The sequence below is a fragment of the Cnephaeus nilssonii genome, assembly GCF_951640355.1.
Source record: "Cnephaeus nilssonii genome assembly, chromosome: 2".
Taxonomy (NCBI): Eukaryota; Metazoa; Chordata; class Mammalia; order Chiroptera; family Vespertilionidae; genus Cnephaeus; species Cnephaeus nilssonii.
The window spans coordinates 6207343-6458311 of record NC_137073.1 but is presented as its reverse complement, the minus strand read 5'-3'; the positions used below and the strand labels follow the sequence as shown (position 1 = coordinate 6458311).

The following is a 250969-nucleotide window of genomic DNA, read 5'->3' as shown; positions in this document are numbered from 1 at the left end:
GTTTGGACCCCTGTAGGGGGCAAGCAGGAGGCAGCTGATCGATGTTCCGCTCTCACGTTGATGTTTCCCTTCCTCTCTAAAAATGAATAATCTTTTTAAAAAATATCTTTAAAAAAAAAAAAAAAAGCCCAGTCCTACCATTTATTACTGTGACTTCTGTACCTCAGTTTCCTCACCTATAAAATGGGGATAACAATGGTACCTGTCTCAACGAGTTAGTTGTAAGGATGGAAATATGTGACATAAGTAAAATTCTGAAAACAGTGTCTGGCACTAACAACTGTCTGTTGCCATCATGTCATCACTGGTATTTTCATTCTTAGAAATGGTAATCTTGGTTGCAAGGCATAGAAACACAATTCATTGGAAGATTTAGGAGTCTCCTGGATCCAAAGGCAGGACTTCTAGCTGCACCTTACAGGAGGCTGGAATCTACCTGGATCCAAGGCACTCACTTTTGTCCCTCTGAGCCTGCAGTTTTCTAACATCTCTGTGTTTGCTCCCCTCATCCTGTGAGCTCTCTCTCGCTCTCTCTCTCCCTTTCTCCCTTTCTCTCGCTCTCTCCACTTGGCCAACAACCGCCCCAGCCCTAAAGCGGAATCATCTCTCTTCTACACTCTCAGTTACATACTAGTATTCCATTTCCAAGTTCCCGGGAGAGACTCTGATTGGCCTAGCGTGGGCCAGCTGTCTACTCCTGGTCCAATTAACTGGCCAGTGGGACAGGCATGTAATAAGTTCATAGCTGTGGGGACCTACTATAGTGAGTGGGACAGTGGTTCATTCCCCTGAGAGTACAGTAAAACCTCAATATAAGAGATTAATTCAGGTGAGGGGGTGGGTGTTCATTAAAGCCAAAAGGCCGTTATATAATAAAGTAGGTTTTCCATATGTGTATGCTAGAAAATTCACAAAATAGTTTACTTGTTTTTATTTATGTAGACACGTTTGTGTAAGTATGTATGAAAAGTTTAATTTCACAGAAAGTTTGCTATATGTACTACTGTAATTTTAAATTTATTCTGAATAGGTCTAAATGTGTATTTTCACCAGTCACCATGAGTAAACAAAGAGATGTGCATTGTATGTGGGAACATGGGCCAGCTTGTGTTAAAAATGCTACTTAAAGTCATGCCAGGGGACAACAGAACCAGTTACCACGTGTGATGCAGTATGGTCCGATCCCTGTAAACCGGCAGTAGGACATCCTTCGAGGGGTCCCAGATTGGAGAGGGTGCAGGCCGGGCTGAGGAACACCAGCCTCCCACCCCCCGTGCACGAATTTCTATGAACATTCACTGAACATTGTTTACAAGAGGTGACTCTTAGATTTAAATATATCTACACTAATAAAAGAGAAACATGCAAATTAACCATCACTCTGCTATGCCAAGCCATGCCCACCAGCCAATCAGGAGTGAGTATGAAAATTAACCCAACCAAGATTTCGGCCGGCCACAGAGCTGGAGCAAGCAGGAGGCTTAGGTTGCCTGGCAATGGGGGAAGTCAAGCTTCCCACCTGCCCTGGCCGGCCCTGTCCTCCACTCAAGGCTACAAAGTTTCAATTATAGAAGATAAATAAATCCTAAATACTTGCTTCCAGCCAGCCCTGGCCTCCGCTCAAGAAGGCACTGAAAAAAGAAAAAAAAGGAGGGGCTGAGACTTTGGGTGGCCGGGGGATGATCAGGCTAGGATAGGACGGCAGGGGGGCAGTTGGGGAGCAGGTCAGCAAGGGTGGCAGTTGGGGGTGATCAGGCTGGCGGCGAGGGGCAGTTGGGGCGAGCAGGCTGGTAGGCAGAGTGGTTAGGGGCAATCAGGCAGACAGGTGAGCAGCTGGAGCCAGCAGTCCCGGATTGTGAGAGGGATGTCTGACTGCCGGTTTAGGCCCGATCCCTGTAAACCAGCAGTAGGACATCCTTTGAGGGGTCCCAGATTGGAGAGGGTGCAGGCCGGGCTGAGGAACATACACCCCCATGCACGAATTTCATGCACCAGGCCACTAGTGTAGACTATATTTGTAGACATGTAATATTTATGTCAGTGAAATTGCGATAGTGTTTTTTCCAACATGTGGCCTATTTGCTAAAATTTGTTAAAAGTAACAGTGATGGTTGGTATGTGCTGCGGGCCCCAAAGGGGAAACAAAACAAAAAAGGTAACAATGAGCCCTAACCAGTTTGCTCGGTGGTTAGAGTGTCAGCCCACAGACTGAAGGGTCCTGGGTTCGATTCCGTTCAAGGGGACATACCTCAGTTGCAGGCTCCATCCCTGTGTGTGGGAGGCAACCAATCAATCTTGTCTCTCTCACATAGATATTTCTCTCTGTTTCTCCCTCTCCCTTCTCTCTAAAAATCAATGGGAAAAAAATCCTCGGGTGAGGATTAACCAAAAAAACAAAACAAAACAAAAAACTGAATAACAAAAAAATACCTGTTAATTTAATTATAAGCACATCTTGGTTAAAAGCGTTTTTAAATTAACAGGGTTTTCATTTTCACATATGACATATGGACCTGAACTTTTGTCCATTAAATTCGAAACTCGTTAAATCAAGGTCCACAAAATCAAGGGTTTACTGTATTCTGTTTCAGAAAGTACCCTTCCCAGAAAATGAGCACTTTTCTATATCCCAATTTGGAATCTCACTCATATTGCCTTTTACTACTTTATTGTGTTCTTCCTGATACTCATTACTACTAGTGTATGGAATTATGTAGTGTGTTTGTACACTTGTCTGTCTTACTCTAAAGACTATAAGGTTAAGACTTGCTTCAGGCTCAGTGGGCCTCTGTCCCACTAACCCACCCAATGATGTTCATTTTAATACTTGCCTGAAGTGAAACACTCCATTGTCATTGAACAAGTTTATCTGTCGCCCAGTTTGCTACTTCTTTGTCAGGGTGATAAAACTGCACTTCTCCCCTCCCCCAGCATTTCCCTGATGAGTGGAGTAGGAACATCCTCCCTTCCCTCCTCCTCTGAAGAGACTCCGCAGCTGCTCCTCTGAAGGTCCCGGAGCTCCTGGGTGGTCAGCTCAGTGCTGTGTCCTCACCGACTCCTCCCCATCACCATCCACTCCAAGCCATGGACTTGCCCAGAGACACAGGCTCCCCCTCACAGCCCTCACAGACTCACAGTCAGCAACAGACGGGGCCACAGTGTCTCCCAGACTGGTTGCGTGGTCCTGGAAGACACTCCCCGTGCTGTCTATGAGACTTGAGTAAGGTGACCAGACGCCCCGCTTTTGGCGGGACAGTCCCAATTTTTAACAATTTGTCCCACGTCCCGCGGCGTTTTAAAAAAGTCCCGATTTTTGGAAAGAATATACGACAAGCTAGGGAACGGCGGGAGAACGGGAAGGGAATATACGGTTTTCGGCGGCCATGTGGCTATTTAGCCAGGATATGAGTTTTATATTATTTTTGTTAATTTTATAATGTTAAACTTTAATAATAACAAATAATTGTTGAGAACTGATTATCGAGAACTGCTTATCAAAGTTCGCATTGTTGATCAGTTGTTAGAATTCGACCACCATTGTTTGGACTTAATGAACAATGGCATTTTTTGGGATTGGCAACGACGAAAACATTTTGTAACTGTCTCTCAGACGATACACATCGTACTGCGTGCTAGTAAGCTAGTTAAACAAGTGATGTCATTACAAATCAGCTATTTAGATAATTTAGGTAAGTAATTTATTTATTTATTTCATAAATACATAAATTTTCTTGAATTTAGCAGACAGTACTCGTATTATTTATATTTTATAGTGGCGGCAAAAAGTCTAGCGCCGGCCTTGAAAGTGACACTTATGACTTACGTTACGGCAAATTCAGAGGAAAAATAATACAAGTTAGTATTGTTATTATTTAGAAAGAAATATAGGATTAAAATAATTTTTAAAATATAGTTACTTTATAACAATCAAATTAATTTAATTTATAAACTAACAATAAAATATGTTTATGTAATTATGTACCTACTTACTGTGTTTTTAAGCAATATGTATATAATAATTTATAATATAATTTTAAATTATTTTTTTTTTAGATTTTTAACATGAGTAAGAAAAGAGGATGCAAATTCAACGATGATCTAAGAAGTGAATTTCCTTTTATTAAAAAAACCAAAAGCGATTACAATATAGACCAAATTTTTAATCAAGAACCCCCCTCTCCCCCCCCCCCCCCCCGGGGCCGAAACCGGTTTGGCTCAGTGGATAGAGCGGCAGCCTGCGGACTCAAGGGTCCCAGGTTCCATTCTGGTCAAGGGCATGTACCTTGGTTGTGGGCACATCCCCAGTAGGGGGTGTGCAAGAGGCAGCTGATCGATGTTTCTCTCTCATCGATGTTTCTAACTCTCTATCCCTCTCTCTTCCTCTCTGTAAAAAATCAATAAAATATATTTAAAAAAAAAAAAAAGAACACCCCCCCCCCCTACCCCCACCCACCCCCCACCCCCTGGTCAATGGTGTCCTGCTTTACCAATGTTAAAGTCTGGTCACCTTAGCCTTGAGCAAGTGAGGATATTAAAACCTTGTGAGGATATATAACCCTAAGGGTTAAATCGGTGTCAGAGGTCACCTCAAAACACCTCTGAAACAGGGCCTTTACGTAGAGCTCCTTAAAGTTAGAAATGACCTGCTGGCCCATGGCTGGATGGTGCCAGAAGCCAAGAATGCGAGAAGTCTGGTCAGATGGCTGAATGTCTGCATTGTTTATTACCTGCTGCTGACTCAATAGCCCAAACCTGATGATCTCTTTACTGTTTGCCAAACATTACCATTGATATGTCTGTTTGCATTCCTAAAAGGCAGTTGTGTATTCTAGTAAATAAAAGGCAGATAGGAACGGAGACTCGGAGACTCGGTGGAACTTGGTCCCTTGTAGCAAGCTCACAACTGGCTTCCCCCATAATTTCCAAATTTATATTACTTGTCTTGTGTATTAATTTGTGCGTCAGCCCTTTCTCCAGGTCTTTGAACCCAGGCCACACTGGCAGTGGCCTCACAGGATGGGGGGAGTTGTTAGGCTCGAGGACCTAGCAGTGACTTGCTCCTCCAGCAGCTCCGCTCCCAGCCTGGAGGCGGGCAGGAGCCTTGCCCAGGACAAGAAGTGCCCTGAGTGGCCGTTGTGTTTCCCGGAGGTATTTCTTCACACTTGGGGCCAACACTTCATGAACCCACTCAATTAAAAACTGCTGGCTACCAAGCTTTTCTGTTAGCCCTCCACATCACATTCAACTTGTTTTTCATGGCATTAATTTTCTTGAAAACGCGTGGGTTTTCAGAGTGGTAGAGTAGAGGCTTCCATTGAAAGTCCCCACTCACCTTCCACACAGAGACATCGTCAGCCCTCCTTCCCTGCCTGGTGTCCCGGCAATGCCTTCCCCTCCAGGGTGGGGAGTCCTCTTGGGCATTTTCTCCAGGAGCGGCCTGTCTCATCACAACTGAACACCAAGGAACAGACCCCTCGGCCTCGACGTGTTCTTGACGTTGGGTCAGGAAATCACCACAGCTACTTCGCTAATACAGCAGCTCCCCGGCTCCCTGCACCCTGAGGGCCACTTCCTTTACAGTTATCCAAGCACCCCTACTCGGCTTGAATGAATCACTTTCACACTCATGCCAGGGCCTTTCAGGAGGTCAGTAAGTAGCATGTTCCCCTTTTCACATATCATTGCCCCCACAATGCTATCACTGGCTGCTTTTTGTTTATCCAAATCAACAATTTTTCTTACCTCTTCAGTTGCCTATGATCGTTGTTTTGTGAGCACTTCACACCCTTAGCAACATCACTTTTTTCTTTAAATATATTTTTATTGATTTCAGAGAGGAAGGGAGAAAAAGAAAGAGAAACATCAATGATGAGAGAGACTCATGGATTGACTGCCTTCTGCACGCCCCCTTCTGGGGACTGAGCCTGCAACCGGGCATGTGCCCTGACCAGGAATGGAACTGTGACCTCCTGGTTTATAGGTCGATGCTCAACCACTGAGCCATGCTGGCCGAGCAACATCAGCCCTCTTGATGGCCTATTTTTGTTTTAAAATTATGCTAATCATTGATTTTGTCATGCCATACTCAGTAGTCAGATCAGACACGCAAACACCTCTATCATACTTTGCAATTATTTCTTTCTTTTTGTTTAAATATATTTTTATTTCAGAAAGGAAGGGAGAGGGAGAGAGAGATAGAAACATCCCTGATGGGAATCATTGATTGGCTGCCTCCTGCACACCCTCCACTGGGGATTGAGCCCGCAACCCAGGCATGTGCCCTTGACTGGAATTGAACCCAGAACCCTTCAGTCCGCAGGCCAATGCTCTATCCACCAAGCCAAACTGGTTAGGGCTGCAATTATTTCTTTCTAAAGCTCAATCGTTGTTCTCACAACTTTCCACTTTGCTATCACTAACTTTCTCAGGACCCATGGGGACTTACTGTACATAACTATATATATAAAAGCCTAAGTAACCGGCCAACCAGCCGACCAGCCAGTAGCTATGATGCACAGTACCCACCAGGGGGCAGGCACTCAATGCACAGGCATGGAAACATGGAACAGACTGATGAATTTCAGAGGGAAGGGGACAGGGGAGAGGGCAGGAAGAGATTAACCAAAGAACTTATATGCATACTAGAGGCCCAGTTCACGGATTTGTGCACTGGTGGAGTCCCTCAGCCTGGCCTACGGGGATCGGGCTGAAACTGGCTCTCTGACATCCATTGAGGGGTTCCGGATTGCGAGAGGGCACAGGCCAGGCCGAGGGACCCCACCTGGGCCTCTAGTTTAATAATAATAAGCAGCAAAAAAAAGAAAAAAGAAAATATTCACAGCACAATTTCCTGAGATGTTAACAACTTGAGGTTTAGTGTAAACTGGTGCATACCCATGCATTCTCTCCTTTGTTGTCTGAGGGATGAGTGACTAGTCATACAGGTATCAGCATGAAAGGGTTGTTGGGTTGAGAACTGAAGTTTTGTTCCACAATCGAGACATTTTTTTCCTGTGAACAACTTGGTTGAGAACCAAAATGTTCAAGATGGATATGTTTGCGAACTGAGGTTTAACTAAATGCTCAGAAAATGAGGACCCTCTGGGTGACAGCCACATCCAGAGAGGGAAGCTTTTAATCTGTTCATGGGTGTCAGAGGGCTTTACAGATGAAGTGACCCTGGAAATGGGTTCTGAGGGATGAGTAGGAGTTTCCCAATTCTATTGGGGTTGGCAGGGTATTCCAAGCAAAGAGATTAAAAAGAGAACTTCACAAAGTCAGACATGATTGGAGCCATAGGTAGGAGCTGAAGGAGTGGTAGAGAAAGTGGCTGAGAAACCTGGCAGAGGAGAAATGCAAACAGTCCTTCTTTGCCGTCCTTAAAAGTATCAAGGTGCCAGCTGATGCAAACAACAAAACCCAGATGCAAGCCAGCTTAAACAAGACTTAGTAGCCCACATGGCAGGAAGTTCAGCGCTAAGGCAGGCCCGAGGGTTGGTTAATTGAGCATTCATGTGGAGCCAGGGCCTATCCATCTTTGCTCCCCTGGCCCAGCATCAGCAAGGGCTTTGCAGGGTCCCCTCTGCTCACACGCTGCTGAAGTGCTCCGCGCCCCTCTGCACCCCCTTTGTGGCTGGTCAGAGCTGAGTGCTTTCCTACAGCTTTCCCCCTAAAGCAAGACGTTTTCCCAAACACCCTCTGCCACTTGACTGCCCCATTCTTGAACCTATCACTGATGGGGAGGTGGGAGGGGCCCCCCACAGATCAGTCAGACCCAGGGCTGGGGTACACAGCCAGTTTGGGAAGCTGTGGACACCTGAACAAAGTGGGGTTCCATCAGTGAAGACGAGTTGGCTCTTCATGAGGTGAAAAGTCACTGAAATGCTTTAAGCAGGGTCATCCTGGCAGCTATGCCAGAAAGATTTCAGCAGGGTCAGCCCAGAAGCAGGAGCCCTGGCAGGAGAGGGCTGGAAGTGCGGCAGGGCGGAGGGCTGTCGTCCTGAGGAAGCCATGTTTCCTCAGCGCAGCCCGACCCGGTCTGTCTTCCAGCGGCACTCACCCATTCCTGCCGCACACATGCCCTCTTCACGGGTCTGCAGCCACATAAGCCTTCCTTAGGTTCCTGCCTTCCTGCTGCCATCCTGCCTGGAATACTCCAGTCCACCTACTCTTCTCCCCTTTGCCTGGTCACCTCCTTCTTAGGCTTTAGATCTCAGCTCCACTGCCACCTCCCAGAAGGTCTTCTTACTGTCATTAATCACCAGCACCCTATGCTTTTCCCTAGCACACAATTGGAATTGATTGTGTAAATAATTGTGTTGGTAATTAGTTCTGCAGTTACTCATTAGTATCAGAGTGTAAAATCCATGAGAGCAGGGACCTCCTCTGTCTTGGTCACCACTGTGTCCCCAGTGCTGAGAATGGCAGTGGTTCACATATTAGGTGCTCAATAAGTCCTGAGTGGAAGAACAGACACACATCTAGTTATATGTGACTAGAGGCTCAGTGCATGAATTTGTGCATGGGTGGGGTCCCTCAGCCTGGCTGGTGATCGGGGCCTATAAAGGGGGCTGGCTGGCCGGGAGGAAGGACCATGGGAGGTTGGCAAGCTGTGGGAGGTTGGCTGTGGGAGCGCACTGACCACCAGGGGGCAGCTCCTGCATTGAGCATCTGCCCCTGGTGGTCAGTGCATGTCATGGCAACCCGTCGACCAGTCATTCGGTCATTCAGTTGCTTAGGCTCTTATAATATATAGACTAGAGGCCCAGTGCATGAAATTAGTGCACTGGAGGAGTGTCCCTCAGCCCAGCCTGCACCCTCTCCAATCTGGGACCCCTTGGGGGATATCCAACTGCCGGTATAGGCCCGATCCCACAGGGCCTATACACCAGCTGCTGGACATCCCTCTCACAATCCAGGACTGCTGGCTCCCAATCGCTCGCCTGCCTGCCAGCCTGATCACCCCCTAACCACTCCTCTGCCAACCTGATCGACACCTAACTGCTCCCCTGCCAGCCCGAATGCCCCCAACTGCCCTCCCCTGCCAGCCTGGTCACCCCCAACTACCCTCCCCTGCAGGCCTGGTCCCCCCCAACTGCCCTCCCCTACAGGCCTGGTCCCCCCCAACTGCCCTCCCCTGCAGGCCTGGTGCCCTCCAACTGCCCTCCCCTGCCAGCCTGGTTGCCCCCAACTACCCTCCCCTGCAGGCCTGGTCACCCCCAACTACCCTCCCCTGCAGGCCTGGTCACCCCCAACTACCCTCCCCTGCAGGCCTGGTCACGCCCAACTACCCTCCCCTGCAGGCCTGGTCCCCCCAACTGCCCTCCCCTGCAGGCCTGGTCACCCCCAACTACCCTCCCCTGCTGACCATCTTGTGGGCATCCAACTTTGACCACGTGGGGGTGGCCATCTTTGACCACATGGGGCGGCCATCTTGTGCAAGAGTGTGAGGGTCAATTTGCATATCACCTCTTTATTATATAGGATGGTCAGGATGTGTGGTCAAGTGCCCATGTGCTGGCTCCAGCAAAGTCATCATGTCTAGGTAGGACACTGTTTTGCAGTGTTCAGGAACAACTATTTATGTTTACTATTTTCTGTAGTGAAACAGGATATGGATACAAATGTTGTTTATTTATTTTTAAAATTTTTTATTGATTTTTAGAGAGAGAGGGAAAGAGAAACATGGATGTGATGTGAGAGTAAAACATTGGTTGGCTACCTCCTTCACAGATCCTTCCTACCAGGAACTGAGCCCACAACCTGGGAATGTGCCCTGACCAGGAATCAAACCTGCAACCTTTTGGTGCGCAGGATGTCACCCAACCAACTGAGCCACACTGGGCCAAATCTTTTTTTAATTTGGAAGGCAGTATAAGTTTGGCTTGGGGAGCTCCAGCTTATCCTTCATATCTGGGCAAAATGTTGGGGTCACAATCTTTCCTACCAGGCTGGAGTCCCTGCAGCTCTGCACTAGTGTCTGTGCCTTTTCCCACCCTTCCCCAATCCTGACTGCAGTAGGACCGGCCTATTGTTCACGGTGAACAGCACCAGATGTTACTGGTGGAGTTAGACCATGGTCCTTGGCTTTGGCTAAGAAAGAGTTCAGAGGAAAGAACTCAAATACAAGCGAAAGTTTACTTAGAAAGTCACAGAGCCCTGGCTGGGTAGCTCAGTTGGTTTGAGTGTTGTCTGATACGCCAAGGTTCTGAGTTTGATCTGCGATCAGGGCCCATACAAGTGTCAACCAATGAATGCATAAATAAGTGGAACAACAAATCAATGTTTCTCTCTCTATCTCTAAAATAAATTTTAAAAATAAGTAAAGTAAAAGGTCTCCCTTAAAAAAATAAAAAGAAAGAAAGTCACAGAGGTAAAAGTGAGACATAGAAGAAGGGAGCCAGCTGGGCTGTGTGGACTCGGAAAACAAATTACAGGGGCAAGTGAAGGGCCCTTGGAGCTTAGGAAAAAGAAAGCATGCCTGGGAGAAGAGAAGGGGGAAGGAGAGGGGAAAGGCGTGTGTGTGTGTGTGTGTGTGTGTGTGTGTGTGTGTGTGCTCGCACGCGCTCAAGATCCAGAGGCAGTGCTCCTGGGGAAAGAAGGGGGTGGGAAAAGGCACAGACACTTGAGAGGGAGACAGACAGAAAGACAGATTGTGTGTGTCCACAGGGTCCTTCATTTTAGGGGGTTTTATCTCTTTTCAAAAGGTGGGGATTTTAAGAGAGGCGCTCCAAAGAATATTCATCAGCCTGGCTTGTGTAGCTCAGTGGCTGAGTGTCAACCCATGAACCAAGAGGTCCTTGGTTTCATTCTGGTCAGGACATATGCCCGGGATTTGGGTTCTAAACCCAGTAGGGGAGCATGCATGAGGCAGCCATTTGATGGTTCTCTCCATCGATGTTTCTATCTCTATCCCTCTTCCTTCCTCTCTCTCTAAAATCAATCAAAACATATTATTTTTTTTAAAAAATAATATTCATCAGCTTTCCAGGTCTGTTCTTTCATGGCCGTGGTCTCCACTGATTGGTCAGCACGGGCAGTGGGGGTGTCATTAGTCATTGCAGCTGGTCCTGATGTCAGTCACGGCTTCACTTAGCTCTCCCTGGTTTTGCTGCTTTTCTGGACCTGAAACACAACTGAGGCCTAAATGTTATCTCTAGTTTGACCAAAACTCTGTCAACAGCCCCAGGCTTTGTTCCTAAGATTACTTGATGTTGGTCATGTGAGAATTGTGAGAATAAACTACTAATCTTTTCTGTCAAAGAAGGGAGTTTTAAACAGCTGCCATTTTGAAATCACAAATGTCAATCCCTCCCTGTCCTTTGAATTAGCCAATCATGCAAGAATGTGAACCTAAGCTCTGACCAATCAAGAGTGAGGGACAGACAGCATGCATCAAGGATAAAACCCAAGCATAAATAAGAGGAACAACAAATCAATGTTTCTCTCTCTCCCTTTCTCTCTCTAAAATCAATTTTAAAAATCCTATCTAATAATAGAATAACATGTAAATTACCATCACTCCGCTACGCCCACGATTGGGCGGCGGGAGGCTGGGGAGCGGGACTCGGGGTGGCGTATCCGGCCATTGAGAGGCACAGATCCGCTGCCACTGAGGGGGGCTACCCTGCTGTTGAGAGGTGCAGGGGGCGGGACTCCCACCCCCTGTGCCTCTCAACAGCCAGATCCGGGGCCGCTGAGGGGGCCTGCCGCGGACGCCCAGCTGCACCTCTCAACAGCAGGGTAGCCAGGTGTCCGCAGCAGCCCCTCTCAGTGGCCGTTGAGAGGCGCAGGGGGCGGGAGTCCCGCCCCCTGCACCTCTCAACAGCAGGGTAGCCCCCCTCAGCGGCCGCGGACCATCAAAAGTGGGGGAGCTGGGTGCCTGTCTGCTCCGGCACCAGGCCTTTCGGAAGCCTCCGCCAAGCCGGAGGCTTCCGAAAGGCCTGGTGCACCAGCGGACAGGCACGCAGCTCCACCGTGAAAAGCGAAAGCGTGTAGGGGACCCTACACGTGCATGATTCAATCATGCACTGGGCCGCTAGTAAATAAAATAAAAGGTCTTCCTTAAAGACCGCTTAGTGTGCTTTGCTTACCAGACCCTGTGTTGGCTGCGCACCCTCCTGCAGAAGTAAAGGTATTGCCTTCCTCTCTGCTCCTGAGTATCTTTTGTGTTCTACCGGGACCCCTAAACCTGGGGCTCATGTTCTTTCTAATAGTCAGAATCTCATTGTCCTGAGGGCTTCATGCTTAAGGGAGTGGTTGTGCAGACTTGTATGGAAGTTTATGAGCCTATTCTTCTCCAGCCCCCTTGCTGCTCCTCCAAGGGGGTCTACCACATGACTAGCGATGTGCCAGGGGAGGAAAAGTCACCCTGAGGGCCAGGTCCCACCCTACAATACTGGTTTTCCCAGTTTTGACCCTTGCTAGGCAGCCCAGCTTTCCACCCTGGTGACCTGGATCTGGCTCACCGTTCCTACTTTGCTCATGCCCGTCTGATGCCTACTCTACCACTGAAAACGCACCATCCTCACCATCTGGGAAGGAGACAGCCCACGGCCCATACACACAACAAACGGAAAGCAGAGAACCTGGCAGGAAGGGCTGTGCAAGTGTAACCGGACAAACAGCGGGTCCGTGCTGCCTGTCACTGCTCGAGCCAATGAGGCAGAGGCAGGGTGGAATCACACATGAGCGTTGATTCCAGTCCTGCCGGCAGCCCGGAGAGCAGAGGTCAGCCACAGACACCTGCCCTGCCCCCACCACAAGCCGCTGCTGATGCAGTAAAAGCACAAAGGAAAGTAGGCAAACGGGCAGCTTACAGATGGATCTGCGGGAGGACTGGGGTCTTCAAAGGGCTGAGTGACGTGCAAGGGCTGGGTGACAGGGAGACAGCCAAAGGGAGGGCCAGGTGCGCAGGTCACAGGTGAGCGGCTGGAGGTCTGCAAAGGCCTGCGGGGTGCCAAAGGGCTGGGACCTTCAAGGGCTGGCGACTGGTTTCTGAGCAAAGTTGCTCATCGTTCCATGATGACAGGCAGCGCCACACGGGGAGGAAGGCGGCCTCTCCAGTGAGCTCCCGCCAGGGAAGAAGTGCCTTCTTTAATCCGAACCACGCAGCCATGGCTAGCAGAGCAGGATTCATATTCTCACAATGCGAGCTGGTTCCCCGAACTCTACTGCCGCCCCCTTTCACAAGACAGCAGCTAGGAAGGCCTCAGGGGCTGACAATGTAGTTCTGTCTGAAGCCAAAGCATATGCACCCAACCAACACCCTGAACTCTTGAACCACTTCCTTAACATCCACTTACCCTTTAGCCTTTCACTTGTGGTCCCAGGAGACAGGCCGGTAAGCCAGAATGAATAAACAAGCAGCAGTTTGCAGCCATCTAAAAAATCCTATCTTCCCTAAACCGGCCGCTTAAGTTGAAGAGTAAATGCTTTGCACTTCTCCCCACCCAGAGGGTAAATAGCTTAAATCTCCTGACTTAGGGAGACAGATAGCAGAAATCCAATTATTGCCATTTGCCAGCCACACCCAAGACAGATGAAGTGAAGGGAATGTGGACTGAAAAGGGGCCACCTGCTAACCTGACAAGCTCAAGGGAGGCCAGCCTGGCAGCCTTGCAAACTCAGACCTAGAGTTACTGTTGTATCGCAAATCAGCCAGCTGGACAAGACGCCTTAATGAGCCAATTAGTTAGGAGTCATTTTTATTGCGCCCAGGTTCAGAGCAGATTACCTCTGTCAAACTCTGAACGAACACAAGTGTTAGGTCGAGGCAGGGGGGAAAGACCACAGCCATGCAAGCATCCGCAAGGTAGATGGTGACAAAGATAACTGGCGCCTTCCCAGACCCTCGCCAGCCTTCCCAGACCCCTGCCCGAGGCAGGAATTCCACACCTCTCATGCCCTCCACCCTCCCCTCACTAAACAGCTGTATAAAGGAAGTACCTAAGCCCCCGTTTTGGCGCGAACTCCCCTGGCCCACTCTCGGACCGGTGAGTTTCACCCGGGAGCGCAAGATTAAAACCTCCCCCCCCTTTCCATGGCCTGGACTCTGTCTTGTTTCCTGCGTCGCAAACCTTTCAACAAGTAGGAGTATTTTCTCTTTACACCCTTCTAGTTCTTTGTGTAAGTTGTTTTTGTAGACAGCTGGTAACCTTGAGTACATATCATATCTAGCAAACACCTGCCATATCTATACAGACAACTTGTAATCTTGAGTATCATATCATATCATATCATATCATATCATATCATATCATATCATATCTATACAGACACCTGTAACCTTGGGTACATATCTATACAGACACCTGGCATCAGTATCATTGTATCAGTCCCTTATGTTAGACGGCTAGGTTGCAAGGTCAGACAATTAAGTTTATCTCTTCTATTATTCAAGCTAAAAAACAAAGTTATTTTACAGTCTAAAAATAACAGAATTTCAAAACAGCAGAGAATTCTAAAACAGCAGTTTCAAACAGCAGTTTTCCCTAAGGAGGGATCATTACCATACTTCATAACCACAAAGGATGGTCTGAAATTAACACCTTTTCATTAAAAGCAGTTTATGGCGCCTAGTAAGTCCTAGGCTAGACTCTTCCCTCACAAAAGCTAATCTTTAACTGAGCCTGTCTATTGTCTTTTGCATCTAAGATAACACACCTTTGGAATGTCAGGGTAACTTCCCCTTTTTCTGGACCCCCTCAGGGCACAAACAATGCATCGGAGCAAAGACTACAACTCCTGTTATTTGTTGCCTTTTAACTGTCCAGTACCCACCTATGTAAAAGATGTATCATTTTACTTTTTATCCAATCTCAGATATTTCCCTGCTTTGCTTTCCCCACCTCTCTAATCCATCACCAATGAATTTCAAGTATCCCACTTGCAGCTTCACCAGCCCTTTTTTCTTTTTCCTTCTCTCTCTCTTTTTGTTAATCCTCCCTCACCTAAGGATATTTTTTCCATTGATTTTTTTAGAGAGGGGGAGGGAGGGAGAGACAGAGGAGACAGAGAAACAGGGATGTGAGAGAGACCTCCCCCACACACCATGACCTAAGCCAGGGAACGAACGTGCAACCCAAATGCATGCCTTTGACTGGGAATCCAACACTGTGACCCTTCAGTGGCAGACACACTGGCCAGGGCTGCAGCTTCATCTTCTCCTTTGATTGTAATCCTATATAATAAAGAGGGAATATGCAAATTTTGTGTTTTTAATCTCTCTCATAGATGAGGAAATGGAGTGCCCAAGGGGTGCCAGCTAATAAATGGTGAATGCAGAATTTGAATCCAGGTCTGTGTACCTATAAGAGGTCTCACTTTTAACTGCTAGACCCCTGTCTTCTGTCTTGGGGACCACTGGTTTTGTGGTGGCCTTGCAGTAATTAGCTGGAGGTCACACACATAACCCGTTGAAATGAGTCTGCCTGACCCCATTTTAAGTTGTCAGTCAAGAATGATCCTATATAATAAAGAGGGAATATGCTAATTGACCATCACGCTGTCACAAAGATGGCTGCACCCACACCATGAGGCCAAGTTCCCATAAGGAGCCTTAATGAGCAATCAGCAGGGACCTGAGGCTATGCTCCCCCTGCCCCCGTGGGGCTTGACAGGGGACCTCAGGCCGCACCCTCCCCCCCCCCCCCCCCCCCCCGGTGTCAGGCTGGGGGACCTCAGGCCACTACCCCCCTCGCCCTGGTGTCAGGCTGGGGGACCTGAGGCTGCACCCCCCCACCCGGCGGGGCTTGACAGGGGACCTCAAGGTGCACTTCCCATCCTGATGCTGGGCTAGGGGACCTCAGGCTGCTCCCCCCGCCCCAGCACAAGGCCAGGGGACCTCAGACCACACCCCCAACCAGGTGGGGCTTGACAGGGGACCTCAGGCTGCTCCCCCCGCCCCAGTGCCAGGCCAGGGGACCTCAGGCCTCACCCCCAACCAGGTGGGGCTTGACAGGGGACCTCAGGCTGCTCCCCCCGCCCCAGTGCCAGGCCAGGGGACCTCAGGCCTCACCCCCAACCAGGTGGGGCTTGACAGGGGACCTCAGGCTGCTCCCCCCGCCCCAGTGCCAGGCCAGGGGACCTCAGGCCTCACCCCCAACCAGGTGGGGCTTGACAGGGGACTTCAGGCCGTTCCCCCAACCCCGGCACCAGGCCGGGGGACCTCAGACCACACCCCCCGCCCCCCTTCCTGACTGGGCTTGACAGGGGACCTCATGCTGTGCCTCCCTCCCAGTGGGGCTTGACGGGGGACCTCAAGATACACCCCCAGTGCTGGGTCAGGGGAACTCAGGCCGCGCCCCCACCCAGCGGGCTTGACAGGGGACCTGAAGCTGCACCTCTCCACCCAGCGGGGCTTGACAGGGGATCTCAGGCCGTGTCCCCCACCTGGTGGGGCTTGATGGAAAACCTCAAGGCACACCCCCCATCCTGGCGCCAGGCCAGGGGACCTGAGGCTACGCCCCCTGCCCAGCATGGCTTGACAAGGGTGGGACTGGTCGGGTCTGGATCTAGCCCACTGAGCGGGGGGCCGGCCGGGTCTGGGTCTCATGGGATTTTGAGGTGCATGTGGGTGGGCGGAGACTTGACTGTGGGTCCCGTGGTGAGCCTCAGACTCTGACAGGAGGAAGGTTTCCATATATATTTTACTAATTTTCTTTAATCTCTGACACTTCTATTACAGAGAAAGGGCAAATAGCAATATTAAATTATTTCCTCTAATTAATCCCCTTTTAATGTGCACGAATTTCGTGCACTGGGTCACTAGTGTATAAAATAAGATGCAAAACTGCCACTCTCAGGAGTATTATTTCAATCCGTTGAGATTTTGCTTTTTGGCAATTGTCAACAGTTTGGTTCAAATAAACTCATAAAAATTCTTTATGGGTTTGAATGCTTCTTACGTTGATAGTAATAAATCTCATTTTGGCACATCAACATAAAAGTGATGACTGTTCCATTGAGATCCTCCCTTAAGACCTTCCCTAAACTCCCTTGCCTTTAAAAGCCCATCAAAACCAGCACACTTTCCTCTTTCCACTCCCCTCTTCTTCCCGTACAGGCCTGCATATCCTAAACTCTAAGGGACCCCATCCATGAGGCTTGCAATCAGGGCAGCACAGTTTATCCTGGGCAAACTGCCTGAACCTGTCTCCAAGGCCCCTTTTCTCTGACTTCTTAGTGAGCAAAAGCAGCCCAGCCTCGGCTCATTGCCCCGCCTAGTCCCTCTCCTGTTGCTTCTTCTTCTTCTTCTTTTTTTTTTAATATATTTTATTGATTTTTTACAGAGAGGAAGGGAGAGGGATAGAGAGCTAGAAACATCGATGAGAGAGAATCATCGACCAGCTGCCTCCTGCACACCCCCTACCAGGGATGTGCCCGCAGCCAATGTACATGCCCTTGACCGGAATCGAACCTGGGACCTTTCAGTCCGCAGACCGACGCTCTATCCACTGAGCCAAACCAGTTTCGGCCTCCTGTTGCTTCTTATATCCTAGGCCCTTCCTTGTTTCACTGCCTCAGCTTTTTTCTTTTTTCCCAGTTAGAAACATTTTATTTAAATGTGCCAAATAAAAACCCACATTTTCAAACCATAAGATGTTAATACATTCAAAGAAATTTATATTATCTCACTGCTGTGATGAATTTACAGAATAATAATCCAGATCCATTTTGATTAGATCCATTTTGATTAGGTTGAAATAACCTTCCTAGGTTACATTTTATAAACATCACAAATCCCTTATAATAATGTTAACAAAATAACTTTTCCCTAAAAGGTGAACTTGAGAACTTCAGTCCACTCTTTCAGGACTTGTACTTTTCAGACTTCCTGATGGGGAACGATTGCTTCTTGGTTGTGAAATAGACCTGAGTCTTGATCTTGACCTTGACCATGATCGATCCTTTTATAGAGCCAGATCTAGATTGTCTGAATGAAGCTGATCATGATCTATGAAGAACTACAGATCTTGATTGTCAAAGAGATGCTGATCTTGACCTCCTTCCCCTGCTCCTGCTTTGTGAGTGAGAATATCGTCTACCTCTGGATCTCAGATGTGATCTAGACCATGACCTGGTTCTTCTTTGCCGGGTATAGCAATGACAATCATAAGAATAATGTCCCTTTTTGCCACGCTCATAGCATCTATCATTTGGATCAAAGGGATGTTTGCCAGGGCTGACCAGTAGACCCTGGGTGATGGATGAATGATTACTCTGACACATGTTTCTGTGAAAGAGAGGGCTAAGGGGCTGCCTGGCTAGAGGGACCAGACAGCCCCATTCACCTGCTTCTTCAGGCTTTTATTGTAACAGCAGTTTGAGATAAGGTTTAACTTTTGGATACAATTAGTAGGGTAAGTAATCTTGGGAGGACACATGTGTCTGCAGTGTCCTTTAAGCAAGGACACCTATGATTAAGCATAAAGATTCCGGTAAACACCTGAGGGTCCGCACTTGCGCAGACTTGTTTGGAAAGGTCAAGGAATAATAGGGGCAGTTGCCTTCAGCCAACTCCCCTAGGTCAGAATTCCGAGAAACAGGGGTGGCCGCCTTCCGCCAGCTCCCCTTTTTGGAATTTCCTCCTTGCAGACTTTCCAACCAAGTCTCCTGTGCTCCCTCACAGATGTCAGGCAGGTGGCCTATTAAAACAAGATCTCCGAGGCATCCCTGTTGATAGTTCACCCCTCACTTGGGAACCACAAATCACTTTGCCATCCAGGCCGCGAACTACATCTTCTGCATCTCTAGGGTCTTCAAATTTCACAAAGGCAAATCCTGAAGGATTTCTTTTTTTTTTTTTTTATTGAGGTATTATATGTGTACATATCTTACCATTACCTCCCCACCCCACACCCACACATGCCCTCACCCCCCAGAGTTTTGCGTCCATTGTTTATGCTTATATGCATGCATACAAGTCCCTGAAGGATTTCTTAATGGGCCATAATAACTGAAAGCCCTTTCTAACTCTCCTTTGCCAGCACCAGTTCCCAGGTTACCAACATACATTGTGGTTTCTCCTCTGTACCACCATAGCACGACATCATGACTGGCCCACGAGGTAGGCTCAACCAGCTCGCAATGCCCAGGATATGAGTAACACAAAAAGCTGCAAAGACCTAACACACCAACAGTCCCAGCGGCACTACCTCACTGCCTCAGCTTTAATAAACATCCTCTAAAAATCACCTGGACTAAAATAATGTGAAATCTTTCCTGCACACAGTCAAGAACCCACACACTACTAGCCAGCCCTAGCCAGCCCACTCAGGGCCAGCTCCCCTTTTTGGTAACAACCAGACCACAGCAACATCAGCATTGCCTGGGGACTAATTAGAAACACAGATTCCTGGCCTCACCCCAGACACACCTGCTGAATCAGAAACTGTGGGTGGAGGCCTGCATTCTGAGTTTTAACAAGCCCTCCTGGTGGAATCACAATACTGAATGTCAAAGTATACTACAAAGCCATTGTAATCAAAACAGTCTTGTACTGGCACAAGAATAGGCATATAGACCAATGGAACAGAACAGAGACCCCAGAAATCGGCCCATGCCAATATGGCCAATTAATATTTGACAAAGGAGGCAAGAGCATACAACGGGCCCTAACCGGTTTGGCTCAGTGGATAGAGCATTGGCCTGTGGACTCAAGGGTCCCAGGTTCAATTCTGGTCAAGGGCATGTACCTTGGTGCGGGTACATACCCAGTGGGGAGTGTGCAGGAGGCAGCTGATCAATGTTTCTCTCTCATCGATGTTTCTAACTCTATTCTCCCTTTCTTTCTGTAAAAAATTAATAAAATATATTTTTTAAAAAAGAGCATACAACGGAGTAAAGACAGTCTCTTCAATAAATAGTGTTGGAAAAATTTGACAGGTAAATGCAAAAAAATAAAATTAAACCACCATGTACAATACACCATACACAATAATAAACTCAAAATGAATAAAAGACTTAAATGCAAGTCATGAAACCATAAAAATCCTAGAAGAAAACAGGCAGTAGAATCTCAGACATCTTATGTAGCAGGATTTTCACAGATATATCTTATGTAGCAGGATTTTCACCGATATATCTCCTAGGGCAGTGGTTGGCAAACTGCGGCTCGTGAGCCACATGCGGCTCGCGAGCCATGGTTTGCCACTCTGTTGACTAATGAGTTTGCCAACCACTGTCCTAGGGCAAGGGAAACAAAGGAGGAAATCAACAAATGGGATTGCATCAAACTAAAAAACTTCTGTACAGCAAAAGAAGCCATCCTCAAATTGCAAAGGGAACCCATTGTATTGGAGCATATATTTGCCAATGATACACCTGATAAGGGCTTAATTTCCAAAATATATAAAGACTCCTACAATTCAACACCAGGAAGACAAACAATACAATTTAAAAAATAGGCAAAGGACCTGAATAGACACTTCTCCAAAGAGGACACACAGATGGCCAACAGATATGAAAAAATGCTCAACTTACTAATCAGAGAGATGCAAAATAAAACTGCAATGACTTACCACCTCACACCTGTCAGAATGACTACCATTAACAAATCAGCAAGCAACAAGTTCTGGCGAGGATGTGGGGAAAAGGGAACCCTAGCACACTGCTGGTGGGAATGCAGACTTGGGGCAGCCACTGTGGAAAACGGTATGGAATTTCCTCAAAAAATTAAAAGTGGAACTGCCATTTGACCCAGCAATCTCACCTATCAGTGGTCAAGATGATGGCGTAGATAAACACAGTACTGCCAAAACCGGTTTGGCTCAGTGGATAGAGCGTCGGCCTGCGGACTCAGGGGTCCCGGGTTCGATTCCGGTCAAGGGCATGTACCTTGGTTGTGGGCATATCCCCAATGGGGGGTGTGCAAGAGGCAGCTGATCAATGTTTCTCTCTCATCGGTGTTTCTAACTCTCTATCCCTCTCTCTTCCTCTCTGTAAAAAATCAATAAAATATATATTAAAACAAAAACAAAAAAAAAACACACACACAAAAAAACACAGTACTCACTGCCTCCCACAACCACATCACAATTTACAACTAAAATACAGAAAAACCGTCATTCAGAACCACCTGGAATCTAGCTGAATGGAAGTCCTACAACTAGGGAATTAGAGAAGTACATGGAGATTGGTAGAGGGGCAGAGACTTGAGGAAGAATTGAGGAACCAGCTGGCCTCACTCCCATGTGTGGCGGTTTAAAATAAGGAGGGCTAGCTCTCACTGGTTTGGCTTGGTGGAGAGAGCATCCGCCTGCAGACTGAAGGGTTCCGGGTTCGATCCTGTTCAAGGACACATACCTTGGTTGTAGGCTCAATCCCTGGCCCCAGTCAGGGTGTGTGCAGGAGGCAACCAATTGATGTCTCTCTCACATTGATATTTCTCTCTCTTGTCTCTCCTCCTTCCCACACTCTCTAAAAATCAATGGAAAAACACCTCCACCTGGCTGGTGGTGCTCAGTGGTTGAGTGCTGACCTATGAACCAGGAAATCACAGGCTCCATTCCTGGTTGGGGTTGGGGCACATGCCAGGATTATGGGCTCAATCCTCAGTATGGGGCATTGCAGGAGGCAGCCAATCAATGATTCCCTCTCATCGTTGATGTTTCTATCTCTCTCTCCCTCTCCTTTCCTCCCTGAAAACAAATTAAAAAATGAAAAATATCCGGGAGAGAAACCAAGATGGCAACATAGGTAAACACTATGAACTTGCTGCTGCACAACCACTTGAAAACTACAATTAAAAGACAAAACGGACATCATCCAGAACCACAGGAAGGCTGGCTAAGTGGAAATTCTACAACTAGAAGGGAAGAGAAAAGCACCCTGAGACTCAGAGGAGCTGCGGAAGGAAGGTCCAGAGGTACAGAGGTGCGCGCGTGGAGAGGGCTGGCAACTGAGTACGCGGCTGGCTTTTTCAATCCTCAGGGAGAGACAAGCTCCCTACTGCTCTGAACTCCAGTTCCAGGCTAGACTCTGGGGACGCAGACTCATACGGGGAGAAACTGGACTCTCTGGCAGCGGGTGGAACTCGAGGGCGGCTTTCTCTCAGAGGTGCTTGCAGTGACTACCGCAGGACACTGAGACCTGGGGGCCTCTTAGGGCAGGGCTGACAGGAAGCCATTGCTGTTTGCTCCGCCCTGAGACTCCACCCCATCCAAGCTGTGCGCAGAGGCTTTTGCATATAAATGGCCTGGTCCTTTGAAATCAAAACTTACCTAACAAACTGCAGCTGAGTCAGTGAGACCCAGAACATCCAAAAGAAGGCCCAAGGCCCCACAGCAGCTTGCATTGCTTCACTGCTGGGCCTCATCTGGGCACCTCCAAAACCCAAACAAAGAAGAGGAATCTGCAGATCTCTCCGTAGCTCCTGCTGGGTGGCCTCAGGCAGAGGCTAAATTAGCACCTCCTTGGAGATCCAAGAGCCAGTGTACCCAGGGGTCAGAATAGGACCATCCAGATTATAACTCCTCAGATCCATAAGGGACACACTCAAGGGGCAGACTCAGTGAGCACCAAAGCCCCACTGAAGCAAGTCTTGCCCCATAAGGGTGTCTCCTGCATAGAAGTTCTCCCATCATAGACACAGCTGATCCTCACAATCAATTGGCCTGGAGGTCAATTCCTCCCAGTGATACCAACAACAATCAAGGCTTAACTACAACAAGACTGTGCACACAGCCCACAAAGGGATGCACCAAGAGCATCCACCTCAGGTAACTGGGAAGGCTGAGCCACTGGGCCCTATAGGACACCTAGCGCACAAAGCCACTCTATCAACTCAGGGAAACAGCTAAAATGCAGAGACAAAGAAACAGGTCACAAATGAAAGAAATGGAGGAAAGCAAACTACTGGATATAGAGTTCAAAACCACGGTTATAAGGTTTTTCAAGAATTTTCTAGAAAAGGCCGATAAATTTAGCGAGACCCTCAAGGATATGAAAAAGGACCAACTAGAAATTAAGCATACACTGACTGAAATAAAAAATAATATACAGAGATCCAACAGCAGACTAGAGGAATGCAAGAATCAAGTCAAAGATTTGAAATACAAAGAAGCAAAAAACACCCAACCGGAAAAGCAAAAAGCAAAAAGAATCCAAAAATATAAAGATAGTTCAAGGAGTCTCTGGGACAACTTCAAGCGTACCAACATCCGAATTATGGGGGTGCAGAAGAAGAGAGAGAGCAAGATACTGAAAACCTATTTGAAGAAATAATGACAGAAAACTTCCCCCACCTGGAGAAAGAAATAGACTTACAAGTCCAGGAAGCGCACAGAACCACAAACAAAAGGAATCCAAAGAGGACCACACCAAGACACATCATAATTAAAATGCCAAGGGCAAAAGACAAAGAGAGAATATTAAAAGCAGCAAGAGAAAAACAGTTACCTACAAGGGAGCACCCATACGACTGTCAGCTGATTTCTCAACAGAAACTATGCAGGCCAGATGGGAGTGGCAAGAAATATTCAAAGTGATGAATAGCAAGAACCTACAACCAAGATTACTCTACTCGGCAAAGCTATCATTCAGAATTGAAGGTCAGATAAAGAGCTTCACAGATAAGAAAAAGCTAAAGGAGTTCATCACCGCCAAACCAGTATTATATGAAATTCTGAAAGGTATTTTTTAAGAAGAGGAAGAAGAAGAAAAAGGTAAAGATAAAAATCATGAACAACAAATACATATCTATCAACAAGTCATTTTAAAAATCAAGTGAATAAAAAATCTGATGAACAGAATAATCTGGTGAATATAATAGAATCAGGAATATAGAAAGGGAGTGGACTGACAATTCTCGCGGGGAAAGGGATGTGGGTGGTACAGGAAGAGACTGGACAAAAATCATACACCTATGGATGAGGACAGTGGTGTGAGGGTAAGGGCATGGGGTGGGGTGGGTGTAGGGGAGCTATGTGGTCAAAAAGAGGAACAACTTTAATAATCTGAACAATAAAGATTTAAAAAAAGAGAGAAAAATATCCTTGTGTGAGGATTAACAAAAAAATCAATCGGGAGGGATATCTTGGCTGTAGAGGTTTCCAGAGCCAGGAATAGTCACCACAACATCTGGCTGTAAAGTCCAGCAGGGAGTGTGGATGAGTGACAAGGAGGCTATGGGAGTCCCAGGCAGTTTCTCTTAAAGGGCCTGCGCACAGACTTACTTGGACTCACTCACTCTGAGCTCCAGCGCTGGGACAGCAGCTTGAAAGGAACCTGGGACATTCAGGGAGGAACTAAACTTGTCTGGAACCAGGGCAAGTGCTGGAGGGGCAGCTTTCTCCCAGGCAGAAGTGCTGGCAGGGGCCAGTGTTCCTTTGCTGAGTCCTCCCTGCCACAGAGCTGACAGGCAGGGCCATATCTGAGTCTCCATCAACCTGGATAGGGGATAGCTAACAATCAGTAATTAACATGATAACAAGGGAAGTTACCTTGACATTCCAAAGATATGTTATCTTAGATGCAAAAAGAGGACAGTTTCAGTTAAGGTTAAAATTGACCTTTGTCAAGCAAGATACCATCCTAGGACATGAGGCTCAGCGATGACTTGTTTTAGTTAAGAAGTTTTAATTTCAGACCATCCTATGTGGTTACTTTCAGTCTCTGTGTTTATAAGGCCGCCTTGCAGGCCTCCCCTGCGCTTGTCTGGTGTGGAGTATGTGGCTCCTTTTTAATCCACCAAAATTTCTATATAGAAGGTTGCTTTGGGTGGCAATCTGTCAGATGGAGATACATGTGGCTAGACTTACTTTGGAGCTGAGATAGCACAGCCAATATGTGTCTTTATATGGAGTAAGAATGGGACCTAAAGTCCCACAGCTGCCTCTTATTCCTTCCACTGTTCCCTTGGCCGTTCAGCAAATTTATTGTCACTAGGGTGCCGCACGCATTGTAGGTACTGGGGATATAGACGTGTACAAAGCAAAGTCCCTGCTTATATTAGTGGGGTGAAACAGGTAATGGAGTTTGGAGAATTTGTGCTTCAAAGGAAAATTATGCATGGTCTAGACAGCATGCTATTCCACTCCCCCCCTTTCACCATCCCAGAGAGATGTCCTACAACTCCTCAGTTGTAGTAACTGACAACCAGGCAAACAATTCTTGCCTAGAGGCATGCAAATTAATTCTGTCTGGAGGATGAACAACTCTCCTAGCTGGTAGAAAAGCTTGTTTTGTGTCCACCTGAGCATCTGTTGCAACATCCCTTTCCTCAGTATAAATCTGCCTCTTTGGTCCCAACTGGTTTGGCTCAGTGGACAGAGTGCTGGCCTGCAGACTGAAGGGTCCTGGGTTTGATTCTGGTCAAGGGCATGTACCTTGCTTGAGGGATCAATCCCCAGGGGGGGTTGTGCAGGAGGTAGCTGATCATGTTTCTAACTCTCTATCCCTCTCCCTACCTCTCTGTAAAAATCAGTAAAACATATTTTTAAAAAATCTGCCCCTTTGTCTGACTTCTCTTTTGAATGGATTATAACATCTTGGTTCCTGCAGTTAATTAAAGTTAAAAAAAAAAAAAATAGCCCTAACCGGTTTGGCTCAGTGGATAGTGTCGGCCTGCTGACTGAAAGGTCCCAGGTTCCATTCCGGTCAAGGGCATGTACCTTGGTTGTGGGCACATCCCCAGTAGGAGGTGTGCAGGAGGCAGCTGATCGATGTTTCTCTCTCATCGATGTTTCTAACTATCCCACTCCCTTCCTCTCTGTAAAAAAATCAATAAAAATATAATTTAAAAATATTTAATATGTGTTCATTTCCTAATGTATAAGAACAATGACTTTTTTTGGGGGGGGGGCGGTAGTTATCTTTTAACAAAATGAGCAAGTAAACAACTCGTACGTTGATAGTGTAATGTGTTATGGAGAAAATAAAGCAGAATAAGGAGGGGCACAGGCATGTCACTCTAGAGAAGGTGCTGGGGGGGGGGACCCTCCTGAATAAAAAGTGCTACCGAATTATTCATTATCCGCAATTCAAAGGTAACCGGGTGTCCTGGGTTTGATCTGAAGGATGCGAGGGCCTGGCCTGGAGGCTGCCAGACGGGCTCTGACCCCGAGGCCGGAGGGGGGGGGGGGGGCGGGAGACCGCGGAGAGGCCGCGAGGGTGGGCGAGCGCGCAGGCGGGGGGCTGCGGGGGGCTGCGGGGGGCGTGTCCGCCGAGGCCCCGCCCCGTGACGTGCGGCCCGCGCCTGCCCCGTCGGCGTGGGTAGCGAGCCAGGCGGCGGCGGCCTGACGCGGGGTGGCCGCGGGCTCAGCCGCGGTGCGGGGCCCATGGCGGCGGCGGGGACGGCGGGGGCCCAGTCGGCCGAGGGGCCCCCGGGGCCGGCGGCGGCGGCGGCGCTGGAGCTGTGGCTCAGTGAGTAGCCGGCGCCCTGGACGCGGCCCCGCGCCGCACGTGAGGCCTGGCTTCCCGCTCCTCCGGCCTTGCCTCCGAGGCCTGCCGGGCGGGGTCGCGGGGCTGCGGGCGGAGCCGGGCGCTGCGCTCGCCCCGTCTCCAGCCCCGGCAGACGTTCGCGGGTCATGACGTCGAGCCTTTCTTTCGTGCGGAGCCCTGTGCCGGGAGCCGGGAGCCGGGAGCCGGTTTCGCCGTCCTGAACCCTCGCGGAGGTCCCGAGGGACGGCTCCCGTCGTCCGCCCCGTTTTAGAGGCGGGACGTGCCCGGTGCGCGGCGCCCTGCGCTCCCGGGAGCTGGGAAGGGCCCCCGCTGCCGTCTTTCCTGCAAACCAAGTCCTTTCTTCGGTGTGTGGGGTTCGCAGTGGCCACTGCTTACGGGAATGTGCCTCCTGCGAGCGTGACCCCAGGCCCCAGGCTGGGTGGGGAGTCCGGCCCCGGTTACCGAGGACGAGCCGGGAGCCCGCGGATAAAGAGTGCGCTCCTTGCATTGGGCTCTGCTCGGCGCTGCGCCCGGATATCTCGCACAGGGGCCTCGCTCCCCAAGACTGTTTTCGTCTCCCATCACCTTGTTTGTAATGGGCAGAGGGACGCGTTTGTTTAAAACGCGGTAGTAGGAATTTTTTTTTTTTTTCCTGGGGACTGTTTCAGTGGAGATAGCGTTTGAGTGGATAATGGAGGCGACACATTCCAGACGGAACCACAAGTGCAAAAGCTGGGGGCAGGAGGAGGCTGGAGCATTCTGGGCGCTGCTGGAGTGCCAAGCCTGAGAGTGGCGAAGGCTGCAGGGCTGGTTGGGGCAAGTTGTCCCAGGGGCTTGTACGCTGCAGAAAGGAGTTTATAATTCTTCCCGTGATGTGGGGTTGAGGGGCAGAGTGTTGGACTTCAGCCAGAGAATTTGTGATGAAGGACACCTCTTAAAAGTATTACCTGCCGCCATGTGGCGCTGAATTGGTTAGGGGCATGAGACTCAGGCAGGGAGATTTAAAGCTCTTTTGGTAGTGTTTTGGGGCTCAGGTAGGACAGAGGCTTTAAGGTGGAGAGTAGAAGCAGTTAGCAAGCCCAAACCAGCCTGGAGGCATTAGAATGGAGGCAGGAACGGGGAGGAATCGGGTGGGTCCCAGGTTTCTGGCTCCAGTAACTGGTTGGTTCCAGACGCTTCACCTGTCAGGAGGAGCTGGTTTAGGAAGGCGGAGACAGTTGAGTTGTGGAGGTTGAGGTGATTTTGGCACAGTGAGAGAGATCCTCTCTAGGTTAGCTGGTCGGCCCCAGATCAGGTCAGAGCTGGAGGTTAGCTTGGGAATCGGCAGTTCATTGGCAGTGCGCTTGTCCAGGGAGGCTATGAATATTAAGAAGGGCAGAGACTTGCAGATGGAGCATGGAGAACCTCAATATTTAAGAAGCGGATAGGACCCGACCAGCATGGCTCAGTGGTTGAGTGCTGACCTATGAACCGGGAGATCATGGTTCAATTCCCACTCAGGGCACATGCCTGGGTTGCAGGCTCCATCCCCAGTACGGGGCGTGCAGGAGGCAGCCAGCCAGTGATTCTTTCTAACCATTGATGTTTCTACCTCTCTCTCCCTCTCCCTTCCTCTCTGAAATCAATAAAAATATATTCTAGCCAAAACCGGTTTGGCTCAGTGGATAGAGGCATCGGCCTGCGGACTGAAAGGTCCCAGGTTCGATTCCGGTCAAGGGCATGTACCTTGGTTGTGGGCACATCCCCAGTGGGGGGTGTGCAAGAGGCAGATGATCGATGTTTCTCTCTCATCGATGTTTCTAACTCTCTATCCCTCTCTCTTCCTCTCTATAAAAAATCAATAAAAAAAATATTCTAAAAAGAAAGAAAGAAAAAAGAGAGAAGCAGATAGGAAAAGCTGCCTGAAGACAGGAGAAGCAGACGTGGGGGTGGGCAGGTGGAAGCCGGGAGTTAAATGGTGAACAGTAGACTTAGGCTGGCGTTGCAGAACGCCCAAGTGGGCTGGGTTGGAGGACAGCAAGTGCTGGCCCACTGACGGGACCCGTGGACCCTGGTGATGACCGGGCGGAAGAGATTAGAGGGGAAGGGCCCAAGGCAGTTCTTAGCTCCAGCTGTCTTAGGCCTACGTAGTCCCAAAGTTGCTAGCTTTCAGTTTTTCAGATAGGGCTGGAACCTACATTTTTATGTGAAATCTTTTGAGTTTTTAAAAGCCAGGTTGCTCAGTTGGTTGTGCCAAAGTTGTGGGTTTTGTCCCTGGCCCGGGCACATACAAGAATCAACCAATGAATGAATAAATAAGTGGAACAAGTCATTGTTTCTCTCCATCCCTCCCTCTTTTCCTTTCCACCTTTTCCACTCTCCCACCCTCTCCCTCCTCCCTTCCTCTCAAGTCAATAACTAAAACATTAAAAAAAAAAAAAAAGCTGACAACTACTTTGAAAATATGAAGTTCATCTAGTCCAGGCCAGGCAGAATTAATCTGTGGGGAGATGTAGTCTCTGGCCATCAGCCCCTCCCCACCCACCCCCCCCTTTAAAAAAAAAGTTTATATTGATTTTTAGAGAGAGAGGAAGGGAGAGGGAGAGAGAGATAGAAACATCAATCATGTGAGAAACATCATTAATAGGCTGTCTCCTGCATACCCCCTTCTGGGGATCAAGCCCATAACCCTGGGTATGTGCCCTGACTGGGAATCAAACCAGTGACCTTTTGGTTCCTGGATGGACGCTTAACCACTGAACCATACCCAGCCAGACTAAATGGTGTTTGAATGTGAAATGGAGGAGAGAGAGTAGCCAGAGGAAATTAGATGTAAAGGAGGTCTTAAAAGGAGGTGGGCATCAGTGAGCCCCTCTCTACTTGATGTTGCTTTGGGGGAACTCTCCCTCCTGAATTCTAGGTCCCACTTTTAAGCCATTACGGAGCGGCTTAAAGGTGCTAAAGGTCAGAGCTAGAGCAGAAAGGGTGACACACAGGACTGGCACCTTTTGTTTTTCTGAATGTCTGGGGAAGGAGATAGAGATGATTGCACATGCAAATAAGTTTGTTAGTAACGCCCTATAACCCGCCCCCCCCCCCCCCCAAAAAAAAAGAGTGTTAGGGGCTGATCGGGTGTGAGGAAGGTGGGGATGTCGGAATGGCTGGTAAGAAACGGAAGGGAGCCCACCTGGGCACTTGGGGACAAGGTTTCTCAATTTCAGTGCTGTTGACATTCTGGACCTTATAATTCTGTGTTGTGCGGTCCTGTCCTGTGCATATAGCTGATTAGTGGAATCCCTGGCCTCTACCCACTAGATACCAATAACACACACCCTTTTCCCAATTGATCAAAAATGTCTCCAGACATTGCCAGATGTCTCTTGGGGGAGAGAGGCAGGATCCCCTGATGCCTCCCGACCTCCACCCAGTAGGAGCAGAGAAGGTGAACTAGGGTTAAAGCAGAGGTGTGGGAGGCGGGGCTGGGGCACGGAGGTGGTGCAGTGGAAGGATAAGGGTGGAGAGGTTGCAAAGGCCAGGGCAGCAGGCTGGATGGAGAAGAAAGTCACTTAGGTTGGGTCTGAGCACTGCTGAGCTCGGCTCATTGACTGACCTTGCCTCATCAAGCAGGACAGCTGTGTTTCCAAGATGAGGCTAGAGTGAAAACAGGTGCCTTTTAGGGCCACAGGCATCAAAGGAATCAATGCCCGTGAAGTACTTCGGGTAGTGCCTGGCACATAGCAATGTTAGCTACTGTTATCAGTCTTTTTAGTTGTAAGTGACAGAAAACTAGTTCATATAGGATTCCCAAAAACAGGGGAAAAGGGAAAACATTACACCTAGAATTGGGAAGGAATAGTTCCCCAAAGGATCATCAGGAAGCTGTTATCAGAAGTTTCTCGCTTTAAAAATACACACAGCAACTTGTGTGCATTCAGGAGTTTTCCCCCACGTGGATGATTTTGGTCAGTGTTTCACATGACTGTATGTGTAACTGCCGGATTCCTGTTAATGGAAGCCCCAGACACCCCATTGTATGGGTGTACTATGGCTTGGCTAACCAGTCCCCAGTAGTGGACATCTTAGGTGGTTGCCAGTCTCCTATTAAAAGCAGACCAGGCCTTCTGGGTCTCTGGGATTTGGGTAGCTGGTCGTACTGTCAGCAGGCAGTAGCTTAAAGCCGGGTGCTCAGTGAGTCCCTTCCAGCTGGACCTCCTCCCAGGTGGTGTGTCCTGTCTTTTTTCCAGCCCCACTTGTATGCCTCCCTTGGGGATTAGGAGTGTCTGGATTACAATCTATTTATGTTCTGGGAGCTTCTCCAGGGCTGAGTTCAATCTCTGTCATGGAGCCCAGCACAGGATATCCTTCAGCATATGCTTGTTGGATAGCTGCTGGGCGGGAGGCGCAGCGTGCACTTCCTGCACCTCCCCCTGAGCAGTGCAGTGAATGCAGTTGATGGGTTGAGTTCCAGATGCTCCTTTGGGCTCCCCTAAAGTATAGCACAGGCTGCTCCAGCCGGCCAGAGGGCCAGAGGCATGCCCCTGGCATTTGGGTGCAGGGGGTGGGAGATGATATTTCTTCTGGATTAGTCACTCTAGGATGAGTCATTTCATTCACAATCAGAAGTTTAAGCAGTTTTCTTTCCTTTTTTTTGAAACTTTTTTTAATTTTAGAGGAAGGGAGAGGAGGGGAGAGAGAAAAACATTGATGTGAGAGAGAAATAACAATCAGCCAATCCCTCACGCACCCTGACCAGGAACCAAACCGGAGGCCCCCACTACATAGGATGATGCCCAACCAACTGAGCCACACCAGCCAGGGCTCAACAGTTTTTTAAAAAATATATTTTTATTGATCTCAGAGAGGAAGGGGAGAGGGAGAGAGAGAGAGAAACATCAATGATGAGAGAATCATTGATTGGCTGCCTCCTGAATGCCCCCAACGATTGAGCGTGCAACCCAGGCATGTTCTTTTGATTGGAATAGAATCTGGGACCCTTCAGTCCGTAGGCCGACGCTCTATCCAATGAGCCAAAGCGGCTAGGGCTCAACAGTTTTCTTAATATCTCTTACCGAGTCATCTACTTGAAATGCCTACACACCTTGCTTTTATTAAGCAAATCTATGACAGTAGTAGAATTTGTCTGCCCAAGTGCCAGTTAAATAAACTGCCTTGGTGCCATGGGTAGCCATTCTCAGTGCCCTGATGGGGCAGTGATGGTCCGGAGACGCAGGAAAGGGGTTCTGTGAGTTTCTTGCTGGCTATGCCCTCTCAGGGGGATTGGCATCAGCAAGCCACTCATTGGGGGATTGGCATCAGCAAGCCACTCATTGGGGGATTGGCATCAGCAGGTCTGGGCAGTTGCTTTAGCCCAGTCAGACCCAGTTTCTGTGCTGTGGGGGTCATGTTCTTTGGAGCTCTCCAGGAGTCTGAAGTAGCTGGGATTATGTGTTGGGAGACCCAGTTATTTCAGAACTGGAATCGCCGTCTCCTGGAGTCAGCAGTATGTCCAGCCACCTGGCCAAACTGCATAGCAAAAGATGAACCATTCATTCATGTAGTAAATACCTGTGCCAAAGACTGTTTTAGTGCTGGAAGGTGAATGATACGGACCTTCTTGCCTAGGGAGCTGGTGACTTAGTGGCAAGAAAGGCAAGGAAACGAGTTCTCCAAGATGTCCTATCTTTGTCAAGGAGCTGAAGCCTTTACTGTGAGGAACGTGTGGCCAGGAGTCGGGCCGACCTGGGACAGTTACTGTCTCTCCTCTTTGAGCTTTGTGGCTCGGCGGGCTTCTTCACTTGTAAAATGGTGAGATAATAGGACCAATTTCAACTGTTCTGAGGCTGTAAGGGAAGGAAGGCATGATCGGAAAACACTCAGCATGGCCGGTCCACAATAAGCTCTTTAAGTGGCAGCTCTGACTATTGTTCAGTTACTTGAGTGAGACCTCATCCTATCTAATAAAGAGGGAATATGCAAATTGACCATCACACCGTCACAAATACGGCAGCGCCCACAGTGGAGGCGGGGTTTCCGTAACACAAGATGGCTGCACGCATAGTGGAGGCCGAGTTCCCGTAACGAGCCTTAATGAGCAATCAGTAGGGTCCTGAGGCTGTGTGGTGCTGGGCTGGGGTAGGGGACCTGAGACTGTGCCCCCGGCTTGGTGGGGCTTGACAGGGGACCTCAGGCTGTGCCTCTCACCTCAGCACCAGGCTGGGGACCTCAGACTGCACCCCTCGCCCAGCAGGGCTTGACGGGGAACCTCAGGCTGCACCTCCTCACCACAGTGCCAGGGAACCTGAAGCTGTGCCCCCCTCCTGGTGCCAGGCTGGGGTCCTGAGGCTGCGCCCCCACCTGGCGGGGCTTGACGGGGGACCTCAGGCCACGCTGCCTGCCCTGGCGCCGGGCCGGGGGACCTGAGGCTGTGCCCCCCGCTGGGTGCTGGTTGGGGACCTGAGGCTGCGTCCCCCGCCTGGTGCTGGTTGGGGGACCTGAGGCTGTGTCCCTGCCCAGTGGGGCTTGACGGGGGGGACCTGAGGCTGCGCCCCCACCTAGCAGGGCTTGACAAGGGGGGCCGGCTGGGTCTGGATCTCGCCCAATGGGGGTGGGGCTGGGTGGGTCTGGGTCTCGTGCGATTTTAAGGCACCACGGGTGGGCGGGGACTTGACTCTGGGTCCCGCAGTGCGCCCCAGACTCTGACAGGAGGAAGATTTTTTCATATATATTTTACTAATTTTCTTTCATCTCTGACACTTGTATTATAGAGAAAGGGCAAATAGCAATATTAAAACATTTCCTCTAATCCCCTTTTAATGTGCACGAATTTTGTGCACCGGGCCACTAGTGATAAAAATAAGAAAGAAACACTCACACTTAAAAAAAAAGAAAAAGAAAAAGAAACACTCACACTTGATAGATCTTCCACCTGCTTGGCCTTGGGAAAGGGTTTGGACCGTGACTTAGCCTCACAGAAGCTTCTCCTTTCTCTGGAAAAGCTGGTGCCTGTCTTGTCCTTTCACCTGCCTCTGGGAAGGCCATGAGGGGGCTGGAGCCTGCCTGCTGTTCTCTGCATTGAGGTCTATCACATGTTGAGTGCCGAATGCCTTTGAGGTGTCAACCTTGACCATGTAGTGAACTGAAACCTCAGGAGGCTTAAATGGTGTAGGGTTTTGTTAGATGATTCACATCTAACACCCCCTTAATCAGATTTTCTGAGAATCACCATGATGACTGGAAAGGTGAGCCGAGATGTTTTTCCCGGGGTTGTGTCTCTCGTCGCTGAAGAATGAGCTCCATGGACCAGAAGATTTAAGCAAAAGTTTGGAAAATTTATTACAAGTAGATTCAGACTCCTTGCAAGGGGACGGGGCCCAATAATGGGCTGCCCGTTAAAGCTTTGTAGTCCAGGTATATACTAGTATATTTGTTACAAGCCTGCTCACTGTCTGTGTTGTCACCTGATTGATTCCCTCAATTGTTCTTGCCCAGCAACAGACCTGAACTCTCCCTGTTTGTGTGTGTTCTCTCCATGTTCCTGTGCTGAACTCTCCCTGTTTCTGTGTGTTCTCTCCATGTCCCTGTGCTGAACTCTCCCTGTTTCTGTGAGTTCTCTCCATGTTCCTGTGCTGAACTCTCCCTGTTTCTATGTGTTCTCTCCATGTTCCTGTGCTGGGCTCTCCCTGTTTGTGTGTGTTCTCTCCATGTCCCTGTGCTGAACTCTCCCTGTTTCTATGTGTTCTCTCCATGTTCCTGTGCTGAACTCTCCCTGTTTCTGTGTGTTCTCTCCATGTTCCTGTGCTGAACTTCCTCTGTTTCTGTGTGTTCTCTCCATGTTCCTGTGCTGAACTTCCTCTGTTTCTGTGTGTTCTCTCCATGTTCCTGTGCTGAACTTCCTCTGTTTCTATGTGTTCTCTCCATGTTCCTGTGCTGAACTTTCTCTGTTTCTGTGTGTTCTCTCCATGTTCCTGTGAACTCTCCCTGTTTCTGTGTGTTCTCTCTCTGTTCCTGTGCTGAACTTCCTCTGTTTCTGTGTTTTCTCTCCATGTTCCTGTGCTGAACTCTCCCTGTTTCTATGTGTTCTCTCCATGTTCCTGTGCTGAACTCTCCCTGTTTCTGTGTGTTCTCTCCATGTTCCTGTGCTGAACTCTCCCTGTTTCTGTGTGTTCTCTCCATGTTCCTGTGCTGAACTTCCTCTGTTTCTGTGTGTTCTCTCCATGTTCCTGTGCTGAACTTCCTCTGTTTCTGTGTGTTCTCTCCATGTTCCTGTGCTGAACTTCCTCTGTTTCTGTGTGTTCTCTCCATGTTCCTGTGCTGAACTCTCCCTGTTTCTGTGTGTTCTCTCTCTGTTCCTGTGCTGAACTTCCTCTGTTTCTATGTGTTCTCTCCATGTTCCTGTGCTGAACTCTCCCTGTTTCTATGTGTTCTCTCCATGTTCCTGTGCTGAACTTCCTCTGTTTCTGTGTTTTCTCTCCATGTTCCTGTGCTGAACTTCCTCTGTTTCTGTGTGTTCTCTCCATGTTCCTGTGCTGAACTTCCTCTGTTTCTATGTGTTCTCTCCATGTTCCTGTGCTGAACTTTCTCTGTTTCTGTGTGTTCTCTCCATGTCCCTGTGCTGAACTTCCTCTGTTTCTGTGTGTTCTCTCCATGTTCCTGTGCTGAACTCTCCCTGTTTCTATGTGTTCTCTCCATGTTCCTGTGCTGAACTTCCTCTGTTTCTGTGTGTTCTCTCTCTGCTCCTGTGCTGAACTTACTCTGTTTCTATGTGTTCGTACATCTTGTTGGTGCAGGTCCTCCCTTGGTTTCCCGTGCCTCCCACTTTGAGTCCAGAAACATTTTATTGTTTCTGCTTGTTTGGTTCCTGTGATTAGGCTGCTCAAACTGCCGTGTCTGTCTCTTCCTATCTTCCACCTGCCTTTGTTTCCCACTGGACCCTGCCCTATCTGCCTGCGTTTCAAGTTAACCCTCTCGGCTGCTTTAAATAATTTGTTTCATGAGTAACTTATTTTGTATTTATGGCTAAGGCATTGTGCTAAGCTCTGTGGGGAATATTTGGCTTCTGGTTTTAAGACTTTTATTCCCTACAGGTGTAATAAGGCAATTGTACATATTTTTAAGAGGAAAGGCTGAGGCTGTGTATTACAATAATAAGATTAGCTGTTCTTTATTGATTACTTAATATTTGCTGCTGCACTGATCACTTTAGACACTATCTTATTTTTATTTTTTCTTCACCTAAGGATATTTTTCCATTGATTTTTATAGAGAGTGGAAGGGAGGGGGAGAAACAGAGAGAGAGAAACATTGATGTGTGAGAGAGCCCCAGCCAGGGCCGGTGATCGAGCCTGCAGCTGAGGTACATGCCCTTGACCTGGTCCGTAGGCCAATACTCTATCCACTGAGCCAAACCAGCTAGGGCTAGATACTATTTTCTTTAAATCATGACTATTCCGTGAGAAAGGTACTATTTTTCTAACTTCTCAGAGAGCCCAAGGACGTGTGTAATAAGGGATGGAGTTAACGGGGCAGGTAGAATGTGGACCTTCAGAGAGGAAGAGACAGCTTCTGTTTTCTGTGGTGGGAGAAAAAGATCAAGGGCATCTTTTTAATTTTTTTTTTATTTTTTCTAAATATTTTTATTGATTTCAGAGAGGAAGGGAGAGGAAGAGAGAGACAGAAACGTCCATGATAAGAGAGAATCATTGATAGGCTGCCTTCTGCATGCCCCCTGCAGGGATCGAGCCTGCAACCTGGGCATGAGTCCTCACTGGGAGTTGAACTGTGACCTGGTTCATAGTCAACACTCAACCATTAAGCCACACTGGCTGGCTGGGCTTTCATATAGAATCTATATTATAGATCAAGGGCATCTTTATGAAGAAGGGGCATTTGAATTGGGACCAGAAGAGTGGATAGGATTTTGAGAGGTGGAACCTTAGAGCTTTAATGAACAAAAAGGTGAGGAGTATATGGATATTGATAATCGATTCCTTCCCTTTCCTTTGTCATCTCCTTTGTCATCTTTTTCACTTAGAGTGGAAGCTGTGGGTGGGAAGATAGGTGATTACATGTCCTTTGAGTCTCACTGTTGAGCTGGGGAGACATATGACTTCCACATGACATGAATGTGCCTGCAGTCAGGCAAAGGTAAACTCTAGTCAGCCCTTGAGTCTTGAGTAATCAGGAGGGAGGAGAATTAGTAGGAGCTGGAACAGTAGGGGAGGAGGTTTTAGGGAGGATATGGACATTCAGATGGTGTTAGAACATCCGAATACATCAGAAATCTGACCCTGAGAATTAGTCTGTTTTCAGGGTTTGAAAGAGCTTCTCTGTCAGGACCAGTAGCTATGCATTGGAGAGGCTGGTCGGCCTTGATGGGCCGGACAGTGGGGGGACGGGGGTGTTAGGAAGATAGATAGTCTCAGCGACTCCTTGTGTGAGAGAATGTGTCATGTGACCTGGTTCAATCTGGGGATGGGGACACGTGGGTGTGTATCCTTGGGCTACAGCACAGGTTTTCTCTAGGGAGGAGAGGAAGAATCTGCTACCATCAGCACCAGGAAGGATGCACACAAATGGGTGTTCCAGGGAGGTTGGGAATTACCCCTCCCTCAGTGGACTGTGGTCTCATGTCAGGCTTCTAATAATGCCCCCGCTCCACCTATCTCTTGCCCCTGGCTCTGCCCTTATGCCCTTCACTGCTTAGTGTCCTCAGATTTCACCCAAGTATGAGTATTGGGGTGGGGAGCCCTAGTATGATTGGATCTGGGTCCCTGGGAATTTGTGTGGTAGCGGAGAGGGACAGCATCATGAGGAGTGAAGGCGAGGAGATGTCCTCAGGTCAGATTGACAAGCTGCCAACACATGGAGACGCTCCTTACATAGGATGGTCAGAAAGGACTTCAGTAAGCCGAGGCTTAGATTTAAGGGTGTTGCTTTTGAGGAGATGGTGAGATGACCAAGTGGAGCCACCTAGAGCCTCAGTATATTCTGTCCTCCTGTCACAAAGCTAAGGAACTTACAAGTAGCCTCCCTGGTGCTGGCCCCTGCCACCCTCATGGCAAGGCCATAGTAAGGAGTCCTGCCTGAGGAGGGCGTGCAGAAGGCCCAGGTAGGCCGCTCCCTGCACTGGCAATGGAGCCCCTTTCAGGGCTATAGCTTGTCAGCTAATGTGCTTGTTCATTCAGTCAGCAAATGTTCACTGAGGCCCTGTCATGGTCCAGCAGCTCTGCCTGTGGTGGGGACAGCACAGGATGGGCCTGTCTCACGGCTGTCGCCTAGAGGTCGGATCCCCTAGAGATGTGATGTCATAGCTTTTGGCTGTCATATTTATTTTAGGGGAAGAGGTGTATATATTTTTTTATTATGCTTTCTGTAATTTTATCTTTTATTTACTTGACAGATAAAGCCACAGACCCAAGCATGCCAGAACAGGATTGGTCAGCTATCCAGAATTTCTGTGACCAGGTGAACACTGATCCCAATGGGTAAGGTGACCCTCACACTGGACCACAGGGGTCCTTGGACTAAGTGCATTCCGTTTGTCTTGGGGCTGTTTTAATAGCTAGCCTTTCTTTTTCCCCCTCCACAATCTACTGAGAATATCATTTTTTATTTTATTTTTTTAGAGATAGCAAATTCCTTGTAGTTTTTTAAAAAACAAACAAATGAATAGTCAGTTTGTAACTGGCAATTATTTTTAAAATAGCATTATGAAGTAGTCATACTCAGGAGACCTGAATGTTATGTACAGGTAGAAGGTAGCAGCGTGAAAGAGCTCATGTGTTCTCCATAATTTAAATGTAACCTTTCTTTAGAAGAGGCAAGAAAAAGGCAAGATTGTGTTGAATTTTTTCCCCCAAAGCATCTGGACAGGAACTGAAAAATTCAGATGTTTATTCTGCATACTAGAGGCCTGGTGCATGAAATTTGTGCACAGGGGTGGTGGTGGTTCCCTCAGCCCAGCCTGCACCCTCTCCAATCTGGGACCCCTTGAGGGATGTCCGACTGCCCGTTTAGGCCCGATCCCAGTGGTTGGACATCCCTCTCACAATCAGGACTTGGCTCCCAACCACTCGCCTGCCTCTGCCTGATTGCCCCTAACCGCTTCTGCCTGCCAGCCTGATCACCCCTAACCGCTTCTGCCTGCCAGCCTGATCGATGCCTAACTGCTCCCCGGCCGGCCCAACTGCCCCTAACTGCTCTCCCCTGCAGGCCTGGGTCCCCCACAACTGTCTTCCACTGCAGGCCTGGTCCCCCCCCCCAACAGCCCTCTACTGCAGGCCTGGTCCCCCCCAACTGCTCTCCCCTGAAGGCCTGCCCCCCCCCCCAACTGTCCTCCGCTGCAGTCCTGGTCCCCCCCAACTGCCCTTCCTTGCTGACCTAGTCTCTCCCAACTGCCCTCCTCTGCCGGCCCGGTCACCCCTCATTGCCCTCCCTGCTTACCTGATCGCTCCCAACTGCCCTCCCCTGCAGGCCTTGGTCCCCCCCAACTGCCCTCCCTTGCTGGCCTGGTCTCCCCCAACTGCCCTCCTCTGCCGCCCTGGTCACCCCTAACTGCCCACAACTGCCCTCCCCTGCAGGCCATCTTGTGGCAGCCATCTTGTGTCCATATGGGGGCAGCCATCTTTGACCACATGGGGGCAGACATATTGTACCTTGGAGTGATGGTCAATTTGCATATTACTCTTTTATTAGATAGGATTGCTGACTATTCAGCATTTGGAAATGGGCTGAAAGTTTGATTGCACTGTCTACGTTAGTGTTTACCAATCAACAAACAGGGTCCATGTTGCTCATGACCTGGCTATCCGTAGGCCTGGTCCTGACTGCTCTGCTCGGAGCTTTGGGGTGCATGAGTTGGAGAGGGTGATGTTTCTGGACAGCAGTAGTTGCGGGAAGGGTGGGTGGGGTTGGCCTCCTTCAGAGGCTTGTGCATGGGCTGTGTGCCAGTCACATTCCACCTCTGTTGTGGGACCAAACTCCTGGAAGGGAGGAGACTTCATGGAGTGCACTTAGCCAGACTGTCTGCCCAGAGCCCAGGTATCTTTGTTTTCCCTTAGCCCAACCCATGCGCCCTGGCTGCTGGCCCATAAGATCCAGTCTCCACAAGAGAAAGAAGCTCTTTATGCCTTAACGGTAAGCTTGGCCCTCAGCCTCAGTTTTCCTGTCCTGAGCCAGAGGGAGCTGGGCCCCAGCCCCATTTCAGTGTGGTGGGGAGCCTGAGAGGTTCACCTTCGCTGGCCACGGAGGCTGGGCTCCGGTCGCCCGTCCTAGGTCTGTTTCTAGAGAGCAGCGCCGAGCCTGCTTTGGGAGAAGGAAAGAAAGGTTGTATTTCCTTAGCTCTTCATAGACCAGGGCTGGTAAGTTAAGTGCCCACAGGGCCAGACTGGTGACGTAGTGAGTGAGCCACTGGGTGAGGACCAAAATCCTGGAGAGCACTTGCCTAGCCAGGGAAGGATGGCTGCAGTGTGGCACCGGCTGGTATTGCCAGCCATGAGTTTGGGCCCATTGTTGCTAGCACTTCTTGTTTTGTTTTTTTTGTTGTTGTTGTTGTTGTTTGTTTTTAAAATATATTTTATTGATTTTTTTACAGAGAAGAAGGGAGAGGGATAGAGAGTTGGAAACATCAATGAGAGAGAAACATCGATCAGCTGCCTCCTGCACACCTCCTACTGGGGATGTGCCCACAACCAAGATACATGCCCTTGACTGGAATCGAACCTGGGACCCCTCAGTCCGCAGGCCAACGCTCTATCCACTGAGCCAAACCGGTTTCGGCAGCACTTTTTGTTTTTAAAGAGAAAACATAAGTCCAGATTTTTGTATGAATTCTCTGAATTAAAAAAAAATATATATATATTTTATTGATTTTTTAGAGAGAGAGGAAGGGAGAGTGATAGATAGAATCATGAATGAGAGAGAAACATCATCAGTCAGCTGCCTCCTGCACACCTGTGGGGATTGAGCCTGGGCATGTGCCTTGACCAGGAATCAAACTGGTGGCCTCTTGGTTCCTGGCTTGATGTTCAATTGTTGAGTTACGCCAGCCAGGCATGAATTCTCTAAATTTTTTTATGTTGGTAGTTAATCTGAAATGTTAAACAGGAGTGTGGACCAAAGAAAACGTGTGTAGGCCCCACTTGCATGCCAGCAGCGGACGTGTGGCCTAGCAATTCATGGGCCTTACATACCGGATGTGGCCTCTGAGCGGGAGGGAGTCACCTGCCCAAAGGATCTCCTTAAAAGGTGGGGGTGACTTCAGGGTACACACCCCACTGAACTGTTAGCTGGGCACAAACCTGTTAGATATAAGATATAGCAAGATCAAATAGGTGCTTTTTAAAAAAAATCTGAAAATGTTACCCTTTTTCCCAAACTCCAGTGTCCTCATAGTCCCGAGTAAAAAGTAGCCCTGGTTCCAGCAAGTGCTCATCAGATTTCAGGCGAGCCTGGAGCCAGTGGTTTTCCCGTTCTCGTGGGAGTCCCGTGTCTGTGCAGGTGCTGGAGATGTGTATGAACCACTGCGGAGAGCAGTTCCACGGCGAGGTGGCCAAGTTCCGCTTCCTGAATGAGCTGATCAAAGTGCTGTCCCCAAAGGTGAGTGCCATGGTCTTGGCCCTGCTTGCTGCACCTGACCCAGCCTTCAAACTCTTGCCACTTCCTGTGTACAGAGGCAGGCCTGCTCCTGGACAGACCCTACAGTCTGTCTTAGGTTTGTGAGGGAGCTGAGAGAGGAGGCCCTAGATGGGAAAGCTTTCTTCTCCAAGGTCTAGGATGACCTTGCTGATCCCTGCCCTCCATTGTTTATTCTCCCTTTAAGAATGGCCTTTTGGCCCAGCCTCAGTGGCTCAGTTGCCTGAGTGTTATCATGTGCACTGAAAGGTTGCCAGTCTGATTCTTGGTCAGGACACATACTTAGGTTGCAGGTTTGGTCTAGGTCAGGGAAGGCAACCAATCAATGTTTCTCTCTCTCTTCCTCTTCCTTCTTCTCTTTCTAAAATCAACAAAAATCCTATATAATAAAAGGCTAATATGCAAATCAACCGAACAACGGATCGACCGGTCGCTGTGACACACACTGACCACCAGGGGGCAGACACTCAATGCAGGAACTGCCCCCTGGTGGTCAGTGCACTCCCACAGGGGGAGCACTGCTCAGCCAGAAGCCGGGCTCACAGCTCACGAGTGCAGCAGCGGTGGTGGGAGCTTCTTGCGCCTCTGCGGCAGCACTAACATTGTCTGACTACCGGCTTAGGCCCACTTCCTGCGGGCTCCCGGACTGCGAGAGATCGCAGGCCAGACTGAGGGACCCCAAATTTTGTGCACCAGGCCTCTAGTATCCTATATAATAAAGTCGTAATATGCAAATTGACCCTCACAGCCTCACACAAGATGGCTGGCAGGGGAGGGTAATTGTGGGCGATCAGGCCAGCAGGGGAGGGCAGTTAGGGGCAACCAGGCCAGCAGGTGAGGGCAGTTGGGGGCGATCAGGCCAGCAGGGGAGCAGTTAGGCATTGATCAGGCTGGCAGGGGAGTGATTAGGGGGTGATCAGGCTGGCAGGCAGAAGTGGTTAGGGGCAATCAGGCAGGCAGGCAGGCGAGCGGTTGGGAGCTAGCAGTCTTGGCTTGTGAGAGGGATGGCTGATGTCTGGTTTAGGCCCGATCCTAAACCAGTATTTGGACATGCCCCGAGGGGTCCCAGATTGGAGAGGGTGCAGGCTGGGCTGAGGGACGACCCCACCCCCTCCGCCCCAGTGCAAAAATTTTGTGCACTGGGCCTCTAATGTGTGTGTGTGTGTGTGTGTGTGTGTGTGTGTGTGTATGTATACTAGAGGCCTGTTGCAGGAAGATTCCTGCAAGAATAGGGCTTCCTGTGGAGGTCTCCTGCCTGCTTCCCTCCCTTCTCCACCGCCCCACCTGCTTCCCTCCCATCTCCTCTGCCCCGCCTGCTTCCATCCCTTCTCTTCTGCCCCGCTTGCTCGCTTCTCCGCAGCTTCGCTTCCTTCTGCAGCACTTGGCTTCCTTTGCACTGTCTTCAGTCTTCGCTCTGTGCCTGGATATGCAAATTAAGCGCCATATTGGTTGGGTTAATTTGCATACTCACTCCTGATTGGCTGGTGGGTGTGGCTTGTGGGCATAGTGGAGGTATGGTCAATTTGTATGTTTCTCTTTTATTAGATAGGATATATATAATCCCAATGGCCTTGTGGATGGGTGGCCTAGATGGGGAGAGGAATTCTAGCTTGGAGCACAGGTTTCCTGATAGACAGCAAGAGATGCTAGATGTGGCCCTAACCGGTTTGGCTCAGTGGATAGAGCATTGGCCTGCGGACTGAAGGGTCCCAGGTTTGATTCCAGTCAAGGGCATCTACCTTGGTTGCGGGCACATCCCCAGTAGCAAGTGTACAGGAGGCAGCTGATCGATGTTTCTCTCTCATCGATGTTTCTAACTCTCTACCCCTCTTCCTTCCTCTCTGTAAAAAAAATCAATAAAATATATTTAAAAAAAAAAAAGTAAAACTAACCTTAACATTTAAAAAAAAAAATGCTAGATGTGGCTTTAAGTTTCATACCGCTTCTTGCCTTGTCCTCCGCACCTTTTCCCCGGTACCTGTCTGAGCTCTGCATTCTCAGGTAATTGACACAGATGGAGCCTTTCTTTGCTACTTCCTGGCAACACTTCTCTGATACCAACTGTGTGTTCTACAGTTTAATTCAGTTCAGTTCTTTTTTTTTTTTTTTTTTAATTTCTTTATTGATTAAGGTGTCACATATTTGTCCTCATCCCCCCATTCCCATCCCACACCCCTCCCCATGGATGCCCCAAGCCTCTGTTGAACTTAAGCATTGGTTAGGCTCATATGCATGCATACAAGACCTTTGGTTGATCTCTCCCCCCTCCCCCCACCCTCCCCTATCCTCCCTCTGAGGCCCGATAGTCCGATCGATGCCTCCTTGTTTCTGGTTCTGTTCTTGTTCATCAGTCTATGTTGTTCATCATTTCCCCTAGATGAGCGAAATCATGTGTCACTAGAGATATACTTATAAGAATTGAATGTGCGACGAGCAATAATAGTTATGCTGACAGGCAAATGAATCAGTCTGTAGTGAGTTTCTTTCTGGACCAACAGTTCTTTTGAGACCCAATATCAATGTCCACCAGTTCCCTATGAGTACATGTCGGCACTGACCCCTCAGCTCTGGATGGTGGACAAATGGTGGTAATGCAGGTCCGACTCCCTCTGGTTTGGTCTCGGCCGGACCCAGGGGCACTGCTTCACCCGGATCCAGGGGCCCGCGGCCTCACCCGGACCTGGGGCCAGGCTCACCCGGATCCAGGGGCCCGCGGCCTCACCCGGACCCGGGGCCAAACTCACCCGGATCCAGGGGCCCGCGGCCTCACCCGGACCCGGGACCCAGGCTCACCCGGATCCAGGGGCCCGCGGCCTCACCCGGACCCGGGACCCAGGCTCACCCGGATCCAGGGGCCCACGGCATCACCCGGACCCGGGGCCAGGCTCACCCGGATCCAGGGGCACACGGCCTCGCCCAGACCCAGGATTCAGCCTCACCCGGACCCAGGGGTGCATGGCCTCGCCCGGACCCAGGGGCATGTGGCCTCACCCGGACCCGGGGCCCAGCCTCACCCTGACCCAGTTCCCAGCCTCACCCGGACCCAGGGGCACGCGGCTTCACCCGGATCCGGGACCCAGCGGGGTTTCGTCTTCTTGATCCCAATTCCTGTTGGTCAATTCCCTCTCAGCAATTCCTTCGGCCATTTTCTCAGAGTTCCAGGGCAGCCACCGCAGAACTCGTTGGGCGGCGGGCTCGACGAAGCTCCGGTGTGCCCGGTGCGCGGCGGCGGGCTGGTCCGGGGTGGCTGCGTCGGCCCTTGGGTCTGCAGCGGTGGCCGGTCGCCGAGCGTGCGCACCTGGCCGCTTCCAGGGCGTTGAGATTCTTGAAGGACTCGGAGATCAGCAAGCGCGTAGTCTCCCGCCCCATGTCTCCCAGGGGCTCGTCTGTCCGTGCTCGGCAGCGAGTGAAGCCTTCCCCTCAGCCGGAGACGGCTGGGGGTACTGCGCCGAGCATGTTCCAGGCCGCCATTGTGTCGCCTGAGCCGTAGTTTTTAAAGTGTGGTCTTTGGGTCACTGGCATCAGCTTCATCCCGCGTACCCCTCTCTTTTATTCTAGTTGTATAGCATCCGCTCAGTTAGCCCTCCGGTGGTTCTGGATGGTGTCTGCTCTGCTCTCCCGTCGTAGTCTCAAAACCGTTGTGGTAGGCAGCAATCAGGCTTCTGCCCTATGCCTCCATCTTGGTCCTTGTTTGTATAGTTAAGTCTTGATTGTTGTTGGTGTCACTGGGAGGAATTGTCCTCCAGGCCAATTGGCCGTGCGGACCCTCTGTGTCTATAAAGGAAGAGTTGCTGTGCGGGAGACACGCCTATGTGCCGGGTCTTGGTGCAGCAAGGCTTCGGCGCTCACTGCGTCTGCCTCTTGAATGTGTCCCTTATGGGAGTGGTCGAAATCTGGTGTCATCTCACACCGACCACTAGATGCCCTCGTTTCTGGGTCTCCAATGGAGTGTAGGTCAGCTACTGCCTGTGGCCCCTCAGCAGGAATTACAGCATCCCTTATATTCGTGACCTGTTTCGGTGTCTTCCCCTTTTGGCTGCCTCCCTATCGCTCAGCTTCCCCAATCTCCCTAGGTGGTCGCTCTTGATACCCCCCTTTGTGGGCTTAGTGCAAAGTCTTGGTGTTGTTAAGCCTTGATTGCTGTTGGTACACTGGGAGGATGTGACCTCCAGTCCAATTGGCTGTGAGGATCAGCTGTGTCTATGCCGGGAGACAGCCCCATTCAACTAGACTTGCAAAATTGTAAAAGCCTCTGTGTTCAGCTTGGATGGGGCGGAGTTACAGGGCGGAGCCTACCGCCTTGGCTTCCCGTCAGCCCCGCCCTATGAGGTTCCTGTGTCCCTCTGTACTCCCAGCAAACACCTCTGAGAGAAAAGTGCCCTGGAGTTTCGCGCGCTGCCAAACAGTCTAGTCTCTCCCCCAATGAATCTGGATTCCCAGATTCTCTCCCGGAAGTGGGTTTCCGTGTAGTCAGAATTGGGGCTCACCTCAGTCTGGCGCTTTTGTCTCCTTCCCTCCAGGGCGACTCAGCGGCACAGTCAACAGCCCATCCTCCGCGCACAATCCCGTGCGCGCCTCCGGTGCTCTGCTCTTCGCCGCCTCTCTGCACCTCTGCCTTACAGCCCAGTTTCCCCCAGTATGAGCCTGGTTTCCCCGGGTCTCTCCCAGAACTGGGGTTCAGTGCAGTTGGAACTGGGGTTCAGCATGGTCCGGAGCTTTTGTCTCCTTCCCGCTAGGGCAATCCAGCGGCACAGGCAACAGACCCTCCTCTGCGCACATTCCCGTGCGCGGCTCCGGCGCAGCTCCTCTGTGTCTCCGTCCCACAGCCCAGACTCCCCCAGCCTGGGCCCGGCTTCCCATGGTTTCGCCCGGACCTGGGGTTCAGTGCAGTCGGAGCTGGGGTTCAGCACAATCTGGCGCTTTTATCTCCTTCCCGCCAGAGAACGCCAGCCAGGCCGCCAGCCGCCCCTTCCTCTCCGGCTCCGTCTTCCCCGCACGCGCGCGGGCTCGTGTCTCCGCCCGTGTCTCCATACCTCAAGCTTTTACGGCTTCTCTGATTTTCCTTGTGGTTTTCTTTTTCCTTCTAGTTGTGGGCATTTCAGTCAGCCAGCTTTCCTGTGGTTCTGGATGATGTCCATTTTGACTTTTAGTTGTGTTTTTGATATTGTTGTGCCCGGCTGTAGGTTAGGTGTTTAACCTATGCCGCCATCTTGGTTTCTCTCTCTCTTTTTTTTTTTATAAGGGTGTTTGTTGTAGGACATTTTTAAAAAAATATATATTTATTTATTTTTTACAGAGAGGAAGGGAGAGGGATAGAGAGTTTGAAACATCGATGAGAGAGAAACATCGATCAGCTGCCTCCTGCACACCTGCTCCTGGGGATGTGCCTGCAACCAAGGTACATGCCCTTGACCGGATTCGAACCTGGACCCTTCATTCTGCAGGCTGACGCTCTATCCACTGAGCCAAACCGGTTAGGGCTCATTTCAGTTCTTACACTACCCAGAGTTAGTGCAGAGCCTACGTGATCAGGACTTCCTGATACCTAGGTGATGCCTAATTTAGACACCAGCCATGAGTGTCTGTTCTTCTGCCTGACCAACTACAGAGTTGGGCTTCCCAGACCACCTCCACGAGGTTCCATATTCACTACAGGAAAGCACTGTACTTACTGTGGTTATAAAGGACACAGAAGGAGGGGATACATGGCCAAGGTCTTGAGGGGAGAGGAGCAAGAGCTTGTGTGCCTTTCCTCATGGCGCCTAGCCCACCACCCTCCAGCACATCCGTGTGTTCAGTCAGGAAGCTTGGTGGGCCTTGTTTCAGCTTTCCCCAGATTCCTCGTATGAAGGCACAATGGATTAAATTACTGGCCAGGTGATTAGACTCACTCTCCAGCCCCTCTCCCCTATTGGGGGTCGAATGAGGCTGAAAGTTCCAGCCCTCTGATCACATGGTTGGCCTTGTGGCATAGTCAGCCCCCCCTTGAAACGATTTCCCACCCTGAGGTTAGCTTAAACTCAGGTCTGGTCCAACGGGGCTCGTTGTGAGTAACAAAGATTCCTATCACTCAAAAACTTGCAAGGATTCTTGAAACTCTGTGCCAGAACTGGAGACAAAGACCAAACATATTCTTTACTATTCCACACCTGCCCCAGTCAAACAGTGAGTGTCTCCAGTGGCTCTAACCTAGGCCAATATACGGTGGGTTTTAATTTTAGCTCCTTGTCCCAGGTGATTGGACTTCTGGCTGAGCTTCAGCTCTCAACCCGGGGCAGTTCTCCTCTCCGGGCGTCAGCAGCATCTCTGCCAGCTCTGTAATTCTCCTTCCTGATTGCTTTCAGTACCTAGGGTCCTGGACTACAGAAAAAGTTAAAGGAAGAGTCATCGAAATACTCTTTAGCTGGACAGTCTGGTTTCCAGAAGACATTAAGATCCGAGATGCTTATCAGATGCTGAAGAAACAAGGTCTGATTTCCATTATTTGCACTGTGTTCCCTTTTTCACAGCACTTGTTCCTTTTTGCTGTTTTGAGTGCTTTGTGCTTTTTTGGTGAAAATTGGACAGTGGAGACAGACAAGTAATTTTCAATGTCTAGCAGTGGACAAACCTTTCCTTCTGGGGGCAGGAGCTAGCTGGGTTGAGATTGTTGTTGCTGGGGTTGTCCTCACTCTACCAGAGTTCAGGTTCCTCCAGGGTTAGCTCGTGTTGAGGGTACGGGCTGATTTGCTAGAATTTTTCTCAATGTCTGCTCCTCTGAGCTTGAGGTCTTCTGCAATACCTCAGAGACGGTCTTGCGCCCTTGTCTCTCCTGGTAGCAGATAGACCATTGTTGCTTGTTAGTGTTGTCATTATCGCTGCTCTGAGTAGGCCTCAGTCTGAGGCAGGCACTGTGTCCCTGGTCTCCAGAGATAAGAGACCCAGACACTGACACCCGGGGAGGAGGACAGTCTGTTCCCCGAGCTTCTGTATTCTCTTTGTGAGTTTGTATGCTGTGTCCTGTGTGGCACTGGGAATCCACGCTCCCTTCCCCTGGGCTCTGTAGAGGAAGGACCTGGGTTCAGGATGGACTTTTCCCGTCACATGCACGCAATGATTTTAGGAGTGTCAAGGATCCTGCTGCAGTTTTTGGGCCCTGGGAGGTATGTACCTGCATAAAATGATCAGTATTTTTATAGCATAGAATCTGTAGGCTGCTAACCATAGGCTCTGTTCTGCTCTGACTTAGTCGGCCCTGATGTCGGTGCTAGTTCCTTCGGTTCTCTGGGGGGAGGATGCAAATTGTACCCTGGATATATCTTTTTAAGGCCATTGACAGTGTTTCCTAGCTGGGCATCAGGAATCGGGGTTTATATGGGATCCTGATGAAGTCAGTGGGTACCCCCATATCAGTATCTTAACTTCATGAATTGCATGTTTCAGGAATCATAAAGCAAGACCCTAAACTACCAGTGGATAAAATCTTGCCCCCACCTTCTCCCTGGCCCAGGAGCTCCATCTTTGACACTGATGAAGAAAAGTCAAAGGTAAGGAGCTCTTCCCTGACCTTGGTGGCCTACCTGGAATCTGATCAGACCCCTTCTTGTAGGGACTCCCTTCAAATGTCCCCTGGAATGTCTTCTGAGCCCTGAACCAAAGTGTGGGAGAACATGGTAAGGGGTTTAGTGAGTTCTCTCTGGAGCAAGTTTTTACGAGTGAGGTAGCATAAGGGTTGGGTGTTTTCTGTGGTGCAGATGGTCAGTCATATGGAAATAACCCGTCGTATGTTGGCTTAGGTCTTTTTAGTGCATTAAGCCTGATCCCACCTATTTCCCCCCGCCCCCTTTTTTTTTAACTTGTGGACATTTTTTTTTAAAATATATTTTATTGATTTTTTACAGAGAGGAAGAGAGAGGGATAGAGAGTTAGAAACATCGATGAGAGAGAAACATCGATCAGCTGCCTCTTGCACACCCCCTACTGGGGATGTGCCTGCAACCAAGGTACATGCCCTTGACCGGAATCGAACCTGGGACCCTTGAGTCCGCAGGCCGACACTCTATCCACTGAGCCAAACCAGTTTCGGCATAACTTGTAGACATTTTAATGAACTTCCTTCTATGTAGCTTCAAGCCACCAGGACACAGGCCCCACCAACACCCTTCATCTTCTCAGCTCTTCTGCTGAAGACCTTGGCCTTCACAATGACAGGCTGCTTTGGAGCTTTCCCTTCCCCAGAACGTTGTAGTAGCCCGATCGCACCACATCAGTGATAGGAGCAGCTCCAGTCCTGCTCTTGACAGCATTTCCCCGTGTCTGCTCACTGACCAGGGTCCACGGCCTATCGAGGTTGACAGTTGGGCAGAAGCTCTGGTTCCTCTTTAGGTGGTTATGTCTCCTACCCACTTTCCCGAAGTAGCCTGGGTGATATTTGTCGAAGTTGATCCTGTGACGATGCAAGCCACCATGTGCTTCCTGTGCTTGCTGATGCGGCCGTGGCCGTGGCTCATGTGGCCCCAAAGTTTCCAGGTCTTCAGTCTGGATGGCATGTCCGTGGCCAAGATGCAAAAGACCCACCCATTTTTCTTCTACTGCCTCCAAGAATCTTCAGACATCAGTAAGGGGAAGGATGTGGTCAAAACCCAGGCCGAGACCCTGAGTTACCCTAGACCAGTGGTTCCCAATGTGGGGCACATGCCCACAGGGGGGCAATTTGATTTGTAAGGGGGCAATTCGAGAATGAGTTATTAACAGTGAAATTTTGCACTTAATGGTTCTAGGGGGCCTCATATACAGTGTATAAATACATATTGTGACACATTTATGCATCAGTTCTCTATTACATATTTTGAAACTTTATTTGCTATTTTTTTCATATCACTTCATATTTTTTTAACAATTTCTTAGTGATTTCTTCCTCAGTACTTCCAACTGTCCTTTCGTTCTTTTATTTTTCTCTTTCGTGGGTACCATGTTCTTTGGAAGCTTGTTTAAACCAAGATAATGGCCATTTAGGCTTCCTCCACGTGAATAGGAGTTCACTTTTTGAATAATAAGAATTCTGTGTCATCGGGGGGAGCATCAGGATTTTAGAGATGCTTAGGAGGGGCCTGGCCAAAAACAGGTTGGGAACCACTGCCCTAGAGCATCAGTGGTGGCAGTGCTTTGGGTTGTTCCTGGTCTTGGTCCCTCACAGGTCTGGTAAGTGCAGTACCAGGAGAGCGCCAGGCCATATGTGTGTCTCTCTGGTACCCATGGTCTTCCAGCTGGGCCTGCCTTCCCTGGACCAGGTCCTCAGTGGCATGGCATCCTGGAGGCAGATGAGCAGGGCTGCTCTGTGCTCCCTGGCTCCTCTCCGCTGGTGTCTAACATTGCAGAGGGTGGAAGGAGCAAGGGAGGAGTTAGGACTTGGACTTCTGAGAAAGAAACCTGAGAGAGCTGCTTACACTCTCTGGGCTCAGTATCCTCATCTTTTCTGCCCTCCATCCACAAAGATTGAGTGACTCCTATGTGCCAGGCGTTCTGCTGGGCATTGAGAATAAAGCAAACACGCTCGCCAAGGGCTGTCGCCTCCGAGTCCATGGTCCAGGACAACTCGGCACTGTTGACATTTGGGCAAGCTAGTTTTCTCGTTGGGGCTGCCCTGTGCACTGTAGGATGTTTACAGCATCCCTGGCCTCCATCCACTAGATCCAGTAGCATCCCCAGTTGTGACAACCAGAGTGTCTCCTGACTTTGCCAATGTCTTCTGGGGGCTATCATCCTCCACCCTACCCACTGAAACCAGTGGTCTGTGGAGATGGTGGTAGTACTTACATGGTTGCATGATTGCTCAGATTTGCTCAGATAATGCATGTGAAATGTAAAGCTCCTATTAGTGTTAGCTCTTCTATTGCTTGATGCCATACCCTGGCCATTTGACACCACGGGGAATAGTTGAACCTACTCTTCTTGTTCACCTGCAGCTTCTGACAAGGCTTCTGAAGAGCAGCCACCCTGAGGATCTGCAGGCTGCAAATCGGCTGATCAAGAGTTTGGTCAAGGAGGTGGGCGTTTTCCCACCGCATTCTGCAGAACCAGCCTTGGACAGGGCTGCACAGTGTGTGTGTGCACAGCTCTCTGGGGGAGGGAGTACCTTACTCTGAGTGGGGAACAGCCATGGGCTCCCCGAGGTCCCAGGTGGTGACTGGAAGCAGGGGCCATGCTGTGTGCTTTCCAAGTACTTGGTCCAGGAGCGCAGAGTGTCTCACAGACACCAGTTTCTGTCCCAGTGGCAGGTATTGTGTGAACAGACACAGTTTGGGAATCTGTTTTTCAGAGAGTGAAGGCTGGTGGTACAAAGTAGTGGCTCACCAGGCCCCCGGCTGCATTGTCTTCCCCAGGATTCCTGGGCAAGCACTCCCTCCATCTGTTCGTGACTTGCCTGAGCTCTCCCCCGTGCAGTGCCCCTTCCCACCCCCTGTTCAGGCTTTATCCAGGCCTTCTGCTTCCTCACTGCCATCCTCTCTCCCCAAGGAGCAAGAGAAATCTGAGAAGGTATCCAAGAGAGTCAGTGCCGTGGAGGAAGTGCGGAGCCACGTGAAGGTGCTGCAGGAAATGCTGAGCAGGTATCGCAGGCCGGGGCAGGCTCCGCCAGACCAGGAGGCCCTGCAGGTACTCTTCTCTAATCGCAAAGAAATGAAGGAACAGTTCAGGAGTAGCTAAGTGTAACTGACATGCTAGAAATTGCACCTCTTTACAGTGTATTTGCTGCATGTTGATGTGTCCACCTGTGCAGCCATCGTTAAGATCAAGAATTCTTTTTTATTTTATTCTCACCCAACGATATGTTTTCATTGATTCTTTTAGAGAGAGAGAAACATCAATCAATTGCCTCCTGCACGTACCCTTACCAGGGATCAAACCCATAACCTAGGCATGTACCCTGACTGGGAATCGAACCCACAACCGGTTGATACATAGGATGACACTCCAACCAGTTGAGCCACCCAGCTAGGGCACAATGAAGAATTCTTTATAGATTCTGGATGTGCTCTGTGGGTTGTCTTTTAACTATCTTTGACTGTCTTTTGAAGCAAAAAGTTTTTAATTTTTTTTTAAGATTTTAAAAAATTGCTTTTTAGAGAGAGAGGAAGGGAAAGAAAGAAACACTGATCAATATGAGAGTGAAACATTGATCCACTGCCTCCTGCACGCCTCCTACCAGGGATGGAGCCGGCAACCCAGACATGTGCCCTGACCAGGCATGGAACTGGCGCAACCTTTCAGTGCACAGGACAACACCCGCCAGCTGAGCCACGCTGGTCAGGGCAGAGGTTTTCATTTTGAAGTTCAGTTTGTCTCTTTTTTTCTTTAGTTGATGATGCTCTGGTGTCATAGCTAAGACACACCACCACTTGGTGTAGCCAGGCAGGCGATGGTGGGAATGTCTGAGTCAGCCATTCTTAGTCTCTCTGGAGCACTGCTTTCTGCTTCCCTCACAGGCTACATCCACACTTTCTGCATTCTGGCTTTTTGTACTTCTCTGCATAGGGGAGACCCTTCACATAGTTTACCCGCCCTTCCATTTCACAAAGCTAGCAGAAACAAACTAGGCCTTCCCAAAACCAGATTCCTGAGAGGAAAATCTGTTTGGCCAGTGTGGCTCATGTGTCTGCCTGGGTCAGTCAGCTGTGACTGGGATTGGGCAGTTATACAGAAAAATGTGCTGGTCTCCCACTGTGGCTGGAGGGGACTGGACTCGGAAGGGTTGGGGCTAGAGCCAGGCGGACACTCCAAAGCCGATCTCCCATGGAGAGGTTGTGTGACTGGGGCTGGCCCTGTCCCTTTCACGTGTCAGGCGACTCCGGGTTTTTGACTTGGGCAGGAAAAACTTCAAGACACGAATCCAGGTGAAGCGAAAGTTTGTTAAAGATTAGGACAGTGAGGCAAAGGAAGGGCCCTTAGCGACAGGTTCAGGGGTTAGCCTGGGATGAGCTGCTACTGACCACTGCTCCCTGGTTGCAAATCTTGTGGGGACCCTTAGAGCTTAGGGTAAAGAAAGCAGAAGCACTCGCCTCAGGAAAGAGGTGCCAGGGTGCTCAAACAAGAGCGCAAGCTGGTGTTCTTTGTCTGGAGGTTGTGTCTGTTTCCTCTAGGTGGGAGTTACAGGGGAGGGCCAACAGAATGTTTACTGGACTTCCAGGTGTGACCGTTAGCATGCTGATGTATTAAAATGAGCGTATAGCCGAAACTGGTTTGGCTCAGTGGATAGAGCGTCAGCCTGCGGACTGAAGGGTCCCAGGTTCGATTCCGGTCAAGGGCATGTACCTTGGTTGCGGACACATCCCCGTTGGGGGGTGTGCAGGAGGCAGCTGATTGATGTTTCTCTCTCATCGATGTTTCTGGCTCTCTATCCTTCTCCCTTCCTCTCTGTAAAAAAATCAATAAAATAAATAAATAAATAAAATGAGCGTATAATGGAGTCTGGGGCCACTTTCCTGGTCCGTTTTCCTCCATCTTGCATTAGTCTGAATATAACTGGTCCCTGACTGGTGATTTAAACCACCTGCTCTTAGGTCTCTTTGTTTGGGAGGACAGGGTCTTGTCATTTATCAGCTGGCTGTTAATTGCACAGTCCTGCTGGCCGGTGGTTCAGCCATTTGTCTCAGTTTCCTCATTGCACTTGCCAGGGAATTTTCCTAGTTTTTACTAACCTGCCTTGGCCGTACCAGAGTCCCTCAGGAGGGTCGGCATGTTGGGCTTTTAAGTAGAACAGGTTTGCCCTGGCTGGTGTGGCTCGGTGGGATGTCCATCATCCCATGTATCAAAAGGTCAGAGGTTTTAGTCCCCCATCAGGCACATGCGCAGGATTTGGGTTCCATCCCCAGTTGGGGTGTGCAGCTAGCAGCCAAATTGATGTTTCTCTGTTTCTCCCTCTTCCCCTCTTGCTCTCAAATCAATAAAAACATATTTTTAAAAAATGCTTTAAAAAAATAGCAGTTTTCCCCCAGTCAAGATAATAACCAGCTACGAGGTAGGAGAGACGCAGCTGGAAACAAAAGTTCATCTTTAGAATGGATAAAGCTGATGTTAGAAAATGTAGCAAATAAGTGTCGGCCAGTGGCTTGCCAATACTGAACCCTGGAACCAGGCCGGTTTACCTGCCACCTAAGATGTTGCTGGCACACCACTGTCCTTCCCACGAGGGGTTCCTTCTTTGAAACTTAGAGCAGGTAGGAGCAGATCCAAGTGTGGGCTTGCATAGAGGCAGGTAGCGCTCCAGAGCAAAGCTGGAGGAAGGGGCTCCTTCCGCTTCCTCTCCAAGACTCGCCTGTTGGATGTGCTGTTTGCTCAGCGCCAGGGAGAGGGCTGGAGTGTTAGTGGGGCTCCGTGCAGGGAGGAAGCTGAGATGTGCAGAAGCTGTGTGCTCCTCAGCAGTGTGGATGGCCAAGTGGTGGCGCAGCGGTCGCCAACTGGTGGTCTTGAGGTCCGAAAGGTTGGCAACCACTGGCCTGGAGCACTCTCCCTGCGATGATGGAGATGAGATTTCCCACGTGGTGTTGGGCGTAGGGTGGGGGGTGAGGTTTAGTTCTGGAGAAACTGTGGTGGGAATCATGGGAATATTGCTGTAAAGAGAATACCGGCCCCCGACAGCAGTTGGATGGGGAGTCTCCACAGGCTTCCATGGGGGGGGGGGTCATTCATTGCAATCTGTTCTTGGGGGGGCAGGGGAAGGGAGCTTGAAGAAGAGTATGTTGTACACTGACATAGTAGTTTCTTTCTGAGCTAAAGTCTTGAAAAAAACACATTATTGATGGATTTGAGAGAGAGGAAGGAAGAGTGAGAAACACCGATTTGTTGTTCCACTTATTTATGTATTCACTGGTTGATTCTTGTATGTGTCCTGACCGGTTGGTGGTGAACCTGCAACCTTGGTGTATTGGGACGACACTCTAACCTAGTGGTCGGCAAACTCATTAGTCAACAGAGCCAAATATCAACAGTACAACGATTGAAATTTCTTTTGAGAGCCAAGTTTTTTAAACTTAAACTTCTTCTAACGCCACTTCTTCAAAATAGACTCGCCCAGGCCGTATTTTGTGGAAGAGCCACACTCAAGGGGCCAAAGAGCTGCATGTGGCTCCACGAGCCGCAGTTTTCCGACCACGGCTCTAACCAACTGAGCTGCCCAGCCAGGGTTGAGCTAAGGTCTGATCACCTTTTAACTGTTATATTAAAAAATTCCCATACAATTGTAGTCCAGACTGTTTCTGAAACTAACTGCCCTGTCACTTCAAACCTGTAGTCATGAATTTGGGGCTGATGGAGGAGAGCTCCTGGGGCCCGGCTCTGCACGTGCTTACGCAAACCCTGGCCTTCCTGTGGGCCTGGGTGTGTGGTGAGCTGAGCTCTGTTTCCCAGGTTGTGTATGAGAGGTGTGAGAAGCTGCGGCCCACCCTGTTCCGGCTGGCGAGTGACACTGTGGACGATGACGACGCACTAGGTAACGGCTCTCTTTCTCTCGGCACAGGCAGCAGCCCAGGTGCAAGCAGGCGCGCTCCTTCCTGTTGTGCCTCTGTGGTGCCAGGAACAAGGCAGAAAGGACTTTAGGGTTTATGGGGATGGGCTCAGGAAGGGCATGACCTAAGTCGACTTAGAACTGATTTCTAGAAGAATCTAGCCTTGAGCAAGAAATCAGTATCTGGTCTGAAATCATGGAAAGAGGAGGAAATTTACCATGTAGATTTGGTGTGAGGGTGAGAGAAGAAAGAGAAGATAGTGCTGGTGGCCTGAAGAAAGGCTGGACGTCCCACAGAGGCCCAGCGGTGGCTGCCAGTGGTCATGTTGGAGGCTCCCCCCACCTGGGTGCCTTCAAGGGCTGGGCAGGTAACCTAAGGAGTCAGGGGTAGGGAGAGCGGAGCAATTTTTTTAATCCTCACCAAAGACATGCTTACTGATTTTGGAGAGAGGGAAAGTGTGGGAGAGAGAGAGAAACATCAGTGTGAGAGAAACATCACTCCATTGTACTCCCCCTCCCCCCCTGACTGGGATCGGACCTGTAACCTAGGTATGTGCCCTGACCAGGAATCGAACTATGCAACCTTTTGATGGTACAGGATGGTGCTCCAAACAACTGAGCCACAAGGGCTAGGGCAGGAGAATGGAGAATTTTAGTACCTGAACACGGGTATTAAAACATTTTGTGGGGGGCTGGGGGGTCAACGGGAGGATAAGAACACATATGTAATACCTTAATCAATAAAGAAAGAAAGAAAAAAAAATCAACCCATTCTGGAAAAAAAACACACAATAAAAACCATTTTGTTTGCCCCGCCGGAGTGGCTCAGTGATTGAGTGTTGACTCATGAACCAGGAGGTCACGGTTCGATTTCTGGTCAGGGCACATGTACATGTTGCAGGCTTGATCCCATGTGGGGGGCATGCAGAAGGTAGCTGATCAATGATTTTCTCTTATCATTGATGTTTCTCTCTCTCTCTCTCTCTCTCTCTTTCTCTCTCTCTCTCTTTCTCTCTCTCTCTCTCTCTCTCTCTCTCTCTCTCTCTCTCTCTCTCTTCACTCCCCCCCTTCCTTTCTCTCTCTGAAATCAATAAAAAATCCGAAACATTTTAGCCCTAGCTAGTTTGGTTCAGTGGATAGAGCGTTGGCCTACAGACTGAAGGGTCCTGGGTTCGATTCCCATCAAGGGCACATGTCCGAGTTGCGGACTCAATCCCCAGTAGGAAGCATGCAGGAGGCAGCCAATCAATGATACTCTCTCATCATTAATGTTTCTATCTCTGACTCCCTCTCTGAAATCAATAAGAAAACACACAGCCATATTTTAAAAATTTGTTTTTTATTGAAACCCGACAAACACATCAGAAAGGGGAATAGTAGAATAAATCCTATGTACTCTTCTCCTATTGACAATGACCAAGTCATGACCAGTCTTCCCATTTTGTTTCTTCTGTAACACACTTTCCCTCCACCCCCCATTCTATTTTGAAGCAAATTCCAAACATTTCAGCCGAAACCGGTTTGGCTCAGTGGATAGAGCGTCGGCCTGCGGACTCAAGGGTCCCAGGTTCGATTCCGGTCAAGGGCATGTACCTTCGTTGCGGGCACATCCCCGGTAGGGGGTGTGCAAGAGGCAGCTGATCGATGATTCTCTCTCATCGATGTTTCTAACTCTCTGTCCCTCTCTCTTCCTCTCTGTAAAAAATCAATAAAATATATTTAAAAAAAAATTCCAAACATTTCAAAGTAATTAAATAGTCAGTGTTCAGAGTTCTCTGGCGTTTCCCTCTTTAACTATTTAACTACTTCTTTCTACTGTTTGCCCCACCCCCCCTTTTAAATACTTCTAAACCAGACTCAAAAGAAAAACCATACTTTGAAATTGGTTGATATTTCTTTTTCTTTTTTTTAAAAAAAATGTTGTTTTCAGAGAGAGAGGAAAGGCGAGGGCGAAAGAGATAGAGACATTGGTGAGAGAGAAGCATGGATCGGCTGCCTCCTGCACATTCCTTACTGGGGATCAGGCCTGCAACCTGGAATTGATCTGGTGACTCTTGGTGCATGGGATGACAATCCACTGAGCCCCACCGGCCGGGCAGTTGATATTTCTTATCTTTTAATGGATAGCCCCCATTCTGTCCTTTTTAAAAAAATGTATTTTTATTGATTTTAGAGAGGAAGGGAGAGGGAGAGAGAGAAACATCAATAATGAGAGAGAATCATTGATAGGCTGCCTCCTTCATGCCCCTTACTGAGGATCGAGCCCGAAACCGAGGCATGTGCCCTTGACCGGAATGGAACCCGGAACCATTCAGTTCCCAGGCCAATGCTCTATCCACTGAGCCAAACCAGGTAGGGCTGTCAAAAATGTGTCCTTTGACTTGCAGAGTTTCTTTTGGTCTCAGTTTTTGATGGCACCCCCCATGGTGTTTAGCGTGAGTCTCTGTTCCTGAGATTCCTTATCAGTTGGGTCAGGGGCCTTGATCAGATTCAGGTTCACTTGGGGTGGGCCAGGGGAACAAGAATACTTCATAGGTGGTGTGCAAGAGGCCCGCAGTGTCTGGTTGTTGGCAGGAAGCAGTGGGGGGTCCCTTCTGGGAAGTAACCTGCGGGCACTTTGGCCCCCATGGCCCCTGGCCCTGTGCTCTCCTGTCTGTCTCTCCGGGGAGCGATTTTTTCAGGTAAACCAGACCATGAGAGGCTCGTGTAGTTTTTGAAATCTGGGTGTATTTTATACTTTCAGGACATTTTAATTCGGACATTAAATTTTCATCAGGAATGCTTGATCTATATTTAGATTTTAAAAGGGTAGATTCATGTAACTGTTTGTTCCCTACATACTTAAAAGCTTTTTACTCACTGAATAAAGTACCAAAAAATTCTCATAATATTCACATCCACATTGATAAAACAGCTTTCTGTTTTAATTTTAGATTAATTAAAATAAAGTTCTAGTTCCTTAGTTGATGGAGACATTTCAGCGGTAGGCTATCATGTTGGACAGAACAAGCATAGAAAGTGAAAAAATTTGGTTCCTCCTCTGTCATGAGAATGGAAGTGTAGGGGTTCAGGGATTAAGTGATTGGATCTGACAGAGGGGCCTAGTCACATGATTGGGAGAGATATGGATAACACCCCATCTGGCAGAGCGATGGGACATCTGCTTTGTGGAATGGCTTAAAAAGGACTACAGGCTGGCCAGCATAGCTCAGTGGTTGAGCGAAGACCTATGAATTAGGAGCTCACGGTTCAATTCCTGGTTAGGACACATGCCTGGATTGCAGGCTTGATCCTACACATCCCCAGTGTGGGGTGTGCAGGAGGCAGCTGGTCAATGATTCTCATCATTGATGTTTCTTTTCCTTTTAAAAAAACAAATATATTTTTCCTAGAAGCCCGGTGCACGAAATTTGTGCACTCGGGGGGTTCCCTCAGCCCAGCCTGCACCCTCTCACAATCTGGGAGCCCTTGGGGGATGTCTGACTGCTGGCTTAGGCCCGCTTCCCATGGGCCTAAGCCATCAATTGGACATTCTTAGGAGAGGCTCCCATCACACTGCTGCGCTCGCCAGCCGTGAGCCCGGCTCAGGGCTTCTGGCTGAGCAGCGCTCCCCTGTGAGAGCGCACTAACCACCAGGGGGCAGCTCCTGCGTTCAGCGTCTGCCCCTGGTGGTCATTGTGTGTCATAGCGACCGGTCGTTCCGCCGTTCAGTCAATTTGCATATTAGCCTTTTATTATACAGGATTGATTTTAGGGAGGAAGAGAGATTGGAACATCAATGATGATAGAGAATCATTGATTGGCTGCCTCCTGCATGCCCCCTACTGGGGATGGAACCTGCAACCGGTCATGTGCCCTTGACCAGAATCGAACCCGGGACCCTTCAGTTCATAGGCTGATGGTCTATCCATTGAGTCAAACTGGCTAGGGCTCATCACTGATGTTTCTCTCCCTTTCCTTTCCTCTCTGTAATCAATAAAGAAATATATTTGGAAAAAAAAGACTGTGGTTATTGGTAGCCAAACTTGGGGACTCTGATTTTTCTCTCATTCTCCAGCGGAGATTCTCCAGGCCAACGACCTCCTCACCCAGGGAGTTCTGCTGTACAAACAGGTGATGGAGGGCCGCGTCATCTTTGGGAACATAGTGACCAGCACAGCAGGAGACACACCTGTCTCCACAGGTATGTGCAGAGAGCCTCTCTGTTCCCTCTGCCTTGGAGCAGCCTCAGATCCCAGGAAAGAGATGATCCGCAGAATGTGCTGTGTTACGACGTGGAAATGAGAAAACTCTCCCTCTCTCTTTCCTCTGAGAACTGCCGCATGTGTCGTGATGGACTGACTGGCAGGCTGGACCCCAGCTTTGGCTAGACACAGAAGCAGATGGCTGTATTGCGCCCAGGTTTAGACTCCTTTTCTCATGCGTGCTTACTTATGGGAACTGGAGACCAAAAAAATGATCTTCAGTGGTTCCTGATGCCTGCTAGCTGCATCAGAGTCACCTGGACTCTGGTTAAAATGCAAATTCTCAGGTCCCTGGCCTGGGCTTTCTCAGTCGGATTGCTTAGAGCTAGGCGGGGTGTGTGCATGTTTATCAAGCCCTGCAGCTGTTTCTGGTTGGCTGTGGTCGAGCCTCGGAGGGGCTCTGAGCTAGAGAAGCCAGCTGGCTGTGTCCAGGCTGAATGGACCACCAGAGGACGACTGGCTGCTGGCGGGAAGCAGTCCTCTGGCTCCTCATTCCAGGCCCTACGCAGGCTCTCTGCCAAGCCCTCCACTTGAGGTGGAAGGTGTTGGGTGTTGAGGGTGGGGTGCTGTGATGTCTTGACTGGAGGAGGCCCGAGGGAAGCTGGCGGCTTTAAGTGGAGACTTTGCTCTCACTCTGAATGAAGAGCCTCAATCCGTTCTCTAGTCTTGCAGAGTCCAGCAGCCTGCCTGAGGAGCTGCCTGATTGACTTGGAGCTGGACAGTGGGTCTGAGCAGGCTGTGCCTGGGGCGCCGTCTCTGCTTCATCAGGACCTGGCAGCCTTAGGTGAGGGAGTGGTTTGGGGAGCAGGCAAGAATGGTCCTGGCTCCTTGGGGAGTGGGTAGGCTGGGTCCCTTGGAGGGAATGTGCCTGTTTTTAGAGGGAAGTGGGTATACTGGGAAGCTCAGAGCGGTCCTCTTTGCACTTAGTCTCAGGTTCACCGTGGGTGCGGTGAATGCCTGTGGGTTCTTTGCTTTGGGCTTTAAGTGCCCTGGAAAGGGTGGACGGGTGCCGCTCTCCCTCCTGTCAGGATGAGTGACTGGTGTGCATCTCCCTCTGTTCCTCCCTTGTAGGAATCAGTGATGCTCCAGTTACCAGCAAGGTAAGGAGGCTCTTCCCAGGGCCCGCAGGGGAGTGGAGGGACAGAGCTGCCCAGGGGAGGGGCTCGCTTGGGGTGCTTTAGACTTGCAGGCCAAAGCCTCTTCCTCGGTTTGCTGTCCGGTGGCAGCCCCACAGGGCACATGTCCTCGTCTCCTCCTCGTGCCTGCTCCTCTTTGGTAGTGCCTGGGCTCTGCTCTTGCCCTCCTGCCTCAGGCAGTGTGATCAGCCCGGTATGCAGTAGCTTTGGTGGGTCAGGAGAGCTGTGCCGCGTGTCACCGTAGCTAGTGGTCATTCATACCCTGGCCTCATATTAGCTGTTCCTGGTTTGGCAGGTTGCCGGGCAGAGTTGCTGTAAGGAAAAGAGGAATCCTGCAGGCACACTGCAGGGTGGCGGTGTTCAGAGCCCGTCAGCAGAGAGGAGCGTGCTGGACCTCCTCTCCCCACAGCCACCTTCTGGCGCCCTGTGAGTCGTGTGGGCAGGGGAGGGAGAGGAGGGCTCCTTGCATGAGGGCTGGGGTGACCCTCGGAGACAGGCAGAGACGGCGCTCTGCAGAGGCTTCTTTGCTTCCCTCTTCCTCCTTTTCCTCCCATCCCAAGTGAGGAAAGGACACCCTTGGCCAAGGGCTCTGGAGAGGGTTTGTTTAAGCAGCAACAGCAGTGTGTAATGATGTTTTTGTTGTGTGTAGGTTGAGGGTTGTTGTTTTTTTTCTGATTATTATATAACTCGAGGCCCGATGCACGAAATTCATACACGAGTAGGCCTTCCTCCCCTGGCTGCCGACACTGGCTTTCCTCCGGCACCTGGGACCTGAGCTTCCCTCTGGCCGCCAGCAGGCACCCGGGACCCAGGCTTCCCTCGCAGCCCCAGCTTTGTCCAGAAGGTCGTCCGGAAGGATGTCTGGTCTCATTAGCATATTATGCTTTTATTATTATAGATTTGAAGTTAAGTAAAATTTTATCACTAGAGAAATAGTTAATAAAGAAAATACCAAACATCAACTCCTAAAGACAATGTTGAATGCTACTTCTTTGTTTTTTTTCTATGCATGTAGAAATGTGTTATTGTCACTTATTTTTATACAGATGGGGTCATAATTTATAAACTGTACTCCAATGTGGATTTTTTCATATCACATTTTATCTTTGATATGTGTGCATGTCAGTTTATATAGTTATATAATGATTCATATATGCTCACATATGTGTATTTAATCATTTCCCTCTTGCGGATCTTTCCATAGCTTCCAGTTTGGAGGCACTTGGGGCAGTGGTTATAGTACAGGTTTCCTTAAACAGAGGCACTCCGAGCTATGAATGGGAACACATTTCCCGAGACCCTGCCCCTTTGCCTCTGGAAATATTAGCAGCTTGCCGTCTCTCAGCAGCCTGAGTGCCATGACCCTGATGGAGAGAGACCACTGGGCTCTGGTGGCAGGGATGTGCGGGAGGGGCTTCTTTCCAGTTCTCTCATCACTCCACAGGGGCCAGTCATCATTCTTATTTTTAGGGGTTACTTCTGTCTGGACTTTAGTTTTCCAAAAATGTTTCAGTTTGTGTTGCAAATGGACAACATCGTCAAGAAGTAAGAATTGGTGCCTGAATCTGTGACCATCTTCCTGGCTTCCATCCCGCTGGGTATCACATGTGGGAAACAGCCTGGCTGAGCTGCCTGTGGTCAGGCCGCCTGATAGCCACATTGGTTACTTTATTATTAGTTTATTGGATCCTCATTATGTCACACATTCCACTGAGTACTTTCCAGGAATTTGCTCATTTAATTCTAACAACCCTCAGAGAACTGAGGCCTAGGTTACATTACTTGTCTAAAGTCACATACCTGTAGTCCACCTGATGTGGCTCAGAGGTTGAGCATCCACTTATGAACCAGGCGGTCACTGTTCAATTCTGGTCAGGACACATGCCTGGGATTGTGATTCCCAGTGGGGAGTCTGCCAATCCATGATTCTCTCTCATCATTGATGTTTCTATCTCTCCCTCTTCCTTCCTCTCTGAAATCAATAAAGTGTAAAAAAAAAAAGTCACATACCTCTAAAACACACACACGTACTCACATATACGTATATGTGTTTTCTTTCTTTTTTCCCCTTTCTTATCTTGTTCTTCAGAAAGCCTAGTCACAGATTCCTGGAATTCTTGCTTGTCTTGATATTTTTTATATTTCTTTGTAGGAATTATATTCCACAGAAAAATATCCCCAAGGAAGTGCCACCAGGTACTAAGTCCTCTCCAGGTTGGTCCTGGGAGGCTGGCCCATTGGCTTCGTCTTCCTCTTCTCAGAATACACCTCTGGCTCAAGTGTTTGTCCCTTTGGAGTCTGTTAAGCCCAGTAAGTGCAGTTTCACCTTTTTTTTTTCTTTCTTTCATTCTATTAGATGCCCAGCTTTATCCCATGAGAAGATGGTGGTAGAGGTTTTGCCTTGGGGCAGAGGATAAGGAGGTGGTTTCACATCTCTTAGCTAATATTTTCCTTAATTAGAGGCCTGATGCATGAAGATTCGTGCAAGAATGGGCCTTCCTTCCCCTGGCTGTCGGCACCGCCTTCGCTCCGGCCTGGAGCTGCCTTTCCACCTTCCCACGCTGCCCAGAGGCTCAGAGCAGCTGGGGTGGTGCGGAACGCCTGTGTCATCGCCATGGTGACGATGCAAGCGTCTAGCCCCTGGCCACTCAGTGCCTGTGTATGCAAATTAACCTGCCAGCGTTGTTGGGTTAATTTGCATACCCACTCCTGATTGGCTGGTGGGCGTCACGAATGTATGGTCAATTTGCATCTTTCTCTTTTATTAGTGTAGATGATTTCTCTGTCTTGGGGTGGATGCTGTGAAGGATATTGGCAGGTGGAATTTAACTAGGGGGATTGAATCTGCTTAGGGACTTGATGTTCATTCATTTGGAATCAAGAAGGGAATGTTCAGTGTGGCTTGAAATAATCAGAAGAGGTGGAATGAGAGGAAATGAAGGAATTGATTGGTGATTCTCTTCCTCTAGGGATCTTCTAACAGCGGTTGCCAACCGGTGCTCCGTGGACCACTGGTGGTCCGTGAGGTCCGAAAAGTTGGCGACCGCTGCTCTATAAGGCAGGGAAGTAGATTAATATCTTTACCCACTTACAAAGTAAACTGCAGGCCCACTAAGTAAGGTGACTGCCTATGGGCAGCACTAGTATGTGAGCAGGAAACAGCTGAGCTTTAGATCTGAGGCCTGGCCCTGTTCTCTGGCATAGGGCCTGCTGTGGCTATGGTGAGGTCAGACTACAGAGGGCCCTGGAACCAGGCAGAGAAGTTAAACAGTCAGTGAGCAGGGGGAGCCCTTTGCACAGTTACTTTGTTAAATTTTGATTCAAAAACAATCCATGTTCAATGTTAGTTGCCTGGTTTTGATAATTGTACTGTAGTTTTATAAAATGTTAACATTTGAGCAAGCTGAGTGAAGGGTATATGGTAATTTTTTGTTAGCTTTACAACTTTTTATAAATCTGAAATTATTATGTCCTGGCCAGGTAGCTCAGTTGGTTTGAACATAGTCCTGATCTGCCAAGGTTGTGGGTTCAAACCACCAGTCAGGGCAGGTACAAGAATCAACTACTGAATACATAAATAAGTGAAACAATAAATCGATGTTTCTCTCTTTCTCTCCTTCTCTCCCTCTCCCTCTCTAAAAAAATCAGTTAAAAAAACTCAAATTATTACAAAACAAAGTAAAAAATAAAATTAAAAGCAAAAACATATTTTCAATATAGAAATTTTAGAAAAGGTAGAATAAACCAGAAAATTAAAATCATCTGTACCATTATCACCCAGAGATGGAAGTTTTATTAATGTCTTAATGTATTTTCTTGTTTTATCCATGTACATATTTACATATGTATATATGTTTTTAAGTTAGCACCATAATATAGTGTTTTAATCCTGCTTTATTTACTATATAAGCGATAGCATTTTTTCATGCCCTTAACTGCTCTCCAGAACCTGGCTTTTTAAAAATGAATTCATACATAATATTACTAAACAGATGTACCATAGCTTATTTATTTAATTCCTTTTTAAAAAAATATTTTTATTGATTTCAGAGAAGAAGGGAGAGGGAGAGGAGATATAAGCATCAGTGATGAGAGAATCATCAATAGGCTGCATCCTGCATGCTGCCCACTGGGGCTCAAGCCTGCAACTCGGGCATATGCCCTGACTGGGAATTGAACCATAACCTCCTGGCTCATAGGTCGATGCTCAACCACTGAGCAACATTGGCTGGGCCTATTCTATTCCTTTCTGAAGGATAATGTGTTTCCTGTTTAAAATAGTGCTACAGTGAACATCTTTGGACACCTACATTTTAATTTTGTTATTTTTTAAATTTTTAAAAATTTAAGAGAGAGAGAGAGAGACAGACAGAGAGACAGAGAGAGACATCAACTTACTGTCCGCTTATTTATGCATTCATTGGTTGATTCTTGGATGTGCCCTGACCTTGGCATATTGAGATGATGCTCTAACCAACTGAGCTACCTGGCCAGGGCCTGGGGGCCTGGACACCTATTTTTTAAAAAACTTCCCTGGTTATTTCAATTGGATATATTCTTTTTTGTTGTTGTTAATCCTCACCTCAGGATATTTTCTCCATTGATTTTTTTTTTTTTTAAATAGAGTGTGGGAGGGAGAGAGAGAAACATTGATGTGAGAAACCCCAACCAGGTTTATGCCCTTGACTTGGTACTCAAACCCGCCACCCTTGGGTGTGTGAGCTGATACTCTAACCACTGAGAACACTGGCCAGGGCTGAATTGGATATATTATTTTAAAAAAAAAATTGTGTGTGTGTTTATTTTACATCTCATTGCATTTTTAATTTTTATTATTTTTTAAATCTTTATTGTTCAAAGTATTTCATATGTCCCCTTCCCCCCTCCCCCATTACCCCCTCCAGCCTGCCACTGCCCCCCTCCCCTTGCCCCAGGCTGTATATACTTACCAAGTCTTTGGTTGATTACCTCCCATCCACCCACCCTCCCCTGTCTTTCCTCTGAGATTCTGCATTCTGCTCCATGCTTCCATGTCTCTGGATCCTCTCTGTTCATCAGTTTATTTTGTTAATTAGATTCCACATATGAGTGAGATCATGTGGTACTTACCTTTCTCTGACTGACTTAGCATGATATTCTCCATGTCCCTCCATGCTGGATATATTCTTTTTAAAAAATATATTTTAATGATTTTTACAGAGGGGAAGGGAGGGAGAGGGATAGACAGTTAGAAACATCAACGAGAGGGAAACATCCATCAGCTGCCTCCTGCACACCCCCTACTGGGGATGTGCCTGCAACCAAGGTACATACCCTTGACTGGAATCAAACCCCATACCCTTCAGTTTACAGGCCGACACTCCATTCACTGAGCCAAACCGGTTAGGGCTGGATATATTCTTAAAAGTAGAAATGCTGGCCCTAGCCGGTTTGGCTCAATGAGTAGAGTGTTGGCCTTTGGACCAAAGGGTCCTGGCTTCGATTCCGGTCAAGGGCACATACCTTGGTTGCGGGCTCCTCCCCAGTCCAGGCGCTGGTTGGGGCTCATGCAGGAGGCATCCAATCGATGTGTTTCTCTCTGTCTTTCCCTCTCTCTTCCACTCTCCCTAAAAATCAATGGAAAAATATCCTCGGGTGAGGATTAACAATAAACAAACAAACAAACAAACAAATAAAAATAAATGTAGAAACCTGGGTGTAGACAATTAAACATTTTTGATCTGCATTGTCAAAGCTCCCTTCTAGAAAAGTTGCTTTAACTCCATACTCAACCACAATCCCTTATAGGTATTCTCAGTCTTTTGAACCTTTGGCAGTTTCATTATTAAATACTAGAGGCCCGGTGCACGGGATTCATGCACTGGTGGGGGGCAGGGACTGTGGGGATTGGCCTGCTGTGGGAGCGCTGCTCATCCTGGTCAGCTGAGTGGCGCTCCCACTGTGGGAGCACACTGACCACCAGGGGGCAGCTCCTGCATTGAGTGTCTACCTGCCCTCTGAGCAACTGCTCCCTGGTCCGGCACCTTCCTTGGAGCCGGAGCACTCGCCTCTCCAGGGGACCCAGTCTGGGCTGGGCCCAGGGACAGTAGCACTGAGAGGCGGCGGAGTAGGCCTCAGTCCCGCAGTGGCCACGAACCTGCCTCCCAGCTTCTGGTGTCAGTTCTGTGAGCCTGGCTACACAGCCTGTGGGCATCTGGAGGAGGCAGCTGGGAGTGAGGAGGAGGCACAGCCCCAGTTCCTGCCCTTTGGCCTGGGGTTTGCAGCGGGAGCAGCTGCTCATCCCGGTCAGCTGAGTGGCGCTCTCACTGTGGGAGCACACTGACCACCAGGAGGCAGCTCCTGCATTGAGTGTCTACCCCCTGGTGGTCAATGCATGTCATAGTGGCTGGTCGACCAGTTGTTGTGGTTGTTCCACCGTTCGGTTACTGGGCTTTTATAGGATATTTTTCAACTGTTTTTAAAAAAAATTCTTTTATTGATATTTTAGCGAGAGGGGGAGAGAGAGAGAAACATCAATGTGAGAGAGAAACATCGATCAGCTGCCTCCTATATGTCCCGTACTAGGGATTGAGCCCACAATCTGGGCATATGCCTTGACTGGAATCGAACTGGTGACCTTTTGGTGCATGGGCCGACACTTAACTAACAGCCACATGGGCCAGAGCTTTTGAACTGTATTTTTATATTTGCATTTTGATAAGTGATGGTTGGCATGAGACAAAGATTCATTAACATTTTTTTCTAGATAATTAGCCAGGTGTCTGCCATTTATTAAATATATGTTCTTAACATGTTAAGTTCTCACATTGGATCTGTTCTGCATGCTTTGTTGTATACCACTTTGCTTGAATTGCTCGTTTGTGCTATCTGAGTGTTTGTTAATGCAAATAGCTGTACCTCTCTCTCTCTCTCTCTCTTTTTTTTTCCTATGGTTAGTCTCATGTTTTTGTTTTTCCCACCAAATGAGATGTAGAATTTCTGTTGGAATGCCATTAAACCTGTTAATTGGAAGAGATCTGCTATCTGTATAGTTTTTCCAAGTTAAATATGGGGGGCGGGGGTGTAGTCATATATAAGAGACCAGAAGAAAACAGGCCCAGATGTTAGCAGTGCTTATTTCTGGGAAGAATTAAGGATGTTTATTTTTTCCATCTAAGGCTGTTTTTTTTAAAAATGATCTTTGATATCCTGTATTTTCCATAGTGTTCATATATTATATTAATCATCATCATATCTCCGTTTTAAAAAGTTCTTACTTTTAAAAAACACCTGGTATTGTGCTTAGGATGGTTGGATGGTGGGAGAGGTCAGTGTGGAGGGTCATCGGCATCCAACTAGAAGCCATAGGACTTGGCTTTCGGCAGTGCCGAGGCTCATCCCAGAGCTGCTCTGACCGGAGGAGCGCCAGCATGCGGTGGGAAGGCGCACGCCTCCTCCGGGCTTGGCTGTCTGGATATTACAGCAGCACTAACATTTCTCGGTTCGGCTCTTCTCTACCAGGCAGCCTGCCTCCGATCATCGTGTACGACCGGAATGGATTCCGGATTCTGCTCCACTTTTCCCAGACGGGGGCCCCTGGCCACCCCGAGGTGCAGGTGCTCCTGCTGACCATGATGAGCACTGCCACCCAGCCTGTCTGGGACATCATGTTTCAGGTGGCCGTGCCAAAGGTGAGCCATTCACTGGGTAGATCCTTTGAGTTTGTCATTTCGGAGCACCAGATCCATTATCTCTCAGTTAGGTAGGTGGAAGGATAGAATCTTCACTCAGAGTAGTTGAAGTTACCGGCCAGCGTGGCTCAGTGGTTGAGCATCGACCTAGGAACCAGGAGGTCATGGTTCGATTACTAGTCAGGGCACATGCCCAGGTTGCGGGCTCGATCTCCAGTGTCGGGTGTGCAGGAGGCAGCTGATCAGTGATTCTCTTTCATGATTGAAATCAATAAAAGTATATTTTAAAAAAAAAAGTAGTTGAAGGTAAAATGGGGACTTTATTGGCTCATTCTACTGGTGATTCCTGATGTCTGGGCCCAGGTAGGTTCTTAGAGGATTCCTTAGGAACCTGTCTCTTCCCTCTCCTGACTGCTTTCCTGTGGGGAGCCTGTTCTCTGGCAGACTCTTCACAAAGCAGGGAAACGGTGCCAGCAGCTCTAGAATCACCTGGTTCTCAACTCTTGTATCTCAGAAAGAAACCCTCCTATGCTGTACACCTGAAACTAATGCAAAATAATATTGAATGTAAACTGTAATTGGAAAATTTATTTATTGATTGATTTTTAATTTTTTTTTGGTCAGTCCTCACCAGAGGATATTTTTCCATTGATTTTTAGAGAGAGTGGAAGGGAGGAGGAGGAGGAGAGAGAGACATATCGATTGGTTACCTCCTGCACAGGCCCCCACCAGGGATGGGGATCGAGCCTGCAACTGAGGTACATGCCCTTGACTGGAATCAAACCCAGGACCCTTCAGTCCGCAGGTGGACGCTCTGTCCACTGAGCCAAACCGGCTAGTGGTTGGCAAACTCATTAATCAACAGAGCCAAATATCAATAGTACAACGATTGAAATTTCTTTTGAGAGCCAAATTTTTTAAACTTAAATTTCTTCTAACACTACTTCTTCAAAATAGACTTGCCCGGGCCATGGTATTTTTTTAAATAATTCACCAATCTTTTTTATTTTTTTAATTTTATTGATTTTTTACAGAGAGGAAGGGAGAGGGATAGAGAGTTAGAAACATCAGTGAGAGAGAAACATCAGTCAGCTGCTTCCTGCACACCTCCCACTGGGGATGTGCCCACAACCAAGGTACATGCCCTGACCGGAATCGAATCTGGGACCCTTCAGTCCGCAGGCCGACGCTCTATCCACTGAGCCAAACCGGTTTTGGCCAGGCCGTGGTATTTTGTGGAAGAGCCACACTCAAGGGGCCAAAGAGCTGCATGTGGCTTACGAGCCGCAGTTTGCCGACCACGGGGCTAGGGATATAATTGAAAAAATTTTAAAAACTTTTTTTAAAAGATAAAATTAAATGAATATGGAAGAGAAAAAAAAAAGTAAGAACCCTGGTAGGTGGCTCAGTTGGTTGGAACGTTGTTCCGTATACCAATTCCCCATCAGGGCACCTACCTAGGTTTTGGGGGCGAGTTCGGGAGGCAACTGATTGATGTTTCTTTCTCACATCGATGTTTTTCTATCTTTCTCCTTTCCTCTCTAAAATCAATAAAAACATATCCTCAAGTGAGGAAAAAAAAAAAAAGAAAGGGAGAAAGAAAGACTCATCTGGCATGAGGCAAGCAGACTAATTGCCAAGAAAATGTGGATAGGATTGGCACTATGGTGTTCCTTGTGTGCCTTGGCAATTAGTGTTCAGGGATATGAGGTACTCGGGTCAATTTGGATATTAGGTCCACCCCTTTACAAGAGGAGTGGGCCCCACAGATTAACGGCCTACTAGAATCACAAAAGATAGGGAAGGAGCATGTCCTGAAAGGGAAGATTCAAGGCAGACAAAAGTAAGTACACATTTTTATTTTTTTAAGAAGTCAGACACCAAAGTTGACATGTGCCCGCAACCAAGGTACATGCCCTTGACCGGAATCGAACCTGGGACCTTTCATTCCGCAGGCCAACGCTCTATCCACTGAGCCAAATCGGTTAGGGCAAAGGACACATTTTCTTAAATTTTTTAATTTTTACGGATTTGAGAGCGAGAGAGAAACATTGATTTATTGTTCCACTTATTGATGCATTCACTGGTTGATTCTTGTATGTTCCCTGACCAGGGCTTGAATCCGCAACCTTGGGGTATCAGGACGATGTTCTAACCAACTGAGCTACCTGGCCAGGGCTAAGATACATTTTAAAAAATATATTTTTATTGATTTCAGAGAAGAAGGGAGAGGGGGAGAGAGAGAAACATCAGTGATGAGAATCATTGATCGGCTGCCTCCTGCATGCCCCCTACTGGGGATTGAGCCCACAACCTGGGCATGTGCCCTTGACTGGAATTGAACCCGAGACCTTTCAGTTCACAGGTCAATGCTCTATTCACTGAGCCAAACCAGCTAGGGCCCAAGATCCACTTTCTAATCCTCATGGTGATCATGTGGGGCATGTGTTATTGTTACTTCTGTTTTATAAATTATCGTTCTAAGGCTTGGAAAGGTTAAATATTTACCCAAGGTGAAAGAGCTAGTGAGAGCCGGAGTTGCAGTTCAACTCCAGATGTGCCCTCGCTCTGCATGTGCCTCTCCGAAGCCAGGGACTGACACACATGTCAGACACATTCTGTGTGTGGGAGGAACCGTCTTTTGAATCCTGTCAGTTGGTGGGGTGCAGGTCAAGCTCTCCTGTTCACCTGATCCCTTATTAAAGATGTCATTTACTAGAAATGAGTTACATGTTGGATCTCCCTCATCCTCGTAGTCAATGAGAGTGAAACTGCAGCCAGCGTCCAGCTCCCAGCTCCCAGCGTTCAGTCCTTTGATGCCTCCAGCCGTGATCTCTCAGATGCTGCTGCTTGACAATCCACACAAAGTATGTCCTGGTGTCTTTAACAGCAGGGAGGTGGGCCCTGAACTGTAGGGTGGCGGTGTGGTAGGTGGAGAGAGGCATGTTGAAGCCTTCCTCTGAAGTCTCTGGTGGTTGGGAGTGGTGGCGGGCTGTTCCCTGCTAGAGTGTGTTTTCCTTTGGGGCTTATTGAAAGAAGCCCCGTGACCAGATTGTCATGGCTGGGAACCAAGGGAGTGACACACTCTCCCGGTTACATGGCGTCCTCTGAAAGGGTGAGGCCTGTCTGTCGTCCTCAGCTGGTCTCTTAGCAGTGGTCCAGCTCAGGATTGCACAAGGGTGGGATGAAGAACTTGAATCCCAGGCTGTGGACCTGGCTCCTCTTGTGTTTGTAGTCCCCCGGGGTCTAGGCCAGGGTGTCACGGTGTGAAGCCCTCCCCTGGTCGAATTAATAGACATGCACTGTTGCTTGGTGACTACTGCATGGGAAAGGCTTTTACTTTGTGCTGTTCTCTGTCACTCCTCACTAATTTATCTTCTATCTTTGCCCAGGAGCCAATCCGGTTACGGTATAAGCTGACATTCAACCAGGGCGGACAGCCTTTCAGCGAAGTAGGAGAAGTGAAAGACTTTCCAGACCTGGCGGTCTTGGGTGCAGCCTAACTTTTCTCAAGACACACCCTGCCATTCACGTGTTGGAGTGTTCCTTGTGCTGTCTAGATGGGACTGATCACAGTGACTGAGTGCCGAGTGCCAGAATGCTGCCCTGATGCAGCCTCCAGATGCCAGCCCCTGGCTTGTTTTGTACTGTGTGTGTGTGTGTGTGCTTGCGCACGGCTGTATGGGGTTCATGGGAGGGTGGAACAGAACTTGGATGTGGGCAGTATGGGAAGTGCAGAAGCATTTCTGCAACCACCTGCTACGAGCATATCTGTTTCTGTCTGTTTGGACACTGGTCTGCCTGCCTCAGGCGGGACATTTTATAGCCAAAGCTGTTGTTTTCGTGTATTACCTTTTCACTCATCCACTCTGTGCCTTGTCAGCCTTTGAAAGTCTTGGTTGCTCCCAGGTTGCTGCTCTCAGGGACCTTAAAAGGGACCCAGTGGGTCTTGGGGCAGAGAGTGCCTTCTGGGGCACTCTTTCAAGAGAGACCTTGCCTCCATTTCCACTAGAGAATGCTGCTGGCACGTGTTCCGAAGATCTTCTACATGGAACGCGTGTCGCACTGTTTTCCAGGCGAGAGGCTGCACCGACCAGAGGACCACACTTGGTGGGCCAATCATGTTCTTCACCACTGTGCCTTAGAATCTCCCACAGCTGGACCTCAGGGCAGAGGGGAACGCAGATCCCAGGCCTCATTCAGGCCTTGGGTTCCATGGGTTGTGCAGCCTGACTGGGCCCTTACTCAGGACCCTCATCTCCATCCTCTGTCTCCACAGGCATGTACTCAGAGCCTATGTGGCACAGTGCCAGTCATTGTACATCAGAGCTAGCAGGCTCCCCCTCGTCTGTTGCCTTCGCAACCCAAGATGAACTGTGATGCAAATAGATCTGAAAAGAGCTTAGCAGTGATTTAATGGTGACTAAATACAGAAAGTCACTGAATAAATACCTGTGTAGCAAACATACTTTGTGGAGTTTTGAGTAAGTAGGAGGTGCAGAGCCCATTGCATTCAGAGATGATCGGCCCAAAGGGAACTGGCCTCTATTGAGGACGGAAGGAAGACTCCATGAGGGATCAGGGGCCTCAGTGGCTTCATTGAAGACACAAGCCCCTGTGTCTGAACAGTGCTGGGAAAGAGATGTGGATTTCTGTTACATTCACGGTTCAGAGGAAAATCCAGGTGTACAATTAATACTTAGCACCCACTCTGTGCTTGATTAACGAGTCCTGCGTGGCCTGGTGGGTGGGCGAAGAAAGCTGACCCTGCTGATGGCCTGAAGAAGGACTGAAGTCCCAGCAGCTCACCCGTGGGTAGGATTCTACCTCAGAAACGGCAAGGCTCTGTTTGGGGCTTTATTACAAAACTAGAAGCCCGGTGCACGAAATTCGTGCACAGCGGGGGGTTGTCCCTCAACCCAGCCTGTACCCTCTCCAATCTGGGACTCCTGGAGGGATGTCCGACTGCCCGTTTAGGCCCGATCCTGGTGGGATCGGGCCTAAATGGGCAGTCGGACATCCCTCTCACAATCCAGGACTGCAGGCTCCCAACTGCTTGCCTGCCTGCCTTCCTGATTGCCCCTAACCGCTTCTGCCTGCCAGCCTGATCACCCCCTAACCACTCCGCTGCCAGCCTGGTTGATGCTTAACTGCTCCCCTGCCAGCCTGTTTGCCCGCAACTTCCCTCCTCTGCCAGCCTGGTCACCCCTAACTGCCCTCTCCTGCAGGGTTGATCACCTCCAATTGCCCTCCATTGCAAGCCTGGTCCCTCTCAACTGCCCTCCCTTGCAGGCCGGGTGCCTCCCAACTGCCCTCCCCTGCTTGGCCATCTTGTAGTGGCCATCTTGTGTCCACATGGGGGCAGGATCTTTGACCACATGGGGGCAGCTATATTGTGTGTTGCAGTGATGATCAATCTGTATATTACTCTTTTATTAGATAAGATAGAGGCCTGGTGCACGGGTGGGGGCCAGCTGGTTTGCCCTGAAGGGTGTCCCGGATCAGGGTGGGGTTCCCTTGGGGCGTGGGGTGGCCTGAGCGAGGGGCCTGTGGTGGTTTGCAGGCGGGCCACGCCCCCTGGCAACCTAAGTGGAGGCCCTGGTATCTGGGATTTATTTTCCTTCTACAATTGAAACTTTGTAACCTGGAGCAGAGCCAAGCCTGCTGTTCCCTCCTGGGCGGCAGCCATCTCTGTAGCAGTTAATTCACCTTCTACAGTTGAAACTTTGTTGCCTTAAGTGGGTGGGCCCAGCCAGGGTGTGCTTTAAAGCTTTGCTTCCCCTGTTGCCGCTGGCAACCGTGGCCTGCTCTCTCAAGCTCCATTCTGCCGCCATTTGTTTGAATTTGTTTACCTCCTATAATTGAAACTTTGTAGCTTGAGTGGAGGCTTAGACTTGCAACGGCTATGGAAAGCTTGGCTTCCTCTGTTACCTGGGAAACCTTGCTCACTGTGGCTGTAGCCATCTTGGATTGGGGTTAATTTGCATACTCGCCCTGATTGGCTTGTGGGCGTGGCTTGGCTTGTGGGCGTGGCTTATGTAGCGGAGTGATGGTTAATTTGCATATTACCATTTTATTAGAGAGGATGTGGCACTCTAGCCTGCTCTTTCAACGTCTCCATCTAGTTGGAAATCTGCCAACACTGATTGGTGGGGAAAGGTGCTATAAAAGATCAAGGCATGCTAATTTTTAAGCAAATGAGAAAACTCATAAAACATAAATGATGGGATGATTTCTTCATTTGGCATAATGCACATAAGGTTCATTTTATTATTATTATTATTTTTTTTAAATATATTTTATTTTTTTTACAGAGAGAAAGAGAGAGGGATAGAGAGTTAGAAACATCGATGTGAGAGAGAAACATCGATCAGTTGCCTCCTGCACACCCCCTACTGGGGATGTGCCCGCAACCAAGGTACATGCCTTTGACCGGAATCGAACCTGGGACCCTTGAGTCCGCAGGCCGACGCTCTATCCACTGAGCCAAACCGGTTTCGGCCATAAGGTTCATTTTAATCTAAAGTTACTTTTATGCTCACATGCTCGGTATAGCTTTTATAGGCTCTGCTATTTCACCGTCTATAATGACAATGTCAGCCTAGGAAGAACTGCCATCAAAGTCTGTGAATGAGACTTACATTGTTCAGAGGTAAACTCCTGCGTCGGACCTTCTCTGCTGCAGTGGTGCTCTGCTTAGGGGGTGGTGGACAGGATGGGGGCGGGGGGTGGCAGTCCTGAATGTGGCCCTGGTTTATGTTATCAGTGCCTTCTAGTTATCAAGTTCAGTGGCCACTTCAAGCTCAATCCTTATCCTCTTATTCACTCAAGTATTTGACCAGCTACTATGAGGCAGACACTGTTGTAGGCCCTGCGGATACAGCAGCACCAGAGTCCCTACCTTTCCTCATCTTCTGTTCTAGTGGGAAGAGAAAAATCCATATTCCCTGGTGGAGGAGGTCAGTATTTTCCTGTTCTGAACTCCTGGAATCCTGCTCACCCCAGTTCTTGACCTACCTCTGACTGTTCCACTCTGTCCCCGAAGTGTGTTTCTCCAGGGTGTAGTCCTCAGTTCTTTTCTAAGCCTTGTGGGCGGTTCACCTCCAGATGGGCCCTAGACCTCCGTCTCAAGCTTCCACCTTCTTGCTGACGTCAGATCCATGTTTCAAGCCAGCAGTGGGTCTCTATCTGGAGGTTCCACTGTTGCCACAAACTCCAAATGTTTTGAATGAAACCCAACCTCCTCCCTGTTTCCACCTATATTTTCTTTTTCTTTTTTTTTACTATTTGTTTTTAAATCCTCACTGGAAGATATTTTTCCATTGTTTTTAGATATAGTGAAAGGGGGGGAGGGGTTGGAGAGAAACATCAGTGTGAGAGAGACACATCAATTGGTTGCCTCCCCCACGCACCCCAAATGGGACTGGGGAATGAACCTGCAACCCAGGTATGAGCCCTTTACCAGGAAAAGAACTGTGACCCTTTGGTGAGTGGGCTGACACTAACCACTGAGACCCCTGGCCAGGACTAAATTTTCTATTTGAAAGTCTTATCTGAGCCCTCATGGACCCTTCAGTCGTGCTCCATCCATTCCACTTGGTACCCTTGTCTCGAGTCTTTATTTCTAAATACCACCACATCTTGCTCTCCCTGCATTCACATTAGTTGCTTACCTCTCAGTTCTCTGAGCCATGGTACTTGCTATCACCAGAATTCTCTAACAAATCTGGGTACTTGATCCCTTGCTGGAAAATTTCTGAGTGGTTCTTAATGCCTGAAAAGCCTATGCAATCAAATTCAAGTTGCTTACACTAGCATTCAGTGCCCCCACACTGTGCCCTGCTCACTGGCATCTGCCAAAAACAGAACAGACTTTCCACAGCCACAAGAGAGTTTGTCATGTTGGGATGTTTTCTCCCGTCTCTTTGGCCACTGCAGTTAACTCCCCCCCTCATCTCTTCAGTGAATGGAAGATGCTGCTTTACTGCATCACTGAGCATCAAAGGGCTATGGAGATAGTAAGTGGTGAAAGGGTAAATGACTTAACCAAAAGAACATGAGTATTACCATTAAAAAGAATATACAAGGTAGAAAGCGGTATTCTGAAATGCAAAGTGCTGGACTACTGCAATGACTACGAGTCACACATTCTTTCAATACATTCCAATATAGAGGACACCAGCCCAAAACCATAAACATCTGTCAACTAGGTGTGCTTTTTTTTTTTTTTTAAACTAAGAAAACTAGAATTGTGTCCTGGAATACTAGCTATGGTTTTTTTGTTTTTGTCTTTTTAAAGGTGCGGTTTGACACTCCCACCTGGAAAGAGGGGAGCCAAACAAGGACAAAGCAGGCAATGTCCTCAGATAAGATTATACAGTTAAGGCGTGCGCGCGCGCGCACACGCGCACACACACACACACACACACACACACACACACACATATATATATATATATATATATATATAATTAATTTTTTACAGAGAGGAAGAGAGAGGGCTAGAGAGCTAGAAACATCAATGGGAGAGAAACATCTATCAGCTGCCTCCTGCATACCCCCTACTGGGGATGTGCCCGCAACCAAGGTACATGCCCTTGACCGGAATTGAACCTGGGACCCTTCAGTCCGAAGGCTGACACTATCCACTGAGCCAAACCAGTCAGGGCAAGGCACACTTTTTTAAAATTTTAATTTATTTTTTAATCCTCACCCGAGGATATTTTTCCATTGATTTTTAGAACGAGGAGAGGGGAAGACAGAAACTTCAATGTGAGAGAAACACATTGATTGGTTGCCTCCTGCAGAAGCCCTAACCAGGGCCCGGCCTGGAGGAGCCTGCAACTGAGGTATGTGACCTTGACCAGAATCAAACCCGGGTCTATCCTCTGAGGTGAGCCTGCTAGGGCAAGGCACACTCAATGTCACTCAGAATGAAGTTAACTCAGCCTTTTGTACCCTCATCCAATGCAAGCCCAAATCTACCATGCTCACTCAAAAAACTTGCACTTTAAAAAGTTTTCAGAGGTAGTTTTTAAAGTTGAAGAAACACTTCAGTGTTACAGGCCCCAGATACATCTGCTTTTAAAGATTGAGGTCTTGTGCCTGCTTCGGCAGCACATGCACTAAAATTGGAACGATACAGAGAAGATTAGCATGGCCGCTGCGCAAGGATGACTCGCAAATTCATGAAGTGTTCCATATTAAAAAAAAAAAGTTTGAGGTGTTCTAAAGCCCTAACGGCTTGAAATAATGAAGTCAGACCTTAGTTGTAATTGTGTTTACCTTCACTACTGCCTCTACGTAGCCATGTGACATGGAAAATAATTTATCCTCTTCAGAGTTCTCCCCTGTAATGTGGATAGTAGGATTGTTTATGTTTTGAAAAGTAAATGAGTTAATACATGTAAAGTGACTATAATACCACATGGCAGTTAGCTAAAGCTCACATTTCATTTGCTATTTGCTCTTAGCTTGTACAACTGGCTTCCAGTAGAGGAGCGGACTTGCCTTGCCCATAATTGAAGTTCACCTTATAAAATAAAATTTAAAGATTTGGTGAGGTGCAAATTAATACTGAGACACAGTAAATGCCAAAGGTATAGGATAAATATATAAAAGTTGTACTTCTACAACAAAATTAAAATCACTATATTCATAAGAGCATTAAAATGAATATAACACTTTGGAATAAATTTAATAAAGATACAAGACATTTGCAATGTGCAACTACAAGATGCCGCTGAGAGAAAGTCTAAACGAGGTCCTCGGGGAACTGCTCTCGCTAGGGACACTCAGCAATGTGTGGAGACATCTTGGTCACACCTTAAGTGAGGGTTGCTGCTGGCCTCTAATGGGTAGAGGCCAGGGATGTGGCTAAACTTTGGAACATGCATAGCACCAAGGTTGAAAATCCTCTTCTTAAGTGGCGAGGCATCTCCTGTTCACGGACTAGAAGACAGTATTGTCAAGATGACAATTTGCAAATTGATATATAGATTCAATATAATCCCTATTCCAGCAGCAGTTTTTGTAGAAGTTGATAAGCTGATCATACGATGTATGTGTAAATGCAAAGGGTTTAAAGGAGCAATTTTTTTTAAAAGAATTAAGTGGGAGGACTTACACTACTGGATTTCAAAAATTACTATAAATGACAGTAATCAAAATAGCTTAGTAGTATTATAAGCACAGATAATAGAACAGAAATGGGTCCAGAAACCCTAACGTTTATGTTACTTGACTTTAAAACAAATATATTGATTTTTCACACGGCGGTCCGAGTTCCTCCAGCTCCCCAGACGCCCCGCGCGCCGGCGCTCTCTATGGCAACGGCCCTACTTCCGGGAGAAGTACGGCGCGCGACGAGGGCCCTTCCGCGCCGCCGGCCGGCTTGCTGACGCGGGCGGCGCCGGGCTCAGGGCCGTGGGGCGGGCGGCGGCCATGGACTTCTCCAGGTTCCTGGCCGAGGACTTCGACGTGAAGGAGTGGATCAACGCGGCCTTCAGGGCCGGCCCCAAGGAGGCGGCGGCGGGGAAGGCGGACGGGCACGCGGCCACGCTGGTGATGAAGCTGCAGCTCTTCATCCAGGAGGTGAACCACGCCGTGGAGGGTGAGTGAGTGGCGGGTGAGCGGCGGCGGGCCGGGCGGACGTGGGCGCTGCCCGGGGCGAGGGGCAAGTTGGGCTCTGCCCACCCGCGCGGGCCCACAACGCTTGCTCATTCCACCTCGGGTGGTGCTGTGGTTTCCTTACAAAACGTAAGCCAAAAGAATTAATTTTAAGGCTATCTATCTCTATAAAACCCTAATATTCAAATTGACCAAACAGCAGAACGACCTGTGGAAAGGGGGGATGGGGTGGGGTAGAGGGGGGCGGTGCCAGGCCGCCAGCCAAGGTGGGTGCCAGCGGGGCCGATTGCCCAGCTGGTCGCCCCACAGATCGGCCCTGATCGCCGGCCAGGCCTAGGGACCCTACCCTATATATTGGGAACAGTGTCTTAGATTTTAAAATTAAAACCTGGCAAGGCTACTTAACACTGAGAAAACAGGGTGATGCAGCGATGACATGCATGGACTCTGGCTTGCACATTTTGTGGTCAGCCCTGATTCTGACACTTATAACTGTGTGACAAAGCCAATTACTTCTCTCTGCTTCAGTTTTTCCACCCATAAGATGGGGAAAATGGTACTACCGCCTCAGAAGGATCATGTTATGTACTACTTTTTATAATCAGGGCAAAAAAATGTAGCTGCCCATACAAGCAAGATGCCTTTCACCTGTATGAAAAGTATGGTCACTGGTGCATGCAGCGTCCTGGATTGTGAGAGGGATGTCCAACTGCTGGTTTAGGCCTGACATCTCCCCGGTGAGGGGGTCTGGATTTCGAGAGGGTGCAGGCCAGGCTGAGGGACCGCCCCCGCCCCCATGCACAAATTTGGTGCAACAGGCCTCTAGTTAAGGAATAATCCACTGATCCTTACAGGCGGTAAACGCATGACAGAGGCGTATGGGAAAGACACTTCTGGGCGGCATCATGTTCCTGCAAACTCATTGCCGCGAGCAAGCCGGGCTGGTCAGAATAAAGACTGCAAGGTTCTTTAAGGGTAGTTAGTTTTAAAAACACACACCAGCAGCCATCTCTCGAAGTCCTCCCCGTGACTTTAACCCACTGTCTGTTTATTCGGTATGGACTGCGCCAGTCCCCTGCTGAGCTCTGGGAAAGACGAGGTCAGCAGGCTGCCCACTGGAAGCTTAGGGTCCGGTAAATAGACCTTTTAACAAAGGTTATAGAAAAGGACACTTATTTCACTTTAGATTCTTTATTGTACTTTGCGCCTTTTACTAATTATTGATCTTCTACTGTGTGTGTGTCAAGAAATGGGCACTGAGGATGAAAAATGTCCCTTCTGGAGCTTGTCCTGGGGATGATGATGTGTGGCTTGACTGAGACTGGGAGCTGAGCCAGGAGAGCTGGAAGAGGGTGCAGTTACATCTGGTCAAGGAAGGCTTCACAGGGCACAGAGGGGAGGACATTAAGAATAGCAAATATTTGAGTCCTTGGTATGTCAGTCCCTGTTTTAAGTGCTGTACATGCATTAACTAAGTGGTTCTCAACCAAGGGTGGGATTGCCTGCCCCTCTCCCCGGGATATTTGGAAATTGGGATTTTTTTTAGTTGAAGTGGTGGAGAATGTCACCAAGATTGACAGCGATGCCTAATGTTCCACAGTGAAGGGCTGCACACTGACGAAATGTCCCGGCCAGAAGGTTAACAGTGCCCTCTTATTGGCATGATTACCTAATTTAAGCTGGATAACAGTCCTTAGAAGTGGGCACAGCTATTATTCCCACTTAGTAGTTGGAGAAACTGTGGCTGAGAGAAGTAACTTGTCCCGCATCATGTTGCTCATGAACCGGGGAGTCTAGATTTGAACCCAGGCCACGGGTTGCAGAGCCCAGGATCTTATCCAATACTAGTAGCCCGTTTGCACGAAGATTCGTGCAATAGACCTTCATTCACCTGGCTGCCTGCACCAGTTTTCTGCCGGCACCGGGGACCCAGGCCTTGGCTGTGGCCACCGCCTTCTGCCTTCTTTCAGGGTCGGGGCTTGGCCCCGGGTGGTGGCCTTGGGCTCGGCGGCACCCAGCGTCCCTGCTAGGGATCGCAGGAGCCGACCCCCAGTGGTTTCCTGCGATCCGTGCAGGCTCCCCGCTGGTGCCCAAGGTCTGACCCTAACCCTCCCGAGCCTTGGGCTCGGCCGCACCCAGCGTCCCTGCTACGGATCTTAGGAGCCGACCCCCTGGTCGTTGCCTTCGATCCGTGCAGGCTCCCTGCTGGTGCCCAAGGCCAGGAAAGCCTCCGCCCGAGGCTTTCCAGGCCTTGGGCTCCGCCACACCCCAACGTCCCTGCAACAGTTTCCTGGTGGGCGTGGTTGGTGGGCATGGCTTGGTTGGTGGGCGTGGCTTGGGTGTAGCAAAGGTGCGGTCAATTTGCATATTTGTCTATTATAAGGTAAGATAGATACTTTGCAGCCTCTCTGTATTCAAGGGAGAGGCTTGTTTGTGGCTATGAAAAGTCCTAGTCAGTCCAGAGAAAGGGGAGAGGTTCAAACTGAGCTCCATCAATAACATCATCATTGTCATTATTATCAGAGGATCATGCTTTCATGGGGGAAACTTCTGCTGGAGATAAGGCAGGAGAGTAGATTGGGATTAAACTGTGAAGGCCTTTTTGGCTATCCTAAGGTTTGGGTTTCATCCCACTGGCAGTGAGAAGCTTTCGGAGGTTGATGCTTATGGAAGATGAGACAAGGCCCAAGTCTGCAGTGAAGAGAAGTTCCTCAGAGGTGCTGGCAGGAGATGGTGAGGGCCCTCAGCTGGAGGATTGATTTGCTCATTCACTGTCAGCAAATATTTTGGGGGCACAAACTCTTCCCGGGTCTAGAGACACACTGTTGAGCAAGACCCAGTCTTAGGTTGGAGAGGTAGGCAGGGGCTGGATCATTCAGGGATTTTAATGTCACATTAAAGAGTTTGGGCCCTGGCCAGTGTCGATCAGTCAGGCGCATGCAGGAGGCAACCTGTCTTGTGCACGGAAAGGTTGCAGATTCAATTCCTGGTCAGGACACATGCCTGTGTTGTGGGCTCCATCCTCAGTGTGGAGCGTGGAGGAGGCAGCCAATCAGTGATTCTCTCTCGTCATTGATGTTTCTATCTCTCTCTCCCTTTCCCTTCCTCTCTCTCTGAAAATCAATTTTAGAAAGAGTTTGGATTTTACTTAAAATGAGTGTAATGTGAAGGCAGTGGAAGATTTTTAAGCAGAGGAGTGACATGGTTTGATTGTGTCGCCATCTGGAGGCTATTGCTGAGGTTCAGAAGAGTGATGATGGTGCTTCATCTGGGGTTATGGCAGTGGATATGGTGAGAAATGGTAAGACATTTTTAGGAGGAAAAAAGGGGAGCATTGCTGATGGATTTGGATGAGGCTGATGGGGAGAAAAAGAATGAGGGCAGATTCTTGAACTAAACAACTGTGGGTGGAGGTACCAGATATACAGTAACATCAAGAGAATTTATAGTGAACTTGCATTTATTCACTGTCCAGATGATAACAGTCAACATATTACTATTCTTTATTACAAATCTATCCACGTAATCCTTAATCCCTCTTATATTTTTGATGTACATTTTTATTTAATTTTAAATCCTCACCTGAAGATATTTTTTTCTATGGATTTTTTTTTTAGAGAGAGTGGAGGGGAGGAAGGACCAGGGTGGGGTGGGGACGGGAGAGAGAAACATAGATGTGAGAAAGACACATTGATTGGTTGCCTCCTGCTCGTGTGGCCTGACAGGGCCAGGGATAGAGCCTGCAACTGAGGTACGTGCCCTTGACTGCGAATCGAATCCATGACCCTTTGGTGCCCAGGCCGACTGAGCCACACCGGCCAGGACTTGATGTAGATTTTAAAGTAAGTTGCAGACACAGTATACTTCATCCCTAAATATTTCCATTAGAACCTTAATCATCTACACTAATAAAAGGGTAATATGACAATTAGACCGGGTTGACCGGACATCTTCCAGATGTCTGACTTCCTTCCGGACAAAGCCACGGTGGTGGGGGCTGAGGCAGAGGCAGTTAGGGGCAATCAGGCCAGCAGGGAAGCAGTTGGGGGGTGGCCAGGCTGGCAGGGGGCAGTTAGGGGGCAGCCAGGCCAGCAGGGGAGCAGTTAGGGAGTGGCCAGGCCAGCATGGGGGCAGTTAAGGGGCAGCCAGGCCAGCAGGGGAGCAGTTAGGGAGTGGCCGGGCCAGCATGGGGGCAGTTAGGGGGCAACCAGACTAGCAGGGGGGAAGTTAGGGGGCGATCAGGCCAGCAAGCAGAGGCAGTTAGAGGCCATCAGGCCGCTAGGCAGGCGAGCAGCTAGGAGCTAGCGGTCCCCGATTGCGAGAGGGATGTCAACTGCTGGTTTAGGGATGTCCCTGCGGGATGGGGCCTAAACCGGCAGTCAGACATCCCCTGAGCGGTCCCGGATTGGAGAGGGTTCAGGCTGGGCTGAGGGGACCCCCCCCCCATGCACAAATTTCGTGCACCAGGCCTCTAGTTATAATTATAATGCAGTATTTCTTTACAGTTTTTTAATTTTATTTTTTCCCCTTTAATCCTCACCCGAGGATATGTTTCTATTGATTTTTAGAGAGAGAGGGAGAGAGAGAGACATCAGTGTGAGAGAGAAGCATCAATTGGTTGCCTCCGTACACCCTCCAACTGGGTATCGAACCCACAACTTAGGTATGTGCTCTGTTTGGGAATTGAACCCACATCCTTTTGATGCATGTGACGACACTCCAACCAACTGAGCCACCTGGCCAGGGCACAGGTTTTTTTATTAGATAAAATTTATGTAAGATGAAATGCATGGATGTTACCTGATGAGGTGATGAGTTTTCACAAGTATATAAGTAGGATATCTCAGACCTCCATAAGATAGAGAATGTTACCATCACAAAACAGTGCCCCCATACCTCTTTGCAGTGAAGTCTGACCCTAACCCTCCCAGAGGCAACTCCTAAAAGTGATAGTTTTAAAATGGGTGTAAGAGGGGACTACATTTTGGGGGGCTGTAGAGGGGAAAAAGGTACCCAGGGCACCAGCCAGGCCTGAAGAGTGCCTCTGAGGCCTGGCACTTAGAGACCAGGCTGGTTCCACACCGGCACTTACAGAGTGCGCTGAAGAAATCTTTGTGTGTTCTGGCATTGTTTTCTGTCTCAGCATCTTACGTGGGGTCCGTGCTGGAAACTGGGTGTTGTTCCAGGGCAGAGCTGGATGAACAGGCTCCCCAAGTACATCTTCACGCCGTGAAGGTCTGTCCAGCCACTGGTGGGACAGAAGACCCGGGCTTCTTTGGTTGATTCCCAGTGAACATCTCATTAAAGGGTTAAAGGGCTATGCTGTTAACCCTCTCCCCTTCCAGATCACACATCCTGGTCTGCAGAGGTGTTCAAGCTTTATTTTACACCTGAGACGTTAAAGAATTCGGGTTCCTTGCTCAGTCTCACTTGGTGTCCTACCAGACCTACTAAATAGGAATCTCTGGATGGTGGCCGCGGGACCTGCATGGTCACTTCACTGCAGCAGGTGCTGGTGGTCTGAGAGTCTGTAAGGCTTGGTTTCGGCTCTGTGAAAGCTTGGGCAAGTTACCTGACCTCTCTGCGCCTCCGTTTTCTTACTTGTAAGAGGTGGCTGTCAGTGATTGGCATGGACAGTAAGTGATAGAATGTATGTAAAGCACCTGCCTCTTAACTGGCAGTCCCCTAGTATCGGAGTCCTTCATTCACTCCTTGGAGAGGGTGTTAAAATTGAACTCAATGGATGGTGGAAAACAATTGACAGTGGGTCAGGTGGTTGGTGCGCATTGCATTCAATCATATGGCCCTCGCCCATCGGTCTGGAGGATATGGTCCCGGCAGAGGCCAGCTCTCCTTTCACCCCCATTTCCTTCCCTCCCTCCCTCCCTCCCTCCTTTTCTTCCTTCGCCGCCTTGCCTTTCAAAATCCTCACCAGAGGAAATTTTCTCCATTGATTTTCATACAGAGTGAAGGGAGGGAGGAGTAGGGGAGAGAGAGAGAGAGAGAGAGAAACACCTGTCTGAGAGAGACACATCAATTGGTTGCCTCCTGCATGTGCCTCTATTGGGCCAGGGATCAAACCTGCAACCCAGGTACATATATGCCCTTGACTGGTTTGTTTCTTTCATTTTTTAATATATTTTTATTGATTTCAGAGAGGAAGGGAGAGATAGAGAGAGACAGAAATATCAGTGATGACAGAGAATCATTGATTGGCTGCCTCCTGCACGCCCCCTACTGGGGATTGAGCCTGCAACCTGGGCATGTGCCCTTGACCAGAATTGAACCTGGGACCTTTCAGTCCGCAGGCCAATGCTCTATCCACTGAGCCAAACCAGCCAGGGCCCCTTGACTGTTAATTGAACCCGAGACTCTTCAGTGGACAGGCCAATGCTCTAACTACTGAGAAACACTGTTAGTCTACGGCCATACCACCCTGAACGCGCCCGATCTCGTCTGATCTCGGAAGCTAAGCAGGGTCGGGCCTGGTTAGTACTTGGATGAGAAACACTGCCATGGCTCCCTCCAACCCCATTTTTCACAGGGTCAATGAATGGTGTGGTTAATAGACAACTCGCGTCCTGTCTGATTTACATTGTTCATTGGTGACTGGTCCAATTTTCACCTTCGGTTCCTCTTTCTGTTCTTGGGTTTTTGCTACAGAAACGAGTCACCAGGCCCTGCAGAACATGCCCAAAGTGCTCCGTGATGTCGAAGCCCTTAAGCAGGAGGCGTCTTTTCTGAAAGAACAAATGATTCTCGTCAAGGAGGACATTAAAAAGTTTGAACAGGACACATCTCAGTCAATGCAGGTACTTTGGCTCCTGTCTGAGTGCTGACTCGTGGTTTTGGAAGATGCTCACTCTCAGAGTGGGAGGCCAACGTTAGCTCAGAATTCTACCAAGCACTCAGACGGCTCTCTTGGTGCGTTCTTTCAGTTTATTCATCTCTGTTCAGCACCCCTGGACATTTAGCCATGTGATTGGTGCTGTGAGGGGCCCAGGAGCTCCCTGACATAGGAACGTGCCACAATACTTAGGTTTCAAGTCACTGATGGGAGGTAGAGAAAATGGAACAGCTGCTTCCTTGGATTTTGACCCCTTTCCCTTTCAGGTGTTAGTAGAAATCGACCAGGTGAAGTCCAGGATGCAGCTTGCCGCCGAGTCCCTTCAGGAAGCAGACAAGTGGAGCACGTTGAGTGCTGACATTGAGGAGACATTCAAGACTCAGGTAAGTGTCTTGTTTAGCGGATATTGTGAAATCTGTTCAGGGAACTTGCAACCATAGGGGTAGGAAATGGCCACAGACAGAAACATTCAGACACGGAGAAGGGAGCGCCTGAGTGTGCTCTGAGCATTTCCACCCTCTTTACTTCGTACCCTTTGCTGACTGAAGCCTCTTAGTCCCAGAGAGTGAACTCAGGAGAAGCCGCTATGAAAGGCAGAGAGAACAGTGGTTGAGAGCGTGGACTGTGGGCAGAGGGGCCTTACACACTGCAGGACCGCGGTGAGTTAGCCCCTCCCCGGCTGCCAGATGTGGAAAGTAGTGAAACTTGCGTATCAGGATGAAGGGAGATGGGGTCTTATGGACAAGTCTTTTACTTGTAAAGCAAAATGGATTATTTATCATCTCTTGCTATTTTAAAAAAATTTAAAAATGTTATAAATGTATGTGGAAAAAACTTTAGTAAAGAGGAATAAACAACATCAACAAAAAGTCTTTCTTGTAACCCTGATACACCCTAATTCCCTAAATTCCCCTCTCCATACAGACTCTGTTACCATCTTTATGCCTGTCCTTCCAGATACATACGCACACACATACATGTTCCCTGCCCTTTTTCCCCACAAGTATGAGCACTGCTTTGCACCTTTTTTTTTTTTTAGAGAGAAAGGAAGGGAGAGGAAGAGAGAGAGAAACATTGATGTGAGAGCACAACATCTGTCGGCTGCCTCCTGCACGTGCCCCACCAGGGATCGAGCCTGCAACCCGGGCATGTGCCCTGACTGGGAATCAAACTGGCAACTTCCTGGTACACAGGATGGCACTCAACCAACTGAGCCATACCAGCCAGGGCCAGTTATTGCCTTTATGTACTTTATGTACAACAGAACCATACTCCCTCCCCTTATTATTGATTTCAGAGAGGAAGGAAGAGGGAGAGAGATATAGAAACATCAACTATGAGAGGGAATCATTGATTGGCTGCCTCCTGCACGCCCCCCACTGGGGGTCGAGCCCTCAACCCGGGCAAGTGCCCTTGACCGGAATCGAACCTGGGACCCCTCTGTCTGCAGGCTGATGCTCTATCCACCGAACCAAACCGGCTTGGGCCCTCCCCTTATATTTCAGAGCCTTACAGGGTGCAGACAAGTCCAATTGATCTGGCTTTATAGATGTAGGTTGCAAATCTTTCTGAATTCTTGGCATGTGTATGAGAGAGAATGGAATTAAGTATGGTCTCTGAGTTTAATTGTAGTGAACTACTAATGCTACTTGCTTTTCTCCTTCCCACTGTCCTGTTATCCAGAACTGCCTGCCCACAGTACCACATGCATCCAGCCGCACTCCCCCTAGGCACTTCGAATCTGAAGTCATTATTTCTGTCCTGGGCTACTCTCCTCTTGCTCTTTCTTTTAGCCTTCCTGCCTTGGTTAATGGCATCATTTTCCACGCAAGTACCTAGGATGGAACCTCAGCAGTCCTTACTTGCTCCTTCTGTACCCCTCCCTTATTTCTCCTCAGTTATCTGTCCTTTTCGTTCCTCTGCCACCACTCTAGTCATGCTTCCCAGTTTTTGTTTTTTTTTAATTTAAAAATATATTTTATTGATTTTTTACAGAGAGGAAGGGAGAGGGATAGAGAGCTAGAAACATCGATGAGAGAGAATCATCGACCAGCTGCCTCCTGCACACCCCCTACCAGGGATGTGCCCGCAGCCAATGTACATGCCCTTGACCGGAATTGAACCTGGGACCTTTCACTCCGCAGACCGATGCTGTATCCATTGAGCCAAACTGGTTTCGGCATCAATAAAAATATATTAAAAAAGAAGTTTTTCCAGCCCTGGCTGGTTTGGTTCAGTGGATAGAGTGTTGACCTGTGGACTGAAGGGTCCTGGGTTCAATTCCAGCCAAGGGCACATGCCCGGGTTGAGGGCTCAATCTCCAGTGGGGGTGTGCAGGCGGCAGCCAATCAATGATTCTCTGTCATCATTGATCTTTCTCTCTCCCTCTCCCTTTCTCTCTGAAATTAGTAAAAAAAAATATATTAAAAAAAGTTTTTCCAATTGGTTAGGAAAATGGCACTTTCTAATTTTAGTATGTATTTGAGTACTAATAAAAGTAAACATGTTTATTGGCCATTTTCTTATGCTTTTTCATGCATTTTGTCTGTTAACTGAAGTAGCAGGGGTGTTTTAAAATGAGTATCCTATGTGTTGGTCTTATAGGACATAGCCGTGATTTCTGCCAAGCTAACAGGTATGCAGAACAGCTTAATGATGCTGGTTGACACACCGGACTACTCAGAGAAGTGTGTGCACTTGGAGGCCTTGAAGAACAGGCTGGAGGCCTTGGCCAGTCCCCAGATCGTTGCAGCGTTCACCTCGCAGTCTGTAGGCAAGTGCTGGCTGTTTCTTACCTCTGTGTACCCCTCCTTACAAATACAAGGTTTTCTGAGAGTTCAGTCTTTACAGTGCCTCAGTGTTGATGAAATTATGTAGATTGAAAGTAAATTGTGACTTTATGGTGGTTGCCTTTTTCTCAACATTGTATATGAAAAATTTCAAAATACAGAAAAGTTGAAATAAGTCTACAATAAACACACCAATATGTTAATTGACTGTCACACCCTCAAAGATGGCGGTGCCCACAGCCACAAGATGGTGGCACCCAGTCCCCTCAGCCCCACCAGGGCAGCAGGCATGTGGCAAGGCCCTGCCCGCCCCAGGCGGGCCCGGCCGCTCCGTGCACCTGCCTCTGGAGTCCCCCAGTCCCCTCATACTTTTTTGTGCTTCATTCTAACTAATGGGGATAAAGAACTTAACCTCATAGAGCAAATGTGAGCATTAAATGAGAAAATGCTCTTTATCCCCATTAGTTAGAATGAAGCACAGGATCCTAGCATTAGCATTAGCATTTTGCCGTATTTGCTTTGTCACATGTCTACCCATTTGGCCACCTTTTACTCATCATCTCTGATGCATCTCAAAGTAAGTTGCAGACATCAGTCAGCTTCACTCCTAAACACTTCAGATTCATGTTAGTAACTTGAGTTTAGTATTGGTTTGTGATTTTTTCTTATTTGGGCTAAAATTTACATGTAGAGAAATGAACAGATCTTAAGTGTACTACTTGATGAGTTGTGACCCTTGTCAAAGAACATTATGTGGGTACTACAGGCCCGGTGCATGAAAATTCATGCACTGGAGGGGGTCTCTCAGCCCGGTCTGCCCCCTCTCACAGTCCGGGAGCCCTCAGGGGCGGGAGGCGACCCAGCGATCAGGGGAAGGCAACACCCCATCACACCTCTGCTGCTGCCACTGCTGGCAGTGCAAGCCTCGGGCGGCCCTGGGCGGCCGGGCAGCCGGGCAGCCACCATCTGAGGCTTGCCTGCACCTCGGGCCGGCCCTGGGTGGCTGGGGGGCTGAGGGGACTGGGGGACTCCAGAGGCAGGTGCACGGAGCGGCCGGGCCCGCCTGGGGCGGGCAGGGCCTTGCCACATGCCTGCTGCCCTGGTGGGGCTGAGGGGACTGGGTGCCACCATCTTGTGGCTGTGGGCACCGCCATCTTTGAGGGTGTGACAGTTAATTAGCATATTCCCTCCTTATTGGCTGTGGGCGCCAGCATCTTTGCGACGGCATGATTTTTAAAATATATTTTATTGCTTTTTTACAGAGAGGAAGGGAGAGGGATAGAGAGTTAGAAACATCGATGAGAGAGAAACATTGGTCAGCTGTCTCCTGCATGCCTCCCACTGGGGATGTGCCCTCAACCGAGGTACATGCTCTTGACCAGAATCGAACCTGGGACCTTTCAGTCCGCAGGCTGACGCTCTATCCACTGAGCCAAACCAGTTAGGGCAACACATATGTTTCTCTGACTCTCCCTTTCCCTTTGCCCCACAAGATGATTGGTTAACCAGGAAGAAACAGCAGTAAAACAGTTTTCTTACCTTCACAGCTATTTGTTTTGTTTTTTATTTTTTTTGTTTTTTCCACAGCTGTTTGTATTGCACAAAACATAATCTGTCTACTGCTCCTGCTTCCTTCACTCACAAGCCCTTCTGCTCTGAGTTTAATGTTCTCATCCTGTTGCATTGAAGCTCTCCAACAACTGTGATCAGCAAACTTGGAGGCCTCATCCATTTATACTTTGCTGTTTCTCATTGTCAACAGTGTTAATATTTTTTCCTCCCTTCTTTCTCACCACTATACCACCAGCGCCTTCTCCCTTCTTTCTGAAACGCTTCCCTTCCTGGCTCCTGAGAGGTAGTATCGACTTTGTTTATATGATGGCACATTTCCGATGATAAGTCACAAGAAGATGCTATCTTGGGTTCTGTGTGCTGTCTTAAATTTGTTTTAGGGTGGTTGCATGTGCTGAGACCAGGCTTCATTAATTATGTTTTTTGGAAATCTATAGCGAGATAGTTAATATGAATATGCAGACCTGTGTATATACTAATGTAAACGCTTATCATATATATAAACATTATAACATTTCATTATACTGAGTTTGACCATATACTTTATTTTATTTTTTATTTTTTTATTTTTTAAATATATTTTTTTATTGATTTTTTACAGAGAGGAAGAGAGAGGGATAGAGAGTTAGAAACATCGATGAGAGAGAAACATCGATCAGCTGCCTCTTGCACACCCCCTACTGGGGATGTGCCCGCAACCAAGGTACATGCCCTTGACCGGAATCGAACCTGGGACCCTTGAGTCCGCAGGCCGATGCTCTATCCACTGAGCCAAACCGGTTTCGGCGACCATATACTTTATTATTAAACTAGGACACTTTTAAGAGGAAAAGGGAGTGCTTTTAATAATGAAGCTGGGACAACAGGTGTAAACTGTCCTGGGCCAGTTGGGAGATACAGTCACCCCTGTTCCCATATAGAACCGTTGAGAACGATCCTGTGGCTAGTTGAGTTTTCAGTGTGGGTGAGAGCAGCTTAATAACCTCTTTGTGCCAAACAACTATGCTGTCCTCCCTCTGAAGATTTGCTAACTGGGGACTTTGAAGTTCAGTCCTCCTGGTAGTCAAGGCCTGCAAAGGCCTGGCCTCTCTCCCTGGTAGGGAAGCCACACCAAAATGGAACTCAGTCAACCCTCAATACTACTGTTAGGTAGTCACAAAAAATTATTGTAAAATTTTATTAAATGCCTTTCAGCATCTATCAAGATCAAATGTAATATTTTTATTTTCTCTGACCTACTAATATGGCAAATCACATTAATAGCATTTCTGATGTTGCATTATTCTGCAATTCAACAAGCCCCACTTGTCCATGGTGGCTGTGTGTATGTGTGTGTTAACGTCCTACCGGATGTTTGCTGACATTTTACTTAGAATTTTTTGTTGAGATCCCATTAGTGAATATTATTGTCAGGTTGTAGTACCATGATTCTGTTGGCCTCATGAAAACAATTGGGAAGCTTTTATTCTTTCTTCTTTTCTTTTTAATTCTCATTTTAGAATATTTTTTTTTTTAAGAGAGAGTAGAAGGAAGGGGGAGAGACAGAGAGAGAGAAACTTTGATGTGAGAGAGACACATTCATTGGTTGCCTCCTGCACGCACCCTGACCAAGACTGGGTCAAATCTGCAACTGAGGTACATGCTCTTGACAGGAATCGAACCTGGGACCCTTCAGTCCACAGGCCATTGCTCTTTCCACTTCTCTTTTAGGATTTAAATAGCATTTTTATCAGTATTGTTATGGCCCCCTTGAGTACTTTTTGTCTGCAGTTCCACTTGCATATGAATATTATGACTTCTGTCTATTCTTACACCAGTACCACACTATTTTGATTATTGTGGCTTTGTAGTAAGTTTATTTTTTATTTTATTTTAGAGAGGAAGGGAAGGAGAAATAGAAAAACATCGATGTGAGAGAGAAACATTGATCAATTGCCTCCTGCACGTGTTCCATCCAGAAATCAAACCCAAAACTTGGGCATGTGCCCTGACTGGGAATTGCACCCGCCACCTTTTGGTGTATGGGACAATGCTCCAACCAGTTGAGCCACAGGGGCCAGGGCGGGTACGTTTTGAAATGCAGTGTGAGATCACCAGTGTGGATGAGCACTGGGGTGCCCATTGAAGCCATGCGGCACAGGTCTTCTTCCCATACCTTGCCTTGACCTCCCTTCACCCCTGTCTTCACTCCTTTCCAGCGTGCTGCTTCGTGCTTATGTTCAGAGCTCTCCCAGCTGTTCCACTCCTCTCGAACCAAAATGATTGCAGAGCATTCTTTGAAGTTGGTAGTACAGGTATTTTCCTGGCTTCAACATAGATGAGATGGTGTTGTGTTTCTTTTAGTGGTTAATTTTGGTATCAGGAATGTCCCCCTCCCCCCCCAAAAATGTGTTCTTTAATCAACCATCTTTCCTGGAAGGCCAAGGTGCTGCTTCTTTTTTCTTTCTTTTCTTTGCTTTTTTTTTTTTTTTTAACATATTTTTGTTGATTTCAGAGAGGAAGGGAGAAAGAGAGAGAGATAGAGACATCAGTGATGAGAGAGAATCATTGATCGTCTGGTTGCCTCCTGCATGTTCCCTACTGGGGATCAAGCCCACAACCCAGGCATGTGCCCTGACCAGGAATCCAGCCATGACATCTTGGTTCATAGGTTGATGCCCAACCATACTGGCCAGGTAAAGTGCTTCTTTATCTAGCAGTTTTTAAAGGGGAAGCTCTGATAAATTCGTACATCCCCAACACATTACCCTTTTCTGTTTGTCTCCCAGAAGGACAGTCTCTGTAGTATACATGCCTACTTCATTTTATACAACCAGTTGATAAGCTGAATCAACTTTCTGTGGCATAATTTTACATGTAATAGAAAGATGCATTTATTTATGCCATCTTATGAAAAGAATAAGCATTTAAAGGCAAATAGTAATTTCCTCACCTAGATTCCTACCCATTAAAGTAACATCTATTGGCAGGTTTCCAGAGTTTAGCTGGATTTTCTCTGCAGTGGTTGCTATTACACATTTTCCTTCTTAGCAGTTTATTGGGCTTCCTAGAGATGAAGGGGAGCAAAGCAGCTATAAAAGGTGAGTCAGCTCAGGTCTGCATATTCATATTAACTATCTAGCTATAGATTTCCAAAAAACATTCCATTTCTTTTTAATTGAATTCTAAGACTGTGGCATCTGTGCTTTGGCCAGGAGGGGGCAGACAGAAGACAGGCAGTGCTGCTGCATGATGAGGGCCAGCAGGGCCCAGCCTTCCGTGTTCCCGCGGTCATCCTGGGAGCAAGGGCTTGTGCAGTCCTTTCCTCTCGGGGAGCATGCCAGGAATTACTTGACATCAGACCCATGACTTGGCTCTTAGAGGCCTTCGCTGTGTGTGGAATGCTGGTGTTTACCAAGTTACTTATTCCTCAAGCCACCAAATCTGGGGGTTGAGTTTGTGTTTTTTTTATGGTTCCCGTCTGGGATCACAGTAAGAACTTTCAAAGGGCTAACTAACTGGTAACTGTTACTTCGACGTATTAGTAACGCGAGGAACACCAGGGACCATCAGGATGAGTGAGGTAAGGCTTCTGCCCGTCAGGACAGCTTGGTCGAGGGTGAGGCCGGGAGAGAACAGGGCACAGTAGTTACAAGATGGAATGTGAAAGCCGCCTCGGCCAGGACCAAAGGAAGGACGAGGGAAAGGAGGACGCTTTTATGCAGGAGCTAGTATCTGTGCAGAACCGTGAAAGAGATGGATTTAAACCATCTAAAAGTATTTCTTACTATAAATGTAATGCGTCTATAGGTTATTGGAAATTTGAAAAATAGAGAAAAGAAGATTTAGCAGTAAACTCACCACCTAGAGATGACTGTTAGTGTTTTCTTCCAGTCTCCCCCCTTTGTACACATACATCTTTCAAGGAATGTATATATATTGAGTATATACATTTTTATTTTGTTGCCCCAGGTTAGCAATATAGTATGAGTATTGTCTCCTGGGTGTAAGATTTTGATAGGTGAGGAGAAGCATTTGGCAAAGGGAACATGTTTGAATGGTACAGAAGTAGGAAAACTGGGTCTGTTTTGGGGAATAATAATCAAACCGATTTTTGTGGAGTGAATGCTGGGAAATGGTCATTGATGAGGCTGGAAAGGAAGGTTGGGAACAGCATGGTTTGCCTGAGCAGATGAAGGAGCTTCTGTTCAGGGAATATTCATCGCTGGTAACAGTTCATTAGTAAGTCCCCTGAGGAGTCTGGCTGAGAGGAAGCAGTGCTGACTGGAGATTGGACAGACCTAGCTTTACTAATAAACCTCTGGGCTGCTGCACATGAACAATGAGACCACAGTTCCCTCTCAGTAACACGAGTGGAATACGACTGTGCCGTTCTTGGGGGGATTAAGGGAGACAGCAGGAGCTGGTCCAGGGAGACATTCAAGCATCATTCATTCCTCTGGGAACTCCTGTTTTGAGACTCTGTGGCTGTTAGAGTAGCCCAGAGGGGACCGTTTCTGCGAGGCTAGTACGGAACGCCTGGAGGTTCTGCTTGAATGAGAGCTGCAGCATTTCTAAAGGCCTGCAGCTCAGCAGATCTAGCTAAACTACAGATTGGAAGTGCAGGCCCACAAATGAGTTAATTGGCTTTGCTTTTTCTTGAGTTCAGCTAAATCCCCCCCCCCCCCCCCCCCCGCGTCAGCTACAATGTTGAAAAGGTTAAATGGTACTGAAGGTCTTATAGGGGAAAATAGCTTCTCTTCCTCTACCTCCTCATGCCCCACTTCCAGTCCCAGGAGACCACCACTTTTGATTTCTAGAGCTCTAGTTTTCTGGTATTTCACTTTTCATTTCTGCATAATAAATGTATTACTTTATTTCTTCATATGTCAATTTTAGGTAATATCTATGGACCCCATTGTTATTGCTAAGGATTTAGCTCTCATAGCTCTCTTCTCCCCCTTACCCATTTTCCTCCTATATCATCATTTTATTGATTTATTTAATATTTAAAAAATATTTTTATTGCCCTGGCTGGTTTGGCTCAGTGGATAGAGCGTCAGCCTGCAGACTGAAGGGTCCCAGGTTCGATTCCGGGTCAGGGCACAAGCCCGGGTTGCGGGCTCGATCCCCAGTAGGGGGCGTGCAGGTGGCAGCCGATCAATGATTCTCTCTCATTGTTGATATTTGTATCTCTCTCTCTCCCTCTCCCTTCCTCTCTGAAATTTTTGTATGTCCCCTGACGGGATCGAGCTCTGACCTGATCAGTGCTCAGCCACTGAGCCACGCCAGCGGGGCTATACCATCATTTCAAATAGAATTGAATAGTATTTATATTATCACAATTTTATAAATAGTGCATTTATTTTTAACTCCTTTCCTGTTCAGCTTCATGTTTATCCTGAAGTGTCTGATTGCTTTTTATTCTTTCTTCTTACCATCCATAGTTCTTAATTTTTTTCCAAACACTGTATCTTGGGAGTAAGGCATTCTTCGGAGTTTCTCCTTGTCCCAGAGACTTAACCTCTGGAGCGCTCTCTTCTCTGGTCTGGACCAGCGCACTTCTGGAATTCTTTGCTAGGTCTGAGATTAAAATCTTGTGTCTGTCAGTTGTCATTATGGACAAGTCATAGGTGTTAGAGGATGTCTCAGGAACCTGACCAGTAGATGGTCTTGGCCCTGCTGGTTGTGTGATCTTGACTCGCTTATTTATTCTGTTGGCAATTTCTCCACCTTCTTGACTCAGAGGGTTGCACTGAAGTTAAAGCGAGGTTATATAAACGGGAAAGCTATGGAGGAAGTCCTGTGAGTGTACAGGTGGGCCAGGTAGCTCATCCACAGCGAATTTCTGTCCTTACGACCTCCTCCGCATATCTGTCTTTGATATTACCCTCACTGCTGTTTATATTTACTCACACACTCAAGCACATGCTCTGTTTGTCCAGGGAAAGGAGCACAGAGCAGGGGAGAAGGGTGAAGGGCGGTTCTCTCAGGCACATGCCTCAGGCCGATTCCTGCGGGCTGTACCTGGGAGAAAGCAGGGTGCCGCCAGACTGATGCTGTGGAGGAAGTACTTTAGGGGGCAGGTTCCGAGCATTTTTTCTATTTATTTCATTTTACAGGTAATTCTGACATCTCTCCTACATGCAGGGCACTTTGTGAGAAGTACTTATGTTGAAATAGAATGTGAAATCATATGTGAAAGCAGCATAAATAAATTTTGGGGACTCATTTTTTTACTTCACTTAAAAACAATATTTTTATTGATTTCAGAAAGGAAGGGAAAGGAAGAGAGAGGTAGAAAGATCAATGATGAGAGAGAATCACTTATCAGCTGCCTCCTGCATGTCCCCTACTGGGGATCGAGCCCACAACTCGGGCTTGTGCCCGGACTGGGAATCGAACTGGTGACCTCTTGGTGCCTGGGAAGAGGCTCAAGCAACTGAGCTGCACTCGCCAGGGCCCACAATTAATCTTGATGGCATTTAGTGGACGGTCTTTTGCACCTCTGAATCAATTACTGTCATCAGGAGGATTTGAGGCCCTGGCTGGCCAGGCCCTGCAGCCATTTATAGAGTCAGCCTCACTGGGAACATTTAAGCGGAAAATGGGAGCATGAGAGGCAGGTGCAGGGTTCCTCAGAGAAGACCTGAGTTCTTTCAGCAGAAAAGCGGCAGTAGATGTGGAGCTGCAAAAACAAGTTCACTTCAAGACCCCACAGGACCAGCGGGTGGCTCTGCCCCGGCAGGTGCCCGGCAGTTATTTTGAATTGAATTAGAGGTGTTTGCAGGAGCCTAGAGCCCTTATGATCGCCAGTGTAAGTTTCCTATTTCTGTTGTCAGAACAGGAGCTTCCCCCAGTTTTATAAATGGGTCTGTTTAATTTAAATGCACTAGTCTTAAAAACCTTGAATTCCTCCATAAGGGCTAACGATCCATGTATTATTACTTCTAAATTTCACAGTGGTTTACTAAGTGGGTTTGCTATATAGTCCACTTTTGCTTTATTACTAGTTTTAAGAAATAATAAATTCTGCTATGTTGGGTAGAGGTTGTAAAGTTGTGATTATATTTAGACTTGTAAACACAAAGTCTTTTTCTAAAAACATTCTGTGACTATACACCAAAATGTTGCCAGTGTTTAACAGAGCGTGATAGGATTATAGGCAGTTTTTTCTTCTGCTTTCTGTCTCCCACGTGAACATGCTGTAATACTGCTGACATAAGCTGGGTGCTGTTATCCTCAAGCCAGTCCTGACCTGGACCGCCCGAGGTCCTGTTCCTTGGGGCCCCTTCCAGCTGCCAGCGCTGATCACTCTGCAGTTGTGCTTCCCTGTACTCAGAAGGGATGCACATTAAATCTAACCCCGGGTGAGAGATGGATGCCTAAATCTAACCTTCACAACGACCCTGTTGTACACTGTTTAGGCTAACTGGGACACACAGCTTTATCCCATGCTTGGCACGTATGCAAATGAGCAGTTGGCCCTAAATGGTAGTTTCTGTAAAAAGGTCACGTCTATACCTTAGCCAGATGAGTTAAGTTCCTGCACCTCAAGACCAAAGCCCATAAACCCTTAAACTGCTCAAGGCCATAGCCCATTTCTCTGTCCCTTCTCTACCACCATCACACTATGACTAACAACCTGCATGTCTCACTGATCACCGAGGAAAGAGGAGAGCGGAACTTAAAGGGCAGGCACAGGAGAAGTGTGGGGACTAGGGAGCAGAGCCTACAAGGTCCCTGACTTCTCCCTGGCGTTTCAGCCTTAACTTAAGGACTGGGTCGTCACAACCTTCCAAACGCCCCCCTCCCCCAACCCCTCCAAAAAACCTGCCCTGGCAGCTCAGTGCTGCCCTGTGGCCCGCAGACCTGGGTGGGAGCAGTTCTTCGCAAGCACGGGCTCTGGTGCTGCAGCCTGACCCCAGCACCGCTGGGCAGCGCGTTCACCAGTACTGCCTACCTGGACTGCCTAACCCCTAGGAACAGTGAAACAAGACAGGAGAGGCCCCAGGCCTGTGGAGCTTATATTTCTTTGTTTAAATCTTCACTCGAGGATTTTTTTCATTGATTTTTAGAGAGAATGGAAGAGAGAGGGAAAGACAGAAATATCCATGTGAGAGAAGCACATCAATTGGTTGCCTCCTGCACACACCCCGACCAGTCGGGGAGGAGCCTGCAACCGAGGTATGTGCCCTTGACCAGAATCGAACCCGGGACCTTCAGTCTGCAGGTCGACGCTCTATCCACGGAGCCAAACTGGCTAGGGCTGGAGCGTATATTTCCAAGAAAGACCATAAGCTATTATATAAGTAACTAAATAGAATAATATAGATTGTGATTAGTTTTATGGAGGGGAAGGTGTGATAGGGAGTAGGAGCAATAATCTAGCCTGGGCCGGCTGATTGGGAAAGGCCCTTCTGATGAGGCGCAAGCGACACAGAGAGAGGATCCTCCCTGACTTCGGAAGTGTGAAGGCCCGGTCTGCCTGGGTCAGTGTTCTTAGTTCCTGTGAGTGTCAGATGGGGCCGTGTAGGTCGGGCTGGAGGAGGAGTGGAGCTCACGTGAGTTCGCAGTTGACTTGCAAGCTGCTGACGCTCTTTGGCCTGCAGTCTTCTCTGGGCCTGGGGCTGGTGGACGGCTGTTGGAATCCCTTTCTGAGGCTGACATGTTACGCTTCTCCCTCGGAGCCAGGCAGGCGAGTTGCTTAAAGCACAGAATTGCCGGGGGCTCTCACCCTCCCCTCGCACAACTCTGAGTGGCAGTTCCTTCAGCTTTACAGCCTAAGCCCACCCCTGATTCTAACTTTTTTCTAGTCCCATGGAACGATTACTTGGCCGATGTATAAACTTAGCTATATTAATGGTGCTTATTGGTGCATTATTCTGAACAAGCAGTGTCCCATTGAGACAGATTCTCCCCCAGCTTTACTTACGTTTCACATTTACGATCTCCACGCGTGAGTTACGCCATGGTCTAGGTAGGAATTTCTGAATACTAGCTCATGTGCTATCCACATTTATTTTGGTAAATTCTTTCTCTGGCTGCATCAGCAAACCTTGTAACAGCATTTGCATGTTTTCTGTTCTCCTTTAGAGCAATCCAAAGTGTTTGTGAAGGTGTTTACTGAAATTGACCGGATGCCCCAACTCCTTGCATACTACTACAAGTGTCACAAGGTGAGGCCTGCGCAGGGTCATGCTTGTGGAATGCTAGTGTTCATGCTCACAGGTAGAAGTTGCCTCCTTGCTCTGACTTTGTCTTTTCATTAGCCAGCAGGGGGTGCTCGGGGTCCAGCCTGGGCATTCAGTCAATTGCCAGTTGGAAAAGGAACATCAGTTTTGGTCTCTCTTAGATTTATTTACAGCTGGATTTCATTTATAGACTGAAAAGTTGTTTTTTCCCCTCTAAGAGAGATTCATGTCTTAAGCTTTATTATGCCCTCAGCCAGCCATGAGAATTTCATATATTGCCTAGGGTTGTTGAAGTTAGGTTCCTGAAAAACTTGACAGTGTCCTGGGCCAACCTGATTTCTTTCAGGTCCGATGCTCATGTGTCATTTAATCAGTAGTGTTAGGACTTGGAGCTAAAACACAGCCCCTTACCCCCCTTCAAAAGGGTGGAGGCCTGCTGTGGGAAGTACATTGGCCTGCTTTTGGAGCAAGATAAAAGGAGAAAGGGTCACTAGAGGGAACAGATTGGGTTTGGATTGATGATCAGAGCAGGTAACTATAAGTGGCTTTTCCTGTCTTCTTTGGAAGTGCACGACCATCGGTGGGGCCATGCTTGCTCAGGATAGGAGGCGGCAGTACATTGCTTGCCATGGTGGGGGACAGGGCGGTTTAGCGGGCAGCGTGTGTTGGTGTACCCAGCGGGGCCCCTTTGTTCTGCCTGTACAGGCGCAGCTTGTAACAGCTTGGCAAGAGCTGTGCCAGAGCGACCTCCCCCTGGAGCGGCAGCTCACCGGACTCTACGATGTCTTACTCGGAGCTTGGCACACACAAACCCAATGGGCTACGCAGGTAACAGCTCGCTTGGGCTCTGGGGAGAACAGAGCCTTGGTGACAGGAGACAGGTATCTGCTCTGGGAGTGGCCTCTCAACTGCCGAGCACCCCTGAAGAGCCTCCTTCTTGCTGCCAGCATGGAAGGGGTTAAAGATACGCTTCCAATCCCAAGGCAGTGAGGCCTGCAGATCTGTTAAGGCTCTTATCATCATTCTTGTCTGTATCTTAAGTAGAATCTAATGGGCAGTGCTAGTTGTAGTTCAGCAGGGGAGCCGTGGAATTCCTGAGGCCATTATCTTCTGATCGGAAAGCAGGCGGCTCTTGGTCAGGTGCTGTTTGTGAGAACAAGATCAAGATCATTTTTATCTTGACTTTGGATAAAATTTTCCTGGGCTATAGTTAGTTTCTCTTGTTCTCACAATACCTTGAGAGTTAGCAGAAGAATGTGGTTTTACAAGCACCCTCTGACTTGGGTCAGAGGCGAGACTGGGCAGCTTATGTGAAGCGGAACCTTTTCACCATTTCTTTCCAAAAATCTCTAGCCATAAAGGGTGTGAATTATTGTCCCCTTGTGTGTTTTTTTTTTTTTTTTAATAATTCTTTATTGATTTCAGAGAGGAAGGGAGAAGGAGAGAGAGAGAGAAACATCCATGATGAGAGAGAATCATGGATCGGCTGCCTCCTGCACGCCCCCGACTGGGGATGGAGCCCGCAACCCAGGCATGTGCCCTTGGCTGGAATCGAACCCGGGATCTTTCAGTCCGCAGGCCGACGCTCTATCCACTGAGCCAAGCCGGCCAGGGCTCCCCTTGTGTTTTTATTGATTGATGGATTTTATTTATTTATTCTAGAGAGGAAAGAGGGGAGAGAGAGATTGAGAGAGAGAGAGATTGATTTGCTGTTCCACTTAGTGATGCATTCATTGGTTGATTCTTGTATGTTCCCTGCTCTGGGATGGAACCACAATGTTGGCCCATCGGGATGATGCTCTAACAACCTGAGCTACCTTGTCTCAGTGCCAGGAGGCCCCTGGGTCTTCCTTTAGAAGGGAAAGGCTACCTGACTTGTGAGTGATGGCTGACTGGGTCTGTTTATGGTGTGACTTACATATTTTTTCAAACTTAGTTGTGAATCCCTCTTTCGATGTTTGTCAGTCATTTGCTGGAGCGAACTCAGCTGCAGTCGGAGAGAAGTCCTGCAGGGTCATGACATGCAAGGTGGTGAAGCCATGTCTCCATCCTCATTTCTTCCTCCTTCAATCACCCTAATTCAGACGGAAAAGGAAACTGGAAAACACCATCCTGTAGAAGTTTCAGTGTTTGTGAGCCCTGTTTCACTGGCCCTGTCCACCCGTGTCCTTGCCTCTTCCGCTGCTAGCACGAGATGGAGACAGTCCTGTTCATATGTACAAATGTTCTTCACCATCTAAGAGAAAGGATTTAGACTTCCCAGACTTCTGTTCAGGCCGCATCCACAATTTCGCAAGCTGTGCATTTATGCTAGGTCATGCTTTGGGCCTGTGACCCACTTTCTTTTCAGGATGTAAGCATGGGAGGTGGTGGTCCTCTTCTGAAGTTCAGTCTAGTGCAAAAGACACCAAGGGTGCTGGGGTGACTGTGTCTCCTTCAGATACTTCCCCTAGTATTTTACTATGAAAACTTTCCAACATATAAGAACTGGAAATAATTGTGCATTGAGCACCCGTGTACCCACCTCCCAGGTCCCACAGTGAACAGCTTATTGCATTAGCTTTATCACAGATCTAGGCATCTGCCCATGTGTCTGTCCTGTCATTGACCCACCTTATATTTTTATTGATTTCAGAGAGGAAGGGAGAGGGAGAGAGAGAGAGAGAAGCATCAATGATGAGAGAGAACCACCCATCGGATGCCTCCCACACGCCCCCCACTGGGGATCGAGCCCGCAACCTGGGCATGTGCCCCTGACCAGATTGGACCTGTGACCCTTCAGTCTGCAGCCAACACTGCATCCACTGAGCCACACCAGCCAGGGCAGTCCCCTTTTTTCCTCCATTGACGCCTTTTAGCTCGCCCTCGCCCCCTGCCCCAGGCCTTCACCATCTTGTTGTCTGTGTCCATGGGTTATGAATATATGCATACAAACAACATGCATATTTTTAACTAGAGTTTAATATTTGTTTATGCTTTCTTATAAAATTGGGGAATGCAGTAATCTTAAATATGCCATTCGATTAGTTTTGACAAATGCAGCTATCTGTGCAGCCTCATCCCTATTAAGGTACAGAACATGAGACCACCACCTAGAAAGTTCCCTCATGCTCCCTCCTCGTCAGTCTGCAGCAGCACCTGGGAAGGCATCCACTGTTCTGCTGGTTTCGGTCATGAGTCAGTTTGCCTGTGTTAGAATGTGATATGAAGGGAACCTTGCAGTGTGTCTTCGTTGTAAGGCTACTTTCAGTGCGCTTTTGGAGACTTATTCATGTGGTTGTGTGTATTAGTAGTTTGTTCCTTTTTAAGAAAATATATTTTTATTGATTTCAGAGAGGAAGGGAGAGAGGGAGAGAGAGAGATAGAAACATCAATAATGGAGAATTATTGATCGGCTGCCTCCTGCACACTCCCTACTGGGGATCGAGCCTGCCACCCAGCATATGCCCTTGACTGGAATTGAACCCGGGATCCTTCAGTCTGCAGCCAACACTCTATCCACTGACCCAAACCAGCTAGGGTACCACTTTAACCATTTTTAAGTGTACAGTTAAGTGGCATTAAGTATATTCACAATGTTAACTATCACCATTATTTCCAGAACTTTTTTTTTTTTATCATCTCAAACAGGAACAGTGTACTCATTAAGCAATAACTCTCCATTCTTCCCTCCCCCATCACCTGGTAACTACTAGTCTACTGTTCCTATAAATTTTCCTATTGTAGATACCTCATGTCAATGGAATCATACAATATTTGTCCCTTTGTATGCCTTATTTCACTTAGCATATTTTCAGGCATCATCCATTTTGTAACATGTATCAGAATGTCATCCTTTTTATGACTGAATAATAATTCCATTGTATATATTTTGTTTATCTATCCATCTGATGAGAGACACTTGAATTGCTTCTACCTGTTGGCTATTGTAAATAATGCCGCTATGAACATTGGTGTACAAATATCTATTTGTGTTTCTGTTTTCTTTTTTTCTTAAAATCTTTTTTGTTGTTGTTCTTGTTGTTAATCCTTACCTGAGGATATTTTCCCATTGATTTTTAGAGAGAGTGGAAGGGAAGGGGAGAAACACAGAGAAAAACATCGATGTGAGAGAGACAAACCGACTAGTTGCCTCCCGCATGTGCCCCGACCAGGGCCGGGGATTGAGTCTGCAACCGTGGTATGTGCCCCTGACTGGAATTGAACCTGGGACCCCTCAGTCCACGGGCTGCTCTATCCACTGAGCCAGACCCACTAGGGCTGTGTCCCTGTTCTCAGTTCTTTTGGGTATACCTAGGACTGGAACTATGGGGTCATACTGTAATTTTTTGACATTTTGGGGAGCTGCCAACTAATTTGCGCTGCAGCTGTACTATTTTTATATTCCTACCAGCGATGCACAAGAGTTCTAATTTCTCCACATCCTTGCCAACACTTGTCTTTTTAAAAAATTTTTATGATAGCCTTCCTAGTGGGTAATGTGGTATGTCATTTGTATTAGCTTATTTGGAGATATGTCTTTTAAAAAAATATTTTTATTAATTTCAGAAAGAAAGGGGGAGAGAGAGATAGATAGAAACATCAATGATGACAGAGTATCACTGATCAGCTGCCTTCTGCACGCCCCACACTGACGATTGAGCCTGCAATCCCGGTATGTGCCCTGACCAGTACTAGAACTGTGACCTCCTGGTTCATAGGTTGACAATCACTGAGCCATGCCAGCCGGGCTGGAGATAAGTTTTTTAAAGTATTTTGCCCATTTTTGAGTTGGGTTGTTTGTTTTAATGTTATTGAATTGTAGGAGTTCTTTATATATACCCCTTATTAGATATATGACTTGAAAATACTTTTTCCCCATTCTGTGGGTTGTCATTTTATTCTCTTGATAGTGTCTTTTTGTTTTTATTTATTTATTTAAATATATTTTATTGATTTTTTTACAGAGAGAAAGGGAGAGGGATAGAGAGATAAAAACATTGATGAAAGAGAAACATCGATCAGCTGCCTCCTGCACACCTCCTACTGAGGAAGTGCCCGCAACTAAGGTACATGCCCTTGACCGGAATCGAAACTGGGACCTTTCATTCCTCAGACCAATGCTCTACCCACTGAGCCAAATCGGTTAGGGCTTTTTTTTTTTTTTTTTTTTTTTTTTTAGAGAGAGAGAGGAAGAGAAACATTGATTTGTTGTTCCAACCATTTATCTATTCACTGATTGATTCTTGTATGTGCCCTGACCAGAGATTAAACCTGCAACCTTGGCATATTGGGAAGACACTCCAATCAACTGAGCAACCTGGCCAGGACTTGATAGTGTCTTTTGATGCACAGAATTTTAAAGTTTTGATTTTGTACAACTTATTTTTTCTTTTGTTGTCTATGCTTTTGATGTCATACGTAATAAACTATTGCTAAATCCAAGGACATAGAATTTTTTCCTATGTTTTCTTTTAATGTTATGAGTTAATTTTTTTTTACAGTGTTAAGTAAGAATCCAAAATCTTTCATTTGCATGTGGATATCTGGTTTTCTGAGCACCGTATTTATTTATTTATTTATTTATTTAATTGATTTCAGAGAGGAAAGGAGAGAGATAGATAGAAACATCAATGATGAGAGAGAATCATTGATCGGCTGCCTTCTGCACGCCCCCCACAAGGGGGTATTGAGCCCGCAACCTGGGCATGTGCCCTTGGCCGGAATCGAACATGGGATCCTTTAGTTCGCAGGCGATGCTCTATCCACTGAGCCAAACCGGCTGGGGCTGAGCACCATTTGTTGATATGCTTGTCCTTTCCCCTGTTGAATGGTTTTGGCACCTATGTTAAAAATAATTTCACCACTTACATGGAAGTTTATTGCTGGGCTCTCTATTCTAATCTATTGGTTTATATGTTTTTTCTTAAGCCAGCACCACACTGTTTTGATTATTGGAGCTTTGTAGTACGTTTTGAAATTGGAAAGTAGGAGACTGCTAACATTGTTCTTTTTCAAGATTGTTTTGGCTGTTTGGCATTCCCTGAAATTCCATATGAATTTTAGGATGGGCTTTTCCTTTTTTCCATACAATATCATTGGGATTTTGAAGGAGTTGCATTGAATCTGTAGATCACTTTGGTAATTATTACCATCTTAACAATATTAAGCCTTTCAATTTATGAACATGGAAATTTTGCCGTTTTATTTGTGTTCTTTAATTTCTTTCAGCAGTGTTTTGTTGTTTTTGGTGTACAAGTCTTTCAGTTCCTTGATTGTGTTTATTTCTAAGTATTTTGTTCTTTTTGGTGCTATTGTAAATGGAATTGTTTTCTTAATTTTCTTTTCAGATTGTTCACTGTTAGTGTATAGAAACACAATGGATTTTTTAAAAAATTAAAATATTTTTATTAATTTTTGAGTATGATGTTAGCTGGGGTGTTTTCATAAATGGTCTTTATCATGTTATAGAAGTTTTTTTCTATTACTAGTTTATTGAATTTTTATTATGCTTTTCTGCATAAATTGAGATGACCATGTATTTTTTCCTCTGTTCTGTAAATGTGCGATGTTACATCATGTGTATTACATCAGTGTATATTGAACCATCCTGGCATTCTGGAGATCAGTTTCACCTGGTCATGGTCTATAATCTTTTTTATGTGCTGCTGAATTTGGTTTACATGTATCTTGTTTAGGATTTTTGTATTCATAAGGGATATCTATATATATAAAAGCTTAAGCGACCGTTATGACCAGTCGCTGTTATGTGCACTGACCACCAGGGGGCAGATGCTCACACAGGAGCTTCCCCTGGTGGTCAATGCGCTCCCACAGCAGGAGTGCTGCTCAGCCAGAAGCCGGGCTCATGGCTGGCAAGAGTAGCTGTGGCAGCAGGAGCCTCTCCCACCTCGCCTCGGCGGCGGCAGTGCTATGGAGCAGTGGCGGCAGGCACAGCGGGGCTGGATTGAGCGGGAGCGGTGTAACACCCGGGCTCAGGCTCCTCCCTGGCCGCCTCCCACTTCGCTCACTACTACATGCCTTGAGGGATGTCGGACTGCCAGTTTCGCCTGCGGGGATCGGGTGAAACTCGCAGTCCGACATCCCCTGAGGGGTCCTGGATTGGGAGAGGGCACAGGCCAGGCTGAGGGACCCCACTGGTGCACGAATTCATGCACCGGGCCTCTAGTTAGTATATAATTTTCTTTTGGTCTCTGTCTGACTTTGGTGTCAGGGTAATGCTGGCCTCTTAGAATTAGTTTCACAGTGTTCTGTGTTAGTTTGCTAGGGCTCCTATAACAAAGCACCACAGATCAGGTGGTTTAAACAGCAGGAATTCATTTTCTCACAGTTCTGGAGGCTAGAAGTTCAAGATGAAGATCTCAGCAGGGTTGGTTTCTTCCTTTTTAAAATCTTTATTGTTGAAAGTATTACATATGTACCCGTTCCACCCCCCACATTGACCCTTTTTAGCCCAGCCCGCCCCCCACCCCAGGCCTTTACCATCCTGTTGTCTGTGTCCATGGGTTATGCATATATGCGTACAAGTTCTTTGGTTGGTCTCTTCCCACCCCCACCCCTACCCTTCCCCCCTCACCCTCTGCCTTCTCTTTGAGATTCAGTAGTCTGTTCCATGCTTCTAAGTCTCTGGATCTATTTTACTCAATAGTTTATCTTGTTCATTCGATTCCACCTATGAGTGAGATCATGCGATACTTGTCTTTCTCTGGCTGGTTTATTTTGCTTAGCATGATACTTTCCAGGTCCTCCATGCTGTCTCAGAGGGAGCTGGGTTGGTTTCTACTGAGGCCTCTCTCCTTGGCTTGCAGATGGCTGGTTCTCCCTGTGTCCTCACATGGTCATCCCTCAGTGTGTGTGTCCCAGTCTGCTCTCGTAAGGATTAGGGCCCACCCAGATGACCTTATTTTACCTTAGTTGCCACTTTATTGACTTATTTATTTTTTTAAAAATCCTCACCCAAGGATATTTTTCCATTGAATTTTAGAGTGGAAGAGAGAGGGAAAGACAGAAATATTGATGTGAGAGAAACACATCGATTGGTTGCCTCCTGCACATGTCCTGACCAGGCCCCGGGGTGGGGAGGAGCCTGCAACTGAGGCATTTGCCCTTGACCAGAATAGAACCTGGGACCCTTTGGTCTGCAGGCTGACGCTCTATCCACTGAGCCAAACAGGGAAGGGCCTTAGTTGCCTCTTTAAAGGCCCGCTCTCCAAATGCGGTACTTTCTGAGGTACTAGAAGGGGTTTGGGTTTCTACGTATGAATTTTGGTGTGGGGGGTGGTGGACACTATTCAGACCACAGCACGTCTCTTCCTCTTCAGTTTTTGGAAGAGTTTGAGAAGGATTCATGTTAATTCTTCCTTAATTGTTTGGTAGAAATTCACCAATGAAGCCATCTGTTCTGGGTTTTTCTTTGTTGGGAGGTTTTTGATTATTGATTCGATCTCCTTACTAGTTATAGGTCTGTTCAGATTTTCTATTTCTTCTGAGTCAGTTTTGATAAATTTTATTTCTTTTTTTTAAAATAAATCTTTATTGTTCAGATTATTACAATTGTTTTTTCTTTTTCCCCCCCATATCTCCCCATCACCCGGTTCCCTCCTCCCCGTTGTCCTTATCCATAGGTGTATGATTTTTGTCCAGTCTCTTCCCATACCCCCCCACACAGACACCCCTTTCCCCCTGAGAATTATCAATTCACTCCCATTCTATGCCTCTGATTCTATTATGTTCACCAGTTTATTCTGTTCCTCAGATTTTGAATTCACTTGATTTTTAGAATCACTTGTTGATAGATATTTGTTGTTCATAATTTTTATCTTTACTTTTTTCTTCTTTTTCCTCTTTTTAAAGAATACCTTTCAGCATTTCATATAATACTGGTTTGGTGGTGATGAACTCCTTTAGCTTTTTCTTGTCTGTGAAGCTCTTTATCTGCCCTTCAATTCTGAATGATAACTTTGCTGGGTAGAGTAGTCTTGGTTGTAGGTTCTTGCTATTCATCACTTTGAATATTTCTTGCCATTCCCGTCTGGCTTGCATAGTTTCTGTTGAGAAATCAGCTGACAGTCGTATGGGTGCTCCCTTGTAGGTAACTAACTGTTTTTCTCTTGCTGCTTGTAAGATTCTCTCTTTGTCTTTTGCCCTTGGCATTTTAATTATGATGTGTCTTGGTGTGGTCCTCTTTGGATTCCTCTTGTTTGGGGTTCTGTGCGCTTCCTGAACTTGTAAGTCTATTTCTTTCACCAGGTGGGGGAAGTTTTCTGTCATTATTTCTTCAAATAGGTTTTCAGTATCTTGCTCTCTCTCTTCTGGCACCCCAAAAATTCGGATATTGGTACGCTTAAAGCCATCCCGGAGGCTCCTTTTGCTATCCTCACATTTTTGGATTCTTCTTTCTTTCCGCCTCTCTGGTTGGGTGTTTTTTTCTTCCTCATATTCCAGATCTTTGGTTTGACTCTTCGGGTGCGGTGGTCTACTCTGTATATTCTTTATTTCAGACAGTGTATGCATAATTTCTGACTGGTCCTTTTCCATTTTTTTGGTATTCTCATTAAGGTCCTTGAAGGTCTCTTCAAGTTTCTCAGCGGTTTTTAGAAGATTCTTGAGTAACCTTATAAATATGGTTCTGAACACTGTGTCGTCCATTAGTTTGCTTTCATCTATCTCTCCTACTCGTGACATACTTCGATGTCTCCACATTTTGGCTGCCTCCCTGTGTTGATGGAGTGGCTTTGTGTGGTCGGTGACCTATAGGGGCCGGTAGCTCAGCTTCCCCAATCACCCTAGGTGGTCGCTCTTGGTACTCCCCTTTGTGGGCTGAGTGGAAAGTCTTGGTTTAGTTAAAAGCCTTGATTGCTGTTGGTACACTGGGAGGAATTGACCTCCGGTCCAATTGGTTGTGAGGGCCTGCTGTGTCTATAACGGAAGAATTGCTGTGCTGGAGACACAGTAGGGCTTTGGTGCTCACTGAGTCTGCCTCTTGAATGTGTCCCTTATGAGAGTGGTTGAAATCTGGTGTCGTCCACACCGACAGAAAAGTCACTCTCACTCTCCGACCGGCCGAGAGTCCCGTAGGTGTCTGGGTCCCCCGCGTGTCCCCAGAAACGAGTTCAGAGTGGTTGGGATTGTTGGTATCACTGGCGGGAATTGATCTCCAAGCCAGTTGGCTGTGAGGATCAGCAGTGTCTCCCCTGGGAGAGCTTCTGTGCTCAGCTTGGATGGGGCGGAGTCTCAGGGTGGCGCAGACAAGCTTTGGTTTCCTGTCTGCTCCACCCTAAGAGGGGCGGTTTCTCCGTGCCCAAATTAATGGCTGCGCGCCTCTGAGAGAAGGCAGCTTTCGAGCCTCTCCCGCTGCCTAACAGACCAGTTTCTCCCCAGCTGGGGCTGGATTTCATTGCAGACAGGAGGTTTTGTTTTTCTCCCGAACGAGAAATCCAGTCACTGGGAGGGCTGTGCTCAGCTTGGATGGGGCGGAGTCTCAGAATGGCGCAGACAAACTTGGTTTCCGTCCGCGCCGCCCTAAGAGGGCCGGTTCCTCCGTGCCCGAATTAATGGCTGCGCGCCTCTGAGAGAAGGCAGCTTTTGAGCCTCGTCCGCTGCCAAACAGCCCAGTTTCTCCCCGACCGCAGCTGGATTTCAGTGCAGTCGGGAGGTTTTGTTTTTCTCCCAAACGAGAAAGCTAGCCACGCAGCGTCTGCTGCCCTCCCTCTCCGCGCGCTGCGAGCAAGCCTGCCGCGTATTCAGCCGCCCGCCCTTTCCGTGCTCACGGATCTCCGCACCTCCACAGCTCCTGAGGCTCAGCGTCCCCCTCTCTGTTTTTCTCTAGTTGTAGGTTTTCCACTCTGCCAGCTTTCTGGTGGTTCTGGACGGTGTGCGCTCTGTTTTCCAGTTGTAGTTTCAAAATTGTTGTGGTAGGCAACAGTTAGGTGTTTACCTTATGCCGCCATCTTGGTTTTCCCCCCAAATTTTATTTCTTAATTTGTCCATTTCATCTAAGTCAATTTGTTGGCATACAATTATTCATGGTATTATAATCCTTTTTATTTCTATAAAATTTGTAGTAATGTCCTTACTTTTATGTTTAATTTTATTAATTTGAGTCATCCCTCTTTTTTCTTCAAAATCTAGATAAAGATTTGTTCATTTTAATTTTTTCAAAGAACCAACTTCTAGTCTGAAATCATTTTTAAATTGATTTTTCTATTTCATATATCTCTGCTCTAATCTCTATTATTTTTGTTCTTTTGCTATTGTTGAGTTTAGTTTCTTTTTTCTAGTTTCTTAATGTGTACAGTTAGGCTACTGATTTGAGACATTTCTTTTTTTTTTACAATATATTTTATTGATTTTTTACAGAGAGGAAGGGAGAGGGACAGAGAGTCAGAAACATCGATGAGAGAGAAAAATCAATAAACTGCCTCCTGCACACCCTTTATTGGGGATGTGCCTGCAACCAAGGTACATGCCCTTGACTGGAATGGAACCTGGGACCCTTGAGTCCGCAGGCCAACGCTCTATCCACTGAGCCAAACCGACTAGGGCGAGACATTTCTTTCTTTCTTTTTAAAAAAAATATATTTTATTGATTTTTTACAGAGAGGAAGAGAGAGGGATAGAGAGAAACATCGATGAGAGAGAAACATCGATCAGCTGCCTCTTGCACACCCCCTACTGGGGATGTACCCACAACCAAGGTACATGCCCTTGACCAGAATCGAACCCGGGACCCTTGAGTCCGCAGGCCGACGCTCTATCCACTGAGCCAAACTGGTTTCGGCAAGACATTTCTTTTTTAATGTCTGCTTCTACAGCTATAAATTTTCCTCTTAGCACTGCTTATGCTGTATCCCCTAAGTTTTGCTATGTAGTGTTTTCATTTTCATTTATCTCAAGGGTGTTTTTCTAATAAAAGTTTTAATTTATTGATTTTGTAGTTTTTAAACTCATACCTTTTTTGGCTTTAGAGCTGCATAAGAACAGTCTTATATCTTGCTTTATGTTTGTGCATATTTAAGAAATATATATATATTAGAGGCCTGGTGCACGAAATTTGTGCAGGGGGGGGTGTCCCTCAGCCCAGCCTGCACCCTCTCCAATCTGGGATCCCTCTCACAATCCAGGACTGCTGGCTCCCAACTGCCTGCCTTCCTGATTGCCCCTAACTGCTTCTGCCTGCCAGCCTGATCACCCCCTAACCACTCCCCTGCCAGCCTGTTTGCCCCTAACTGCCCTTCCCTGCAGGCCTGGTCACCCCTAACTGCCCTCCCCTGCAGGCCTGGTCCCCCCCAACTTCCCTCCTCTGCCAGCCTGGTCACCCCTAACTGCCCTCCCCTGATGGCCTGATGGCCCACAACTGCCCTCCTTTGCAGGCCTGGTCCCTCCCAACTGCCCTCCCTGCTGTCCATCTTATGGTGGCCATCTTGTGTCCACATGGGGCAGGATCTTTGACCACATGGAGGCACCCATCTTGTGTGTTGGAGTGATGGTTAATCTGCATATTACTCTTTTATTAGATAGGATAGAGGCCTGGTGCATGGGTGGGGGCCGGCTGGTTTGCCCTGAAGGATGTCCCGTATCAGGGTGGGGGTTCCCTTGGGGTGTGGGGCGGCCTGGGCGAGGGGCCTGTGGTGGTTTGCAGGCCGGCCACTCCCCCTGGCGACCCAAGCGGAGGCCCTGGTATTTGGGGTTTATTTATCTTCTACAATTGAAACTTTGTAACCTGGAGTGGAGCCAAGCCTTCTGCTTGCTCAGTGGCGGCAGCCATTTTTGTTGGGGTTTATGTATCTTTTATAATTGAAACTTTGTAGCCTTAAGCGGAGGCCTGGGCCGGCCATGGTGTGCGGAAAGCTTGGCTTCCTCCATCGCCGGGGGCAACCCAAGCCTCCCTCCTGCTCTCTCCAGCTCCATGGCTGCCGCCATTTCTGTTTGGATTTATGTATCTTCTATCATTGAAACTTTGTAGCCTTGAGTGGAGTCCTAGGCCGGCAAGGGCAGGTGGAAAGCTTGGCTTCCTCCATTGCTGGGGAAACCCAATCCTCCCTCCTGCTCTCTGTGGCGGTAGCCATCTTGGTTGGGTTTATTTGCATATTTGCTCCTGATTGGCTGGTGGGAATGGCCTGTGGGCATGGCTTGTGGGTGTAGCGGAGTGATGGTTAATTTGGATATTACTCTTTTATTAGATAGGATATCTATATCTATATATATCTATATATCTATAATCTATATGTCTATATCTATATCTACATCTATATCTATATCTATATCTATATCTATATCTATATCTATATCTATATCTATATCTATATATCTATATATCTATATATCTATATCTATATCTATATCTATATCTATATCTATATCTATATCTATATCTATCTATTTATCTATCTATATATATATTAGAGGCCTGGTGCACGAAATTCGTGCACTCGGGGGGAGGAGGGTGTGTGTTCCTCAGCCCAGCTTGCACCCTCTCCAATCTGGGACCCCTTGGGGGATGTCCGACTGCCGGTTTAGGCCTGATCAGGATCAGGCCTAAACCGGCAGTCGGACATCCCTCTCACAATCCTGGACCTCTGGCTCCTAATTGCTCACCTGCCTGCCTGCCTGGTCACCCCTTCCTGGCCCGCCCCCCTGTTGGCCTGGTCACCTCTTACTGCCTCCCCTGCTGCTGGCCTGGTAACCCCCAACTGCCCCGCCCTGCCGGCCTTGTTGCCCCTCACGGTGCCCCCGCCGGCCTGATTGCCCCACACAGCCTGCTGTTGATTCATTTGTTCGTCCCTCACTAACCCCTCTGGTCACCGCACGAAGCCTGCTTGTTCAGTCATTTGGTCACTCCTCATGGCCCCCCTGCCGGCCTGGTCGCCCCACTCAGCCTGCTGTTCATTCGTTTGGTTGTCCCTCACTAACCCCCCGCCATCCTGGTCGCCCCATGCAGCCTGTTTATTCAGTTGTTTGGTTGTCCCTCACTAACCTCCCTGCCGACCTGGTTGCCTCACGCAGCCTGCTTGTTCAGTCGTTTGGTCATCCCTCACTAACCCCCCTGCTGGCCTGGTTGTAGGCAGCCATCTTGTGAGGGTGTGAGGGTTAATTTGCATATTACCTCTTTATTTATATCTGTGTATATAAAGATCCAGGGTCCATAATGTCCAAAACGAACTGAACAGATGACCAAACACTGAAAGTCAGTTCTGCAGTCAGTGCTGGGTTGCCACAGCGACCCAGCACTGACTGCCACACTGTGGGTGTGGCAACCCAGCACTGACTGCCGAGGGGGCTGCAGATTAGGCCTGGAGAGAGGTCTGTAGAGAGAAGCAAGCTCTGATCTGCAGCCTCCGTGGCAGCTGTTGATCAGCCCTTGCCTCTCTTTCTCTCTGGGCCTGGCCAGCAGCTGCAGGGGCTGCTGGTCAGCCCCGCCTCTCTGATCAGACCCGGAGATAGGCCCCGAGACACTGACTGGTATAGGAACCGACCAATCAGAACCAAATCTGGGTGAACTGCGAAGAACCAATGGCTGCCTAGGAGGCGGAGCTTTTGACGCTGACTGGCATAGAAACCGACCAAGCAGAACCAAATCTGGGTGAACTGCGAGGAGCCAATGGCTGCCTAGGAGGCAGAGCTTTTGACGCTGACTGGCATATAAACTGACCTATCAGAACCTAATCTGGGTGAACTGTGAAGGCAGAACCTAAGGTGGGGACTGAGGAGGGGTTTTAAGGACAACAGCTGTTTGGTGTAAGGTGTAAGAAAGTGGTTCAATTTTTTAATGACCAGTTTGGCAGTATAGTATATATGGCTGGCTATCAGTCCAGGTATAGGGATTATGTATTTTTGTCTGCCAAGAACATCTCCTCTTTCTGAAAAAGGCTTTCCCCGCCATTTAAGCTATCTTATCCTATATAATATATCCTAATAAAAGGGTAATATGCTAATTAGACCGGTTTGACTGGCCATCTTCTAGACGTCTGACTTCCTTCTGGACAAAGCCATGGTGGTGGGGGCCGAGGCAGAGGCAGTTAGGGGCAATTAGGCCAGCAGGGCAGGGCAGTTGGGGGCGAGATCAGGCCGGCAGGGGAGGGCAGTTGGGGGTGACCAGGCCAGCAGGGGAGAGCAGTTGGGGGTGAGATTAGGCCTGCAGGGGAGGGCAGTTTGGGGAGAGATCAGCCTGGCAGGGGAGGGCAGTTAGGGGCGATCAGGCCGGTAGGGGAGAGCAGTTAGGGGCAAGATCAGGCTGGCAGGGCAGGGCAGTTAGGGGCGATCAGGCAGGCAGGCAGGCAGAGGCAGGGGCGATCAGGCAGGCAGGCAGGTGAGTGGTTAGGAGCCAGTGGTTCCAGATTGCGAGAGAGATGTCTGACTGCCGGTTTGGGATCGGGCCCACACCGGCAGTTTGACATCCCCCAAGGGGTCCCCTGTTGGAGAGGGTGCCGGCTGGGCTGAGGGAACCCCCTCATGTATGAATTTTGTGCACCGGGCCACTAGTATGGGATACAAAAGCCTAAGCAACTGGTTGACTGTTCAACCATCTGACTGGTAGCTATGATGTGCACTGACCACCAGGGGGCAGACACTTGACGTAGGAGCTGCCGAGCTGTGGTGACTTGGCAGCTGCAGTTATTGGGTGACGCAATCGGAACCAGGGAGGAGGGAACCCGATTCTGAGGTGTGTCACCTGAGAACCGCCCTCTTGCAATCTGGGACCCTTCAGGGGATGTTGGGGAGCTGGTTTCAGCCCAATTCCCACAGGCCAGGCCGAGGGACCCCACCGGTGCATGAATCTGTGCACCGGGTCTCTAGTCCTATATAATAAAGAGGTAATATGCAAATTGACCCTCACAAGATGGCTGTGCCACAGCGGAGGTGGGGTTCTGTAACACAAGTTGGCTGCACCCACAGCGGAGGCGGGGTTCCATAACGAGTGATCAGCAGGGACCTGAGGCTACGTGGTGTCGGGCCGGGGTGGGGGAACTGAGGCTGTGCCCCCTGCCCAACAGGGCTTGACCGGGGACCTCAGGCTGCACCCCCCACCCAGCGGGGCTTGACAGGGACCTCAGGCTGCTCCCCCCACCCAGCGGGGCCTGACGGGGGACCTCAGGCTGCTCCCCCCACCCAGCGGGGCTTGACGGGGACCTCAGGCTGCTCCCCCCACCCAGCGGGGCTTGACGGGGACCTCAGGCTGCTCCCCCCACCCAGCGGGGCTTGACCGGGAACCTCAGGCTGTGCCCCCATCCAGCGGGGCCTGATGGGGGACCTCAGGTTGCGCCCCCCACCCAGCAGGGCTTGACGGGGACCTCAGGCTGCACCCCCCACCCAGCGGGGCTTGACGGGGACCTCAGGCTGCGCCCCCCACCCAGCGGGGCTTGACGGGGCACCTCAAGGCGTGTCCCCCGCCCCAGAGCCAGGCTGGGGGACCTCAGGCCATACCCCTCATCCCCCGCCTGGAGGGGCTTGACCGGGGACCTCAGGCTGTGCCCTCTGCCCGGTGGGGCTTGATGGGGGACCTCAAGGTGTGCCCCCCGCCCTGGTGCTTGATGGGGGTGTGGCCGGCCGGCTCTGGATCTTGCCCAATGTGGGTGGGGCTGGCCGGGTCTGGGTCTCGTGCGATTTCGAGGCACGTGCGGGTGGGCGGGGACTTGACTCTGGGTCCCATGGCACACCCCAGGCTCTTGACAGGAGGAAGATTTTCATATACATTTTACTAATTTTCTTTCATCTCTGATACTTCTATTATAGAGAAAGGTTAAATAGCAATATTAAAATATTTCCTCTAATTAATTCCCTTTTAATGTGCACAAATTTCGTGCACTGGGCCACTAGTGTGATAATAACCAAGCATTTAATCAGCAGTGGTGGTCTGAAAGCATCCCTCTCTAACTTCACTGTGTTAGTTTAGTCTAAGGTACCTGTTGTTTACAGAATGGGGTAAAGCCTCAGTGAATAGGTGAATCTATAATCTGAAAGGCTCTGGATGCACTCTTCCTGGTGGTCCTTCCCTTTACTGAAGATCTGTGTCACGAGGAGAGGTGGCTGCGAGCTGGAAGGTCCTTCAGCTCTTTTTCAGTGAATTGCTCTTTAATTCTATTTTGTTCCCCCTTCTATACCCTCCCAATCTCTGCATTGTCATCTTCACAGTCCTCTCTCTAGCCAGTTTTTGGTGACCATCTGAATACCCCATTTCGTTGATTTGAAATAGTTCAGCTCTTGGGGCCTGTGATAGGCATGTAATAGCCAATGTTCTGGACAAGTTGCAGGTCCTGCCAGTTCTCTTGTTTCTGAGCATGTTCACATGTGCTGTGAAGAAAACTTGGGGCTCATAGCTTTTTTTTTTTTTGAGCTCAGGTCAAGTGTAGAAACCTTCATAATTACAGAGGTCAGTAGTCGAACCTTTTCATCATTGCTCAGATCTGATCAGCCTTTCAAACACATATGTCCCCACCTTCCCACCCCCAGTCTCTTTCATCCATCAGCAGGTCCTCAGTTACCACTGTCACCTTTACAAACACGAATACACACACACACACACACACACACACACACACACTCACACTCATTGTTTTCAATTGCTTTATACTTTTGCTTCTCAGAACTAGAGAGATCATGCATCAGGTGGACTGGAAGGTCTTCTGATGCTCAGATTTGGCTGTTTTCATCACTGATCCACTTCAGCAGAAGCTCATAGCTCTTGATTAGGCCCCTTGGAGTGGTCCAGGAGATTGCTTCTTTAGAAGGCATGTACCCATTTGATCACACGTGCTAACTCATGTACCCCTCTCCCACTGCAGGTTTTCAAGAACCCCTATGAGGTGGTGACTGTGCTGCTGATTCAGACGCTGGGGGACTTGGCGCCCTCTCTGCCCATGTGCCTGGGCTCCAGTGTGGAGCGGGCGGGGCCCGAGCTGGAGCTCCCCAAGCTGCTGGAGCTGTACGCTGCCACTGCCCACTTTGCCAAGGGGCTGGAGATGGCACTGCAGCCCCACGCAGGTAAACGGCCCTCTCCAGGCTCTGGCTTGTCTTGACTCACTTGGTTCACGCTTCTGAGGCCTGGGCTGATTGGCCTTTTTAGGCGACTGATTTTACAGGAATGGGAGGAGTCACTGTTTTCCTTCTCAACAGATATGAACCCTTTTTCCACGAGAACAGTGCCCTCATAGACTTACCTAGCAGCAGTGCTGCCGGTGCTCGGCACGCTCGCAGGCGCTGCGCCTTTCTGAGGGTCTCAGGCGGTAAGGGAGGCAGGTGGACGTAGCGGCCACCACTTGGCAGAGGTTCCTTTGGGAAGGTAGTGTCCTCTTCCTTTATTTAAAACTATTTTTCCTCAGTCCTCACCCAAGGACATGCTCATTGATTTTTAGTGAGGAAGGAAAAGGGAGAGGAATGAGGAGGGAGAGAGAAAGAGAAACATTGATATGAGAGAGAAACATTGATCTGTTGCTTCCCACACATACCTCCCCCCCCCCCCCCCCCGCCCCGCCCCCGGGATTGAACCTGCAGCCAGGAATGTGCCCTGACCGGGAATCAAACCCTCAACCCCCTTGGTGTACGGGATGACGCCCAACCAACCGAGCCCCAGGCCAGGGCAATGTTCTCGTCCTTTTAAATAATCATATCACCTCAGGCAGTTCAACCTAAAAGTTAGTTTTCAGAGGAGTTTTTTGCTGTGACGACAAGTTTTGAGCAGGGATGCTGTGTCAGGACTGAAGGTGGCCACGGGGAGAATGGGCATTCCCCGCTGCCAGCTGAGAGCAGAGCACTTCCTGTCTTCGCTCAGGCACATGGTGCTGAGGGTGCCGCGCATCCCCAGCGGTTTCCCTCTGTTCCTAAAGCACCATCAGCTCTTAGGTACCACAGACATTGTGACGCATGCTGCTGTCAGATCAGGAAATAGCTCCAGGAAGGGCTGCTTGTGCTGTGTGGCTGCTGTGTCACCAGCTCAGCTTATTTTAATAGTTATTGTCTTTAATTACACTGGCATATAATTGCCTTGGACATTCCAGGGAGTATGTTTATTGTTCAGGCCCCTGGTGATTCATAGGTGTTATTGGCACACTCACTGGTCAGGTCTTGGTTGTAGGAGAGGCACGGTGGCTGTGGCAGCTTCCAGGAACCAGGGGTGCCCTTCCAAGTGGCCGGAGAGGGTGTGGAGACCATGCGTCCTGCTGGAGCTGAGGGGGGCACCTGCGCCAGGGGCAGGCGGCCTTCCTCCCTGGCCATGGACAGTGTTGCAGAGAGGAAGGAAGAGAGAGGAATGAGGAGTGAAGTGCTTTGGTAGTCAGCCATAGTGGGTAAGATCTCTAATGGTTCCTAAAGCGAGTTTTAAAAAGGTGTTTTTTTAAAATATATTTTATTGATTTTTTACAGAGAGGAAGGGAGAGAGTAGAGAGTTAGAAACATCGATGAGAGAGAAACATCGATCAGCTGCCTCTTGCACACCCCCTACTGGGGATGTGCCCGCAACCAAGGTACATGCCCCTGACCGGAATCGAACCTGGGACCTTTCAGTCCGCAGGCTGACGCTCTATCCACTGAGCCAAACCGGTTTCGGCTAAAAAGGTATTTTTTAAAATGTAAAAGTCCTTTGGAAACACAAAAATAAAGAGGATAAAAATGATCTGTAACCTTATCACTCGGAGAGAGTCACTACAACATTCTGTATTGCCTCCCCGTAATTCAAATATAAAGACACATTTTTCATAAATACATGTAAATACTTTATATGCACACACATGCATATGTGTATATATTTTTAAATACTTGTATATAATCTTATATTCTCTCTCTTTTTTTTTTTTTGCTTAAAATAATATAAGGAGCATTTTCTTATGTCATTAAATGTTTAATGGCCACTTGATAACTATGAGTTACTATATCTTTTCATTGGTTCTTGGAACATTTTGTGTCAAAAAGCAAGAAAGCACTCAGACTGATAGGGACATATCAAAAAGGTACAGGCGCCAACCTGAAGGAGCAGCCACTGACCATAGTTGAAATAATTTGAATATTAAAATGAATAATGACAGTAGTGGCTGAAAACACAGTGAATAAAGAAGAATTCCTGAGTTCATATTAAAGAGTGAGGAAGAGCCCTGGCCGGGTGGCTCAGGTGCTGAGAGCGCCGTCCCATGCACCAGAAGGCTGTCGGTGCGGCTCCCGGTCAGGGCACACTCCTAGGTTGCAGTTCAATCCCCAGTCAGGGTGCATGTGGGAGGCAACCGAAAGAGGTTTCTCTCTACATTGATGTTTCTCTCTCCCTCTCTCCCCTCTCCCTAACCTCCCTCCCTCCTTCCCCCCTCCCTAAAAATCAATAAAAACATATCCTCGGTGAGGATTTAAGTAAAAAAAAAAAAAAAGAAAGAAAGGAAAAATCCATTTATGGCCAGTAATGATAAAGTCTATTCAGGCAGAGATTATCAATGGATGCCAAAGCCACTGGGTAAATGGTCATCTGAGAAGTTGAATTGCTGTGTCATGTAAATTTTTGATTCGGAAGTTTTACATTTTTATGTGTTGAAGATGGGCATTTCGGGAATCCCCGGTGTGAGCACCTGTTCTGTAAAGCCCGGGAGAGTGCCCCCCTGCGGGGCCTCTGCTTCATTGGAAGGTGTTCTTTTTCTTTTCTTTTTGACTTTAAATAATTTTTTACTTTTCAATTACAATATGAAGGGGTTCTTAACCACAATGGGTTGTTGGAGTTAGGGGGTGAGAGCTTTAATAGTGCTTTTTAGACAAACAGTACACCACGTTCAAATGTCTCAAGGTATTTGTGAATGTTGCAGCTCCCAGGGACAAAGCAGGCTAGTGACGGCCCTGGGAGAGTCCCCGTCGCTGTCCCCTGTCGTTTCCCAGGACTGATTTCTGACTGTGTTCACGATTGCCTCTCCCTTCTTATTCCCTAAAGACGAGCACAACCCGGTGAAAGTCATGGAGCTGGTGGGTGCTGTTTACGGGCCGTACAAGCCCTACCAGCTCAGGTACGGCGAGATGGAAGCCCAGAACCTCCTCATCCAGATCAGTGCGGTGCCTCTGGTAATGTCCCACCTCCACTGGTCGCTCGGCTCATTCTGTTTGCCAGGCAAGGGTTGGGGATGGCATGCCCTGGAGAAGGTGTGAGCTGGCCTTAGGTGTGCACGGAGGTAGGACAGGTGTGCAAAAACCAGCCTTAGGGGCCATGTGGGCTCTGGGAACCAAATGTAAGATGAGACCACAGATGTGCACTCCCAGTTTTCTACTTCAAATCTCCAGTAACAGTCTAGCCACCTGGGAAGCTTCCATCTGGTGGGGAGAAGTTGATTGTCTCCTTGATAAACATTTTTTAAATAATTCCTTTTTGTTGTTGTTTATCCTCCCCTGAGGTTATTTTTTCCATTGATTTTTAGAGAGAGTGGAAGGGAGGAGGAGAGACAGAGAGAGAAACACTGATGTGAGAGACACATCGATTGGTTGCCTCCCACACAGACCCTGACAGGGCTAGGGATCAAACCTGCAACTCAAGTTTGTGCCCTTGACCAGAATCCGACCCGAGACCCTTCAGTCTGAGGGCTGACACTCTAACCATTGAGCAAACTGGCTAGGGCTTTAATAATTTAAAAAAATGTTTTTATTTCAGAGAGAGGAAGGGAGAAGGAGAGAGAAAGAAACATCAATGATGAGAGAATCACTGACTGACTGCCTCCTGCATGCCCCCTACTGGGGATTGAGTCCACAACCTGGGCATGTGCCCTGACCGGAAATCCAATCCTTGTCTCCTGGTTCATGGGTTGATGCTCAACCCCTGAGCCACGCCGGCCAGGTTAATTGAATTTTTTGGCCATCTTTTGTTTGAGGCAGATGAGCAAGGCGCGCATCAGCCAGGCACTGACAGATAGGGCTCTAGGGGCACTGGAGGGGAAGGAAGGTCATGTCTCGGGCAGGTGTTACAGTTGGTGTGAGGTGAGTTGACGTTTAGGAACAGATCTGCCTCCTGCACCACTGTTCCATTTTCCCGGGATGCACCCGGACGTGTTCTGCTTCAGTGACATGCTGGCCCTTGAAGGAGGCGTTTTCTTTCCCTGGCATTCTTGTGGAGAGTCTGATACAGAGAATTTGAGTCCTAGCTTGAGAACAGGAGGGAAAGATGCCATTTTAATCACAGGAAAAGGGGAAAGGGATGGAAATGTCAGGATGAATGTCCGGATTTGATTGCACCTTTCTGCCAGGAGTTAACTTTTGTGATCTCGCTGGCCGCTTAAACTGCTCTCCTCCACTTCAGGCTGGTGAAGAGCTATCTAGTTGGGGACTGCATTTTTTTTTTTTTTTAATTCTTACCCGACAATATTTTTTCATTGATTTTTAGAGAGAGTGGAAGAGAGGGGGAAAGACAGAGAGAAATATTGGTGTGAGAGAAACACATTGATTGGTTGCCTCTTGCACGAGCTCAGATCAGGGCCCGGGACAGAGAGGAGCCTGCAGCTGAGGCACATGCCCTTGATCAAAATCGAACCCAGGACCCTTCGGTCTGCAGGCTGATGCTCTATCCACTGAGCAACACTGGCCACGGCGGGGACTGCATTTGTGATGTCCCTGCTGAGTGATGTTACCGTGGATGAGGAGGCTTGGAAGACACCCGTCTCAGTGTTGTCTATTTATTTGTTCTCAAGTCTGAGGTGGCTTATGTTTGTCCGTATTTGCTGTCCAGGAGCATGGGGAAGTCATTGATTGCGTGCAGGAGCTGAGCCACTCTGTGAGCAAGCTCTTCGGCCTGGCATCCGCAGCTGTTGACAGATGTATCCGATTCACCAACGGCCTGGGGACCTGCGGCCTGCTGACAGCCCTGAAATCCCTCTTTGCCAAGTAAGGCTGGGAGTGGGGGCTGGGCCGCCACATGGGAGGGCAGTGTCTGCCCCAGTAAATGTGTGTGTCCCATATGCCTGCTTTGAACCCTGGAGCACTCCAGCAGCTGAATGTCCATTGAGTTGGCAATGGCTCCATGAGATGTGGTATAGTCACACAGGGAACTCTATGCAGCACTTAAGGTATGAATTGTGTCTACACGCACCAACATGGATAGAGCTCAAAAACGTTGTTGGAATAAAAACCAGTTGCAGAATAATTCATAAAATCTCCTACTTTACGTAAAAGGAACATACACAATCTAGGGTTTATTTTCTGTATCAGGTTTTGGGAAACCTTTTCTGTAAAGGGCCAGATGGTAAGAATTACACCTGCCTTACTATCCTGGGAGCAGAGGTAGATGACACATAAATGAATGGGTGTGGCTGTATTCTAGTACAACTTCATGTACAAAACCACAGTGCCATCCCCTGTTCTGGATTTTTTTTTTAATACTTTAACATGCATTATATGTTTCTGTAAAGTCAGGTTTGGCAAACTCCAGCTCATGAGCCAAATCTGGCCTGCCATCTGTTTTTGTAAATAAAGTTTTATTGGGACACAACCATCTCTTTCACTTACCTATGGTCTGTGACTGCTTCCTCCTGTGAAGGTAGAGTTGAGCAGTTAGGACAGAGACCTGTGACTCTCAAAACCTAAAAGATCTGGACTGTAACAGAAAGTTTGCTGAGTCCCGATGTGTGGAAGGTTAGACAACAAACTCAAAAGACTGGTTATCTTTGGAGAGATGGGGAAGGACTAGCGTGGTGGTCATACTGGATTTAGTTTTATTTCTTAGTTTCTGTTTTTTTAAGAAGGAGCATACATACATTTACATATTTCTTAGGTAATAAATAAAAAATATGTAAGCATCATGCTGAGTGAAAGAAGCCAGCCACAAGGCCCACGTTACACGATTCCATCCACAAGAAATGTCCAAATAGGCAAACCTAGAGAGACAGAAAACAGACCAGTGGCTGCCTCGTGCTGGGGGAGGGGACCATTTGGGAGAGATGGGGGATGATTGCTAAAGGTTAAGGGGTGTCTTTGGTGCAGTGAACATGTTCTGAAGTCGACTGTGGTGATGGCGGCACTAAAAACCGGTGAATTGTGCTCCTTAAGTGGGTGTACTGTGTGGTAGTGAGTCATATCACAGTATGACTCGTATCACAATAAAGCTGTGGAAAGAAAGAAAAGAAGGGGAAACTAAAATCAAGCCAAGTTAGAAAAAAGCAGGGTCAGGTTGGATTCTCTGATGGTCCCTGAGAAGGCAGCCTCTGGCTTGGAGACAAGTGCATTCTTGGGCTCTCCAGGAGGCCTGCCTCGTGGCCTGTTTGGAATCCAGTCGCCTTCAGTCTCAAGTGATTCCTTTTATTGGACTGAATGGTGTTTGATATTGAACGTTTAGGGAGCTCTTGTCATTCCAGAAATACTGAGCATACCCCGGGAGCTCTGAGGGTCCTTGGGCCTGTGCTCCCCGTCACTCCTGAGGGCGCTCGCAGCACCGGCCTACGTCCTGCCGAGGACGTGTCCTGCTCACAGACGGACGTGCGACCAGATGGGCCCAGGGTGCTCCTGTAGAAAGAGAAGCACTGGCGACAAGTTAATCAAGTAGAATTTGACCTCTTCTCTGCCACCAACTGGGATTTGGTGGATGGAAAGAATTTGAGATCTCGAAATTTTACTGTAAAACAAAAATAACGCCTTTAAAATAATTTAAAAAAAGAAAAGGTATAAAAAATGGAAAGCCTTCCTCTCTTCCTTTCCGCTGACTCTCAGGCCTTCTCGGTAGGAGTGACGAGCTGTGGACATTTCGCTCTTAGTCGCCTGTGCCCTCCAGGCTTTCAGTGTGTTTTGCTTCTCAGCCGTGGATGTCCAGGCGCGGAGCTGATTCAGGCCAGTCCTCCTTCGTGCCCTGCTTCTCCCGGCTCTTGTTAGGGACACTTTTACTCTTAGTTCTACTATTGGTTATTTTGACTACTTTATTTTAAAAAAATAACACGCATCTGTGTTAGAACTTCAAACAGAAACCGATCACTTGCTCTTAGAAGGAGAGATTTTGAAGCTGCTAAGACAGCTGATGTTATAAAATCGGGGACGCAGGGAGAAGCTGACTTGTGCAGGGTTCGAGGGGGACAATGTTCAGTAGAGGGCAGGGTATGGAGGGTGGAGCACGAAAGGGGCACAGGAGGAGGCTGGCCTAATTTGAACCAGGGTGATGCTGCCGAATTTAGCAGCTGATATGGTGTCGGAGAATTCGGGGTTTACAGCTGTGATGGAAGCGTGGGCTCTGGAGTTGGGGTCACCTGGGCTCAGATCCTGGCTTTGACACTTACTGGTCGGGACCTTGGGTGGGTAAGCGCACCTCTGGGAGTCTGGGTGTCTCCTCTGAGGGGGCGATAACATCCCCTTTCCTAGTGGCCGTTCAGGGAAAGCGTGTCATTAGAGCCCCGAAGGCAGTGGCTTTCACATGGTGGAGACACGTGGGAATGCTGATTGTGAGAGCACGGGGAGGCTGGGGACAGAGGTGATGCACTGGTCTGCTCACCACCCCCAGGGCTCTGTCATCTGCGCGTCTGCAGAGCACGCATGTTGGGTGCGTATCCTTAGGTGTTTGTCAGAGCCGCAGGGTGGTGACAGTTGTCTGCCTCCTACAGCTGAAGCACAGTCCTCAACAATCCTTTGCCATGTTGTCCTGGAGCCTTACCCTCCCGAGGGCTGCTTTCCCAAGAAAGCTGTCCCTGTCTTGGTGGAAAGGGAAGGTGCTGTCAAGATCTGGGTTTCGGGGCTCTCCATGGTAAAGGGGAGGCCGTGGACGGGGCAGCCGTGGCCGCTGTGGGCCGGGCTGGGCGGAAGCGGTTTCTGCTGCTTGGCTCCTGGGATGGCCTTTCTTTCCAGCACATGGACGCGCTCCTCGGGCCGGGCCGGGCCGGGCCGTTGTCTCCACGCTCCTCACTGCGAGAGTGGAGCCTGCGCTCTGGGAAGCAGGAGAGGCACGGGTTCCTGTGCTGCCACAGGTGCCAGAGGTTTTCAGGGAGCCTCTTGGCTCCCAGCTGTGTGCTCAGCACACCCCCGAGGCCAAGCACTCACCTGTGCATGTGCTAAGACCTGTCCCTTAAAATCGACACCCCACAGCGTTCATGTCATTCTTGTCTGTTGATTCATTTATTTTAGCATCATGACACTCGGAGGCAATTCAGAAGGCGTCACTAAGCCCATTTTTAAAAACTTCCAACAAAACACTTTGCCGTAAATTTTGAAATTCTTTAAAAAATTTATGAATTGATTGGGGTGATGTTGGTTAATAAGGTTATATAGGTTTCAAGTGTACGTTTCTATGATACATCATCTATATATTGCATGGTGTGTTCACACAGTCAAGTCTCATTCTGTCGCCATATATTTGCCATTGAAGTAACTTAATTAAGTCAGTAATTAAGTTTTAGTAGTTTGCTTTCTTGTCAGATGTATTTTGGAACTATAAAAGTATGAGGAAATTAAGGTATCATGATATTTCTTTAAAATACTTTATGACCTTGATACTGCCAGTTTACTTTTAGCTCTTAATTATTGTTTAGAATAAAATTCTCTAAATCTGTATTTATTTTGTGTGTGGGGAGGTACTTTGTGATAACAGTCTTAGATGACATAATGGAGACCAGTAGATACTGTAACACAGTGGTTCTCAACCTTCCTAATGCCACGACCCTTTAATACAGTTCCTCATGTTGTGGTGACCCCCAACCATAAAATTATTTTCGTTGCTACTTCATAACTGTAATTTTGCTACTGTTATGAATTGTAATGTAAATATCTGTGTTTTCCGATGGCCTTAGGCGACCCTGCTAGTGGTTGAGAACCGCTGCTGTAACACGAGGCCCAGGGTTTGGGAAGGCTGGAGGTCTGGGGCCATCATGAAGCTGCTGACAAATGAGAGCAGACGGGCCCGTCGGCAGAGGTCCGAGAGATCTCTGTGGTGAGGAGTAAGGCTGTTTGAGACAGGTTCAGAAACACCTAGGTACTTGCCCAGGCCTGTAGTCAAGTCTTCATTCAGGGCTTATTTCTGGTGTCTCCTTTATTTTATTTTATTTTTTAAAACTAGAGGCCCGGTGCATGAAATTCGTGCATGGAGGGGGGTTGTCCCTCAGCCCAGCCTGTACCCTCTCCAATCTGGGACCCCTCAAGGGATGTCCGACTGCCCGTTTAGGCCCGTTCCCTGGGATCAGGCCTAAACGGGCAGTCGGACATCCCTCTCACAATCCAGGACTGCTGGCTCCCAACTGCTTGCCTGCCTGCTTTCCTGATTGCCCCTAACCGCTTCTGCCTGCCAGCCTAATCACCCCCTAACCACTCTGCTGCCAGCCTGTTTGCCCCCAACTTCCCTCCTCTGCCGGCCTGGTTACCCCTAACTGCCTTCTCCTGCAGGGTTGATCACCTCCAACTGCCCTCCCTTGCAGGCCTGGTCCTTCTCAACTGCCCTCCCTTGCAGGCTGGGTGCCTCCCAACTGCCCTCTCCTGCTGGCCATCTTGTGGTGGCCATCTTGTGTCCACATGGGGGCAGGATCTTTGACCATATGGGGGCAGCTATATTGTGTGTTGCAGTGATGATCAATCTGCATAGTACTCTTTTATTAGATAGGATAGAGGCCTGGTACAAGGGTGGGGGCCAGCTGGTTTGCCCTGAAGGGTGTCCCTGATCAGGGTGGGGTTCCCTTGGGGCGTGGGGCAGCCTGAGCGAGGGGCCTGTGGTGGTTTGCAGGCTGGCCACGCTCCCTGGCAACGCAAGCGGAGGCCCTGATATCTGGAATTTATTTTCCTTCTACAATTGAAACTTTGTAGCCTGGAGCAGAGCCAAGCCTGGGGCTCCCTCCGAGGCCCTCTAGCCATTTGTGTTGGGGTTATAATTGAAACTTTGTTGCCTTAAGCGGGTGGGCCCGGCCAGGGTGTGTGGAAACCTTTGCTTCCCCTGTTGCCGGCGGCAACCCTGGCCTGCTCTATCAAGCTTCATTCTGCCGCCATTTGTTTGAATTTGTTTACCTTTTATAATTGAAACTTTGTAGCTTGAGTGGAGGCTTAGGCCTGCAACGGCTGGCAGAAAGCTTGGCTTCCTCTGTTACCTAGGAAACCTTGCTCTCTGTGGCTGTAGCCATCTTGGTTTGGGTTAATTTGCATACTCACTCTGATTGGATGGTGGGCGTTTCTCGTGGGCGTGGCTTGTGGGTGTGTCGGAGGTATGGTCAATTTGCACATTTGTCTATTATTAGATAGGATATATTTTTTTAATTGATTTCAGAGAGTAAGGGAGAGGGGGAGAGAGAGAGAGAAATATCAATGCTGAGAATCATTGATTAGTTGCCTCCTGCACACCCCCACTGGGGATAGAGCCCACAACCCAGGCATGTGCCCTTGACCCGGAATCAAACTGTGACCTGGTTCATAGGTCGATGCTCAACCACTGAGCTACCCTGGCCGGGCTGGCGTCTCCTTTGTGCCAGCTCTGTGCTATTCCTGGGAATACGATTATGAGCTACAGTGGGACAGCCCCTGTCCTCCCAGAGCTCCTAGTCTAACAACAAGAAACATGGAGCACAGCTTAAATACGCGGCTTGATGTTACTTAGGTGCCGGGAGGAAGGATGCGGTGTGCAGTGGGAGCAGGCAGCACAGTCTCTGAGGAAGGGGATTCCAACTTTGGACCCGGTGTAATTGTGCCATTGAAGTCGGGCTCTTCCTGTCTTGGAGATGGCTGTTTAGTCCAAATTCAAGAAGTTAGAATGCAGCAAAAGTACCCCCTGGGCATCAGGCAACTGCCTTATAGCATCCCAGGTAACAGTTGGGTGTTGTAGTGGGTCCATGAGGTTTAAAACAGTTCTTTGAGCCAGCTTCCAAAGAATGCATGTGTTAGGACAAGGGAGTCATCTGCCTGCCTCGGTTTTTACCTGGCTGGTCTCCAGAGCCGTGGTCTTCGGGGCTGTCCCCTCCCCTCGAGCAGCTGTTAAAGCTGCTGCCCGGTGGGAAGACCGCTGGGTGGCAGGGTTACGAGCTGTCTCGCCCTTGGGAAGGAGCCTCTGCAGGCGCTCTCACGGTCATTAGCACTGGTCCAGACTCTGACCCAGGAGTCTGTAGGTCTGAGGAGGTTATGACCACAGCCCTGTCCCTGTTTCCTTTCCCCACAGGTATGTGTCTGACTTCACCAGCACTCTCCACTCGATACGCAAGAAGTGCAAGCTGGATGACATTCCTCCCAACTCCCTTTTTCAAGAAGATTGGACGGCCTTTCAGAACTCCATTAGGTGACGTGGGGGATGCAGTTGGAGCACGTGCCTCATGCAGGCTGCATCGGCATGCGCAGTGTAGCCTATAAAATGACAAATGTGTTCGTATGGGTCGTTCTTTTCTCTTTTACTGCATTTCTTTTAAAGCAAATACTCGAGACTCTAAAAACAAGTCATGAATAAAAACCCAACCCAACTAGACAAACACCAAAAAGACTCCTCTTGCTTTAAAAATATTTTTACAAGTTCTTTATAAACTCATCTCCTATGATGACTTAAATTTTTACATTTGGTTTAAGATCTTCTCCCCCTTAGCCTACAGTTTTTAGAGACCTGAAAGAGCTTAGAGCTTATACTGTGGCAGATGCCTAGCACCGGCTCCTGTTGCTGGGTCTGGCGCCATGGTGCTAGATGACGGGCGGTGCTGCCTGGCTGCGCTGGCCATGAGGGTGCCCCGGAAGGCGGAGGTGACCCTCCCAAGCGGTCGCTGACAGCCAGCTCCTGAGATAGCCAGGGTGGCCTGTGGGCAGTAGGTAGACTCCTGTTGCCCCAGCAGCCTCATCAGTTTGGCCATTGATATGTCCAGCCAGAGAGTGCAGATTGCTGGCCTGTGGCCAGATCTGACCTATGGACATGTTTGGTTTGATCACAGCATTACTAAATGTGTTGGATTAGTTGCTAACATTTAAATGCAAAACCTGATTTAACATAACCCAGATTCCTCACGTCACTTACCAATTGGAATCTCTGGCAGCACCAGGCCCACATTGCCCCAAGACAGGACCCACTGGGGTTGGTGGCCACAGTCCCCGTTAGACCGGCCATACGTTCTCTGCTGTGCTATGGTTCTGCCATTCCCAGGGGCTGGCTAGCTATACCATTAGGCTGAGATAAAAAGAAATCTAGAAATTTCTTTTCCTTAAAATCATTCTTCTTGGATATACATTCTGAAAAGAGAAGCTGCTCTTTCCCCACTTGCATTTCTTGCTTGACCTGAGGCCGAGGTGGTGTGTGCAGGGTGCCTGGGACACGTGGCCTCATGCAGTGCCCACTGAGCAGCTCCAGGCCTCCCTGAGTCACAGTGGATACAGGACCTCCCAGCACCGTTTGGGTTATCCCCTCATGGGCTCCGATCTAGACTTGAAGTTTTTTATGAGATTTAGTGCTCTAGATGCTACCAGTACACTGTCAGCTGTGTGGCCTGGAATACCAGAAAGGGTTGTGTACAGGTTGTTCCGTTGTACCTGAGGCAAGTGGAATTGTTCACTTTCTCAGGAACCTTTCTTATGATGGAATGCCTAGATAGCCTGGTGATGACAGGCACTTTTAGAAAGTTAAAAGTTAACTAGACTTAAGATGTTTTTAATCCTTGGATTTGTCCTGCGTTATAGTTTGGTGTTGAAGGACTCAGGAGCCTAGCATAAAATTACTTGCAAATTAAGATGGTTAAATACAAATCAGATGATCATTCGGATATATCTCTGAGAAACAAGTGGATTAATCTCTGCCTTTCATGTGAACAGAGAGAGAATTTTCTAGTATCAAGATAATTTTCTATGCCTGACAAATGGCAGGCATCTGAAAAACATTAAATAATGAACTGTGGATTTTAAATTTTAGATATGGAGTATTTTCAGTCCATTTTCTCAAGGACAAAGCCCAAAAGCACCTGAGTAGTTGAAAATGTAAAGTTATTTGAGATCACATTGGATAGAACTGTGACTCTCAGCAGAGAGGCCTGTGACGTTAGGCTATTAGAAGAGGCTGTCATGTACCTTTTATGTTAATCACCAACTAATGCAGCTTTCAGGTAGGCTGTCAAATGGTTAACTTGCTTTCCCAGAACCCAGCATTCTACCAAAGGAGTGAATAGTTAGAATTTTTATGAATGAGACAATGTTTGTGCTGTAAATGTTGGCATTCCAGATACTTGAACTTAAGTGCTTTCTGTTTTGTGTAGGATAATAGCCACCTGCGGAGAGCTCTTGAGGCAATGTGGGGACTTCGAGCAGCAGCTAGCAAACAGGTAGGCGAGAGCTGGGGTGAGACCCTGGGTTCTTTCTGGGAAGAACTTGACACAGCATGCAGCACATAGTACACAGCAGCAACAGCTTATGGTAAAATCTGAAGCCACAGAGTTCAAGGACTGTGTGTACCCAGATAAAAGGTGTCATTGTTGTCATCATTAAACATTTATTGAGCACCCAAAAAGGTCAAGGCTCTGACCTACTTGGCAATGGTCGCATAATTTGGATTAAATTTGGAAGTCTCAGCCTATATGAGGAAGCAGTACATGTTGTCTCCAAATTATGAATGGGCTGGGTTCCACTGCTTGTTTGTAAGTCAGTTATTGGGACTGAAAATGAATTTACCCATGGCAGTGGTGTTTGTAAGTGGTGCTAAGTCCCCCGGGTCAGCCTCCCAAATCAGGAGTCACCCAGCCAGCCTGCCTTCTGGGTGCTGCAGCAGAATTCTGTGCTGCCCAAGGGGGTGCATCGCCATGGGGGGTTTCTGGGGTTGGCCTAGGAGAAGACCCTTTGCCCTTTTTCTGTTCTGACACTTACCAGGGCCTTATGTCGCCCCAGTGTACCGTTCAGGCTGATTGTCCCCGCAAGTGCTCCATAGAATTTGGCACAGGTAATAACTTCGTAAGTAAAAGGAGTTATTTACAGAAATAGCTGTGTCTGAGGTGATACAATGGTGAGGCAGTGGTTTGAATTGGGCATCAGCTGAGCCATCCAGAGCGTGTGACCGACTCACTCGCGCTGCCTGTTCTCACAGACTAGTGTCTGCCCTTGTACTCAGCTCTGCACATCAGAACACACACTTTCCTTAATCTTTTTAATCCTCACCGGAGGAGATTATATGTATACATGTATATTTAAAGATGTTTTTATTGCCCAAGGGAGAGAAAGATAGAAACATCAGTGATGAGAGAGAACCACTGATGGCTGCCTCCTCCACACCCCAACCTCTTGGTGTCTGGGAAGATGCTTCAACCAGTGAGCCACCCAGCCAGGCTCCTCAATTTCTTAATGAAGGCGAATAGTGCATTCTGAAGGCTAGGGAAGGATCTGGTTAGGAAGATGATGGGGCCATGATAGGTAAAGGATGAGCTGAGGGCTTGAAAGCCTGGCTCAAGCTTTGGTGTGAGAGAGAGGAGAACAGACTGGGGTGCCCAGGGGCCTCTGTAAGAGCTGGCATCACGTTGGAAGCACGGAGCCTGGACAGGGAAAAGCGCGACAGTCACCATCTGTGCTCCCGTCAGGGAGGCCGTGCGTGTGGCAGCGCCCACACAGCGTATCTTACCTCCCTGCCAGCCTCACCCGAAGAGCCCAGACTCGGAGCAAGGACCCTCCCCGGTGGCAGCGGCAGGCGCTGGAAACACTGGTTACCCAGGGGAAGAATGGCTAGAGCCACTTCCTTGCAGGAGGGGGTCTTTTTGTGATTTATGGGTTGGGACAGCAGGACCAAGTTGGGTGTCATGTGAGGGATTTCCCTCTCTTTAAAAACATTTTATTTTTCAACTCCAGTTTATATTCAGTATTACTTTTTTTAAAAAAATATATATTTTATTAATTTTTTACAGAGAGGAAGGGAGAGGGATAGAGAGTTAGAAACATCGATGAGAGAGAAACATCGATCAGCTGCCTCCTGCACACCTCCTACTGGGGATGTGCCTGCAACCAAGGTACATGCCCTTGACCGGAATCGAACCTGGGACCTTTCAGTCCTCAGGCCGGCGCTCTGTCCACTGAGCCAAACCGGTCAGGGCTCAGTATTACTTTATATTGGTTTCAGGTGCACAGCATAGTGGTTAGATAATCATGTACTTTACGAAGTCTTCCCCCGGGTATTCCCAGTGCCCACCTGTCACCATACATACTGATGACAATATTATTGACTGTATTTCCTATCCTGTGCTTACATCCCATGACTGATGTGTAACTACCGATCTGTACTTCCTAATCCCTTCACCTTTATCACCCAGTTCCCCAAATCCTCTCCCTTTGAAAGTTTGCTCACTGTATCTGTGAGCCTGTTTCTGTTTTGTTTATTTTCTTCTTTACATTCCATGTATGAGTGAAATCATATGGTATTTGTCTTGCTCTGTGACTGATTTCACTTAGCATAATGCATTCTAGGTCCATCCATGTTGCAAATGGTAAGATTTCATCTTTTTAACGGCTGAGTGATATTTCATTGTATACATGTACCACAATTTTTTTTTATCTACTCGTCTCTTGGTGGGCACTTGGGTGGCTTCCGTATCTTCTGAGGATTTCTCTGACACAGGGCAGCTGAGGTGCGGAGCGTGGGCCTGCCCAGGCCCGCCTGCACCTTCATGGTGCCGCCTCCTTTGAGCAGTGGTGTTTTCACCAGGGGCAGGTTTTTGTGCGGTAGTTCCGTGGGACAATTGAGTTTGGGGAATCTAATCTAAACTTCAAGTTGCCATGACAGAGGGATGGGAAACAACTTTTCATGAAAAGGAAGTGAACTGAGGAAGTAGATGGAACTGTAATGTGAGTCCTCCATGGGCCCATGTTAGCCTCCCCCATTAACCTCTGAGCTTAAGGGCAATGACTGTGTTCAGTCACAGTCCCAAGATGTAGCTCAGAGCCACTGCAGTTAGGAGAGAGCGTTTCTCTGATGAGAAAGGAAGTCCAGTGTCATTTCATGTGGTTGAGCTCACAGGACTAGTAAGTACACAGGCCAGGAAACCAGACTCTAATGGAGATCGCCTAGTGTCTGTGGACGAAGAGGCCAGGCAGGGATGCCCTTAGCTTCTGGGGCTTGGAGCGATTTTATTTGAGAATTTTTAATATCAGGTTTGGTTTTTATTATAGAGCACACGATTCTGACGTTTTAAACTATAACCTCTAGTCCTTGAAACATCCCCACCACGTCTGCTGCTCTTCACCTCGGGTGGCAGGTGAGGCCAGCTCCCCGCTGCCAGTCCTGCAGAGGGCGAGACGCGCAGCCTCCACCTCCTGTCACCATGCGGGGCCCACCTGGCATGCAGGAGATAATTATTGAGCTCCTGCCATGTGCGGGGACTGTGCGAGGTGCTAGGGACTCCGAGCTGAAGCACAGCCTCACCTTCTAGTGCAGTGATGGGCAACCTTTTGAGCTTGGTGTGTCAAACTTTGCCAAAAAACTGAGCATAACTCGGGTAGTGTGTCACTTTGAGGAAAAAACATTATTTCACAAATGTTTCATCCTCAGGAGCAGCAAATGTTTTATCCTCGGCATGCGGCCGCCTCAGCGGCCGCGTGTCATCAGAAATGGCTACGCGTGTCAGTGCTGACACGCGTGTCATAGGTTCGCCATCACTGTTCTAGTGGGATAGAAATGAGACAAGATGATAAAAGCCACGGGAGAAGCGAGGGGCCGAGGCAGCGGAAGGCGGGTGCCTTGGGGGGCATGCCAGGAAGGACGTGGCAGCGAGAAGCCCCTGGGCCAGCGTGTGCAGGAGGAGTGGGTTCCCCAGGTGCACAGAGCAGGGCAGCATTTGGGGCTGAGGGTGAGCACGGCATGTGCGTGTGGGAAGCGTGGGGTGGGGTGGGTTGGAGGGGATGATGAGGGGCTGCCAGGGCTCCGGCCACGGAAGGCCTGGGTGCCCCGCCTTGGCATGTTGAGATGAGTCCTGGGCACTGAGGGCTGCCCAGGCGTGACTTGGAAAGCTCATTCTGTTGACCCAGAGGAGGACAGAGCAAGTGGAGTGTGGAAGGACTGGAGGGAGGGAGGCTGCCGAGGTCCAGACGACTCGGGAGTAGGGCAGCGGCTGGGACGGCCACAGCTTGGCCGATGAAGGACCCGTGAGCCTAAGCCACAGGCAGGTGACGCCCTCAGTGCAGAGGCTCCTCCGGAGGGGCTTGTCCCAGCGATGGTGTGCAAGTACCGCGCTCGTTTCTTGGCAACTCACGGGCCTTATCTTTTGGGGAGAGTGCGGAGTGCAACCCCAAAGCGGCGTGTCCAAAGCCGTGTTTTTCATACGAAATGACAGGGAGGGCCGGGGATTAGCCGCGTTGGGATGTCTGGCGATACTTGTTCTCCTGGTTACGTATGTTCGTATCATTCGGCACCCGGTGAGGTGTGTAGGCTGGAGGATAAAGTTGGGCTAAGGCAAAACCAAGTGGAGGCTTTTCAGCGTCCCTGCAGCAGGTCATCCTGTTGGAGACAGAACTCCAGCTTCCCCCGCAGCACGGGGTTGGCCATCACAGAATCTCTGGGAGCCCTTTCCTTTCTCCCAGAAGTCAGGGAACCTAGACCATAAAGGCGAACGTCAGTGACACTGACACTGTGACGGCGAGTCCTGCGTGGGGGGCGTGCAGGCTGCTGCTGTCAGCTCTCCGGGACCAGCCGTCCCTCTGCCCTGTCCAGCGTCCCTGGGACTGAGGTGCTGGCGGCTCCCAGGGCTCTGACTAGCCCACCCAGTGATGGGCATGTGGAAGGAAGGTCCACGCAGAAAGTGCCCGGGGTCCCGATTGCAGTGGGACGTGCCCTGTAGCTGCCGTGCTGTTAGGAAGACGGCATATTCTGGAGGAGGGAGTGTTCATCAGGACAGAGCAACACCTGGTGTCTCCTGTGCGCCTGCGGCCGGCGCACTCCTAATGGGACGGACGCCTTCATTTCCTTATAAAATGGCCCTGAGTCCACCTGCCTTAGGTATCCTGGGTGGAGGAAGGAGCAGTCTGAATGCTTCAAGAAGGCACTTCCGTACAAAGAGCTGGGCGCCATGCTCCCCACTGTCCTTGCAGGATTCTGTCCACAGCCGGGAAGTACCTGTCTGACGCCTATAGCCCCCGGAGCCTGAGCGGGGTTCAGGACAGCATCCTGACGGACAGGAAGAGCTCTGCCAAGAACCCGTGGCAGGAATATAATTACCTCCAGAAGGACAGCCCTGCCGAGTACGCCAGCTTGATGGAAATGCTCTACACCCTCAAGGTATGAGACCAGCCTGATGGCATTCTTGCCCATGAAAGCGTTCCATTGTCACTCACCTTCCCCTGATCCTGGCTTCTGGCCCTGTGGGTGTGGGGCCGGGGCCTGTCCTGCTGCCACATCTCTGTCTCAATAATGTCGTGGCTTTGAGGGGCTCAGCACTGGACTGGGTTGGAACCAATTACAACATAGATGTGGGAGCATTAGTGCTGACAAAGGTAGGCTGGAGCAGGTGGCTTTCGATCTGCGGCTTGCTGTCCTTCCCTCCAGTGTTGAGCCTTCAGCAGCTCCTGGTCCCCTTTTACTGAGTGGCAGGGGGACCGCAAGGTGAACTGCCTGCGGTGGGCGGGGCCCGGAGCGGTGGGCTCCAGCCCAGCACGCGGTGGCGTGGTGCCTCTTCCCGGAGAGGACCAGGCCGCTCGCTCCTTCGGTGCACGTTCCTGCAGGAGGCAAATGAGGACGGGGCAGTGCCCTGCTCCCTGGCCCTTCAGAGTCTCAGTGTGTCTACCACAAAGCTGCCCTTGCCTTGGAGCTTAAACCCTTGGGGCCCAGGGATAGAAGGACCTCCCAACAAATGGAATGAGTCGCACAGCTTCCTGCGAATGAGCCCCAGGTTCCCAGAAGGCCACAGGCATCCCAGCATCATCTCTTCCCCCCGCCCCCCACCCCGCACCACGGAAGGGTTTGAAGCTCATCTCTCAGTAAGAGGCGGAGGAGACATGGCTCCTGCAGCACCGAGCGCAATCTGGAATATCCTGACGGGCCTCAGGCTCTGGGAGACTGCAGGGTGCTTCCACTGCCCCCCCCCCGCCCCCCCTCCCCTCTCCGGCCCCGCTCCGGTCCCTGCACCCTGGCCCACAGGCTGACTGCACTGGAGCGTGAGAAACCCTTGTTCAAGCAGTTCTGCAGGTCAGTCATCTGCTTCTGTGGTTAGGGCACAGCAGCTCCGCTTATCTTTATTGCTGATCTGATTTATTTCTGCTGCTTGTAATCGGTTCATTTATAATGGCAAAACGAAGGCTCCATTCTCCATCTCCGCACTCTCTCAGGCTGATGGAATTCCTGGGGCTTGCGCAGTTGTGCACGCTCTGGCGTACAGCCCAGTGTAACTGACCTGCCCTCGCTGGGGTCAGGGCTTCGTCCATCACTCTGGTCTATACATGACACTTCTGATCGGGTTTTCCCTGTTCCTTTATCCCTGAGGGACAGTCACAGGTCAGTTTTTCCTGAACTGCCAGCCCACGAACTCGGGTTAGCTCAGCTGCGTCAGAATCACCTGGAAAAGTGATTTAAAATGATTGCTGGGCTCCAGCACGCTGCTGATTCCAAGTCAGTAGTTCTGGGGTGGAGCCGTGTCTTCCTAATGGGGCCGGTGCCCCAGGGGTCCTGCTTTGGGAACCCCCTCACTGTTTTCCTCTCGGTGACTTTTCAGAATGTGTAACTAGCCAGTAACCTGGGCTGGATCCGGGCCTGACAAAGTGCCTTTTGCGTGTTCTGTTCTTAGGAGAAAGGGTCGAGCAACCACAACCTGCTGTCTGCCTCCCGGGCAGCCCTGACTCGGCTCAACCAGCAGGCCCACGAGCTGGCCTTCGACTCAGTTTTCCTGCGCATCAAACAGCAGCTGCTGCTCATTCCCAAGATGGAAGTGAGTTTCCAACCGCCCTGCCTCCTTCCCAGGAACATTCTCCCTGCTCCCCAAAGCTTCAGGGGGGCCTGCGTTGCGCCCCAGAGCAAGCAGTCCCCCTGCACAGAGGCAGCTCCCTGCTGGGCAAGAATTCCTGATCTTAATTGCGGTCACCGTGATGCTGTGTTTCCAGGCTGTTTCTGGGGTGATTACTCTTGCTTGATTAACTTCAGCCTCCAGCAGCGTGGCTGTGCCCTCCGCGGGGATAGGGAGCCCGGGCCCCTGGCTGGGTTGGGCAGGTCAGAGGAGCTAAGTGTCTTGTGAGATGGTTTTCATCTCGCCGCGGACCTTTCGGGAGGGTTGGTTCTGGGACTTCACTCAGGAGACTGCCCCCCAGATTCGACCTGGGGGCTGGAGGGGCTGGAAGGGCTCTCCTCTGCCCAGAGGCCGTTCCTCCTGACCGTCCTTCCCTCCCCTCGCTTCTCTCCTGTTGTCCCGCTTCCTTCTCCAGGAATTGCCCACCAGGCGTATTTCTCTCCTGGCGCAGTCCTCCCTGGTCCTGAGCTCATCGCTTTCCTTTTGGGTTCCTGGGACCATTCCCTGCTTAATCTCTCACTGTCCCCTCAATTCTGTTAGGATTCGGCTTTTTCTAAAACACAGCCTTTGGGAAAAATCCAGTTATGGTGATTTAATGACGCGGGCATCCTTTTAGGAAGCAACAGAATGAGTTTGACACCATTACAAGTTCTTGGCTTTCCGCTGCCTCCTTGAAAGCATACAGGCCGGGCAGCAAGGTCACTGTGTGACCTTGGCAAGTCTCAGCCCCTCTCGGCATCTCACAGTCTCCATCTGTAAAAGGACCTGGTTGAACTACCGGTACACGATTTCAGGGTTCTTCCTACCCCTGGAATTCTGTGATTTTAAAGATGATTTGTCTATGCAAAATGCCATGACACCTGCTCCAGCCAGACTGCACAGTGCTTGCATGGTTGGGGCGGGGTGAGGTTGGCAGAGCCAGGCCGTCACAGTGCCGGGGAAGGGGTGTCGATGACCAGTGCTATCTATCCCTGGCCACTGCCGTGCGTGCATGGCATTGGGTCACAGGGCTGAGGCTGCTACTTCCTGTGACCTCATTCCTCATCTTTGAAATGGGGACACAGTAATCCTCACCGTACAGATTCGTAAGGGTCAGGAAAAGTTTTGTATGTGATAGAATTGAGCACAGCGGCCGCGAAATGAGTAGATGATGCTTCACAAGGGGTGGCTTTCTTTCTTTCTGTGGCTCTCATTTTTTAAGAGGAATGAGAATTTAAAAATACCTACATTTACTTTTAGAAATTAAGCAATAAAGGAAGGTGTGAAGGAAAAAACAAACACCTAGCAATAAGCAGTGTGAACGTTTGTGCGTCCACCCAGACTTCTTCCCATGCCTGCCCACGTCAGAGGCGCACGGCACCACAGGAGAAAGGGCAATTGGACAGCTAGGCTGTTTTAAAAAAATAAAACATACACCATATAATTTTATTTGAATTTAACTAGAAAAAGAAGATAAAGGAAACCAAAGGTATGTTTAAATTTGAGATACTAGTTTCTTCATTGCAAAAGAAATTAGTTCCAAGCCCTAGCCGGTATGCTCAGTGGTTAGAGGGTCGGCCTGTGAACTGAAGGGTCACAGATTCGAGTCCTGGTCAAGAGCACGTACTTGAGTTGTGGGGTTCATCCCCAGACACCGTAGGGGCACATGCAGGAGGCAACCAGTTGCTGTGTCCCTCACATTGATGTTTCTCTCTCCTCTTCCCTCCTTTCACCCCCTCTAAAATCAGTGGGAAAAAACATCCTTGGGAGAGGATTAACAAAAAAAAAAAAAAAAAGAAAAAAAGAAATTAGTTCCCAGATCTCTCCAAGGTTAAGGAAAAAAAGATTATGAAAACTATTAGAGATTGAAGTCATTGTCTTTGCTGATCATGCTGCCATTTTATTTTATTTATTTCTGTGTTTTTATTGATTTGAGAAAGAGAGAGAGGAAGGGAGAGAGAGAGAGCGAGCGAGCGCGAGAGAGAAAAACATTGATCAGTTGCCTCCCATGCACAGCCTGACCGGAGATGAATGCATAACCCGGGCATGTGCCCTGACCAGGAACCGAACTGGAGCCTCTCAGGGCACAGGGTGACACCCAGCCAACCGAGCCACATCGGCCAGAGCTCACACTTCCATTTAGACAGGTGTTGACACTGGTTCACCTGCCCTGAGAGCTGAGGGTCAGCATCCTCACAGCTCCTGGCTCCCTCCCTCCCTCCAGGCTTGGCTCCTTTGTTATTTTTATTGGGAAAAGAGGAAAACCTTGACCTTCTGTTCTGAAATCTTCATTCTCCATCTTAGCTCTCCATGGAGCCGGGTGTGGAGTTCCCACCTGCCCTCCCCCTCTGCATCTGAGCTCATGGCTGGGATTGCTTCTGGGCTGCTGGGCTCTGGCCTTGGTTGGCCTTCAGCACAGCGCCTCTGGCGTGGGCGTGGAGACAGGCGCTCTCCGCCTGTGCCAGCACGGAAGCACGGCACAGAGGCAAACACTCTGGTTTTAAGGATTTGAAAATTAAACCCTGGTCATTGAATGTTTGTTTTTAATGTTTGCTGGTCAATTGTACCACCCTTTTACATGACAGGAATATAAACCCACACTCTATTCCATTGCAAAATAGATTGTTGAGGTTTAGCTGTATTACCTGGTAACAGATGGATAGAAAACCCATTTGAAGGAAATCTATAATAATAAAAGTGTAACATGCTAATTAGTCCGGACAACTGAACGACCTTCCGGATGTCATTCCAGACGTTCTTCTGGACAAAGCTGCAGTGGTGGGGGCCGAGGCAGAGGCGGTTAGGGGCAATAGGCAGGCAGGTGAGCAGTTAGGGGCGATCAGGCAGGCAGGCAGAGGGGTTAGGAGCAATCAGGCAGGCAGGCAGAGTGGTTAGGAGCAATCAGGCAGGCAGGCAGAGGGGTTAGGGGTGATCAGGCAGGCAGGCAGAGGCAGTTAGGGGCGATCAGGCAGGCAGGTGAGTGGTTGTGGGGGCGATCAGGCAGGCAGGCAGCGGGGTTAGGGGTGATCAGGCAGGCAGGCAGAGTGGTTAGGGGCGATGAGGCAGGCAGGTGAGTGGTTAGGGGCGATCAGGCAGGCAGGCAAAGGTGGTTGGGGCGATCAGGCAGGAAGGCAGTTAGGAGCCAGTAGTCCCAGATTGTGAGAGGGATGTCCGAGGGGTTCCGGATTGTGAGAGGGTGCAGGCCTGGCTTAGGGTACCCCCCTCTCCCCCTTGCACGAATTTCATGCACTGGGCCTCTAGTTTTAAATAAATTTTGAACAATTAAAAAATAACTTCCAGCATTTCCCAATTGCCCTCTTCAAGACCACCTTCTCTGCCTGCTTTTTTAGAGACAGTGGAAGGGAGGGAAGGAGGAAGAGGGAGAGAGAGAAACATCAATGTGAGAGAGACCCATTGATTGGTTGCCTGCTGCAAGCACCCTGACAGTGGTCTGGGCATGAACCTGCAACCCAGGTATGTGCCCTTGACTGGGATTCAACTCTGACCCCTTGGTGCACAGGCCTGCATTCTAACCACGGAGCACGCTGGCCGGGGCTGTCCTTCTGTTTAAGTGTGGTTCCCATCTGTTCCCAGGGCCACTGCCCTGGTCCAGGCCTCATCGCCTTGAGCTGTTTCTTGAGCTTTCTCTCTGCCTCCCACGCTGTCCTCCTCAGAGCTGCTGCATTAATCTTCATAAAGCTTTGCTCTAATTTCTCTCTCGCCACCCAAAACTCTTTCTGAGCTCCCAGGGCAGGATGACAGTCTACTGAAAGACGTTTCATTAAGGAGATGTTCACACATGTGCAAAATAGAGAAGAGGACCCTGACTCCATGTCCTCAGCACCTGCTTCCACATGGTCAGCTAGCCACCCAGTCCACATCGCCCCCCAAAACACGCCTCTTCTGCTCTGTGCATTCCCTTCCGTGTCTGCCAGCTCTGCTTTTCTCTGTTTCTCTCCCCCCGCCCTTTGCAATGTATTTCTCTAAGGTAAAGCCTTCTCTTAGCCTGGCGTTCTCCTTCTAGCCTCTCGTCACCTCACGCATCCTGTGGCCCGCCCTTCTCCAGTCGCTCTCAGCTCTTGCTTCTCTGAACATTTATTGCATCTGCCAGAGACCTCCTGAAGAGGGAGCCGGAGTGGATGCGTGCGGGGCGATTTCTTTGCTCTCTGCAAAGCCTAGCACGTCACAGGCACTTGGTACTTGTGGGTGACCGGGTGTTCCTTCTCAGTGGGGTGGGAGGACATTTGGAAATGAAAGTGAGGGTTCTCAGCAAGAACACGAGTTTAGGGAATTGTAGGGCGGGGAGAGGAAGAGAAGAACTGGTCTAGAGTGAAGAGAACGAGGCAGATCATGTGCTAGAGAGCACGGGGGACGGCGGCTGAGCTTGGGCGGAAGCCAGGTGGATGTGGTCACTACCTTCCCAGAACGCTACTTAAGGATCAGGCCACCGGACCGGCATCAGGTGGCACGGAGAGCCGCAGCGTGACCTCGGGAGCCACTCCAGGAGTCAGCCAGAGCGGCCTTGTTTTCCAGGCCGGCTTTAGGGTGACTCAGGTGGAATGAAGAAACTAGATTTACGTGTGAGGGTGTGCCAAGCTGAGCTCTGTAACCGTGTGTGTGCCGGCGATTTGCCTAACTCTGGGGAACGTGAGAGGGCTCACGCAGCGACACTGTAGACATCCCCACTTTGAGTGATGAGGGAGGATGTGTTGGTGCCGAGGTCGGCCCAGACGGCTCACACAGAGGACGGCAGCAGGGGTGGGGACGGCATGCCTTCCCTCCGCTCTGAGTTCTCAACCAGCTGAGGACTGGGCCCAGAAGGCGGGGAGAAGTGAGAGCAGGAGCTCCAGCTGAGCAGTGTATTGGCGACTGTGGTTGGGTATTCCTGCAGCCAGAAAGGGCTTCCCAAGCCTCCCTCCCGGATGTGGTTGCTGAGGCAGACTTGGGGTGTCCTAGCCTTTTCAGAGCGCCGGAGACCCAGGAGTTAGTGAGGCTACCTGTGCCCAGCCACTTTGGGCCTGTTGCCCCACCCAGTAGAAAATCTCAGAGCAGAAGCCAATTCACTTCACGTTCCGAGGGAGAAAGAAGGCCTTGGCTCCCACGGAATAATCCAGCGGAGGAGGTGGGAGCCCTCTTTCGTGGCTCCGCAGGCATGCAGAGGGCGAGAGGGTGCGTTCCTCTGTGAGGGCTTCAAGGTCATGGTTTAAAGAAGGGAAGTCCCCGGTCTGCCAGCTCTGAGCAGGTGAGGCCTGTGGGAACACGCCCTCCGCCCTCGGGGCCCTCCCTCTCCAGCGCTGCCTGTGCTGACAGTGACCTCCTCTCCCCCCAGAGCTGGAGCACCGCGGGCATTGGAGAGACCCTGACGGACGCCCTGCCCACCTTCAGCCTCACGCCCCTGGAGTACATCAGCAACGTAAGAGCCGCCTGTGCTTCTCCCGGTGGTGGCACAGCCTCCTTTCAGGCCTCCCCTTGGGTTTTGATTCCGGGCCATCCATGTCCAGGACTTTAAGGAAACCAGCTGGGAAACACGCCGGTTTCCGAACCGGTCACGCTGCCTCCCCTCCCCCACCTCCCTAACGGGAGGCGAGTCAGTACCTGCGGCGTCAGAGTCCAGCGGGAAGGTCGGATTTGGGGAGCCGCCCGCTCACGTTAGACCCCTCCCCCACAGGAGCTATGACTGTTGTAGACACACTGCACTTTTAAAGTAGAGGCTGTGCGTTAGGCGTTGGTGACGCCACTGGCGGAGGACGGCATCCCCCTCTGTCCACTGGGCGTGCGTGAGTCCCGGGTGGCAGCCATTGTCCTGTTTTCCAGGGTGTCACCCGATTTCCTGCTCTGTGACACTTAGGATGTGGTTGGTCTGTACAACCAGTGGGAGCGATCTCATTTTCAGAATCGAGACATACGCGTTACGGTAAAAACCAATACCGGACACCATGTTGCGGAAAGCAGCGTTAGTTACTGATCTCAGAGGTGTAGAGGAGGAGGAGGCTGGGCTGCGTTTCCAGGCCCGGCCTGCCTCCTGCTGGACCCGGGTGGAAGGAGCCCCCATCAGGCACACACTGCGCAGGCGCGTGCTGGGTGCAGGTTGGTGCGTGAGGTGGTGCACAGCGAGCGGGCGGGCAGCAGTGTCCGGCCAGCCCGGGGCTGTGGGGCGGGAGCGGGCTGGAGGCCATTTCTCCACGCGCTTGGGTAGGACGCCGGGTGCTTCGTGCGTGTATCTCACAGTATTAGTTCCATCCTCGCCACGGCCGTCAAAGTGAGTGAGAGCTCCTCCTCGTCCCAGAGGTGAAGGAGCCCGGCCCTGGCAGGGTGAGCTACCCCAGGCCATGCAGTGGTGGAGCTCTTCGTTCCTCCCGAGCCGCTGAGCTACCCGCTCAGGAAGCAGGAGAGCTTGCGAGTGCGTGCCATGGTGAGCATCGCTTTCCACAGGGATTTCCAGAGGTAATACGGACAGAGCTCCTGTGAGAAAGCTGGACTCGGGGAGTCTCAGAACCACAGCAAGCCCACAGCCGAAGGCCGAGGAATTAAAATTTGAGATGTCAGATGATTGAAATTTTATAACGAAAGGACCTGCCTCTTTGGTGAATGCCCTCACCTATGCGGAACTATGGGAGCATTCCAAAGGGGTGAATCGAGAAAACGCTGTGAAAAACTTAAAGGTGACGCGGATGCAAGGGAGAAGGGTGATGTTTTATTTTGAATAAAACTGGGTCTGTGAATTTAGCCAAAGGTATGGCTACCAGTGAACGGTGCACCAAGCACAGAACATGCCTGGGGTCTGCACACAGCAGGGGTTCAGGAAATGCTTGCTGAGTGGGACTAAGTGCTTGCTGAGGGGAGAATCCCGGTCCCGGAAATCAGCACCTTCTCTTGCTGTGACCTTGTGGAAAGTAAGGGATCTGCTGTAATTTTCAAGCAGAAGTTACAGTGGTTGTTATTAGTGAGCTAAGAGGCCACTTTCCGGTTCCTGTTAAAAACCATACTCAGTAAGTGAACGGGGAAAACACTGCGACCCTTTAGAGGGAGGCCAGACTGTCGGGGTTTTGTTAGCAGGATGGACCACGGACGGGTAGGCTCACTGCAGCCAGCCACGGGCAGTGTTGGGGGTAAGGGTGTAGTCGGCATGTGGTCCCTGGGGTGGGTAGGTTTTGGAGTCTGTGTTAACTTCCGGAGGCCGTGCTCTCAGGAGGCCCTGCCGCTGGGTAGGTACGTGTGAGGCCAGGTGGAGAGCCCTCAGACCTTAGCTTTTAGAGTTCCTGTTAACTCTCAGTGGAGACGAGTGTCTGGAATGAATAGGGAGCCAAAACAAGCAACAATAGGCTCACAGACCTTGTTAAAATATAATATCATCCTATCTAATAAAAGGGTAATATGCAAATTGACCGTACCTCCGCCACACACACAAAGCCACACCCACCAGCCAATCAGGAGCAAGTATGCAAATTAACCCAACCAAGATGGCTGCATTCATGGAGCGAGCAGGAGGCTTGGGTTTTCCCGGTAATGGAGGAAGCCAAGCTTTCCGCACACCCTGGCCGGCCTAGGCCTCCACTCAAGGCCACAAAGTTTCAATTATAGAAGATAAATAAATCCCAACAAAAATGGCTGCGGCCATGGAGCGAGCAGGAGGCTTGGCTCCGCTCAAGGCTACAAAGTTTCAATTATAGAAGATAAATAAGTCCCAGATACCAGGGCCTCTGCTTGGGTCGCCGGGGGGTGTGGCCGGCCTGCAAACCACCACAGGCCCCTCGCCCAGGCCGCCCCACGCCCGAAGGGAACCCGCACCCTGATCTGGGACACCCTTCAGGGCAAACCAGCTGGCCCCCACCCATGCACCAAGCCTCTATCCTATCTAATAAAAGAGTAATATGCAGATTGACCACCACTCCAACACACAAGATTGCTGCCCCCATGTGGACAAAGATGGCTGCCCCCATGTGGACACAAGATGGCCACCACAAGATAGCCAGTAGGGGAGGGGAGTTGGGAGGGACCATGCCTGCAAGGGAGGGCAGTTGTGGGCGATCAGGCCAGCAGGGGAGGGCAATTGGGAGGGACCAGGCCTGCAAGGGAGGGCAGTTGGGGGCGATCAAGCCTGCAGGAGAGGGCAGTTAGGGGTGACCAGGCTGGCAGAGGAGGGGAGTTGGGGGTGACTGGGCCTGCAGGGAAGGGCAGTTGGGGGGACCCAGGCCTGCAGGGGAGAGCAGTTGGGGGTGACCAGGCCTGCAGGGGAGGGCAGTTAGGGGCAAACAGGCTGATAGGGGAGCAGTTAGGCATCAATCAGGCTGGCAGGGGAGTGGTTAGGGGGTGATCAGGCTGGCAGGCAGAAGTGGTTAGGGGCAATCTGGAAGGCAGGCAGGTGAGCAGTTGGGAGCCAGCAGTCCTGGATTGTGAAAGGGATGTCTATGACTGCCCATCTAGGCCCGATCCTACCGGGATGGGCCTAAATGGGCAGTCGGACATCCCTCGAGGGGTCCCAGATTGGAGAGGGTGCAGCCTGGGCTGAGAGACACCCCCCCCCCCCCGCACGATTTTTGTGCACTGGGCCTCTAGTGTTGTCATAACCTGGAAATCGACCTTATGTTATACTTATCTTAACACACACAACAGGTCTGAGTAGTCATGGAAACGGGTGTCTATACGTATTCACCATGACCGCCACCTGCACCTGACGAACGCCTGACAGGCACTGTGCTCCTTACTTACGGCTTGTCCCAAAGGTCTTAGAGCCTCACCTCTTACCTCTTCCAATTCCCCACCGGCCAGGAAGGCTTTGTCTGTATTTCCTAGGGTTTGTATTATGAAAACAATATAGTTTTCCCTTCAAATTAATTTATAATCATAAATGGCTTCCCCCCCCCCAAAAAAAAAACAATGACTCCTTCGCCTGTTTAAATCGCCCAGAAGGCAGAGGCTGTGGTCCAGATCTGGGCAGGGCTTGCTGGCCATGCGCTTGTGGACAGTGTCTTCCTGGTTTTCGTCTGCGGGCGTTATTACTGGTGTTGACACACGTGCTGTAAGGTGTCCAGAGCACGTCGGCGTCCGTTACCGCATTGGAGGAGAGCGTGTGCTGAGCATGTTCCAGAAATACTGAGGCCCCCAGGGAGGAGGACGGGTCGGCCCTGCTGCACACCGCCCTGGTGTTGAAGGTGTGGCCAGGCGCGGTGTTAGCACACACAGGAGGGCTTGGCCTGGGGCTGCCCAGGGGTAGCAGTGTGTCTGTCCGTTATTTGTCTTCACGCCGGTGTGCCTCCTGAAGTCACCTGTGTGCCTCTGTTTCAGATCGGGCAGTATATCATGTCCCTTCCCCTGAACCTGGAGCCGTTTGTGACTCAGGAGGACTCGGCCTTGGAGCTGGCGCTGCACGCAGGAAAGCTGCCGTTTCCTCCCGAGCAAGGTGAGACACCTGCGGGAGGGCGCGCGGCCTGGCTGCGTGAGAACACGCCCGCTCGGCGCCCTGGCTGCGTCCCACACAGCTCTCCCAGGCCGCCGAAACGGTTTCTGAGGGTCAAACAGTGACTGAGAAAGAGTGGGGTGTGCACAATAACACAGTTCCTTTCACTTGTGCTTTGAAAAACCAAGTCCTGTGTATTTGCACACGTACACAGGCATGTGAAACGGTGGGAACAGGTCTCAGAGTGTGTGTGTGTCAGCGGGGAGTGGGAGGAGCAGTGCTTGCTTTTTACTCTACTCCTGTGTTATCTGAAATGTTTTATAGGAACACATTTCTCTATTGTATGTAAAAAATATGTGTACACCAAAATGTCTGTAATAGTCATGGAAGGCTGTGAGGTTATAGAAGCGTTTTTTATTTTTATCTATTTGCTAAATATGCTTTTTAAGTTTAAAAAATTTAGAGAACATTTTTTCATAGAACTTTTCACACAGACACATACACATACGCACACACGCTCAAAGCACGTGATGGGGATAGGGGGATGAAACCGACTGTCCTCCCCTGCCTGTCTGCATCCCCATGTTCACGTGCTTCTTCGTAAGCAGGGCCCTCTCACGTGTGCTCTGTTGGTGGCCCTGCTTAGCACACGTCTGCGCTCTGCTCGATGCTCCTCTCCTCGCCACACTTGCCCCGCCCTGAGGCTGCATGGCCCGAGGGCGCCACGGTGGTGGGTGTAACCGACTGCAGTGGGTCTCCCCCGAGCAGCTCGGTGTGTTTGGTGACTCTCTCCCTTCCTAGGGGATGAACTGCCCGAGCTGGACAACATGGCTGACAACTGGCTGGGCTCGATCGCCAGAGCCACGATGCAGACCTACTGCGATGTGATCCTGCAGATCCCCGAGCTCACCCCGCACTCCACCAAGCAGCTGGCCACTGACATTGGTGGGTCCCCGGCCTCCCGGAGTCTCCTCCCAGGTCTCCTCGTGACGTCGCTCGGACGTGGCCCTGAAGCCTTCACACAGGCAGTCGCTTCTCCAGGCCCCGTCCCCAGGGGTCTGACTGAAGGCTGGGTGGAGCCCAGACACCTGCACTGGGAAGTGTGGGAGGGATTCTGACGGCTGCTGGGCTGAGGCGTTAGGGCAGCTTCCGGGAGAGAGGGAATGGCCGACTGCCTTGCCCGCCTGGCCTGTCTCTTATATAACTCCCGCAAACGAGTGTTGGTTAAGCTCTTGCCACACACCAGGCACGCCAGGTGCCGCGCCAGGCCTCACGCCCGTTGCCTTATGCAATCTTCAAACTCCCCTGCGAGGCCCCTCGCCCCCATCATGCTGATAGGGAAATGGAGGCTCAGGGCGGTTGTGCAATGAGGACACCTGGAGTCCCAGATCCCTGCCTGCCTGCGGGCAGAGAGGCATGTGCCCACCTGCTCCTGCTGGCGCCCGTCATGCAGGTGGTGCTGAGGCTGAGCTGTGGGCCGGCGGCCGGGAGTGTCCCCAGTCTCTTGGTGTCATTCCACTGGCTTGCCTGGGCAGCTGGGTGCTCAGGGCCCAGGGTGGTGGGCCCAGCAGGGCTCTGACCTGATGGGCACAGGGCCCAGCCAGCCTCTTGTTTTGCTGAAGAAGAGCTACAAGTGAGGCTTCCCCCCGGGCCCAGAGCAGCCAGTGGGGGGCCCGGCCTGGAGCCCGCGTCCGGGGCCCTGAGCTGTGCCCTTGGCAGTGAGCTCAGCAGCTGCTGCGGGAGGCAGCGCCTTGCCACCTCACGGGCGCGGGCGCCGCCTTGGCACCCGTCAGTGCAGCAGGGGCACCGAGCAGAGAACCAGCGGAGAGAGGGCGAGCTGAGCTTGGGCTTGCCCCGGGGTTCAGTTCACATTATTTCTCCCTCCCTGTTACGCTCCCTCCCGGTCATCCATGCCTCCTTCCGTGCCGGCCGGAGTGCTAGGAGGTGGGCTGTGGACAGTGCCTGTGCCCGGCGCTGGTCCTGGGGAGGGTGCTGGGGCCGGGAGGAGGCGGCCGAGGCGTGACGCTCAAGCTGTGGCACGATAGAGATGGGTGAGGTCTGTGGCAGCGCACGGCCCCTTGAAGACGTTCAGATTTGGTGTTAACAGAAACAAGCCTTGAACCACTCTGCTGGCCAGACAGAAGGTCGTGGTGGCCTGGGCTTCATTCGCAGCCCTGGCTCCGGCGAGGGGAGCTCAGTTGTGGGGACAAGCTGTGCAGGAGGCAGGTGTCCGACTGGTGGAGACCGCCGCCGGGGAAGCACCTCCCCGAGCCGGACCTCAGCCAGCCGCCAGGGCTGAGCTGGCCTCAGAAGGAGACACGGGAAGAGGCAGACCTGCCTGGAGCTCCCGCCGGTCAGGGAGCAGGAAGGACCTGGGCGGCGCTGTCTCCAGCCCTCCCAACAGGAAAGGGAACCTGAGAGCTGGCGGAAGGCTCCCAGAGGTCTGTCCCCACCCAGGAAGGAGGAGACAGGCAGCACCCATCACCGTCACCACAGTACATCAGGCCGCCTCCAGGGCCTCTGTCCCCATTCCGTCCTCCTAGCATGCAGCCCGATGGACACCAGCTGGGCAGCAGATGGGCAGCAGATGGGAGCGGGACCCGGGCCCAGCTCAGTCAGGAAAACCCTCAGAGTCAAGGCCTCTTGCTGAGGGCAGAGTGGACCCCAGGATTTGGAGGGTGGGCAGTGTCCATTTATTACTCGAGGGGGCCCCCGGGAGGCCTTGTGGGCCTGTCCTGCCTGTGCTGAGTCTGTCTGCCCCCTCCCCCCCCCCCCAGACTACCTGGTCAACGTGATGGACGCCCTGGGCCTGCAGCCCTCCCGCACCCTCCAGCACGTCGGGACGCTCCTGAAAACCAAGCCCGAGGACTACAGGCAGGTCAGCAAAGGCCTGCCCCGGCGCCTCGCCGCCACGGTGGCCGCCATGCGGAGCGTGGACTACTGACCCTCACGCGGCCGAGAGGAGGGCGGGCCTGCGGCCGGGGTCAGGCAGCTCTCCAGGACGGCTTTGCTCTAAAACTGCCCGGATTGGGCAGAATTGGTTTTAAAAAGACTTTCATTTGTGATTAACACCCCCCAACCCAAACACTGTAAATTAGAGGTTTATTTATTAGAGAGGTATTTTCAGATGACTTTTTAAAATGACCCGATCTGGAAAATGGAATTAATAAATATAGTGAAACGTAAGAACGCTCTTTCCTTTCTCTCCAGTGGATGGCTGGGTTCTGCGCACTGGGGACGTCAGTGAGAAAGGGAGGGGGGATCGGCAGGTGAGCAGCAGAGAAGATGCTTTTAGATACTAGGGAGCAAGGGGGCATCGGGCGGAAGGCAGCCCGGGCGAGATGGGCGGGCAGACCTGACAAAGAGCGGGCACAGCGCCGACCCGGCCACCAGCGGGCGTGAAGGGGGCCGGAGGCGCTGGGCCACGGGGCCTCGGACCTCTGTGATGAGGACCGGCTTTTCCTTTTGAAAACTCGCAGACGGTGTGGATTCTGTTATTTGCCGGTAGCTTCGTATCTGTTAAGAGTGTACTTGTCTACAGGTAACAGAAGAATGTAATTTGAGTGACTCACACTAATAGGAGGTGATTTTTCTCAGGAACAGGTATCAGATGGTGGGCTCGGGCGCCGATCCAGTGTCTGGCCAAGCAGGCCCAGCCTCTGACCTGACCCTTCCCTGGTCCTCGTCCTGGCGGGGCAGCTCCCGCAACCACAAGGGGGGCGGGGCAGGAAGCGGAGGTGCTGAGCAAGTCTGTCCCTCTCCTGGGGAGGCAAAGCCCCGCCGCTTCCTCCCAGCCTCAGTCGGCATTTTCTTGGTCACCAGGTACCTCCCCAATTGCAAAGGAGGCTGGGAAGGCCGGGACAGGACTGGCTGTGCCAGGGTTTCCCAGCCCTGGCGCTAGCGACATTGGGCCTGCCCTGTGCACCGTGGGCTGCATAGCAGCATCCCGGCCTCCCCCAGGCCATGCTCCCCAGGAGGCACCCCTAGTGTGGCAGCCAGAATGCCTGCAGACCTTGCCCGAGGACCTCGCCTCCAGCAGAGAAACCCGCTTAGACCACTCAGGGTGCATTGCCTGGGCTGGGCCGTCACAGCCCTGAACAGACTGGGTTTTGTTAGCAGGGGAAGGGGTGAGCGCAGTGTCTGGAGGGTCCCCTGTGGGACTGGACGGGCTGTGCTCTCGGGACTGAGAACCGTTCCTCCCCTACGCCTCCCAGGAGCCTCAGAGACAGGAAAAGCGTTCCCTCTTCCACACACAGACACCGAGGTTTGGAGAAGTTGAGGGGGCTCGCCTGGAGTCTCTCAGCTACCAGTGGCAGGGCCGGGCTTAGAGCAAGCCTGTGACCGGCACCCCCGTTCCCGACCACAGGGCGAGGCAGGCAGCACCGCCTGGTCCCAGCGGAGCCTGTGTGCCTCTCGGACCCGCCCCAGGCGCCAGGATCTGTCTCGCTGGGTCGCTTCGGTCACATCTGTCCTTCACCCGGGGCACCAGTTTTGCTGGCTCGGAAACAGCTCGCTGCGAAGCCGCACCAAGAACAGGGCTCTGGCTCCTGCTGTGGACCCCACGTGGGCCTGGCAGGTGGAGCCCGGCTCCTGCCTGGAAGGAGGGAGCCGGAAGCCTGGGCGGCGCGGCTGCTGCCTGAAGTGGAGACGTGCGGTCTCCGCACCAGGGTCCGCCATGAGTGCCGCTGCTTCCAGTCCCAGCCTCGCCAGCTGCCCGCTGGACCGTGGGAAAGGCAGCTCACCGAGCCCCGGTTCCTAATCTGAAAAGCGGGCCTGGTGGTCCCTGACTCAGGGGACCCCTGAGGTACGGTGGGGGCAGCGGCCGTGGCACAGGCAGCCTACCTGCCCTGTGGAGTGGAGGGGACCACAGAATGCCATTTTCTGGGCAGTTTGGGGCTCTGGCGGGGCCCCAGGGTAGGAACAGGACAGTGCGTCTCCCCATCTGGAGGGAGAGGAATGCTGTCCGCTGGGCCCCGAGCGCCTGACCCACCGTGCTCTGGGCCGGGCCCTCGTGCTTCCCTCGGGAAGGGCAGCGGGTGGCCCGGCCGCCGGGCCAGCTCACCTCTACTGGCAGCTCTGGGGCGGGAAGCAGCACCTCCCACGCCCGCGTCACGATGTCTCTGAACAGAGCCTGTCGGGGTGCCCACCCCGGGTTCACCCTAGGCTGGCAGGCAGCCTCTTCCACCCCAGGCCCCACGGTGGTCAGAACAGCTTCTGCTGGGACGCCGTGGAGGGGAGCTTCCACCGCAGGCGTGGCCGGTGGCTGGGCATCGACCTATGAACCAGGAAGTTCTGTTTGACTCCTGGTCAGGGCTCCATCCCCAGGGTTGGGCATGCAGGAGGCAGTCCCTCAGTGATTCTCTCTCATGGTTGGTCTTTCTCTTTCTCCCTCTCCCTTCCTCTCTAAAATCAATAAAAATTAAAAAACGAAAACGGAGGGGCTTCCCTCTGTGGCTGCTGAGCTGAGGGAGTGGAGCCTGGGACGGTGGGGAAGAGGGCGCATGGCGAGAACCTGTCTGAGAGGGACGCCCACACAGGACGCAGAGCCCGTGGCTGGACAAACCACCAGACCCAGGTGAGCCCTGGGCACAGCCACACCTCAGGTCCTTTTATTACAAGAGCCCATGTGTCCCCCCTGCCCCTTTTTTTGTTAGTCCTCACCCGAGGATATTTTTTCCATTGAGTTTTATTTATTTTTATTTTTTTATAATATATTTTATTGATTTTTTACAGAGAGGAAGGGAGAGAGATATAGAGTTAGAAACATCCATCAGCTGCCTCCTGCACACCTCCCACTGGGGATGTGCCCGCAACCAAGGTACATGCCCTTGACCGGAATCGAACCTGGGGCCCTTCAGTCCACAGGCTGACACTCTATCCACTGACCCAAACCAGTTAGGGCTCCATTGAATTTGAGAGAGAGTGGAAGGGAGGGGGAGAGAGACAGAGAGAGAAACATCGATGTGAGACACATCTATTGGTTGCCTCACGCACGTGCCCCAATGGGCTGGGGATCAAGCCTGCAACCAGGATACATGCCTTTGACCAGAATCAAACGCGGGAACCTTCAGTCTGTGGGCCGATGCTCCAACCACTGACCCACACCAGCTGTGGCCCATGTGTTCCCGTTTTAACTTACATCAGTTCAGATTAGCTTGTGAGCAAAGGAGCTAGATGCGTTTTGCTCTCCGTGCCCCATAGCAGCAGAGGAGACAATACGCATGGAAGCCCTCAGGCCCTGCCAGGCCCACTGGCAGCAAGTGGATGCGGCTGGGGTCTCACTTCATCACTTACTAGAGTAATAGCAATCTTGGGTACCTTACTTTGCCCCTCTGAGTCTCTATTTACCTGTAAAATGAGGGTTAAATGAAATAAGACTTACAAAGTACTTGGCCTGGTGCCTGGCATGTGGTAAGAGCTTGATACAACATAACCCCTGTGTAATAGCGACTGATAATAGCGAGTGTGGTGACGGCAACCACTACCGCCAATAATGAAAGCAGTCATAGCGGCAAGCATGGCAATTCCCGCGAGCTGTGACCCCAGCCTGCAGACGCCAGGCTTCCCCAGGCCCTCCGTCCCACCCCGGCGGTGCTGCCCGGCCAGAGAGGCTCCCGGTGCCGCCTGGGACACTGGATGGAGGCCAAGCCCCCAGGTGTCAGGCCAGCAGCTGGGCCGGGGCCTGGGCGCCAGGCTGTCGCCAGCGCTCCTCCCCGCGCAGCGGTGACAGGCCTGCAGCGCCAGCCGTCGCTCCCGCCAGACCCATTCTCCTTCGGTAGCAGCTCCCTGGCCTCTGTGGGGAGCCGCAGAGGTTGCCATATGTAGCAGTCAAAACTACAGGATGTGAGCAGTTCAATTTGAACTTCAGAAAAGCCAGTGAGTTATTAGTATAATATATCCCAAATATTATATAGACATATTTCTACTAACAAATGAACTCGTTGTTTCTCTCACATCCATATTTCACTCGGCTGCCTGTATTTTACCCGCACCCGTGACTCCCTGGGGCCAGCGGGCCTCAGTGCGGGCAGGTCTGAGCGGTTCAAGCAGCCTCTCCAGCGGGCCGCACCGGTGCTCAGAGGCAGTGGCCAGTGAGGGCAGCCTGGCTCGCGCGGCCGCTGGGGAGAGGGGCGCTGTCCCCGGCTGCTGGCGCCTTGGCGTGGCCTGTTGGGCTGCACTGTGAGGAAGCCTCCCGGAAAGCTGGGCCAGAACAGTCTGGAGCTGCTTCCCCGCCCCCTGCTCTGTCCTCATAACCCAAGCGAGTGACTTGGGTGGTATTACAGAGTCCTCAGGCCGCTGCTTCGGGACCACTGGAAAGCGGCTTCAACAGCCACCTGCTTGGGGCCTCTCCTTGGCCAGGCCCCGCTCTCAGGCCAGCAGGATGTCCTTCCGCCCCCGAGATGTGTCCGATGCTGCCACTGCCCCATCCGACGAAGAACATGGCTCCACACGGTGATTTCTACTTTTATTTTCGAGAATAAAACACGTGCCACCTGGCAGCCACCCCCGCCCCTGCCTGATGCTCTCCTGCTCCGCACAACCACTGCCTCACCGATCCCACCCGGAGGCCAGCCTCCAGGAAGGAGAGGCCGCGGGTTCTGGGGGCCGTGTGCCTGAGGCCGGGCTCTGGAGCAGATGCCGACTGGCTGGAGGGAAGCGGCCGGCCCCCAGGGGAAGGTGTCCTCGGGTCTCAGAGCCTGGCTCGAGGTTGGGGGTGGGCAGAAACTAACCGAGCACACAGTTCCCCAATCCCGACAGCACCGCGAGCTTTCGGCGCCCTCGGCCTGGGACTGGGGACTGCTGGCCTCTCTGCAAGAGACATAGACTCGACCGGACACCTAGTGTCGGCCCTTTGGAGAGGGCACGATGGAATGAGGCCTTGGGCCCTGGTCTCGGCTCCTCAGGTCCGAGTTCTTGGGCTGCCCAGGGTGGGCAGGGGCAGGGGCAGGGGCAGGGGCAAGGCCTAGATGGCATCACCCTCACCGTCAGACTCAATGACGTCCAGAGGCTGCAGACGCAGGGAGTCATAGTTGGGGGGCGGGGTGCCCGGGATGGGCAGGGTCTGCTCATCGGGGTAGGCCCCAGGGTTGGGGCCATGGTTGGCTGTGTCAGGGTGGAAGGCAAAGTTGGTGTGAGCCTCCACCAGCTCGGCCACGGTGGGCGGGGGGCCGGCATAGCGCGCCTGGGCCCGCCTCTGCCGCAGGCTCTTGGAGAAGGCCACCAGCCTGATGACGGTGATCCACAGGAAGTCGATGACGATCTCCGCGAACTCGATGAGGCACAGCACCGAGCCCCCCATCCAGAAGCCAAACTGGCCGCCCAGGTTCGAGAGCAGCCAGACGATCTGTGGGGGGCAGGGGCTGAGAGCCTGGCAGAGGTGGGGGCAGGCCACAAGGTCCTGCCTGGCCCCAGCCTCCTGGGTCCTGTGAGCTGGGTGGTTGACTGGGAAGGGGGCAGGGGGACCATCTCAGCCCAGGGAAACAATTGCTTAGAGACCTTCCTTCCTAATGCCTCTGCGGGGCTGGGGACCCTCCTGACCCTCGGGGTGCGGGGCAGAGGGGTCAGGAGCCCCAAACTCACGTTATTAGCTGCTGACTCCTCAATGGTACGATAGTTGAATTCTTGGAAGTAGATGTTGAGCTTGACAATTCCCTTCCTGCAGGAGGCAACAGGGACTGGTTCACACACACACACACACACACACACACACACACACACACGGCTGCCCAGCCCTCCTCTGCTTGAGCTTGGCACAGGCTAATCCCCTGAGGGCCCCTCTGAGCCTTGGAGTCACAAAAAGCATCTCTGCCCAGTGCCCATCCTGTGGGCCATTTCTCAACCAGCTTCCTAAGGGATACTCTGGCCCAAGATAGTCCCTGAGAGCTCCCCTCTCCCACCCCCAGGGTGGCCCAGCCCAAATACAGTAGACGCTGCAGAGAGCCCGCCCTAACCCTTGCCCCTGTCAGGAAACCTGGGGCAGAGAAGGGTGGCCACGTGGGCTGCCCCCTTATACCCGGTGGCCCTCAGAAAGGCCGTGCTCGCTCATGTCCAGGCCTTACTTTTCTGAACCATCCTTACTGCTCCTTAGAGGGTTAGCTCCAGCACCACCTCCCTATACAGACCTCCCTTATCTCTCCAGGCAGATGGAGGCTCCTTCCCACTGTGCTCCCACAGGGAGGGGCTGGCACAGACTCGTCACCAGAGCTCTGCTTGCACCAGTCTGTCCTCTAGATTCAGGTTTCCTGATATATGCACCTCATGTCTTTTCTGTGCTCAGTGCATGTTTGTGTTGTATGAATGGAAAGATGGATGAATGGCTGGAGGATGGGTGAGTGGAATAATAGAAGGATGGATGATGGGTGATGGAAGGATGAATGGAAGGATGGATGGAAGAATGGATGGAAGGATGGATGGATGGATGGATGGATGGAAGGATGGATGGATGGATGGATGGATGGATGGATGGATGGATGGAAGGATGAATGGATGGAAGGAAGGATGAATGGATGGAAGGATGGATGGATGGAAGGAAGGATGAATGGATGGATGGATGGATGGATGGATGGATGGATGGATGGAAGTATGGATGGATGGAAGGATGGGTGGATGGATGGATGGATGGATGGATGGAAGACTGGAAGGATGGATGGAAGGATGGGTGGGTGGATGGATGGATGGATGGATGGGTGGGTAGCAGACTGGAAGGATGGAGGATGGATGGATGGATGGGTGGGTGGGTAGAAGACTGGAAGGATAGAGGATGGAGGATGGATGGATGGATGGATGGAAGGATAGAGGATGGGGGATGGATGGATGGATGGAAGGATAGAGGATGGGGGATGGATGGATGGATGGATGGATGGATGGGTGGGTAGAAGACTGGAAGGATGGAGGATGGATGGATGGATGGAAGGATAGAGGATGGATGGATGGATGGATAGGTGGGTAGAAGACTGGAAGGATGGAGAATGGATGGATGGATGGATGGATGGATGGGTGGGTAGAAGACTGGAAGGATGGAGGATGGATGGATGGGTGGGTGGGTAGAAGACTGGAAGGATAGAGGATGGGGGATGGATGGATGGATGGATAGGTGGGTAGAAGACTGGAAGGATGGAGGATGGATGGATGGATGGATGGATGGATAGAAGACTGGAAGGATGGAGGATGGATGGATGGATGCATGGATGGGTGGATGGGTGGATGGATGGATGCATGGATGGGTGGGTAGAAGACTGGAAGGATGGAGGATGGATGGATGGGTGGGTAGAAGACTGGAAGGATAGAGGATGGATGGATGGATGGATGGAAGGATAGAGGATGGATGGATGGATGGATGGATGGGTGGATGGATGGGTGGGTAGAAGACTGGAAGAATGGAGGATGGATGGATGGGTGGGTGGGTAGAAGACTGGAAGGATAGAGGATGGAGGATGGATGGATGGATGGATGGATGGATGGAAGGATAGAGGATGGGGGATGGATGGATGGATGGATAGGTGGGTAGAAGACTGGAAGGATGGAGGATGGATGGATGGGTGGGTAGAAGACTGGAAGGATAGAGGATGGGGGATGGATGGATGGATGGATGGGTGGGTGGAAGTATGGATGGATGGAAGGATGGGTGGATGGATGGATGGATGGATAGAAGACTGGAAGGATGGATGGAAGGATGGGTGGGTGGGTGGGTAGAAGACTGGAAGGATAGAGGATGGAGGATGGATGGATGGATGGATGGATGGATGGAAGGATAGAGGATGGGGGATGGATGGATGGATGGATAGGTGGGTAGAAGACTGGAAGGATGGAGGATGGATGGATGGGTGGGTAGAAGACTGGAAGGATAGAGGATGGGGGATGGATGGATGGATGGATGGGTGGGTGGAAGTATGGATGGATGGAAGGATGGGTGGATGGATGGATGGATGGATGGATAGAAGACTGGAAGGATGGATGGAAGGATGGGTGGGTGGGTGGATGGAAGGATAGAGGATGGGGGATGGATGGATGGATGGATGGATGGAAGGATAGAGGATGGGGCATGGATGGATGGATGGATGGATGGATGGATGGATGGATGGGTGGGTAGAAGACTGGAAGGATGGAGGATGGATGGATGGATAGGTGGGTAGAAGACTGGAAGGATGGAGGATGGATGGATGGATAGGTGGGTAGAAGACTGGAAGGATGGAGGATGGATGGATGGATAGGTGGGTAGAAGACTGGAAGGATGGAGGATGGATGGATGGATGGATGGGTGGGTGGGTAGAAGACTGGAAGGATAGAGGATGGGGGATGGATGGATGGATGCGTGGATGGGTGGATGGAGGACGGGTGGATGCGTGAATGGATGGGTGGGTGGGTGGGTAGGAGACTGGGAGGATCGAGGACGGGTGGATGGGTGGATGGATGGATGGATGGATGCGTGGATGGGTGTATGAACAGGTGGCAGATGGAGGAACAGGCTCTCCTTTGGGAGTGGCCCACTCTGAGTCCCCTTGGCTGGCTCTCTCTCACTCCCAATGCGTCCTCCTCCAGGCTCACGCCCAGGTCTGGGCAGTGTGAGAAGGGGTCTGAGGAGCTGCCCTGTGTCCAGACTCCTCCTGAGGCCTTTTCTGCCTCCCCAGCCCTGCCCATACTCCAGGCTTACCTGCTCAAGGTGATATTGGTACTTTGGTCCCGCTCCTGAGACAAGACGTGGAAGATCCAGTCCTGCAACCCAAGAAAGCAGCTGAAAAAACGGGGCCTGCGCACTCCCTCCCAGCCAGGGGCCTGCCGCACCTGCTGAAGCTCCCGGGGACATGCGTGGGCTCGGGGAGAGGAGGGAGGGGATAGTGCGCCATGTGGCTGCTGTTCCCGGAGGAGGCACTCAGGTCTCCAGACTCTTCCCCCAGCGGCTAGCCATCCTCTGCCAGCCTTGCCCACCTCTGGCCCCGGCACTTGCTGCCCCTCTGCCTGGTCCTGCTCCCGGCCCTGCCCATGGCTGGCTCAGCTTCACTCTCTGCTCCATCACCTTTAGGGAGCCCTGCCCTGACCGCCATCCAGAGAGGCTTTCCCCAGTCTCATCCTCGGCTCACATGCTGCAATCTCCACCCTACTCTGCACCGTCTATGTCTGTGGGCTGTCCTCTGGCCAGGATGCAAGCGCTGCAAGGACAGAGGACGCTGTGGCTCCCTGGGAGTGGGAGAAAAGGGAGGGAGGGGAGAGGGGCTCCCTCTCCGAAGCTCCAAGCAGCCTGCGGGCCCCGCCCAGGAGCTCGGCCGCTCCACCCTCTCACCTCAGAGGCCTCCGAAGGCCAGTCGGCCATGGAGATGGTCATCTTGTACTGGGTGTCACTGGAAGAGAGGGCAGCCCGTGGCTGTGCCCGCCCCACAGTGCCCGCCCCGCCCCCCACAGTGCCCGCCCCACAGTGCCCGCTCTGCCCCGCCCCCCTACAGTGCCCGCCCCGCCCCCCACAGTGCCCGCACTGCCCCGCCCCCCACAGTGCCCGCCCCGCCCCGCCCCCACACAGTGCCCCCCCGCCCCCCACAGTGCCCGCACTGCCCCGCCCCCCACAGTGCCCGCCCCGCCCCGCCCCCACACAGTGCCCGCACTGCCCCGCCCCCCACAGTGCCCGGCCTGCCACGCCCCCCACAGTGCCCGCACTGCCCCCCACAGTGCCCGCACTGCCCCGCCCCCCACAGTGCCCGCACTGCCCCCAACAGTGCCCGCACTGCCCCGCCCCCCACAGTGCCCGCCCTGCCCCGCCCCCACTGCCCCGCCCCCCACAGTGCCCGCACTGCCCCGCCCCCCACAGTGCCCGCCCTGCCCCGCCCCCCACAGTGCCCGCACTGCCCCGCCCCCCTACAGTGCCCGCCCCGCCCCCCACAGTGCCCGCACTGCCCCGCCACCCACAGTGCCCGCACTGCCCCGCCCCCCACAGTGCCCCCCCGCCCCCAACAGTGCCCGCACTGCCCCGCCCCCCACAGTGCCCGCACTGCCCCCCACAGTGCCCGCACTGCCCCGCCCCCAACAGTGCCCGCACTGCCCCCCACAGTGCCTGCACTGCCCCGCCCCCACAGTGCCCGCACCGCCCCGCCCCCACACAGTGCCCACACTGCCCCGCCCCCACAGTGCCCGCACTGCCCCGCCCCCCCACAGTGCCCGCACTGCCCCGCCCCCACAGTGTCCACCCCGCCCCCCACAGTGCCCGCACTGCCCCACCCCCCCCACAGTGTCCACCCCGCCCCCCCCACAGTGCCCACCCCGCCCCCCACAGTGCCCGCCCTGCCCCGCCCCCCACAGTGCCCGCCTGCCCCGCCCCCCACAGTGCCCGCACTGCCCCCCACAGTGCCCGCACTGCCCCGCCCCCCACAGTGCCCGCCCTGCCCCGCCCCCCACAGTGCCCGCACTGCCCCCCACAGTGCCCGCACTGCCCCGCCCCCCACAGTGCCCGCCCTGCCCCGCCCCCCACAGTGCCCGCACTGCCCCGCCCCCCACAGTGCCCGCACTGCCCCCACAGTGCCCGCACCGCCCCGCCCCCACAGTGCCCGCACTGCCCCACCCCACAGTGCCCGCACTGCCCCGCCCCCCACTGCCCCGCCCCCCACAGTGCCCGCACTGCCCCGCCCCCCACTGCCCCGCCCCCACAGTGCCCGCCCTGCCCCGCCCCCCACAGTGCCCGCCCTGCCCCGCCCCCCACAGTGCCCGCACTGCCCCGCCCCCCACTGCCCCGCCCCCCACAGTGCCCGCCCTGCCCCGCCCCCCACAGTGCCCGCCCTGCCCCGCCCCCCACAGTGCCCGCACTGCCCCGCCCCCCACAGTGCCCGCCCTGCCCCGCCCCCCACAGTGCCCACCCCGCCCCCCACAGTGCCCGCACTGCCCCGCCCCCCACAGTGCCCGCACTGCCCCGCCCCCCACAGTGCCCACCCCGCCCCCCACAGTGCCCGCACTGCCCCGCCCCCCCCACAGTGTCCACCCCGCCCCCCCCAGTGCCCGCACTGCCCCGCCCCCCCCCACAGTGTCCACCCCGCCCCCCCAGTGCCCGCACTGCCCCGCCCCCCCCACAGTGTCCACCCCGCCCCCCACAGTGCCCGCACTGCCCCGCCCCCCCACAGTGCCCACCCCGCCCCCCACAGTGCCCGCACTGCCCCGCCCCCCCCCACAGTGTCCACCCCGCCCCCCACAGTGCCCGCACTGCCCCGCCCCCCCCCACAGTGTCCACCCCGCCCCCCCCAGTGCCCGCACTGCCCCGCCCCCCCCCACAGTGTCCACCCCGCCCCCCCAGTGCCCGCACTGCCCCGCCCCCCCCCACAGTGTCCACCCCGCCCCCCACAGTGCCCGCACTGCCCCGCCCCCCACAGTGCCCACCCCGCCCCCCACAGTGCCCGCACTGCCCCGCCCCCCCCCCACAGTGTCCACCCCGCCCCCCACAGTGCCCGCACTGCCCCGCCCCCCACAGTGCCCGCACTGCCCCGCCCCCCACTGCCCCGCCCCCCACTGCCCCGCCCCCCACAGTGCCCGCCCTGCCCCGCCCCCCACAGTGCCCGCCCTGCCCCGCCCCCCACAGTGCCCGCACTGCCCCGCCCCCCACTGCCCCGCCCCCCACAGTGCCCGCCCTGCCCCGCCCCCCACAGTGCCCGCCCTGCCCCGCCCCCCACAGTGCCCGCCCTGCCCCGCCCCCCACAGTGCCCGCACTGCCCCGCCCCCCACAGTGCCCGCACTGCCCCGCCCCCCCACAGTGCCCACCCCGCCCCCCACAGTGCCCGCCCTGCCCCGCCCCCCACAGTGCCCGCCCTGCCCCGCCCCCCACAGTGCCCGCACTCCCCCGCCCCCCACAGTGCCCGCACTGCCCCGCCCCCCACAGTGCCCAGCCCGCCCCCCACAGTGCCCACCCCGCCCCCCCAGTGCCCGCACTGCCCCGCCCCCCCCACAGTGTCCACCCCGCCCCCCACAGTGCCCACCCCGCCCCCCCAGTGCCCGCACTGCCCCGCCCCCCCACAGTGTCCACCCCGCCCCCCACAGTGCCCGCACTGCCCCGCCCCCCACAGTGCCCGCACTGCCCCGCCCCCCCCCACAGTGTCCACCCCGCCCCCCCAGTGCCCGCACTGCCCCGCCCCCCCCCACAGTGTCCACCCCGCCCCCCACAGTGCCCGCACTGCCCCGCCCCATGGGGCCCGCACTTGCCGCGGCCGCGCCTGCAGCGCACTCACTTGCAGGACTCCTTGCACATCCCGATGCAGGTCTCCCTCTGGCCCAGGCTCCTGCGCAGCTGCGAGTAGCAGTAGACTGGCAGGGAGAGGCACTCTGAGCGGCCTTCCCGCGGCGTCCTCTCCCCTGGAGGGTTGTTCAACGCCGTCTTCCCCCCCCCTCCCCCCGCCGTCTCCGCCCCCCGCCTCCACTGCAGCCCCCCCCATGGAGAACCATCCTGCCGCCCCTCGCCAGCCACTTCGCCCCGCCTGGGGCCTCTCCCCACACCCTGCTCAGCCGGCAGGGAAAGGCAGCTCCCTCGCGGGCACCCTCACCCCGTGGGCAGGGAGAAGGGGGTGCCGAGGGACAGAGTTCCCGCCTGTTCCCACTGCGTTGGCTTTAAGAGGCGGTGGACTGCCTGCCGCCCGCACACCCGGTGGTGCTGGGACCCTGGGCCGTAAGGATCAGCTCCGGCTGGGCTCCTCGTCTCCTGCGGCCTCAGCTTTCAGACGTGGGAGGCCGCCTCCCTCCCGCTCGCCCGCACCCCCAGAGAGCCCGGAAGAGCCCTGACGGGGATGGTGCTGAGCTGGCGCACGCGTAGGCAGGAACCAGAGCGCAGGCTGCTGTGCCACACGCTCGGCCGCCGGCACCACGGGACACAACACACCACTGCCCTTCACACGTGTGTGGGGAACACAAATACGCACACGTGTGCATGCGCCAGGGTGGCACACCAAGCTCACACATGTGAGGGTGTGTATGTGGCACAGACACAGCACACAGACAGCATGGCTTCCACATGACACAGTCAAGCGTAGGAGTAGGAGCCGTGGGAGAGGTGCGGAGGGGAGAGGTGTGCAGGGGAGGGGTGTGCAGGGGAGGGGTGCGGAGGGGAGAGGTGTGCAGGGGGAGGTGTGCAGGGGAGGGGTGCGGAGGGAAGGGGTGCGGAGGGGAGAGGTGCGGAGGAGGGAGGTGCGGAGGGGGGAGGTGTGGAGGGGAGGTGTGGAGGGGAGGGGTGTGCAGGGGAGGGGTGTATAGGGGGGAGGTGTGCATGGGAGGGGTGTGCAGGGGAGGGGTGTGCAGGGGAGAGGTGTGCAGGGGAGAGGTGTGGAGGGGGGAGGTGTGGAGGGGGGAGGTGTGCAGGGGGGAGGTGTGCGGAGGGGGGAGAGGTGTGCAGGGGAGAGGTGTGGAGGGGTGGTCCCGGGAGGGTGCCGGGCAGGGGCTGTGCCTGTGCCGGTGCGGAGCAAGCCCGGTGCACCCGGGGCCTGCCGGGCCCGGACTGCGCCTCCCCGGCAGCAGAGCCTCGGGGCAGGGCCGGGCCCACTCACCCCAGTCTGGGAACTCCCGGCTGTTGCAGTACTTCTCCCCTCGGGGCAGCGGGTACAGGTAGTGGCCGCAGCTGCAGTTCTGGATCATGTGGTCTTGGAAGCACGAGCGAATACAGGCCTGGGGTGGGGACAGGAGGCTGCGATGACCATGGTGTCCCCACCGAGCCCGCGGGTCGGCCCAGGGAGCTGGAGTCAGGGGAGGCGCCCCCCACCCTGCGAAGTGGCGGTGAGGTGGCCAAGCTGCAGCGGGCCTGGGCCGCTCGCCGAGGTGCTGGCCCAGAGGACGGGAAAGGCTGACATGGGCCACACTCCTGTTACCAGGCCCCGGCCTCCTGAGCCCTTACACAGGCCGCCCGGAGGGCAGCTCGGAGGGGAGGGGACGGGCGGTGCCTCCCGCCTTCTCCTGGGGGCCTCCGGACTGCCAGGAGGGGCCGCCCTCGGCTGCCAGCCGGGCGGGCGGGAGCCCGGGTGGGATGTGAAGAATCTCCGGGGTTGGCTCATTCCAGCCCAGTGGCGTCCCCTCAGAGACCCGCTCTGTGTCTGCAGCAGCGACTCCCTCCCTCGGAGCCTCGGTTTACTCGTGGGTGAAGCAGGGTGGCGGTCACCTGTGGGCTGAGGGGGAGGGCCGGGCCTGGCCTAGTCCCTGGTCCGGAGCAGGAAATGGGGGGCGGGCGGCGGAGCAGCCTGGGGGAGGGGCAGGGTGATGAGGGGCTCTGGCTTTGGGAAGCAGGTGGTCTCTCCAGCCCCATGACAGAGCCTGGGGTTGGCACAGGTGGCCCGGGTCTTGGCCAAGGTCTCTGGCCAGAGGTGCTATTGCATGGAAAGGAGCAGGAGGTTTTCTGGAACACACGCTAATCCTCCGTGGCCTCCTACACTCGCCCTGTCTCCCGGGGCTGCCCCTGCGGAGGGGGTGACCAAGCCTGCCGGGCAGAGTGGGGGTGGCGGGGGCCAGCTGCACAGGCCGGCGGGCAGGTGGCCACGGGGGAGGTCAGCTTCCTGTGACCACGCAGAAGGGAGACCACCCCTGCTGGAGCGCTCAGACATGGAGGCGGGCACCGGGTTCCCCCTTGCTATGCCTCAGTTTCCCTATCTGCCAAGGCAGACTGGGCAGGGGCGGAAGTGCCAGCCAGCGGGTGCTTTTGTCACCTTTGCAAACATTTACTGGTCGTCTGTCCCCTTCACTGGGACGGTCTGGGGCCCGCCTCCTGGGCCGACCCCGGAGATCAAGACCAGACAGCAGCCCCGGCTGCAGCAAGGGGGTGTAGGCCAGAGACAGACAGGGCCTTGTCCGGTAAATCGACGAGACGTGGACTCACCCAGCCCTGAAGCTCCTAATAATCGCCGCTGCATTAGGTTGTTGTGTGGATTAAGTGATCGAACGTGTAAAGAACTTGGCAGAGTGTCGCCTGGCACACGATCAGCCCGCTATTAGCACTTTAGTTCACACTTACAATAACTAAACAGCGTACGTAATGATTAACAGCTGCTGTGAGCGTATTACTCCCTCAGCGGGTGTTGAAAGGACCAAATGAGGATGTAACGCATGCAGAGCCTTAGCTCATACACACAGGGGTTCTTAAGGCCCCAGACTGAGACCCCCACAGCCCTGGTCTCCCCACGGGCACCCCTGCCTGCCGCGGGGGGATGGCAGGCGGGCACCCCCGGGCCCTGGTGAGGACCCAGGGACTGGACTGGCTCTACAGCCCCAAGTATCACTAAGTCCACGAAGCCACCCCAACGTGCCCCAAACCCCAGCGCAGCCAGCCCTGCCAGGCCCGGGGTCCCACAGCCGTAGGCCTCGAGCAGGCGGCCGGCGGCCAGGGCCAGGAGGCAGGCCGCCGCGCTACCTGGATGGAGTAGGTGGTGTTGTGGCCGCTGTACAGGTTGTGGACGGGGACGTCGGAGCCGTTCGCGGTGCACTGGCTGTAGGGCTTGCCCTTGCGCTCCAGCTTGTCCTGAGTCAGAGAGGGTGTTCGGGGGACCCTGGTCAGCCCGGAGGCCCCTCTGCCCCTGCCTGCCACTCGGCGGGTGGCCCTAAGGCTCTGGGGGGACGGAGGGCGGTGCCCAGCAGGTGCCGGCGGTGCCGTCTTCCCCAGAGGGCAGGCAGGGGGGACCCCGAGGGAAGGCCGGGCTGGAGGAGGCCCGGAGTGGGGGCTAGGCGGGCGGGCTGCCACCCTCACCCCTCAGGCGTCCCTGGGCTGCGCCGTACCACCAGCACCCCGATGGATGTCTCCGTCCCGGACATGGCGTAGATGCCCTCCTCTTTGACGAAGGGGTAGGACCTCTGCTCGTGGAGCAGCAGCCGGGCGCCGGCCGTGGACGTGAGGAACGGCACGTAGTCCTCCTGGCCCAGGTCCAGGATCAGCTTCAGGCCTGTGGGGAGGCCGAGGCTGCTGCAGGGAGCCCCGCCCACCTGTCCGTGCCCCCCCAAGGGGCCTCCCTGCCCGCCCGCCTGCCCAGGGGCCGCTGGGTGCAAGTCCGGCCTGTCTTCTCCAGGCCCCACGCTGGTCCCCGCCGCCGCCCTCTCCTGGGCTCCTCCTGCTCCCCCACCCCCACGGCAGGCCCACCCGGGCACCGCGGCTCCACCTCGCCTCACAGTCAGCCCGTCTTAGCCCCGTGCTCCTTCCCGGTGCCAGGCCGCGCCCCCCCCCTCCCCCCCGTGGAAGACCCGCTCTCCTTGCAGGTCTCAGGCCAGGTCACTTCCTCCAGCCTGCACGGGAACCTGGGGTCCCATGGGACAGGGCCGAGCCTTCCCACTCAGCCCTTATTCTGCTCACTAGCAAAATGGAAATGGCGTGGCTGCCCCAGGGGTCCCGCCGTGGGGTAGGGAACAGCTGAGACCCGTGGCCGGCCCCCCTCCCCCCTCCCCCCCCTCCACTCTTCCTCAGGCCCCAGCTGCCTGCCCACATCCTGCCCTTCAACGCTTGATGGCAACCTGGTCTTTGGGCCCCACATGGTGGGAGGTTAAAGCCTCATGGGTCTGGCCCGGAGGAGCCGAGACTTACCGAACTCCACTCCGGGGTTGGACGAGGGGAGCGCCTGCTCGGCCATGCCCCAGTTGAAGATGTAGCAGTTGCCGTAGTCAGGGTGGAAGAGGGAGGTGAAGTTCCTGAAAGAAACAGCAGCAGCTGGAGCGCAGCCCTCCCGGTGCCCGGTGCCCGGTGCCTGGTGCCTGGTGCCCGGTGCCCGCCCGGCTGCTGTGCAGGCTGGCAGCCCAGGGCCAGGCAGGGAGGAAAGCAGCAGGCCGTCGTGCAGCCCTGGTGCCCAAGCACAGCCAGAGACGCCCGGACCCCCTCGGGGAAGAGGGGGAAGGAGTCTGGGGGCCTCAGGCTTAGCCAGGAGCCAGGAGTGACTTTCATGCTTTCATCTGTCGCCTCGCAGGGTCCGGCTCGGTCAGGGCCTGTGCATGTGCCCTTGTTTGGGGAACCTCTTTGCAGATGTGACTAAGGATCCTGAGGGGGGCAGCCCGGGGCCCCGGTGGCCCCCAGTCCAGTCCCAGCCGTCCTTAGCTGGGCCAGGGGAGGCCCAGGCAGAGAGGCCATGGGAAGATGAGGCAGAGGCGGGGTGACACAGCCACAGCCCAGGAAGCCTGGGCCCCCAGAAGCTGGCGGAGGCGGGAAGGACCCTCCCCAGGGCCTGTGGAGGGAGCCGGCCCTGCGACACCTTGATTTTGGACCTCTGGCCTCCCCCGTGGAGAAGTAAATTCTGCCTTTTAGTCTCTCTCCGGAGAGGTGAACGGGACACCTGGCCATTCGGATAAAGAGGGAAGTGGGCAGAGCCGGGGTCCCCCCGGGGCCGTGGGTCAGCAGGGGTCCCCGCGGGGCGGTGGGTCAGCAGGGGTCCCCGCGGGGCGGTGGGTCAGCAGGGGTCCCCACGGGGCTGTGGAAGGAGAGAGCCCCACACGAGACAGGACCCTCCACGGTCCTGTGTCACGTCAGAGTGCTTCCTGAGGAAGTGATCCAACAGGAAGTGCCCCGTAGAGGTGCTCACGGAGTAGCAGCGTCACGCAGCTCTAAAGGGTGCTGTTGAACATGCTTTCGCGATGGAGCATTTCAAACAAGAAAGTGCCGAGACGCAGCCCACCGGCACCACGGGCAGCACCCGGCGCTCCCCTCCGTCTGCCCGCCCCCTCTCCTCCCCGTGACCCCGGAGCAGACCTCAGACAGCACAGACGTCTGCAAACATTGCAGATGGGTCTAAAAGTCAATGCTACGATCATGTTAAAGACAACAAGAATTCCTTCATATTATGAAATACTCAGTTCAAAGCTCCAGTCGTCTCATAAATGTCTCATACATTTTGTTTTTCAGTTTATTCAAATTGGAATCCACATGATGTTAACATGTGATTGGCTGATAGGTCTTTGAAGTCTCTCTTTGAAACACACACACACACACACACACATGTTAATTGACCTTAGAGAGAGAGGAATGGGGAGGGAGAAAGAAAAACATGGATCGGCTGCCTCCTGCACCCTGACAGGACCACACCCCAACCCGGCCCGGGCCCCGACCGGAACTGAACTGGTGATCTTTCCGTGCAGCCACCACGCTCAGTCACCTGAGCCGCCCGCTGTGGCTTTTAAGTGTCTCTTAGCCTTGCCTTGCAATACAGCTGTGCACAGGGCCTGGTGGGACCCGGCTCCTGGCGGAGGGTGAGCCCCAGCCGGGTGGCTTTGCACCCTGAGCCAGGCTCTGGCTGGGCACAGCTGAGGCCAGGCTTTGCTCAGCCCCACAGAGCAGGACGGAGCATCTGTACCACTGGGCACAGACAGACCATGAACCTACAAAACCCAGACCGTGGGGACTCAGCGAGGAAATAACCCAGTTTCTCCAACAAATTAGGCGTGAGAGGAGAGGGAGCGACCCCCGGAGAGAAACTGGGAGATGCGGTTACAGCCCAGGGTGGTGCAGCTGGAGCCGGACTCAGCAGCAAACCAAGAAAGGCATGGCATTCCCGAGGTGAGCACCACCGAGCAGCCGGTGGTATTGAGGATTATTGATGATTTGCCTCCAGGTGGGACGATGGTATTGTGTTCCGTTACAGAGCCACCCCGAAGGCCAGGACGCAGGCTGCGGCGCGCAGGGGGCGGGCGGGCCAGGCTCGTGGGGCCTGGGCGGTGGCCGTGCGAGCTCCCATACTCCTCCGGTCCTCCTGCACCTCCCGTCTCCACAGGGGGTAGCAATAGCTTTGAAAATGTCTTAGGATGCTTTCACATTTCTTTCTTATTTTATTCAAAGCAGGAGGGCTGGGCTCGGGCATCCGATGCCCAGAGGGTCACCTGAAGCGCGTGGTCCCCATCTTCCGTGCCGCGCAGACACCCCGCCCGCCTCCTCACACGGCACCCACCGCAGGACTGCTGGCCGGCAGCCGCCTCCCTGCACACCGTGCCGTGAGGACAGTGTGGTCTCCGTCTGGGCAAAGAAAGGACCCGGGGCTGAGCGCCCGCCAGGAGCCAGCCTGCCTGACGCATGCCCGCTGCCCCTGCCTGGCTGGGAGCGGGGAAGGCGCCTCGCCTCGGTGCCCGTGCTCACCGCAGCAGCCGGGTGGCGCAGCGCCCACCCCAGGACCGAGGCGAGGCCGGATGCCGAGCATTCTGCCCACAGCAGGGACCGACACTCGGTAAATACTCGTTAACGTTAGAAACCATCACATGTGATAAAGCATCCGCAGAGATAAGCGAGAAGGGTCGTCGCCTAACGCCCTGGGGGCAGCGGGGTGGGAGTGGGTCAGGGAAGGTGAGGCCCGAGACTGGACGCTCCCCGGGACATGGGAAGGGCAGCCCAGAGGCGAGGGCCTGGAGGGCGCACACAGCTCTGGGCGGGCACTGTGCCGTCGGCCTCCGGTGTGGGTTCAGGGCTGTGGCCACCGGAGAGGAACAGCGGTGCAAACCAGCTATAGCCGGGCACTGCTCGGAGGGGCAGCCCCGCCCCGGGCGCGGGCACACTGTTCCCAGCACACCGTGGGACAGCTGCAGCCGGAGCCGCCGGCTGGTCAGGGCGTGCCGGTCCTCTCCCCCCGCCCCCTCCCCCCCAGCTGCGCTCTTGGTCTCCCCGCACCTGCTTGCCCACCATTTGCTTGTTGATATGCTCTCCATCCAGAGATACGCTGCCAGTGCTGGCCACCTCCGGCCGCAGGCACAGGCGGCTCCTTCCCCACCTTTCCTGGGCCAGGCCAGGCGTGCGGCGGAGACCGGCAGGCCTCCAGGGCGCCAGGGGACAGAGAATCCTCGCAGGAAGCAGTAAAGCCACGCAGTGCCGGGTGGTGGGGTCAGGGCAGGCCTCCCAGGCAGAAGCCAGCTGGCCGGTCCCCGGTGTTGCAGCAGCGGTAGGGTAACAGACTAAGGTGGCGGTAACGGCCATCTATGCCAGGTCACTCTCACGAAGGGAACAGGGTCCTGAGAGCAGTGCTGGGCCCAGCCCGGGGCACCTCGTAGGCAGAAAGTAAGGAGCCTGATCAGTGAATAAACAATAAGCAACGGATGGGGCCTGGCACGGGGCGGGGAGAGTCTCTGTGGGCAGCAAGGGTTCCGTAATGAAACTGACACGTCCAGTGACGCAGTCACCTCGCAGGTGGTCTGACCATCAACGCCTCCCTGGCGGGTCATGGCGGTGGTCACGCCGACACGCAGCTTCTTTAGCGGGAGGTTTGCTCTGCCTTAAGCAAGCCCTGCCCACTGTCCTGTGCACCCAGGTGGGCACACCTGTGAGGGACCTCAGAGGGGCCACGTCACCTTGTTAACTATCCTGCCTTCCTCCCGCCCCCTCCCCCATGTCATGGTCCTCACGTTCCGCCTTCATTCCAGATGCACCCGAGAAGCTGCTAGCTGCCCCTGTGCAGAGCACCTGAGCGTCGCGGGCAGTTTGGCTCAAACAAACATAAAAATTCTCTTCAGGTTTGGACGTTCTTACATGGACACGCCGTGACCAAAGCTGGACGAATCTGAGCGGAGGACGAATGACTTGGCCCAAATGCACACGAGCCCCATGGGGGGGGTGGGGATACGTGACCCACAGGCGCACGGAGAACAGGCCAACCTGCCCACAGAAGGGCTCCCGGGAGCCTAGGCCCCCGCCGCCCCCCGGAGGCCCAAGGCCGGCCTGTGACTCGCCCCCGCCACACGCATGGGGCCGTGGGGAAGCCTGCACTCAGTTCGGACCTCAACACGTGGGGTCCCCGGGTGATTGCCGAGGGGCGCCTCGCCTGGTGTCTTCTTCCCTCGCCTGGCGCTTAGGTCGCGTCCTCCACGGGGACACCTGGGACGCCGTCCAGCCCGGGGAGGCTGCCCGTGCTGAGGAGCGAGCGCAGGTGGCCTCCTGCGTGGAATGCGGGAACAGAAAGGGCGCCAGGAAAACGAGCGGAACCTGGACAGCGCGTTGTGTTTGGTTAGGAGTTCCGGCCAACGTTGGTTCCTCGGCTGTGACAAGTGACCACGCGGCGTAAGGCGGCGGCGGCGGAAGCGGGTGAGGAGGGGGACTGACTCTGACTACGGCCTTGGCCACGCGTCTACGGATCTAAAACGACTGCGCAACAAACCCGTGACTTAAGATGCTTGGGTAGTTCTTCCCAGGCGCCCCCGGGACACGTGGCCTGAGGCGGAGCGCAGACCCGGGTGCGGGCAGCTGGGAGCTGCGGGGGGCCGGCACGCTCACCTGTAGCTGCAGGGCTCGGCCCCGAACAGGCAGGCCAGGATCAGCTGCTCGCCCGAGTAGCCCATCTTCACCAGCTCCTGGGTTGGCACCTGGGAGAAGATGTTGGTGGCCTGCAGGGTGTACCACTCCGTCACGGCCTGGGTGGCGCTGGTGAAGTTTCGGAAGGTGCACAGGGTCCCGTTGTGGCAGCACTGCGGAGACGGAGGGTTCCTGTGGGGGCAGGGCTGCTGGCCGGCCCATCGCTGCCCCGCGGGCACGGCCCGGGAGCGCCCCGCCAGCTGTCCCTGCCCGGGCCGCACCCTGGGCCCCGGCCGCCCTCATCCACAGCTGCCCGGCCACAAGGACTTACAGCCTCCACCCGCATGGCGCCTTCAGCTCGAGTGAACACCCCCCCGCCACACACACCCACACCCTTACATGCACACATATGCACACACACACATGCACACACATATACCGAGACAGGCGCCACTTTCTGACATCCCAGCCACATGATGCCATGGTCACAAGGATGCACACACATGTTCCTGCTCCCCGCTCACATACGTGAGTCCCTGTGCAGACAGACACTCACGCCCTCTGACGCCCTGGCTCCTTTCCCAGCCCGGCCCAGGCTCCCAGAGACGGCTGCAGAGCGGGGGCCGCCGAGACCCTGGGCTGCCCCTGGACTGAGGAGGGGCTGGCCTCTCAGCCTGAGCCCGGTGCGGGCCCTCCGCTCGCGGCAGCTGCCCCCTCCCCGAGGCCCAGCTCCACACGCAGACACAGAACCCACCGGCCCTGGTTCACCTCTCTGCTCTGCTCGCCTCATCCCATAGCGGCCTTCCTCCTGACCCCGACCCCGGAGGGCCGTCCATCCTGGGCCAGCCCTTCCCAGGCCGGCTGGGCGTGGGCCTCCGCGGCCTGCTGGAGGCCTCCGTGCCCCTTGGGGTAATCCTCCCACTCACTCAGGCCAGGCGCGGCCTCAAGGCTTTAACAGATGATCCCATTGAGTTTTCACAGCAACCCCACCAGCATGAGGAGCCCGAGGCCCAGAGAGGTTAATAAGGTGTGACAGCAGCAGACCTTGCCTGCACTGTACGTGTGCACACATGCAACATGCACACACACGCGTGCTGGTCTGGCCACCAGGGACACGCCTACCTTGCCGATGAGGACATGGACCCAGCAGCCAGGCCACTGCGCCGAAAGCAGCTGGGCACTGGGCTCCAGCTGGCAGCAGGACCCTGCAAGCCTGGTGCCAGGTGCTGGCTTGTGCGGAGATGTGGGCGAGCCCTGGCCACGTGGCGGCATGGGAGGCAGTGGCCTCTCTCCGGAGAGTACGCCCCAGCCCGGGTCCCCAACCAGGGGGATTATCAGAACCGCAGGGAGCTTGTTGACTTCGGACTCGCGGCTCTGGCGCAGAGCTGCCATTCAGATCTGCAGAGCGGGGCCGGGCACCGCACGCCACAGGCCCCGGGCAGCTCCAGGCAGCGCAGTGCCTCCCGTGCAGCCACGCTCCGCGTCCACGTATGCACGGCTGTGGTATCACCCGCCTGATGTTTACGTCCCTCTCTTTGTTGTTGCTAATCCTCACCCGCAGATATTTTCCCATCGATTTTTAGAGTGGGAGGGAGGGGGAGAGACACAGAGAGAAACATCGATGTGAGAGAGACACATCGATTGGCTGCCTCCTGCATGCGCCCTGGCAGGGCTGGGAATTGAGCCTGCAACCGAGGTGTGCCCTTGACCAGAATCGAACCCGGGACCCTTCAGTCCGAGGGCCAATGCTCTATCTACTGAGCCAAACCAGCTAGGGCTGTACCCCTGTCTTTTGATAATAAGACTGAATTCGTCCTTCAGGCAGCCACCCCTCCCCTCTTGCTCCAGACGCACGTGGTCTGACCAGGAGAGCCCACCTCCAGCCCACGTGATTGGTTTGGGGCTGAGATGTGACCTGATGATCAGGCCCAGCCTTTTGCCGTGGTCACTGGGAAGGAGGGGCATTCTGGGAGAGTGCTGAGCTGGGGAATGTGAGTCTGGCATGGTCTCGGCCCTCCAGGTGGAGAGAGCCGACCAGAGAGTGAAGTCAACTGAGAAAAGTGCAGATGACTGTTACAGGGGTGTACACCTGACACCTATATGTGTTTATGAACCAATGTCACCCCAATAAATTCAACAAAACATAGTGAACCAAGACAGAAAGGCCTGATGACAGCATCTGAACGCCTGGATCCAGCCACACCTGAGCCCAGTGTGCCTGTGGGCTTCCTGGTATGTGAGCCAATGAACTCAGTTTTGCTTAAGCTAGTTTGAGCGGGGTCCCTTGCATCCAAATGTCTTGACCAACATACCAGCTCTTTCTGTTTAAAATAGCTGGCAAACACACAGAACAGGCGCTGCCGCGCCCCCAGCCAGGCCCGGGCCATTAAAGGAAAGCAATGCCCACCCTCCTCGCTGGGTAGGGCGCTGGGTGGACGTGGCCTGGGCCCACTTACCAGCCTCATGGCTACTTTGCACTGCTGGGCATTGCAGGTCCTTCCTGGAGCTGGGCTGCCGCTTGCCGAGACATTGTGGTTGTCTGCAAAGAGGTCGAGGACCACAGGGTGGCGGGGGTTTCGCTCGTCAATGAGGACCAGGGGCGTATGGTTCCAGAGGGTGAGGTTCAGGGCCCTGGTGGCGTTGGCACCGGGTGGCTCGGGAGCCACGATCCTCTCCAGGACGGCTTCCATCAGCTGGTCCAGGTCCTTCAGCAGATGCTTGACCTTGGAATACCTGGGTGGGGAGAGGACTGGTCAGGGGCACGGGGTAGCCTGGGATCCCCTCGTACGCCAGCACGGCTGCCACCATGTGCGAGAACGCCCTGCCCAAGCACGCACTTCTCTACCCACCTGCCCAGGCGTGTACCCACTCACTCCTGTATCCGCGCACCGAGTATTTAGTGGGCACCTACTATGCGCCGGGCACTGTGGGGGTGCGGAGGACACCGGAAGAACTGAGGCTGTGGGAGTTGCTGTGACCCCCCAAGCTCACCCACTGATGAGGGAGAGCTGAGCCTGGGCCCTGGGTGTGTGGCTGCAGCGGGCTCGCTGTTTGTACACGGGCGGCGGGGCGTCTGCTGTCTCCCTCCCAGGAGGGGGAGGGGCAGAGGGGCAGGTCTGTGACCCCGAGGGCCTCCTATCCCGGCCGTGATTTGGGGAACAGGAGCCAGTGTCAGGAGGGAGAAGGTGGCTGGGATGTGCCCCTGGAGGCTCCCACGTTGGAACGGGTGAGCAGTTAGTGTGGTAGAAATGTGTCCAACCAGGGAGTGCCCGCCCCCCTGCCAGTCCCTGTACCCCAGTCACCCATACCAGCTGATTCAAGACCCTACCCCAGTGTGTGGTCACCAGCGTGTCAGCTCGGGCTGGAGGACTTCCTGCAGGAGAGGGCATTAAACCTGGACACAGGCCCTCGTTCTGGTAAAAGGTGCAGGGCAGCCAGTGCTGCCATCAGCCTCGGACACGGACACTGCGGCCCCTGACCTGTGAACTGGCCCCGGAGCACGCGGGGGGCTTGGGAAGGCGGGAGGTGCGCTGTGGCGGTGAGGGCTGCTGCTACCGCCTGGATGTCCACGGCTGCTGCCGAGCTTGGCGGGTCACCGCATGGACTGTGGGTTCAAATCCTCTTAACATCGGGGTGGCCTTGGGCAAGTGAACCTCTCATAGGCCTGTTCTCTGAGCTACAAAATCGGGGAACAGTATTTATCATAGAGGCTGTTGGGAGGAGCAGGGAGGCGAGGCTCATAAAGCGCCTGGGACAGAGCCTGGACGGAGGGCTGTTTTACTAAATTATCAGGGTCCTCCTGAGCCCTCGCTGCCGGGACCCGCCACACATGCAGGGACCTCTCACTAGAAAAGGGGTTTCCTGGAACTGGAGATGGAGCTGAATCCGGAAGTGTGCATCCCCTCCGAGGACCTTCTTGGGACAAGAATGTTGTCCAGCTTCAGCCCCAGGCCCTGGCATGCTGTGCCCCACTTGGAGTGCCCTCTGCGTCCGACTAGGGTGGCTACTTGTACTCACTCTTCAGGGCATTTTTCTCTGACCGACCCGCTGCCTCTCCTCAGCCCTGGCTAGCTTGGGTCTCCTTGTGTGTCCCGCTCAGAGGCTTGCCATCGAGTGCTTAAAGGTGGCAGCCTGACTCAGATCAGGCCCAAGTTCAATGCCACTGTTGCCCACTGTGTGTCTCGGGGCAGGTTCCTTGACCTCTCTGAATCCCCACTTCCTGGCCTGTAACTTGGGGCTATGACAGGAGTGCCCCCGTGTAGCTGTGTGGATTACAATTACATGAGTTACCCAACAACACTCAACACCCTGCCTGGCATTTCACAAGCCCTCGATGCATGGCTGCTGTACATATTTTTTTTAATCATCACTTTATAATTATTGAGCTATTATAATTAATTTAATATTTAAGGGGAAAAAATATCAATGTCTGTTTTCTTTGGTGGGCTGTGAAGAGGGACTTCTATTCACTGATGTATGCCCAGTGCCCATAGCAGTGCCTGGCACATAGTAGGTGCGCTAATCACACATATTGAAGCAACCGTTAGGCACTGGTGTGCCTGAAGACAGGGACTGCTAGGCATTCCCCAGGTTCTCTTCAAGCCTAGGAGGGTTATGAATTGTGAATCTCACTTGCTGCAAAGGGATGGAAGCAGATAGGGAAAGAAAGAAGGGAAGGAAGGGGAGGAAAGGAATAGGGAGAAAGAGGGAAAAGGGGGTAAGAAAGAGAGAGAAAGGGAGAGAAACGGGAAGGGAGAGAAGGAAAGCTGGGGGGAAAGGGGGAAGGAGAGGCCAGCCTAGCGCTCCAGGGACCACCTACTGGAAGGGGCTGGCATTGCAGATGGTGACGGCGGGGAAGTCCATGGTCTTGAAGCCGATGGAGAGCGAGACGCTGACCTCCCAGCTCAGGTAGGTCTGGATGAAGACGCCCCACTGCCAGAAGACGATGGAGGCGAAGAGCAGCGTGAGCACGAACCACATGGCCTTCTTCTTGGGCCCCTCGCAGATGATGCGCTTGGGGCCGTGGGTGTTGGTGTTGTCGCAGTACCACACCAGCAGCTCCTTGTAGGTGTAGCCGGGGCCCTTCTGCAGCCGGTGCAGGCACTTGACCAGGTACTTCTTCACCTGCATCGTGGCACCTGCAGACACGCATGCCATGCAGCTAGGACCCCAGCCTCGCGCCGGGCTGTCCCGGCTTGGCCAGAGCACCCACGGGAGACGGGCAGTCCAGGTTGCATATGGCACTTGTCCCTCCCTCCCTCCCTCCCTCCCTCCCTCCCTCCCTTCCTCCCTCCTCCTTTCCTCCTTTTTGCCATCTCTCATCATCCATCCACTCCTCCATCCAACCAAAACGCATTTATTGAGCGCCTACTGTATGCCAGGCACTGGATTAGTCCCTCTGGACTCAATACCGAGCAAACGAACATGTTTCTGCCCTCCGGGAGCTTCCAGCCTAGCAGCCAAGTCACTTACACCCGCAGCCTCGGGGTCACTGTCTGTGAAGCGGGGATAACGGAGCCTCGTGTAGAGACCCGCCGAGAGGTGAAGTAGGGGATCCGGGAAGGTGCGCAGCACTGGGGCTGGCACCGGCTAAGTGCTCAGTCTGGTAGCTGCCATCCGACGAGCTGTTAGCAAGTGGGGCAAACGCGAGGGAAACTCCACCAGAAGTGCATGGCTGCAGAATGTGATCAGGGCGGGACGCCGAGCTCCGAGCTCCCACAGGCAGGAAGGGTGGAGGTTAAGAACGAGGACTCTGGCCCTGGCCGGTTTGCTTCAGAGGCTGGGGCTGACCAAAGGGTTGCAGGTTCGATTCCTGGACAAGGGCACGGACCTTGGTTGTGGGTTCGATCCCTGTCCCCTGTCAGGGCTTGTGTGGGAGGCAATGAATCTCTCTCTCTCTCTCTCTCTCTCTCTCTCTCTCTCTCTCTCTCTCTCTCCTCCCTCTTCCACTCTCAAAAAATCAATGGGGGGAAAATCCTCAGGTGAGGATGACAAGAATGAAGACTCTAGAGCTGAAATGTCTGGCTTTGAGTTTGGCTCTGCCACGTTCCAGTTGTGACTTTGAGTAAATCACTTGCTCAGTGCCTCAGTTGCCTCATCTGTGAAATGGGAATAATAATGCCCTCTACCTCAGAGGGTTGTTGTGAGGACAATGAAAATACGGAATGTGGATCAATGTCTGGCTCCTAAGTGTCAGCTGCTGTTATCACAACTGCTCACACACCCCAGGCTGAGAGTGCCTGGAGGAGGTCACAGCGGGGTGCCCTGGGAGAAGCCGAGTGTGTGTGTGTGTGTGTGTGTGTGTGTGTGTGTGGCGGGGGAAACAGCAGCAGCAAAGGAGCCTGGAAGGCGAGCAGGGCCCTGTGGGCCATGCTCAGGGTTTGGGTTTCAATCCCAAGAGAACTGAACCTTTGGAGCCGCGATGCCCTCAAATCTGCCGTCTGAAGAGAGCCTGGGCTGTCTGCGACGCGGGTGGAGTGGGGCGGGGTCCGAGCACGGGTGCTGGCATGGGTGGGTGAGGCCTGCCCAACCTCTCTGTTTCCCAGCGGCAGGAGGAGGCAGCTTCTGAGGAGGAATAACCAAGACCTGGGAGCGGGCAGGGGAGAGCCTGTGTCCTCCTCTCCTCCTGGTACCGGTACCGGTACCGAGGGGCACCTGCGGCAGGAGCACCCCGGCCCAGCCCGAGCCCCGCCCGCTGCAGGCCGCCCCCTTCATGAAGCGGTCCGACTCCCTGGCCGAAACGCCCCTCGCCCTCCTGACGCTCGGGCACTGCGGTGGGCAGCCCGGTGCCTGCTCCAGCATCCTCTCCCCTTGCTCGGCCGTCCCTGCAGGTGAACTGCACCCCTCCCTCCCCCCCCAGCCAAAGGGTGAGTGGCCAGATTGACCTCCACCCCAGGTCGGACCCCGGGACGCAGTTCTGTTACTTGATGCTGGAATTACTGCGGAAGAGACTCCCTCCCAGCTAAGATGATTAAGTCGGTGGTACTTGGCACCCCAAGGGGGGAAGACTACTCTAGAACTGTGGTCGGCAAACTGCGGCTCGCAAGCCACATGCGGCTCTTTGGCCCCTTGAGTGTGGCTCTTCCACAAAATACCATGGCCTGGGTGAGTCTATTTTGAAGAAGTGGCGTTAGAAGAAGTTTAAGTTAAAAAAATTTGGCTCTCAAAAGAAATGTCAATCGTACTGTTGATATTTGGCTCTGTGGACTAATGAGTTTGCCGACCACTGGGCTAGAACAAAGCGAACACACAGGAGCCACAAGATGGAGAGAGATTTCTGACATCATTTAAACACCTGGATCCAGCCGTTCCATCAGCTATGGGAACCAATACATTTTCTTTCTGGCTTTTGCTGATCCACATTGGGTGCCTGTCATTTGCAACCATTAGAATCTCAAGGAAAAAGAAATTCCCCCTTTCAGCCCTGTGACAGCTTCTCCCCGCAGGCTCCTCGGAGGCCCACTCCTCCGCTTTCACGAAGCCACTCTGTCCGTCCGTCTGCACCCGTCAAGCCCCGCTGATGGCCCCGCTTAACCAGGAGCCTCAGGCTCACAGCTCATCAGGCAACAGCATCCGGTTAGAATGAACAACACGCTGTTTTCCTTGGGTTTATTTTTACTGTAAATGGGATCTTCTGTTTATGACGAGATACACTTATGTAGAAAACAAGACCCTATTCAGTAAGCAATAGTAGAGCAGACAGCAAAGACGGCGACAAGGACAGGCAAATAGAAGCTGGCAGCGGCGGGCTTGCCTCCTGAGCCTGGTTTGGCCCCTGGGAGAGTAGCTAAGTAAGAATCAATAAATGCTACAAACAGTGCAGACTTCACCTCCCAGGTGATGGCTGGTCTGTGTTTGGAGTGTATACACAGCTTGTGTGCAGAGCTGTTTAAATCTGTTTACAGCTTAAACCCACCCAAAGCAGCTCAGTGGGGATGGAGTCCCTAACCGTCCCAGAGGGCTGCCTCCATCCGGGCCGCGCGCGCGGGGCAGCAAGTTCAGAAACAGTAGACGGTGTGTGCGCCCGTGTCTAAGAGAACACGTGCACTCGCGTCAGAGACAAAGGCCCTGAGCCTGCCCTCGGCCGGTGTCACTGGCTATTCTGCCCACAGGCTCAGAGTGCTGTCCATCAGGTCAGTTCTGAGCCAGGAGCTGCACTGGCTTTGCACAAGTCCCCCTCCCGTATTAACCCCCCTTTGCCCCGGCTGGTGGCTCAGCTCGTTGGAGCGTGTCCTGTGCGCCAAAAGGGCCGTGGGTCCCATTCCCGGTGCGGCATCTACGAGAGGCAGCCGATCAACGTTCCCCTCTCACAGCAATGTTTCCTTCTCCCCTTCCTCTCTCTAAAACTCAGTAAAAACATATCCTCGAATGAGGATTTAAAAAAAATCCCTTTGTAAAATAACAGCTTTATTGAAATATAATTCACACAGCATAGAATTCACCCATTTAAAGTGTGGAATTCAGTGGATTTTAGTATATCCACAGAATTGTTCAACCATCACCACAATAAGTGTTAAACCATTTTTATCTTCCCCCAAAAGAAACTCTATCCCTCCCTTCCTGTCCCTCCCTCCACCCTCCCCAACCCCGGCAACCACTAATCTATTTTCTGTTTCTGGAGATTTACCTATTCCGGACATTTCATATGAATACAACCATACATCATGTAGCCCTTTGTGCTGGTTTCTTCCACTTCTCATAATGTTTCCTAGGCTCATCCATGTTGTAACCTGTAGCAGCGTTTTTTAAATTGTCAAATAATATTCCCCATTATGGATATGACACATTTGACTTATCCATTCATCAAGTAATGGAAGTTGGCTGTTATGCTACTATAAACATATGTGTACACGTTTTGGTGGGGACATGTTTTCACTTCTCTTGGGCATATGCCCCGGAGTGGACATGCCCTGGGTCAGATGGTAAGCTCTCTCTGTCTAACCTTTCGAGGAGCTCCCGCTGCAGTGCGTGAGGGTTCCAGTTCCCCCACATCTTCTTCCGACTTTGCCAGTGGCCATTGAAAAGGTTACGGTAGCCATCCTAGTGGGTGTGACGTGGCGCTTATTCTGTGTTTTATTTGCTTTTTTCTGATGACTCATGTTGTTGACCATCTTTTCATGTGTTATTGGCCAATATAGTCATTAAAGGGCCAATAAATCTTTGGAGAAATGTGCATTCAGATCCTTTGCTCATGTATTTTAATTGGTCTATTTGTCTTCTCTATTGCTAAGTTCTAAGAGTTATTTATATTTTCCATATACGTTCCTTATCAGATGCAGGATTTGCAAAGATGTTCTGTTCTGTGGGTTATCTCTTCACCTTCCTGACTGTGTCCTTGGAAGCACAAAACTTTCTAAATTTGATGAAAACCAATTTGTCTACGTTTCTTTTGTTGCTTGAGCGTTGACATTATTTTAAGAATCCATTGCCTAATCCAAGGTCATAAAGACTTATTCCTACTATCTATTCTAAGAGTTTTAAGATTTTAGCTTTTATATTTAGGCCTTTGGTCCAGTTTGAAGTAATTTTTGTATGTGGTGTGAGGTAGGGGTTCACCTTCATTATTTTGCATGCGGCTAGCCACTTGTCCTAACACCAAGACTATTCTTTCCTGTAATTGTCTTGTCACCCTTAGTGGTTATTTTTTAAAATTACTTATATTAAAGAAAACCTAATTAAATGGCAAGATACACCACGTTCATGGGTCAGCAGACTCAATATTGTTAACATGTCAGTTAACCCCAAATTAACCTCTAGAGTTAATTGTATCTTAATCAAATCCCAGCAGACTTTTAGCAGACATCAATAAGCTGATTCTTAAATTCATATGGAAAAGCAAAATAACTGAAATAGAAAAAAAAAAAACCACTTTGGAAAAGAAGAACGAAGTTGAAAGACATATACCATCTGAATCAAGACTTACTATAAGGTGTAATAATCAGAACAGTGCGATATCGGTGTAATGATAGACCTATTGACCAATGGAATGGGAACAGGGTCCAGAACTAGGCGCCAAGGTAATTTAATGTAGGAAGGACAGTCTTTTCAACCAGATGCTGAAACAAATGGATGTCCGAGGAGGAAAAGGTGAATTTCAACCCCTCCCCCACACTATGTACAAACATTAACTTAAAATAGATCAGAGACTGAAACACAAGAGCTTACGCTGTGGGCCACGCAGGGGGAGGACAGGGGAAATCGTGCATGTCACGTGGGCAGCGCTGTTTAAGGAGGGTCACCAAACCACGAATCAGAAAAGGAAAAAACCTATAAGGTGTACTTAGTTAAAATAAAATCTTACCTTCAAAAGACACTGTTAAGAAAATGAAAGAGAAAGCCACTGAGAGAAAATATTTGTAATAACATGTCTGAAAAAGAGTCTGTGTGAAGAATACATAAAGACTCCCGAGAACTCAATAAGAAAGCAAGAGGCCCAACAAAAATGGGCAACAGGTTTGAAAAGACAGGCAGAAGAGGATGTATGAATGGCCCATGAGCACATGAAAAGATGCTTCACTCATTACTCATTGGGGAAATGCAAATCCAGAGCACACGGAGAGGCCACCTCCCACCCCCAGGCGTGACAGCGCCCGGGCTGGCGAGCACGTGGAGCAATCGGAACTCTCCGACGTGACTGGCTGGAGCGCAAAATGGTACAGTCACTTTGGAAAACAGTTTGGCAGTTTCTCATAAAGTTAAAAGGACGCTTATCATATGACCTAGCAATTCTACTTTTATTTACCCCGGAGAACTAAAAATATGCTCAAACAAAGACTTTTATGTATACATTTATAGCAGCCTTATTCATTAATAACCTCAAACTAAAAACAAGCCAAATGTCAACCAATGAGTGAATAAATAAACAAACTGGGGCATATCCAGACCATGGAAAACTCTAGCAATGAAAAGGAACCGAATATTGGAACATACACAATGTGGACGGCATTAACAAATCACTGCTGAGTGATGGAAGCTGGGCACAAAGGAATTCCTGCTATGTGATTCCATTTCTACGAAGCCCAGGAAAAGACATTCTCATGTACAGGGACAGGCGACAGCCAGTGAGGGCCTGGGCCTGTGAGCAGTGGGTTGACTAGAGAGATACATAAAGGAGGCTTTTGGAGGTGATGAAAATATTCTACATACTGAGTGAGAGGTTTAATTGGGTGCATATATTTGTAAAAACTCATCAAATACTATGCCTAAAATGGAGGTATTTTATTGTATATAAGTTATATCTGAATAAGGTTTTAACCAAATACTTAAATCCATTGCCATTTTGAAGTTGAGATTTCACATTAAAAAAAAGAAATCTAGATTTTCTTCCTCTTTTGAAAAATCAGGATGACCTGAGGACTGTCCCCTGTGGCGACATTCCCCTGGGGCTGCGCAGCAGCTGCCCGAGCCGGAGCCTGCGCGCCCGTCACCCCTCGTCTCCCGTTCCCCGTCTTTTCACACGCAGCCCACTCTGCTCGTTTTTCACCCCGTGTTGGTGTATATGGACATATGACCCAGCGAACCTTGTCAATCATAGGTTAGGTGCTTTCATTAAAATCCCCTGTACTTACTGCTGCACTAAAACCTCAATTATCCAAGGTTATCAGGGAATAAGTGTGTGGGTAGCTGGATTTTATAGTTAATTGAAGGTTCACTGGAAAATGGATGTGACTCTGGTGATTAAAAAGTTGTTCACGCAAAAAGATAGATACAGAGACAGTAAAGCAACAAACAGACTTTCAAATTACAGGGGGAAAGTTAGGGAGAGGTGGGGGAGATAAGAAATCAAACGAAGGACTTGTATGCATGCATATAAGCATAAACAATGGACGCAAAACTCTGGGGGGTGAGGGCAAGTGTGGGTGTGGGGTCGAGGGGGGGGTAATGGTAAGATATGTACACATATAATACCTCAATAAAAAAAAAAAAAAAGTTGTTCACGGCCCTAACCGGTTTGGCTCAGTGGATAGAGCGTCGGCCTGCGGACTGACGGGTCCCAGGTTCGATTCCGGTCAAGGGCATGTACCTTGGTTGTGGGCACATCCCCAGTGGGGGGTGTGCAGGAGGCAGCTGATCGATGTTTCTCTCTCATCGATGTTTCTAACTCTCTATTCCTCTCCCTTCCTCTCTGTAAAAATCAATAAAATATATTTTTAAAAAAAGTTGTTCACGTTTCTGCGTGTGCTAGGGCAGCGCTAGAACAGGAAGGCTGTCCGTGCGCACCCCGCCAGGCGGAGCCCAGCTGGTGCTCGCTGTTCCGACTGCAGGACGACATCAGGAGACAGGCCGGGATCTCTCCAGGGGCCGAGGCGTGTCCTGGACATCATTTCCGTTGATAAAGGCAAATATGTGCATTGTGGGCACCCAGATTTTGGCCTCTGTATGCCATTCCTGACCAAAAGCACCCAGGGCTTCTTAGAAAGTGGCTGTGCCTCTTGGTGCGGGATGTACAAGAGGAACCGGGGCTGTGATCACGGCAGGGGGGGGGGGGGGGGGGGCACAGGCACGCCTGGCCACTCAAAGGGCCCCTGAAGGGGCTCTTCCTGCCGACGGTGGGGCGATCTGAGCGTCTTAAAAAACCTGCAATAAATTGCAACATTACACGCATAAAACGTCTATGAGCTCAAAATAATGCTGAGAAAGGAAAACATGAGTGTTACCGATAAATAAAGGTCATTAATAAACGGGCCCACTCGGGCTGTTTTCCTGTATTTGGGGCACGAGCCGCTATTACGCTCAGCAAACTGCTTCCCTTACTGCCCGGGCCTGCAACGTTCCGCTCGACATGCAGCCCGAGGCCTGCTTTTTATGGATTTATTTTCCAAAATTATTTTCTTTTATTTTTTCCATCTCCTTTTATCCCCTGTGCGAAGGGGTGTAAGGGAGGACTGTGGCGTGACAGAGACACTCGTGGCCTGCAAAGCCGACACTAAGCTCCCTGGCCCTCTCGGGGGTGGGGGGGTGGCGGGGGGGGGGGCACCAGACCTCCTGTGCCTGTGGGTCTGCAGTAAACAGAGAGAAGTCTTTAAAATGGGTTTGCCCTTCAGTCCCTGTGAGCTTATGTCATTTCCCTCCCAGCACCTGCTAATTCAACGTTTCCGAACATCAGCGATCGGCATGCCGCCTTCACGGTTCTTGCTGCATCCCCATAGCACTGTATCATTATTTACTTAACAGAAACCATCACCTCGACTCACTTTTCTGCTTTAAAAAATTCAGCCTTGTCCTGAGTGACACTCCGAATACCAAGCGGCGCTGTGCCTGTGAAGTAGGTTTGCGGTCTAAACCACTTTTGGTAATGCCATGAAATGACTTCGCTATTTGAAAAGGGTTCCCCTGTGTAGCACTGACCGCCACCTTGCTCTCGCCCTTCAGGAAAGTCTCTGGTGACTACTTTCTACCGGGCTGACGCGTGCGCTGCCCAAAGACATGCGGTCTCCGCCCAGCGTCCTCCCCGTCTCCCTGCCCTTCCTTACGTCCAGGCGGCAGGTATGCCCATTTCACAGAGCACACAGCGGGACTTACCCAGGGTCTCAGTGAGTCAGGGGGGGATGTGGAAATAGACAGCAGGCCCCCTGGCTCCCGGCCACCCGTCGAGGTGAGACCCCGCCCTCTCGCACGTGCTCTGGTGGGCGTCGGGAAGCCTGCAGTGTAGCCACAGAGCCGCCTGCACGTGCTCGCCAAGGCAGTGCTCAGCATAAAGCCAAACCCGTGGGACGGAGGGAGGCGGTGAGGAAAGCGGCTCCTTCCAAGGCCTTATTAGAGCTGATTAGAGGAGGAGGATGATGCCGGGGTGTGTGTTTAGGGGGAGAAAAGACAGGGCAGATCAGCATGTACAGCCGGGAGCTCAGCGCACCCCGCACCCTCGCCCCTCGGGCACCACGCAAAAAGCAGGCGCCTGGGAGGGCCGGCTCAGTCAGCACTCTCGGCGGACCGGGGCTCCTGCTGGAGACACGGCCTCACGCCCGGTTGCGGGCTCCACCCCTTAGGGGGTGTCCAGGGGGCAGCTGATGGCTGTTTCGCTTTCACATCGGTGTTTCTCTCTTTCTCCCCCTCCCCCTCTCTCTAAAAACACCAATTAAAAAAAGTCTCACTTCAAAAATTAATGCTCAAGTTATGGTGCAGGGGGTGAACCGAGGCCCACAGTTCAGAGGCGTTTGCCACAAGGTTGCAGGAGTGCCGGCCTGGCCCCGCGCCCGGTTTTGGGAACTCAGGTCACGCACCTGCGCTGGCTGCTTGATCCCAGTTCCTTCTGGACCCTTGACCCAGCTCCCACTGCCAGGCGCAGGCCCAGGAGCTGCCGCTGGAGGGGCCTGTGGCCCCGAGGGCAGGTCGAGGCTGGCGCTGACGGCGGCACCGGCCTTGTGCGCTCAGGGGCTAACTCTGGGCGCCCAAAGACACCCCGTGGGCGCTGCCTTCTTGATTTGGGCTGCAGCTGGGTACCAATTACACTCTCCGTGACTCAATCCCTTCCTTTGTGTTGACTCACTCTTGTTTTTACTTAAAGACCTGCTTGAGCTTTGTCCGAAGCAACACTGTCCACAAAATCACAGGTTCGAGGTTACCAATTACGTGTGTTTTCTGATACAGCACCATTACTCGCGAGATGAAAGGCGTTTGTCAGCGCACCATCTGAAAACCTTCTGCGCGTGCCACGCTGCTCTGCTCGGGGAGACAGATTTGGCCGAGGTCCTCCCGTCTCCTTCACGCACCAGGTTAGATACATACCTCGCCACCCGCGGCGCAAGGGCGACCGCTGTGTGGACCCCGGGGCCCCCAGCGCTGTGCCAGGCTGTGTCCTTACAAAACCCGTTCTGTAGGTTTTCCTACTACCAGCCTGAGATTACATCAGCCTCCATCCCAGGAGGCGTCTGACACAGGACCTGCCACCCAGCCCACAGCCCCTGCCACCCAGCCCACAGCCCCTAACCTCCAGGACATCGGGTGTGGCCAGGCGGCCGGAAAAACCCCTGACGCCGGGATGGCCTTTTAAAGAGGAAGCAGCACCCATCTGGCCTCTGGCCAACGGGCTACGCCTGGGAGGAGCCGTCCTGTCAGGAGGCAGCGTGCTCCTTGTCCGACGGGTGGCCAGTGCCACACGCAGGTCTGAAAGGTGACCACACCTCGTGCCGATGAAACCCCCGCCGCTGCCTTCTCTGCGCGGACCCCCGGCGACAGGGCGGCAGGATGCCAGGGCACGTCTGACACCCCCGGAGCTGAGAAGGGCGCTTAACTGCTTCTGTTTAAAAAACTGGGTTTATGTGCAGAGGAAGAACAGTCTGCACGGGGCTAAACAGATGGTTACACCGGTGATCTCGGTGGGGTAGGACCTATGGCTGTTTAACCAGATGGTTACACCGGTGATCTCGGCGGGGAAGGACCTATGGCTGTTTAACCAGATGGTTATACTGGTGATCTCGGCGGGGAAGGACCTATGGCTGTTTAACCAGATGGTTATACCGGTGATCTCGGCGGGGAAGGACCTATGGCTGTTTATCTGTGGTTTGTAATTTTCTACAATGCACAGATATTGCTTGTGTGATTAAAAAGTAATAAAGGAGAAAGTTATTTTTTATATCAACACGGAAAAAAGTGAGATTATAGCATTATGGGAAAATGGATTGTCAGGGAAGATGGTTGTTAGGCACCTGAAACCGATATAATTGTATTAACCAATGTCACCCCAATTAATTCAATTAAAAGATGAGTGTAGGGACCTTAGCCTTTAGCTGCGACTTTAGGGGAAGGGCGGGCGGTGCTGGGTGGGTTGGGATCAAGTGTCCACAGGAGCTTTCGGAGTTCAGGGCAGAGGACTCTTCAGCCTGGGTTCTAGCATTTGCAAGTTTTCCAAAAACTCGTTACTGTTATAAAATGTTCAAAAGCCTCACAGAGCGGGGGTCCAAGTCAGCTGGGGAACGCGGCCTGGGCCTCTCCAGCTCGCCAGTGCTCCCCATGGAGGCAGGCAGACCCTTCCTTCGCTCCCGGGCGCGGGGCGAGCCCGGGGCGGCTTCCCGCGGAGGCGGCAGCCTCGGAACGCGCGTTTCCTGGGTGGCTCCTGTCTCCAAACCTTGTTGACAGAGTCTTGAATCCGCGTTTGCTTCCTTGTTGCCGGGACGCGGCTGCTCCGGGCTTTATAATGTACAATTACGTTCACGTGGGGAGACAGCTCGCCCCCCAGGCCCGATGCATCCTAATGGGCAGACAACTTGGGGGTGCCAACGGCGAGCACGGCCCTCCCCTCCCCTGCATGCAAGCGGCCACTTGCCCAGGGTGGGTGGTGTGTTGACAGCTGGTGGGGAGGAATGTGGCCAGTTTCATGTGCTCCCTCCCTCCCTCCCTGCTAAGGCTGGAGGCAACTTGAAGGGGAAAGTGTCTGCCAGGCCTGGAACAGGCCAGTGGGCGGGGAGTGGGGGTGGAGGATGGAGGTGGTTACCCCACTGGGAAGAAAAGGCCGCGTCCTGACGAGAGTCAGAAGAATAAGGTCACCCTGGTAAAATTTGGAGGCTCATGCAATAGGTCCAGCTCTATGGCGTCTCTATTTGCCACCAGGAAACACGAATGATTCTGTTATTATTCACAATGTGAGCTTCAGAGTCAGAGGTGAGTGGAGTCTCAGACCATCACAAGGGCTCATCTGTGACCCCCCCCCCCCCCGACCCCGGGCCTGCATTTTCAGGGAGGGCTGAAAGGGGCTAATGCCCGCAAAGCGCTGGCGTGGCTGGGGTGCTGGTGTCGTCCTTGTGGGGGAAGGGCTGAACAGTGCAGGTGGCCGCTGGGCGTGCACTCACCTGCGAGGCGGCCTCGGGAGGACGGTGCTGGCAGGGAGTTTCCCAGCTCAGGAAGGAAAGCTTCGAGCCCCGCACGGCTGGCACTTTTCCAGGCCCCGCTGGCCCGGTCACACTCTGTCAGACGCTTTCAAGGGCGCCCTGTGTCTGCAGAATAAAGGACGAGCCCTTAGCTGGCTTTCAAGATGCCGTCCAGTGTGGCCCCAACTTGCATGTCTCCATTTATTCCCCTCATTCCCCTTGAAAACAGGGTAGTGCTTAAGAGCGTGGGTTTAAATCCCAGCCGTCACTCACTGTGTGACCGAGGAATCGACTTACCCTCTCTGTGCCCTGGTTTCCCCATCTGTCCAGTTAGGGGAAAGCAGTACCTACTTCATTTCCAGTCCCCGCTCCCCGAATGGAAGTCACCTCGTCATCCTCCTCCTCCCCCCGCCCTCACCCTCACCCTGTGGACCAACTCCTTCTAGTTTACTTCCCTCTGTCACAGATCATGGCTATTTATATCCTTCTCTAATCCGTGCTACTGGGTGGGGAGGTCCCTGGATTTCCCAATGCTTGAGTTTGGAACTTGCACACAGTAGGTGTTCAGTAAGTACGCCGGGCCTTCAGGGCCGGTGGGGCAGGGTTGACATGCAGCGGTAGCCTAGGTGTGGTTTCGAGGGTTGATTATGTTTGGGAACCTTTCCTGGTGGAAGTGCCTTTTACATAAACATTCCAAATACGATCCCTGCTCTGTGTGTAGGGGTGGGGGGCACCTGCTCTCCTTCCATCCACCTGCCACTTGGAGCTCAATTGTGTCCCCCAAATTCATACGTTGAAGCCCTAACCCCCAGGACCTCAGAATTGACTGCACTTTAGGGTCCTTAAAGAGATGCTAAAGTTAAACGGGGCCAACAGGGTGGCCCTAATCCGACCTGCCCGGCCTGCTCACAGGAGGGGACATGTGGACACCCAGAGAGACACCGGGGGCGCCCTCTCGCAGGAGAGACCTGTGAGGACACAGCCAGAGGCGGCGGCTGCAGCCACCGAGGCCTCAGGAGGCGCCTGGACCTTGGACGCTCAGCCTCCAGAACGGTGAGGAAAGTTTGTGTTGTTTAAGCCGCCAGTAGGGGTATTTTGTCATAGCAGCCTGACTGACTAATAAAAGCTGTAATTAGAGCAGGAACCAGGAGGCACGAGGGTGAGCCGGGGGTGAGGAGAGCCGAGGCTGGGGGCCTCCATCCCACGTCTAGATTACGAGGCCAGGCGGTCAGTAAGCCCCCAGACCCCGCAGAATGATTTCTGCTCGGGGGTGAGTCTATTCTCCCCTCCCGACCAACGGATTCCCTGCCCTTCTATAGAAACACACTCCATATTTACCTGCCCACCTTGCAAGTCCTTCCCCATTACCAGATTAAAGGCAATAATACATGGCATCTTAAACCTATTATTATTATTACTAGAGGCCTGGTGCACGGAATTCATGCACTGGGGATGGGGGGAGAGGGAGGCAGAGGGGAAGAGGTCCCCTCAGCCCGGCCTGCACCCTCTCGCAACCCGGGACCTTTCAGGCCTGCGGGATCAGGCCTAAACCGGCAGTCAGACATCCCTCTCACAATCCGGGACCGCTGGCTCCTAACTGCTTGCCTGCCTGCCTGATTGCTACTAGCCAATCACCTGACTGCCTGATCGCCCCTAACCATTCTCCTGCCTGCCTGATCACCCCTAACCACTTGCCTGCCTGCCTAATCGTCCCTAACCACCTCTGCCTGCCTGCCTGATCGCCCCTAACTGCTCCCTGGGGGGCGGGGCCAGTGGTGTTCTGGTCTCTGGTCGTTCTGGTCATCCCACCATTTTGGTTGCTGGGATTTTATTATATAGGATTTGCCTTAGACAAAGAGTGAGAGTTCAAAATTTTTTGTCCAGAAGACCTTGCATTTTCTTGCAATGAGTCCAGCAACAGCTTCCCACCACACTTGGAGTAAAACCCAAACTCCTTCCCACTGCTTAGAGGGCCTGGCCACGCCCTCCTGCCCCGCCCCTCCCCTCTGCTCCTCCAGTTTCCAAAATCGCTTCTTGCTATTCCCACGTGGAGCAGTGGCCCCTGGACCACTGATCCCCAGCCCCTGCCAAGCTCCAGGCTGTGCCCCAGGATCACACACACACACACACACACACACTCATGCACACATGGACACATGCGTGCGCGCACACATTGGGCCTTGCGCACAGCTGCTCTGACTCTGCAGGTTGAGTTGGGTTTGGTGTCTATATATATATATTTTAAACTAGAGATCTTTTAAAAATGTGTTCATTGATTTCAAAGAGGAAAGGGGGGGAGAGAGATAGAAACATCAATGATGAGAAAGAATATTTGATTGGCTGCCTCCTGCACGCCCCCTACTGGGGATGAGCCCGAAACCAGGGCATGTGCCTGACTGGGAATCAAACCCTGAACTCCTGGTTCATAGGTCGTTAACGCTCAGCCACTGAGCCCCGCTGGCCGGGCTGTGCATATATTTTGAAACTTCAGCACAGAGTCTGCTGCACGGGCAGCACTGAGGCCCGGCACGTCGGTCTTCATGGAGCTGACTGCTTCTTTCAAGCCCCAGCTCCAAGGCCGTCTCTCTGAGGGGCCCACCCTGGCCCCCAGGCCCCCGAGCACCCTAGCCCATCGCCCCACTTATTTTCGCTGGAGAACCAACTCCATCAGAGACCATCTGACGTATTCATGTTTCCTGCCTGTCCCTCCACCAGACTTTAAACTCCCCATGATGTGTGCTGGCTTCTCGTCCCAGGAGCACCCCAAATCCTACAGCACACCAGAGCACCTCAGCAGCATTCAGGAGCAATCCGACAGCACCCTATAGCACCCCAGGGCACCCCAGCAGTAACCCAGAGCACCCAGGGCACCCAGAGCACCCAGAGCACCCAGGGCACCCAGAGCACCCAGGGCACCCAGGGCACCCAGAGCACCCAGAGCACCCAGAGCACCCAGGGCACCCAGAGCACCCAGGGCACCCAGAGCACCCAGGGCACCCAGGGCACCCAGGGCACCCAGAGCACCCAGGGCACCCAGGGCACCCAGGGCACCCAGAACACCCAGAGCACCCAGGGCACCCAGGGCACCCAGGGCACCCAGAGCACCCAGGGCACCCAGAGCACCCAGGGCACCCAGAACACCCAGAGCACCCAGGGCACCCAGAGGACCCAGAGGACCCAGGGCACCCAGAGCACCCAGGGCACCCAGAGCACCCAGGGCACCCAGAGCACCCAGGGCACCCAGGGCACCCAGAGCACCCAGGGCACCCAGGGCATCCAGGGCACCCAGAGCACCCAGGGCACCCAGAGCACCCAGGGCACCCAGGGCACCCAGAGCACCCAGAGCACCCAGAGCACCCAGGGCACCCAGAGGAGCCAGGGCACCCAGGGCACCCAGAGCACCCAGGGCACCCAGAGCACCCAGAGGAGCCAGAGCACCCAGAGCACCCAGAGCACCCAGGGCACCCAGAGCACCCAGGGCACCCAGGGCACCCAGAGGACCCAGGGCACCCAGAGCACCCAGGGCACCCAGGGCACCCAGAGGACCCAGGGCACCCAGGGCACCCAGAGCACCCAGGGCACCCAGGGCACCCAGAGCACCCAGAGCACCCAGGGCACTCAGGGCACCCAGAGCACCCAGAGCACCCAGGGCACCCAGAGCACCCAGAGGAGCCAGAGCACCCAGGGCACCCAGGGCACCCAGAGCACCCAGAGCACCCAGAGCACCCAGAGGACCCAGGGCACCCAGAGCACCCAGAGGACCCAGGGCACCCAGAGCACCCAGGGCACCCAGAGCACCCAGAGCACCCAGGGCACCCAGAGCACCCAGGGCACCCAGAGCACCCAGAGCACCCAGAGCACCCAGAGGACCCAGGACACCCAGAGCACCCAGAGGACCCAGAGCACCCAGAGCACCCAGGGCACCCAGAGCACCCAGAGGACCCAGGGCACCCAGAGCACCCAGGGCACCCAGAGCACCCAGAGGACCCAGAGCACCCAGAGCACCCAGGGCACCCAGAGCACCCAGGGCACCCAGAGGACCCAGAGGAGCCAGAGCACCCAGGGCACCCAGAGCACCCAGAGGACCCAGGGCACCCAGAGCACCCAGAGCACCCAGGGCACCCAGAGCACCCAGAGGACCCAGGGCACCCAGAGCACCCAGAGGACCCAGGGCACCCAGAGCACCCAGAGCACCCAGGGCACCCAGAGCACCCAGAGGACCCAGGGCACCCAGAGCACCCAGAGGACCCAGGGCACCCAGGGCACCCAGAGCACCCAGGGCACCCAGAGCACCCAGGGCACCCAGGGCACCCAGGGCACCCAGGGCACTCAGAGCACCCAGAGGACCCAGAGCACCCAGAGCACCCAGAGCACCCAGGGCACCCAGAGCACCCAGAGCACCCAGAGCACCCAGGGCACCCAGGGCACCCAGGGCACCCAGAGCACCCAGAGGACCCAGGGCACCCAGAGCACCCAGCAGCAGAACTTCTCTGTCAGCACAGGAGCCGCGGCTACATGTGGCCCCGTCAGTGCTGGCCCCGCCGCTGGGGGCTGAGCTGTCCTCAGGGTCAGACCTCAGAGAAGTGGTGAAAGGACAGGCGATATGATGAGTTCAGGAGCCTCTGCCCAAGGTCACCGTGGTGCCCCACCGACCCTGCCGCCCTAGGTCACCGTGGTGCCCCACCGACCCTGCCGCCCAAGGTCACCGTGGTGGCCCACCGACCCTGCCGCCCAAGGTCACCATGGTGCCCCACCGACCCTGCCGCCCAAGGTCACCGTGGTGCCCCCCGACCCTGCCGCCCAAGGTCACCGTGGTGCCCCCCGACCCTGCCGCCCAAGGTCACCGTGGTGCCCTACCGACCCTGCCGCCCAAGGTCACCGTGGTGCCCCCCGACCCTGCCGCCCAAGGTCACCGTGGTGCCCCACCGACCCTGCCGCCCAAGGTCACCGTGGTGCCCCACCGACCCTGCCGCCCAAGGTCACCGTGGTGGCCCACCGACACTGCGGCCCAAGGTCACCGTGGTGCCCCCACCGACCCTGCGGCCCAAGGTCACCGTGGTGCCCCACCGACCCTGCCGCCCAAGGTCACCGTGGTGCCCCCCGACCCTGCCGCCCAAGGTCACCGTGGTGCCCCACCGACCCTGCCGCCCAAGGTCACCGTGGTGCCCCCACCGACCCTGCCGCCCAAGGTCACCGTGGCGGGTGGAGAGCCAGGGCTCGCATAGGCTGCCAGGCCTCCCCGTGCGCCTGCCACCCAGTCCTGCCACGTGGGCTGCCTGGGATGGAAGGGGCAGGGGCTTCTGAGCCAAGGAAGAGCCGGTGAGGCAGCCAGTCCTTGCCCCGAAGGCCCAGGAAGAGAATTAAATAAGTCACAATCTCTGATCAACTCCAGCTCACCCATCCAGATCCAGCTGCCAGCCCTCTCAGGTTCAAGGACTCCAGGAAACCGGTCCTGGCCTGGGAGGTCATTCTTGTTCTAGGCTGTTGTGGCGGGTGGCGCTGGGCCAGCCCGACCCCCGCGAGGCCCCCCGGAGCTCCCGCAGCCCAGCACCGCAGCTCTCTTCCCTCAGGGGCGGCCTCTCCCTCCTGGCTGTGGCTGCAGGCCTGGCTGGCCCACACCCCCCTCTGGGCTCAGATCTGCTGGAGCAGGGCCCCGTGGTATCTAAGGGGAGACCTCCGCTGGGGACGCCTCTTGGGAGGACGCGAGGACCAGGACCTGTGGGGGCGGGCAGAGCTATGCGGGCCCGGACAGGACTCTGCGTTTGTCTGTGAACTGTGGCTCTGAGCTCGAGGAGGCTGCTTGGACTGGACAGACAGACAGCTGACACCAAGAAACCAAGAAAGACCTGCTTCCCTCGGCAACAGCCGGGCGTCTGAGGTGCAAGGAATGAAGACCCCGCGGTGGGCCTCCCAGTCCCACCCCAGGTGTGAGGCCGAGGGCCAAGCGCACGCTGCCCAGCCCAGAGCCGTACTTCCCCGCGTCCGGCTGCCGTGGTGGCAGCGGGGGGCTTGCTGAAAGGCTAGTCCTAGTTCCCCCCAGGCCCCCGGAATCAGAAACTGCGTTTTCACAGCCCCCGGGAGACTCATCCAGGCCCACAGCTTCACTGCCAGGCACCAGGCCACACCGTCTAGCAGCTCGCCCTCCTGAATCGGAACCTAGACCGCGGGGACGCGTGTGCGTGTTAGAGTCTGAGATATGCTGGGCACATCCTCACCATCAAGTCAGGACTCTCAGACTCAAACGCTTCCAGGGGCCAAGCAGGTGATGTGAAAGGATGAAGCCACGGCAGATCCAGCAGCTGCTGCTACTTGGAAATAAGGCCCCTGGGGGCAGCCGGCTACGCTGCCCACAGGCCGGGGCGGAAAAGGTGCCTAAGCTCTGGCAAGCTTTCTGAGCGTGGGGCAGCCCTCCCAGGAGTGGCAGGAGGCGCACAGTAGGGGCTGGGACAGGGGTTCCCAAACTCAGCGGTGTAGTGGACCTGGCTGCACCCCGGAGAGTCTGACTTACTTGGTCTGGGGCATCACCTGAGCATCAAGCTTTCAAAAGCTCCCGGTCTTCCGACAGGCAGCAGGGCCTGGGAGCCACGTGCTGGAGCAAACCTTTCGGTGAAGGGCCGCGCAGTGATGGCGTAGGCCTGTGGGTCACATGGTCACAGCAGTTCAAAAGCGGGGCGGGGGGGCCCCAGCTAATATTAAGTGATGGGGCGTGGTTGCGTTTCCATAACACTGAATTTTGAACTTCATGTCATTTGCATGTATCATGAAACATTACTTTCCTCTTGTTTTTTACCAACCATGGAAGAAACATTCTTAGCTCACAGGCTGCACAGAAACAGCTGGTGGACTGAACTTGGCCTTGGGGCTGTCGGCCGCTGCCCTCTGGGCAGGAACCGGGGGATGGAAGCCCGCACTGAGCCCTCTTCCTTCCTGGCGTTTGCCGGCACCACCTCCCCTCACAGTCTCCGGAACTTGGGAAGCACGTGATTATGGAAAGTCACGTTAACAGGTCCTGGATCTGGCTCTGGGCCAAAGACTCCAGTGTGGGCCCCCAATCCTCCACCGCCCTGGCGGGATTTCAGGGAGCACTCTGAGCCCCAGCTCCCCGCCTGGTGATGTCCCTGACCCTTACCATGCAGCGACCGGGTAACTACCTGGCGGACACTACGCTTAGAGCTGTGCCTGCATCAGTTTCCTTCTCACGGGCACTCGCCAAGAGGGAGGCTAGGATACCCCCCGTGCATTATTGAATGCCCATATTTTAGAGGAGGAAACCGAGGCACAGAGGGGTCAGGTGATTTGCCCAGTCGCACAGCAGAGCAGAATTGAACCCACATCTGTCTGACTCCAGGATCTGCTCTTATAACCACGTTGCCATATTGTCTCTCAATAATCGATGTCAAGGACAATCTGTGACCCATCACCATCCCCGGTCACCCAATGCCCAGGCACAACCTTCTCAAGGACAAGCCTTGGGCAGCGAGGCTCTCTGCGTCTGGAGTGGCATCCAGACCCTGCTCGCTTGCCTGAACTGCAGCCAGACCGGACGGATCACAGCTCCAGCTCTGAGTCCTTAGCCCTGTCCCAGGCGAGAGCTGCCTTCTCATCCCTCCGCACTCTGGCTTCTTAGGAAGATAGAAGGGCCCTGAGTGGTCTCTCCAGGCCTGCTGCCACGTCGCCCTGTGCTGGCCCTCAGTGCTGTTCTCACGCTGGCTGCGCAGCACCGGCCCCTCAACATTCAGAGCTGCCGGCAGCTCCAACCAAAAGCTCTGAGCGCCCCCTTAACTGCTGCTCCCCTTGCCAGACTGCTCCCTTGTGTTGGTTTTGCTTTTAGGATTTGAGCCAGGCCCAGGGCTTTATATGCACCTGCTCATGTGACCCTCATCGTCACCCTCTGAGGCAGGAACTGTGATCAGCCCCATTTTACAGACAAGGGCTCTGAGGTTCAGAGATGTTGTCACTCGCCCACACAGCCAGAAAGTGTCAGAACTAAGAATCAAATCTGGGTCTTTCAGACTTTAGAGCCCAAACTCTTAGGGGATGGCGGTGCCATGTTTCCCGGTCTGTTTTCCCATCTGCTGGTTGGACCGTGGGTCTGGGAATGATGGGATGACAGGGATGATGGTGATGGTGATAGTGATGCTGATAGTGATGATGGGGATAATAGTGATGATGACGGTGAGGGTGATGATGGTGATGAAGGTGATGATGGTGATGAAGGTGATGGTGATGATGATGGTAATGATGGTGAAGAAGGTGATGATGGTGGTGGTGGTGATGGTGATGAAGGTGATGGTGGTGGTGGTGAGGGTGATGATGATGATGCCGATCATGTACCTACTTGATAGGGTGATTGTGCAGATTAAATGAGATAACCATGCCTGTTCTATAGTAAGGACTCCATTAGCGTTGGCTCAGTGGGCTCCCTGTGCCCTGACCTCCAGAGGGGTTCCCCTGCCTTGGAGTTTGTTAAATAAACCTTCCTGTTTAAACGCGAGTGACAGGTGTGGATCAGAGACAAGGAAGGGAAGGGTGGTGTGTTTCTCCTTTGACTCCTGCTTTCGGCTCAGCCTCCATTTCCTGCCAGCCTCGGGACCCAGCCGCGGCCCAGGCTCTGTGGACGCCCGCTCCCAGGCCTCAGGGAGATGTGGGGCTGGGAATCTGGTCTCGGAAGGTGAGGGGCTCTGCCCACAGCCACATGCAAGCTGGGCTCTGGCCTGGCCTGTGCGATTAGGATCTTCACCCACACACGACTCGGCACATCTGAGGGAGTGACCGCTGACACCTTCCAGGGGAGCCCAGGCCCTGAGAGCCGGTCACAGAGCGAAACTCCCCACTCCTCTTCACGGTCCCCTTTCAGATGACACCGGCAGTGCGTGGCGGGAGCAGAGTGCTCCGGTCAGACTGCTTGGGTTAGAATGGGTGCCGAGGCAAGCTGCTTAACCTCTCTGCGCCCGTCTCCATCTGCAAAACGCAGACAATGCAGCTGTTCCACGGGACTGTCGGAGGGGCACAGAGACCACGGGACAGCGCGGTTTCTCCGCGTGTGAGCTGGAGAGTGTCTGTAGCCAACCTTCCCGACTGCAGGAAGAATCCCGTGAAGCAGCACATCTGCCTGCCAGGCCGCCTACCGTAAACGACACTGATGGTCATTGTTATTATTACTGCGGGCGAGAAAGCCGCGGCCCGCCAGCATTTATTTGAGGAGCCGTATCAGACGCGGAGAGAAACCGAGGACACGCATCGAACAAGGCCACAGGCAGTGGCCACGCCCCCTCGAAGGAACGCGCTGTGGCCGAGAGGCCTTCAGCCAACTGGACCCTGAGGTTCAACCGGACACAGCGCCCCACCGGGGCCGGGCCCCAGGGGCCCAGTGGGCGTTCAGGAGTCGGAACGGGGTGGAGAGTGGGTCTCAGGGGAGGCGCTGAGAGCTGTGGCTGCTCACCACTGTGTCTCAGCGCCCAGCCCGCTGCTGGCGCTCATCCATCCATCCATCCATCCATCCATCCTTCATTCATTCACTCACTCATTCACTCACTCATTCATTCAACCAAGAGTGAAGCAGTGAGCGCAGCAGTGAGAAAAGCCCGCCTCCAGCACTTTCCCGTCCTGCGAACTGGTGCCGCAGCCTCCGGGAAACTCCCTAAGTAACCCTACTGCGGGGAGTGCCTGTGCCCCTCGGGTTTTGCCTTCTGTGCCTAATGCCCCGCCATCCGTGGCCAGGGTGCCCTCTGCCGTCTGGTGTCCGAGGGGTTGGACGGGCTCCTGCTTGAACAGGCCGCAAGGTGCACACCAGGGCGCTCTCCACTCGACTGACATCACCCTCCCTGGAACCCGCAGGCCCTGACTGCCCCGAACTCCACCGGTGGGGGTGTTTGTGTCTTTCCAGCCCGGCCTCCCTCCCACGCCCCACCCTCATCCTTCCCCCAGCCGGCAAGAACGTTCCGCAGTTAATCAGAGCAGTGAGGAGCGGGGCCAGGGACTGGGCGTCAGTTACCTGCCGGCCATGAGCTCAGGGGCGGTGCACTGAGCTTGCTGACACCTCACCAGGCCCCCGAGGGAGGGACCAGCTCTGTCCCCAGTCCCCAGTTGGGGCTCAGAGGTTCAGCATCCCTGTCAGTCACACAGAGCTGAGCTCCCACTCCAGCCTGTCTGACTCCCAAACTCTTAATTGTTAACGCAAACCGCCTGTGGAGGAAAATTATGGAATTCGGGGATTACTAATAAAACCCCTATACCTTGGCAGGAGTTCTTTGGGGACCGGAATTGTTTCCCCAGGGACCCCCTGGCCTCATACATGGCCCCTTCTTTCATGAGGGAGCACTGGCCCTGTGCCAAGCACACTCCTAAACATGTCACCCCCTCGCCCCCCTCAATGTCTAAAACGGTCCTTCAGAGGAACTTCAGGTCCATAGCCTCAGGCCCCGAAGGTTCCCTGGGGCCTCTCTCACTGACCAGCTTCCCCAAAGCCTCTGTCCAAATTCTTCCCGCTCCCAGGCAAACCGAGGAGAAAGGTGAGCCCTCCTAAGTCAGGGGTGGTGCCTTCAGCCAGGAAAATCAACAAATTCCACAGCAGACAGGGCGGGAGAGCCGCAGCAGAGTTCAGGAATCAACTTGGGGGGAGAGGAGCTTGTTTGGGAGGTGAGCCCGGCCCCGGCTCAGACCCGTGGTGGAGCCGGATCGGACGCAGCTCCTGAAGGAGGGTGCCTCTGGCTGCTGGACCTTAGCCCTCCCTCCAGACCTTGGCTGGGCAGTGAGGCCCTGAACATCAGGAGCGAGCCAGGCTGCCTGAAGGTCCTGGGGTCTGCAATTCAGGGCCCTGAGGCCCCAGCCTCCAAATCCTCAGCTAGGGAGGCACAGGGGACGGGAGTAAGTGGAGCTGAATTCACATTCTATAGCTGTAACTGTGTGAGTTGTAACAACATGACTCACAAGTCCATGACCCCTCAGAGCCTCCATCTCTTACTGCCCCCATCAGCGGGCACCCCTTACCTACTGCAGCCTCCCCAAACCACTGCCACCCCAGGGAACGCCTCCAGGTTCAGCTCGGCCCCATGACCATGTCTTGTTTTCCTTACGGTAAAAAAGAAATTCCTTTTCAGAAAACAAAATGGCTAAGACTTTCAGGCTTATTTCAAGTTAATTTAACAAACATTTACTCAGGTCTTACTGTGTGCCAGGCACTGTTCTAAGCACTTGACACAGTTTAAAACACCCCTAATGAGGTGAGAATTTGTATCATCTCAAGATTACAGATGGGAAAAAACAAGCACAGAGAGGTTAAGTAATTTGCCTGCGGTCACACAGCTAAGTGACAGAGCCAGGATCCAATCGCTCTGTAGGATAGCAGGCTCCAGGTTAAGAATTGCAGCACCTTTTGTGTATTCCCAACAGCCAAGAAATTTTTGCCTGACACGACATGTTGTAACTTACATTATGGAAACACATAGTGCTTTAACTTTGCAAATACAAAGTGACATAAACATACAGAAGATGCATTTACAAACCCCATCTGTATGCTGGTCTTAATATTTGGTCCCGTGGCTATTCGAGCCTCGCTCCTATCCTCACCGACCTTAGGACAGTCCCAGGACGCAGAGCAAGCGGTTCGCACGGACCACGTTACGGAACCCGTGCCGGACGCCCGTGAACCGGCGCTCTCGCAGCCCCACCTGCAGCGGGAAGACGGGCGTAGAGAACAGCTCACGCCTGCTCTAAAGCACACACAGCTGGGAAGTGGCAGGGCCCACGACCAGACCCAGACGATCTGATATCACAGCTCCTCCTTTTTTTCGGTCGTCCCTAAATGTTTCCATTGTGGCAAAGTATACAGCATAACATTGACCACTTAAACCATTTCTAAGTGTACTTTTCAGGGGTGTTAAGTACATTCACATTGTCGTGCAACCATCACCGCCATCCATCTCCAGAACTTCTTCATCTTCCCGACACAATGAAACGCCGCACCCATTAAACACGAACCCCGGTGCCCCCTTCCCCAGCCCCTGGTCACCTCTATTCCACTGTTCCTCTGAATCTGCCTCGTCTAGGTCCCTCATGTAAGTGGCATCACAAAATATTTGTTCTTTCGTGCCTTCCTTTTAAAAAATTTAATTCATTTTTTTATTTGAAAGCATAATATGTAATTTGGGTGGTGATCTTCTCTCTAACTTCATGATTGCTTTGAATAAAGCGAAAGATGTGTGTGGCTGGATGATGTAACTATAATGCAATAAACATATGGATGAAAAACATCTAAAGGGCACCCAACTGTGTGCAGTGAAAAGCAATCCTCCTTTTCACTGAAGATCCAAGTCAACCACTCTCAGCAGCTTCCGGCTGTCCCCCAGGCTCTACTGTGCGCACATAACTGTATACATTACATGCCTCTTTCAGCGCACACACAGACGCAGACACACACACACACACACACAGACACACACACAGACACACACACACACATAGGCACACACACAGACACACACACACAGACACACACACACAGACGCAGACACACACAGACGCAGACACACACACACAGACACACACACACAGATGCAGACACACACACAGATGCAGACACACACACATGCACACACACAGACACACACACACACAGACGCAGACACACACAGACGCAGACACACACACGCACGCACACACGCAGACACACACACAGACACAGACACACACACTCGCACGCAGACACACACACACAGATGCAGACGCGCGCGCGCACACACACACACACACACACGCAGACGCAGACAGCACAGCTGGGAGAGGACTTCACACCTGTTCTTCCAGAGGCTGCTCTCCTTGGCGGGCCGCATCGCCTTCTCCCGCGCGGCTGTGCCCAGTGTCGGCTGTGCTGGTGGATGTGCGGACAGCGTGTCATTGCTTGCTCTCACGCGCGCCACCTGGCCCTGGCACGCTGTGCTTGGCCCTAGAGGTTGAAGGGCAGCGTCCCGAGGACGCCCCGAGGTTGCCCGGCTGTGCTCCCCGCCCGGCCTGTGCGATGGCGGCGGAGACAGCGTCCATGGGGATCTGAGCATTTCTCGTTTTCCTGTTTGTTTTCAGCTTGTCCTCCTTTCTGACTGAACAGCCAAGCCCTGTCCTCACTCTGTTTTCTTCTGTTCTGGACGGCGTGGTTGGCCTTAGGTTTGCAGAGCTCTTTACCAGGACATTCACGCTTTGTCAGACGAGTGGCAAGTGTTTGTGTTCGTTTGATGGCCCGGGTCTATGGGTGTTTGGGTTTGGCTGTGCAGAAAATATTAATGTTTATGTCGGCAAACCTAGCCACTTTGACCGCGCACCCACGCGTGGGGCTGTGTGGCTCCTCGCTCCCGACAGCGCTCGGAGGGGCCTGCTCCCCCGGAGGCCCTCGGCCGCTGCGACTGTCCCCAGCTGGACGCGCCTCCTCCCCTGGACCCGGGACCTCCTCAGTGGTCCTCAGTGCAGAGCCCTGGGCGCACCCCCTGCCCAGGACTAGGCTGGACACAGCCTCATGGGAGTCAGGGGGGGAGAGACTGCCCCACCGCCCCAGGCCGGACGGCCCCAGTAACAAGCTTTCTGTGGGTGGTGAGTCCTCGAAATCTCAACATGGGCGAACTGGGGGCTGCAAGCGTAGGAAGGAGAGCAATTTCTGAAGCATGGCCCCCGGGCTCCCCGCCCGTGACCTCCCCTCCGTATGAAACGGCCCGTGCAGCCCCGGAGCAGGGGGCTTTGCCGAGGACAGAATTCTCCCCATCCAGCTCCCCTCTAGGGAGGTGGGTGCGGGGAGAGCTCATCTGAAGGCCTCCTCTAGGCCAGCGACTACAATGTTAGGGAGCACGAGGCCCACCTAGGCCACCCCCACCCCTCTGACTCCGAGGCCGAGGGCGCGTCTGAGACCGGCATGTCTGACACACTCCGGGTGACAGGTGACGGCCGCTGAGGCTGCTGACCCAGGGGCCACACTCAGAGACCCTCTGGCCCAGGCCACGCCCCGCCCCTCCCCCGTCTGAGGCTGGGCAGGGGTGTGAGAGGCCGAGGGGCCTCATTCCAATCACAATAACCACAGCGACGCGATGCGCCAGGGACTGCTTGGCTGTGTGCTTCATCCGCTCATCCGGTGCTCACAGCCAACCGCTGCAGGTTTCACGGGTCCTGTCTCCACTTTACACTGAGAAAACAGGTTCAGAGAGGGGGCCCGGCCTTCAGAATCACACAGATCTGGGGTCTGACCCCAGCTCTGCCACTGACCCACTGTGTGGGCTCTTGGGTAAGCAACTCATCCTCCCTGAGCCTTCGTCTAACTCGAAATTGGGGATCACAAACCCTGATTCCCCGGGGCACGAGAGGACTACAGGGGTGGTGATTATAAGAGCACCTGCACCCAGTAAGTGCACAAGAAATGTGCACCCCTTTTTATTTCAGAGAGGGAGGGAGAGGGCGAGAGAGAGAGAGAAACATCAATGATGGGAGAGAAGCATCCATCGGCTGCCTCCTGCACGCCCCACATGGGCACTGAGCCCCGAACCCAGGCATGTGCCCTTGACCAGGAATTGAACCGTGTCCTCCTGATTCATGGGCCGACGCTCAACCGCTGAGTGTCACCAGCCGGCTGTGCCTCCCTCTTCCTGCCAGAAGCCCATCATAATTTCAGTCCCTCTCTGTCTGCCCAGACCCGTCTTCCTGCCTCTCCCTACACGCTCACAGCTGCACTGGGCTGCTTGGCACCCCTAAACATGCGTCGCCTGGCCACGCCTCCAGGCCTTTGTAAAGGTTGTTATTTCTGGGTGCAAATGCCGTTTTCACTCTACTGCTCCAGAGAAACTCATAATCACCCTTCAAAACCCACTTTAGAAGTCCCCTCCTCTTTGTAGCTTTCCTTGAAATGTATCTTCTTCCTGTCCTGGGGCAGAAAAGTATCTAGGATTGGAGCCTCTGATTTGAAGAAGGAGCCCAAAGTGTTCCTTCCTCCTCCCTTCTTTCCTCCTTTGCTTGTGTTTCCACAGCAGTTTATAGGGGTGCAATCTGGAGCACACATTATCGGGCAGCCAGCACTGCCGTCATCGGCGCCAGCGTCAGTACTTAGTGAGGCCCGAGCACAGGCCCCGCTCGCGGAGGGTGAGGTCGCTGACTTACACCGTGCCTCACGTAACCCTGTGAGACAGGCCACTTACTACCCATATTTTACATATAGGAAAGTGGAGTCACAAACATGCTAAGTAACTTGCCTCAGACCACACAACACGCGTGTGCCAGAGCGGGGTGCAGCGCTGGCGGTGGCTCCGGGTGTTGGCTTTCACTCGGTGCCGGTGCTGCTCTTTAAGAATGGGGGGTGGGCCTGTGGGGACGAGGGCACCCTGGAGGGCGCCTGCCCATCCCAGGGGAAGCCGCATGTTAGGCCTGGAGTTGTCAGCTTTTCCGATTCTCTTTGCTCAAGAGGATCCAGAAATACGGGCTTTTATGTGCCATCTCCCACTTTTTAAAACCTTGGGAGTAAGCGGACATTTTTAAAGGAGCGTAGGCCCCATAAAGGCTTCCCACAGGTCTCCTTGGAGACCTCTACCATCTCCTGCATCTCACAGGCGGACCCGGCTCAGCGCGGACCTATGGCAGGTGCCCTGACGCTCTGGACTGCATGGAGCCAGGCTGGGCTCCCCACAAGCAAAACCTCACCCTCAGACCACTCAGCCCTCAGGATCCCCTGCCTGCACGGCACTGTGGACCAGGCCCCACAGGGTGGCTCTGCACGTCACCCCACCCGGGGCCATCGCTGGGCCTGCCCTGCCCCGGCCGAGAGTTCCTGCTCGCCGAGTGCCGCCCATGCTTCCTCCCACGACCCCCTACAGTTCCTTTGTCACCACCCGCGTCACCGATGAGCAAGCTGGGCTGAGGCAGGGAAGGGGACTGCCCAGCTGGGGAGGGCGGGGCTGGGGTTGGGATCCAAGCATCTCTGATTCCAGCAGGATGGCCGTGGCACCCACTCCAGGGCATCAGGCTGTCCTCACAGCCTAGACCTGATAGGCCTGTGGGACACCAGCAGGACCCTGGACACTCCTGTCTGTGGCCATGGTGCCCAGCTCCTCTGTCTGCCATTGGAGAGTGGGGTAACTGGGCCCATTCCTATGGGGACTCTGCCCACTGGGGCCTGGACAGGCAGAGCTTGTGGCCTGGCTGTCTGAGGTCTTTGGGCTCAGCGGGGACCACAGCTAGAGGGGTGTCCTTGTCCACAGCCAGACAGGTGCACATACATGCTCCTGTGCATGTGCAGTGCACACGTGTATGAACATGTGCATGCGTATGTGTGTAGGCCAGGGGCACACACATGAATGTGTTATGCACGTGTGCATACATGTGTGTGTGCTCAATGAGATGAGGAGACTTTGAACCCCAAATTCAGATCCTGTGAAGTTAGACATGGAGCAAAGAACTCGTATTCAACCCAGAGGCACCAATTTATACAAAAGGCTGAAATAGGAACCAGTCCCTCTGATTTGTGACCTAAACGCCCATCAGGGCGCATGGCCAGGGGGTCCTATGCAGCAGTTGAGAGAAATGAGCTCCATTTGCACCAACACGGACAGCTCTCACGGAAGCCACAGCGGGGCGGGGGAGCCCAGTCGCCGAATGCACCGCGCAGTTCATGCACCAAGTCCTGGAGCGGTTCCCTTCGGGGCAGGGGCTGGCAGGTTATAGCTAAAGGAGGAATCCAGGCATTCCTCGTGGACTCACTCAGTCGGTAGGAAGGCTGGGACACAGGGATGCCTAGGTCTGGGGGAGCCTTCATACAGCCCCCCACCTGAGGGCTCCTTGGCAGAGATGGAGTGGGGGTGCTGCGGTGCTTCCTACCAATGGCAGAAGTTCGCTGCGTCTTCCCTGAACTCCATGCCTCAGTTTCCCCGCTGCGCCACAGGGGGAGGTCCCCGCTCCCTGCTGCGCGCCCTCTGTTCCCAACTTCTCCCCGGCCCCCCAAGTCACAGCGCTGTGACGCTCTCCGGACGGACCCCTCGGCGAGGGCAGGCAGGGGCTGGGCCCGCCTCCTCCCCGCCCTCCCGGGGCACCGGGAGAGCACACCCGCGCCCCAGCGGCTCGCGGCGGCTCGGCGGGGCTTCCCGGTTCAAACCCCGGCAGCTGGGGTCCCCGGCTCCCCGCCCTCCGCCGCGCAGCGCTCCCGCGGGACCGCGGCCAAGAAGGCGCCGCATGCCGGGTGGGTGGGCGCTCACCCCACAAATCCGCGCTGCGCGGCGCCTCGCCGGGTCCGTGCCCGGTGTCGCCTGGTCACCCTCCTGAGCCACGCGTCCCGCGCCCGCACTCGCGGGGCTCGTCTCAGCCCGCAGGGCTCCCCTGCCCCGAGGCGGGGTCCCCAATGCCCAGGCGCCCGGCTGAGATACTGCGGCCGGGACCGCGGGGGGCGCATGGGGGGGGGGCGCATGGGGGGGGGGCGTCCTACCTGTCGCGGCCTCGTGGCGGCGGCGGCTGGCGGCGGCGGAGTGGGGCTGGAGCGCCGGGACGGGCGCAGGGCAGGCGCGGGGCGGGGAAGCCGGGAGCGCCCGCGGGCGGAGCTTGGCGGCGCCCAGGCCGGGCCACCCGCACCGGCCCGCCTCCCGGCCGCCTCCCTCGGGCCCACTTTCCCCCTCCCTCCCACTAAGCTCGGTCCCGCACGCCACATCCACGCGCACCCCACACCCGCCCCGAACGCGCAACGCGCACATCCATTCTGCCGCCACCGCGATGCACACCGAGTCCCTCCCCGCGCGCCCCCAGAGCCCACGGCCCCACAGTCCCCGGAGGCTCGTCACCGGCCACTTACAACGCTCCACCCGCCGGCGTGTCCGTGAGCGCGCACCCCTGTGCGACCGCGCCCTTCACGCACAGCCCGGTCTGCGGACAGGTGGGTGCCTCAGGGGAACCGGCTCCTGCAGCTGATTCCCCAGAAGTGTCCCTGTGTCTCCCCCCACCTCCGAGTTGGCTCACCTCTGCTTTCCCGGTGCCTCAGCCACCCTCCCAGGTCACTCTCGGACCCCCGCCATCCCTAGAGCCCCACCTCTGTGTTAGGAACTCAAACAGCCGCCCTGGCGTGGGCCTCCGGCCCTCCAGAGCCCCGTCTCAGCTCCTGCTGCCGGCCCACCCTCCCCTCTGAGTCACTTCTCCCTTCCTCTCTTCTCCGCATCGGCTCAAGGTGCCAACGGTCCTTTCAGCCACTTTCTTGCCAATGTCTGTCACACGTGGGTTTTCATGTCCCTTGTGCACGGAAACCCCCAGCTGTCAGCCCTCTCCATCCTGCCATTGAGAGACTGCTCCTTTTCACTCGTTGCTGTAACAAACGACCACAATGTGCTGGGGACGCGTGGGTGAGGGACTCTATGTGCATCGCTGTGGCACGTGTGGGTGTCCGGCTGTGGGGAACCAGGGGAAACCGGGGTGGGTGGTGGCAGGGCAGGACTGGGGACTGGTGAGCAGGTGGAAGGCAGACCTCTGGTCCCCCCCCCCCCCCTCCGCCTGCAGGCTCTGATCGCCTGATGGCGAAGGGGGAACCACGGGGAACTGAGGTGGGTGGTGACGGGGCGGGACTGGGGACTGGCAAGCGGGTGGAAGGCCCTGATGGCAGGCTAGGCCTAGGGACCCTACCTGTGCATGATTTCGTGCGCTGGACCTCTAGTCCTATATAATAAAGAGGTAATATGCAAATCAACCCTCATGCCCTCACAAGATGGCTGCCTACGACCAGGCCAGCAGGGGTGTTAGTGAGGGACGACCAAAGGACTGAACAGCAGGCTGAGTGGGGCGACCAGGCCGGCAGGGGGGTTAGTGAAGGATGACCAGGCTGGCAGGGGGGCAATTGGGGGCGACCAGGCTGGTAGGGGGGACAATTGTGGGTGACCAGGCCGGCGGGAGTGGGGGGGGGGGGGTGCAGAAAGAGGCCACCAGGCTGGCAGGGGGTGCAGTTAGGGGCGACCAGGCTGACGGGGGCATGCAGTTGGGGGCTACCAGGTCGGCGGGGCGGGGAGGGGCAGTTAGGAGTGACCAGGCTGTCAGGGAGGGGGCAGTTGGGGGTGACCTGGCCGGCAGCGGGGGGCAGTTAAGGGTGACCAGGTAGGCAGGCAGTTGAGCGATTAGGAGCCGGTGGTCCAGGATTGTGAGAGGGATGTCCTACAGCCGGTTTAGGCCCCATCCCTGGAATCAGGCCTAAACTGGCAGTCGGATATCTCCTGAGGGGTCCCAGATTGGAGAGGGTGCAGGCTTGGCTGAGAATTTCGTGCACCAGGCCTCTAATATATAATAAAAGCCTAATATGCTAAGTGTCTGGTCGTCCGGTGACTGGTCAACTGTTCAACCAACCAAAGCGTAATATGCTAATGATATGCTAAGGTAGCTCAACATCTCCCTATGACGTGCACTGACCACCAGGGGGCAGACAGTCAACTGGTCGACCAGTTGCTATGATGTGCACTGACCACTGTGGGGCAGACGCTCCGATCAGTAGGTTAGCTTGCTGCTGGGGTCCGGCCAATCAGGACTGGGCAAGATGGGGCCAGACATGCCCTGGAGCCCTTCTGCAGTCCCTCCCCAGCCCTGATCTTGCACCGGTGGGGCCCCTTGGCCTAGCCTGTGCCCTCTTTCAATCTGGACCCCTTGGGGGATGTCAGAGAGCCAGTTTTGGCCCAATCCCACAGGCCACTCCCCTCGGGAGGGCGCCAGGGCTCATGGCTGGTGAGGCTGCTGCAGCAGCACGAGCCTCTCCCAATCGGGACTGATTGGCATTGGGCACAAGCAGGCGTAGTGGGGCCAGGATGAGCAGGAGCGGCAGGTAGGAGCTGCAGGCGGCATTGGACTGCGGGTTTCAGCCCGATCCCTGCAGGCCATCCAGGGGGACCCCACCTGTGCACAAATTCATGCACCGGGCCTCTAGTAAATGTATAAACCTCTACAAGTAAAAAGAAGTTAATTGTCATTATTTTTAGTAGAGAACTAGAGGGGACTGGTGAGCAGGAGGAAGGCAGACCTCTTGGTCCCTCCCCCCCACACCCCCCGCAGGCTCCGATCACCTGATGGTGAAGGGGGAACCACAGGGAACCAGGGTGGGTGGTGATGGGGCGGGACTGGGGACTGGCAAGCAGGTGGAAGGCCCTAATGGCAGGCTAGGCCTAGGGACTCTACCTGTGCATGATTTCATGCGCTGGACCTCTAGTCCTATATAATAAAGAGGTAATATGCAAATCAACCCTCATGCCCTCACAAGATGGCTGCCTACGACCAGGCCAGCAGGGGTGTTAGTGCATGAAATTCGTGCACTGGTAGGGTCCCTAGCAGCTGCCGGCGGCCGGCCGGGTACTCCCTCGCTTCCCCTGGCCACCTGGCCCCCACTGCTGCCACTGGTCACTGCCTGCAAGGTCCGATCGCTCCACCGATTGCCCCCCCGCCCCCCCACTGCTGCTGGTTGCCCTGCAATCAAATCGGCAGGGCACCAGCCCCCTGCCTGGCTCCCTCAGAGCCTGGGAGCCAGGTGGCGGTGGGGTTATTGAATCAGCAGGGTGATCAGTGGCTTGCACCCGCCTTGGCCTGGCACCGCCCACTCACCTGCTCCGCTGTCCCGCCCCGGTCCCGTTCTCATTAGGGCCCATCGGGGCCTGTAGCACCTCCATCGCTGCCCGCTGCCAGTGCCACGTCGCCAACGCCCGCCATATTCTGCACGCCCCCCTGGTGGTCAGTGCATGTCATAACAAGCGGTCGAACTCCCCACAGAACTCCCTGTCGAGGGGACAATTTGCATATTAGGCTTTTATTATATAGGACTAGAGGCCCGATGCACAAAGATTCATGCAATAATAGGCCTTCCTTCCCCTGGCTGCCGGCACTGGCTTCCCTCTGGCACCCAGGACCTGGGCTGCTTCACTCCGGCTGCTGCCAAGCACCCGGGACCCAGGCTGCTTTGCTCCAGCCACGGCCAGGCATCTGGGACCGGGGCTGCTTCACTCTGGCTGCCACCGCCACCCACTGGGGGCACGCTCCGTGCCACACCGCGGCCACTCGGAGCACACGCCCCCCGCCCCCCCCCCCCGCCCCGGTGTGTGTCTGCTGGGGTGGGGGTGTGCTCCGAGCCACGCTGCAGCCGCTTGGAGAATACTCCCACCTCTGGTGTGTGTCCCCTGGGGCTGGGGGCGGCACACAGTCCCCTCCTGCCCATCTGCGCGTGCAGCTCCTCCTGAGGCGTCATGATGCAGCCTCCTCCTGAGCTGGTTGTGACCGTTACGGCATCCCATCCAATTTGCATATTACACCTCTCTCTCTCTCTCTCTCTCTCTCTCTCTCTCTCTATATATATATATATATATATATATATATATACAAAATAAAATGTGAAATGGTTACTCAATGAAATACTCTGCAGCACCAAACAAGAAACATATCCCATATATGTATATGGATGGTCATAAACTTCAAAATCATGAGGGAAAAAAGCAAGAGTTTGGAATAATAATGAGAGTGAACACTTTTATAGTGCTCACTCTGAAATGCTGTTGTAGGCACTTACATTAAAACCCAGAATAACCTATGGGATAGGTACCAGGATCACCCCTATTTTATTGGTGAGGAAACGGGGGCACAGAGAGGTTGAGTAACTTGCCCAAGGTCGCACAACTAGGAAGCATCAGAGTCGGGGTTTGAACCCCGGCGGCAGTCTTAAGCCAGAGCCTTACATGCAGCCGATGGATGTGTACAGTCTGAATTATTTCACGTAAAAATTTAAAGAACACAAAACAATTGCATATACTGTAAAAATATTATAATTAAATATATAGGAGGAAACCACTGAAATTCACAGCAGTAGTGACCCGAGAGTTTGGAAATGGAATGGGGACCAAAGGGATTCTAATGTTAGCTGGAACGTTTATTTAATTAATTAATTTGTAAAAACACTCAAAGCAAATATTACAAAATGTTAACCATTTGTTGTGGGTTGTGAGGCTCTGAGTGATTATTATTTCATTATTTTTTTGTATTTAAAAAATTGAACTCTGAAAAATGCTGTGGTCTCTGAACTCAGTGTTGTCGCCACATTTTTATATGCTTTCTTACTGCTCCGATTGTCTCCACTTCATTTCACGTATGTTTCTCTGTAGATTGTCCTAATGTAGGAGTTTTCCAAGTTTTTGGTCTTAGGAATCCTTGGCACTTTAAAAAAGGATTGAAGACCCCAGAGAGTTTTGTTTATGTGGGTTACATCTACTGATGCTTATCAGAAATTTAAATATTACTTTCCATAGTAACACAAACAAAATGCCTTCATGGACAATATGTTCCAAACGAAAAGAAATTAGTGGGAAGAATGGCGTTGTTCAGCATTTTTGCATAATGTCTGGCTTAATAAGAGGCAGGCACGTTGTTTAGTTGGAATAAATAAGGGAAAGCCAGCTTGTGGAGTTCTACCCACCAGCGCTGTGGTCAGTGCAAAGGTTAACATGGTAAGGAGGCAGTGAGCACCTTAGTATTACCAGGAAAATAATTTGACCTTGTGTTCTTCTTCTTTTTAAATCCTCACCAGAGGATATTTTTCCATTGATTTTTAGAGAGAGTGGAAGAGAGAGGGAAAGACAGAGAGAAATATCGATGTGAGAGAAACACATCGATTGGTTGCCTCCTGCATGTGCCCTGACCAGGCTCTTGGGCCGGGAGGAGCCTGCAACCGAGGTATGTGCCCTTGGCAGGAATGGAACCCGGGACCCTTTGGTCCGCAGGCTGACATTATCCACGGAGCCACACCGGCTATTGCGCTCGTGTTCTTCTTGAAAGGGCCTTGGGGAGCCATTCCTCCGCCCCCACAGCTGTCTGCGGGCCACACTTTGAAAACCACTGCCCTGGTAGATCCCGCGTGACCACATGAAGTTGTTGACATTAGACTGTTACTGACCTACAAACATGGCCATTTCCCATGGTTCCTCCCACCCACGTGATTCTGGAGGTTTCCCTTTTGTTCACGCACTGTTTTCCTGGCCACGTGCTCTTGCTGGACAATATTGGGTGCATCGCCTCCGGGACTGTGCTGGTGTGAGCAGCGTGCCGTGGGTTGTGCCCTGATTTCCAAGGTGGAGGAGCTGGAGTTCTGGGGATGTGTAGGGGTACGGGCCGGCCGGTGTGGGGCTGAGACAGGTTAAGGTATGTGTTTTAGGTAATTGCGAATGAGGGGAGGTGTGTTGACTCAGGGTTGGCACGTTGAACTCGCTTCTTTCTGTCCCTTGACAGGGACTCCGGTCTGAAGGACATCAGCGAGAGTCCGTGTGGACCTCTGGCGAGGTGTTTGGAACGTTTGGTCAAATTAAAAACACACAACACTTTTTCTAGCTGAAGACACAGGGGCTGAATTACGCACAGTCAGACCAATTAGTGTCTGGGTAGATGCACGCCGGGTTTGGGAGGGCTCTAAGTGCCACAGAAAGGCTCTACTGGGAGCTTATATCCCAGGCAGGACGGTCCTCGCTTGCTTAGTCAGGCAGACCTCGGGGATTATGAGTCAGGGAAGGAGATCCCAGAGCCAAGAGGGAGCCAGAGGCTGCACTTCAGAGCCACCATTCCAATAGTACTTTGCATAAAAGAGAAGGTGACTGTTGTTGTTTTTGTTTTTTCATAAGTGGGGGGCGGGGGCACTGAACATCCCTTCATCCTACTTCAGGTCACTGCACCTGATTTGGCTCCGAGGTCTCCACCCCTTCCTTGCACCCCGTCCATATTTTGATCCTGGGATGTTGATTTCATTTATCACCACCTGCTTGGGGTTGATACCAGCCCGGCCTAGAAATCAGTACATTATATCCTGTTAGGATTTTGGTTCAAGAAGGGAGCATGGCCCAATTAGGTTAACCATAGCCAGTGAGACTGCACAGGGAAGTTTTCTTGGGATGTTTTCTCTGAGGTCTTGGGGAGTCCCGCCTGCTTTGGGGTTGTTGGGCGTGGACTGCAGCTGGGAAGCGGCTGGACAGGGATGGATCTCATCCAGAAAGATGACAGAGCAACCAGGTCCTGGTTTCACCATTTGACCCACATCAAGACATACCAGCCCAACCCCTGGACATTTTAAGTGCGTGAGATTATAAATTTCCTTTTGCTAAGCTCTCTTGGGTTGGGGTTTCTGTTGCTTGCAATCAAAAGACTCGTAACTGGTTCTGGTGAAAAGGTTTCCAAACTATCCGATCTTGACAGGCTGGAATGTCAGGCTCCAAACCCATAAGACCAAGTAGTACAAACACAGATGTGAAGTCCTGCAGTTAGGCTCAGCCCAGCGACCGCTGGGACCCGTGCCATCCCCTGAGACAGAGCCTCGCAGGAATGCAGCACCACCCATGGGTCTGGAGGCCCCGGGGCGTTGCGTCTCTGGCTTGTTGGCAGAATCCTTATCTGGGCCCAGTGATCCAAAGTGGGTCCTGGATCTTCAGTCTGAGCACCCCAGGCCACAGTAAGCTTTGGTGTTCCCCTGCCACACATGCCAGCTGACGCCATACGTGTCCTGTTGTTATTCCTCTCTTTCCTCAGTATTCCCCGGCCCTCTGCTCCTCCCGCTCTCCCCTCATTACTACAGTAAATACTATTTGTCAGGCACCTGCTAACTCTCCTCCAAAATGATCTAATGAGGTAGGTTCTATTTTTGTTCCCATTTTGCAGATGTCAAGGAACTGGGCCAACCTGTGGCAAAGCCAGGTCTCCCTGGAACCAGCGTCCGCGTGCTTAAAATCTTTGCTAAGTAGCAGAGCTGTAAAGTGGCTGTCCTGGCGTGGGGGGTATGGGGGTGGGGAGGCCTAGTTTTTGAATTTTTTGTGTGTGTGTCAGATCACATGGTGTTCTTAGCAATTTTGAACCAATGTTTAAAAATGAGGAAATAGTGCCTGAAAGCCAACTTCCCGATTCCCTGGAAAATCAGCAGTCAGGGGTTTGACGACACGGGGCCTCCATTCCTGCTTGGCCTGGGTCTCTGGTTCCCCGTGATCCCCACTCCCAGGTGCCCCGTGTGGGCACACCCAGCCTGCCAGCGGGTTCCGCCCCACGGGCATTGGAGTGGGGCCTCTTGGCCTTCCCCCACCCGGCCGGCCTGCCACAAAGGCCTCTGGCCGCTGCCAAGCCCGGCAGTTTTTACTTTGTTCCCAGAAACCCAACCACAGAGCCCAGATCACACGGGGCGTAGCCAGGCTGGCGCTCAGGGCTCACCTGGTCACGCAGAGCGCATACCTTTCCAATGATATCTCCCTGCTGGTCGCGGCGGGAAATGTAATCAGCTCCTGGTACTGGACCAGGGGAAGAAGACCTGGGAACAAACTCTGCAACTTCGCTGTTGAGGTTTTCGGTTACATCCGGGAACCCTGAGAAAGGCCAGGCTATGGCCTGGAGACTTTAAAACACTCGAACATTCTTACATCCTAGTGAGAAAAGACAGACAGTAAACAAATAAAATAATCTTTCAGGTGGTAATAACTTCTATGGGGGAGAAAGAATTTTAGCCAAAGAAGAAGGGGCAAAGGTTGGATTTTCAATAGGGTAGTCATTCTAGAGGGAGTGAGGAAGGCAGCCCTGTAGGTACCTGGGCGATGGAATAGCAAGCGCAAAGGCCTGAGGCAGGGAGAGTGCCTGGCGTGTTTGAGGAACAGTAAGGAGAAAGGTGAACAAGGAGAAGAGAACAAGGGGGTTCAGAAGGGTAACGGGGGTGGGGAGTTAGAGGAAAACATGGGAGTGGGTCTATAGGACTTTGGTCTTGAGTTAGGGTGAGGTGAGGGTCTTTGGAGGGTTTGGGATAATGCACATGACTGAAACATTTTAAAATTGTGATTAAATACACATAACATAAAACTTACAATTTTAAGCATTTTTAAGTGTACAGTTCAGTGGCATTAAGTACATTCACATTGTTATTGAACCATCATCACCATCCATCTGCAGAACTTTTGCATCTTCCCAAGCTGAAACTCGGTACAAATCCTCTCTCTGTATAAAAGGCTAATATGCAAAGTGTCCCCTCGGGAGTTCGACCGGGAGACCAGGAGTTCGATCACTCGCTACGATGTGCGCTGACCACCAGGAGGCGGTGAGGAACAAAGGAAGGCCCTGGCTGGCAGCCGGAAGGCCCAGATTGGCCCTGATTGCCGGCCAGGCCTAGGGACCCTAACCGTGCACAAATTTTGTGCACCAGGCCTCTAGTATATAATAAAAGGCTAATATGCAAATTGTCCCCTCGACTGGGAGTTGGACCAGGAGGCAGGGCCAGCCGGCCAACCTCCCATGTCCCCTCTCCTCTGGCCAGCCCGCCCGATGGGCCTCGATTGGGGCGGGCAAGCTGAACCCCACCCATGTACTAGTTTGTGCACTGGGCCTCTAGTTAAGCAATAATTAGCCAGTGCCATCTCCCCCCAGCCCCTGGTAACCAGTATTCTACTTTCTGTGTCTGTGAATTTTACTATTCTAGGTACCTCATATCAGTGGAATCATACAATATTTGCCTTTTTTGTGTCTGGTTTATTTCACATGCATCATGTCCTCCAGGTTTATCCATACTGTAGCATGTGACAGAATTTCTTCCTTTTTAAGGCTGAATAATATCCCATTGTATGTGTATATGGCACATTTTATTTATTTATTCATCTGATGACGGATACTCGTGGTGTTTCTCCCTTTGGCTGTCGTGAATAATGCTGCCGTGGACACGGGGGTGCAAATATCTGAGTTCCCACTTTTGATGCTTTTGTTTTTTTAAAAATATTTTTTAAATTTTAATTTCTTTAAAATTTATTTTTATCATTGGCAGTATTACCGATGTTCCCTGTTCCTCCCCAAATCCCCCTCCACCCGGCTCCTGCCCTGCTCCCAGGCCTTCATGCACTTCTGTCAGTGACCATGGTCTGTGCACACCTGCATATACTGGTAAATTCTTCGGTTAATCTCTTCCCATCCACCCACCTCCCCTCTGAGATCTGTCAGTCTGTTCCAGGCATCCATGCCACAGGACCTATTTTGTTCATTAGATTCCACATATAAGTGAAATCATGTGGTATTTGTCATTATCTGACTGGCTTATGTCACTTAGCATAATATTCTCCAGGTCCCTCCATGCTGTTGCAAAGGGTAAGAGGTTCTTCTTTACAGCCACATAGTATTCCGTGGTGTAAATGTAACACAGGTTTTTTATCCACTCATCTACTGATGGGCACTTGGGCTGTTTCCAGATCATAGCTATTGTAAATTGTGCTGCTATGAACACAGGGGTGCATACATTCTTTCTGATTGGTGTTTCGGGATTCTTAGGATATACTAGTATTCCTAGAAGTGGGATTGCTGGGTCAAACAGCAGTTCCTTTTAATTTTTTTTTATTTTTTTTTAATTTCAGAGAGGAAGAGAGACATAGAAACATCAATGATGAAAGGGAATCATTAATCAGCTGCCTCCTGCATGCCCCACAATGGGGATCGAGCCTGAAACCTGGGCGCATGCCCTGAACAGGAATTGAACCTTGACCTCCTGGTTCATAGGTCAACGCTCAACCACTGAGCCACACCGGCTGGGCAGCAGTTCCATTTTTAATTTTTTTGAGGAAATTTCATACCGTTTTCCACAGTGGCCTCACCAGTTTGCATTCCCACCAGCAGTGAACTAGGGTTCCTTTTTCTTCACATCCTCGCCAGCACTTGTCATGTGTTGATTTATTGATGATAGCCATTGTGACAGGTATGAAGTGATAGCTCATTGTAGTTTCAATCTGCATCTCTCTGATGATTAGTGACGTTGAGCATTTTTTCATACATCTGTTGGCTATCTGTATGGAGAAGTGTCTATTCAGGTCATTTGCCCATTTTTTTCTTTAATCCTCACCTGAGGATATTTTTTCCATTGATCTTTATTTAATTTTATTTTTTTATAGTTTAAATATATTTTTATTGATTTTAGATAGGGAGAGGGAGAGAGAGATAGAAACATTAATGATGAGAAGGAATCATTGATCGGTTGCCTCCTGCATGCCCCCTACTGGGGATCAAGCTCACAACCCGAGCATGTGCCCTTGACCGGAATCGAACCTGGGACCCTTCAGTCCTCAGGCCGACGCTCTATCCACTGAGCCAAACCAGCTAGGGATTTTCCATTGATCTTTAGAGAGAGAGTGGAAGCGAGGGAGAAAAGAGAGAGAGAGAGAGAGAGAGAGAGAGAGAGAGAGAGAGAGAAAGAGAAAGAGAGAGAAACATTGATATGAGAGAGACACATTGACTGGTTGCCTCCTGCATGCGCCCCAATTGGCGCCGGGGATCGAGTCTGCAACCAAGGTATGTGCCCTTGACCGGAATCGAACCGAGACCCTTCAGTCTAAGGACCGACATTCTAACCCCTGAGCCAAACTGGCCAAGGCTGCCATTTTAAATTGGATTATTTGTCTTCCTTTTGTAGAGTTGTATGAACTTTTTTTTTTTAAATTTCTGTATTTCTATATATGAGTTCTTTATATATTTTGGAAATTAACCCCTTATTAGACATATCATTGGCAAATATGTTCTCTCATTGAGTGGGTTCCCTTTGCATTTTGAGGATTTTTTTTTTTTTTTTTTTTTTTTTGCTGTGCAGAAGCGTTTTAGTTTGATGTAGTCCCATTTGTTTATTTTTTCTTGTATTTCTCTTGCCCTAGGAGATGTATCGGCAAAAATTCTGCTACGTAAGATGTCTGAGATTTTACTGCCTATTTACTTCTAGGATTTTTATGAGTTTGAGACTTACATTTAAGTCTTTATTAAGAATAAGAGATTATTCTTGTGTATGGTCTAAGTTGGTGGTCCAGTTTCATTTTTTTGGCAAGTACCTATCCAATTTTTCCAACACCATTTATTGGAGTGACTATCTTTACTCCATTGTATGCTGTTGGCTCATTTGCAAATATGAATTGACCACAAAGGCATGGATCTATTTCTGGGCTCTCTATTCTGTTCCATTGATCTATATGCCTGTTCTTGTGCCAGTATCAGGCTGTTTGGATTACAATGGCTTTGTAGAATAATTTGATATCTGGTATTGTGATTCCTCCAACTTTGTTCTTTTTTCCCCTCAAGATTACTGAGGCTATACAGGATCTTTTTTTGTTACGTATAAATTTTTGGAATATTTGTTCTAGTTCTGTGAAATATGCCTTTGGCATTTTAATAGGGAGTGCACTAAATCTATAGATTGCTTTGGGTAGTATGGATATTTTAATGACATTAATTCTTCCAATCCATGAACATGGTACATGCTTCCACTTCTTTGTGTCTTCTTCTGTTTCTTTTTTCAGTGGCCTATAGTTTTCCAAGTACAGGTCTTTTACCTCCTTGGTTAAGTTTATTCTTAGGTATCTTATTTTTTTGTTGCAATGGTAAATGGAATTTTTTTAAAGTTTCTATTTCTGAGAGTTCATTACTGATGTATAAAAATGCCACGAATTTCTGGATGTTAATTTTATCTGCTACTTTGCCAAATACATTTATTAAATCGAGTAGTTTTTTGGTGGTGTCTTTAGGGTTTTCTAAGTACAATATCATGTCATCAGCGAATAATGACAGTTTTACTTCATCCTTTCCAATTTAGATGCCTTTTATTTTTTCTTCTTCACTGATTGCTGTGGCTAGGACTTCCAGTACTATGTTGAATAAGAGTAGTGAAAGCAGATAACCGTGTCTCATCTTGTTCTTAATGGAAACGTTTTAGTTTTTGCCCATTGAATATAATATTGGCTGTATGTTTGTCATATATGGACTTTATTATGTTGAGGTATGATCCCTCTTTTCCCACTTTGCTGAGAGTTTTTATCAAAAATGGATGCTGGATTTTGTCTAATGCTTTTTCTGTGTCTATTGATATGATCATGTGATTTTTATCCTTCATTTTGTTTATGTGATGTACCACATTTATTGATTTGCAAATATTTTACAAGCCTTGCAACCCCAGAATAAATTCCACTTGGTCATGGTCATTGTTTTGCTGGATTTGATTTGCTAATGTTTTGTTGAGGATTTTAGCATATATGTTCATTAGGAATATTGGCCTGTAATTTTCTTTCTTTGTAGTGTCTTTATCTGGTTTTGGAATTAGGATAATGCTGGCCTCATAAAAAGAGCTTGGAAGTCTACCTTCTTGAATTTTTTTGGAGTAGTTTGAAGATAGGTATTTGTTCTTTGAATGTTTGCTAAAACTCGCCTATGAAGCCATCCAGTGCAGGATTTTTGTTTGTTGTGAGTTTTTTTTATTTTATTACTGCTTCAGTTTCATTTGTTGTTATCAGCCTATTCAGGTTTTCTGATTCCTCCTGATTGAGTTTTGGAAGATAGTATGTTCCCACGAACTTGCCCATTTTGCCCAGGTTGTCCTGTTTGTTGGCATAGAGGTGTTCTTAGTATTTTGTTATAATCCTTTGTATTTTTGTGGTATCAATTATTACTTTGCCTCTTTCATTTCTGATTTAATTTATTTGGCTCATCTTTCTTTGTTTCTTGATGAGTCTGGCTAAAGATTACCAATCTTGTTTTTCTTTCAAAGAACTAACTTTTGGTTTTATTGATCTATTATATTTAAAATTTTTTTATTTTTTATTTCTGAGTAGAAAGGAGAGGGAGAGAGAGATAGAAACATCAATGATGAGAGAGAATCATTAACTGGCTGCCTCCTGCACGCCCCACACTGGAGACTGAACTTGCAACCTGGGCATATGTCCTGATCAAGCATGGAACCGTGACCTCCTGGTTCATAGGTCAACGCTCAACCACTGAGCTATGCCAGCTGGGCTAGATGGTTTTCTTTTAGACTCTATGTCATTGATTTCCACTCTGATTTTTATTATTTCCTTCCTTCTACTTCCTCTGGGCTCCCCCCCCCCCCCCCGTTCTCTTTCTAATTCTTTTAGTTGTAGGGTTAGATAGTTTATTAGAACTTTTTCTTGTTTCTGAGGTAGGCCGTTAGTGCTATGAACTTGCCTCTCAGGACTGCTTTTGCTGTGTCCCATAGATTCTGGGTTGTTTTATTTCCAGGAAGTTTTTTATTTCTTTCTTAATCCTATTGGTAACCCATTCATTGTTTAATAACATGCTACTTACCCTCCATGTGCTTGAATGTTTTTTATGTTTTTATTGTAATTTCTAGTTTCATGCCATTGTGATCCAAGAAGATCCTTGATATGATTTTAATCTTCTTGAACTTGTAAAGACTTATTTTGTGTTCTAAGATGTGGTCTATCTTTGAGAATGTTCCATGTGCACATGAGAAGAACATATATTTTGCAGCGTTGGGATGCAATGTTCTATAAATATGAATTAAATCCATCGGATCTAGTGTGTCATTTAAGACTGCTGCTTCCTTGTTGATTTTTTTGTGTGCAGAAGATCGATCCAATGATGTTAGGGGGTGGTTAAAGTCCCCGACTATGACAGCATTGCTGTCTATCTCTCACTTAAAGTCCTCCAGGAGTTTTAAAATATATTTAGGTGCTCCTATATTGGGTGCATATATGTTTACCAGGGTTCTATCCTCTTGTTGGATTGATCCCTTTAGTATTATGTAGTGACCTTCTTTGTCTCTTTTATGGCCTTTGCTTTTGAAGTCTATTCTGTCAGATATAAGTATTGCTACTCCTGCTTTTTTAAAATTTCCACTTGCATGGAAATTTTTTTCCTTCACTTTCATCCTGTGTGAATCTGTTGTTCAAAGGTGGGTCTCTTGTAGACAGTATATATATGGGTTATGTTTTCTTATTCATTCAGCTGCCTTATGACTTTTAATTGGAACATTTATTCCATTTACATATAAGGCTATTATTGACAGATATTATTTTATTTCCATTTTTATTCTTTATGCCTATGTTCCTGCCCCCCCCCGCCCCGACACTCTCTACTCCTCCTCCTCTTCCTCCTCCTTCTCCTCCTCCTCTTCTTGTCTGGGAAGCTCGTTATTTCACCTCAATTTTGAATTATAGCCTTGCTGGATAGAGTAGTCTTGGTTTCAGATCCTTGCTTTTTATTACTTTGCATACTTCATGCCATTCACTTCTGATCTGTAGTATTTCTGTTGAGAAACCAGCTGACAGCCTTATAGGAGCTCTGTTGTAGGTAAGTGACTGTCTCTCTCTTGCTGCCTTTAAAATTCTCTCTTTGTCTTTAAAACTTATCATTTAAAATATGATGTGTCTTGATATGGTTCTCTTTCTGTTCATATTTTTAATAAATATGTTTTTATTGATTTCAGAGAGGAAGAGAGAGGGATAGAGAGATAGATACATAAATGATGAGAGAGAATCATTGATCAGCTGCTTCCTGTACCCCCCACACTGGGGATCGAGCCCACAGCCAGGGCGTGTGCCTTACCAGGAATCAAACCATGACCTTCTGGTTCATAGGTCAATACTCAACCACTGAGTCATATCGGTCGGTTTTATGTTCATCTTGATTGGGACTCTCTGTGTTTCCTTCACCAGGTTAGGCAAGTTTTCTATAATAATTTCTTCAAGCAGGTTCTCTATTCCTTGCTCACTGTCTTCTCCCTCTGGTACTCCTATGATGCAGATGTTGTTTTATTTCATGTTGTCTCAAAGTTCCCTTAAACTCTTCTCAGGCTTTTCAAGTGTTTTTGTTTTTTTTTTCTTGTTCTAATTGAGATTTTATTCCTACCTTGTCAGATGTGACCCTCTGCTTCATCAAGCCTGCTTTTATTTTATTTTTGTTAATTTGTAGTGTTATTGGCTGTCATTAAAAAAAATCTTTATTGTTGAAACCATTACATATGTTCCCTTTTTCCCCCCATTGACCCTCTCCAGCCCACCTCCACCCTCCCTTGTCCAGGCCTTCACCACCCTATTGTCTGTGCCCATACATAGGTTATATATATATATATATATGGTCTTTGGTTGATTAACTCCCACCTGCCCACCCTCCCTCTCTTCCCTCCAAGGTTCTGCACTCTGTTCCATGCTTCCATGCCTCTGGATCACACTCCATTCATCATTTTATTTTGTTAATTAGATTCCACATATGAGTAAGATCATGTGATACTTTTCTTTCTCTGACTGAGTTATCTCACTTAGCATGTTACTTTCCAGGTACCCTCCATGCTGTCTCAAAGGGTAAGAGGTTCTGTTTTTTTTTTACTGCTGCACAGTATTCCATGGTATAAATGTATCACAGCTTTTTTATCCACTCATTTACTGATGGGCACTTGGGCTGTTTCCAGTTCTTAGCTATTGTAAATTGTGCTGCTATGGACATATGGGTCATGCTTGAACCCGTGTTGGGCATGTGGAAGGCAGCTAATGAATAAGTGTCTCTCATCATTGATGTTTCTGTGTCTCTCTCCATCTCCCTTTCTCTCTGAAATCAATAAAAAATATTTTTAAAGCCATTGATTTTTGGGTGTTGATTATTGTATCCTGCTACTTTGCCAAATTCATTTATTAAATCTAGTAGTTTTTTTGGTGGAGTCTTTAGGGTTTTCTATGTACAATATCTTGTTCTAAGTGAATAATGAGAGTTTTACTTCCTCCTTTCCAATTTGGATGCTTTTTATTTCTTCTTCTTGTCTGATCGCTGTGGCTAGGACTTACAGTTCTATGTTGAATAAAAGTGGTGAAAGCAGACATCCCTGTCTTGTTCCTGTTCTTAGGGGAAATGGTTTTAGTTTTCACCCATTGAGTATGATGTTGGCTGTAGGTTTGTCATATATGGCCTTTATCATGTTGAGATATGCTCCCTCTATTCCCACTTTGCTGAGTGTTTTTATGAAAAATGGGTGTTGGATTTTGTCGAATGCTTTTCCTGCGTCTACTGATAGGATCATGTGATTTTTGTCTTTCAATTTGTTTATGTGATGTATCACGTTTGTTGATTTGCGAATATTGTACCAGCCTTGCATCCCTGGAATAAATCCCACTTGGTCATGGTGTGTGATCTTTTTGAGAGCTTGTTTGGAGGTTCTAGCAGGGGAGTGCAGCTACTCGTATACCCTTGACCGAAGACCGGTCCTCTCCTCTGGGGGGAAGGTCGTCCTCTTCGACCGAGCGCGCAGCTTCGGGAGGGATGCACATGGATCGGTGAGGGAGGAGGGGGACACCCGCCTAGCCAGCCAGATCAGCCGAATCAACCCTGGCGATCAAGGGGGTGACAGATGTCACAGCCAGATCACCCTCACATCCTGTGTGATCTTTTTGGATCTTGCTGGATCCAATTTGCATGGAAATTTTGCTGGATCCAATTTGCTAATATTTTGTTGAGGATTTTAGCATTTATGTTCATCAGGGATATTAGCCTGTAATTCTCTTTCTTTGTAATGTCTTTATTTGGTTTTGGAATTAGGATAATGCTAGCTTCATAAAAAGAGCTTGGAAGTATTCCTTCCTCTTGGATTTTTGGGAATAGATTGAGGAATATAGGTGTTAGTTCTTCTTTGAATGTTTGGTAAAATTCCCTTGTGAAACCATTTGGATCTGGGCTTTTGATTACTGCTTCTATTTCATCAGTTGTTATTGGCCCATGCAGGTTTTTTGATTCTTCCTGATTCAGTTTTGTGAGTTTGTATTTTTCTAGGAATTTGCCCATTTCGTCCACATTGTCCAGCTTGTTGTCATATAGTTATTCATAATATTTTCTTACAATCCTTTGTATTTGTGTGGTGTCAGTGGTTACTTCTCCTCTTTCATTCTGATTTTATTTATTTGGGTCATCTCTCTTTGTTTCTTGATGAGTGTGGCTAATGGTTCATCAACCTTGTTTATCCTTTCAAAGAACTGGCTCTTGGTTTCATTGTTTGTTTGTTTGTTTGTTTGTTTGTTTGTTTGTTTTTAGCCTCTACATAATTTGTTTTTGCTCTAATCTTTCTTATTTGCTTCCTTCTACTTACTCTGGGCTTTTCTTGTTGTTCTCTGTCTAATTATTTAAGTTGTAAGGTTAAATAGTCTATTATTAATTTTTTTTTTTTTAGTTAGGCCTGTAGTGCTATGAATTTCACGCTCAGGACTGATTTTGCTATGTCCCAGAGATTTTGGGTTGTTTTGTGTTCATTTTCATTTGTTTCCTGGAAGTTTTTTATTTCTTTCTTGATCTCATTGATAACCCATTTATTGTTTAATAACATGCTCTTTAGCCTTCATGTGTTTGAATGTTTTTGGGTGTTTTTACTGTAGTTGATTTTTAATTTCATTCCACTATGATCTGAGAGGATGCTTGATATGATTTCAGTTTTCTTGAATTTGTAGATACTTGTTCTGTGTCCTAACATGTGGTCTATCTTTGAGAATGTTCCATGTGCAATTGAGAAGAATATTCTGCCACTTTGGGGTGAAATGGTCTATAAATGTCAACTAAATCCATCTGATCCAGTATGTCCTTTGGAGTCACTATTTCCTTGTTAATTTTTTGTCTGGAAGATCTATTTAGTGAAGTCAGCAGGGTGTTCAAGTCCCCGACGGTGACTGTATTGTTGTTGATCTCTCCATTAAAGTCCTCTAGCAGTTTTTTTAAAAATATATTTAGGTGCTCCTATATTGGGTGCATATATGCTTACCAGGGTTGTATCCTCTTCTTGGATTGATCCTTTTAGTATTATGTAGTGACCTTTGTTGTCTCTTGTGATGGCCTTCATTTTGAAGTCTATTTTGTTAGATATCAGTATTGTTACCCCCACTTTTTTTTTCCCATTTGCATGGAAAATTTTTTTCCAACCCTTCACTCTCATCCTATGTGTGTCTTTTGTTCTGAGGTGTTTCTCTTGTAGTCAGCATATAGTTGGGTCATGTTTTTGTATCCATTCAGCTCCCCTACGCCTTTTGATTGGAGCATTTAATCCATTTACATTTAAGGTTATTCTTGATAGGTACTTACTCATTGCCACTTAAATTCTGTATGCCTAGGTTTATCTCTGTCTTCTTCTCATTACAGCAGTCCCTTTAGCACTTTTTATAATGCTGGCTTTGTGGCGATGTCCTCCTTTAGCCTTTTATTTATTTATTTTTTTGGTCTGGGAAGTTCTATATTTGGCCGTCTATTTTGAATGATAACCTTTCTGGATATAGTAACCTTGGTTTCAGATCCTTGCTTTTCATTACCTTGAGTACTTCATGCTGTTTCCTTCTGGCCTGTAGAGTTTCTGATGAGAAATCAGATGACAGCTGTATGGGAGCTCCTTTATAGATAACAGTTTGCTTTTCTCTTGCTTCTTTTTAAGATTCTCTTTTTGTCTTTAATTTTGGCATTTTAAGTAAGATGTGTCTGGGTGTGGGTCTATTTGGGTTCTTCTTGCTTGGGGTTCTCTGTGCCTCCTGAACTTGTGTGACATTTTCCTTCACCAGGTTAGGGAAGTTTTCTGCCATTATTTCTTCAAACACATTCTCTTTCCCTTGCTCCTTTTTTGCCTCCTCTGGCACATCTGCTATTCGAATATTGTTATGTTTCACATTGTCCCACAGCTCTCTTAAGCTGTCCTCCTATTTTTAAATTTTTTTTGTTCTCTGAGTGATTTTTTCAAATCTATCTTCTAATTCACTGATTCAATCCTCAGCTTCCCCTAATCTGCTGTGTAGTCCTTCAAATGTGTTCTTTATTTGTACTATCTCATTCTTTATTTCCGTTTTCATAGTTACTATATCTTTTCTCATGCTGTTGAGCATCATTACCATCATTATTCTAAACTCTATATCAAACAAATTTCTTATCTCAATTTCATTTATCTCTGCTTCTGGAGAATTCTCTTGTTCTTTCATTTGGGGCTTGTTTTTTTGTCTCATAATTTTAGCTGCCTGTTTGTGTTTGGGTAGATCTGGCATACCTCTCAATCTCTAGTGATTAGATCAGGCAAAGACTCAAAGCCTCCAGAGACCACCTCTACCAGCAGACTGACTGGATTCAGTCTTGAGTAGCCCTCAGGCAATCATCCATAGGTGTGGCAAGAGTTTTTCCAACAGGGTGGGGAAATTGCTTCTGCCTGGAGGCTAATTGTTATTCTCAGTCTCCTAATGGTCCTCAGAAATTGCACATTGTGGGGCAAGGTGTTTTCCAATAGGGTGGGTCAGCTATATTCTCCCCAGACAAAACCATCTGGATAGCAAATGTCTGAGTGAGAAAGATGACCTCTGCAGCATGAGGGAATAACTCAGCCCAGGAAACCGGGGTGTCTGCCTTCTGAGCTCTAAAACCAGGACCCCTAACCCTGGCTTCTGCTCACACATCTCTAGTCTACTCTGCCCTCCCTCTGCTGGAGCACAAGGTGAGCGGCTGCACACAGACTTCTGTGCATTGGCCCTTTAAGAGGGTGCCTGCATTTCCAGCCACCTTTCTCTGGCAGACAGTAAGATGTTATGCGGGCACCTTTCTCAGTTATGGTGCTCTCTGCTGAGAGTCAAGTTTGGGGATTAGACCCCAGAGTTCTCTGTGACAACCCCCCACACCTGAGATATCTCTCCAGAACCTCAGCTGCTGTCTGTGGGGGCCCATCCAGCCCTTTCACACTTTTGCCCTTCCTACCAATCTCTATGTGGTCTCCACTTTCTGTCCTTGGTTATCAAAGTTCTCTCCAGGTAGTCTTCAGTTGATATTCAGGATGTTTTTTATATTTTAGTTGTAACTCCAGTTTGGTCCTGGGAGTGTGTCTGTGTGGCATCCACTTATTCTGCCACCATTTTTCTTGACCAAGCCTGCTTTTAATTTCTTCCTGTGTGTTCTTTTTGTTGTTGTTGTTAATCCTCACCTAAAGAGATTTTTTTCTATTGGTATTTAGAGAGAGTTTAAGGGAGGGAGAGATAGAGAGAGAAAAAGAGAGAGAGAAACATTGATGTGTGAGAGACACATTGATTGGTTGCCTCTCGCATGGTCCCCTACTGGGGCCAGAGATCTAACCTGCAACTCAGGTTTGTGCTCTTGACTGGGAATCAAACCTGGGACACTTCAGTGCAGAGACTGACCTTCTAACCACTGATTAACACCAGTCATGGCCTTTCAGTGTATTCTTGATGTCAGATATAGTATTCTTCATTTCCAACTGGTTCTTATTCATGGCCTCTATGTCCTTTTTTTTATGCTGATGTAGTTCCCACTTAGTTCCTTGTAGCTCTCACTAACTTCCGTGAACATCCTTATAATCATTGCTCTGAACTCTATGTCTGGTATATTGCTTACCTCCATCTCATTTAGCTCGTTTTCTGGCAATTCCTCCTTTTCTTTCATTTGGGGTTGTTTCTTTGTCTTCCCATTTTAGTTGCCTCTTTGTGTTTATTTCTATGGATTAGATAGAACTGCTATGACTCCTAGTCTTCATGGGTTAAACTTTTGTAGTAGATGTCCTGTGGGACCCAGTGGTGTGATCTCTTTTAACTTCTGAGCTGGATGCCCGAGGAGTGTCCCTTCTGTGGGTTGTTTGGACTCTTCTGTTGTAATTATGCTTTGATTGTTCTTGTCCTGTTCGTGGGTAGGATCTCTTTTCAGGCTGTGAGGCCCAACCCTGACCACATCATGCCAGCTGTTGAACAGGTGTGGGAAGCTGCTGCAGGTGGAAACAGCAGAGGCGGTGGCTGAGGCGGTGATGTCCTTGTCTCTCTGGAGTCCACAGAGGCAATGCTCTCACGTCCTCGCCTCTGTCCAGTAAGGTGGTGGATGGTGTGCCGGGACCGGGGGCCTCGTTTTCCTCAGTGACTCCACTCTGAATTGTCCTTGATGAAGGACGGATTCACAGACTTGGCACTTCCGGTGGGACAGGTTTACGCATCCTGGCTCAGGGCACAGTGACCTCTTTGCCACTGCAAGTAGGAGAGGCTTCCGTTGTGACCAGGCAGTCAAACGTATCCCGAGCCCCACCTTTGCACCTGCCAAGCTGCAGGTAGGTTTCAGGCTACCAAAAAGCGCCCACCTCAGTGCTGTAAGTTGAAAAGAGTCAGAATAATTGTTGAAAATAGACCCCAGGTTGGCAAGGAACCAGGGTGGGGGACCTGGCAGTGGTGAGCTGTGCTTAGAGTGTGTAAATGTTCCTCAGGGAAAGCTGACATTATTTGCTGAGCAGTCAGATGCGGGGTGTGAGAGAGTTTAGGACCAAGTCTTCCCATACAATTGGTATTTAGTGAGTCCTATTTCCTTGTGAATCTATATAAGCAAGCTGTAAAACAATGCCTGCAATATAACCTTATTTACATGAAAACCATATAAAACAATAGCATATATTTGATGGAGTGCACAAGTTTATATAAACGCAGAGACACAGTTCAAGAAGGATGTACAACTGTGGCTACTTCTAGAGTAAAATAGAGGAAACAGAAATAGGAGGCAGTCAAGGAGAATTTTATCCTTAGCTGCATTTTTTAAAAATGAGTATATTAACATATTATTTATGTAACCAGAAACTTGAAAACCCTAATAAACAATGTTTTCACTTTTAAATAAGACTAGGAGGGATATGATTTAACTTAGGACCAAGTCCTTCCAGACAACTGGATGTTTAGTGAGTCAGGCTCCCATTTGAAGCTATGTAATTGCTATCAGCATAGAGACCCAAATACAACGCACTGAAGTCAGTGTGAACAGTCGAGATCAACTACATAAACAGCATATGCACCGCGAGAAGGCTTTCAATCAAGTAAATAAAGTATGCGTAAGCTTTAAAACAAATGGCTGCCAAAGTGCCCCGAAGTCACTGGTACATGCTGGGAGGGCAAATAGGAGGCCTTATTTGGCTCAGGCCAGTGAAAGAGAAAGCCTTTCTAGTTAGTGTGGGCCCACAGCCCACGAGGGGCCAGGCAGTCTTACAGAAGTCAGCAATTATGTGGCCTTATAAATGGGTTCAATCACGTGAGCGACAATAATCATCTCAACGACAGTAGAATAGCTGCAGCAGCCACTTACACTCCTGAGGCACTCGCAGCGCCAGCTGTAGCTCTAAACATTTAAAAAAATTAAAAAAGTATTGATTTTAGAGAGAGGGGGAGGGAGAGAGACAGAGAGAGAGGGAGGGAGAGAGAGAAACATCAGTTTGTTGTTCCACTGATTTATGCATTCATTGGTTGCTTCTTGTCTGTGCTAAGCCATGCTGGGCTCAACAGAGGTGACGCTTCATCAGTGGCGACAGCCTGACTCCTCCATTGTGCAGTCATCTCTTCTCTTAGAACCAGAGTTCGCTCCGGGCTGGTGATTTGGCACATGTGAGTACCCAGTCTTCCTTGAACCTTTCACCCAGTGGTTTCAGCATCCATTGATGATCATTGCCTGAGTCGACCATTTCATTCAAGGTTGCAAAACTCTAATATTATCCTGCCTTCAACATTTATGAGCTGGCATTCTTCTATACAGAAGAATTTCTTTCCCCCATTGACTAGTCAGAATAAATTATTTCCCTTTAGTTACTACATTTTTAGAGTAAAGATTTGATGGAATAGCTTCTTCCAAAGGTGACAAATTAGTTCTTTTTTTTTTGAGAATTATTATGAACTCATTAATTTTAAAGTAGAGTTATAGAGTTTCATTCATTATTTTTATTTATTTAAAAAAATATTTGTATTGATTTCAGAGAAGAAGGGTGAGGGAGAGAGAGATAGAAACATCAATGATAAAAATCATAGATCTGCTGCCTCCTGCATGCCCCACACTGGGGATCGAGCCCGCAACCTGGGCATGTGCCCTGACTGGGAATTGAACTGTGACCTCCTAGTTCATAGGTCAATGCTCAACCACTGAGCCGTGCTGGCTGGGCTGCATCCATTATTTTTAAAATAAACTTTTATTTAGGAATAATTTTAGGTTTATAGAAAAGTTGCAAGACAGTACAGAGTTCCCATACGCCCTTATCCGGTTACCCTATTGACGGCATCTTACATTACCAGGACCCCTTTGACAAATGAGAAAACAACATTGGTACACTACTATTAACTAAACTCCAGAATTTATTTAGATTTCACTAGTTTTCCACTAATGTCCCTTTTCTGTTCCTAGATCCATCCCTCACTCATCCACTCTTTCATTTTGATGCTTAAAAAGGACTCAGCTTAACTAAAGGGGCCAGGAAGAGAAACCAGTGACGGAGGTTAAGCGAGGGGAGCCGGAAGGCTGCCTCTGTGTTCCCTTGACATGACCATGACCCCATGCAGTCTCTCATGAGCTTCTTTCTGATCCAACAAGACGTCTCAAAGGCATCTGGATTTGACTTCTTTGCCAACATGTAAGAAGCAGTACATTTAACTCGAAAGTCAGGATTGTCAGTTTTTCCTGAAAAGTCAGCAAGCCAGGCAGCACCGGACCCGCCTTTCTGTCGGGCGGAGTTGGCTGCAGCTGAGCATGGCTGTCCCACTTAGGCAGGTGTGCGCTCTCCAGTTGGGTCCTCACATAACCGGTTAGCGCCATGCCTGCACCTTAAGCTGCCTGGGTTTTGCAGGCCCTGCGGTTGGTCCCTCTGGGTTAGAAACAGGCTTTGGTGTTTGCCGGCCCTTCTCCCTCCCTCCTTCCCTTCCTATTTATGAAGTACCTTCTTGGTGCCAAGCATGCTGGGGGTAGGTGCTGGCTCCTGGCTGGGAGCCCCCTGCTGTGTTTCTAGTTCCTCCCTGATGCCCCTGGGAGCCCCCCCTCCTCCCTGGGTCCCAGCAGTGACAGCAGCTTCCACTGTGGCCAAGCCCAGGCGGCTTCGTCATGCCTACCTGACTTCTCAGCTGTCGGCTCATTTGTGCATCAGTTGCTTGTAGGAGTCCCCTCTGTTGGAAAGACCTGGGACAGTTTCTGTTTTTCTGATGCGACAGCCCTGCCCCTGACCTGGTGGAGCACACGCCGCATTTGTTTGCTTCGTGACTCTTGGCAAATGACTTACTCCTCCTCAGCCTCAGCCGGAGAAAACAGGAGAGTAATGGTGCTCGTCTCGTGTGGTGGGTGTGAGGGTTAAAGTGCAGTGACAAATAGACAAGGTGTTTAGCTCGGTCCCTGGGGCCTAATCCATGTTCAAAAATGCTACCTGTTCGTATTCAGGCTCCAGGGTACACACTGTACCTGACGCCACCAGGGGACAGCTAGGGACTCTTTCTCTGTCGTTTCATGGACACACAGATAGTGTTTACCGAGCACCTACTATTACCGACATCTTCACTTACTAATCTTGACAAACATCTTTAAGGTGCAGATAATATTCTCCCCATATTCCGGGTGAGGAAATCAACGCACACAGAGGCTGTGTAACCTGCTCGAGTTTTCACAACTATCACAGAAGCAGGGCAGGATCTGAACCTGCGCGAGCTGCCTGCAGCGCATGCCCTTTAACCTGTACGTAAACTTCCTCAGTGCGCTGGGTTCCATTGTCACGGCGTGTCAGGAAGGGTCTCACACTAAGTAGCTCGCAGCCTAGCTGGAGAGACAGGCTCGTTAATTTACTAAGCACAATGCGATGCCATTCAGGTTAATCATTCTTTTGGGTGCTAGTTCAGTCATTCATTCATTCAGCAAGCTCCGGGCGCCAATTATGTGCCAATCGCTGCTAAGGGCTAGTGAGGAGACGCAGAGTGGTTTGGGGGACCCAGACCTGCCCGCCTTCTCTAGCTACTGAGTGCCGAGTGGTGGAAGGGGAAGCTTCTGACATTCTGTTCTATTCCTCCCAACATAGGGCTGTACGGTCAGACACACCTGAGTTTGCCTCCTGCTTCTTCATTTGTTTACTTGTGTGTGGCCTCAGGCAAATCACTAACCTCTCTGTGCTTGTTTATACATGTAAAACCGGGGCTAATAATAATACCTACCTCACAGGCTTGATGTTAGAGCAGAATGAGATGACGAATGCAAAAGCTTTGAGCAGAGAGAGTGCTGGGCACGCAAGAAAGGCTTAATTATTAGTTGTCACCAACAATTCCTCTACACACTTCACTCCTTTGACACAGTTTGCTGGTCTCACAAACCTGATGTGTTCCTCTGGCTCTCCAGCAGACAAGTCTCAGCAGGACGGAGACGGTGCTGGTAGGCACAACAGACAGATGTCTGTGGGAGACGCACGTTGGCGGTTGTTTCCCAGGTCTGCCCTGGCGCGCTGCAGGGCCCGAGCCTGCCGCCTGCCCCACCCTCCTGACCGCCCGGCCCGGCCCGCCTGGCTCCGGACCAGCCCTGCCTGGCTGCCTTGAAAGAGCTGCAACGCGCTTCTGATGAGAAAGGTGTGGATTTCACCCCACAAACTTGGATGTGGACACATAAAATGGTTTACGTTTCTGTAACAATGTAATTTCTACCTCTGACCTCTTCTTCCAGAAAGCAGAAAGTCAGCATCAGCCACGCCCGAGTCTGAAAGGGGACCACCTGCTGAAGGCCCCAGGTCTCCCAGCATCTCCCCGAAGCCCAGGCGCACGCCGTCTGTGTGCGGGCGGTCCCGCTTGGGTGTTCATCGGCATCTCCAGCGCAGAGGCCGCTTCCTCCCAGCCCGCGCCTCCGGGAGCCGCTCCCCCAGCAGATGCAGGCAGCCCCTCCTTCCGGTTTGCAGACCAAAGGCATTGGCGTCATTTGGAACACAAACCTTTTTTTACGGAGGTGAAAGTCACAGAAATGAACCATTTGAAAGCGAACAATTCAGTGGCGTTTAGTGCCTTCCCAGTGTCATGCAACCACCACCTCTACCTGATTTCAGAACGTTCATCGCCCCAAAAGGAAGCACTGCACCCACTGAGCAGCCACTCTGCTCCCCACCCCCCAAGCCCTGGTGACATGAGTCCACTTTCTGCTTCTGTGGCTTCACCTGTCCTGAGCAGCTCAGATAGATGGAACCCTGCAACATGTGGTCTTGGGCCTGGCCTCTCTCGCTCAGCAAGGTGCTTTCCAGGTTCACGCAGGCTGCAGCAGGGGTCAGTTCTTCACCCTTTTTATCGCCAAATACTACTGCAGCGACATTCGAGGTGCCTCCTCTTACACCCCACAGCCAGCCAGCCCGCTCCTGCAGCTGCTGTCCCTCAAAGTATTTCCAGAATGCTTCACTTCGCACCATCTGCCCTGCCGCCACCTGCGGCCCTCTGCCATCGCCGCGCCCTGGGTTCTTGCCTTTCTTTACTTCTGTCCTTCAGACCCCCAGTCCCCTTCTCTGCTCCAATCTCTGCTCCACAGATGTCACGCCCGAGTTACATCCTGTCCCTTCTCTGATCAAAATTCTCCAGTGCCACGTCCCCATCGCAGTCACAGTCAAAGATGAAGTCCTCAAAGTGCCCCAGAAGGTTCTGTATCTCCTGTCGCTCCCCACGCCTCACCTCTGCCGCCACCCCCTGCTCCGTGCTTTCTGGCCGCTTGGCGGGCACTTTGCTCTCAGCACACATGGCCGTCTCTCTCCGACCTCAGGGCCTCTGTGCGAGTGCTGTTTCTGAAAGATCGATCGGTGGGTTTCAGCCCTTAATTTACTTCGGCTCTGTGCAAGTTTTATTCTGTGGCTCATCATGCTCCCATGAAATTGTTTCTGTCCTTTCCCGTGATGCCTCAGCACATTTTCTTTCTCCTGTGTACCTGGCAGTTTCCTATCAGATGCTGGCATGAGCCCCACTTCCTCTGCACCCTTTCATGTGGGCATGTCACAGGGTTTTATCCCAAGCCCTCTTCGCTTCTCTCCTTCCTCCTCTCCTCAGAATGGGCTCATCCACTCCCATGGGCTCATCCACTACATCCTCAGCCTAAATTCTTTCCTTAATCTTTAGATGCACGCCATCTCTCTCTAAATGCCCCATGAGCACCACACACTCAGCAAGCCCACAGTGAAATGAATCCCAGTAAAACAGGTTTGTCCTTCTTGGCAAATGGAATCACCAGCCACTCAGCTGTCCAATGTGAAAACCCAGCCCTGGCCCTGGATTCATCTCTTGCTTGCCTGCACGTCTGACCCACCGCGATCCATGCAGCCCACATGCTGGTGTCTGGAGCTGCCTACTTCTCTCTGCAGCCGCCCCTGTGCTTCAGGTTGTCATCCTTGAGCAGACAGCTGGGCTTCGGTTGCCTCCTCTGATCCCCTTCCAATCTATTCTGCACACCGAAGCCAGAGAAGAATTTTCTAGAATACAAACTTGATCCTCAATTGATAAACCTTCCATGGCTCTGGTTACCCTTGGGATCAATTCCTCAACCCTTCAGACACACAGAATTCCTTTCTCCTCTTCAACATACGATTTCCAGTGTCCTGTGTTCTTGCTTACATTATGCTGCTCTGCAGCCCGCCCCTTCCCACTCTCCCCTGCCGCCCTTCATCAGGTAGCTCTTAGGTATCCCTCCAGGAAGTTCCCCCCACTTCCCAAGTCTGGTGCAGCACAGACTGCTATGTATTCACCGAACTCTGGCTCTTTTTCTTTTTGGGTTCAGAGCTGGACTACATTTCCCAGGCTCCTGTGCAGATGACCATCGAACCTACCCTGATGAATTCCCTCTCCCACTCCCATCCTCCCAAAGAATTCTTTACCTCCCACCGCAGCACTTGCGATACACTAGTCCAGTGGTCGGCAAACTCATTAGTCAACAGAGCCAAATATCAACAGTACAACGATGGAAATTTCTTTTGAGAGCCAAATTTTTTAAACTTAAACTACATAGGTAGGTACATTGTTATTAACTTAATTAGGGTGCTCCTAAGCTGGCCTTTGCTAAAAACTCAAGGGGCCAAAGAGCCGCATGTGGCTCGTGAGCCGCAGTTTGCCGACCACGGCACTAGTCCATAGCACCGGACGTCTCTTCACCAGACATGGGGCTGTGCGAGGACAGGTGGGCACGTCTGTCTCATCCTAGGTGTAAACCAGCATCAGCTTAGCACCTGGCTGTCGCAGCCACTAAATAAGTATTTGTGCAATTGTGTTGTGGCTGTTAATGTTCTGTTCCCGTGTCCTCTCCTAACCCAGGACCTGCCTTTGAGCCAGTCCAATAGCTGGGGCTCCCTGATGCCACAGCTCCGAGGCAGCCCCGCCTCCTGGGGGACGCGGGGATCACCAGGATGTGTGGTTAGCAAAACAAGTCAGTCTAGGAGAGGCCACGCGCCCCTGGGTCCGGGTGAAGCTGGATCCCGGGTCCGGGTGAGGCCGTGTGCCCCTGGATCCGGGTGAGGCCACTGCCCCTGCGTCTGGGAGAGGCCATGCGCCCCTGGGTCCGGGTGAGGCCATGCGCCCCTGGGTCCGGGTGAAGCCGTGCCCCTGGGTCCGGCCGAGACCAAACCAGAGGGTGTCGGACCTGCATTACCACCATTTGTCCACCATCCAGAGCTGAGGGGTCAGTGCCGACATGTACACACAAGGAACTGGTGGACATTGATATTGGTTCTCAAAAGAACTGTTGGTCCAGAAAGAAACTCACTACAGACTGATTCATTTGCCTGTCAGCATAACTATTATTGCTCGTCTCACATTCAGTTCTTATAAGTATATCTCTAGTGACACATGATCTCGCTCATCTAGGGGAAATGATGAACAACATAGACTGATGAACAAGAACAGAACCAGAAACAAGGAGGCATCGATCGGACTATCGGGCCTCAGAGGGAGGATGGGGGAGGGTGGGGGGAGGGGGGAGAGATCAACCAAAGGTCTTGTGTGCATGCATATGAGCCTAACCAATGGTTAAGTTCAACAGGGGGTTGGGGCATCCGTGGGGAGGGGTGTGGGATGGGAATGGGGGATGAGGACAAATATGTGACACCTTAATCAATAAAGAAATTAAAAAAAAAAGTCAGGAAACAGGGTATACAGTGTGCAGCCATTTGTGAAAAATTAAAAAGATAAAGGAGTTTGCATAAAACACCTTAAACTGGAAACAATGTTAGTGTGGGGAGAGCAGAGTCCTGGGAGCTGTGGGGCGGGGGGTCCTTCACTCCTTGGTGCTGCGTAGGAGGAATAAAGGCTGCCTGCAGAGACAGCCACATCTTGGTCCCGGGCCTGTGAGCGGGGCCTTGCCTGGCAAAAGAGAGTTTGAAGCTGAGACTCAGTTAACGACCTTGAGAAGAGGACGTTCTCCTGGATTATCTGGGTGGCCCCCGTGCAATCACAAGAGTCCCTTCTCGTAGGAGGAAGCAGAAGGATGAGAGCTAGAGAAGTGGAGGTGATGCTGGGAAGCAGGGCGGGGGGGGGGGGGCGGGGAGGAGGGAGAAGAGAGTGGTGGAGAGAGAGGTTGATTTAAAGATGGCGCACGGCTGGCCTTGTGCTTTTGGTCGGTGCTTGTCCAGAATGCAGGTTCCTCAGCTCCGGGCCCGGGCTATGTGAGGCGAAAGGGGAAGCGAAGGGCCTCACCCTGCCAGTGCCCTGGGCCCTACGTCCCCGCCTGTCTGCCTTCCTCTCTCGGCCTGGCCGCCTCTGACACTGGAGTTATATTTAATGCTCAGGGCTGTGAACTGCACTTCGTGGGAGGAATAGAGAAAAGGGCTCTGTCTGTCTTTCTGGAATCGCTGGTACCCTTTAAGGCTTACCGGGTGAGGAAGGCAGCCAGAGGTAAGAATCACTGGGAAAAACTGGTGCGGGGTTGGAGGAGGCTGATGTCAAAACAGCAGGTACGATGTAATTTGTAAAACACAAATACATACCAGTATGCCTTTAACGAGTCTGGGAGGGGAAAACGGCAAGACGGTACCAGTGGGTGGCACTGTGATTGGAGGGCTGCAGGGGTGAAAGGCCTCCATTGCTAGTGGGATGGGGTCCTTGCGAAAGCTTGAGGAAAGGCACTTTCTAAGACTTGCTCGGGAGAACGGGTGGTTTCTATTGGTGTGAAATTATAGCCCTCGGTTGGCCAAGTCCCATTTCCCTTAATCCAGGCCTGGAAAAGGTGCAGCGGGGCCTGAGCAGAGCTACAAGTGGAGCCAGTGCCGAGTTTCCGGTCCACGGCGGAGGGGGCTGATGCAGCCCTGAGTCACTGTGTGGAGTCCGCATGGCTGTGGGCCCTGTGGGCGAACGCAGGGAGTGTGCCCCCTGCAATAAAAGAGCCAGGAGCGCAAGAGGACCAAGAGCCGAGAGAGGGAACGCCCTTTGTTCAGGGGTTTAAGTATAAATCTTCCCGCACCGGCAGTGGCCACGCCTGCACACTGCTCCGGTCGAGGACCTGTCCCCAGGTCTGACTGACAGGCAAGCACCGTCCCACGTCACCCAGACCTTACCGGGCACGCATGTAAACTGCAGCTTTCCTGGGCTCCTTTCCAGTTATTAATCAATAACCAGATTATTCTGATGATATCAGTCTGATTATAAGCAATTTTTAATTAAAATGTCTTATTTTGAAATAGTTTAAGGGTCACAAGAAACTGCAGAAGGAGCAGAGAGGTCCCGTGACAGTACTGTTACCAGCCCGTGTTTTCCTGGGGGCCACCGGCCTGCGCACAAGCGGGAGTCTGCAGGATAGAACGAAAAACAGTTTATTTATTATTATTTTTTCCAAACTGTAAGAGAAAGTTTGTTTGGAAAGTCACAGAAGTAGAAGGGAGCGATAGGAGAAATGGGCCCAGGAAGCCAGTTACAGAGGCAGCTGAGGAGACAGAGGCAGGAAAACACGCCTGGGGAAGGAGGTGGGAAGGCGTGGCGCGCTGGAGAGAGCCTCGGAAAATGGTTTGGTGTTGAGAGGCGGACGCAGAGCTGGGGGCTTAGGAACTAAAGACCTGACTCCCGACGGCGGGGGGATTACAGGTTACACAGGGCGACTTCGCAAGACACTGCGTGAGGGGTTATGCTGGGAGCTGACGGGCTGGCTGGCGGGAGGCGAGGTCAAGGTCTTACGTTCCTCCTGCTAGAGGCCCAGACCGGGGCCCATTGGTCAGGCCCAGGCTCCTGTCTCTGCTGCCTCGGGGGCTGCTGATTATCAGGGAAAAGGCCAGGTCTCTGAGGGGGCCAGGGCGGCAGGAAAGATATGATTTCTGGAGCTAGGATTTAAAACTAAATTTAATCAAAGTCATGAGTACCCCTGGTTCCAACGTCTTGCACACTATTTACTACAATGCTGTTAACTCAGGGACAGGCATTCTTCAGATTTCATCAGATTCTACATTGCAGGCATTAGATAAAAAATTTCAGCCAAGTAAACTTTAAGATCTAATTGGCTTTATGAGCAATTAATGGATCGGGCAGCACCCCGCGTAGCGAGCAGAAAGGTGCTCCCAGGGGCTGTACAGAATGGAAGTCTTTTATAGGCAGGAGGAGGAAAAGGGGTTGTTCCAGGTTAGGTCACCTACCTTTGGGGCAGATGGGGCCCGTGTGGCAGATTGCCGCAGGAGTGCTGACCCGAAAACCCCAGACTGCCCGCGGAGGCTGTCCACGCACTGAGCTTAGACTGAGTCTTGGTTTGGAGATATGGGGTTTAGCACAAGTGACTCCATTTTGGCCTGCTGCCTTTTTTTAAAAAAACACAATTTTTATTTTCTCTCTTTTGTTTATCCGAATAGATTGCCTGTATAACAACAAAACGTTTTGGAAAAAATCAACTCCTCCTTTAGCGTTGTCTGAAGTCATTCATTCCCTTTGACTCCTGAAGTCGTTCCTGTTTTTACTTCTGCATCCATGTCTCTGCCCAGGCCATGAGCACCCTCGGTGGGACAGCCTGGGATAGAAGTGCGTGGGGCAGGCCTTCATGAGCTGGAAATTCATTCATTCCATCAATATTTTGGACACACCTACTATGGGCCAGGAGTCCATGGAGAGTCAGCCTCAAAGCAGCGCTGTATTGTTTATATTTTTATTTATTTTCTGTACATCATGATGCCATAACATCGTAAAACTCTTCTGGCTGGGAGAGACAGCTCTCCTGGAGCTAGCTGGTTCTTAGAGACCTTCGATATGCAAATCAACCAGCCTGAGGTGTCTGCTCTCTGGCCCCTGCACCCCAGGAAGCCCTAATCAGGACCAGAGATCTGGAGGCCACCCCATCGCTAAGAGCTGGAAATCCCTCACACTGGTTCCTCAGGCCAGGCGCCCGCCGGCTGCGCGCCCTCCTCCTGGCCCTGCTGAGGCTCCCCGTGACCGCCCGGCGGAGCGCCTCCTGTTCTGGGACCGGGATAGAGCCCCTGCGGCAGCCGCACGCCTGACCCTCACCTCTGAGAGCCTGAGCAGGCTTCCTCCGCAGGCGTGCACGCTCCCGCACGACTGGACACGGATGAGGCTCTCACCCATCAGTGCGAAATGGTAGCTGCAGGGTTCTGCGAAGAAGTTTGCCTTAGCACGGGGATCAGAGAAGGTCTCCTGGAGGAAATGACGCGTGGGGGAGATCGGAAAGGGCGACGAGTGGACATCAGCCAGAGGAGGCAGGGCCCAGGCAGAGGCTTCGCAGCCGGAGCCAGTGGGGGGGTAGGTGTGGGGGGGACCAGGCAGGGGCCGATGCAGTCTTGAGGCAGAATTTCTTCTTTGGGAAACCTCAGCTTTTGCTTTTTGGGCTTCGAACGGCCTGAAGCCCATTCATACTGTCGAGAGTGATCTCCTTTACTGAGAGATTGCAGATGCTAACCACTTACCTCCCCCAGGAGCAGTGTTGGTGGAGTAACTGGTTACTGTCGCTTAACCAGGGGCACACGTGAATCACCGGTCACAGTGCCCGAGCTAGTGACACTGTGGGCGATGGCTGAGCCCTGTGGGCACCCTGGGAGGCCGTGCGGAGCCCACAGCAGCATGATCCACCGGGGACCCTGGGTATCTGCACCCAGCTCTCACCAGCCGTTCCCTGCGGGCTGCAGGCGGGTAGGCGGTTTGAGCTCAGAGGAGGCCCTCGGGCAAAGCAGAGCCAGCGCCCGCAGTGGGAGGCGGGCAGACACGGCTGAGGGGGTGCAGGCACCTGCCCCGGCCTCTGCCAATGGCGTGCAGAGCGAAGGAGAGGGGGCTCGGCAGGAAGCACCCGTAGGCCCTGTGAGGGCTGAAGTCCTTATCAGAACGGTGGGAAGTGTTCAGGGGGGAGTGAGGACAGATCTGTGTTTTCAGAAGACCTGCAGGCTGTAGTGAAGACCATGGATCGGAAAGGGACGGAGACAACGTGGAGCCCCTGCCTGGGGGGCGCGTGCTGGAGCCCGGGGGGGGGGGGCACATGGCGCGTTGGGAGTGGCGTGGGAACAGTGAGGGTGAGAGGAAACAGACTCTAGGGCGCTCAGGAAGCTGGCGGCCTCAGCTGTCCATCTGGGATATTGGCAATGGGGTGTGGAAGACAGCTCCACTCCAGGACCCTTGGGTTGATAGTAATACTTTCTCCGAGTATAATTTTTGGAGAGCTGGGGCCCCAGTGTGGATCAGCCTAGAAGTTGCCTGTACCAGTTTCATCATGAAAATGACCTTAAGATGACCTTGCCTGCTGCCCGGCCTGTTTCCGCGTCCTGAGATGCTTGTTGCATAACCAGCAGCCTCCTGCGGAACACACAGCTGCAGGCACAGCGCGCGCGGGGCCGGGGGAACCCCCCCGGGCCTCTCGGCGGGAGGGCACGGCGCCCACTGCGGCTGAGAAGTCAGAGCCCACACCTGCCACCTGGAACAGGCGCCCTGCGCCCCACTCCTTAGTTGCCCCAAACATGGGATGTGCCTTAAATTCCCAGCTGCTTCTGCGTCATGGGTTGTTTTGCTGCTCGGAACAAAGGGTGGGCTCCCGGTCCCGCGGGGAAGGGCTAGGACGGGCAGAGCAAGGTCACCAGGACTTCCCGTTGCTCGGGTTTCAGATCCGGGGTGAGGAGGAAGCTCCGAGGGCCGTGGCGCTGCCTGATGGAGCCTGGCTCCCCTCGCTGCGCCCCACCCGGGAGGCTCCACTGCCCGCCCCCCAGGAGGGGCCTGGGTGCGGCTGGTGAAACGGGGACAGAGTGCTGTGGCCTGACCACAGAAGTGACGGAAGAACCAAGCTGAGCTTTACTTTCCACTGGTGTCTGAGCCCAGGTTGTAGTGCCTCCCATTCATCCACAGCCATGGGGTCAGCTGGACTCCCAGCCGTGGCGAAGGCCCAGCGGCCACGCGGGCTGCAGGAGAGCGCACAGTCAGCCGCATTGTGCCATGTGGCTGTGGTGGCGGGCGGGACAGTGGCGCGAAGATGCCCACGTCCCAGGGCCGGGGAACCGAGGCTGCAGGCGGAATGAAGGTTCTGGTCCACTGACCTGGAGACGGGGCCATCCTGGGTTTTCTGATCAATAACAAGTGTCCTGAAGGGGGAGGGGGAGGCGGAGGAGCCAGAACCAGAGGCCTGGCTCCATTACAGCGACCAGCCGAGGCATTGCGGCTGAGGAGGGAGGGCTCTGGCCAGGCATGCGGCAGCCCCGGGAGCGGAAAGGAGGGTTTCCGGAGGGGACGCAGCCCCGCTGGCACCGTGGCTACCGCCCACGAGACATTTCCGACGCCGCCCGCCAGGCCGCCGCGGGAATAAGTCCCTGCTGTTGGGAAGCCACTGAGTTGGCGGTCATGTGCACAGCAGCTGCGGGAAGCCAAGGCGGGAAGCATGGAGGCTCCCGTCCTGCTCTCCTTCCTTCCCCTCGCTCCCAGCACGTGTTCCACGAGAGCCACACTTCCCAAGGCCTCACGGGAGGCCCCTGAGGCTTTGGGGACTGTGACCCGCCAACGACCTGACCGCAGCTCCGAGGGAGCCCTGAGCCGGAGCTGCCAGCCAAGCTGCTCCCCACAAGCGGCTCCTGGGTGCCTGACCCTCGGAAACTTTCCGATGATAAATGCCGGGTTCTAAGCCTCTGTGCTGTGGGGTCATTTGTTAGGCAGCACTAGGTCATGCACAGGTTATTCTCACCTTCCCCGAGCACGCTTCATCCCATGTTCATCAAGCGCCGAGTCCTGTGCTCTGCTTCCCAGTGACCACGGCGGCTGCGCCTGCCCCGGGACTGCTGGTAGCCTCTGACCCCTCCAGACCTGCGCCTGCTGTCCCCACTGCCAAACAGTGCAGCTGGCGCCTTCCCATCGGGTCTCAAAACAAGCTCCTTGAGGTCAGGGCCTTCCCGGTTGTGGCTCAGCACCTACCACATGCCTGGGATGGAGAGGGTGTGAGAGGTGCCCACACCCTAACCCCAGGACATGGCAAAGACAATGAAATTAAATGTTCTAATCAGTGGACCTTGATATAGAGACATTATTCCGGATTCTCTGGTGGAACTAATTTCTAAAATAAGGATCTCATCTCCTCTTTTTAAAAATATTTTTAAAATTGATTTCAGAGAAAAAGAGAGAAGGAGAGAGATATAGAAACATCAATGATGAGCCCAGCTGGCGTGGCTCAGTGGTTGAGGGTTGACTCGATTCCCAGTGTGGGGCGTGCAGGAGGCAGCTGATCAACGATTCACTCTCATCATTGATGTTTCTCTCTCTTCTTCTGTGAAATCAATAAAAATATTTAAAACAAACAAACAAACAAACATCAATGATGAGAGAGAATCATTGATTGGCTGCCTTCTGCTGGGGATCAAGCCTGCAACCTGGGCATGTGCCCTGACTGGGAATCCAACTGTGACCTCCTGGTTCATAGGTTGACGCTCAACCACGGAGTCACACAGACTGGGCCAGGATCTGGTCTCATCGCCTCTCTGCTCATGTGCCTTTAATTGTCTCCCTTGGGCTATAGGATGAGTCAAAGCTCCTTCAAGACCCTCACCATCCTCAGCCCACCTTTCCAGCCTCATCGGTCCCCACTGTGGAAGAATCCACTTGGATGTCCTGCTTTGCCCCAGCGTGGCCATGCCCTTCTGTGCTGTGTGGTTTCCCAATGCTGTTCCCTCTTCCAGGACTCACCTCTACACTTGGTGACACCCCAACATTCAGCTCGGGTGTCACCTCTGGGAGACTTTCTCCAGCCACTCAGGGAGAAATCAGCGCTCACAGTAGGTGCTGTACTCACCTGCACCCCGATGTGGAGTACCTGCACCATCTCAAGCTTCCCGCCGTCTCCAGTACCACGTGGGTCCACTCACAGGTGAGGCTGGCGCCTTAGCCATCCTTGCATACTCTTGGGATAACCAATTTGGGGAGGAAACATCAACCCCAAAGATTAGTGATTAGTCCAAGCATCCTAGTGTTTCCGTCTTTGATCTCTCCTCCTGAGAGTTAAACCTTTGAGTCACCTCTAAAAAAAAGACAAAATAGAAAATGATTAGGCATTATTATTATAATCAAGAAAGTAATGCCTAATCATTTTCTATTTCATGGGAAACACAGAAATCTACACAGAGGACAGCAGTCTCCCACCCCGACCACCAGCAGCACGTGCAGGCCTGTCACCCACCATAAGGAATGACTACCGTTTCTTTCATTCTTCCTGGGTTGCCCGGCACCCAGCCGAGCTCCCTCATGTGGAGTTTCCATAATAAACCCCATTGACAGATGGAGAAATCGAGGCTCAGGGAGGTTACGTGGAAGAGCCCAGTGCATACATTTAGCCCTTTGGGTCCATGCCTGCTGTCCCCAGCAGGCAGCAGAAGGTCCCTCTCTGCTGTCTATGTGCTACATCTGGGGTTTTCATCTCTGCTTACCCTGAATTCTCCTCTCTCTCAAATTAGAAGCTTAAAGAGCAACAATTTTTATTATGGGAAATGTGAAATTATACAAAAATAGTATAATAGTACAATGATCCCCTAAATACCTGTCTCCCAACTGAAATACTGATCAATGTAAAAAAAAAAAAAAACCCACAAAAAAGAACAACGTACAAAAACCCGGCCAATGAAAACATTGTTGTAAAACACACATACCATGAAATCGACCATCTTAACCCTTGTTAAGTGCACCGTTCAGTAGTGCTAAGGGCATTCACAGTGCTGTAGCCAATCTCCCGAAAGCCACTGTTATATTCTAACTAGAGGCCCGATGCACGAAATTCGAAATTCGCGCAAGAGTAGGCCTTCCTTCCCCCGGCTGCCGGCACTGGCTTCCCTCTGGCACCCAGGACCCAGGCTCCCTCCAGCCGCCCGCAGGCACCTGGGACCTGGGCTTCCCTCGCAGCCCCGGCTTCATCCAGAAGGTCGTCCAGAAGGACATCTGGTCTAATTAGCATATTACGCTTTTATTATTATAGATGGCCTTAATATCTACACTGCCATTCATCTCTCTGTTTAGAGTTATACTACCTACCACACTGTTTTGCTTGTTTTACTTTAAGGATTATTATGCAGTAAAACTGCCCTGTTTGGGGTCTACAGTTCTATGACTTTAATCTCTGTATGTATGTGTGTAATCATCACCACCACTGGGATAGGAAGCACTTCGTCACCCTGAAAGACTCACCTCCGCATGCCACCCGTCGCTGTCCCCCGCCACCATACACACACCTGTTAGGTGACAGCTGGTCTGTTCTCCACCAGCACAGTCTTGTTCGTTCCAGAATGTCACAGGTGAGCCACACGGCTAGTGACCTTGTGAGGTGGCTTCAGTCACTCAGAACACTGAGACTGAAGAAAAAGTAGAACAAAAGAACCTGAGACTCATCTACGTGTGGGTGCCCACAGAGTGCTCCCCGTTACTTCTGTGTCTGTGGCACCGGGGACTGCCCCCCACAGCTGCCATCCCACAGCTTTAAGGACAGTAGCTTTATAGTGGATTTTAAAAATTCTTTTAAAAAAATTTATCCTTATTGTTGAAAGTATGGCAGATGCCTCCTTTGTGTGTGTGTTTTTGTCCCCCATTGACCTGCTCCACCCTGTACCCGCCCCTCCCAGGCCTTCACCACCCTATTGTCTGTGTCCATGGGTTATGCATATATGCATACAAGTTCCCTGGTTAATCTCCCCTCCTACCCCCACCCCGCCTTCCCTCTGGTTAATCTCCCTCCCACCCCACCCCCACCCCGCCTTCCCTCTGAGATTTGCCAGGCTGCTCCATGCGCTTCACAGTGGATTTGATAAATGGTTGGTAGGTTTCAATATTGCCCATCAGTGTTGCTCCCTATCTCTTTGTTTTCCACAGAGAGACTTGCATGTGTGATAAGACATGTTCCTGGAGGTGAACACGCAAGATGGAAAGATGTCTATTCTTTCCAACTTAATTGAGATATTTTGTAGATTTAATTGATTTTAATATTTTCCATCAACATTTTCATAGTAACATCCTACTAATAATAGACAAATATGCAAATTGACCGTACCTTTGCTATGCCCACGATTGGCCAGGAGGCGCAGGGGGGGGGGCGGGACTCGGGGTGGCCGGGGTGGCTGATTGGGCCAGCAGGACACTGAACTCGCGTCGCCAGCGGTGGCGCGAGCTCAGTGTCTGCGCCATGGCTGTGCTGCAGCACAGAAGGGGCCTCTGGGGCAGCGAGCCCATGTCCCGCTGCGGACCATCAAAAGCGGGGGAGCTGGGTGCCTGTCCACTCCGGCACCAGGATGGCAGGTTAGGCCTAGGGGACCCTACACGTGCATGATTTAATCATGCACTGGGCCTCTAGTCATAAAATAAGTGATTAACATTGTTGTTGTTAATCTCCTCCCTCTCACTGCTCACATCCCTGCCTTTCCTCCTTTTAGCTGGTCTGCACTGTGGTCTAAGACTCCGGAGGCCACGTGGTGGCCTTGACCTCATGCAAAGACTAGGCCTCTCTCTCTCTCCCCGACCCTGTGAGACCTCCTGAGGAGGCAGGAGGGGGTTTACCCAAGCGGCATGGTCCTGGGGGCCATCACCCCCTCCAGTGGCTCCAACGGCCCTTCCAGACTCAGCTGCTCCTGTCCCACAGGCTGTCACCCCAGCCTCACCCCTTTCTTTCTCTCAGCAGGTCATTATTGGGTTGTTTATAATCATTATATCAACTACCATATTAGTATAATGTCTACAATGGGGAGAAGGTGTTAAATGGAAAAGACATAAATACAGGCTTTTAAAAAATGGGTTGAAAGAAAGAGGGAGTTTGTGACCATAATTACACACACACACAATTTATTGACTAGTCCTTTCCAGTAAACAGCTCTTGGTTTTACCAGTTCTACCCATTTTTCCCTTTCCCTCCCCACATCTGTCATTGGGTCCATTTTCTCCTTCTGCTTTCTTTTGATTTATTTTGTTCTACTTTTCCTAATTTCTTGAGTCAAATGCACTGGTCACTCATTTTGGACTCAATTATCCTATATAATAAAAGCCTAATATGCAAATCGACCTAGGGTGGAATGACCGGTCGCTATGATGCATACTGACCACCAGGGGGAAGATGCTCAATGCAGAAGCTGCCCCCAGCTCAGCCAAGGCAGGCCTCCCCCTCCCCCCTCACCGCACCCCCCAATTGCTCCGCCGGTTGCCCCACAGATCGGCCCTGATCGCCAGCCAGGCCTAGGGACCCTACCCATGCATGAATTTCATGCATTGGGCCTTTAGTTTATTAATAAAAACATCGAGGGCTGGGTGTTTTCTTCTGAACACCAGCTTGGCAGCATTCTCCAAAGCTGTTGATGGCTTCATGGGCAAAGTCCCCTTACGAAGAAACTCATCGGTGCCACTCACACGAATTCTGGGGCAACTGCAGTCCCTAGGGGCCGGGCTGCCCCCCCAATCCCGCCCCCCCCCCCCCCCCCCCCCCGCCAGGGAGAGGGCCTGGAACTGCTTTACTGCAGCATCCTCTCCTAGTGCACCCGCTCTGCTGAGTGTCACGCGGAACAGGACCAGAGGGTGTGTTCCCTGTCCTTCCCAAAGCCCATCTGTGTGCCCGCCGTGTCCCCAGCGGGCACAGGAAGTGGCCTGGTCACTGGGGACGACTTCGGTGACACGGTGCCCAGCAGTGGGGCCTGTGGTTGTACCTGGCGTTCCTTTTAATTTGGTCCAAACTGCCCAATATTCCTGAGTCTTGTGCTGTGATGTGGAGGCCCTTTTCAAGTTCAACACAGACGGTAGTTTTTCTCTATTACACAGTTCTTTTTGCTGGGCAGTGGGAGGAATTTTTCTTTGTTTGTATTTCAGTTTTGAAGCATATATTCTGTATTAGTGGAGACTCAGTACAACACAAACCTGACTCAAACTGGCTTAAGCCAGAAAGCGGGAATTTACTGAACTTAATCAATTGTCACGTTCAGAGGGAATGTGGATACTCGGCGCCCATGCGCTCAGAAAGCCTTCTCTGGCTCCATCTCCTGACTCCCGTGTGCAGCCTCCGCTGCCCGGCCTCCCCTCCACACCCCGGCGTCTGCTTGGCCGCGGGCTCTCGGGCCAGTGGCTGTGGGTGGGGCCGCGGCGCCGGCCACGGAACCCCTGGGTCCAGCTCAGGGCTCACACGGCCGCCCTCCCCCGAACACCTCGGAATCGTGGCCGGCCTCACCTGGACGTTTTCCTGCCTCCCGAGCAGGACGGGCAGGCTCTCCCACCTCCGTGTCTTTACAGCCTGAGCGCCAGCCTCCCCACACCCTGTGTCCCAGCCCAGCAAACTACTCCCCGTTTCCAAACAAACGTGCACTGTTTCACTGCCTCTGGACGCGCTGTTCTGTTTGCCTGGAGTCCCCTCGCCCGCCCCCTTACTCATTCTCCAAGCTCCGAGGTCATGCCGGGTCGGAGCGCCTCCCTGCCCCCGCCGCTGCCCGAGGCCCTCCAGCTCGGGCGGCCTGTGGCCTGGGCCCCGAGGCGCGGTGCTCTCCAGCCCCCTGAGGCGGCACCATTTCGCCCTATAGGCTCATCCCTTTCCAGTCCCACAGCCAGCACCTTCTCTTAGGGGAAGGGCGCCTCCAGGCTGCCAGACCGCTCTTCCTGCGTGCTCAGGAGAGCCAGCGATGCCTACCTTTCCATGCTCGGGGGTCCTTTCATCAATGACTGGCAGGTGGGGGTGGGGCTCCCTCCTTCCTAATGGGACACCTCCAGTATGACTGTCCCCGAGCTCCCTGGAGGGCTGGGCCCCCATTACCCCTCTGTGTGACTCGGCGTGGCCACCCCCCCACTGGGCCTCCTGCCCCCCGCCCCCCGGGAGCACCTTGTAATAACCGAGTCCTGGGCTTAGACCCCAGACCTGCTCTGGGAGACCCAGCGGAGACAGAGGTGATGACTCAGCGAAGTGGAGAAGAGCAGTGCATTCAGAAACCAACCGCTGCGCATTGGCCCCGGCGCAGGGAGGAAACCTGAGCGGGAATGCACCCCCTTCTGGGCTGCGTCTTCTTAAGGAGACAAGACTTACATGCGCAGAAAAGACCTAATGGATACAGTGGAAGAATAAGAAGGTCGCCCTGGCCGGTTTGGCTCAGTGGATAGCGCGTTGGCCTGCAGACTGAAGGGTCCCGGGTTTGATTCTGATCAAGGGCATGTGCCCGGGGTGGGGGGGGGGGCACTCGATACCCAGTAGGGTGTGTACAGGAGGCAGTCAATCAATGATTCCCTCTCATCATTGATGCTTCTATCTCTCCCTCTTCCCCTCTGAAATCAATAAAAAAATATTTTAAAAAAAAGATTAAGAAGGTCTAAGTCTCTGGGAAGGAGGGGCCAATATGGACATGTCAGAGGCTGCTCAGACTTCATGGGCGGGAGTGAGACTCAGTCCCCCCTTGGAGGAAGGCTAAGAGGTCACGGCCACGGCCGGTGAACACAGCAGCAGAATAAGAATGTAGAATATGATATATCTACCTGCCCAGGGCTTACAGCCAGGATGTGAAGACTTGGAATCCATTCAAATGAGTTTGGACTTTATCTGATAAGAGGATGGGGGGCAGTTAACATTAATTTATTCATTCAACAAACATTTATTTTGTGCCTGTGACAGGTGGCACACCCACACAGTGACAAGGTGTTCTCTAGGAGGGGTGCTCCTGGCCTGGACGGCCTGTTCTGGCCACCAGAGTCGTGACTACATTTAGTGGGTCCACCTCTAATTCCTGGCTAGTTTTTTCTTACATAGTTTTACCCTGTGTGTACATAGGTTTCCGATTATAAAGCAAAATGTCATCCTTGTAAAAATGCAAATGTTTGGAGAACTGTGTGCCCTAGGAGAGGGAATGTCTTCTATTCCGGGGAGAGGATGGGGCATCCCACGTGGGGTTGGGCTGGGCCTGAGTGATCAGAATGGTCCAGATGCGAGGCCAAGTCCTGAGCAGCCGCAAGTCAGAGCAAGGCGAGCTGGGAGACGTGGCAAGGGATGCAGGAATGAAACCTCTAAGCATTCCTTGGAGAGCCAAGAATAGGGGTAGAAACTACACTTTCGGCTATCGGGGAAAGATGGGGGTTGTGGTCAGCATGTTAGGAACATTTTAAAATTGCACTTTATTGGGAGGGAGGCTGGAGGGAAGAGGAGGTGTAGCCACAGCTGGCTGCTTTTCTTAGGAAAGCTCCCGGAGCGGAACCCCACCCAGCAGGCTTCTGCTTCCATCTCCTCAGCCAGAGCTGGGTCATATGGCCACCCTATGTGCAAAGGAGGCTGGGAAGAAAGTTATTTAGCTGGGCACATTTCAAGGGAAAAAGGGGAAATGCATATTTGTAGACAACTTAAAGTGTCAGGCAGAACACAAAAAGTTCCACCACCACCACACAAATAAGTAGATAAATAGATAAATACATAAATAGACTATATGGAAAGTAAGAACTGTTTGTTTATAAAATAACTCCATAAAGAGAGTGAAAAGGCAAACCGCACTGGGGGAAAAAGATGCCGACAAAGGAATTGCATGCAGACTATACAAAGGTCTACACATCAGTAAGAAAAAGGCAGACAACCCAACAGGAAAAAAAAGATATCTATCTGTTTGTCTGCCTGTCTATCCACCTATCTTCAGTCCTTTCACAAAAGGCAGTATCCAGAAGGCTTACAAACATTTGAAAATGCCCTCCCCACCATTCGTTATTAGAGAAATACCCATTGAAACCACCAGTTACCGTTAGATACACACCCACTGGGTGGCTACCGTGAAGGTGGACAATACAAGGGGTTGACGAGGACATGGAGCCACTGGAATGCCCAGGCTCTGCTGGCTGGGGGGGGGGGGATGTTGTGGGGGCACTTTGCAAATCCCTTTAGCTGGACTTACGCATGCTCTGATGCAGCAATTTTGTTTTCCATACAAATACCTAGCAAAAGAAAGCATATACATATAAATATACATGTGTGTGCTTATGTATGTAACAAGAGTCTTGGACTAGAATATTCACAGCAGCAGTATGTGTAACAATCCCAAACTAGAAGCTATGAGAAGCCCATTAATGCAGAGCGGATGAGTCAAGTATAGTGTATTCATACGTATAATGCTGTCAACAGTGAGCATGAACCCTTACAAGCACACGCAACAACATATACGAATCGTAAACCTAACGTATATACTTACTGCATGTTACAATATAGAACATGATAGTCAGGATGGGGCTATATAGGCGAGGAAAGGGCGGCGACAGGAAGGGGTTGTTCGTGACTGAAAGGGGGCGTGAGGGGGACTTCGGGGGGTGCTGGTGATGTTCCCTTTCTATTTATTTATTTATTATTATTTTTTGAAATTGATTTCAGAGAGGAAGGGAGAGGGAGAGAGAGAAACATCAATGGTGAGAGAGAATCTTTCATTGATCAGCTGCCTCCTGCATGGCCCCCACTGGCAACCCGGCCTGTGCCCTGACCGGGAGTCAAACTGTGACCTCCTGGATCACAGGACGACGCTCAACCCCGAGCCACGCCGGCTGCACGGTGCTCCCTTTCTTGGTCTGGGCGTTGGGCACACAGCTGTGTTCTGTATGTTTATGCTACGTACGCTCTTCCGCATGCAGGTTACACGGCAATGAAGAAAATGAAACATTTTAAAAGCGACTGCCACCCCCGGTTTGAGGTTAGGGAAAGCGGCCCCTTCCTCCCCTCTGCCCCGCACTGGCCTTCAGATGAGTCACCCCTCGCCCCTGCTCCCACTCTCCAAACTGCCTCCTAGTTCACGGGAAAGGACAGACGTACATGACAGTTACTCAACAATTTCTGTTTATCGCTGGGGTCCCACAGTCGGTGCCAACAGGGGCCAGGTGGGTGACATAGGCGTGAGATGGCCGGTTCTCCGGAAGTGGAGGGACCACGTGAGCTGCTTTTAAAGGGGCCGTCGCAGTAGCTCCAACCGCTGAATGCCCCTCGGGAATGCGGGCCGATGAAGTCAGATTTTCCAATTTTTTTTTTAAGCTAGAAATCCAGCCCTGGCTGGTGTGGCTCAGTGGGTTGGGCTTCTGTTTGTGCGCTGAAGGGTTGCCTGTTCAATTCCCAGTCAGGGCATATGCCCGGGTTGTGGGCTCGATCACCTGGTGGGGGCGTGCAGAAAGCTGCCAATCAATGTCTGGTGCTCACATCAATGTTTCTCTCTCCCTCTCTCTTCTTTTCTGTCTAAAAATCAATAAAAAATATATTTTTTTAAAAAGCCAGAAATCCAGAGTGCTCTAGGAAGCCTTTCCTTCAGTTTTCACATTTTGGCAATTCTCTCCAATGAAATGGGCCAATCAGAACCCGCCAGTGGGCCAGGGTTAGCGCGGGGCCAGTTCTGAGGGGGCTCTGAGGCCGGTCCCCAGGGCACAGCAGTGGCATGTGGGCCCAGGCAGGTGCCTGCAGCTCATGCTGGGGAGCTTGCTGATGTCCCTGCTTCCCCGTCCCCTTTGCCCCATTGGGCCACCCTCCAGAGGGCAGAGTTCCTGAGCCCTTTTCAGGGAAGACTCTGTACTCCGGCTCAGCGCCTGGCTGGCTGCTGCCCTTAGCCCTAGGCTGCCACACTTCCTGAGGGGGCGGGGGGCGGCGCTGGCCCCAGGACTGGAACCGAGTCCAGACCTCCGCCTGAGGCCATGTCCTTCCTGGAAATGGCTGGCCAGTTGAGGAGTTTCTAGGTATTCCACCAGGCCTGTTACTAAGAGCAGAATTCGCCCAGGGAATGGATGGTCATGGGAAATCCCTTGGGAGATGCGAGTCCCTGGGAGGCATCTGACGAGGTTCCTGCCCAGTGAGTGTTGCTGAAGACTTTGGCCCAAGGATGCTTCCCGAGCCGGGGGAGGCCCGGCCAGGCAGTGCGAGGCTCCGAGCCGGCCTGCTCACGGGTCTGGGGATCCGAATGGGACCAATGAGATGTTTTTCACTCTTCAGAGTGGCACCAAGTTTGAGAGCATGACATACCAGGCTCTCACGGAGCGGGGAGGGCACCCGCAGACGCCGGTGGTGTCTAGGCGCTCTCCAGATGTTTGCTGTAGAGAACAGGTTGGCCCTCTCCAGGAGAATTCTGTTGTGCGTTGTCTACAAAGCTCTTTCACATGCCAAGGAAGCATGTACAAGTTGTTCATGGTGGCATGGTTTGTAATGGCAGAAAACTGGAAACAATCTAGATGCCTAGAAATAAGGGCATGGCTGCGTAAAATGTGGTCCTGGTGGTCACAATAACCTGGTCTACATGTATCAATATGGCTAGAGCTACAAAACACAATATTAAGTGACTTTTCATGATGCAGAATGATACGTGTATTGACTCTCTATTGTGAAACATCAGATTATCCCTAAACTTTTTTTGGTTAATTCTCACCCAAGGAGATTTTTC

General features: G+C 51.7%; 3 protein-coding genes and 2 pseudogenes across 10 annotated transcripts; 2 read left to right on the top strand and 3 right to left on the bottom strand.

Moving 5' to 3' along the window:
• Nucleotides 1–17798: 17798 nt before the first annotated feature.
• Nucleotides 17799–19052, bottom strand: LOC307105297 (serine/arginine-rich splicing factor 7-like; annotated as a pseudogene). Its single transcript has 3 exons — nt 18924–19052; nt 18645–18794; nt 17799–18184 (listed from the first exon to the last, which is right to left on the bottom strand). The product of its transcript is annotated as a serine/arginine-rich splicing factor 7-like (transcript).
• Nucleotides 19053–26216: 7164 nt separating this feature from the next.
• GGA2 (golgi associated, gamma adaptin ear containing, ARF binding protein 2) lies at nt 26217–72972 on the top strand. 2 transcript variants are annotated; one of them, XM_079792545.1, is made up of 17 exons: nt 26217–26364; nt 37760–37844; nt 39420–39495; nt 40858–40956; nt 47337–47460; nt 48415–48518; nt 50937–51017; nt 51487–51624; nt 55375–55456; nt 59529–59654; nt 60380–60499; nt 60787–60815; nt 61147–61277; nt 63004–63161; nt 68352–68521; nt 71278–71388; nt 71914–72972. In XM_079792545.1, exons 1-17 carry the CDS (start codon nt 26280–26282, stop codon nt 72022–72024), a joined length of 1830 nt encoding a protein of 609 aa, XP_079648671.1. In that variant the 5' UTR covers nt 26217–26279; the 3' UTR covers nt 72025–72972. The 2 variants fall into 2 exon arrangements, with proteins under 2 accessions (XP_079648671.1, XP_079648672.1); XM_079792546.1 differs by lacking the exon at nt 26217–26364 and having other exon boundaries at nt 37811–37844; nt 40742–40956.
• Nucleotides 48654–50926, bottom strand: LOC307112229 (large ribosomal subunit protein uL15-like; annotated as a pseudogene). Its single transcript has one exon. The product of its transcript is annotated as a large ribosomal subunit protein uL15-like (transcript).
• A 5937-nt stretch (nt 72973–78909) lies between the features above and the next one.
• COG7 (component of oligomeric golgi complex 7) lies at nt 78910–149886 on the top strand. Its single transcript, XM_079785783.1, has 17 exons — nt 78910–79133; nt 85814–85962; nt 86264–86380; nt 88602–88770; nt 99434–99516; nt 100237–100359; nt 117312–117510; nt 120425–120552; nt 122201–122355; nt 128570–128686; nt 130629–130694; nt 135430–135616; nt 137118–137258; nt 142642–142725; nt 146598–146712; nt 147511–147654; nt 149487–149886. Exons 1-17 carry the CDS (start codon nt 78965–78967, stop codon nt 149651–149653), a joined length of 2313 nt encoding a protein of 770 aa, XP_079641909.1. The 5' UTR covers nt 78910–78964; the 3' UTR covers nt 149654–149886.
• Nucleotides 149887–154198: 4312 nt separating this feature from the next.
• On the bottom strand, nt 154199–205203 carry SCNN1B (sodium channel epithelial 1 subunit beta). Of its 5 annotated transcripts, none has more exons than XM_079780817.1 (14): nt 205115–205201; nt 187660–187803; nt 175695–176013; nt 173332–173608; nt 170858–171048; nt 166211–166314; nt 165415–165578; nt 165053–165160; nt 163206–163323; nt 161901–162024; nt 158987–159044; nt 158360–158421; nt 155290–155365; nt 154199–155053 (listed from the first exon to the last, which is right to left on the bottom strand). In XM_079780817.1, the coding sequence occupies exons 3-14, from the start codon at nt 176003–176005 to the stop codon at nt 154673–154675; spliced, it is 1974 nt and encodes a 657-aa protein (XP_079636943.1). In that variant the 5' UTR covers nt 176006–176013; nt 187660–187803; nt 205115–205201; the 3' UTR covers nt 154199–154672. The 5 variants fall into 5 exon arrangements, with proteins under 5 accessions (XP_079636943.1, XP_079636946.1, XP_079636944.1 ...); XM_079780820.1 differs by having other exon boundaries at nt 161901–161976; XM_079780818.1 differs by lacking the exon at nt 205115–205201 and adding an exon at nt 200470–200683.
• Nucleotides 205204–250969: the final 45766 nt, after the last annotated feature.

Bases quoted from the DNA above. Each gene is read 5' to 3' on its own strand.
- GGA2 (XM_079792545.1), top strand. From the start codon at position 26,280: ATGGCGGCGGCGGGGACGGCGGGGGCCCAGTCGGCCGAGGGGCCCCCG. The intron at 39,496-40,857 runs GTAAGCTTGGCC...GTGTCTGTGCAG, and splicing joins AAGCTCTTTATGCCTTAACG to GTGCTGGAGATGTGTATGAA. The intron at 47,461-48,414 runs GTCTGATTTCCA...TGCATGTTTCAG, and splicing joins TCAGATGCTGAAGAAACAAG to GAATCATAAAGCAAGACCCT.
- COG7 (XM_079785783.1), top strand. From the start codon at position 78,965: ATGGACTTCTCCAGGTTCCTGGCCGAGGACTTCGACGTGAAGGAGTGG. The intron at 79,134-85,813 runs GTGAGTGAGTGG...TTTTTGCTACAG, and splicing joins GGTGAACCACGCCGTGGAGG to AAACGAGTCACCAGGCCCTG. The intron at 130,695-135,429 runs GTAGGCGAGAGC...CTGTCCTTGCAG, and splicing joins GAGCAGCAGCTAGCAAACAG to GATTCTGTCCACAGCCGGGA.
- SCNN1B (XM_079780819.1), bottom strand. From the start codon at position 176,005: ATGCAGGTGAAGAAGTACCTGGTCAAGTGCCTGCACCGGCTGCAGAAG. The intron at 166,315-170,857 runs GTGAGCGTGCCG...TGTTTCTTTCAG, and splicing joins GCCGAGCCCTGCAGCTACAG to GAACTTCACCTCCCTCTTCC. The intron at 165,579-166,210 runs GTAAGTCTCGGC...GCCTCCCCACAG, and splicing joins CAACCCCGGAGTGGAGTTCG to GCCTGAAGCTGATCCTGGAC.